The sequence below is a fragment of the Periophthalmus magnuspinnatus genome, chromosome 17 (genome assembly GCF_009829125.3).
Source record: "Periophthalmus magnuspinnatus isolate fPerMag1 chromosome 17, fPerMag1.2.pri, whole genome shotgun sequence".
Taxonomy (NCBI): Eukaryota; Metazoa; Chordata; class Actinopteri; order Gobiiformes; family Gobiidae; genus Periophthalmus; species Periophthalmus magnuspinnatus.
The window spans coordinates 24,913,559-25,187,413 of NC_047142.1; the positions used below are offsets into that span (position 1 = coordinate 24,913,559).

General features: G+C 39.4%; 23 protein-coding genes across 28 annotated transcripts; 8 read left to right on the forward strand and 15 right to left on the reverse strand.

The window, feature by feature from the left end:
- Positions 1-211: 211 nt before the first annotated feature.
- On the reverse strand, positions 212-9,947 carry LOC117385048 (SUN domain-containing ossification factor-like). Of its 2 annotated transcripts, none has more exons than XM_033982282.2 (24): positions 9,638-9,947; positions 8,483-8,600; positions 8,286-8,378; positions 7,997-8,187; positions 7,812-7,907; positions 7,607-7,742; positions 7,420-7,537; positions 7,221-7,345; positions 7,074-7,141; positions 6,886-6,993; positions 6,666-6,771; positions 6,324-6,344; positions 5,963-6,018; positions 5,474-5,556; positions 5,301-5,363; positions 5,125-5,187; positions 4,962-5,049; positions 3,670-4,863; positions 3,509-3,596; positions 2,797-2,901; positions 2,545-2,699; positions 2,239-2,327; positions 2,101-2,156; positions 212-1,881 (listed from the first exon to the last, which is right to left on the reverse strand). In XM_033982282.2, the coding sequence occupies exons 1-24, from the start codon at positions 9,700-9,702 to the stop codon at positions 1,423-1,425; spliced, it is 3,744 nt and encodes a 1,247-aa protein (XP_033838173.1). In that variant the 5' UTR covers positions 9,703-9,947; the 3' UTR covers positions 212-1,422. The 2 variants fall into 2 exon arrangements, with proteins under 2 accessions (XP_033838173.1, XP_033838174.1); XM_033982283.2 differs by having other exon boundaries at positions 7,607-7,739; positions 9,638-9,894.
- Positions 9,948-10,436: 489 nt separating this feature from the next.
- On the reverse strand, positions 10,437-26,025 carry dnm3b (dynamin 3b). Its single transcript, XM_033982960.2, has 21 exons — positions 25,746-26,025; positions 25,071-25,418; positions 23,643-23,716; positions 23,356-23,505; positions 22,853-23,056; positions 20,951-21,049; positions 20,707-20,867; positions 20,338-20,480; positions 20,092-20,227; positions 19,802-19,869; positions 19,532-19,670; positions 19,159-19,245; positions 19,001-19,071; positions 18,867-18,921; positions 17,262-17,375; positions 13,976-14,085; positions 13,688-13,802; positions 13,412-13,576; positions 13,110-13,336; positions 12,854-13,027; positions 10,437-12,626 (listed from the first exon to the last, which is right to left on the reverse strand). Exons 2-21 carry the CDS (start codon positions 25,229-25,231, stop codon positions 12,581-12,583), a joined length of 2,499 nt encoding a protein of 832 aa, XP_033838851.1. The 5' UTR covers positions 25,232-25,418; positions 25,746-26,025; the 3' UTR covers positions 10,437-12,580.
- Positions 26,026-29,868: 3,843 nt separating this feature from the next.
- LOC117384798 (myocilin-like) lies at positions 29,869-32,164 on the forward strand. The gene is made up of 3 exons (XM_055228295.1): positions 29,869-30,336; positions 30,881-30,988; positions 31,304-32,164. The coding sequence occupies exons 1-3, from the start codon at positions 29,901-29,903 to the stop codon at positions 32,107-32,109; spliced, it is 1,350 nt and encodes a 449-aa protein (XP_055084270.1). The 5' UTR covers positions 29,869-29,900; the 3' UTR covers positions 32,110-32,164.
- A 555-nt stretch (positions 32,165-32,719) lies between these two features.
- LOC117385662 (polyisoprenoid diphosphate/phosphate phosphohydrolase PLPP6-like) lies at positions 32,720-34,725 on the reverse strand. The gene is made up of 2 exons (XM_033982963.2): positions 34,293-34,725; positions 32,720-33,273 (listed from the first exon to the last, which is right to left on the reverse strand). The coding sequence occupies exons 1-2, from the start codon at positions 34,660-34,662 to the stop codon at positions 32,852-32,854; spliced, it is 792 nt and encodes a 263-aa protein (XP_033838854.1). The 5' UTR covers positions 34,663-34,725; the 3' UTR covers positions 32,720-32,851.
- A 265-nt stretch (positions 34,726-34,990) lies between these two features.
- LOC117385663 (peroxiredoxin-6-like) lies at positions 34,991-36,617 on the forward strand. Its single transcript, XM_033982965.1, has 5 exons — positions 34,991-35,116; positions 35,392-35,548; positions 35,692-35,841; positions 35,927-36,073; positions 36,241-36,617. The coding sequence occupies exons 1-5, from the start codon at positions 35,025-35,027 to the stop codon at positions 36,385-36,387; spliced, it is 693 nt and encodes a 230-aa protein (XP_033838856.1). The 5' UTR covers positions 34,991-35,024; the 3' UTR covers positions 36,388-36,617.
- Positions 36,618-38,605: 1,988 nt separating this feature from the next.
- On the reverse strand, positions 38,606-44,029 carry fggy (FGGY carbohydrate kinase domain containing). The gene is made up of 16 exons (XM_033982961.2): positions 43,981-44,029; positions 43,559-43,754; positions 42,923-43,034; positions 42,608-42,759; positions 42,277-42,365; positions 42,022-42,137; positions 41,809-41,937; positions 41,110-41,213; positions 40,924-41,031; positions 40,782-40,843; positions 40,541-40,703; positions 40,370-40,444; positions 40,165-40,285; positions 39,978-40,072; positions 39,365-39,426; positions 38,606-39,006 (listed from the first exon to the last, which is right to left on the reverse strand). The coding sequence occupies exons 2-16, from the start codon at positions 43,730-43,732 to the stop codon at positions 38,925-38,927; spliced, it is 1,644 nt and encodes a 547-aa protein (XP_033838852.1). The 5' UTR covers positions 43,733-43,754; positions 43,981-44,029; the 3' UTR covers positions 38,606-38,924.
- Positions 44,030-46,398: 2,369 nt separating this feature from the next.
- On the forward strand, positions 46,399-48,236 carry LOC117385661 (transcription factor Jun-like). The gene has a single exon (XM_033982962.2). The coding sequence runs from the start codon at positions 46,717-46,719 to the stop codon at positions 47,668-47,670; it is 954 nt and encodes a 317-aa protein (XP_033838853.1). The 5' UTR covers positions 46,399-46,716; the 3' UTR covers positions 47,671-48,236.
- A 5-nt stretch (positions 48,237-48,241) lies between these two features.
- On the reverse strand, positions 48,242-51,022 carry tada1 (transcriptional adaptor 1). The gene is made up of 8 exons (XM_033982442.2): positions 50,904-51,022; positions 50,501-50,592; positions 50,362-50,427; positions 50,158-50,249; positions 49,864-50,076; positions 49,571-49,722; positions 49,094-49,250; positions 48,242-48,985 (listed from the first exon to the last, which is right to left on the reverse strand). The coding sequence occupies exons 1-8, from the start codon at positions 50,975-50,977 to the stop codon at positions 48,833-48,835; spliced, it is 999 nt and encodes a 332-aa protein (XP_033838333.1). The 5' UTR covers positions 50,978-51,022; the 3' UTR covers positions 48,242-48,832.
- Positions 51,023-53,383: 2,361 nt separating this feature from the next.
- Positions 53,384-60,795, reverse strand: angptl1b (angiopoietin-like 1b). Of its 2 annotated transcripts, XM_055228294.1 has the most exons (6): positions 60,567-60,795; positions 59,885-60,024; positions 57,628-58,450; positions 56,514-56,707; positions 55,210-55,480; positions 53,390-54,775 (listed from the first exon to the last, which is right to left on the reverse strand). In XM_055228294.1, exons 3-6 carry the CDS (start codon positions 58,427-58,429, stop codon positions 54,588-54,590), a joined length of 1,455 nt encoding a protein of 484 aa, XP_055084269.1. In that variant the 5' UTR covers positions 58,430-58,450; positions 59,885-60,024; positions 60,567-60,795; the 3' UTR covers positions 53,390-54,587. The 2 variants fall into 2 exon arrangements, with proteins under 2 accessions (XP_033838836.1, XP_055084269.1); XM_033982945.2 differs by lacking the exon at positions 59,885-60,024 and having other exon boundaries at positions 53,384-54,775.
- A 1,421-nt stretch (positions 60,796-62,216) lies between these two features.
- On the forward strand, positions 62,217-69,098 carry LOC117384799 (protein zyg-11 homolog). Of its 2 annotated transcripts, none has more exons than XM_055228292.1 (14): positions 62,217-62,404; positions 63,185-63,350; positions 63,708-64,504; positions 64,653-64,793; positions 65,872-66,048; positions 66,230-66,294; positions 66,393-66,492; positions 66,713-66,763; positions 67,209-67,370; positions 67,450-67,497; positions 67,574-67,774; positions 67,865-67,917; positions 68,360-68,457; positions 68,614-69,098. In XM_055228292.1, the coding sequence occupies exons 1-14, from the start codon at positions 62,402-62,404 to the stop codon at positions 68,760-68,762; spliced, it is 2,211 nt and encodes a 736-aa protein (XP_055084267.1). In that variant the 5' UTR covers positions 62,217-62,401; the 3' UTR covers positions 68,763-69,098. The 2 variants fall into 2 exon arrangements, with proteins under 2 accessions (XP_055084267.1, XP_055084268.1); XM_055228293.1 differs by having other exon boundaries at positions 62,318-62,404; positions 68,391-68,457; positions 68,614-68,808.
- Positions 69,099-71,440: 2,342 nt separating this feature from the next.
- On the reverse strand, positions 71,441-78,224 carry LOC117385399 (leucine-rich repeat-containing protein 52-like). The gene is made up of 2 exons (XM_033982692.2): positions 77,221-78,224; positions 71,441-73,249 (listed from the first exon to the last, which is right to left on the reverse strand). Exons 1-2 carry the CDS (start codon positions 77,870-77,872, stop codon positions 72,933-72,935), a joined length of 969 nt encoding a protein of 322 aa, XP_033838583.1. The 5' UTR covers positions 77,873-78,224; the 3' UTR covers positions 71,441-72,932.
- Positions 78,225-80,325: 2,101 nt separating this feature from the next.
- On the forward strand, positions 80,326-82,457 carry mgst3a (microsomal glutathione S-transferase 3a). The gene is made up of 6 exons (XM_033982693.2): positions 80,326-80,415; positions 80,710-80,835; positions 80,926-80,999; positions 81,071-81,128; positions 81,399-81,471; positions 81,558-82,457. The coding sequence occupies exons 2-6, from the start codon at positions 80,719-80,721 to the stop codon at positions 81,692-81,694; spliced, it is 459 nt and encodes a 152-aa protein (XP_033838584.1). The 5' UTR covers positions 80,326-80,415; positions 80,710-80,718; the 3' UTR covers positions 81,695-82,457.
- LOC117385630 (mucin-17-like) lies at positions 82,055-85,065 on the reverse strand. Its single transcript, XM_033982928.2, has 5 exons — positions 84,941-85,065; positions 84,481-84,696; positions 83,374-83,595; positions 83,129-83,286; positions 82,055-82,966 (listed from the first exon to the last, which is right to left on the reverse strand). The coding sequence occupies exons 1-5, from the start codon at positions 85,017-85,019 to the stop codon at positions 82,922-82,924; spliced, it is 720 nt and encodes a 239-aa protein (XP_033838819.1). The 5' UTR covers positions 85,020-85,065; the 3' UTR covers positions 82,055-82,921.
- A 214-nt stretch (positions 85,066-85,279) lies between these two features.
- On the forward strand, positions 85,280-92,240 carry LOC117385245 (importin-13-like). 2 transcript variants are annotated; one of them, XM_033982517.2, is made up of 21 exons: positions 85,280-85,816; positions 86,504-86,629; positions 87,736-88,370; positions 88,636-88,776; positions 88,858-88,999; positions 89,061-89,227; positions 89,309-89,429; positions 89,536-89,683; positions 89,754-89,935; positions 90,021-90,047; positions 90,131-90,265; positions 90,339-90,482; positions 90,572-90,652; positions 90,720-90,857; positions 90,930-91,026; positions 91,106-91,158; positions 91,236-91,302; positions 91,383-91,441; positions 91,519-91,608; positions 91,793-91,974; positions 92,044-92,240. In XM_033982517.2, the coding sequence occupies exons 1-21, from the start codon at positions 85,745-85,747 to the stop codon at positions 92,141-92,143; spliced, it is 2,907 nt and encodes a 968-aa protein (XP_033838408.1). In that variant the 5' UTR covers positions 85,280-85,744; the 3' UTR covers positions 92,144-92,240. The 2 variants fall into 2 exon arrangements, with proteins under 2 accessions (XP_033838408.1, XP_055084263.1); XM_055228288.1 differs by having other exon boundaries at positions 92,104-92,240.
- fzr1b (fizzy/cell division cycle 20 related 1b) lies at positions 92,214-95,866 on the reverse strand. The gene is made up of 14 exons (XM_033982516.2): positions 95,659-95,866; positions 95,146-95,317; positions 94,837-94,938; positions 94,695-94,758; positions 94,500-94,627; positions 94,303-94,385; positions 94,044-94,227; positions 93,910-93,975; positions 93,727-93,829; positions 93,431-93,618; positions 93,125-93,358; positions 92,941-93,045; positions 92,768-92,860; positions 92,214-92,673 (listed from the first exon to the last, which is right to left on the reverse strand). The coding sequence occupies exons 2-14, from the start codon at positions 95,221-95,223 to the stop codon at positions 92,632-92,634; spliced, it is 1,470 nt and encodes a 489-aa protein (XP_033838407.1). The 5' UTR covers positions 95,224-95,317; positions 95,659-95,866; the 3' UTR covers positions 92,214-92,631.
- Positions 95,867-104,541: 8,675 nt separating this feature from the next.
- Positions 104,542-144,502, reverse strand: LOC117385830 (cAMP-specific 3',5'-cyclic phosphodiesterase 4B-like). Its single transcript, XM_033983166.2, has 17 exons — positions 144,296-144,502; positions 133,458-133,552; positions 129,902-130,152; positions 125,538-125,732; positions 125,409-125,445; positions 124,913-124,983; positions 124,404-124,453; positions 115,633-115,745; positions 110,164-110,257; positions 108,760-108,977; positions 108,573-108,671; positions 108,129-108,293; positions 107,696-107,795; positions 107,207-107,361; positions 106,997-107,119; positions 106,725-106,907; positions 104,542-106,506 (listed from the first exon to the last, which is right to left on the reverse strand). The coding sequence occupies exons 2-17, from the start codon at positions 133,497-133,499 to the stop codon at positions 106,168-106,170; spliced, it is 2,235 nt and encodes a 744-aa protein (XP_033839057.2). The 5' UTR covers positions 133,500-133,552; positions 144,296-144,502; the 3' UTR covers positions 104,542-106,167.
- Positions 144,503-145,747: 1,245 nt separating this feature from the next.
- On the reverse strand, positions 145,748-148,070 carry LOC117385647 (leptin receptor gene-related protein). Its single transcript, XM_033982948.2, has 4 exons — positions 147,930-148,070; positions 147,610-147,685; positions 147,323-147,506; positions 145,748-146,639 (listed from the first exon to the last, which is right to left on the reverse strand). Exons 1-4 carry the CDS (start codon positions 147,943-147,945, stop codon positions 146,523-146,525), a joined length of 393 nt encoding a protein of 130 aa, XP_033838839.1. The 5' UTR covers positions 147,946-148,070; the 3' UTR covers positions 145,748-146,522.
- Positions 148,071-149,038: 968 nt separating this feature from the next.
- LOC117385644 (phosphoglucomutase-1-like) lies at positions 149,039-153,042 on the reverse strand. Its single transcript, XM_033982944.2, has 11 exons — positions 152,582-153,042; positions 151,977-152,139; positions 151,564-151,710; positions 151,359-151,484; positions 150,989-151,173; positions 150,737-150,891; positions 150,513-150,628; positions 150,308-150,443; positions 150,028-150,211; positions 149,739-149,867; positions 149,039-149,254 (listed from the first exon to the last, which is right to left on the reverse strand). The coding sequence occupies exons 1-11, from the start codon at positions 152,837-152,839 to the stop codon at positions 149,165-149,167; spliced, it is 1,689 nt and encodes a 562-aa protein (XP_033838835.1). The 5' UTR covers positions 152,840-153,042; the 3' UTR covers positions 149,039-149,164.
- Positions 153,043-153,508: 466 nt separating this feature from the next.
- Positions 153,509-157,209, reverse strand: LOC117384893 (angiopoietin-related protein 3-like). The gene is made up of 7 exons (XM_033982059.2): positions 156,680-157,209; positions 155,664-155,774; positions 155,447-155,561; positions 155,263-155,376; positions 154,678-154,767; positions 154,306-154,575; positions 153,509-154,107 (listed from the first exon to the last, which is right to left on the reverse strand). The coding sequence occupies exons 1-7, from the start codon at positions 157,169-157,171 to the stop codon at positions 153,932-153,934; spliced, it is 1,368 nt and encodes a 455-aa protein (XP_033837950.1). The 5' UTR covers positions 157,172-157,209; the 3' UTR covers positions 153,509-153,931.
- Positions 157,210-160,480: 3,271 nt separating this feature from the next.
- Positions 160,481-171,262, forward strand: LOC117384892 (KN motif and ankyrin repeat domain-containing protein 4-like). Its single transcript, XM_033982058.2, has 9 exons — positions 160,481-160,762; positions 165,859-165,908; positions 166,583-167,996; positions 168,266-168,517; positions 168,658-168,742; positions 168,884-169,103; positions 169,459-169,601; positions 170,094-170,294; positions 170,895-171,262. Exons 2-9 carry the CDS (start codon positions 165,890-165,892, stop codon positions 170,985-170,987), a joined length of 2,427 nt encoding a protein of 808 aa, XP_033837949.1. The 5' UTR covers positions 160,481-160,762; positions 165,859-165,889; the 3' UTR covers positions 170,988-171,262.
- Positions 171,263-174,341: 3,079 nt separating this feature from the next.
- Positions 174,342-236,747, reverse strand: LOC117384891 (low-density lipoprotein receptor-related protein 8-like). 2 transcript variants are annotated; one of them, XM_033982057.2, is made up of 18 exons: positions 236,575-236,747; positions 235,937-236,053; positions 206,645-206,767; positions 197,637-197,765; positions 190,396-190,785; positions 188,622-188,744; positions 188,238-188,360; positions 186,434-186,553; positions 185,652-185,777; positions 182,737-182,908; positions 180,633-180,860; positions 179,954-180,072; positions 179,451-179,590; positions 177,533-177,674; positions 176,973-177,125; positions 176,465-176,749; positions 175,731-175,799; positions 174,342-175,124 (listed from the first exon to the last, which is right to left on the reverse strand). In XM_033982057.2, exons 1-18 carry the CDS (start codon positions 236,639-236,641, stop codon positions 174,802-174,804), a joined length of 2,949 nt encoding a protein of 982 aa, XP_033837948.1. In that variant the 5' UTR covers positions 236,642-236,747; the 3' UTR covers positions 174,342-174,801. The 2 variants fall into 2 exon arrangements, with proteins under 2 accessions (XP_033837948.1, XP_033837947.1); XM_033982056.2 differs by having other exon boundaries at positions 174,342-175,142.
- Positions 236,748-242,064: 5,317 nt separating this feature from the next.
- Positions 242,065-242,715, forward strand: tmem125b (transmembrane protein 125b). The gene has a single exon (XM_033981952.1). The coding sequence runs from the start codon at positions 242,065-242,067 to the stop codon at positions 242,713-242,715; it is 651 nt and encodes a 216-aa protein (XP_033837843.1).
- A 7,705-nt stretch (positions 242,716-250,420) lies between these two features.
- On the reverse strand, positions 250,421-251,634 carry LOC117385692 (protein shisa-like-2A). The gene is made up of 3 exons (XM_033983001.2): positions 251,456-251,634; positions 250,707-250,849; positions 250,421-250,596 (listed from the first exon to the last, which is right to left on the reverse strand). Exons 1-3 carry the CDS (start codon positions 251,632-251,634, stop codon positions 250,421-250,423), a joined length of 498 nt encoding a protein of 165 aa, XP_033838892.1.
- Positions 251,635-273,855: the final 22,221 nt, after the last annotated feature.

The window sequence follows — 273,855 nt, forward strand, 5'->3', positions numbered from 1 at the left end:
AAATGAGTTTCAAGTGAACTTTGTAAGATATGCATTATTTGTTATGTGTTATTTATACTGACATAAGTTTTTTATTTTGTTACCTCAGTGGTTTAACAAAAAAACAAAAAACAAAACAACAAAAAAAACCTTGAGTAAAAATTATCTTCTTTCATCTTTTTGTCGTGTTAAAATCTGGAACTTTAGTGCATGAAATCCTTTAAAAACTTGAAGGAATAATAAAATGATTTCCATACATCTTATGGGCATGAGTTTCAAAGCGCACGGCCCAACACAGCTCAGGGCTATTTTCAAAAGCATCCATTGAGTCCATGACAGCCACAGATAAAAAGTGCCTGGGAAAAGAGGATTGCAACCCTGCATTTACAGATAATCTTTGAAATGGGAAGAGCAAGGGAAACCCAGGAATACTGTTAACAAAATGAAGAACGCATCAGGCATCACGCTTATCTCAGAGTGGCCCCTGCTATCCACCAGGCCACATAAATAAAGAGGTTTAACCCAATTTTTCTCTGCTCTGACCCGTGCGTGACCACAGAGACTAAGAGGCCGTAGAAAAGTAATGGAATTAATCCAGATTTTTCCAACTTGACAAACACAGCCACATGGTTCTAGTCAAGGCTACAGGGATCCTCAGACACACTGTTTATTTAGTCTGTTGCCTTGAACACAAATGGAAGTTCCAGATTATATTCTTTGTATTATGCTTTTAAAATATACACAGAAAATATAATAGAAACAGTTTCATGGTCACTAGTGGTGCAGATTTTTGGAACAATGAAAAAGGTTTGCACAAAGGATAGGGGGAATTAGCCCTTGAGCTTATTTACTGCAATCCAATGACTCATCAACAGAAAATGATGGTGAGGGAGCTCAAAATGCATAAATCTTACTTCTATGATACACTGCCCTCTACTGGAGACAAAAAGAGACTGGCGATCATACTCTGATTGTTCAGTCATCATGACAAATGTATTTAGCCACAAAATAGATCCTTGTTTTATGGTGCTTTAACAAAGGTTATAACAGGAGAAAAGCAGTTGATAAAGTTCACTGAATATGAATAGAACAATGAAGTAGAAAAGAATAGGGAATTTATAGGTATTGCATCAACATCTATAGGTTAAAAAATAATTAAAAATCAATAAATAAATACTAGATAGTACAATAAGTTGTTTCACAAATTGTGGGAGGTCCCACAAAAAGGTATGTGAAAAAAGCATATATTGTGTACAATATTTCTATTTAATAGCACTTCCAAACAAATAGGAAGAATCTTGGAAGACATTAATGTTACAAACATGGGCATGTAACAAGAACTAATCATTAGCATTAACAGGTGAGGATTGTCCAATGTTAAAGCTTCAAGCTATTTGCCCTACCCACTATTCTACAGCTTTAGCAGTGAGTGTAAATTTTAAGTCAGACAGGTCCTGACAGGTGCACATTGAGTCCACATGAGCTCTGCTCCTGTCTGTCCATGATGTCATGGATGGTGTAAATAGGTAGAGAGTTCCTCTTGTGTCTGCTGGGGGCTTTGAGGTAGTCCACCACTCCACTGTGCGTGGGCCGCCTGCGCCTAAGGGCCCGCCGCTCGGCGCGACTTTTAGCTGGAAGTCCATCACAGATCCTGTTACAGGCCGACGTGATGCCACAGAACGAAGGGTCGTCTGAGTGAGACGAGCCTTCGGAGCTTCCCTCCGACACAGCGTCTCTAAAAGGGGGCTGGAGTATGGTCTCTGCAAGAGGGTTTGGCTCTACAAGAAGGGTCCCCCCATTACAAGTTTTATCAAGTCCTTTGATCTGGACTGGCTCAGCAGCATGGAGAGAGGGTTTTAGAGTCTCCACTTTCTCCAGGGACTTCACCTTTCTACGTCTTCTCTGAAACAACAAAGGTTTACAAAATGCCATCATAAGAGCTGCGTTTTCTATTATGTACAGACAGGCAGCATATTTGTCATTTCATCGGTGGTCTACACATACTGGTCTGTGACAATGTGAGTGCTGAATGAAGGTAGGAGTGTGCCATTTACCAGACCAACTCTTATCAAAATGACGTGAACTATTTTATAATTGTCTGAACACATTTTTGTAAAGTACCTTTTTAATGGCTGGACAAAGACTCTGTGTCTCTTCGTGTTGCAGGATTTCTGGACCTATACAGAACATCAACATTGCAGTTATACAAAGATAACTACATATATTTCATAAATGAAAGCAGTGGAGCATGGAAATTACCCATAGTGGAGGCTAACTGGAATGAGTCAGAGTGGATGAGTGGATAGGATGCGCTTCTCTTGAGTGCCGCCTCATCGCTGGAAAACTGCCTATTAAGGAAATGGTAATAGGTCAAAGAAAATATTACAGGAGGCCTGTTATAAGAGGAGACATGGTTGGGTAATTCCTTATCGGTCCATCTGTTCTTGATGAATAATTAAGCCTACAAATTGCTTTGATGAGGAAAATCCATTCATGCTCCCATAACCAATTTCTATCAAATTCTTTCAGCTTTTTGACTGCAAATACCACCACTGTAGAACCTACCGTTCTGGACAGCAGTAGGTATAGCTCTCTGAGATTGGAGGCTCTGGCTCAGAACAGGAAGTAGAGGACATTCGGCAGCGGTTGACATAAAGCAGTAGACCCAAACAGAGACACATGAACAGAGAGAGCAGAAGATAGCTCTCACGATCAGACACCTGAAAAACAGCATGAATACACAACATATGACCTGTGGAACCCAGGTGGGATATTTTATTTATTTCATTATTATTACAGTTTAACTTTTGCACTAACCTCACTTTGCAGTTGGCTGACCTGGACAGACAAATTGAGCACCAGCCGAGTCACATTTGCCAACTGGCCCTGCAGCTGCTGAATGGACTCAGTCTGACGAAGATCCTAAATATACACATGAAGAATTTAAACCCCTAAACCAGTTACAATAATTACAATGACAGTCAATAACACTATTTTATATAATAGTTTTGGGGCTCAATATTCTGTAAAGCACTTTGAATGGCTTTGTGTGCAAATTGTGTTATACAAATAAACTTGGCTTTTGACTATTTTTGTACTGTGTGAACATAAGTCATTATAGATATCAGTTACTTAAGTGTCTCATGTTATACTTTTTATTTTTACTGTTCAGAAGACATATTAGGATTATCTGGATTGCGTCAGTGGCATAGAGTGGTCTTCGATATCACTTAATCTGGTCAGTCACAATCTGTTATCGTGAAATGCCTATGAAACGCATCTGTTTAAGTGTTGGCATTGGTCAAAGGACACTAATTTAGAGTTGGGGGCATGTCTGCTCTGCCGGTCACAGATCTCCACCTCAAGAACATACCACATATTGCAAAACTAAATTAGAAACCAGGATTTAATCAAGGTTCCTCATATTACACTATATATTTCACATACTGCATAAGGATGAAAAGCCACATGATGATGGGATGGACGAGTATGAGTGGAAAATCTTGAACTGTCTGCAGCTTTGACTGACCTGTTCCTCTGCCACCCTGGAGGTATTCTGGAGCTTGATTATAGTTTTGTTAAAAGCCTTTTGCATCTCCTCCATTTGCTTTCGGTATCTATAATCACACTATAATCAGCACATATATTGCCGTTTACCACCAAGATCATTTGTATTTTTCAGTCCTTTACCTCTGACTGAGCTGCTCGAGGTAGCGTCCACTCAATGACATGTTCATCTCCAGAGCTTTTATTCGATTGTTCAGCCTCATAAACACAGACTCCTTCTGACTGGAGCCGTGCACTGGGCTGCCATTCAGCTCCGTACCATTAGGTGGCTCTGCGTAAATATCAGAGACAGACGGCGAAGCAGCAGCAGAGGGGCGAGAGATACCTGTGGCTATGTCCTCATTCAAGTCCTCCATTTTTGAATCCATGCTGAGTGCATCAGAGGGTAGGGGGTTAGGGATGGTCTCTATTTCAGGCAGTTTATTCTCATCTGGGACAACTGTTGCTTCTAGCTCTGAATGAGGGGTTTTGCCATTGATAATTTGTGCTGGATCTTTGTCCTCTTTGCTTTTAATTTCTTGAGATAAATCTAGACTTTTTTTCTCTTTTGGTAGTTTGGTAGTTGCATCATCCAATGTTGCACTGACAGTGGGTACAACATCGACAGTGCTGCTAAGGGTTCCTGTTGATTCTATTTGCTTCTCCTCAGCTGAATCTTGGTTGATTTCAGAATTTGGCAATTTGATCGGTACTTCAAAGACTAACTGTGGTGTTTCTTCAGCAGGGATTGCTATTGTTACAGAAGGCTCAATGGTGCTGCGGTGGTCCGAAGTCTGACTTGGCTCTATAGTTTGAAGTTCAAGCTGGGATACTATATTAGAAGACAGTGTGTTTTCAGTGAAGCTGGCTTTGTTCTCATGCTCAGAAACTGAATCTTCTTTGTCTGGTGTTTCCAGTGAGTCCTTCTGTGTCTGCTGCGGTTGTGGATATGAAGAAGGGGGCTGGTATATCACCCAGTTAGGTACATCAGTTTGTAATTGTTCTGCAGTTTGGCAGTTTGTGCAATTTTGGGGTATGTGCAGTAAGCATGTCTGCAGTAGGTACTCGTGTAGCGAAGCAGCGCAGGAGCAGGCAGGAGCTAGAGTCAACACAGCACATGGATCCTTTTGTTGGTCGCCAAGGTTCTCTTCAGCTACCTCCTCCTCGCCCAGGTAAATAATGGTAGAGCTGATGCTAGGCTCATCCTCATCTTTTTCTAAAGGAATGACAATTTGTTCTTCTTTAGCTGCAGATTCGTCATTGTTAGAATCCGTTACAGCTGCCTCAGGCATTTCAGTGCCTGGAGTTGCAGTTTTGGAAAAGTCTTCCAGTTCTGGCCTAGACATAGAAAATCAAACCATAAATATATTATAGGCAACATAAATAATATACATTTTCATTATTTTCATATTTCAGTATCAAAGGCAAAGACTTACTCAGGTTGGATGTTTGGTTTTGTTTCAGTAGCTGTTTCAGGTTGTAATTGTGGCTCAGTCATATTAACTTCCTGGGATGTTATGTTGCCTGTAAAACAAATTTCACAAATGTAGAACTGCTTGTTAAAATAAAAGACAACCAAACAGTGCAAAGTTGTAACACCTGGCATCTCATCGCTTCCTCCCAGAACAACAGCAATGTCTTTAACCATGTTAAAAATGGCATCTGTGGAGAAAAATATGAATGAATACTAGGAGTCTGTAATTTAAAACATTATGACCCCACAAAAATTGTATTCTATTAACACTGGGCTGATCCCATTAAATATATGTCCTTACCCTTTGCAGATCCAATTAAATTTTTGGAGTCACCTTCACCAGGTGCATAGCCAGCAGGGTAATCTGTGGAAAGCAGTGTTGCATTTTTAGAGTTCAGTAGATTTTTCAAGTCCATTTCCAAGACAGGTGTATTTGAAACAGCTGATCAGAGGCTTTTATGTTGTAAATCTTACCCAAGTCATCGTCCTGCTCCTCTGGCCTTTCTGAGGGGTCAGTGTTCTGCTCATATTCTTCCACCATGCTGGTGCCAAACACCCTGGCAACAAAAGTGCATCCATATAATTTTATTCTGGTGTCGTGTCACAGTGAACCTCAGCTCCCAAGGCTTTACATACACAGCTAGCAACATGCATTTACATGGACAGTTTCACTGACCACAATATACACACTCAAGTCTATAAAAAATGAAGCTGTATGGGCCATTGTCATATTAGAGTGGAATTTTATTCCTGCCACTGTGCACTACATTAGTGACCCAGTTAGGATTTAAATGTGGCAGACATGAAGCCACAGCTGCAAACATATATTTTATCACATGGTTCATAAATTCTGTCTGCTCAAGAGTAAATGTGTAACATTATATAATAGTCTGAATACACATGCAAAGACCATTAACACCGCACATATTTAAAATGGGAAGCCCTGTCATTAAGATCACATACCGTATGAGACTGAGAGGACAGAAATGTTCAGACCCAAAGTGAGAGATCATCTCCACCTAAAAGCAACAAAACAAATGAAAAATAAAATCTAGAGGTAACAAGGATGTATGTGGATAAAAGATTTAAGTGTTGTTGTTGTTTTTTTTTTTTGTTTGGGGTTTTTTTTTTTACCACATGTAATACATTTTAAGTATATGAAAAAAATGCATACTGGGATTATTTGACATTTTAGGATAATTATGAATTAGCTATACAATGGCTAACAGCTACCACATTATAAATATTGCTTACTATATAATAAATAACCAATCATTTCTTAATTCACACAACCAAACCTGTGTACAAGTAAAAACAGGCTAACCTTTATGTACTTGGTGAACATCTGAAGTAAGGGAAAGAAGAAAAATAGAAACAATTAAAAGGAGAGCCCACATGCATTCAAACACGACCCAAGATGTTTCTATGTTTACCTAAAACAGAAGGATGCATGAAAACATTACATGCAGAACATTCATTTCAGCTTTATAGTGTAACTACTATAACATGCAACAGCCATTCTATAATATGGGAGATGTACTAAAAGAGATGGCAAACACTAAAGTATAATACAGTTGTGCTCCTGCAAAATAGAAATAGAAATAAGACAGCAACTACAATAGATCAGAAAGTGAGGAGAGCAAACTAAATGATAATATAGATTCACCTTGACATATTTAGCATAAAGATGTTCATCCAATGGAAAACTCTGGACAGTACGTTCATCTCGAGCATGAAAAGTTCCCAGCTTCAGCCATTTGTTTGTTGGGTATCTGCAACAGAGCATTTACACACTGTAGCATTAGAACAGGTAAAATAACAGTGCACTGTTCTTCATACATATAATGTTTCAGATTGCATTGTAAGACTGCATGTGTCACACTTACCTGTCACTAATGGAGACAAGAAAGTCTTTGGGAGTAGAGGAAAAAAGCTCAAAGTTGGCAATATCCAACTGCTTCACCTGAACGGGCTCACAGAGCTCAATAACAAACCTGAGCAAACAGAACAGAACAATGATAGAAAACACCCAATACACACGCACACAAGATGATTACAATAATATATTATTTACCATATTTTATTACTACAAGGATTTAGCATGTACAAATCCATGTTCTCCTTCAGAATGGATGAAGTGCTCTGTTTAAAACAATAGTATTACTCAATACATGTTCATTGTGGGCTGTATATTTGGGGTGTATATTTCTATAACCTTTACCTTAGCCTCAGGGTTAGCACCCAATATTTTGGCCCCACACTCCACAGAAGCATAGTTGTTGAAGTTTTTTTGGGCTTTCTTTACTGGATGAGCAGCGCCATTAGTAGACGTATGTGTGGTCACAGCTGGAGAAGAAGTAACTTGTTTTGAGCACACTAAAGCAATATATTACACTGGCTACATGTAAATGTAAACTTACTTTTTTCTTTTTCAACCTCCATCACTTTTCTTTTCCACTCATCAAATGTTGGAATATCCTCTGGGTCTTTGCTGCCCACATTGGAATCCGTCTCTGCGGGACCAGATGAGCTCTGGTCCTGTGAAGATAATGGTTATAATAAAGCTGGAACATTTCGTTTTATACTCAGACAAGAATAGCTCAGTACTTGGAGCATGTGGGAGACATTGGTCTCCAGATGCTGTGTGCTGGGAGCAGCTGGGGAGCCCAGAGGAGGGTCAGGGAGGGACTTGGTGCCTGTGGTGTGAGCATTAGAGGTGTTCTCCAGGACCATCGGGGGGCTGCTACCAATCATATATTATATCAGTGTCAACATCATGTGCTGGCCCACCATAAAGGATATTTACACTGACCTGTCACCATCAAAGGGGTTGGGCTCCACCTCACAATCAGCAGCAGGGGAATCAGAATCATTTACTTCTGCTACAACAGGGGCATGGTCTGAAACACTACAAATAAATACCAGATTATAATTTATATGCTTAATAATCTATGTAAATGTTGAAGCAGATAACCAGGACCTAGTGAAATGACTTGCCTTTCTAGTATTTCCTCCTGAATGTGCAGCATAGATCCATCTTTAAACTCAGCAGCCAAACTGGAGTCTGGCTCAGAAGACGGAAGAGTGGACAGTTTGTCCAATTCGTGTGCTGAGTTTTGTTCATGCTCATCTTCTTTTGGTTCTTCTCTCCCAAACAGTTCCATGGCAGGCACCTCAGAATCCAAAATCTAGGGAACAACGCACCCAAAAACATGTGTATTTAATAGCAATTGAAGCGTAAATAAATGAAATCAAATTGTAGAGATTTACTACTCAATAATTGTACCCGTTGTTCTCTTTTGTCTTTGTGTTCATCTTTTATCTCATCCTCTTCACCTTTAGGGTGCACATTGTCTGAAAATGATTGTGCTGCTTCAAGCTAAAAAAACAACAAGTTTTATCTCAATCAGTTGTAGAAATCAGCAATAAAGTATGGCCATAATATTACACGTAGTCCTAGATGCTTTACACAGGTGTAATCACCTTTTCATTGTGAGTCATTTGGTCGCACCCTTTCTCCGAACACATGTCCTGTGTGGACTTAAGCCTTTTGGCCTCTTCCTGATGCTTTGCACTAGAAACATGGGATTCATCAAGACACCTGAAAACGGAAAGGGTCATTTTACTAAAGATTATTAGACGTTCCTACCTTTAAGATACTGTATTACCACATTTAGTAGAGAAGGGTTGTAAAAAGTTGTAAAATGATCAATCTCTGCTTTGGTTATGTAATCTGCACTTTGCCTGGGACACACTTCATGTGAATGTTCTGATTATTATTATTATTATTATTATTATTATTATTAATATTATTAATATTATCCATTTTATTTTTGACTGAATTGGAAGGTTATGGTCCCAGACCTGGTGTATGAACAGGAGGTTCCAGCTAACATCATCACAGATGCCTCAAGTTCTTTAGTTCTTTATCTACAGATAGTAAAAATGATAGTCATGAAAGGACATAATTACTGACTACCTACACATCGCTTTAACATTACATCACACCACCCCTCTCCATCTACTAAAATTTAGTTTTGTTTCGAGTCTACGGTAATCATAAGGACGGAGAGCTATCACAAAGCACCATCCTCCAGGCTTCAGTGCGAACTGTCAGTTTTACACTGAGACATGGATCAACCTTAATCCTGTCAACAGCTGACAAATCTGTGTCATGACAAGGCTGCGTACACTGACAAGGCTTCAATGTAACTGCTTAGAGAGGATTTATTCATAAAACAAAGTGGAATATTTTGTACGGCAGACTCCGCTGTTTGAAAAGAGGAACAGTGAATTATTGTAGAATAATACATGAATAAAAATGGTCATTCTCAAAATTACTAGCGCAAAAGCTTTGTCTACAAGTGATAGTCCATAGATTATAAATCTTTGTTACCGCATCAGAATAACCGAAACACCTTTAAGTACTATTTTGGTTCACTTCACTTTTTATGTTGACAGGTCAGTGCGCCAGATGCCACATCACTGCTAGCATGCTACATGCTACCACGGGGGGCAAAATCACACTTGCTATGTAAAACTGGCGCTAGAAATGAACAAATCTTAAACTCCTATATCCACATAATAAACACGATTCAGTCATGTTTAAATTATAATAGAGAAACCAGCTCAACTTACAAAAATAAAACAGCTACACATAGCCACAGAGACACAGCTCGCCATAACAGAAATGTCATCTTCATCCGTCTCCAGTCGGTGGACTCATCCTCGCTCTGTTCAGAAATAGCTTTACATCCTCAAATACAGTCTATCCTGTGAAGTTAAACGATTAAAAATGACTGGTAGAACTTGCTGAAAACTTGGCTTGTGTTTAGCTCTTCTTTGGAGATGCTCGGTTAGTGAACCTGCATGATGTCAGTGCGCATGCGCGTCACAGCGGCTCCTCCAATGCCGACGTGCCTTTGCTGTCGGGCACGTCCAAAGGCGCACACAGGTTCCTCCGAAAAAGTACTTATGTTAAATAAATTGTTGAATCGCAGTGGTTTCCCAACAACTATATGCATTGCAGTTGTTTTAGCGTTATGATTCAAAGTGTTGTGTTTTAAAACCGACTTCAGTTTAAATCTATTCATAACAAAACAGACTGAACTGAATGTTCTGTACTTTATACATATTTAAAAAAGTGCATGTCTGTGTTTCAGCCAGAAGAGGGAGCTCTTTACTCAATTTTACATAAGTGGGCACTGGGTATAAGAATAATAGCCTACATTTAGTGGTGAAACACTGGAACTTTTTGGTAAATCAAAACCCTACGAAGCACAAACTTTTTTTTCTTTTGGGGTAATCACCAGTTTCATCACATTTATAGCAAAAGAGCATCTAGAGCATGTATTTTTACTCATGAAATAAACAATCTTATCTTCCCTCTTAGCTTTAGTATGGCGTTCCCAAGACAAAAAAAACAAACAATACAAATAGTAATATACCAGGATTTTATTGAGGATCAATACAGAGACACAGAAAATAACAACCAATGCAATTCCCCCATTAAACATTATATGCTCTATATGCCATCTTAACTACAACTGAAACCACTTCACTGTTGGTTTTCAGCTGTTTTATAACATTTTTTTTTTATTCTCTGACTACATATGCTTTGGCAATACAGAATTGCTATTGATGCCCTTTAAGGCTGCCTAAATTAGACAATTTAGTGAGACATAGAACAATTAAAGCGCTAGGGTCCTTGATGAGGTCTTTATGATCCACATGTCTCTTATATCATTACCTATATACATTAGAACACAGTTGAGGCCCACATACACAATAACAGACAGACAGAGAAGCACTTGAAAACTGACAATGCTGCCTATAGCTTTAAGGCAGACACTGACTGATCCCCCTGCTTTCATTGTGATGCAAAAACAATTGATAAAGTAAAAGCCTGTTTATGGCGTGCATGGAGTCGCAAACCTGAGAAAAAGGCTTAATGGAACATTTTAATAAAACACCTCTCTCTACAAATCTTGACAGTCAGAATCTGACTCAAAGCGTAAGGTTGTTAAGGGTCACATTTTGACCAATAATACAGCACAGGTAGACACCGAGGTTTGGTTATATGTATTATTATTGATGCTGTTCCATGTACAGAATACTATAGGTGCTCCTCAGCCTTGCTATGTGTGTATGGCTGCTACTATAACACAGGAACAACTCACAAAGTCCAACATATATTTTACCTCAAGGGTTTTATGGTTCATCAATAACAGCGTTCATGAAAACGATCACAACTGAAACGCCAACAAACGTGCAGACGGACAGCACATGCACCCAGTTCTGAACACACTCACACACACACACTCATGTACACTGTAGTGGTCATAGATATAGAGCAGGAGATGCCACATTCTGACAGCCTGTGTCTATAGCGGCCATATTCAGGAAGACATCAGCACAGTAGTCTAGGGATATTGTTATCATTTATGAATTTATGGATGTAGTGGATGTAGAAATAAGACAGTTATGGCACAGGTCTAATAAAATCTGTCCAGAAAGATGAAACTGAACAAATTCCAATTATATTGAAGGTTATAGGCAACATCCCACATATAAAAATCATATCAGGTGTGAGTGGTTATTTAAAGACTGAATTGCATTGGAGTTATACCTATTATAAATTTCAAAAATAAAAGCACCTTTTTTCACTGAGAATTAACTGGGCCAAGACAGGAACATCTAGGACAAAATGGCTGGTTCATCCATAAGACTGATGCAGAGACATACATTCTCATCATTCTCTCACATTGTTTATGTCCATCAATTAACCCACACATTACACATTTCTTTGGAGAAAGCCAAACATTGGAACACATTACAGGAGCATTGAATTAATAACCTTCTAAATGGAGACTGTTTTTCAACTTATTTAGCAACTGTTGCTTTTTAATGTTACCTTCCTAATATGGCTGCCATTTGCGCATGTTCCTGTAAGACCTAACAAGGTGAATGTAGCATCCAGCTGTCTTATACCTATGGAAGTGGTCACAAACACATACTCTATATACACTCACATACTAAGATACAACCTGTGTTCCTAGGAGAACATTAAGCTGATAATTAACACTTAAGGGTGATATACAATAAATTAATACAATGCTAAATCAATTTCAGCCTATAGATAGGCCAATTCATCCCTCCCCTTTATACATACACACAAACACATACACACTCTACATACACACACTTCCATGCAATAAAAGCAGCGTATGTGCCATGCTGCATTTGGAATGAGGAGGGCAGTGCGACTGCTGAGCATATTTTCATGGAGAAGCAGCAAGTGGGGTGGAGGTGATGGTCTTGGCAAAGGGGGGCTAAAGGAGGATCCAGCAAAGCAAACCTGGACCACAGGTGAGCAACAAGCGCAACATACATATACACCACAAGACAAGTACCATACTGTACATAGATATATGGACATCGTCACCTGGCAGGAAATTGAGGGTCAGTGGGGTAAAGACTTTTAGTGTCTGCATTAAGGAAAGACACAAACAGCAGAGCCATGGCTAAGATAGAGAGGTGCAGAGAGGATGAGATAAGGGAATAGGCCACTCCTTCAGAAGTTTAAGATGGAGGAGCTTGTCTTGTTGGAGATGGAGGGGGCCGCCGGCTAGAAAAGAGAAGAAATGCATATCTAAGTGTCACAAAATTGGGATGGAAAAGAGATTCAATAAGAATTACAAGGGGGTTTTAAGTTTTTTGTGTTTTAAAGGTACAGATTTCTTCTGTTATGGTATTTTAAATTATAGGCTGAAAATATATACACATACAGCTATGTTTTGGGTTTTGAATATTGGATACTTCTCATTACTCTGTGGGACATTGTGATCTACTCACCTGGGGATGCTCGGGGGAGCCCTGTTGGGACGGCTGGGGGCCTGGGGGCTTTCAGCACTATTATTGAAAGGTCCCAGAGGTCCAGGGCGGTTTGGTGGAGGGGGAGCCCCTCGAGGAGCAGGACGCTGGCCTGAAGACATCCTTCGGGGAGCAGTGGGGCTGGGGGGAGGAGATCTGAGAAAGAATAGGACACACATTAATAAAAGATTAAATTTGTTTTGTGTTTATTATTTCTGAGCAAACAATTGTACTATACCTGCGACTGCCACCCATCCAGGAGGTGTCTACAGGTGGAGGCATAGGTGTGGTAACAGTGGTGGTGGAGATGTCACCGATAATGGCCAGAGCCTCCTTCAGAGCCTGGTGAGTCCGCAGCACCTCGTCCCTCCTCTGGGCCTGCTCCTGTGACTCATCCATGAGGGAGTTCTGATCACCAGCCGAGTACAGCTGAGCCAAAAGCTCCGCATTGATGAAGTCCTTCACCTATGGGAGCAACAGTTTAGTTTAAATAAAAAGGGTGAAATCTATGTATTGCAGAAAGTAGGTAAATGAGCTCACATTGTTGATCATGAGATGCATGATAGTCTTTGGCATCAGGTCTCGTATGCATTTATTCACAATAGCCATGTAGGAGTCCACCAGGTTACGGATGGTTTCCACTTTACGTTCCAGCTGAGGGTCCATCGAGAAGTTATCTGTGGAGCTAGTGGTCTCACTCTCAACCTGAAAAACAAAGCCAAAGGCTGATTGGGGGAGTCATTTTTGTGTCAGGTTTCTAATTGTAGGTGGACTCAATAAACAGAGAAACAACTCAATGCTAGTAAGTCTACTCACAGTGACAGTCTTTTCAGGATAGACACCTGCACGTAAAAGAGAGGACTTCCAACTGTCAACATCATCCTGAGTATCACAAGCCAGTTCCAAAGTACGATTGTCTTTATAGACATTCCTAAAAACGGTAAAAAATAATGGTATAAAATGTCTAATGTAGGGGATACTCTCACCCACTGATAATATTTAGTGTTCAGTCTATGATTCACATACAAACATGCAGACGCACAAAGCACAGTCACTTTTCATTACAATTGCTAAGGGCAAACAGATTTGGACGTCACAGCTGACCTTGACTCAGTGTTGAAGATGCAGAATATGTGCTTGCTCGACATGAAGCTCTTCTCCACATCACGGACCTTCAGGTTGTCCAGGGGCAGCATGTACTTCTTCTCTTTCTCCTGAGAACAAAAGACACATGATCATGAGAACGTATGACTCATAGAGAACAATTCAATTCTTTGGTTTTGGCATGATTTAATTTTGCATTTTTGTCATTATTATAAAGAGAAGGTGAAATAGAACTAAGAACTGAAAGGTGTCAGGGGCGAGGTGGAATGGGGGAGACAGAACTGGGGGTAGTGGTGGTGTTCGGGGGGAAGAGGGGCTGAAGTGGGAGGAGAAGAATGAGAAACAGAGAGGGCGACCACATGTGGAAGTCATTAAAGAGCGGGTCAAGACACAAGTCCTTCTTCACTGTGTTTTGCAGGAAAGTGCTGGTAGCTAACGATTTTGGAAAAGCTACAACCAGGATTGTGTGATGTAAAGAAATACTTTTTTTAGACAATTACTGATTTGTATTGAAACATGCAAGTCAAAAGACGTCTATAGGGCCAACCATTTTTGTCCTATGTCTAACCTTCATCCCTGTGTCTGTCTTTTATATCCCTCCCCCTCAATATTTTTTTAAATATTTTTTCTTTCCATTCCAGAGGGGCCCACTTCCTGCCTAATTTTTTTGAAGAAGGGAAGAGAGAGAGCGGGAGAGAGAGATTAAATGACAGCCTGGCGTTAAAACTCAACATCTGGTAGTGCTTAGTTGCACACAGAGAACCAAAGAGAGGCGGGAGAGTAGGGATGGTGGAAAAAAAACTTACAGTGGAGTGGATTTCTATAAGATTTACATAAGAACGTTAGCAAATGTTTGGGAATTTGTTAAGAGATAGACAAAGGTAAAGAGAAAAGTTCATGAAGAAGACAGGATAAGAAAGTCTACAAATCAGTCTGAGTTGCATTTCCCTAAGGGGTCACTCCATCCCATATATGGTCAGGCATGGTCCCCTCCCTCTTCCTCCCGTTCCCTCTTTTTTGTAATATCCCCTCCCTGAATGTGCAGCCCAGTCTGTCCCAGTCAGTCGTATGAGAGAATATGCCACGTCAAGGCTGGATACTTCTGATGGCCGGCGTGATCACCCGGATCGCAAGAGAGGACCACCGCTTTCCAAACTTAAACCAAAACAAACAAACAAGAGATATCGCCCCTCATCTCGCAGCGAATACGATGGTGAAAACTCAATTTGGAGGGCACTACGGTGAAGGAGATCCTGGTAAAGTGGGCACAAGGCAAGCGCGCATCTGGATTGGCAGCAGACAGAACCAGGCCTGGCTCTCAGCTCCGGCTCCGTCCACCCAGTGTTCAGACTACCTGTTCATTATCATACTGGTGTACAGTAGTCTGCACATTGGTTAGACTGGGCATGGACCCTCTTCTGTCAGTCTATCTTTAAGTGTGCCCTGTCTCTCTGCGTGTGTGTGTCTGTGTGCTATTGTCATTTCATGTCCAAATATGTGTGTGTCATTGTATTGAAACTAATATACCTTCCTTCACCTGTGCTAATTTAACATACCAGCACTGATGTCCATTTTTATATTGTGTAATCTAACACTCACTACTTCCTCCTCACCCATTACTGGAATAAACATTGACACTGATTCTCACCACTAACCATGCACTGGATAAATGGCTGTGAATACACCTAAAGACAAATGTCAGATTTTACCTAGTCTATAGTCAGATATTCAGGGAGTTATCCTGGTGCCCTGGTGAAGCTGTGGTCAAGTGGGAGGAGCCACTGTGGCTGCAAAGCATCAAGCACACACTGAACGAAGCAGGGCCAATCAATCAAGTGGAGTTTGAAAATACAGTCAGACGCCTCCAAAGAAGTATGTCAGTGGGTGGCCAAATAGATTTAATACAAAGGACAGTGGCGTATGGGAGATGGCATACAGTTGAAAAGTAGTGTGATAGTAAATTGTATTAGTAATGGCTACAAAGAAGCATAGCAGTGAAAAAATAAGCAAAGAGTAAGTAAAAATTGAAAAAAGAGATGTTTGAGTAAACACATTGACCAGGACATTCTGTAAAATGGTCGTAATATTGAATATAGTCAGTATATGCAGTTATTTGGGACAGTTGTCAGATACACAGCAGTGATCTTAATATTAAATAGAGAGGGCTCCCTTATACTAAAACACTGGACACTGATGTTTGGATTTTAAACTTGTGATTTTGCTGCCAAGAATGTGAGCAGTTCCAAACTTACTGCCAACTCCACTCAGAAAAAGAACATGCATGTGTGTGTATGTGTGTGTGTGGGGGGGGGGGGGGGGGTTGGGGTGTGTGTGTGTGTGTGTGTGCACGCTTTGCATGTGACTATAGAAAGTTCAGCTGAAATATATAATAAGCCACGGCAGTCTATAATTTGCTCCATCACCACACTTACGTATCAAATGGCAGCGTGTGGACCTAGTGCTGTGCAACCCATGTGTGCTGTCTGGGTGCTGCGGAGTGTCTATGAGGGAACATTTGGTTAAGATTGGGATAGCTCCAAAATCACAATGAAAAAACAAAGGCCTTAAACAAAGTCTTAGCTGAAAGACGAGAGAGCAGAACAAACAATCATACTGTGGTAATGATGAATGGAACTAAAAGAAACGGCACATGTGCGAAGAAGTAGCTTATTATACATGCCATTTTCAACACTATTATACCACATATACAACACATACACTACAAATGCATCGGGTATGGGCGGCAGTAGTCCAATTGGTAGAGGAGTTTCCCCTAATAACTGCAAGGCTGCCGGTTTGATTCCTTTTACCAACGCATACCATTTCCCTTGGCCACCATATACACCCACTGTTTGAATGTGTGAATGGCTACAGTTGAACCGGCCACTGAATGGCAGCCAAGTCACCAAGTGAGAAGAAAAAATGTGCTAAATTGCTGAATGTAGAGCTGCTCCATGGGTACAATTATTATTTGTTGTTATTACCTACTCTATATTCATTTGTTTGTATTATAAAGCCTTTTTCAAAAAGTTGCAGTGTGTCTGCCTATCTACACTTGCTGTGCAGAATGTCCCCCAACCTGTACAGCAGGCACAGACAGGCAGATATCAGTCTGACAATGTAAGCACCACCTGTGAAGGAGAAACTTCTGCCACCCTCAGATTTTTATTTTCTTTTGTTATTATTGTGATGTGTGTGGATTAAAATCTAAGAAATGTAATAATAAATGCATTGACATTAAATTGTTTTGAAATTTCTGGGACACTTGGGCACATATTTTCCTCACCTCATCATCTTTGAACCAGGAAAGGCTCTCTGCAGTCAGCACAAACCAGTATTCTTTGGCTCCGCCCTTCATGATGCTGATGTTGTTGATGGTCAGCCAACCTTTGCGGATAACCTAATGAATGAAGAAGATCAAAGGTTAGACAGTAGAATTATATACATTTACCCTAAATTTGTTTTACAATGATAGATATGTGAGGTTAGATGTGTTAAGTGTCTTCAGATCATCAGTGCAGTGTCAGTGTCCAATACAGCGCTAGCACAGGCCTGCAGCATTAGATTGTTAAGTGACCACTGTGTTAAGAGTGTGTTAAGAGTGTGTTAAGAGTGTGTATTAGCCATATTAATGCAACAAGCTTTTATAAACAACCCCAGTCTTAAGTCTTTGACCACCCATGACTCACAAAGAAGGTTAGCAGAAAAATGAAGGCAAGACACTACAGACAGAAAGGGCCAATATTTTAATATTTTATTATTTTTATCTGATATCTTCAGTTGGTACCTAGATTTTTCATTAATGTCAGTTAAAGCAATCAGTTATTCAAATAAGTGGGAATTGTATAAATTCTGGTCAAGTTGACACAATAAAGTTTAAGTTTGGAAACTAACAATGAGGAAAAAACAGTTTTACCCACAGTGTCCAGCCTTGATAGTCTTTAACCTTTTGGTGAGCTTTTAGACACAATATACTAAAAACCCCTTGTAGTTAAAAGGTGACGGTGGTGTTAGGAGTAAAGGGCCAGAGAATAAGCTCTTACAATCAGACCTGAAGCAGGAGGAGAGGAGGCCTGAAATAGGAAGAACCATAAGACTCCCTGTGGTGCTGATGACACAAGGCAATCAGTGCCCCTGTCAAGCACAGCCTATAGTATACAAGCCTATTAAGAGCAGGAATCCAAGATAATACCACAAAGGAACACGTAGTAGTAGATGGATAGCAGTGCAACAAAGCACCACGCAATGGGAAGAATTGTTACTACAGCCATTAATAAAATTGCAAGCCAGAACCCACAATGAGCTATACTCACCAACAGACAACCATTAGGGGGCAGTAGAGAACCTCACTAAGGAATGGGGATGAAACATGGCACCTTGATGACACAGGAGGGGTTCAAACACATTGGGAAATGTCTCAAAATACCATTGGTAATAGTGGCATGAAAGCTACAACTAAAAGAGACATTTACAAAAAGGATAAACTAAATAACTGGCAAAAAAAAAAAAAAAAAAAACATTTGCAAAAGAGATAGAACACTGACCACAGGTGCATCTCAGTATTGTATAAAGATGGAAATGTTTGGTTAAAAGAACAACAGAGACACTAAATTGATAATAAAATGGCATATACTGTAGCTGTAATACACATCAGTTCCAAAATATTGATTCCACTATTACAGAGTAATATGAATTATATGTTCTTTAAAAGTAAACTATTGAGATGTGAATGTCACAAAATGAATGAATTGTCATAAAATGAGAATAATAACAAACTAATAAATGAACAGGGATTGTTGCGAATGGGAGACTGCAGTGGTTACGCTGAGGCTCTTATGACCTTCCACTTTCTACGTTCTGTTTGTTTACATCAGAATGTGACAGGCCTCACCTGATTCCCTGCTGCACCCTGGCTCTTGTTGGTCTGACTGCTCCTCTGTTGCGCACTGTAATGTAATGACAAGCCAAACACGTTAGAGCAAAGGAACAGTTCTATTTTGATAATTTGTTGAAAGAAATCTTTACTTGGCAAATCCAATAAAGTCTTCATGATTGGTGTTGATGTACGAAAGCTGAATGTCAATCAATAGCAACACCTGTACAAAAAACAAGATGCAACAAATACATTTTCAGTCAGTAGTGACTGTAAATTTTAAATCATTTTGGAAGTACAAAAGTGGTACCTGTTCCTTAGCCCGACTCTCTCTGTCTCTGATATGGGTTGTGACGATTCTCTCAGTCTCTTCACGAAGTCTGGGGAAGCATTCCAGCTACAAACACATTAAAATGTGTCTGAGTCCTCAGGGTGACTTGCCACCCAGTGAAATGTCAAATTATGAGTTAATCGATACAGCTAATGTTTGATCTTAAACCTTATATAAAGTGCTTTAACTATCAACCTAATTAACCATAACTGCTTTGTGAAATCCAGCAGCATAGTGAGAGATAAGAAAGTAAGATGTTATAAGTAACTAAACCAAAAATTAAAAAAAAAAAAATATGTCAAACAAACAACAAACAAACAGACAGGAGACCCCCACAGCCAATAACACTGACCTTGTTGGAGCACTGGCGCACAGTGTTGATCAGCTCCTGGATCACCATGTCCACACACTTCACACAGGGCTCCTTCAGCTTTATCACCTGCTTCTTCACAATGGCTTCAAACGCCATGTCTGGGGTGAACAGTCCAGTCCTATAGACCATCAGGAAAATGAATACACATTCTTCACCCCTCCACTGACTGATAATTAACTTTTTTTGTTTGTTAATTTATGCTATCAATGCAATTTCGTTATACAATTAATAAGAATAGTTTCAACTTACCTGATGCCGTGGATGTTCTTTATGGCATAACTAATTTCACGACGCATCTCCTTCTCATCACACTCCATCTAAAGAGGAGAATGGATATAAAGATTTTTAGGATATATATATATATATATATATATATATATATATATATATATATATATATATATATATATATATATATATATATATATATATATATATATATACATACACACACACACACACCCCTACACACATATATATATATATGAACATTTCTTAATTTTTTTATTTTTTATTGTAATCTTATTTATTATAAGCACCTTGACCAGTTCAAAAGGGAAGCGCTCATGAAAGATGCGGTTGATTTTGGCACCTCCGGACAGCTCCACTGTATCCACTTGGTCACCTGAACCCTCAATCCTTTTCTCAAAGTCTACTGAGAACTGCTGCACCATCCTAAAAGCAAAAAGTATAAACTGTCACTACAAAAAATGCTGAATAATTAAAAAAAAAAATTAGAAGAGAAAACAATTGCATCGTGGGAAAATTAGGCATGGTAGACTGACTGCAACAGCTGCTTGGTTTTGCGGGATGGGTCATCGGGTCGGTATCCCCGGTATTCCTCAGCCTCTTTATCCAAAGCCAACAGCTGGGACTGGAGTTTACTGCGGAACGCTGGCAGTGTGTCCCGGATGTGATTGGTGAGTTGCTATGGAGACACACAAAAATCCAAATGAAAATCCTAAAACAACATTTTCACACCTGTTTTACTCAAAGAAAATTGAGACAAATAATAAAATAATAATAACATACTGAAAAGGTTTGGCATTTTCCGGTGTCAAATTAATATCTGGCTCTAACTGTGCAACTGGAAAAATGTGGGCCATTTCATCAATTTTGTAAAGTGCTCAATAAAAACTTAAGCTGTAAATCACCTCATTGAGAACTCTTTGCAGTCGTGGAGTACCCATTTTGTCAGCCATATGCCTATAAGCCGGGTGCGACAAGAAAAACTTCCTCTCAGCCTCCAAGGCAGCCTTGATGTCTTTTCTTCCATCTATGTCCTTTTGGCTACGATTCACTACACCAATATATCCTGCAAAAAATATGAAGGAAAAAAACCCATATATTTTTAAGAAACAAGCAGCAAAAGAAGAAATATTAATGGAGGAGACAGACCTCGCCGCAGTGGCAACAGCTTGTTCTCCAAAACATCTCGAGCATCTGTTCCTTCATCCATCAAATCCAGTTTAGTGATCACTCCAATAGTTCTAAGACCTAGAAACATCAGAAAATAAGTTAGGCATACTTTGCTTATACTTTTTTATTGATTTAGTTATTTGATTTTTATCTAATAATATGTTGGAATTAGCATTACTTGTAAATAGCTAGAACAGTGGTTCTTAACCTTGTTGGAGGTACTGAACCCCACCAGTTTCATATGCACATTCACCGAACCCTTCTTTATTGAAAAGTAAAATTTTTTTTTTTTTCAAATTCAAGACATATGTATGTTTTACTGATGCACAAAATGAACTGTGCATTAACATCACTGTGTTCAAAGAATAAAACCAGTACAATGCACAAACTCACAACAAATTACATGCATACCTTTTTACAAAGACTTGGCCTTTTTTAATACTACCACACTGAAATAATTTTAATTTTTAACCTTATGTATTCCAATAATGAACTTATTGTATTTATGCTATTTATTATTTTTAACATTCTAAGACACACCCATCACCTAATATCCATCAGGCTAGAATAATAATGAGTATTTATTGCAAATCAGTGTGACTTCTGCTGTTGCCTTTGAGAGACCAGTTCAGAAATGCATGGCTTCACCTTGGCCACTCTTAGGTCATTTTCACAGCAAAGTCTGTTCCTTTTCTTCGTTTTTATGTCGTTTTATGTTTTTATGCTGTTCGAATGGCTCATTTAAGTCGGGCGGGTACTTCAGTAGGCACATCAAAGGGTGCATTTGTCGAATTGGGACACGGCCAGCGTCTGGAGACGCTCAGTACAGTACCCTAATGTGTAACACTTGTTACTAGTTAGCAGTGAGTGGATTTGCTTGTTTAAGCTTGTACAATATAATAAACTGAGTATAAGTATAACTGAGTACATTTTCAAATTAGAAAAGGAGGCTTAAATCTACAATTCAAAGGCTTCTGGTTGTTCCTGATTTCCTGGATGTAAGTTTGAATAAATACATATATTAATGTGTTTGCCTCTCTGTGTTCCCTCTCGTCCTGTCTAATGTACCCTGTTTTGATTCTCCATCCTTTTGAGCATCATGAGCTGGGACACTTTGTCCAACCCCCACCACCCTGTCTCTCCTCTCTCTCTCATTCTGCCAATTCACCTTCCTCTGCGTCCTTCTTTTCGTCTGAAGGTTAAAGTCTCTGGATGTAAAACTCCATCTGATTCAATTGTCCTTTTTAACCTTTACGTAGCCCTCATTGAAAGATTAATTCCAACATGGCTCCCTTCACTACCAGTCACTTACAGTTTGATTTGTGTGTTTCATAGCCTCTCCTTTGGTCTTAGATTTCCCCATAGCAGCTATTAATACTCTGACACTTGATCGATCCTTGGAAGAAAATTCTGTTTCCACATTCAAAAAGGTCAGAGCACAAGGTCACTCTGTCTACATTGCACATCCATTCAAATAAGTTGTTTAATAATTGTTTTGTGAGATAAAAGTCAAACAATCACATTTTTAAAACGTGGAGGACCAACAAATCACTGTAACTACTTGTCAATCTTCATTTGGGTCATTCAATAAGCCTAAGGTTCTGAGTAAAGGAAAAGGAGGAGGGATCTGTGAGTTTATCAGCAACTCCCAGTGTGGAGAACATATGCAGAAAATAATTGCACAAGGAAAGACATTTACGCTGCATTTGGCAAGAATAGCTTTAAAACTGTTTGGATCATTTCAAATATTTTATGATCAAAATAATTTGATGATTTGGTAGTTAACCAGTATAGTCCCCAAATTAACAAGGCAAATTACTTACTACATAAAGTACTGTTACTGTAGTATAATCAAAGGAGGGTGTTTTATTTTGATCCTACCCTGTGGATCCACATCCTTCGCCAGTTTTAGGGCGTCTGAGTTGGCCAAGTCAGTGTTGGCGGGGGTCACTGCTAAAATGAGGCAGCTCTCTCTGCAGATGAACTGCATGATCATGTCCCGAATCTGCTGCTCGATGTCGGCCGGCTGGTCTCCCACTGGGACCTTAGTGATCCCCGGCAGGTCAATCAGAGTCAGGTTCAGCACTGTAAGGGGTAGAATGGGAGATCTCAGACACTGTACAAATCAACAGCCCAAGACACATTTAGATGGTAAGCAACATTCATAATGTATGCATTTGTCATTGAGATTAGACAAGTGCATTATTCCATTTCTGGCTAAATACAACCTGTACTGAAGTATTATTTCTCTATTGGCTGTGCAAATGTTTGTATCTATTAATAATTCTGGCAAATATTGTTCCCATGGATACTTGAAGTCTTAAATCAAATGAAAATGCATCAATTGATTATATTAAGTCCTAATTTAAAAATAAGAGCTGTACCATGAGGAGAGTAGACCCTTAGGTTGATGGGGATTGGAGAGATGCCTTTGTTGGCTCCTGTGACACGGTCCGTTTCAGCTTCGATTTCTTGGCGGACCTCATCAAAGTCTGTGAACTTTTTCCCTTTACAGTGAAGAAATTCTGCCCATTCTGAAAAGAGTAATATAGGGTCAGATTAGCAACACATCTAACTGTCTGTAAGAGGCAAAATCCAGTCAAAAGATAATTACAAATGGAGGATTTCAGCATGAAAATATGTGTGGGGGTGTGAATTTGGCTGCACCCACCTGCAGTCGAGCTGATAAGCTGCAGCACCAGGGGCCTACGGGTGACAATGCCAGATCCACGGGGCAAGAAGTCCCTGGGAAAAAAATGTGATTAGGCTCATATGCACAGGAAGAGACATCAATTACCAAGACTCTTTACTACTGATGTTAATTTTTGTTTAAGTAAGTTTAGCTACATAACAACAGGAATAAGAAAAACTGTGACATAATGTATTGAAGGTTTATCCTGCTTAATGTTGGTTTAGCCCTGATTTTGTTCAAATAGAGTTTTATAAAAGTAGTATTGTGATAGAATAGACCAGGTTTAGTTCATGTTGTGTTATATTTTAGTCCTGGGATTGGTTTAGTCCTGGTAAAGTCCTACACAAGTCCTGGTAAAGTCCTACACAAAATAAACCCTAGTTTAGTGGTGGCTTGCTTCTAGTCCATGTTTATTTTATTGATTTTTATTTTTTTTTGGCATTGCACTATCACATCACTACTGAAGATAAGAAGAGATCAGCCTCCAGAACCCCCAACATCAGAGGATGGGTGTAGAAAATAGACATGACCACTTGAACATTCAGCACAGTGCAAAGGCAATCCCGGACAGAAGGACCATTAGTCAGCAGGGCCAATCACAGTGACGGGCGCAACAAAACTAAATCAATGCAATCCATCTTACAGCACAGGAACACATGGGCCCTGTTTGCTTGAGGTCACTTACTACTGTAAATTTGAATAAGAATGGACCACACAACCATACTGAAATACAAAATTAAGAAATATATACAAAGATAGTGGTTACTTAAACCATCTTGTGGGCTTCTAAAAAACACATTAAAAAAAAAACTATAACAACAGATGCCTTTACAGCATGTTTAAATTAATACATAGAGTATCTACTACAATGGGTTGGCAAAGACATTAGTCTAGCTGCATTTAAAACTAAGCTGTTGATATTAGAAAGTATGTGGGGGCTGATGAATACACATCAGTAGTAAATCTGTAGCGACTAATATGGATTTAAACATATAATTTAAAAAAAATGACCTAAAGCATCTGACTTTATATATCAATAACTTTTTTCACCTGTTCAACATCAGACTAGAACTCACCAAGGGGCAAGGGCAACAGTTAAACCAAACCAAAAACTGAACTAAAACTAAACTGAAAGAGATACCAAAGAGGATGCGAACAGTGAGAGGTTATTCTGGGACTCCGTGGGCATGTATGTGAGCTGCAGGTCCTGTAAATGCAAGTGTAACCAACAAACCAGCCTCCTCCACAGACACCTGCCGTAAACATGCATGGGACCAGCACATGAGGTGTTTGTTACACCAAAGCTTGAAAGATGCTTTGAACTCTGCGCTGAGAGCTTGGCCTCATAGGCCTCTTATGTCATCGTCAAGGCGAGGGGATTATCCTATTTCTGGTGGTCATTTTTACCTGCCCACAAAGTTCTCCAACACGGAGCTTTTTCCTGCGCTCTGGCCGCCCACCACAGCGATCTGCGGCAGGTCCAGGTTGCAGGCCTGTCCGATGGCGCTGAAGGCATCCTGCAGTCTGTTGACCAGCGGGATCAGCTCCTCCATGCCACGGTTTCCCATGGTGCCTTTAGTAGCCGGACCCGGGGATCAGCGAATGGAGACACAGCAGAGACAGGGAGGAGGAGGAAGAGGTGGGGGAATAGGGGATGTGACGCTGCTATATTAGTCCAGGATACCGCGGTGCTTGTTGATGTAGTGAAGTCATCTAGCCGCGCGCTGCCCCGGGCCAAAGCGAGGCTCGGACACACTGTTGTAGCAAGAGGAAGCAGACAGGGAAGAGGTGAAGAGAGGCCGGGACATGAGAACACACAGGACACACAATTGCGCAGTTGCTAACCACCAACACCAGGCCGCCTCTCTCACACAAACACAAAACCTTGCCAATGTACTGCTAGTGTCAAGGGCATTTGATAAGGACAGCTTTACTGTCAAAGCGCCATGAATAATGATGTATATGTCAGATAATGAATGCAGGAGGATGATGCATGCACATGAAATTTCGACACAAATGTGGATGTGCTAACATTACAGAGCTGCTGGTTGCATTGCTGTGCTGTACACTGGCTTGTGTTACCTTGCCTCAGGAGATGCTTGTTGTTTGCAGTGTCCCTTCGTCCTGGTCGCTGTCCAGTGCTGAAACGACGACAGGCACCAGAGACAAGTGGCAAAGACAATCCTGCCCAGGACAAGCGCCAACAGCCCCCGATGCTAACGTTAGTTTGTTTTTGCACTGTACGGATCGCGGTCGGTTGAATATCAGTGAGCTCCTATTCGCAACACAAATTTGCGTTTGACAGATTAATCATTTTTTCTCCCTCTCTCCTCCTTTCCGCGGTGTAATTGCGAGGCTGCACCTCCTCTACGTCAGTGGACAGACAGCGGACACAGCCAATGAGAGTGACGCAGATGAGTGGCGTCAGAAAAGCGCGCGTTGTGATTGGAGGAGGAGCTCAGGTTCGGCGCAGCTCGGCCCGCCCCTGTTTACATCCGTGCCATTTCTGCCGTTTGTGAGTCATGCGGCACGACTGCGCATCGCTGCAACACAAGAGGTGGACATATTCCCCGCAGTAGCAGCCATGTACCAAACATAAATCTGTCATTTCATCAGCGCTGCGGGCACTGACAGTCCTTTGATTAGTTTACAATGAAACCAGCGGATCCCTTTGTCATTCGAGTCAGGAGGAAGCCTTAGTGTGTGGGTGGATGAGATTTTGGCACACTGGTTAATTTTGTTTGTTCGGCTGGTTTATGCTGTTGTTTAGTCCGTATAACCAATACAGTGGAAGAGGCTTAACTACTAGAGTGTTATTAAAATAAATCCAAATGAAAATCCTATTAGAACCGTGAATGTGATAGGCCTAGGAGTCTGTTTATTGTTACAACGATTAAAGAAATAGTCTCCTCCAGCCTGATGCCACCATGACAGGCAGTGTATTTATATATAAAAACATGACAGGGTCTGCTCAGTGCGCCCCCACCCGTTTGACTGACTCTTATATGAAATCGATTAAGTTTGGAGTTGGGCCTGTTCATCACGGTAAGGTGTGGTAGCATGAGAAGACGCTAGACGGCGCTGAAACTACTTCAGCTTTGCCCGAGGAGCCTTTCCATGATAATAACACAAGAATAGGCCCACATGCATTAGTGAAATGTCGATTATGTAACGTAAGTGTTTTTTAATTCTGCTGCGTATCTAGGTTTTGAGTTTGTGACCTTTTGGAAAACAGGATGTGTGTCTGTTTTTTTCAGAATGCATCAAAATGGTATCTGTTCTCTGAAATTGTTCAACAGACATAAAACCTCACAGTGGTGAGACCACAGGGACATGAACTCTGGCCCCATTAGGGTAGGAAAGCACCACCGCTTCCCGTCTTTGAAATGTGTCATACAGCTCAAGTCTTTTCATTTATGTTTTAAACACTAATCAGATGATGATGATGATAATAATAATAATAATAATAATAATAATAATAATAATAATAATAATAATAATAATAATAATAATGCATTGGCACCTTTCAAGATATCCAAAGCACTTTACAGTGTGTTATACATTCACTCACTCCACACACAGTGGTGGTAAGTTATTAATGAAGTCACCATAATAGCCAGAGCTACCCTGGGGCAGACTGATGGAACCAACCTGCCAACCTGCAGCATCAGCCCCTCTGACCATGGCCAACACTCAGTTACACACAATAGTAACACTAAGCAAGGTGGATGCAATGTCTTGGCTAAAGACCCAAGAACAGCATGCAGTAGAGCCACTGCCACACTACAATGATGGTACCTGCTCAAAAGTGTCCCATTCAAGTACTAAAGAGGAACAACCCTGTTTAGCTTCCGAGATCTGACAAGAGTGGGCATTCTCAAGATGATATGGCCAGCTATAGGCTATAGGCTCTGTAATACAATTTAATTTACAACTTTATTATTAATGTTGGCATCTATACCCAAAATTCCACATCGGTTGGCGTTACGCTGTAGTGAATGCTGTCGACCTCTTGGCCAGGTTCTCTGATGTTAATGAGTTTTCTTTGAATTGAATAAAAGGTTAAAATTATGTTTTTCTATACTATTTGCAATACAAGAAGCAAATCCAACTGTGAGCAGTTACAGTAATAAAACTGTTATCAGGCAGAGTCTGGCCCATCTCATAATTCATGTCTGTAAACAAAGCATAAGGTAAAAAGAGGAATTCAACTGTAACTGTTGAATATATACATTATCACTTAAAGTATTCCATAAACACATATTTATATAAACCAAATGTCGCCAGTGGGAAACATTTTTAAATTCCTTTGTGTTTGAATGCATACCCTCTATTCGTCTGACAACCTGTGACTACACCTTGGTGGAATGTGTTTATCCCAGAGAAGTAAGCCCTCAAATGGCAGAAAATAAAGCTACGTCAGTTTTGTGTGATCATTCATCAACAACTTATTTTAGTTTTTTTAGTCAAGACTTAGCCTACTTAATAGTGCTTTATATGCATTTCAAATTTAGAGTTTAAGATCATAAATCTGGATCCGATTTAAAATCTTAAATGTCTTAAATTTGTCCCATTTGTCCTTGATCGGTGGATATTGCAGTGCAGTATTTTGATGGATGGTATGTAGGATAAACACTTTTGCTTTTTTTTTTTGTTTCCCCTGTGTAGTGGAATTTGATGTTGAGAGAATGAGATATCACTTTGACTTCAGTAACTAGACAATGGGCTAACAAAAACTGCAAAATAGTATTTTCCAAAACAATGTATTTGTTAGCTTCGCCTAACTGCAACAAGCTTGCTCGAAGCAGCTGGAAAATGCCTTGCTAAAATAAGCTGTCAAAATTATTTCTTGTTTTGCACTGGCATCAACTTCCTCATGTGGTCTCTGCATTATGTAATATAATAATAAATATGGGAGATCAATTAAAAGTTTGGATTTTCTTACGAAATTTACAACCTATATAATGTTATAACGTATGTATGCAGTTCTCGTGAGAACTAAACCAAAACATTCACAGGGCCAAAGATTAATGCCCCTGCATGAGGCATCTGAATAGTGCTGAATCCCAACAGACTAACTTTAGTAAATAGTGAGGTGGTCTGCAGAAGAGTTCTGGTGCTCAGGGAAAAGGGAAGAGCTGAAGCTTTTAGAGGAATGATATGGCAAAAACACACCTACTGTGAAAACACAGCCAAACTCTCTACAGTTCTCAAGATCCATAAATAGGTTTGTAAACGGCTAAAACATAAGCACAGTAGATTTGAAAAAGGCTTGGTTTGACGCATTTACGTCAATACTCTCCCAGTATGTCAGTGTGGCCACACACCGCAGAGAAGGCGGCGATGCATTTGTCATTTCCTTCCTGCGTAAACACGAAATATTCTCAGGTGTATACCATGTGTAACAATCAAACAATCAAATTAAATTGTTGTATAATAATACGTTTTAATACAGTATAATACAATTTTATCAGTGACCTAAACAGTGGTACCAGGCCCACCCAATGCCTGGCATTCAGTTCAGAAACCAGCTTGATTGAATTTGTTATGTTATTTTCTGACTACGAATAGCAAAAGAAAACAGTAAAAAATATTCATATTTACATCTAAGTTAAGTAGCTTGCTTTCAAAACTGGTTTCCTTCATGATGCTAGTGGAGTCCTGTTTTGCTTCTTATTTCTTTTCCGTGTAAGACATGTGCTAGGGCAGTAATGACAGTCTATGACACTTTTCTCTCCAGACTGACGACTTGCTGCATCCCAGACATTCCAGTGCCACTGAGATGAGGGGCATAAGGTGTAGGTCTGTATTACTTCTAATGAGTTACAAACCTGTCCACATACTCCTGACTTGCACAACAGCCTGGGGCCATCCCATAAAGTGGACTACACTTAATGACATGACAGTAACTGTGAGTTAAAGGGGAAGTAAACAGCGCCACAGTTGACAGAGATATTAGGAGGCACTCTTCATCAAAACAACATACAAAAATGCACCAACTGCTGAGTGGCAGTGAAAAAGTGTCTATACTTTTACCATTTTTATACTTACAACTTACAACACAAACATGTGGATGCTTGTAACACACCACACCCCCAAGTTATTTACTCCCACCTCTCTCCTGACTCCCTCCCACCTCCAAGACACTTCACTGTATAAATATTCAAGTCCCAGGAAAGTCAGGATTCAGACCTGTTCTTCCAATCGAAGTAAAAAAGAACAGAGAAAAAGAAGAAAATGTGGGTCCAAGTGCTGTTTGTATGTGGTTGTACCTTGTTTAGCTGGAACCTGGCTGAAAACCAAGGAGCTTTCACTCAAAGGCATGATGACAAGGGGCAATGCCAGTACATCTTCACTGTGTCCAGTCCGGAGGGGTCTGGCAGCTGCCCAGGAGTTCTAATGGAGAGAGATCGGCTCCTGTCACGACTCACCCTTTTGGAAGCACTGGTTAGTAGGCTCGTGGGGGACACAAATGGTCAGTCTAATGGAGAAAGGGGTCTTCAGGAGGCCTACACCCAGGTTACAGGGGAAAGGGATCAGCTGCAACAGGACAAGGAGAGGCTCACCAAGCAGATCCAAGAGCTGCAGAGGAGACTGTCCAAGACCAGCCTGGAGGTGGAGAGTCTCAGGCTGAAGCCATGTCAGCCCCACACAGGACACAGACCAAACACTGGTATGAGCTACAACATGTTAGTGGCCAGTGTGTATCTGATGATGAGAAAAGACATTTGAGGCAGCACAAGAAAGATTGTAAACTGCATGAATTTTAACAGAAAATATATAAATATTTGACATGCACTGCAAAAAAAAAAGTTTGTTCTGTTTATCTCTTTTAGAGATAAACAGAACAAAAGTTTTTTTTTTAATATCTGAAACTATGATATTTAAATATATACAATGAAATGAAGGGAAGAAGCATGTTCCAACTGACTTTGAGATATGTTAGTATTAAACACATAGTATTTTGAAATGTATGTAATTATACCTAATTTAAATACTATTCATAAGTGCCATGCCCTAAGTAAGGTCCACTTTTCAGTAGTGCAAACATAGCTTGCTTGTTGGCTAAGTAGGTTAGGGAAGTCTCCAGGAGGTATCGGGTCAAGTTGCAGTTGACCGCTTGTTGGGTAAAGGTATAGGAATTTGTAACACCTCTTTTGCAGCTCGAGCCCATCCATGCTTGTATATGCTTTACATGGTCTGCTCTCCTTTTCAAGGTTCTGTAAATAGTGTGAGCACAAATGCATACCAGGAGATGAGGGCAGAGGTGACAGAGGTTCCTGCATCTCATCTTCTACCTGAGAGAAACCAAACATTTAATAAAGGTAAACATACAGAGCACATGATATTCAGCCACACTGTCCGGACTTTTACAGTTTTTTGTGGCTAAAAAATACTTTAGAAAACATGCATTCTTCCAGTGGACATCTCCATGGACGCAAGGAGGATATAGACTTCAAGTCATAATATGACCTGGATGGATAGTATGCACTGGAATAGGCCCATAGAAAATAGTTAAAACACATATGCAGAGGACAGCCAAAAAAATAAATAAATAAATAAAAATAGTAATGTGGTTAGCAAACTTTCAACTTAAATCTGACCTTGTGATCTTTGTCTTTTTGTTTGTTTGTCCTCAGGTTGTGGAGAGCTTGTGACTGTTGGAGAGCCCATATCCCACAAAAAGGCAGAAAGTATTACCGGAAAGTACGGTGTGTGGTTGCAGGATCCAGAACCCCAAGGCACTCTTTATTCCAACAAAACAGTGTGGCGCATCGATGCAGTGGGCAAAGACATTCGCCAACTCTTTGCATACGAAGATATGAACCAGTTCTCTCGTGGGTTCCCAATGAAGGTCCTCATGCTGCCTGAGCCTGTGGAGAGTACTGGGGCCACAGTTTACAGAGGATCACTCTACTACCAGCGTAGGCAGAGCAGAACCATCATTCGCTATGACCTGACATCAGAGAGCTTGGTGAACCAACAGGATTTGCCCAATGCCAGCTTCCATGGTCAGCACCCATACTCCTGGGGGGGGCGCACTGACATTGACCTGGCAGTGGATGAGCAGGGTCTGTGGGCGATCTACAGCACACATGAAGCAAAAGGTGCCATCATGATTTCAAAACTGGATCCAGAGAGTTTGGAGGTGAGGCAGAGCTGGGAGACAAGCATCAGGAAGAACACTGTAGCAAATGCGTTCATGATGTGTGGGCGTCTGTACACTGTGGGCAGCTACACCGCACCAAATACTACCATCAATTACATGTTCGATACAGCTACCAATGTGGGGAAGGCTATAGCTATTCCTTTCATAAACAAGTATAGGTACAACAGCATGGTAGACTACAACCATGCACTGAGGAAACTGTTTGCCTGGGACAACTTCAATATGGTGACCTATGACATCAGGCTGCTGGAGAGATCTGGCCAGACCACCAGCTAGGCGTCAGCAACACATCTTATGAACTTTAATACATAACCAAGTCTGCATGGATATTTTTGCACGTAAATAATATATATCTATATTTTTCTAAATAAAAGAATCAGGGTGGTATACAACAAACTGTATGTATGGCTCTAAGATCAAATTAGAGAACAGTTTGAATATCTTCATAATGTTCACAGTATTTTTCATATCTGTTTAAAAGTCTGTCAATAAAAACATGAAAAAAATCTGCATCCTTACATTTTAATACAGAAATACATAATTATAATACCTATACAATGAACAGAAAAAATAACATTTCACTATTGTACAATATATGTCTATTGTACATAAATGAATTATGTTCTTCAGTTAATAACACATTCAGTACTTTACTGTTAGTAAAGCACAAATAGGCAGTAAATTCTCTTTTCTGACAATGAACTCAATGATTAATACCAAGCAAACAAATACAACAGGCTTATCAATACCAGCACTCAAACTGTGGCACCTAATGCAGGCCTCTTTCTCTTTAGATGCTCTTCAAAGGTCCTTCATGTAGTTATATTCTGAGCCCTGGTCTGAAAATTAAACATGTTGATAAATGATAACTGGTTTAGTTTCTGTGTAGATGTTAGTGCAGTTGTATTTATCCATAATTATTGCCGTTGGAATTGTCATTTAAATTCATTGAGAGGGTACTACAACAAATATTTTCCAAGGTGTGAAAATCACAGTTCTTTCTCTTCTTTTAGAAAGTCTACAGAGCCCAGTCTGCTGACCACAGTTGACTGTAGGCTCTGGTGAACCTCTCCCTCACTTTGAGCAGCAGGACATCCTGCAGACAGTCCCAGGACACCCACAGCTGCTCCACCAGGCCATACTGACAGTAGCCCATGGCCAGGCCGAAGCACACATCTGTCACATAGTGTCTGGCCAGCAGCAGTCGGGACAGACTGACCAAAGAGGCCCACCCCAGGACCAGCACCCGCATCGAGTAAGTGTCAACCAGCTGGGCCATCAGGAAGCGAGCACACAGGGCGGCCCGCGTGGCGTGGCCAGATGGGAATGAATACTTCTCCACAAAAAAGGTAGACAAGATGTCCGACCGGTTTTGGGCAGGCATTCGACGTCTGACCAATCTTTTCAGAAGTCTGACCATCATCAGGTCTAGAAGCAAAGCTGCAAATAGAAATATTATATTTAATATAATTGACTGAAATTGTATTTTGCTATCTGATTCATTTATTTTTTATTTTTTAATGGGTAAGAATGGATCAACGGAGACTAAATGATATTTGAATATCTATAAACTTGATTTTTACAGACTAACATACACTGTCTGTTGTGAACAGAAATGCTGTCACAGCAGCCAATTAAATAAATATGACACAAGAGGAATAGGCTTAGACATTTTGTGATTTTTTTTATTAAAAAGTTTCTCAAGGTTTTCAGTATGAGTTATTTTTAACTTAATTATGGAAAATACATTTTGTTTTTAAATATATATATATAAAAAATACAAATACAAATATAATATTTTTTTATTTATTTTTTAAGCCATGGGAATGATTGAAAAAAGTGCTGAATGTCTCTACAATTTGGTCATGTACTCTAAATAGATAGTAGTAATACATCAGAGAGCTCAGAAAAGGTAAAAACAAAAAAAAAAAAAAAAAAAAAAAAAAAAACAAGGTAAAACGTTTAATATTTCCCCCTGACTGCCCAGACAATACTGAATACATCTGTGTTAGTTCTGACTGGTGAATGTCAATGACCAGTGATAAGCTGTGGTACGGAAAAAGCACTGTTGGCACGTGCATGTCCATCAGATCCCACAGCTGTGGCCTTACAGTGGAAAACTTTCCATGGCTGATCTTTTTTCGGTCATGGGGACACACAAACAGTGCATGAAGCTGCTGCAGACACACAGGTTTGTGATGAGCTATTTTCATAATCATTCAATGCTCTGTAAACTGACAGGCTACTTACAAAAGCAGCAAAAGACAACACTTCAGACTAATGAACCCAAATATTGTATCTAGACTAAACATACAGGCTGGCGAATGGAAAACCACTTATAAAACTGGCCTAATTATCATATATTTTTCATTACAATAAAAATATCAGCTTTTTGTAACTAGGCAAGCAGCATCCGTTCTTAATGCAAACACTCCAAAAACACTGACATAAAAGCTCACCCAGGGTCAGGTTGAGCATGATCTCCTGCTCTTCTGTGGTCTCTCCTCGGAGGAGCGTGTAAACTGCGCCGAAGAGCCACGGAGCGACGTGACCTGAGAACTCCACCAGCCGAACCAGGGGCCGTATACTCCCCCACGCAGCCTCCTCACAGGAGCACACTCCCAGGCGCTTGGACAGCCACAGGTCTATGGCCAAGAAGAAGCGCAGAGCGATAGAAACTATGGGCTGGTTGAGGCTCACAGAGAAGTCCTCAGCCTGAGCTCCAGGTGCAAAGCAGCTGGAGCTTCTGCGCCTGTTGCCCTCCGCTGATGTCCGGGCGCCGCACGACCCTCCGCGGCAACTATTCCGCCTGAACACCGAGGTGGACATTTTATGAAGTCAAGTCCTCTGACCGCTCACAGGAAAACTTTAATCCTAGTTGCCGCTGACGCAAAATCTGTAAGTTGAGCACAAAGTTTGAGCACAAAGTTGAGCGCAGACTGTCCTGGTCACGTGGCTAATCAGTCCCAAAGCATAAAAGAACAACGCGCACAACTGGAGAAGACTCCATTCCTTTAAACAACTCACATTTAATTTCTCAAAATGAAAACAATTTACGAGAATGACAAATACTTTAACTCGTCATCAAATCTGGTGCTTCCCTCAAAAGATGCTGGCGTGCGCGTTTTAGACTGACACAGAGGCGTGTTCCTGCTGTGAGTCAGTCTTGTTGGAGGCGACAGGTCTTGAAGATGCCCGGACTGCTGCTCGGAGATGAGTTTCCCGATTTTGAAGCGGAGACCACAGTTGGAAGGATAAAACTACATACATTTCTTGGGGATTCGTAAGTAATAACAATATTTTAACATATCCGTAGTTCTTTTGGGTGTATTGTTTTTGTATCCCCTTTAAAATGAATAGTATTCTAACAAGAAAGCTCTGTATAGCCTAAATAATGCCATTTAGCCTACTTAAGGGGTGGTAACAGTGTAGTCCTTGAATTTGGTGACTTTATTATTTATAAAGATAACTCATCATTTTACACCACATTGTAGGTCCCTTATTAGCTGTTCAATCAACTCGTGAGTTTATACACTTCCTCTTGTGGGGTCTCTACAGATGGGGCATCCTGTTCTCCCATCCCAGAGACTTCACCCCTGTGTGCACCACAGAGCTGGGTAGAGCTGCTAGACTCAGCAGTGAGTTCACCAAAAGGAATGTCAAAATCATCGCTCTCTCTATCGACTCTGTGGAAGACCACCACTGCTGGACCAAGGTGCAGGGGAAAACGTTACTGAAACTAAATGTGTTTGTGGTTGGCTTCTGTAGAGCAGACAGGTTATGATAAGATTCTCTGTTTGTCTGCAGTTTCAGTTTGACAGTAACTTTGAGAGGCACATTGCTGTTCTTCTGTACTAGGATATTCTGGCTTACAATTGTGAAGAGTCATCTTGCATCTCGTTGCCCTTTCCCATCATTGCGGACAGTAAACGAGATCTGGCAGTGGCTCTAGGCATGCTGGACCCAGATGAGAAAGACAAAGATGGCTTGCCACTGACTGCACGATGTGTGAGGGACTGTAAAAGAACGTGAAACATTTCCTTAATTCTTATAATGCTTGCTATAGTCATACTGCTGTTGTGAATGTTTATAGGTTTTTGTCATCAGCCCAGACAAAAAACTCAAACTGTCTATCCTCTACCCTGCTACAACTGGACGCAACTTTGATGAGATTTTGAGAGTAGTGGACTCACTGCAGCTCACAGCAAGCAGACAGGTGGCCACTCCTGCTGATTGGCAGGTATGGTCCATGTCCCCACACAAATTAAACACAAATAATTGTATGTACAAATCAAATTTGATAATATTAATGATTTGTACATTATTTTATGTTGCATTACAAGCCAAAATACAATAACTGAACTACACACCAAACTATGCCATGAACAACCCATTTTGTCTTTTCAGCCTGGAGAATGTGTGATGGTGCCACCAGCTCTAATGGAACAAGAGGCAGCCTCCATGTTTCCTGCAGGCGTGTACACTAAAAACCTGCCATCAGGAAAGAAGTACCTGCGCTACACACCCCCACCAAAATATAACACGAATCATTAACACAGACTTTAGTTCAACCTAAAATTGTACCATAGTAAATGATACAAAGTCTGTGTTGACTACTACAAATATGACAAGGGTAAAGGGAAGATAACACCAACATGTTTACTGAAGGAAATAATGTTAAGAAGATGTTAAACATTTATTCAGATTTAGATTTAAATTATACAAAGATTTCTCTTTTACCCTGATGGCAGAGTGTTTGCTTGTTATCATATGAATTTGTTTCAGTTTCCTCTATCAATGTATTTGACCAAAGTTAATTTGAGTCATTATTATGTAAAAAAAAAAAAAAAAAAAAAAAAAATTAAAAAAAAGCTTCACAAGTTCTTGTAACAACTTCCTATGTGAGATAAGGTCAGTTTTGTTGGTTTTGCAGTCAACAAACTTCCTCAGTCATGACTTTATTGAACAAAGAGAGTGCTTGCTTTAGCTACTAGTGCTAACCCCGTTCTCTTCATAATGAGGGGTCCTATTTTAGCTGACTGTTACCTCAGCTGTGGAGGATTTGGTGTCCTCCTCTTTGGGTTAAGGATATCAGCAAGGAGCATGTCGCTTTTGATCTGCAGAGCCACCTGATATGACATGCAAACAGGAAGAGAGGATCATGTACAAGACAAGATGACTCAGAATTAATGTTAGGATAAACATGTTAATAAATTATAACCCAGTCAACAGCATCCATGAAAGTGACTTTAACAATTTATTTGGAATGCATTTTTCAGAATCAGAAGACCTTTATTGCCATCGTCTGTGAACACAGTTCACATACTAGGAACTTGCTGCGGTGATAAAGCAAAATAAAAACACACTGAATAAATACAAATACAAATAAGGGCATGCACAAAGTTAAAAGATATGCTTAAAAATAAAACACAGAGGTAGAAAATATATACAACAGCAGCATCAGAAAAACAGCGCAAACATGACTTATTAAAGTGACCGGTGTTGTAAAGTGTCCAGTTTTGTGCAGATATTATAAAGTGTTCATGAGACAAATGGCAGAGGGGAAGAAACTGTTCTTATGGCGAGAGGTTCTGGTCCCAATGGACCGTAGCCTCCTGCCAGAGAGAAGTAGCTCAAATAGTCCATGTCCAGGGTGAGAAGTGTCGGCTGCTATACGGCCTGCTCGCCCCCAAGTCCTGGAGACGTACAGGTCCTGTAGAGATGGAAGGCTGCAGCCAATCACCTTCTCAGCAGAGCGCACAATGCGCTGCAGTCTCTGTCTGTCCCTGGCAGTGGCCCCAGAGAACCACATAGTGATGGAGGAGGTGAGGATGGACTCAATGATGGCCATGTAAAACTGCACCATCATCTGGACCGGCAGCTTGCCTTTCCTCAGCTGCCACAGGAAGGACATCCTGTGTTGGGCTTTCTTGATGAGGGAGCTGATGGTCAGCTCCCACTTTAGGTCCTGAGTGATGCAGGTGCGCAGGAAGAGGAAGGAGTTCACAGTGATGATGGGGGAGTCAGTCAAGGTGAGGGGAGGCAGGGGGGCTGTGACTTTCCTTAAGTCCACAATCATCTCCACTGTATACTGGGTGTTGAGCTCTAGGTTGTTGCTGCTGTACCAGGACACCAGCCGGTCCACCTCCCTCCTGTAGACCGACTCATCGCCGTCCGAGATGAGTTCGATGAGGGTGGTGTCATCCGCAAACTTGACCAGTTTGATGGAGTCCTGTGCTGATAGTCCGAGTGTTCGAGACATTCTTCCCCAGCCGCATGAGCTGCCTCCGGTCTGTTAGGAAGTCAGTGATTTTGTACCATCAGATCACAGGACTGTCTCATATTTTAAATATTTAGTAAAATGCAATGATTTTATAAATAATAATAATGGCTTACACTTGTAATGTGCTTTTTCAAAGCCTCTCAAAGCGCTACACTATAGTCATTATTCATTCATTTCCACACTTGGTGATGGTAAGCTACTACTGTAGCCACAGCTGCCCTGGGGCAGACTGACAGAAGTGAGGCTGCCAATCTGCACCATTGGCCCCTCCGACCACCACCTATCATTCGCGCACACACCACTTTCATACTAGGCAATGTGGGTGAAGTGTCTTGCCTAAGAACACAACAATAGAACTTGGTCCGAGTGGGACTCAATCCTCCGAACTTCAAGTTGGGGGATCAACACTCTAACCACTGAGCCACTGTCGACCCCAATAAAAAGTCATATGTAAATTGTATCAAATATGTTCTGCATTATTTTTTTATTGAAAATATTTGTATTTTGCAATAGTGTAACAGAAGGTTGTTTGTTTTGAGTCATTAGTAAAAAAAAAAAAAAAAAACTTTCTACGAATGAATACAGTCTGTAATATCCTTGTTGGGGTTAGTACTATGTTTTAATCTTTGTATGCATATTGTATAGATACAATCACAGTCTCACCTAATCTTCAGATTATCAAAAAATATTATTTCCCTATTCAACAGCAAAGTGGAAAAAGGAAACTAAATGCACATTGGCTTTTCAGTCATTTATGTTTCCAGTGAGTAAATTATCCATCTCCAAATTGTACGTCACATGGTCTGTGTCATCTTGGATTCATGAGAGCCTGGTACTCCCTCTGGTGGTCGAAAAGGCGCAGAAACACACTGTACTTTCTTTTATAGAAGCTGTGGTACACATAAAGGAAAAGAGAGAAGATGGTTGGGGTAGTGTAAAATGCCATGTTTAAAATATATATATATATATATATATATATATATATATATATATATATATATGTGTGTGTGTATATATATATACACACACACACAGATAACAGGGAATGTTCCGCTGAGATGAAGAATCTTTTTTACAGGGAAGTCTTGGCCCAAATAAAAATTATTTCTAAGATCACGACTCATAACTAATTTTGAAGGAAAAAGGTGTCCAATTAATTTTACCGGATTGTGAAATATTATAACATATCCATGTTATGTCAGTATTCCATGCATTACTGCAGAAAAAAGAAATTCACATATGTCTCACCTCTTTACTTCATCGTCAGGCCAAACAACACTACCCACTTTAGCCATTTTACCCATGGCCTCCTAAAAACACACAGAAAAAAACATTTCAATAAATCATGGACTACAGTCAGTTATGGACCTCTGTTGACCCAGTTATGGGACCAACAACTGCAGAAGATGCAATCTGATTGGAGGGTAAGAATAAAGCAATGCAGACCCCCTCTGCTGTCACTAGCTAAACCTCCTAAATGTACCCCGTCCAACTCCAGGATCAGACAAAACACCAGGCTGGAGAAGGTATGGCTAAAACTGGGACAGCAGGTGCAACTTAGACCAAACAATATTAACTTATATTTAGTACATCGGGATTAAAGGGGTATGCCCTGCTAAGCAACAACCATTTACACATTTATTAAATCCACATTACACTGAATATTTAGGCCTCAGTGAGTTACTACTCTATTTGTAATCGTATAATGACTTTACCAGCAGGTGGCAGTATTGAGTCAAATAATCAAATAACAGATTTAAAATGTGTGAAATATATTTTAATCAATAGTGAATCTTGTGATTTACTGAATATAATTAAAATGTTCAGAAACTCATTATTAATATGGTAAACAAGAAAGTACCTGTATTGAACTATAGTCTTGAGAAGCGCAGGCACCAAGAACTGCTGCTCCCACCAACACTGCCTCCATCTGGTCTGGCAACACCACAGGCAGTCCTGAAAATTAGTATAGATGTAAATACAAGATGACAAAAATAAATACATAATTTCATATATTGACAAAAAATTTTATTGAATTTTCTGAATACCTGTTGCATTTGCATGGACCTTAACGTAAAGTGGATTTTTACTGAGACCCCCACAAAAGAAAATTGTTTTGATGTCATGACCAGCCTCTTTCATCGCTTCAAGAATATGTAATGTACCAAGCTAAAAACAAAGAAAACAGAAAAAGATGAATGGAGAGAGCAGTCTTAACCAACTTGCATCAGGTAAAACTACTTGCAAACTTACAGCTAGAGCTTGTACAGTCGCTAGATAGAGTAATACCAGATCTTCAAGCGTTTGGGAACATGTGAGTCCAACAACCTGAGAAAGTGGACATTCATCATTTCAGCCATCTGCACTTAGGGAGTCTCCAAACATCTACTTATTAACTTAAACCAGTGTTTTTTAGAAGCTCACCATTCCCTTTAATGATGGGTCTGCCAGTGGTGACCTATTTCCATGAAAGTCAGGCCATACATGTAAAGAGGAAGTGAGCAGGTCAACTGGAGAGGTAGGGCCATTCATAGTGTTCAAAAGACTGTTTAAGTATGAGTAGACGTTCTCCCCAGTACAAGGACACCTTCCAAAAGTTAACACTATTAATAAACAAACAAGTCATTATAATTATTTCAAATTTCAATATAATCAAACAACTAACTTTTGTTTTGCCTGCTCTTGAAGCTGAGTGTAAGCAGCATGGCCCTTCACCATGTGTTCGACCTAAAGAGAAACAAAAAAGAGTGTGGACCGATATGCGAAAATACTTTGGAAATACACTTTTTTAGGTCTAGTAAAAATACCAGTCTTCCTGTTGCACTCTGGCCTCCTTCATTTAGCCAAAAACCTGGCACCATTGCAGACAAACAAGGTCCCCAAACACCAGGCACAAACAGAGGTTTATGGCTAATCTAAAATACACAAATAAATAATAAAAAATGCTGAACTGCAAGTACAATAGTAGCCCTTTGTCATGTGTGCATACTGACTGCCATGTGACAGGTTGATGTCCCACAGATCATAGCCATTCGTGAAGTGATAGGCTGGCAATCACATGGTAAGTTAAAGCCTCTGACATCTGCACCTATAACACCTAGTAAGAAAAATATTAGCAGAGATATCCTATTTTCCATTTGCAATTTTATCTGTAACCTGAAGTATAATGTCATAAAACACCCTAACCAACACTTTATTTGTGCTTTGGGCTTTTTACTCTGAAGTGGAACATCAAAGCCTACAATACTTTGAAGTTTTTCATTTACCTTCTTGTGGCTTGCAGCAGTGACAGTAACTGTTGTGCAATAGCTGTTCTTTCTTTGGTTTGGTTTTGAGATAGAGGCCTCATCTACTTATTGGTGTGAGAGGACTACATCACTTTGACATCTACAACAACTAAAAGTGCAGAGTGTTCTTCAGCCTCTGACTTATACAACAATGTGTGACCTGCAGGGGTCACTACTGAGGTCAGAGGGTAGGGTTCATATGTAGTTGAACTCTCAGAACAAAACCAGATGTCCAGGATCGAGTTACCAGGACAACCCCGGGGTGAGATAGGTAACTATCAATTATAAATTCTCATGTTTGAACAATTAAGCCATATTTACAGCACGACACACTGCTTATACAGCAGGAAATCTAATCAAATGCTTGATTGTGCTACATTGTATTTTCTATATTTGTTTCAATACCTAATCCTCCAGCATGGGCATCAATAAGAGAAGCACCAACTGCAGTTCCTGGATCCAAACCCAAATCAGCAGCAGCCTCTGCTGTCAGGCCCTGCCCTAGTGCACTGCCAGGGGGGCAGGTCACATTACCTGGGGAGAATACATCAAGATTCTATTGGAACAACAGTAAGAAATGTAAAAATATACCATTAATATCAGCAATAATAATTTCACCAATTTTAGAGTAGTTGCTTTCCAAGAGGTCACCAAGTTCAATAGTAGTCCAAAAACTATCATCCCATCCACCGGGGGGACAATATGTCCATTTACACACCAAAGTGCATAAAGACCTTTTGAAAAGAATAACCAAATTTAGAATAAAAACATACCGTAACATGAACTGTTAATAAAAATACTTCTATTTCTATAGAAGAAAAAATATTTCTATTGCATTAATATTAATCTAATGCAAAGCAATGCTGAGATTACCTAGTCAATGAGCCTGTTGCTTTCCAAGACAGGAAGTCTGGAAGGTCAAAGAAATGTGCTGCTTTGTTCCAGCAACTTTCTCTCAGATTCTGGAAACAGAGAAGTGCCAGTTACATCAAATTATAACACACATAGAGACCAGAAGCATCTAAGTATGTGTTCAACTTGCCCGCATTATTATACTGATAATAATAATTATAATCAATTATATTAATTACACACTACATTATTATACATTATTAGATTATGATCATATAGTGTATTATACACTACATGATCGAAACATTTTATAAAAACAAAACATGTAATAGTTTCTGGTGGCCTCTATCACCTCTTTGAGCCACAGGAGTTTAGGGGGCTGCATCTCTGGAGACATGACCCCTCCAACTCGACTCAGAACCTGGTGACCAGTGTTTGTAATACGAACAGCCTGTTCTGCTGCTCGGTGGTCCATCCACATTATAACATTCTTATCTCTGTCTCCTAAAGAAAACAAAACAGTGACACATGTTCTGAAAACAATATTTATTTTGTTTATTTTTTTTGTTTTAGTCAACAAAATAATTTATATATATTATTGTCCACATGTTTTTTTATAAGTTGAATAAAACACCCAAATATTTACAACAACATATTTACGACTTACCACTGTCACAGACAGAAATGGGCTGAAAACACTGGTCCAAAACCACAAGAGAGCAGGTAGCATCAAATCCTATGCCTCGTACCTGGCCCCTCTCAACACCAGTGACAACCCTCTGGGACAGAGTAAGCATTTAAAAGACCATCAAACATGTAGGTAGGTCAGAGCAATATGACAAAAATTGTCAGTTTTATAACAAGTTTTGTTTAGTATCATTAATACAGTGTTTAAGAGGTAACTAAAGCAATCTACTGTTCCTGAAAGTTCACACTTATCTGTGATTGGTTATAGTCACCTGTCACTCTCTTTTAGAACATAATGGAGGTTGACCAATAGGAGTAGTGGGTGGGGGTCTGTTTTTGACCATAGAGCTGCATTATACAGAAAAGCAGGGAATCACGATACATGGCAAGCTTATTAAAAGAGCAGATTGTCAGAGAGGTGAGATCACAATTAAATTTTTTATCATAATATCGCCCAACCCTCAATACAGGCATTTTATTTTAAACTATAATGTAGAGAATATAAATATATAAAATATATCCTCGCACAATGCCCTTGATTGTGAATCCATTGCAGTAGGTTTGTAACTCTGTCTTGTAATCCTAATGCATGTTATTATTAACTACAACTTCTGACCTGGACTACAATGCAGCATTTTTCCCAGATTTCAGAGGAGGACTGGACATAGTGGTCGGACTGAGGCTCCCAGATGCTGATGGGCTCTTCCGCTGTACTCTTGAGAAAACCCTCTCTGGTCACAAGAGCTGCCCTCACACTCGCTGTACCCACGTCCACTCCCACGTAAAACATCTCTGCTTTACGGACTATGACTCTAGAAGAAATAAAAATGAAAAACGACCAGCTCCAGTGGCCATTCAAGGTGATAGCGGAGCGAAAATCAGGGGAATATGCAGAACAGTGCTCGTATTATAGCTCAGATCCATTATAGCATCTTCGTTCAGTAAAAATTCGTTCAAAAAATCTGACCGTTACCAATTACTATAACCATTAGACTAAATCAAATGTCAAATATGTTATTAAACAGCACACTCACTTACACGGTTAATGGCAAAGATAATGGTTAAAGTTTCTGAAAAGTGTACTTTGAGCTTCAGCGACAGAGCAGATTTACGGATAGTCCGAGAGGACAAAAAGGGCAAGTCGCAAACACGTGCAGAGCAGAGCTGAACAATATACTTCCATAAAGTGAACAGACCCAGTGGAGTCGTCTTTGGGGTTTTATTTTGTTTCATTTGCTTGTTCATTTTTTATTTTATTTTTATTATACCAGATGGCGCAATATATATATTTTAAATCCAAACAATGAAATGGTGTATTGTTGTATTGTTTGTATTTTATAGTTAGTTCTTATGTATTTATAGTTCTTATAAATACCCTATACCAGGCCTATACAGTCATGGACCAATATTTTTTTTATACTTCCATGTATACAGTTCTTCTACAGTAGTTATCTTCACAGTAAAAATCTGATCCAATAACACCTAACTAAAAATTAGTTTAAAAATAATATTAATAACTACAGTTTAAGGCTATGAAAATTAAAGATGGACAAATGCTTTAATCTGTTAATCTGAGTTGATTTAACTACTCTACTACTACTCAGGTTTTTCGATGAGTGTTAAACCTGACTTAAGTCACATGTTGTGTGAGAGGATTCACAGCTGTCAGTTGGAAATAGCTGGGTGTGATCAGGGAGTTTGTATTGAAAATGATAAACAAAGATGGTGTACACTACGGAAGCATGAAAATGATAAACAAAGATGGTGTACTCTACGGAAGCATAACTTAGTAAAAGAACAGGAAGGCACAGATGGTTTTCAACAAACACTAGACACATGCAAAATCTAGGCCTACTTTACTTCACGAGCCTTTCAAACATTAGCATTATAACAATATCTTTATAATACCTATTTGTTTTATTGTTATTAAAGCAGACATCAACACCCAGGGAGTTTAGTTCCATGTGGTGCTGGTCAGTTCCTGATTAGAAAACTGTGCAGTGGAAACAGCAGGAGCAGCCCAGAGGAAACAGTGTTTGAACAGAGCTGGTCAGGAAAAGTTGACGGGAAAGCAGGAAGGGCAGTTGCAACAGAAATGCAGTAAGTGCCGTGACACAGGTGTAGACTACAGGAGGGGACTTGCTACACTATACAATACTATGAGAGAAAAATATCAAATGCAGCCTAATAGGCCTAATAACAATGATTCATATTCTGTGGAGTGAATGAATAAATGGCCAAGTACATGAAAATGCCATGTACCCATTCAAATTTCATGATTCCAATTGTGTAATGCAAAGATAGTTCTTGGGTTAACTGGTAACTTTAGCAGCTCTCCAAAAGCTGTATGAATTCTACATACTAAGCTTAATCAGTGACATTTGATTGATCCCATGTACACTTAAGACTTACACTATAAAGTAATAGTTTGTTTTATGTGATACTAACTGTGCCTCATCAAAGGCTGGTTCTGGCTATGTCGTGTATTTTGGTTTAATTTCAGACACTTGCTTTAAATGACCACTACCTTTTTTTCTTTTTTTTCTTTTTCTGAGGGTCCATTACAGTTTGTCTCCATAAGATGTTACTGCTTGTCTAAAGTATGGAATTAAACTCTTCTGGCTGACTCCATGGAGACAAGGAAGTGAAAGCAACAGGCCAAGTAACAGGCCAGATCTGTGGAAGGGCAAGTCCAAGCACAGTTTTAAGATTTTTTTATTTTAAATTTTTTTATCAAGAAAAACACCAGTAATTCAAGCAATAGATATGTTTGATGCCATATTGTGGGACATTCCAGGCAAAACAATAGCATTTACGTGGAGACAAATAGGCCTTGCACTTTAAAGGTAGACTATCAATGACACATTATGGCCGCATAATTTTCCCGAATTAGTGTAGCACAGCAGTTAGGAGGTCCTCTGAGACTGTTTACTTATTTATTGGTGGCTTGAGGAGAACGTGTTGAATAATACAATGGGGAGGCTAGACAGACAGGACAGAATCTGTACACTGTCACTTACTATCTTGACTGCTTCAGCACAATTTAAATCACTCAGGCAGAACTGAAGCTTCACTCGTACACTATTGGATGTTTGAATAAGACTATAATTGATTGGGCTATGGGGTCATCATTACAAAAATCGGATTTAGTGAGAATACATATTTGTTTATCAAAATGTATTAAACTTTGGTTAATTACGCATTTGATATACAATCAGGAGTGATTCGGGTTACGCAGAATAATTGAGCGGGTAACTAAATATTCAAAAACACTACGTAATCCCATAGTCCATTGCTCCAGCGTCTGCATTACCTAATCCCGTCGACCATCGCGGGAGGCGGGGCAAGTGCCTGTTGTCAGAGCAACCTGCATGTCATTACAGTTTCCCCGCCCATCATATCATCTTCGGCCAATCAGAAGCCTTAGAAATTACATCATTGTTATTTTCAGAGGGGCTGCAGCTTAGAGGTGGATAAAGTTCGTCTCCACGTTGGAAGTGATACTAAGTATTATCCCGGTTGAGACGTTATTTTTACTTTTCGAGAAGGAAAACAAACAAATAAGGTACGTGTCATACGTGAAAACCAAACGCAAAGGCGGAAGAACAGTGTTTTTGTATGCGACTGTGCGATTCGCGGGAGAGGAAAGTTTTCTTGGGACAGTTGTCGAAAGTGGAACTTCAAATATTCTACAACACTTTCAGCGAGGACTGTTGAGTCACGGGACATATGAAAAGGGACTTTTAAAAACAGTCTACGAAACGTAGTAAATCTATGTCCAAAAAAATGGAAACGACCTTCTATGAGGAGAACGCCTCCAGTACGCAGCGCGACGGGACAGGGGTGTTCGCATTTAACCCCAAGACTCTCAAACAGACTATGACACTGAATCTGAACGACCCGAAAAACTTCAAGCCCCAGCTGAGCTCCAAAGCTCTGGACATCCTGACGTCCCCGGACGTGGGTTTACTGAAGCTGGCCTCGCCTGAGCTCGAGAGGCTCATCATACAGTCGTGTACCGGTTTGACTACTCCCACCCCGACACAGTTCATCTGTCCCAAGAACATCACAGACGAACAGGAAGGATTTGCCGAGGGCTTCGTAAAGGCGTTAGCAGAACTCCACTACCAGCAGTTACCAGCGCCAGCCGCGCACTCTGACGCGCAACCCAGCGGCAATAACAATGTGGCATCTGGCCCTTCTGTGTCCGAAAATGGTGGAGCCCCTTTCAGCAGCACGGCACGCACGGAGCCACCAGAGTATACTAATTTAGGCGCATTTGCGGGTGGCGTGGGCTCTGTTACGTCCAATGAGAAACACTCCACATCTTATCCACTCGTCCAACCACCCCACAACCACATAGACCACCAACTAGCGGTGGCTCACCACCCACGGCTCCACGCACTCAAAGAGGAGCCTCAAACCGTCCCGGAGATGTCCGGGGACACCCCTCCTCTCTCCCCCATCGACATGGAAAGCCAAGAGCGCATCAAAGCGGAGAGGAAACGCATGAGGAACCGGGTAGCCGCGTCCAAATGCCGGAAAAGGAAACTGGAGAGGATCTCAAGACTGGAGGAGAGGGTCAAAAACCTGAAGACCCAAAATACGGAATTGGTTTCCTCTGCCAATGTTCTTAGAGATGAGCTGGCGCTACTCAAGCAGAAAGTTATGGACCACGTTAACAGTGGCTGCCAGCTTATTCTCACCCAGCAGCTCCAAGCTTACTAGAAATAAACAAGTGGCACTTGGGACCAAGCTTTGTAGACTTCACGTTTGTATATAGATCTCTTTTTGTACTCACTATCTGCCACAGACTGGCCAAGACCTCAAGACAACGTTCATGAAAAAGTAACCCCATCATGTTACAGGACAGGTGCTTTTGTCTCAAGGGTGCACTTTAGTCTCAAGGGTGCACTTTATGACACCCTTTTAGGCTACATAGAAAGACTGTCCCAGATTTTATTTGATGATGGTGATGATGATGATGGAAAAATAACGTTAACTGGACTTTACCCCGCATGATCATGCACTAAAGCTTTTATTGCTTTTCATTTTGAGCCCTGCACTGAGTGTCCCACCAGCTAACGTACATTGACAGTAACACTAACAGTAAACACATCACAGAGGATGTTAATTGGTGTAGCATTTACTGACAACTGCCTTATTTTCTTAATATTTGCATACAATTTTGTTATATGGGTGTAACTAACGTTAAACCTGAAATAACACTTTTTAACATTTCTACGTTGTATTTTTAGCACTTGTAAATTAATACAATAAATGTCTTCAACATATAGCCTGTTTTAGTCCTTATACAATTTATTTCAGTGATACTACGGAGAAGAACGTTTACAATTGGGTAAGAGGATTTTGTTTATGAAGACACAGGAGCAGACGGGACAGTGAGTCACCAGCTGACAGCATGAGCCAGCGTGCTCCTTCATTGGACAGCTGCGTGTCGGAAGTGCAACACAGCCAAATATGGTAAGAGGCTGTGACGCCGTACGGAACCAGTATCTGAACGTGTCTGAATCACCGTCTAGCTGCGAGCTTAGTGCATCATCGGTACATTTAGGTTTACAATTCAGTGTAAAAACGGGCTTGCGGCTTATTAAGTAATCTAGCTGACAAGTACAAAAAGATTTTTATTAACACTGTACAAAAAAAAAACAAAAAACCATCACACATTTGCCATTCGTCCATAAAGATGAAAAAATCTAATGACTGGGGATATTGTAAATTCCATATAAAAGCAAAATAAGTAAGTGACAAAGTTATAAATCCTGGTCCATTCATTTTTATACACAATAAGAACCATATGAAGGTTCCAATGTTTTAGGATTAATGTCATCCTCAGAGTTCCAGTTTTGCTTTGGATTTATGAAATCTATCAACCAACTAGTATACCATCCTTTGAGGAGATCCGTTGTCGATGTACATAGTCTTGTTCAAGTTCTTCGTGACTGGGGTGCCAGAGCCGTGACAAAATGCGTTCCATATTGAGAGCATACATTGTGTGAGAAGGCATCACACCATGGTTTACCTTTAAAGTAAAATGAATGTATCATCAATACTGTACATTATTCTAACTATTAATAGAGATAGAGAGTGGCAGTTTTGACCAAATTTTGACCAAGGCATAAAGACTCACCTGTAAAGCTTCTAGAAGGTCAAACATGTTGATTGGAGGTAGCGATGCAGGAAGAGTATCAGCAGAACAAGCTAACAAATGAACAGCCTGCTGCTCAGCTTCATCCGGTGACATCTGAACTGGAGGCCCAGCCGGAAGGGAGGCACTTGGAGGAGGACTAAAATTACAGATTAAAATGAAATTATTGTCAATATTTTGTGCACATATAAAATAAAAATTCTGTTGCACAGTCCTTAGTAGTATTCCTATTTCTGCTTGTATGTGATATTAGATATAACACCAATCAATAATACTAAATGCTAAAAATACAAAATATACCAAATGCTTTTAGTTCAGACCCACACATACATGCTCATACTTAAATATTTTGTTTATCAACATAGTTTTAATATTTAATTTAAAACTATGTTGATATAGTTTTAATTTTAATATATTAGTTAGTTCAATGTGTTACATACTAATATAAAAGAAGCTTACCATTCCATAACACTGTGATAAGCAGCAAGACTATTTTTCAGATATGGCTGAGGCACCACATCATTGCCAAATGCATAAGGGAAATGGCCGTCTCGTAACCGGTAAGCTTTTCTTCGGGTGATCACAGCTGTCAAGACATCTTTCAAGTGATGCTGCAATAAATTGTGGAATCAAGCAAGATATCAGTTATCAGATCAGTTCTATATTTGGTTAAAATTCAAAAGACGGTACATTGGCAATTTAACCTAAATAAAATATTAGTTAACACCTTTGCCTTTCTATTAGCTACACACCTCAACTGCATGGACCATTGTGTTCACGGCATCCTCTGTGATGTTATCCAGCCCCAGTTCAAAGGCTGTCACCATCATGCGGGCCTCCAACTGACCTCGTGTGGGAAGCAACAATGTGTGGGCGCTGAGACGCAGCTCCTCCTCCTCTCCACCTGCATCCCGTGGACTAAAGGGCTGTGCTGCACTCAGAGGGTTCTGGGGCTGGAATCGGTGCTAAAGAAACAGACAAGATTTATTAAACATTTTACACATACTGCCAGTCAAACACATTTATTATTTTAAAACAAAACTTACATCAAATTTTTGCCTTGAGGAACTTTTTTTCTTCACCTTTGGTTTTCCGGGCTTTGAAGCAGGGCCACTTGACCACTGTAACGGTACGCCCTCTAGAGGATAAAATATAAAAACAGTATAGCATGGTTGGAATTGCCGTAGCTACACTATTGCACAAGCGTTTTGAGGACATACTTTAATAATACAATATAAATATTCTGATACCTGGTGTAGAGACGATGATCTGGCAGCGGGTTAAAATGGCCAGGAGAAAATCATTGTGAAAGTGAACTAGAAATAAGAATAAAAATAGATATATGTGAAATGCACAAATTAACAATATTATAACAAAGAAATGACAAACCATTTTCTTGTGCTAGCAGACGACGTGCCTCAATGTCAAATTCTTCTTTGCTGATCTTCTGCTTGAACCACAGCTTCAAATTTGCCCAATAACTAAAAATACAAAAAAAATAGAGAAGATGCTTTGGCAGATAAGACTGTGATTCCTTTTAGTGTAATTACACCAGAGGGGGGCTTTTCTTAAGATAATAAAGCTTTATAGAAGCAAACAGTCTAAAGTCAATAAAATTACTGAACATTTTAATCGCCAAATAGTAACTTAAACAATTTACAACATTGGATGCTAGCAAGACTTGTGAGCTAACGTTAATCTTTACTTTAATGTCGAGTGTTTTTGTTTTTACAAATAAGTAACAAAATAACATGGGAACATGCTTATCTAAATGAAGCTAATTGTAACTTACTGTTTAACATTATCGCCAATGGCATCAGTAAGATTTTTCTTTGCTATTTCGAGCTCACTTGAATTAGCGGCCATTGCGTCCGTTGTCGCTTATAATGACGTCATCAATAAGCGTCTGACTTGCCCTTGCAGAAAGTTTACTTTCTTCATCGTACATTTAACAACAAACTAAATTAGAGGTTCGTTTCATTCATATACGGTACGTGTAAGTAATAATTGTAATAATACGTTTCGTCCCATCTCTTTGTGACTTTGGGCTTTGGGCCTATGCTTGACATAATGCAATAATGCAAAATGTATTTACATGACCAACAAGAAAATTGCAGTGATTATATTTCGTTATTATTTGTACGTGTTGCACTATTATTTGGAAGATTTAAACGTCGACCTTTGGAAGATTTAAAGATCTAGACCTTTTGCATTTATTTTTACATGTTCCTGATATAACCACAATGACCAGTAGATGGGAGTAGATCTTAATTTACAAAACCAAAAAGGCATTTAACTTCTGTATGTTCTGATGAGGTTATATTCTTATATTCTTTGATTAGGTTATTTCAGTTTAACGTTGGAAATAGGACAGTCACTGCCTGGTAGGCCCTATAATAACAACTTTTAGTCTAATGTGTAAACGTCCAATTAAATAAATAAATAAAATAAAATAATGCAATACAATCTTATAATCTAAGGTGTAGTGACCATCATAAAAAGAAAACTTATAAATAAAGGGAATCACGCTGTTTTAGCCTTTGAGAAATTCTAGGACATGACTGACAAGAGATTTCCTCCCCAGCTTTCCTGTGTGTTTATCTTTCCTGCTACTGGAGTATTAGCCTTGTGCCTTCATGCTCCTCTTTTTTGCCCCTTGTGGTTTTGTGGCCCTTGCTTCTTGTGAGCCGGTTTGTGTTCTGAGGCCCTCATCGTCTCACTGTTTTAACTGTGGTGTAAAAACAGTGAAGATGTCAGTCTGACAGTGCCTCTTGCTCTTTCTCCCCAGGTGGCTGTGAAGCCTTAAGCAGACCTCCATGACTAGGACCATATATCACAATAAGCTGGATTGTTTAAGCCGAGCAGGCAGCACACACACAGTTAACGCTCAAATAAACTTGAGGGTTCTCCAGTTCGGCGATTAATGCTGACTCTGCTCTACTGAGGTCGATCCATTTTTAATGTTAAAGTAAAAGACAAATAACTTTAGGACATAGGGTCAATACTTTTTTCTTTGGATGACAAATCCATCCAATACACTTCACTAGTATAAATTCAACTGTCTTTTGTTTATGTCTAGACAGTATTTTTAGCTTATCATAAATGACATGTAAAAACACCTCTTTAACAAAGTATGAACCTCTTCAAACTCTAGTGTGTACTAATAAGGACATGGGGCAGAAACCTCCCAGATCTGTCTACTACCACATGTACCATAAGAACTGTTAATAAATCAGATGAAATTTAACTGAAAGGCTGAAATGTGTGGTTGTTTACAAAGAAAACATTACACTTCCTGTCAGTTGATTAGGCACCTGACACTAACTGTGCTTTTGTTTATAAATGAGTTGGCCGCACGAACATTTTCTCTAACACTGACCTCTTTTAGTAAACACAACTGCACTGTATGGCCCCATTGGTCCAAGAATCTACCAAACCCAGTACCATTTTGGAGGAGAGCTTACAACCTCTTGGACAGTATAATGACAAGGAGAGCTTTGACGCATCGATGTTATCCAGGTGTCTTTGTGGGGGAGGACTGTGTGTGTCCACTACATAAGAACCAAGGATGCCACCTCCAACTTCACCTTAAACAGGTGCAAGGTATTTTGTGGCAGAGACTTAACTGTTCATTTACAAGGTCAAAGAGATGCAAAAAATGCAAGGGTTCCGTGTGTGCACTGAAAATAGGAGTTGTTAGTGCATCCCACATTGGCACTTTAGTAGCATGGGTACTGTAAACTGAACTGGCATTTGTATACTAACTTACTTCAAGCTTGAAATATACATCACTCCAAAATTTCAGTTTTGTCATATTCCTGTCTGAAGGCTATTTTCTTAATACAATACTAGAACTAAACAATATGTTCCATATATACACATGTGAACAGAATAAACAAAAATACAAGATAAATGACAAGATAAAAGGCTATCCAGGTTCAGAGCTATAGGGAGAGTTGAGAAAGAAATGTATGATTTTAGGAAATAATTCCATCTATTCTGTTAACACAGTCATATTATATTATCTCATACAACATATGTTTTTGTAAACTGTTAAGTTTCCTCAACCAGACATCTGCCTTATGCACCACCACAACAGAAACTATAATACTTAACGTTGAATGTTGCTGAAACTCCCTACATGAAAATTAATATATTCAATTTATATGAAGGCATTCATTGCACAAAACATGACAGGACCTGCCCCCATAGTGACCTCGACCCTCCCAATTTATAGTTCTGTAGTACAGACAAGTAGAGTGACTCATATGTTTTTAAATCTTTTATTAGTCTGACCACTTACTGCTGTTGTCATTAAAAAAACAGCACTTTGTGTTTTTAGCACTGTTGCATTTTTTAACTTTAAAAGAAATAGTTTAATAACTGGGTGTAGCAGCCACAGTGGGGAAATGAGGCCATAAGAGAATCTCTTTTCATCTAAATACACCAAACACTGTCTTATACACTGTTGTTCAAAACACCATAGCCGTTACAGTGAATAAAGAAATGGTCTCTGGGATGTGTGTGCCTACAAAGAAAGCACTAGGAGATATTTTAAAGAAAACATTTGCTTAAGGCACTTTTGCATGGAAAGAATGTAAATTTCTCTCCATCTAACACAAAGCAAGAGGGAATGTAACCTGGAAATGAAATTTGGACTAATTCCATCTCAATTCACCGACTCATGTCTATATTTTCTTTGAAATGTACTTGCAGAATGCTCCATAAACACATTTTTCTCAGCTCATAACCACTAAAAACAAATCATTTTGGCCCTTCCCACAAAGTCGCTCACTGGAAGTTGATCAACAACAAAATGAGAAAAGCATATAACAGCACTTTCCATTTGCTTTTACTTTAGCACACTTGAAGAATGATTGTCATTTATACATTTGAGGAAATTACGTCTATTCCTGCTAGGATAATTTACTGTTTGACCAGGACACCAGGTCCTTTTCTGTTATGATAAGTTAATTATACATATATATTATAGGTTCCTGTAATTTCAACATGGAAATAGGAGTAACATAGAGTACAAGGGTCATTTTAAGTGTTGGAGGGATTATAAATTGTGTCCTAGTGTTTTGCACATCAATACATTGAAAAAATATATTTTGGCAAGATCAGAGAAAAATTTAAATCTTTTTAAGCGGTTAGCAAAATGGATTTTCCATATCACCAGTACTATAGGTCAAGTAAAATGCCACATATGTTTTCCCCAGACAGTTCTCTGAGAGTGGCAGGAAGAGCTGGATTAGATTCCATGTTGCTCAAGCTTAAGAAAGTAATCAATGAAAGTCTTTCTCTCAGTAGGGTGACTTTGTAATGAGGAAAACACAGCCCAGAAATGACAGCTTACACTGATTAACTGCGAATGTTGGAGGATAAACGACACAGGTAGTTTGTAATGTCCACAAAAGTTACTGCTTTTCAAGGCTGATTGTCTCCATTGCCTTAAATCTCTGACTCTGTGTGCTCAGTCTATAGGCCGGATCATCATGCGCACTCCTTTCATAGAGTAGAAGCCTCCTCCATAATCAGCCCAGAAGATGCCATCTTGAAACTTGCTGCGGTACACTCCCCCATTGTACCACACTCCGTTCAGGTTGGTTTGTCCACACGCATTGTACCACCAGCCTCCTTTGTGGAAATGAGCGCAGTTACCTGTTATGGGGCAAAAACAGTTTTATTAGTAATAGCAAATCATATTGGTGTGCAAAGTATGCATTTCATCATTAAGCTACAAGGTTCACTACTATGGTTGTAGGAAATAGTTGTAAGTTAGTTTGGTGTACTCTAGAAAGATAGATGAGATACTGCATAAGCTCCACTGGGACATTTGGGATGATGCTATAACTATGATTTTAAATGTAGCTAATTGCAATTTAATTATTATTAGAATTATTCTCAATTTCAAGTTTATGTTTAAAAATCTTCACAAAAAAGTACAGTTACCCCAGAAATCTACATGAGTATTGTAATATTGTGCATTGCTTGAGATAACTTTTTTGTGTATTGTAAAATTTGGTAGCTTTGTTTTATCCCTACACCAGAATTGATATTGTTTTGTATGGTTTGGGTTTTTGATGCCCCCATACCTGAAAAAGCATCCTTGTCACGGTCCAGAGTAGTGAACTGTTTGGCGTTGTGACTGGTGAGGGAGTCCCCTGCATTGCCCTGGTAGGCACCCAGACGCAGCCGGTAGCCCTCACTCTCCGGCTCCAGGTGGAAGCTGTTGTACTGGGCATAAACCTTCTTCCCCATCCAGTCCTCCAGCTCCACCAGCAGCTTGTAGTCCAACTGTTTCCCCAGGAGATAGATGCCCTCCAGACCCAGCCAGTACTCCCCGTCTATGTTACCAAAGCCACTCTAAAGCACACAGATTACAAGGTAGAGTCAAATTGCAGAAAACATTGCAAGATGTTTGTTATGCGGGTTCTGTAGTTTAGAAACAAGACAGTTGTTTGGTATAATGTGGAAGAGAGTGTGGGAAATAACAGAACAATGAAAATGTTGTTGTTGATGAATTTTACCCATGATTCTGTAATTTAGACACAAAAGATGAAAGGATCCAAAATAGGATACCACTCTGCCTTTGAAATCCACAAAAACATGTCGTAGTCTTTAAACTGTAAAATAAGCACGATTCTGATGCGTGTAAACCCTTACAAACTATTGGGTTTCAGCGAATGGTGAAAAAAGATTGAGCGTCTGTGTTGAATAACCACGAGTGCTCTACAGTGTGTCTGGCCTTGTGCCTTCACAACACTTTGCATGGAGGAGAACGCTGAGGTTTTCGATTGTGGATTAACACTTTAAGCCAGAACATGATGAATGATGCAGGGTTTTAGACCTGGGCCTCCTGGTTTAGTGCTATGTGTCCCTGTGTACATGTGGTAACTTTGTGGGTGAACAAAGAAGCAAATCACTGTTGAAGCGAGCCATTTAGCTTCCAGTTACACATCTACTAGTCTGAGTGGAATCACTGAGGCTGCCAACAGTGATATTCTCAATCTGTCTAGGCACTGATGAGAGGGTCTATATGAGGCCTATAAGCACCCACCGAGCATTTAGGATGGCTGCATAGTAGTAGTGGTTTTGGAAAGAAACCCCCACAGATTGGGCTGTGGTACATTCTTTCCTACCGGTCTGTCTAAAGTTTCATAATGAGAATCTCGCACTAAAGGACCTCAGATGGATAGAACTGCTGACATAGCATTATATATAACACAAAGTAAAAACACAAGAACTCCAGCTGAGGAAATTGTCCTGAAGACCCCGATGATTACCCTGATCGGCCCCATAGTTACGTCTGGATAAATGCAATCATAGATGGAGTGAGAGACAAGAAAGACAAACAGAAGAGACAGAGCTTTAGGAGTGTGCTTCCGTCTGTCTTCACCTTATAGTTATCCCAGTTCCTGAAGAAGTTCACAGAGCCGTCTCTCCTGCTCTGGATAACAGTCCAGCCTCCATTGTCTATGCCCTGTTCACACCAGACCTGCAGCGGCCTCTCAGCCTCGTCAGGTTTGATCACATACATGCCACTGGTGCTGTGACCCGCTTCCTGAGCCTGGAGGCAGTCTCTGAAAGGACCTTAGGAGGAAAACGTGTGAGTGTGACAGGCAGCTTAGGAATAAAATAAGAAGACAGACAGTTTTTATGGGATAAACTATTAACAACCAAAACTATTATACAGCTGTAAGGCTTTTGGCTGTAGAAAATACAAAACAATAATAAAACGCCAACAGTAAAGTTAGGGAAACCAGTAAACGAGAAGGCAGACTTGCTAATAGAAAACACATTTCTTTAGGATGTAGGCCCTGGACTGCTTTACCCGCAACCAGAACCTGACAGAAGGGCAAATTAAGAATTTTCTCTCGAGGCCAACAAACCAAATTAGATGTTCTGTTAACACACTGTAAAGTGGCTGAAGTTTTGTTAAGGTAATTCCCATTACATGAGTTTTAATTACAGGCAAACATGTAGAATGTTGTTTCTAAGGGCGTCACCTGTCTAATAATGGAATAATATCTGAAGGTATATGAATGCTGAGCTAAGAGGTTGGCCTGGGGTCTGCCTCAGTCTCTCATGCAATGGAACAGTTTTGTCAGGATCCTTTTTATACAGGGCTGCACTCAAATCCCACACTTTATTATTCTTGGGCACTGGCAATCTTAATGTGTGAGGAATTTGAGTTGATGAGCGAAATAGCATTGGTAAGGTCTTTCTCAGTGCAGCTCCAAGTCCTATGCTTCAGTTGAGTCTGAGACATTACAACATTTTTATTTCCATTCTGGTTAGTGTTTCTCTTGAATAGGAAGCAGACTTCCAATTGAGTTTGGCAATCATTAACCTGTAAAATCAAAGCCATGGGTCTACCTGCTATTTGTGTCTGACTTTGTTTTCAGTTTTCCTTGGCCTAAAATGTCATGATGGCTCAGAATTTTTGTGGTGATTGGTGAAAGGGTGAATGAAATAGGATGAATGAAGGGGCTGACAGATGGGTAACTCACCCTCTGCACTGAAGTTCCTGTGTGGAGTTTCTTGTGCTTCCAGGGTACCACTGGTTGGCGAAGGCCCAGAGCGGGAGCCTCTTTCCCGGCCAAAGGCTCTGGTATTGTCCCTTTGGATTTCATTAGTAAAGCGCGGGACATTTACGGGGATGTTCTCGGGCACCACCTGCACCATTGGGGGTCCCATCAGAGGGGGCTCTTGTTTGCGACTGTAGACCTGCATACAGCGCTCTTCTAATGCTCCAATAATCACAGACTGGTTGTTGACTATTGCTGACAGTGCTGCATACTTCGCCTCCAGTTCTCTGTATCGTGAAGACAAACGTAAGGATTCTGTGGTGGCGTTTAAGATGCGTGTTTCTAACTGTGCCAGCTCTAATGAGTTGTCTCTCTTTCTGATGATTTCATGCAGTAGTTGCATATAAAGCTGGGTCACTCTAGAGTTCATGTTCCTACTCTCCTTTCTCAGAAGTTTCATCTCATTCACCAAGTTCCCGTCCACATCCACCACCAGTTTCAAAGTCTCCATCTCCCTCCGCTGCTTTGATAGAAGATCTCGCACTGCAGCCACATCCAGTCTTGTCACTCGATCTTTGTCTGTTGAATAACCACGAGCTGCACAGATTGGGCCAGTGATCTTTTGCTCAGGAACGAGGAACGTGTAGGAGCACTTTTTAGGCTCAGCCCCAGCCTCTGGAGCTCTTCGTATTCTTGTTAAAATGGGGTGTTTTGTTAGAGCTTCAGTGTTGATTGAAAAAGATAAACTCAAGCAAATTAAAATACTCCACAATCCAGTTTCCATGATGTCGTTTTATCTCCAAACCTGTAGCAAGAACATACAACATAATTTACTGCACTGAGTATCTTCTGACATGGGAAAATACTAAGATTAACATTAATAGCTGTGTTATAATGATTAGAATATTCAAATACACTGTACAGAATAACTTTGGTCACATCCTTCTCTTGCAGGGGTAGCCACAGCAAATTGTGTAATGATTTAGGTCAAATTTCTTGACACAACTCCTTAGCAATAAGAAGTCACAACACCAGAACTACTAAAAACAGAATACTATTGAAGAAGTAAAATACATTTCCTCCGTAGGGCTTCTGTCGCCTTTAGTCCTCTTGGAGCCCGACCAGTGCCACCCACTCTCTGCAGATCTGTTATCATAACTCATATTTTAAAATACCTTCTCTTTCATTATGTATCAGGTGTCTGGGTGTGTTTAAGCGCTGGAATCTGGTTTGCATTTTTTTTCAGTTAAGTTGCTAGTTTGTGAATTCAACACTTTTTACCACTTTTATATTTATATTTAGACTGTGTGGCACATATCAATACCATAAAATTATTAAGTTTGACTCAATATTTCATGATGTGTTATGATAAATGGAAATGAATACATGTTAGACTGTTATGATTGGGGCTCTTTGACGTGTTGTTTCTGCATGACTGGTAACAATTGGGACAGAAGTGGGAGGAGGAGCACTTATGAGTAATGGTTTCTGAAGTCCATTTTGGGGAGGAAAACATTTGTTTTGAATATATTGGTTTTGACAGTGGGGTAGAGCAGGATTTGGTGACGTTTAGAAATCCACACTTACACAAAGATCCCTGCCTCTATATTCAATAACCAATATTTTCTTTCAATGCAGAGTTTGGGGGGAGCCAGTTTTGGAGAATTGAGGTTTTCATGCTCAATCAAGCCTGAAGAAATTTGAGTGGAAGTGGCCAAGAACATTAAATAAGCGTAGATTTCTCACAAGCCCAGAATATGGCCCACTTTGTGTCCTCACTCAACGCAGGATTTAAAACAGATGCCAAAAATAGAGAATTAAATAGATCCAGAAACAGACAACAGGGCTTTTCAATCATGTATGTGGCCTACTTGAGTTTTGCTGAAGAATACTGACCACAATAAGTGGTGTAGATCCAAACGCATTACCTCAGCTCTGGCACTCCAGGGCTCTTTTGTTAATGTCAAAGTTTAAATAACATGGCTGTGTACAAATAACTTATTGACAGAAAAGACATCCTGGGCCAGTATGAATGTTAATAAGTGCATTGTTGCATGGTTATAATGTTGAAATACACTACTAAATCTGCTCATAAAAAGGATCACAATTATGAGAAACACTAAAGCTGCAGTTTGTTTTGCCTCAAAGGATAGAATAAAATGTGCCTTAAAAGAAAATGTGTCAGAAGCACCTTGGCACTGTCACTGAGATGTTACGAGCCAAAAAACATATTTCCAACCTTTTGTTAATCCTAGGGCAACCCCCGTTAATAACTTGGACTCAGCAATTGGCCCGTCTGCATGTCTCCAAGTCTACAGTCTCCATGTCCACAGCCCTGCCGGTGTTTACATAGTGGCTGTCTGTTTGTCCCAGTTCGGCCTGTGAATCCCATTTATCCCAGTTATTACAACCAGCTCTCTGTCTATTACTCACATCCTGCTGGTCTTCATCAACTCAGCAGCAGCAGCCGTTTTGTTGACCTATTATGAGTATTTTGTTTCACGCTAGGACAAAGCCAGAGCAGAACCAGGTCTGAACAACACACTTCACCAATACTTAAATGCAACTTACAAACTATTTTCGATACAGAACTGAAGGCTCACTACACCATATGAATAAAACTTAAGACAAAATGCAATATGGTAATACTGTACATGCACTGGACATGTGATACACAATTAACTAAAGCTTGTGTGATAATTATAGTTTTTATATTGTTTTTAGTAGTATGAATAAATTTATATTTAACTTAAGTTAGTTTTATTGGTTCAATGTGCAATCTTTATAACATAACGTAATTCTGATTTATGCAGATTCCCTCTCTCCATGTGTCCAGGCTTGGGACAAGTAAAAAGACACTTGTGAATCCTTCCAATCACATTTCAAAACTGTCCTTTTAGATCTATTGTAGCTTTTCATACCTTGTTTGGTGACCACCTCTGGAAAGTCCAACGGGAGTCTCTTGTTGACTTTAATGGTTTTTTCTGTAGAAGCTAAATCTCTCCATTCTCCTCACTCTCCTCTCAGGCATCAGAATCATGGGAAAAGAAGGCCTGCCCTGCATACAGTCGTGCTACCAGCATATACTGTACGCGCGAGGGAACAGCAGAGGTTGGTCCAGAGAGAGGGAGGCTGGTGAGGTTGTGTGTTTTTGAGGAGAGGGAGACTTGGTGCTGCCCTCCCTCTTTCTCTGGTGTCATCTGGACTTTAGCAATGAAACTACTCCTTGAAGGTGCACTATGCAACTTCTAAGGTGAAGGGTCCTCTACCTGCTTATCTCATCTGATCTGTTGCTGCTTTGCCTGGAATGTTCCACAGTATCACTGTAAACTCATCTTTCTCCATAGAGAAAGCAGGTAATCCCCACCAGACAAATGTACAGGTCAGATCTGTGGAGAGATAACTCCATTCACAGTAAAAATGCATGTTTCTCAGAGTATTTTTGAGCAATAAATACACATATGATTGGAGAATTCAAAATAGACTATTAAATGTGATATTACAGAGCATCCCAGGCAAAGCAAGGTACATAGTGCACCTTTAAAATAATATAGTAATAATTTACTTTTAAAGCTTACTCAGAACAATTAGCCTCATCTGACTACAAATCAAGTAAAATTAAAAATCCTATTAGATTTGTTAAGTTCTTATATGAACAAATTTAGTCTTATAGTTTGAGAAAGTCTCATTTTACTCTATAAAAGTAATCAGCCTCTTTCTCTTTTAGATTATGGCAATCTGTGGGCCTCCATAGCAGCTGTGTTTATTTAGTTTTGAGAACAAAGTGGAGAGGATTTAGCAGACAAAAAGGATTGCCCTGAGCTCAATGTTTGGGCGTACAACGGAAACAGGGGCTCTTAAACATGTGGAGTCTCTGTTAGAAGAAACATGCTCTTCATGTTCAGCTGAAACAAACTGCAGGACTCCCATAATGGGACAGACAAAACAACATTAATAATAATTTGTAACATTTGGTTTTAGTTATTTGTTGCAATTGTTAGTTTTGTTGTTGTGGCTGTTTAGGGTAGTCACATTTTATTATTTCATATCATATTCTTAGCTACTTACTGTTTGTTTACATTTCTGTAGGCTAAAGGTTGGAGGCAGTATTTATAGGACTGTAAAGTTCATCATCAGGATCCAGAACTGTTGATGTTTTTCTCCTCACAAACTTATTTGGCCTTTGTCAGTCCTCTCTCCGTGAGCTCCCCCCTGTGGTGAAAACACATCATTGCACTTGATCGTTGCACGTGTTTACTACTGACATGTCTTTGCTAATTAATGAGGTAGGGTCAAAAATGTTCTTTTTTAAATGGTTTTGTTTATATAAATGAATGAATAAATGCATTTTAAGTACCTTAGTAAAAGTGGATATTTTAAATTAAATGTTGGAGGTCTTGTTATAGCTATAAAATGATCCCCAAAATTAACAGGGGCATTTGTTTTTATGCAGGAAAATTTTAACAAGTCTTACAAACATTTTCTTTTATGTTGTTATGACGCCTTGGGGCTTTGTAACCAATCAGAAGACATGGTACTTTTACTGATGACGCGCAGTTGGCTGTGACTCCAGTGAGGACATAACAAACATGAGAGTATAGGCGTCTAACCAAACAGTAAACATCTTTGCCCTGATAATTATATACCAGCATTACTAGATTTCAACAGTTGCTATGCGTTATATTTAAGTTCTCTTCTGAATATTTAAGCCACTTGTCAAGACCTCTTCTCTGCAGTGGACTGTTCACTTGTCAGCATGGTGAGTTTGGTGTGACGCGCTGTCCTTTTGACAAACTGTGACAGTGACCAACTGCACTAACGCGGTGCCACTGACAATAGACTCATCTATAGGTGTCTTGTATCTACTCTGTCCTATGGTGAGCTGTCGGATTATGTGGTTAAACCCGCTTTATCTCCGCGCACAGGCTCAACTGTTACGGATAAAATTAGACTTTTAGCGTTAGGGCTCTTGTATCAGTGTTGATCTGGCCCAGGGACAAACGTCAGCCATGGATGTAAGTGCTTTATAGATGTCTTTGATACTGCAAAACAACTCCGACATTGATAGTCTATAAATAAGCCATCACTTATTTTTCTTTAAACTTTGATACATTGAATAATAAAGGTAAACTCTGTAACTTCTCTGGTGTGGAGTCGGCCTCCTGCTTGTCTCCATGGAGAGCTATTGTTTTGAGCCTTTCAAAGTATTGTATTAAAGATGCACTGTGTAGCTTTTCAGGTAGAGGGTCTGCCAGCTGCTTGATGCCATGGAGATGTTATCCTAGAATGTTCCACAGTATTTACATTTGCCTGCCTTGTATGTATTAAATTACATTTGAATATAAGCCTATTGCTATTTTTCCCCTATGGAAATTTATAAGGTTAATGCTATACTGTGTAGCATTCCGGGAAACTGAATAAAATCACCATGGAGACAGGCAGGTGGCGAGCTCTCTATTGTACCTCTAAAAGTGCACATTTAACATTTGTGAGCAATTAACAGTTTATAGGTCTGATTTATGATTCTTGTTGTTTTCAGGACACTGAGGGGCCCCAGTCTCTGTGTGAGATGTGTCTGACTCAGGTCTGCCTCCTTCTGGACGTGCTGTGCACCAGGCGCCCTGATCACACGCTCTGTCTCAGCACAGGCACGGTCTTCCCACAAGAGATGGCCGATCAGCTTCTGTATTTGATGAGTAAAAAAGGTGAGACTCCAACTGTTGCTTTAACTGTAAAATATTGAAATTTCAAATACAGCCAAGTTTTTTTCCCTCATGGTTTTTCTTTCTGTTGTCAGCTTAGTCTTTACATTTACATATTGATTTGATAAAAAATATTACCAATGCAGGTATTTGGTCTCACTACTTGTACAAGATATTGTTCTCGATTAGAATATGGGTAAAATTTGGCCCAGTCCAATAATTTTAACAAAAATGGATGTAAAGGGAACTGACTCCAAATTACTTCATGTTATCAAGGGTTTTTTGAGGTAGACATTTCTCGTTTGTGTATACAACTGGCTTGAGTGATGCTATTTTTCCATTGGATATTTTTTTCTCCAGGTATACTTGATGACTCAACACTTGGGATTTTCCGAGACTGTAAACAGTTCCGCCTTCGCCGAGCCATCATCCGCTCCTGCAAAGTGTCTGCTGAAGCTTTCCGCCTGGCCCTCTGCCCCCACAGACTCCAAGAATTGGATGCATCTTGGGTCACCGGAGGCCTCACTGGGGCTGATATCGTGTCTGGCTTGGCTTCTAACCCAGAGTGTAGAACAAGCCTGCAGAGGTTGTCCCTGAATGGACTGTGTTTGGATTGGAGTACTTTAAAGGAGGGTGAGGGAGGGGGTGTAGGGTTCAGCTCCCTGCGGGGTCTAAGGACACTTTGCCTTGCCAATACAGACCTAGATGATGAAGTTCTTGAAGATATATGCACTCTACCTCATCTTGAAGTGCTAGATATCTCCTGTTGTGCCGTCTCCACGCTCACTCCCCTGCTTCAGTGCAAAAACACACTCAAATCTTTGATAGCACATCGGCTCAGGCAGCTTGATATGTCACCCTCTAGACTGCTCTCTGTCCTCACCCAGCTTCACAGTGTAAGACATCTGGACTTTTCGGATGACCATTTAAGTGAGGACAGTGATGGCAGCAATGCAGATGAGACTGTACGCCAACTTCTGGAGGGCAGTCCCCAGGTGCTCCCATCCCTGGTGTCTCTAGACGTGTCCGGTCGAAGGAGAATCACCGAAACAGCAGTGAGGGCGTTCATAGAAGCCAGGAGTGGAGTGGTTTTCTTGGGGCTGATAGCGACTGGCGTTAGTTCCTGTGATGCCCTGGAGAAATGCAAAAATCTAAAGGTCAGAGTTTTAACCTGCTTGTGAGTTACTGATGAGAGGTAGCCTTCATATGTTTTTCATTTGTCGTAGACTGGAGGGTATATTGTGTATTCCCATATGCACTTTGCATTTCCCTGTCTGGCATTAATGTTATGCTGCGTGCTTTTAGGTAACTGGAGAAGCTAATGAGAGCCAGGTGTGTGAGGCTTTGAGAAGGTACAGAGACAGAGAGTGTTTCATTCGAGAGGCCCTTGTCCATCTTTACAATCTCACCACAGACAACGACAAACCACGGCCTGATATGCTCAAGGTAACATTCCCACAATGCATTTGTTGTTATAACTATATTTTTATAAAACCAAATGTTATTTTCAACTCAAAATAATTGTAGTTCTTTGGCTGTGTTATAAATCAAGACTATTGTAAAACTGATCATTAAAGGTCAAAATGTGTTCTATTAGTTAGACTTTTGTTCAGTAGTGATACTTGCTCAAATGAGTGTCTTGGATCAATACTAGTTTCAGTATCAATTAGGGTAATGATTTTTGACAACCCTGGATGCAGACAGCACAATTATATATCAAGTTTTCAAATAAATGCATTGATAGTATCACAAAATAATGCTGGTAAAAATGCATACTCAAAAGCCTGGATAAGTGAAGCATATCCAGTTCTTAACACATGTAGCACTTAGAAAACAGAAAGAGAGGTTGAGTTCATTATATACAACATATGTATGGCTGTATGTTGGTTTTAGAATAGTATTTGAACAATCTAAATAAGTAATCATTGGTTTTATATAGCACTTTTCAAGATACCCAAAGCGCTACAGTCCCTTATTCATTTACTCCACACTTGGTGGTGGTAAGCTACTATTGTAGACACAGTTGCCTGGTGGCAGACTGACAGAAGTGAAGCTGCCAATCTGCACAAGTGTTTTGTCTAGGACACAACAACAGTTTTTGCCACTGGCGCCCCACTGTGGCACCTGATTTTCCAAGCGGCCTCCCATCCAAGTACTAACAAGGCCCAGCTGTGATTCTAAGATTTGACAAGATCATTCTTTGACAAGCCAGTATGTGACCCTGGTAAAATCTATTCATATATTTAATCAATTTATCTATGTACATTGATTCTGTATTTTCAGTATTTCCACCAACCTGCTTAGGGACAGGTGTAAATTAGGATTCATGCTATAACCTGGCACCAGCATCTCTATTAATAACTTTTGTTTTGGTTAATGTATTGTTGTGCACTGCTCCCATACAAATAAAAGCATAATATACCAAGAACACACTCTGATCACAACATATCATTCTACCAATACAGTGGATCAGTGTACCTGCTTTTAACTACCGGTACATTTCCTGTTTGTCGATGTTGTGAAGCTGGTGTTAAGTGGGATGCAGAGCCACCCCTCGTCCCTCCAGGTTCAGCTGGTGGCCACAGCCTGTGTGTTTAACCTGACCACTCAGAACCTGTGTGAGGCCATGCCTGTCCCCCTGCTCTCCTCCACTGTCACCCAGCTGCTATTGGCCATGGAGATGTTCCCCAGACATACACAAGTAAGACAGTATTTTCACTGTTTAAATATCCTATAGGTCCAACTGAAACTTATTTATGCAACTTAACTGTGTGTGAAGCAGCTGTTGAAATCATTAGTTTACTTTAGCATTTTACTTGTTCCATCTCTGTAGTGTCTGCACATCCACCAATCCACCACCATGATAAACAGTGTCTTTCCAGGTCCAAATGAACTGTCTTTTGGCTCTGTGCAGTGACTACATGCTTCAGGACGTACCATTTGACAAGTGAGTTCACAATGTTTTCATTGTTATGTTCTAATACAATAATGCAATTTACATATTACATTATTGTATTAGAACATAACAATGGTTTGATGGTTTAGGTATTTTGCTGCCACGTTGGTGATTAACTGGCTGAGCAGCCATGAGGATCCTACTCTTCAGAGAATGGCTGTAGCTGTTATCTCCGTCCTCATAGCAAAGGTACATTGTGTACTTACTGTACATTATTACAGCGTAGTAAGACTGTGTGTAGCACCTGTTACTGTCGCCGGATTTATTTCATAATATGTTATCTTATATGTGTTGGGTCTAATGTAACAGTAGGGACCGTTTGTTTTTCAAATTAGCAATGCCTGCTCTGTAATAATCAACATTATTTGACCTCTCTAAATCCTGATGTCTGTATTTGTTTTGTTCACAGCTGTCCCCAGAAGAGACTGCACAGCTCAGCAAGGACGTCTCTATAATGAAGGTACAATTAGACTTATGGGGTATTGGTTTCAGACCCATGAAATGTCCCCAGCTTAACAGCTGATATGCATGAGTGTATTTTGGGGCCTCTCAGTATGCCTTCTTCACCTGCTATATTTCCATTACCACACTAGTGGTACCACACTAGGGCGCTGTGAATCTTTGGGGTATAAGTGATACAGTATACACCAAATGTTTTTAGTTACAAATTTTTACTGTCAAATAATCCAAAAGTGTAGTTAGTAGTTTCTGAACATTACATTTTAATGTGCCAAAAGCAAATTATTTCATTTTCCAGCTATTTGGAGCCAAAAAGTTTTATAAATAAATCATAATAATAAATAAGTTTTCTTACATGTTACGTACCCTCTCTTGAATCAGGCCTATGTATTCATTATATTTCAGGCTTTTTACTTCACTTATCTATTGTATTTATTCTATTATAGCAGCTGCTGGCTATTGTCCAGCAGAAAGCCATGGTCGGGGTTGTGGACTCTACTTTGAAATTTGCTTTGAGCGCTCTGTGGAATCTGACCGATGAGATGCCCACCGCGGCCCGCAACTTCATAGAATGTCAGGGTCTGGAGCTGTACGAGGAGGTTTTGGAGGTACTGTACTATGTATACTTAATAGTACTTTATAGTATTAAGAGTCATTTTATATTTACACACTTGTCTCCTCTTATAGTCCTATTGCACCGAACCATCTGTTCAGCAGAAAGTTCTTGGCCTTTTGGTAAATTTAACATGTTTTTTGCTGTATTCATTGTGGCTTGTTTTCTTGTATAACTCCATTATATCTTTGTGTATAGAATAATTTGGCTGAGTTAGAGGAGATGCAGTCTGATCTTATGGATGAGGAACTTCTGGAGCATGTCCTCAGTCTCTTGCAGGACGCCCAGTTGGAGGTTGAGGTGCGATACTTTGCTGGTGGGATTTTGGCTCATCTTGCTTCCAGACCAAAAGTCTGGACTTTGGATGAAGACCTCCGCACCACTGTACTTGCCCAACTGGTGCGTTTAAAGACCATCTGAAACCTAAAACACAAGGTTGTTTTATAGATAGTCGAGTCATCTTTTATAAACTGTCTTTGTATGTTTCAGCATTCTTCCATAATGACCTGGTCTCACCTGGAGAGAGAGATGGTCTCCTATCGGTTAGAAGATTTTTTTTTTACTTTATAAAATTAGTGGAGAAGTGTATAAAGAGGACTCCATTTATTTAAAAGAGAAAGAAATGTGTCTATAAACAACATTTAGTGGCACAGTATTGGGTATTTACAGGAGGTTCTAAACAGGTTTTAGATGACTTAGCTATTGTTGCACTGTAATTTGCACATTCTGTGGTACATAAATGTGTCAAGAGACCGTAGTGAATTACTGCTGGATTGAATGGCTGTTTCTGTTTATATTTATGCAATTAACTGGTTATTTTTCATGAATACTTAGAGGTGGGCAATATATTGATAATATACTGAACATTGAGGTTTTTCAATAAAAATTGATTCAATATTGATTCATTTTCGTATCAGCAGACTTCTAAAGCTTAAATATATGTTCATATGAGTATTATATCTGTATCTCGACCTGTGTTTTCAGGTCATTCCAACCCTTTTGCCCTCTGCTTCAGACCGGCCAGCCTCCAGGAGTGCAGCTGTGGGCAGTCTGGGCCATACATCTGGTCTGCAGTCAAAACAGTAAGACACAAACACAAGTGAGACATTTAAAAGGGACCTTTCTATTTTATTCAAGCAAAGACTGTAATTCGGGAAATTAGTTAGTTTATGTTGATTACGGTATTCATTTATATTAGTATTTCTCTGTCTCATGTTCACTACTTTGTCTGTTGTCAGCCCCACATTACTGCAGTATGTTGGAGGAGGAAGGTGGGACAGAACTTCTCAAAGCTTTGGCTGCTCATTCAGACACCCACCATGATGTTAAAGGACTGTCAGAGAAGATCATGTCTATGGTAGAGCGACATCAAACTCAAAACTCCTGATAAATATAAGAGAAACATTATGTGTAAGGGTCACTGTAAACTTACAAGATTATGAAGAAATATTTTTAAAATTGGTCTGATGGTGTGAACTCACTACAGCATTGGTCACTAGAGGGTGCTATATCCAAAGGAATAATTATGCTGTTTTTATTTTTGAAAATCGTTTACTTATTACTTATTATGACTGGATTGGAACTAAACATACTGCTGTACTTTTCCTTATCTTATTTTTTTCTACTGATGTCCTTCCCCATACATGAAATAGTAACATAACAGCTTCATAACAAAGCTGCTTTTAGGCATCTAAGTTGTTTTTAATAAATACCTTTAAAAACGTATAAACAGGGTGTGGTCCTTTTAATAAAATGTCTTTTAAATCCTCTAGGTTAGTCATTTTGTCCCCAGCCCCCAGGAGTGCTATGAAAACTGATACTGGGTCAGCATTTAACTTCAACCTTTAAATGGTAAAACTCACTGAACACCATGTTGAGGTCAGAGGTCAAGTAAAATGTTTTTACGGTTAGCATTAGTATATTACTTTACATATGGCTTTTGTATGTTTACACGGAAAACGGTGCGTGTCAGGCAGTAAGTTGGATGTTAAAGCCAAAGGGTAATTGGGTAGTGTGGCTACATTAATTAGATCTTAGGTTTCTTGCCCTACCACAAAAAGCTCATCAATATTGGAGTGACACATGACCTACTGATGAACAAAGCTACAAGACATACAAGGAAAGACACTGTAGGAAAGAATTGAAAGTGCATAGAGATGACTTTGGATACAGTAAAATAGGACCTCAGTCTAAAAATAAGATTAAACAAGACAGATAAAGGTAGCTGAAGATAGACAGACCATAAGACATTTAAAGCCTTTCTTGCTTTATGATGATGGCACAAAAATACACTGTAGACCAATTTGCAGTGCATCTGTCTCAGCTGGAAATGTCATTGTGAGCTTTTGAGTTGGAGCTTAGTCTGAGTAAGCAAGGCGTTATCTCTCCCATGCAGCAGCTCTTTTGGCTTAACACAAGCGCAAACCACCACTGTAACATACTATATACCTCACAACTTAGCCTATATGATAATGTACAAGAGAAGGGCAAAGTTCACACCCAAGTGCTGGTAGCCCAACGGTGAGCTCATGTTGAGTAAGAAAAGTAATTGTGTTTGGAAAAGAAGTTTTAACTTACTGATTTATTTGTGCACAATAATTTAAGTGTGGTTTTAATGTGGTTAACTGTAAACCAGATAATAGTGACAATGACCAGAATGCACATGGGATAATTATTGTATATACAGTACTGTACATATTTAAATCGTTTTGAGTGGTTTTAAAAATTAATATCTGTGTATTGTCTCCAGTGTTGGACTTCTCACTAGTGGTTTTGGGTTTCTTTTCTAGTTCAAAAATGGACTTAGGGCATGCCAAAATGATATTACTGTCCCTAAAGACACACTAGACACAGTGTGCCACAGCACACTGGTTGGAAGTTAATGGAATAATTAGTGACTAATTATTTTGTGATTACATTGTTTTGTGTTTTAATGTTACTGGAGTTGCTGTACAAGATTGTCTTTGTGCCAAATATATAATTCATGATATTGATATCTCATTTGTCTTGAAAACAAATATAGTACTTGTGGGAATCATGTGGATGAAAACAGGAGAAAACTATTTGGCATTTCACTTTTTCCTCATATGACTAGTTCTTTCTCTCTTTAGCTACCCACATTTAATCTATTTAGACATGAAGTATCTTCTGCTAAAAGGCCTGATATAAAGTCCACATCCACACTGTTTTAACCTTAATGCTAATGAGATTGTAGTAACCTTTGAAAACCCAGAGTCACGAGACAATGGGAAAGTAAATTTGATGAGTCGGAAAAGGTTCAGCTGCAAGACAAAGCCACGTGAACACTACTCCAGGCAGGACAGTGACGTGTTAAAGGACAAGCCCTCTCCTCTCGCATGACCTTATACCATGGGCACAGCATAGGCCTCAGAGCACAGCTGTGAACAGAATAGCAGCGGGCCTCCTCCTTTTTCCACTTTTCCACAGGGCTGAACAGAGACAGTCACTGTCAGGTAGATAGGGGGTGTTAAACGTGTGTGAATGAAACAAAACACAACTGCAGGTATGTTTGTGAAACAACATTATAACATTACAATTTGATGATTATTCACAGTTTTTGACACCATCATCAAAGACGCTTCATATTCTTTCATTCCCATCATCGATACATTGCTTTACCTCAAGTATGTAACCAGCTAACACCCTCCCTCTGAATGATAAATTAAGTTATTGTTTACTTCTAAGTTTACTTGGGTTGGGGTTTTTTTCCTACAACATATCATCTCCATCTCCAGTCATACTATGCGTGCATACTAATTTTTCCAATCGTGGACAAATTTGATTAATTAAAAGATTAAAAGACTTTTGAGACCCTCAGATTATTAATTTATGATAATGAAACAAGAGCCATAGCTTGTTTATTAAAGATGCACTATGTACCTTTATGGTGGAAGGTCTAACATCTGCTTGTCTCCATGGAGATGTATGCATCTTAAAGTATGGTAACTAACTGAAATTGTGCTGTCATAAAAGTAATATTTTTGTTGAAGATTTCTAGAAATTCTTGTCACACATGATCCAATAGTTAACTGTGTTCTTATCTCTGGTGTGCTTTGCCCCGGGACTTTCTCCACATTGTATCGTGTATAAGTGGATGTGTCAGACGGCCATTACGCTCAGTTAGAGTTGCTCTTACTTGATGTCACTTCTCTAGTCAGTCAGTGGACATTTACAGTGCAGTAGTTGCCTTCTGGTCAGCGAGACTACACAGTGTTACAAAAGCATGACTCAAAAGACCCAGACGATAAACAAGGCTGCCAGCGCCACAAAGCACAGTACATTTGTCTTCACTGATGTGCCAGCTCACATCAAGAGCCCACTGAAGTCACATCCTGTTTATTAAGCTTAGTAATAAAAGAAAGAAAACATGATTCATTCCTGTGTTTGAATAATAGATTACCCTGTATCTGCAGTATGAATAACATCACATTTCCATATACCAAATAATAATAATAATAAACTGTTTAGTCAATACTGGCTAATGTTGCTCATTGAACAGCTATCATTTTTGTGAGTCACTTTGCTGTGTTGAACAAGGCCAACCAGTTAGATCCTATTTCCAGGCTGCTCTCTCACCCTTGCCTTTGGCATTACATGGCCTTATCAGTTTGCTCTGCAGATTCTACAGTGTGGTTCAGACGTCCCTATGCAAAGTGCAGTGTGTGCAAGAAGAAATGTCCCACCTCACGTCATGTTCAGATGTAATGACAAAAGGAACAGGCAGATACAGGAGAAATGTGGAATGAAGGGCATCATTACTTGGATACATAGCAGAGCTTAGTGTTGTGACCACATTTGTCTGTTATACAAAAAAGATGCTACACAAGCAGTGCTTGTGTCTTCCTGATTGTTGCCAAATTAAGACTGTGTCAAATGCTAAAAGAGAACATAACATGCTATACAATAAAGAAAAAATTATTTTAATGTACTACATTTGGGCTGGAAAAGGGGTAATGGTCACAGAATTGGATTTGTAGCCCTCATGTTTTATATACACACATATTAAGGCTTTTGGTGCATCAGTCCATGCAGAAAACTGAGGAGACTGGACCAATTACAGATACAAGGACAATAGCACAAATTGCCATAACATTCTGATGTGTAAACACCTTACAACATAGTCTACATAAATCAGGGCTGAACTTACAGTACAAAACAACACCAGGACACATTTATACAAGCTCAAACACAACTTCATTCACATCTCCATTGCATTATACTTTTGTAATCATGTTTTACGTGTCAACATATTTCATCATATAATTATCATAGAGTTTTTTAAGTGCCAAGTGCCATGATGAGAGGCTTATCTAAAATGCAGAATATAAAGACAACATATTAGGATATTGTCTTAAATAACATGAGGTCTCTTTTTGAACCATGCATCCTAATTTAAACAATGCCAAAGTGTTTAAGATGATGGACCACCATAACAGTACCTTACTCTCAGAGTTTCATCATGTTTGATCTATCGTACACTCTCTTCTTCCCACTTCAGAGGCACTGTGTTTTGTTTGAGGAGCTGAGGTCTGTCCCATCACACTGTGTGTGTACTGTTTAGATTACCATTGTCCTGGTCACTCCTGCTCCCAGTCTCCAACATCTCCCCCTCTTCGTCTGGGTCCACCTGCTGGTCCTTCTTCTTGATGTAGCGCTCATACAACACCATGATGACCCCCATAACCCAGGCCGACACAGTGCCAGCCGCAAAGATGGCAAAACCAATAAGAACGAAGAAGAGGTAGTCCCAAGAGCCCAGAGTCTGGTGACACAGCGCGCGCAACTCTATGCCCACCTCACCCAGACGGCTGCCCTGGAGGTCTGCAGGTGAGCCGCACACCGTCTGACCCTCATCTGTCACAAACAAAACAGTCAGAAAACAGTCCGTCAACATTCCTCCTCAGTAAACATGCATAAACCAGACCCTGCTCTCTCACACTGGGAGCTCCACTGCGGGGCTAATGTTAATGACATCGTGTTGATGTCATGTTAATGATTCACAAACTGCTGATAACCTGCACAAACCAGCATCAACAAATCCTTTGATGTTACTTATCAGAGCGCCCTTAGCATTAGAAATATTATGGCATTAAACGCTGCTGAATTATTCATGCATTCGGTACATATCAATGTGGAGAGCTATAAAACATGCATGAGAGCATGCTCCTGTAGGTATTCAGGACCTCATACAAAATCCCAAAATGTTAGAAATTGCAGCTAGATTCATATCCATATTTTCTGTGCTTAGTAGCAGCATTAACACTGGGTGAATTATTAGCCTTCTCTTCTCACCACAAGATTAAATAGTGATGTGGTTCATTGTGTCAGCCTCAAACTGGAGATGATAAGGTCCTGAATCACTAAGCAAACATGTCACAAAATTCTCCAGGAAAGATTGCAGCTACAACTTAAAAAAAAAAAAAAAAACTTAAGTAAATAGATTACTCTATCAATCAGTAAGAATCCATCATTATGCAAGTAGCAAATTAAAAGTATCACAAAAAACTAACTAAACCTTTTTTCTATGAGTAGACAGAGGATGATGCTGCATCTCCATCGGGCCATTTATAATTGGTGCGTAATTTTCTAAGATTCTGTGCTGCAGGGAAGTCCCATGGGGACACGTCAAAGGTTCAAGATTCTTTATTTGTCATTCCAAAATGCGAGAAAAACACATGAAAGAACAAAATTTGTTTCACAAGGTCCAGAGCTTAAACATTAGGATCAATGGGGGCTTGAGAAGCCGCTGCACCACTGTATTCAGCCATTTGTAATTAAAGACTACAAATAATTTGATTTAACACTGAACAGGTCCAAAATAAACACATTTTGTGCATAGTTTGCAATGGCGCATTATATAAAATGGTGTGTAAAGATAGACTAAATAATTGATTAAGGGCTACGTTAAAGAGAAGTGTTCATTTCCCCTCAAACATTAGCTAAAAATACTTTTTTTTCAGGAAAGTTAATACCTGCTTCACACAATGATAAATATAAGTATGGTTAAAATGTTACATAATGTTTATTTTTGCACAGTTATCTTGTTTTGCTCCCACTGAGAGAGAAAACCAAGGCAGCTGGAGAACAGAGGGACGGTTTTCTGCGCTCAGCTGTGGTCCTCAGAGGACTGCTCTGTGCACCACACTCACAAATACAGTGTCTGTGAGGACAGTGGGCCAGTTTCACCTCAAATCCTGAGCTCCACATTGTATCAAAAAGCTTGTTATTAGTACATCATAAATAGTATTAAATGCATTGTGGCCTCTTTGTTCTTATATTGCCTATAGTTACATACAATATTCTCTATCCATCAGCTTTGTTTCCTCTTTTCTAACTTCTCATTATGACCCTTTCCATTTATCCGGGCTCTGGACCAACACAAATTGTCCTTAAACCTGTGGCTGGATTGGTAATCCATAAGATAAAACATTTCTAACGTCTCTTGGTTCTATTTGTCTCCTTTCCCAGAGTGTAAAATTACATAAGAGGTATGTCCCTGTCAAATTTGCATCATTGGTCACGGACACCCCACTCTTCCTTGTTGGTCTCAGCTTGTGTGCACGTTCCTGACAGCTATAGAGGAAAGCCCTTCTGGCTTAAAGCACCCCCACCCCCTTATAGAGCCTGGCATCAAAGCAAAGGGCTTTCCTCTCTGCTCTCCCTATCCAGCGTGCTCTATTTCAGGACTCACTCCTTATATAACAGCTGGGGGAGTGCTAATCTAACCAGGAAGACAAGATGAACGAGAATCTGTTGGTTCCTCTCCTTTCCTAAAGCTCTGTCCCTCTCTGCTCCCCTGCTCTGTCTCACTCACTACTGAGGCGTCTCCTAAACTGAGGAGACAGGCCAGCCAGCATCAGGTGAGACTCAGGATGAGAAATAACACAAAGTAAAGCCCAAAACACTGACTAATGCACAGTGTTCTGCTTTTTTACATCCTCATAAAAATCTAAAAGTCTAAGTATGTGTCAGTGGATTTGCATGTTTTGGCACAAATACACTTTACAATTTCTTCTGCAACTCTTCAACCATTGTCTGCATCTTTATACTTTGCTCTGGTGGAAGCAAAAATATTGGCTAAAATATTAATATATTCATATGTTACAAACTTATCATACACAGTTGCTAGTGTGATTAGCAGTACTTCCAGAAAGAACAAATAGATTTACAGACAAATGCATGTGTGTATGTGAGGATCAATGTTTTTCTTTGCAGGATAGTGCCTTGTGCCTTGTCAAGCTGCATCCTTTGACATTCTATGCACATTTTTTCTTTATTTGATCCTTAACAAATTAAGTGTGAAAGAGGCATTGCTCCTTACGACGCCTGACAAAGGGAACAAGCCAGGGAGAAATAGGCCATCCCTTGTAGGATGTGTTTTCAACTGAGCCAGAGCTCATAGGGATTTGTGCTGAGTGTATTGTAGGTGCAGGCTGGGGATGCCTTCTGAGCACTTGCACTTATTATATTCATGGTGTCAGAATCATGACTGGCCTCTTGCTCACTAACACAAACTATAAATAGTCCATGGCCTTTGCATAGTGACAACCATACACCAAAGCGAAGATAAAAAGAGGGAAATTTTGCAGAAAATCAAACACATGCATCACGTTGACAATTACCAAACAACAGGGGAATCGATATTAAATGCTGCAGCACTGATCATTTGTCAAAAAGCAGTCGATATTTTCTTAGTTATTATTTTAAAGTATTGGTTGTCAAAAATGAAATAACATCCAAGTAGAACTAATATCTTTTATGTTCTTTTTGTGCATGGGCTTGGTCTTGTTCATCAATTCTGAAGCTGTGGGTTGGGTATAGCATCTCCTGGTGCACAAAAGTCTGTTTTCAGGTTTATTCATTCCTGTTTTAGTCTTGCTTGGTTGCACATTTAATTAGCAGTGTAGCACTGCTTATGCTTGGCATATAAGTCCTTGATTAGTCCTAGTTCTGTTCAGTTAGTGGTAGTGCTGATTAAGACTTAGCCCCTGGTTTATAACTTAGAACTATAGAGCGGCAACTATAAGAGACTATCATTTCTAAATGGCACTAGTGGATGGGCTTGTATACCTTTGCTTCCACCTGACCTGAGCATCGCCTTTAGTTACACTCCTGGTTTCCCTGTTACACTCACACAGCCCTCGTCTCTTGGCTGTTATTTGTGTTACAACTGTCACCTGTGCCTTGGCCCAATGAAAGCTGAGAGGGGCCATAAAGACTCAACCCTGGACTGGAAACATTCAATACTGTAGTTAGAGCTATGTTTAGATGCGTTTGGACACACATGCTCTAGGCATGATGCAGAATATTGTTATTTGGAGTGTGAAGTGTGTTCAGGTGCACATTTTAAATGTGAGCTTCTGTTATGCTCAAAGACAAATAAATCTGGGCTGTCAGATATTGATTATAAGTGTAGCAATGTGCCACTGGAATTTTCATTTCACTTTTGTCTTGCCTCATTTACAGTGCATTAACTGAGATTGGGTTAGTTCAATTATTTTATTTTAGCATTCTGAAATATCATCTCATTTTGAGTTTATGTTCAAGACACTGATGAACGTTTAACTTAAAGTTAACATCTTTTAACTAAATAATTTATTAGTCCTATATTACAGTAATTTGCTGCTACAGCATCACTTTGAGTTTGTCCACTTATGAGCTCATATGACCTCAGAGGTCATATGAGCAGGATGGGGCCTAATCGAGAATTTTCCCTGATTTATCTCCCAGAATGATTGGAATTGTGGCCTGTCATCGTTTTAAACATTTGTTATTAGATCATGCAGCACTCGGATTTTTGTTATCATAAAGTGAAGAGACAAAACCTTGAAATTTGAAGCCTTCCAGGTGGACCCACAGACACAGGTCTTCATTGTCACAGTCGCAGCTCCAGGGATTCCCGCTGAGGTCCACGGAGCGGAGAGCTGGCAGCGCGATCAGCGACGTGATGTTGAGGGTTGTCAAGTTGTTGCGGCTCACGTCCAACACTTGAAGAGCCGCGTTTTCTGCAAAAGCGTCTGGATGAATGTGCGAGAGCCCCGGGTTGTCTGTCATCCTCAGCATGACCATACTGGCCAGGGGTCCAAACGTCCTATCTTCTATGCGAGTCAGTGTGTTAAAGGATAGGTCAAGATAGGCCAGTTTGCGTAAATTCCCAAACGTGGACTCGGATATCTCTGTGAGGGAGTTGTTGCTGCAGTCCAGATACACCAGGTCCGAGAGGTAGTTTAGTGCGAGCGGAGGCAGCTCTACTATTCTGTTGTTGGAGATGATGAGCTGTCGCGTGGCCAGGGGCAAATTTACAGGGAACGTGGTCAGGTGTTGCCCGGCGCATTGTACCACCAGTTGGTCATCACACACGCAACGGTCCGGACAGCCCGTGGACAATACTGGGGACGTGGTCACTCCCGCGAGGAGGACCAGAAACAGGACTATGAGCCGCAAGCGGTGCGCGCTTGGCTCCGGGGCAAGACGCATGACACGGCAGAGGGCTTCATCCACCCCGTTTGGAGAGAGACAGACCCGTTCACATTCTTCATTGATACATCCTGCGCAGATTGTTTGTTTCAGAAATGGTTTCCTTAGAGGTCAAATGCGAAGTCAGTGCCAGCCTCCCGCGCCTAATGTCACTCCATGCTTGTCCTCATTCCAGTGCGCTTCTTGAACTTGACAACAGTCTGAAAACCTTCTTCGGATGACATTGATTTATCGGGTTTCCTCTATTTGATCTCAGCTCTATTCAGGATTTATACACCACTTGTCTTCTGTTTGCACCACGAGCCGCTTCAGTTGCTCCACTACATGTTTCATGCTCTCGCTCTCTGAAACTGAATCCAAAGGAGGGGGGCGCACTGAGCCGCGCGGCGGATGACAGTGGGGGTGTAGAGGAGTAGTATCATACTTTGAAGTGAGAAGATACTCAGGAGGCAAACTAAACAAGAACAAATGTATAACTGGGAGGGATTACGCTGCATCCCTAATTAACAACTTTTAACTGGATCAGGAAAAGAAACCGCAGCACTGACTGTCATTCTAACCATTCTTCAGTGCAAATTCCCATCCCAGTAAATGACAAAGTAATACATTTTAGATGGCATCTTTTAGATGCATCTGCAAAGTGGTAAATGTTTAACCATTTCATAATAGCGCCATCTAGTGTTGATATCAAATTAATATCTTCAAAATGATTGCTCTATTATCTAACCTGGCTGAAAGACAAAGCAAAATACGTCTTAACTGAGGATCTAGCTACAGTCCATATTTTTCTTCTTTTGGCCTGACACATAAGAAGCCCCAGCTGCGTGCACAGAAAAGCACCTGATACCTCTGCACCATGTTAATGTGCTCATTACATCACATGGCCTTTGTGACTGTTTAGTGAGCGGATCCCACACACGGCAAACTATCCATGCATACTATATGGACAGCAAACTCTATATGCACACCCAATACCTAGCAGAAGCCATGCATGGAGAAGGGACGGGCGGCCTCCAAAACACATGTAGCCTGGTCTATTCTTGGATGAGTAGGAGCTGAGCTGAAGTGCTGAATCAGACATGGACATGGTGAACATCCCTCTATGTTCACCATGTCCAAATGACTGTAGAGTGACCACACTCACTCTATAGTCATTTCACTTAATAAATGAACTTATGTTTTCGGTGGAATAAAATCCACGTCAAAGCGCTACACTGTAGTGGTTATTTATTCACACCACACTCAGTGGTGGTAAGCTGCTACTGTACTACTACTATATAGTGTACTACTATAGTATTGTACTGATACTACAAGCTGCCCTAGGCAGACTGCTGGATGAAAGGCTTCTCCAACCACCTGCAATCACGCACACACCACGTTAGGCATGCGGGTGTCTTGCGACAGAACTTGGTCCGAGCGGGAATCGATCCTTCGACCTTCGGGTTGGGGGAAGCTCTAAACACTGAGCCAGGATGACATCTAGTGGCCAAACGCTGCACTAGGCAAAATAAATAATGTGGAGAGCACAGAATTTATTATTATTATTATTATTATTATTATTATTATTATTATTATTATTATTATTATTATTATTATTATTATTATTATTATTATTATTATGTATTAACATTTCGGTCTATTTCATTTTCATTCAGTGTTCAGTCTTATGTATCTGATTGTACTTTTTGACCGTTGGTTTGGGGGGTTGATTCACTCCACAGTCTCTTATTCAAACAAACGTGTCTAGGTGTGTCTTCAGGCGCTGCAACCAATGGAAACATGTTGATCTACTGTTCCCAATGAATAGAAACCTTTAACCTCATTACCTGCCATACAGAAGGGCGTGCATTTTAGGTTTAGAATATTTTGCTGAGTAATAGGTAGAAACAGGTCTTGTGCACTTTTTTTTATGACGGTTATTTGTAATTATTTATGTTTTGATTTGTTGTATTGTGATTTTAATGACTTTCTTATTCTATAAAGCATTTTGACTCGCCTTATGCACTAATTGTGTTAGACAAATAAACTTGCCTTGCCTTTCACTAAGGAACCTATTAAGTGAAAAATTAACCATGAGTTCAAGACTTAACTCAGGGTTATTCTCCCCTAAGACTCAGAATTTTCTGTTTCACGAAGTTGGTTTGGAGTAGAGTTGAGTAATGCAGGAACAGTAAATCCTGAATTTTGCAGAGGACACAAGATTTTACCAAAGGATCCCAGAAAAGAGCAACAATAAAAAAGATTCTTGCAAAATTTCAATTGAATTGCTTATATCATGAACTTTGGTCATGGTTTTGTCTATCAACAGAATTATTAAGCCCGGAAGCAAATAGCACTTAGCATTTATAAACTGATACTTAGATAAGGAAACAATACATCATTAGGTGAGTCTTTGAATCTAAAGTGAAGGATTTGTCACAAATTACACACTGGCCACGCCCACCAAAAAGCAGGAAGTGATAAACTTTACCACAGTCTCCTTGTTCGCTGCAGAGGCTAGTGTTTGACTGCTCCCATTTTTCTCCCATAAAGCACAAACCAAGGTAAGTGGTAATGTTCCGCAGTACAGCCGCAGTGTATATATATTTAATATGGATTGTGTTTTTGGCCTTTTGCGTGTGGCGGCTGCGTCCTTTGACCTTTTTGCCTTCCCTGCGCCTTGATCATTTGTGCTTCTAGTGACATGGTGCTACATTTCCAAAGTAACACTTGTCTTCCATTTTAAATTGTTGCAACCAATAAAATATTGTAGATAAAATGTAGGCCTACTGCTTACAAAAATGCATGTTGAGTGTTATTGTTTGTTTTCATCCTTTGAACAATCCTTTCATCATCAGGTCTCCAAGATGGTAGTCCTGTCCAAAGAGTATGGCTTTGTGGTGTTAACTGGAGTGGCCAGTATGGTCATGTTGGGACACCTGACTAAAAATGTGGTCCAAGCTCGCAAGAAGTACAATGTGCCAGTAAGATGTGGAAAAAAATGCTATATCAAACTGTTTTATGCTTGCTACTACTTGTGCAACATTGATTAATGTGCATGTTTATCTCCCCAGTACCCCAATATGTACAGTGATGATTCAGAAAATGGCAACAAATTTAATTGTATCCAGCGTGCTCACCAAAACACGTGGGTACATCTTGCTACTAAAATTATTGCCAATTTTTAACTATGTAACAAACCTGTTTTGTCACCTCTAGTCTGGAAATGTACCCCACTTTTCTTTTCTGCTTGGCTGTTGGAGGTTTGCATTGCCCTGTAAGTTTAAATATGTCCCAATTATTTTCTTGTCATGGTTATGATTCCACCCACTAGAATTGCATACAGTTCACTTCAAAACTGTTCTTGCTGAAAAGGTTGAAACATTTATTTCAGATTACAGGTGGTACAAATTATACACTGTGTCTAACAACATTAATCACATTATACAAGAAAGTTCAGCTGGGGACTGTTTAAAGACATCAGTTTTGTGTCTGGTATTCTGTCCATTTCTAGAATAATAATAATAATATACTGTTTGATTTGTAGCGTCTGACCAGTGGACTTGGTGTTGTGTGGATAATTGGGAGAGAGGTTTATGCACATGGTTACTCTTCTGGAGGTATGTTGATGATACTTTGTTATATATTAAAATCCTTAATTGTGAGAGAATTTATTTTAATTCATTTTTTATTTTTATTTTTTCAGATCCTTCCAAAAGAATGAGAGGATTCTTTGGTAACATTGCCTTATTCGGAATGATGCTGACCACTGTCAACTTTGGGCGCCACCTACTGGGCTGGACAGGCCCAAGAATTGGACCATTCCGTAAGGACTGTCACTGAAGAGGTTTACGCCTTACCACTACGATTGGACCCAAAAGCACTTAATATAATCATGTATGTTAACATTTGACTTGGCACTTCAATTCACTGCTCTTGTATAACATTTTATATTTCCATAAAAGTGTCACTTATTATACCTTTTTTTTTTGACACATTTGTTTTGTTTTTTATCCATGGAGAAGGGGTGTGGGACAGTATTAAGAACAGACAAATTGCAAGTAGGGTGTGGCTTCAAGCTGTAATTAACCCTTCATGGATCGACAGATGAATCACATCAAATTCATAAAATTCTCTGGAAATGTTTAAGAATTTAAAACTGATCAGATCATTTTTGAGATTCAAAACAGTAACACTTGCAAATTCTTTTAACATAATTTTATTATCAAAAAAGCCTGTCACTTTAAATCACAAATATATTTGCTTTATATCACACTTAACCTACATCACATTTAAGGCAATACTATAACCCATAAGGCAACACTGGGTAAATAATAAAACCAAAGATTCTGCTCAAAGCTTCTGGTTAGAGCCATTCAGGAAACAATCTATTAGACAACTCAAAGCTCATTACTGACAAAATAACATAACCCTTATGAACACCTATTACAAATATTATATTTGTTGAAAAAACAGGACAATATTCCAGTAGTACTTTATCAACAGATCAGCCTATAAATATGTAATTTATTGAGGAAACTACCCTTGTTTGTCAGGTTATAAATTCACTTTTGATACTGATATTAAAGACTGCAGAACGACCGGGCTCATTTGTTGTTTCTTTTACGTTTGGGGGTTGGACTGTGTTTTCAAATAGAAACTGAGTACGTTAGAACTTTAATCCACATATTTCTTTCAGCTGCTTCTTCACTGTCAAAAGGTTTTGGACACATACTTTATACATTTACCTTGAGCCCTCTTATGTCCACTAGAGGGCACTATGGTCACTTCTGCCACTTTAAAGTGCTGTGCATATGTAATAACGCCAGTCTGGATAAGTCAAACTTTCCTGACTGACCATCTCTGAGTTTAAAAGGGAATGTCAAATGTAAAAAAAATGGTAATGCCAGAACTTATTTAAGTAATTTCAACAGTAAAGCAGCTACACATGACTAATGTTTTATGGCATCACTCTCACAGTGGATGTGCATGCAGCATAAACACATCCACACTTAAACTATATTTTCATTTTCATCCCCTAGAAGGTAATTACAAGAGGCATCAATAGGTTCAATAGGTGTATCTTGAAAGAGGTGTGTCTTCCATCAAATCATCCTGCAAACAATGTCAAACACATCCAGAAGGTTTAGCATTCAGCACTGGCTCTAAAAGATAACAAATACATTTTTAATTTAATGTGTCAACTTTGTCTGTTTAACATTAACAGTTGTCAGGGATAATAATGCCTAATTTATAAAAGCAGTTTTTTTCTCTTACCATTGGTAGATCCTGGAGCCGGTGAAACTCTGGGTTGTTGTTTTGGTGCCTAAACTTGAGAAAAAGAACCACAAAGATGACTGCCGTGGTGACGATAAACATCGACAGAAGGCCAGCGAGCAGGGGGTCCAGGGAGCTGTGGCCACTCCCCTTAAAATCTGCAACAATCACATTTCACAAGCACCAATTTCAATATAAACAATGACAACTGTCAATAAAAACTGTCTCTGTTAATCAATTTTCACCTTCACCGCCAACATTGAGCTGCGAGGGTGTCTCCTGGTGAGTTGGCCCTGTGATGCTCTGGGACCCTCCTGTAGTTGTTGGGTCAGAGGCTGTGATGGAGGACAGGACAGAGGGGGTACTCCCCACAGAGGTGCTGGCAGACAGAGATGAAAAGGTGTGTCCGGAACTTCGAGTGGTCGATGATCCCAGTGGAGTTTGTGTGTCCACGGGGCTCTCTGAAGCTGAACAAAGCACAGAGGTAAGACAGTGCAATGCTATTTCAATTTAAAAAACGTTGGGTGAGTGCATTTGACTCTTAGCTAGCAGGTCAGGTAATCTGAGGTCATTGAAGCAAATTAACCAAAAAAAATATTTGCCCCTAGTATATACCGTGAAGTGCCTGATTTGTTGTAGTTGTTGTGCACAATTTACATATGATCTGTGGCTTGATCAATTAAATAGATGCATTTAAAGGTATAGTATGTAACATTCTGGAGGCAGCATGTCACCTGCATGAATCAGTTGAAACAGAAACCATTCTTCGGAATATTCTTCATGGAGAAAGATGAGCTTTATGCCATACTGTGGAAGATTATAGCCAAAAGAGCAACATTTCCATGGAAACAAGCAGGCAGATGCCCTCCTCCAGGCCAAATAGGAGTCATGTTTGTGGAGATGCAAGTTTTTCAGTGCAATAAACACAAACAAAAAACACGCTTTTACTTTAGTCTATTTTTTGCTAAGCTGTGGCTTTAACTACAGACATGTGACAACGGGATACTGTTGTTAGACGAAACATGCTGACTGAATTCATGTGCTGGTCACCTCTGTAAAACAAAATGGTCACAGCTCTTTAATGTTACAGTTTTGTTGTGTGTTCTATTGTGAATTGTTTGTAAAATCATGAACTGAAATTTATGAATGAGAATAATAATTTTGCAGTGGCTTAAGTAAATTTACCATCAAAGTGCATTCAGCAAAGGGCTTTGTTAAAAAAAAGTAGCAACAGATTTCACCATTCACATTCACACTCATCTTCTAAAAAATAATTTAAGTAGAGACATGGTATTTTCAACTGCATTCAGAATATTGAAGGAAACCAAGTAATTTCTTGCTATGCTGATTACCTGTGGATGAAGTAACTGCACCTGCCTGAGTAATAGATACAGGTGTCATGGCTGTGTCAGTAGTAGACTCCTCTGTGAAGCTAAAGGCTGTGACTTCAGCTGTAGTCTCTGTGCTGTCAGTGACACTCTGGATCGTTTGTCCACCATCCCTCCCCAAGTCCTTTAAGTCCAGAGGTGCAGTTGTTGAAGTGATGATTGGAGCCACACTTGTCTCGACTGTGGAGAGCGCATATTGTCATACAGGGCCTAGGAGAAGTCATATCACACCATATTTCTGCACAAATGTTCAGTCAATATGGCATCGCAATTCTGAAACTGTGTGATTTTTTTGATTTTTTTTATTCTTTTTTTTTTTTATTTACGTCAAGTCAGTTGCAATCCAGACCAAAGTCATAACTGTTAAACTAAGCGCAATGCCAGCTCTGTCCACATAAAACGAAGTGTTCGAGCCGCCACTTACCCTGTATCTGCGACGCACTGGTGAGGACCACCGCCACCAGGTACAACCAAGCCGAACCTAATCCCAGCACCACTTTCATCTCATTGGCAGCCTCTTTCTTCCATGCGATATCTGCAGATCCTCCTCTATCTAACGGCCAGAGCTCTGGCCCTTTTCTCTCTGATGTAGTTTCCGTTACGTGATTTCACGGGGCACATCATCACGGCTAAAAATATCCAGAGGGAGTCGGGCAGAAGAGGACCAGGGGAGGGGCAGCGTTGCATGCCTTGCGGCACAGATGGGGGTACAGCATGTGCCGTTTTTGCTCGAAATCTCACCATTGGGGACTTAACAGCTTCAACCGCTGCATTTTTTCTGTTTTGGGCTTGTCAGTTTTCTGTCAGATGCATTAATTTGTGCAAGCTGTTGCTCCCGCCCTTGTGAAGACCTTAAACCAATCAAAGGCCAGTGCGTCAAAACGCAGTAAGCTGCGTCAAGAGCGCCTGTTCTGGATTGGGTCAACAAAGCATAAAAGTTGGTTTTCTTTGTTTACTGTTTTCTTTGTCATTTATGCTGAATTTCAAATGGGAGGCAAACTCGTAAATATTTTTGTTGGAAACGTGAGAGCTTCTCTGTGATCAGCCAGTGGTCACGCCTCAGCGCACTTGTGCTCAGTGTGAACAGCTGACCCGCTTCGTCCTTGTCACTTCTTTAGCACCCCTGACCGGGACAGTTGACTTTGATTGTTTCTACTGCTGTGTCTTTAATTGCCAAGCCTGTCCAAGAGGAACTGAACAGATACACAGGATATTTGCAGTTTTACACATGGCGGAGCCCCCAGCCAATCCAGGGGACAGTCCGGCGAACCTTGACTGGACAGTGGACAATGTGGAGTCGGTAAGTCACTCTCTAACATTCACTCAAAGGCACAGTATGCCACTCAAGTTGACATGCAGTTTAGTCTACTTTAACTTAAGGGAACAGAGTAAGAGTTCTACTTTTGACACAAGTCGTTTCTTATGACACAATTTAAAGAGGTTTAAAAAGGCTTGGCATGTATTGGTTGTAGTAGTAAATACACTACAACATACTACAGGCTATGTAATAATTTAATTTATGTAACTTCACACTGTTTATACATCACAATAAGACAACTGAACATCCACAGCATAGCAGACAGACATAGAAACCCACTGCGGCTCAAAGATTTGTGGAAGTATGGCAAGATTTCTGAACCTTTTGTAACATGATGCCAGCTATAAGCATATGCTCTGCTAATAATAGGCTAACTATCATTTTGCACTTTGGATTTGTTCCTATGAAAACAGTCTCTTTTTAATTAATTGCATAAAAATTGTGAATGAATAGAGATTAGTCTTATGTTATTTGTCAATAAACCAGAAAAACAGCACCTCTATTGTAGTCTTAGTGAGTGGTTTAGTGGCAAAGACATTTTTTGTCAAAAGTGTTGTTTATCATTTTTACTCTGTGTATTAGAAATATTGTGTTATTTACATATAAGTACATTATATTGAATAAATCCCCAGTTTTTCCCATGTATTCCCCTTCTTTCATCCTTCTTAGGCGCTTTACCAGCTCTACTTTGATCCAGACATGGAGCACAAAAGTATGGCTCAAAAGTGGTTGACTCAGGCTCAGGCCTCTGCACAGGCATGGCACTTCTGCTGGGCCCTGCTGGCTCCCAACAAGGTATTTGGATGCTACTGTGTGTTACCTTTGATATGGGATGGTCTCATCGGGAGTTACTATTAAACACTACAGTAAATTTGAGTACATTTACTGCAAAACCAAAAGTCTCATCTGTATTTAGCTGTTAGTGAGTTCATAATCCCAGATTTTTTTTCTTTTTGATTACTGGTCAAATGTCTAAAAATGTCTAAAATACAGAAATACAAAATATACAATTGAAACCAGAAGTTTACATATACTATATAAAAAGACATGTGCATTTTTTTCTGACATGAAATCAGACTAAACTTTTCCTGTTTTAGGTCAATTAGGATTATGACATTATTTCTTTTTGCTAAATGCCAGAATAATGAGAAGATTTTTTAAAGACTATTTTTCATTACATTCTTCAAAGTTAGAAGTTTACAAACATTTCATTAGTATTCGGTACTATTGCCTTTAAACTTGGCTCAAATGCTTTGGATACTCTTCCACAAACGTCTCACAACAGTTGGCAGGAATTTTGGCCCATTCCTCCTGACAGAACTGGTGCCCATACATTTTCAATAGGATTGAGATCAGGGCTTTGTGATGGCCACTCCAAAACATTGACTTTGTTATCCTTAAGCCACTTTGTAACCACTTTGGCAGTATTATTCAGGTCATTGATCATTTGGAAGACCCACATGTGCCCAAGCTATGACTTCCTGGCTGATGTCTTGAGAGGTTCCTTCAGTATTTCCACATAATGTTCTTTCCTCATGATGCCATCTACTTTGTGTAGTGCACCAGTCCCTCCTGCAGCAAAACAACTCCACAACATGATGCTGCCACCCCTGTATTTCACAGTTGAGATGGTGTTCTCAGGCTCGCAGGCTTCCTTATTTTTCCTGCAAACATGACGATGCTCATAATGGCCAAATGGTTCAATTTTACTTTCAGCAGACTACAGGACATGTCTCCAAAAATAAAGAAAAAACATATGTGTCTTTTTATGTCTTATTTATAGTGTATGTAAACTTCTTGTTTCAACTATGTCATTACATTTAAATAGTAATAATGTATCTAAATGGTTCATAAAAAATTGAATAAAATAAAGTCTACAGTTGTTTATGTTTTCTCTTCAGATTCCAGAGGTCCAGTTTTTTGGTGCCAGTACTCTCCACACTAAGATTTCCCATCACTGGGGTGACCTCCCCTCTGAGCAGCATGAGAGCCTCCAGACCCAGCTCATGTCCCATATCCTGCACTTCACCTCTGGTCCTAAAATGGTCCTGACAAGACTTTGCGTAGCTCTAGCATCTTTAGCTCTCAATTTGATCCCTCATTCTTGGGCTCAACCAGTGGCGGACCTGGTGAGGGCATTCGAACCTCAGAAACAGGACTGTAAAAGTGGTTCAGAAATGAGCCCTGATCCCCAAGCACACTGCCTGGCTTTGTTGGAGATCTTTACGGTTCTTCCAGAGGAGTTCCAGAGCAGCAGGCTGACTCAGGCTCGCCGTGCCCAGCTGAGGGAGGCCCTCATTGGGGAGTGGTCAGGCATTTGTCCCATGTTGAGGCAGTTGCTCCAGAGCCAGGACTCCTCCAACCAGGTGAAGGAGAAGGTGCTGCGTTGTCTGTCCAGCTGGGTGGGTCTGGATGTGCCTCTAGGAGAGAGTCATGAGTTGGTCCAAGACTGTTTTGGGGCACTGTCAAATCCAGAAATTTTTGACACAGCTGTGGAGACCATTGTAACTGCCATCTCCCAACCAGACTGCCAAAGGTAAGTATTTGATGTAGGGACATCTCTGTCATTTTTTAAACTAATAGTAACATTGCTCTCATTAGAGTTGCTTATAGTAACGTTACTCTCAGCACCATTAGTCTCTCTGAACTCCAAATAAACCACATCAATATTAATTCACATGTTGCTAATAGAGAGTTGGGTTTAATAGCTCTATCCACAAATCTTGAAAAATAAAGTTGTTCAACCACTACTATGCTGCTGTGTACACTGTATGAAATCAAATATGAACTTTATTGTGCAGATATACGGAAGCTCTTTTGAAGTTGCTGCCCCTGGTGCTGGGGCTTCACGAGCAGCTGAAGAAGGCTGCTCAGGACGGAGACATGGAGATCTCACATGGGATCTGCCGCATCGCTGTGGCCATGGGGGAGACGCACTCCAGGTACAAAGGCACACTCATGCTTTATGGTTCTTTTATGGGTTATTATATGTATCTAGACTCACATTATTGTGTATATGAAAGGGTCTTGTTGGAACAGGTGGACCGTTGGCAAGAATACCTCTCCTTAGTGAACATGATCCTGTTTTGTACTGGGATGCCCGGACACTACCCCGTTAGTGAAACCACCAGCTCCCTCACTCTCACCTTCTGGTACACCCTTCAGGTAGGATTTTGGATCTCATATAAAATATAACATTTTTGTGATTGTTATTTGTTGTGTTTAGGATGACATTTTGTCATTTGATGAGGGCAAGCAGACTGCATATCTTCAGGTGTATCGACCAGTTTACTTTCAGCTTGTGGATGTGCTGCTGCACAAGTCTCATTATCCACCTCAAGAGGAGTATGACTCCTGGGCGTCTGACGACAAAGAGCAATTTAGGATTTACAGGTCAGACATTTTCATGAGGTAGACTCTTTCTTCAATTATGTGTATATACAAAGTTACAAAATGCAAACTTGAACATTTCAGGGTGGACATCTCTGACACCCTGATGTATGTGTATGAAATGTTGGGTGCTGAACTACTCAGTAACCTCTATGACAGACTTGGGGCACAATTGGTGGATCCCCAGCAATCTGCTGAATGGCAGGTACCTGCAGGACATCACTATATGTTGTCACTTGTAATGATATAATCAGTTGTGTTTTGTATCTACATTCTCCCAACATGATCTCTCTACAAAACTCGCTCTTCAGGAGACTGAGGCGTTGTTGTTTGGCTTCCAGGCTATTGCTGAGACAATTGATGTAAATTATTCTGATGTTATTCCTGGTTTAATTGGTTTAATTCCCAGAATAAACATTAGTAATGTGATGCTAGCTGACACCGTTATGTACACAATAGGTAAGTGTCCTTGGTATGTCTTTAGTTTGAGTGTTCCATGAAAAATGTAAAACTTCTGTTTTCTGTCCAGGATCTTTAGCTGAATGGCTGGCAGACCACCCTGTGATGTTGAGTGGGGTATTACCCATGGTGCTTCAGGGCTTGGTGAAGCCTGAGCTGAGTGTGTCCAGTGTGTCTACTCTGAAGAGGATCTGTAGAGAGTGCAGACAGGACCTGTCCCCCTATGCCCAGGACATCCTGACTGTGTCCCAGGTATGTGACTTTGATCATTCACTCGGTATACATGTTCATACATGTTCAGTACATGGTGTTGTGACATGTGCACACTTTGTTTTAGGATGTGCTGATGAAGGATATCCATAAGGTGAGTAGACAGCACTGGCACAGATTTATTCCACTTACATGTATAAACTTTTATTTGGTTTTGTATTGTGTGATTGTGTTCAGAGCAGCCAGTGCATGTGGCTGATGCAGGCTCTGGGTTTCCTCCTGTCTGGACTGCCTGTAGAGGAGATCTTGGGCTACCTGAGTTCACTCATCACTCCACACATCCAGCAGCTGAGCACACTGGCACAGCAGGAGGTAGACCAACACTGCTGAGGCTTTATGTAGATACAACATATTCACTGCATTATGTTCTATTGTCTTTTTTTAGCCTAATACTAAAATTAAAGAACCCATCACGCACATATTGGGACTGCTTGCCAATCTCTTCACCACTCTGGATGTTAATCAACAACATGAAGCTTTGGAAGGGTTTGCCAGTGCTGAAATATCTTTGCAGACAACACAACACCCAGTGAGTTTATTCTTTACACATAAATTACTCAATAATCTACAAATAGCTTTAAATGGTTTGCCCAGTATTACATCTTATGCTTTATGTAGGTTGTAGTTGTGCTGCAGCAAGTGTTTGAACTGATCCAGACTATCTTGAGCAAGTGGTTGGATGACTCAGATATTGTGGAGGTGGGTTCTTCGGTGCCTGTGTTGTTGAGTGGGGGTGCATGTATGACTGGTCCGGTCTCCTTTCTAGGCTGTGTGTGGGGTTTTTGATAAGACAGTGCGGACCCTCCTACATGATTTTGGACCAATGGTTGCTCAGTTGAGTGAAATGCTGGGGCAGATCTACAGCGCCTACCCACAACCCTCTGCTCTAGAGCTAGCTCGTCAGGTACACCTCCACAGATCAAATCCTTGTGTTCTATTTGTGTTTACTAATAACTATTTTTATATTATATTTTAGATGGTACATATATTTGCTGGAGAGGAGAATTACATTTCAGACATAAAGTACCTAGTTCAAGTTTTATCGTCAGCAACACTTGTATTGTTTCGAAAAGGTAAAGGCACAAAAAAGTAAACTAAAGTAATAAGTATACATTTGTGTTAACATGACTTTTTTTTCTCTCTCTCTCTCAGGACTAAGAGATCACCCGGATATTGCAGAATCCTTTATGTACCTACATGCACAAGTTGGTTTGACACATGTCAAGTTTTGCAAACATATCTAAATATAATCTAATCATTCATTAAACATTTAAACCAATAGATACTTAAAAGGAAACCAGAGTTGTATCTTTCTGAACAAATGGACTTAAAAGCTCTGTTTTATTGTGGTAAATGTCGTTATAACTTATCTTTAATATGGTATTGTAATATTTTATTCAATATGTGATCTCTACTGCATCCTTTTCAGGCATTATGTCACTTAAGTTTCCAGAAACTCCTACTGTTAAAGCTGCAAGCCAATTCTTTGTGAGTGATTGACAAGCATTTTAAATTGTGTTGTGACACATCATGTTTGATCAAATTGTCTTTGCTCTCTTTGGCAGACTGAACTGTTGAATCACTATAAGGACATGCCACAGCTTCATGAGGTGTTGGAAACAGATGGAAAGATTTTAACAGAGACAATACTGGAGGTATTTTGTTCATTAAATATAATTCTCTTTAAATTAACAATGGACATTCTTGCTCTATGGGCAATGGTATGATATCCTTAAGTGTGCAGTGATGTATTTGTACATTTATCAGGGAACCAGTAGAAAGAGTGTGCTGACCTAAAACTAAAATTATTTAAGGTCAGGTGAAATCTTTGTGTTGCAGAGTGTAGGTGGAGGAGCCCCTCGCAGCCTAAGTGATTATTTTGCTGAGGTCTTGCACAGTCTAAACAGACACTGTCCGGCCCTGCTGTCCCAGTGGCTCACAGACACACTGCAGGTGCCTGGGTTTCCCTCTGCTCATGTCTCCACAGAGCAGAAACATACTTTCACACAGCAGCTTTTAAGGTAACAGTGATAAAGATGATGAATACATTATATATACATTTTATAATTTTAAATACTGGTGTTTTTTAGGGAGCAAAATAACAAGCGCCATGTTAAAGAGATTGTAAAGGAGTTCTCTCTTCTCTGTAGAGGTTTGCAGGGCTCTGGACACTCAGACACTCAGTTTTAAACCAAGAAACCAACATAAACGTGTGTGCTGTTCATTTAAGTGGCATTTTAAAAGACACAAGTAAAAAAGATGTTTGCAGCTGCCATGGCAACTGTCATTGTTGAGATATTTATTATTTGTCCTGGTTGTATTATGCTGTAGATCATTTTCATTTTATCAAAATATTTTAATACATATAATCAAGTTTTGCTACTTGACCATAATGCAATTTCTCTTGAATGTAACATTTAAAATTTTGGACTCTATAGCTTGCATCTGTGGTACATATATTTATCATAAAACATTTATATTAGGCCACTTCCACAGCTGAGAAGTCTTTACTTTCTTGTCTCGTTGACAATGAGTGTTGCAGATTCTGGTGGCGATTGCAACTGCATTGTTACTAACAAAGTGGTTTAAAAGTGTCATTACAGTGGCCAGTGCAGTAGTGATAGACGATCGCTTGTAGCTCTTAAAACTCCTCCCACTTACTGAAGGCCAACCAACTCCTACCGGATCCTTGTGAAGAGGTTCAACACTGATTTTGATTCCTGAAAACATAAAAATATGTAAATATATGTCTAAAATAAGTTTTTTTTTTTTTTTTTAAATGACCTTTAGCATGACCTTTTTGTTATTCAGTACCTTTGTGCATCTTGTTTTATTAAAAACATTCCAGAAACGAAGTGTCTCATCCCCAGCACCCGTAACAATGGCTTCACCATCAGGAGATACAGCCTGCAATACAGAAAAAAAAATATGGGTGAAAAAGGGGTAATCCCAAAAGAACAAAAATATAAATAATACGTATTTCTTACTAAATAAAGCACTCTGTAAGAGTGGCCAGTTAACTTAGCCACTTGTGTTAGCGATGGATATTTCCACACCAGAATTTGATTCTGGGAGTAGCCATGAGTGCTCACCTGTCATAAATACAAAGATGAAATATATTTAAAAACGTAAATGTCAGGTATTCTGACTTGAGTGAGGGAGAAGGCTCACCAGTTCATTGGCGTGTTTGGACCAGGCCAGATTGCACACCTGTGAGCCTGTGTCTGTGCTCTGAAGGGCCTGTCCCGTCAGAGTGTTCCAGAAGCGCAGGCAGCGGTCAGCCGTCCCGCCCCCTGAGGCCAGGAGCCCATGCTGGTGAGGAGACCAGGCGATGGCCTTCACTGCCGCCAGGTGGTCACTATACTGCTGCACAGGCAGAAGACTGGAGCTGTTCCAAACCAGCAGCTAAGGAGAGAGAGGAGGATGCAGACCCTAGTGGATAATCTCTGCCATTAAATTATAGACATGCACATTTACCTTGTTGTCATTGCCCCCGGATGCCAGGTGCTGATGATCAGGAGACCATTTGAGACCGCACACCTCTTGTCTGTGTCCCTGAAGCCTTTTCTCTGTAGAGGCTGAGGGGGGCGTCCGCACGTCCCGCTGCAGGATTACTCTGTCACGACTTCCAGAGGAGAGCTGCTCTCCATTCCACGCAAGGGCGCCTTGGAACATACAAAAACAATGCTTTGAAATAAGGGCTTTAAATGAGTTACTTGATGATTTCTTTTCTTAAATCATCACTGATGATAAATAAGTATGTCTGTACCCACCTACACGTGCTGAGTGCCCCTCTAAACTTGTGAGCTTCCTGCCTCCAGCTGCATCCCAGATCTGCACATATCCTTTGTGTGTTCCAACTGCAACTAGGCTTCCCTGATTGATATTTTGATGATTGACTTTTAATACATTACAATGAGTATTGCTACTTTATCAAAAAAGAGGCAGAATCTCACCCTTTCATTCCAGCAGACTGACGTAACAGAATCCCCATCCACTGAAAGGTCACATAGCCGTGTCACCTGAACCGAGAAAATTTAGTTTTAGCCTTAAGACAAGGCGACAAAGTGGTTTTATTTTATTCACTGACCTGACTGGTGCAGGCACTCCACAGGTATACACAGGCCCCCAGTCCCACACTGAGCAGGTTCCCTGCAGACCAGTCCACCAAGTTGAGGTAAAAGTCATCCTGCAGCTCTGGAGCATCCAGCACTTTAAAAGGGATTTTGGAGATTTTACGAGCTGGTTTTCGAGGAGAGCGGAGTAGCTTGTGACTATGGAAACAAACATCCTTTTAAAATTGAATTTCATGATATAGTCATATTTAAAATTAACTTTGAGAAACTTACCTCTTATTACTAAGTGGAGAAAGGGAGTATGGTGAGACTTCATTATCACAATTAAAAGGCACTCTCTTTGTATGAACAGTGTACTGCAAAAACAAAGTCAATTCATGACTGTATAAATGTTTCATTGATAAAATTCCCAATCTATGAAGAAGTGTAATCTATAGTGTAAATACATGTAATTACACACATTTCATTACCTTAAAAAGACTATGAGAGTCTTGAAAAAGCACAGGGTGGTGCCTATCGTCTGTGTGAGGGTCCGGCACGGTTTCTATTCCTGCTCCAAGTAACTCATTCCTTAAGAGGGCTGCATAGGCCACTGCATCTAGAGAGTTAAAATTACGATAAAAATGTTTGCTTTGTTAACAAGGCAGTATAAGAGGAGGTCTCACCTTTACTTGAGTCTGAACTTGCATCCTTCGCTTTATGGTTCTGACTGGGAGAGCGACAATTCTCCTAAAATGTAATAACATTTAGAAGTTAGTTGATTACTTGATTTACATTCTATATTATTTGAATGTGATATTATCTTACATTTGCATAATGAAAGTTTATGCTCCAGTTGCTTCCAGCTCGTGTGGGAATGAAGCGATCCCCAGACTTAACACTGACAGGACTACAGGTCGCACTTACACACTGTAAGGAAAAAGACTTGACTAGTGTTTGACTGAGCCTAACACTCTATCCAGTGAACTGCCTGGGATGAATTTAAAAGAGCTTAGCCTACTATGTTGTGGTACTTCATTTGTTTAAAGATCTGAATTCAGCATTAAATTGCTTATGCATGTCTAAGCAAGTGTAACCAGTGTACAGTATCTCCCTTAAATGTGCAGTGTTCCTCACCTTGGTCAGGCGGGCCTCTTTGGGGATGTTCTGGTGGTTTATCTGCCGGAGCAGGCGCCTCTCGTACTCTTGGTCCATTTTCACGGTGCAGGTTAGCACCAAGGCCACGGTGCCCTCCTCTACTCACACCTCCACTCCCCCCGCTGAGGAAACCCGCTCGGGATTCCCATGGCTTATGAGAAAACAGTTCAACACTGACTGTCAGAGACTAAGGAGTAGCATCCTTCGCTTCATAATTACGAATATCAAACATTCATTACACAATTATAACGATCCCAACTGCCCCATTAGTCTGCCATAGTCTGCGCACAACAGGATAATGATGCACAATCAAACAGGACTCACACATCTGTCCTCACATATTTATAATGAAAAGACCTGTTTTAATCGTTGTGAAATGTATTCACGCTGCACCGTTGTCATGGCATCATCCTTGCGCATACAACAACCATAAACCAACATGAGCCGACCCCCAGATAAAGAGGAGTTTTACCAAACAAAGAGGTGCTGTACCTAACGGCGCGACGTCTCCAGTCCGCACTTAAAGGCTCTTCTTCTGTCGGGAACATAAGAGCCGCGGCGGAGGGACCTGTTCAGGGCAAAGGGACTGAGGTTGACACGGCTCTGGTGTTGTTTATGTTCGTGACAAAGATGGCGCCTGGATCAGCTGCATGATCAGCTGGAGCACAAATGACTTCTGCTGTTTGACAGACCCAACAGCGACACCCAGAGGCAGCTATGATGAACTGCACTGTGGTGTGTGGCGTCTATTCCACTTTTGGCCTCGAGGGGTCACTGTGGGATTTCATTTTATTATGATTTGCCTTGTCTTAAAGGTGCACTATGTAACTTTTCTGGTGGGAGTCCTGGCCTACCAGCTGCTTAGAGATGTTACTGTTTCACCTGAAATGTTGCACAGTACGGATTCCTTCATTATTATTGTTTAGGCTAAAGTCTCTCTCTTTATTGGATTCTGTGTCTATTAAGTCTATAAATAACATATAAATTTGAAGCTCGATTAACTTTTTCATAATGGATACGCCAATTGACACTCGGACCTTTAGGTGACATAGCAGCTTAGATGAGCTGATGGCTGGATACTAAAAACTTCAGGCTATTTCCTTATAAATCCAACATTATGATGTAGGCACAGCTGATATGCTAAATAGACATGTTCTACTTGGTTTCTTAAAAACTCAATTACACTGTAGGCTACTGTTGACATTCACCTGCCTCCCGTCTGCTTGTAAAGACAGATCAAATGGAAAAGTAGCCTACCAGTTTTTGCCAGCAGGCCTAACAAAGGCACCAGCTAATGAGCGTGACTTCTGCCAAGCTGAAAGTTCACACCACTACTGCACTTGTAGACTTTATTGTTGAGAGCAGCTGCAATAGAGTGGAATTTTTAGGGTGAAAAACACGTTTGGTGCCACAGTGGCGCTCTTACTGCACATCAGTCGAATAACACTATTTTTTTTTTGGTAAAATACCGTCCATGGAGTTGTTACTTTCCCTGGAATTTTTCAGTGTTAGACCAGCAGGTGGCGCCACCAGGTCAAGTTACAGGTCAGAGGCCTCATTTATAAAGGATTGCATAGAAATTTTCCTAAACGAGTGTGTACTTCTATGGTCACGAGAGGCGTTGGATCACAGCCATAGACTTGTAACGTTTGATTTATTTGACTTATATTATTTTATGTATTGACATTAATTTTGGTCATTAGTATCTTGTATATTACTTTCTACTTATCTTAATATGATTTATTGTATTATGTTCGGGTACATTACATTTACGTTTCTGCATAATAATATTGGTTCCTATTGTTGTTGCGGTACAGCGCATTTGGTGAGCGCACCCATAAACAGTGTGAACGCGCACAGGGCGCGCACGGGTTCAGTTACTGAATAAAAGACGAGCTGGAACTGTCCTGATGTGTTGGTCTGTTTAAGCAAGGAAGAAAGCAGGAAAATACATCATATTCTGTAACCCGCCATACCCACAGCCTCAGAGACTGGTGAGAACAGTACATCTGCGTTACAGACTGTATGTAATATTTTTGAGAATAATAAGTGAACTAAACAGCCGTGTTTTAGCCATATGCTTAAGTGCGCAAAACTGAATGTCATTTTATATGATGTAGCCTATTTCCTGATGATTTCCTGACCAAACATTTCCTCAAACTCTTCTCTTCTGCTCCTCTCCTCGTCTTTTCACCGCGTCTCCAGACTGTGCAGAGAGCGCACGCCAGGGTCATAGTTGACGCAGAGATAAACAAAGTGCTGCGCTTATAAATCCCGCGTCTGGTGCAGAGGGCCCCTACGTAACGCACAGTGCGTAAACAAGCTTTATAAATGAGGCCCCAGATCTGTGCAGTGTCCACCTGAGCTGTAACAGTGCGTTTTTTAAATGAAATGAATGCTAGATTAAATAGACTGATCAGTTTAATGCCATACCATGGAACATTCTAGGCAAAGCAGCTCATGTCTCATGTGCAACGTAGGTGCCAGACCCCCGGCCAGAAAAGTTACATAGTGCACTTGTAACGTATATTGAACTTCAACAAGCCAACTTTAAACCTTTAAATCGTATTGTTATTTAGTTAATCCTATGCACTGACACAGTACAGACACAATAAGTAAGACTTTACTTATAGAGCACCTTTCACAGATAAAAATCACAAAGTGCTTTAATACAATGTGGACAATATGGACTATATATATATATATATATATATATATATATATATATATATATATATATATATATATATATATATATATATATATATATATATACATACATACACACACACACCCCCCCACACACACACACATACATACATACATACATATACATATACATACATATGAGTGTTTAGATCTCAAGAGTCAATGGAGTCTGCCATACAAAAGGCCAGGGGCAGGGCTTTCCATAATTTGGGGGCCACAGTCTGAAAGGACAGGTCCATCAAGAGGCCCTACCCTGAGCACTGCGGCCTGAGGTGTAGAGGCAGGGTAGGACAGGCCATCTGGAGCACCGGGAGTTTTCCAGGTGGCCTGAGGCACTTTTTAGGCTGGTCACTGTCAGACCTGTGCACAACACCATGTCAGCCCAGGGCAAAGCCGACAGGGCGAGGCTGGAGCAGGAGTGCCAGCTCATGTCCCCAGCGGCAATGTGTTCAAAGCTGCTGAGCCTGTTCATGGAAATCACGCTGAACTCAAAACATTTTACTTTCTTCAGTCTTCACACCAATTTTGTTTTTTTTTTTTTTTACAATAGACCACATATTTGCATTGTTAAGGTTATTTCTGCAGAGAAGCAACATTTTTATCTTTAAAAATGGCATAAAAGATGAGTTAGTTTATGAGTAGTTTATATATACAGTCTATGATTTAGACATCCTGCATTTATACAGAGGGACCTGTTCATAATTAAAAGCCAACAACATTTAATTGCAAATAACAACACTGGCTTATTAAAAATAGCCAAAAGCATTAGGGTCTGTGTAACAAATAAAAACAGGCCAGCAATAACACCACGAGAATTATTAAGATAATCTAAAAATCTGTTTTCAAATTTCCCCCAGTTACATGCAAATCACATCACACAAAATATCAAATTAGTAAGCTTAGCCTAATGATAATAACACCATTATTTTAAAATCACTAGGGAATTTAATAGGAAGCCAATGCAGTGAAGATAAAATTGGTGTGATGTGTCTCAAATACAAAGCACTCAAAAAGTACAAAATAATTAAAAGCTTTTAATACGACAGGACAGATAAAGTTAAAATCGTGCACACACACATTTTTAAGATGTGTCCTCTAGAAAATTTTTTTTTTTTTTTCTCTTGCACTTTTGTATTTTTTCTACTGTGTAGGTGTTGTTGTGAGCTGCAGTATTTACACTAATGTGAACATGAAGTATAGATCATTTAAATGTGTTGTTAAGTAAACTCAGCTCAGCCTACATGTTCCATCATGCACCAGGTGACTGTGCCCACTTTGAACATGTGACCTACACCACTGACTTTAAATGCACTGTTACAGTTTGCCCTGATGAAGGCCGAAGGGCCGAAAGACGTTGGTATGAGTTTAACTTTATCTGCTATGTATTAATAAAGGCTTTTAATTATTTTGTACTTTCTGAGTGGCTCAGTTTTTTCCACTTTGTATTTGAGACTGGTCCCTATACTGAAGAGCACCAAAAGGACAATTTTGCACAATCTCTACACTTCCAAGTAGCGTAATGTGTGTGCGCCTGTTGGAACCTTGCAGCCACGTTTTGTACAAGTTACAGCCGCTTAAGAGTGGATCTGTTAAAAAAAAGTAAAAAGAGAATAACAGAAATCTAAACAAGATGAATTTCTGTTTTGCCATCACTAAGTTGCAAAAAGTTTTCAGCAAGCCAATTTTTGATACATAGAAGCACTGCAAAAGGGTTTTTAGCCTGTCTAACTTTGTTTCTTTAAAAGAACAGTACAATTGTGTGTCATCAGTGTACAGATGATACGATACATGCTTGAAAGTTTACAATCAGAAAAATGTACATCAAAAAAAGAATTGGCCCCAGAATTAATTAAACCTTGCGGAACACCTCAGGACAAGGGTCACACTTCACGCATGATATAATTAATAGAAACAGAAAAGGATCCATCACTCAAATAAGATGAAAACCAATCATAGACTGTCCCACAGATTGCAAAGTGTTTGTGCAAATGATGTAAAACGTATTGTGGTCAAAAGCTGATGTGAGGTCTAGCAAAACCGACACTGTATAATGACCAGATTCTACCCTCATCAGAGTATCTTTAGAAACCTTCAGGGGTGCCATTTCAGTGAAATGCTTATTGCGGAAACCAGACTGGAATTTACAAAATAAGTTATTTCCATGTCACCACCTTTTCCATGATTATTGATAAGAGACCATTTTGATTTTGGCCTATAGTTTTGGGCTCAGACTGATCAAAGTCAGGTTTCTTTAAAATAGGACTAAGCACTGCTTGTTTGAAGGAACTTGGAACTGAGCCTGTTTCAAGATCAAGTTTATGACATGTAGGCTAAAAGATTGAATGCCTTTATAAACAGTGGCACCACATCTAGAGCTCATGAAGATGGGTTTATTCTCTTCAGTTAGGCCTACATAGAGTAACTAACAAAAAATTGGAACTCAGTCAAAACAGGCTTTCTAATCTGTGTGCTCCATCATTTCTTCACAGGGAAACATGAGGCCAAGCCCATGTTTCAGATGAATCATGCAGTCTGCAAGTATCAGGCTGGAGCTCTGATTACTCTCTTCTTATCACGTCCACAAGGGCACAGAGGAAGTTCGGTTGATTACTTTGAAACTTGTGATACTGTAAACTGGCAAGATTTACTGTAATAGGTTATTTATTTACTTAAAACTGACTGATTTGCACATAAAACATGCAGATTACATTTTTATTTGTCTGTGTTGTTAAACATAGACATTACAGGAATGGACCACATCAAGGAAGAAATATTTTTCCGTTTGCAACTGGGTCAATGTAGGGTCAAACTAAAATGCCTAAAATGTAGTGTTTGCACCTACCATTAATAATATCATTATGTTTTCAGTGCTATGTTATTATAGCGGAAACATAATGGTTAGACTTTTTTCACAGGGTTGTTCCCTTTATTCCAGGGCACCCAGTCACTCTTGACACAGAGAGTCTCCCCTATCAGCCTTATCTTGTGTCAATGGGGACAGTATTGATCTGAACTCATTCACGACTAGAGCACGTGCAATCAACCTGACTTCACCCAGCAGGACTGGGCTGCAGCAAGGCCAAATAAAATGTTTGTCTAATATCACCTCACAAGGCAAAGATGTTTATTTCCTGTATTCAGTATTTTGAATAAATTATAAAAGACCACTGTATCAAATTACCTTAGTTCCTGACTTCCCACATTTTGTTATATGTGTATGTAACATGGAGACACAGTAATTGTCCACATATGTGTCATAGTACATAGACTACCCTATATAAATCTATATTATCGACTGTGTATAAAAAAGAGCCCAGTAAAGCAGTAGCGTTTATGTTGTGGTCCTCCCACAGGGATGTACCCTTCTATCCACCGCACATCAGGCACAGTGCATGCAGGGTAAATAACCCTAAGGAGCCCATACAAATGCCAGCCTGGTGCAGTGTCCTTAAAACAACCTGATTAATCTGGTTTGACACAAACAAATGCTTTAACAAACACACTTGGGACTTGGATTTTAGTAAAACATTTTTTGAAGTCACAATTCATTAAAGTTTATATTTATTTCTGTATTTATTTAATAATTTATTATTTGGACAGTGAACAAGTAAATTATTTTCAATATGTTAATTGAAATGTTACATGTAAAATATATTTTTAATGTTGTAGCCTGTAAATCAGTTCACATCATAAAAAGTATATAAATTATAACCATGACCCCAATTCTTTGATACATGTCTTGTTCTTGGCAATATTCACATGTGTTATTTTCTGTGAGGGATATAAAATTTGACGTTATTTCCTTCTAGAGGCAGGAAGCAAGTGACTCCATTTTATCTTTTTGAATAATTTTTTGGAAAAGAGCACAACACTTTCATTCTCTTCTTAGCCATCTGTCTCTGCCACTCACAACTGATCTTTGCCATGTCAAGAACACATTTAAATAAGCCTAGAATGGATCATTTCAGCCTGAAAGTGATTAGTCTTGTGTTATTATCAACCAAGCTACCAACAAACAGCAGCAGTAACAGTCTCTCAGGAAAAGTGTGTTTTTTTTATGAAGGGAATATTTGGAAAGTGCTGGTTTGTTTTGGTGGAAGTGGTTCTCTTCCTGTCCGCTTTGGCTCTTCACCCCGGGCCCACTCTGAGTGAGCCTGCTGAGGCTGGGGCTTAACATGAACTGAGGCTAGTCTTATTCAGAAATGTCTTGCCAATTATGTTATAACATTTGGTGCATATTGTGAAATAAAATATGCACATCTAACTTGAAACTATAAAGTTGTGTTTTAAATCTCGATGGCAACAGATTTAATTATTCATCATTCTGAAACCCACGGATAATGTAGGGTAATAAGTCAAGATTAGTATGATTATTATGAAGCATCCATTTCAACTGGTCAAAATGTCTGAGACAGAATGAACAAAATGGCCAAATGAAAACACAGCATTTGGGCATTGCCTAATGATGGTTTTCACCTTCTAAACAGTGATGATATCATTCTCCCATATGGAGGCCAGAGCCAAATTTCTCTATTGGTTACATTGTATTTTCAGAAGAAATATATAAAAGTTAAATTTACAAATGTTGAATCAGGTCATTTTTATTAGTGTATTAAAAAAAGAAAAACTGAAAAATCTGCATTTTTACAGTATTCATTTTTACTGCCCCCATCTGTATTGAATATAATTGTCCTTGATTGTTGTGATGTGCACCCAGTAATAGTGTAAAGTCTTACTGGGACATTGGAATAGCTAAATAAGCAGGCATCGGGCTATAGTGCTGACATTGGACTGTAGGAGTTTTATTATTAAGTTTAAAAGACAAAGCAAGTTTATTTGTATAGCCCAATTCGTACACAAAGTAATTCAAAGTGCTTTACAGAATAAGAAAGATAAATAATCATCATAAAATTAACACTGAAAGAGAAAAGTGCAGAATAAAAACCTTTCAGTCATATGCAGCTAAACAGAACTCTTTTGAGCCTGGATTTAAACATTGTCAAAGTAGAGGCCTGTCTCACATCTTCAGGAAGATTGTTCCAGGTTTTACCTGCACAAAACCTCATGTTTAGTCCTGACTCTGGGCAGGAGTCCGGTCCCTGAAGTCCTCACGACATACGTGCGATATGGTTCATATGGCGCTAGCATGTCAGAGATGTACTTTGGTGCTAGGCCATGAAGAGACTTGTACACAAGCAGAGCTGCTTTAAAGTCTATTCTCTGAGCCACAGGAAGCCAGTGCAGAGACCTGAGCACAGGACTTATGTGCTCATACTTCCTGGTTCTAGTCAGGACCTGAGCAGCAGTGTTCTGGATGTACTGCAGCTGCTCATTTGGAGAGGCCAGTGAGCAGGCCGTTACAGTCTAATCTACTGGAGACAAATGCATGGATAAGTCTCTCTAAGTCTGGTTTTGACAGTATGCCTTTGATTTTTGCAATGTTTTTTAGGTTGTACAAAGCTGCAAATGTTATTGATTTGATGCTGTTAAAGTTCAAGTCTGAGTCCATTTTAGAGAGAGAGACTGACAGAGAGAGAGACATCACTGCAGATCTGCACCTCTATGGAACTTCTAGGTGTCGATGTTTACCCGACTCTGCCAAACCCTTATGAGGCAAATGGCTCATGTTGCTTTTCTTTCTACAAAATGCTTGTGGTTGTTGTTATGACAAGTGACGGGGAATGCAGAGTGATATATCTACCAATTTTGGCAACTTGGGAATGAGGGACAAAACATCTGCATCAGAATTTCAAATGGGAGCACCAAGCAAACATCTATTATCAATCAGTGTTAGAGAAGCCTCAAGATTTTAATAGGATCCAGTTGTTATTCATGGGTTTCAGCTTCTTGTTACAGGCACCATTTTGAGGACTTTTTAGCATTCAAAAGATATAATATTTAGTTTTAAATTGTAAACACAACAGTCCTAATTTTTTTATAATTCTGTAAACCCATGGATAGATTTGAATGGGTCTTGGCCGACAGTGTAGCAGTGTTTACTCTGTTTTACTGTTATCACACAAATGGGTGAGAAAATCTTTTAGGTGTGGTAGCTCATTTGTTAATAATGCCTAATGTGAGTAAATTAAAACTATGGGGCAGCAGATACTTTTCATTTTGTGAGTTCTTTCATTTCGCTGTCAAAACAGTGTACATGTGGGACGAGAGTCTGATAAAATCTTTTTGGAAGAATATGTGTTTTGAGCTATTATCAGGATCAATGTGCTCAGAATCATGGGAGAGAGCCCTGCACAAAGCACTCTCCAGATTTCCCGTACATTGTAGCCTGATTTTAAGGAATCCTTGTAAGTGCAATTATTGTATGAATTGTCATGCCTAATTTCTCTGGTACATTTCTGATAATCTGCATATTCAACAGTGGAATACAAAGTACAACTAAGTTAGGTTAGATTTTATGATATTGCATAGAACAGACTAGCATTACACAGTATGTATATGTAATTTCATTGTAGGTCAAGCTTCCTCTAAACACATTTATATAAAAAAATAAAAATCTTTGGGCTACTTAACATGTTTCTACTGTGGTAGACTAGATCTACTAGATCCACCACTGCTGTTGGATAATGCCACCAGGATAATGCAAGTAATAAAATAGATGCCCATTTTGAGGCTATAGGTTAAATGACACATTCAAATAACAAATATCTGTAGTACATGCCAATTTTAATAAACTAATTACAAAACATCTGAACAAAACATACACAGATTACAGAAATAATAAGGAAACACTGAAAAAAAACATTTGAAACAATGTCAACATTTCAGTGAATATTCTTGGCTGCACAATGACCTGTCACTGTACACCTTCATTTAAAGTAAAGAATAAAAAAGGTAGACTCTGTGCCACAATCAGGTGTGGAAAATGAACTGTACAAAATGAGGCCTACATCAAACACATTGGACACTGAGCATGATGTTATGGTCTTACAAAGGCTTAACATACAAAGGCCAGTTTAGTCTGTGATGGTGTAGTGCATACTAATATAAATAGCAAATATCCAGTAAATATTAATTATTATCAATATTATAGAAGGTAATAAATACACTTTACAAATAGCTGGGTGCAACAGGATTGTGCAACATTGTGACCACATTCACACACACACACACACACACACACACACACGCAGGAGACACGTCAAGTTTAGACATGACAAAAAACTCCCTCAATCACTCGTATCACGGTACCTTTAAGGTAGAGTCAGACAGATCTGCAACCAGCTGCATGACTGTCCACTTATTCAAAGTGCTGCAATAAAAACTACATGGTAAAATTACTACAATTATTACATATAAAACGAACAGTTGTCTTTAACATGTGCGCGCGCAGTCTACAGTCACTCAGAGTTCAAAATGACTAATGGTGTAAAGCGCCATTCATGAAAAAGGAATGCTTTAAAATCTATAACCACAACAGGTGTGTGCACTAATAAGGGGAAATTACAAGGTAGGAACACATTTTCCGTAATAGGAAAGGCTCAGTATTAAACAAGGTCATTAGTTTGCCTGCACTCAAAACTCAGGCTACAGTTTGGTCAAAGGGTTCACACATTTCAGTTTTAAGGAAGAACTGAACTCTAAAATACTTCATGTAAAATTCTTTGGATATTTCTTTTGATGAATATTATTAATTTCTTACACAAACAAAACAGTTTTAGTTTGGTAACTGGACACTTTATCGCACATCTTGCAGCAATGTTATTTTGATCCAAAAGTGCAAAACTCTGTTTTGTAAGAACAAGCGCTTACTATTGCTGAAAATTGGGGAAGACTGTGAGGTGACAATGTCCTCTTGGTAGAAAAAGTTGCACATTTTACAGCTACATGAAATGTTGAATAAATTATGAAAAAGGCACACAACTTTGTAGACAAAAACTACTGGGCTTACAAAGAACTGTTCGACCAGTTGTTTGGCTTCGACAAGGAAAATCCCTTCCCAGAACAATATTCAAAACAAAGGTAAAAATGTCCTGAAGTGCAAGTTTCAAACCGTCCCATTTCATGTATTACATTTATATTGTCCTCTTGACTGTGAGTAACCGGCTCTGCCTCTGCACTCAGCAGCAGTCCCTCATTCAAAGAACAGAGGACACACTCATCGAGCCCCCCTCTATGCAGCTCAAAACAAACTGCTGAGGGGCTTCCTACCCTCACTCGCAGGGGCCCGCATACAGTCAGCCCCTCTTTGCCAGGCAGCTTCAAAGAGCCACATTGCAGGATTTCTCCACTGCAATAAAATGAGCAAAACCTTCTTCAATCAAAAGTGTTTGGCTATGTTTCAGCATCTCGACTTTCATCACACGGTTGATCTGGCAGACCATCAACATCTGCATGCACAGTTCCACTCTCCCTCTGTCCAGTTTGTCCACTTTGGTCCATTACTGTTAACTCAAATTTGAATTTATTGGGCATGGGCGGCTCCTCAAGCTCTCCCTGTGAGCTTCCTTCTCCATCGCCGGTGTAAAATGGCGGGGAGGGGCTTTGGGGAATCATGCTCTGGTACCAGTTTCGGTTGTCCTCCAAAGTGTCCAGTATGTCCTGGGCGTCTGGGTGGACCAAGTCTGCCCACGTCTCCCAAAGCGGATGGACAATGTAATCGATGAAGCCCACCTGGAAAAACAAGATTTTTCAGTGGAAATAAAAACATAGATCTCAAGAGTAGAGCATGAATGTGTTTTTATTATGTTGTACTATGACTACTTAAAAACAAGGTGAATGATTACAAATTAGTTATATGAAACCAAATCTGATCTACAAATCTCATTATATCCTTTCAACTTTTCCTTCCATAGTCCACTGTCTGTCTTCAAGTTATCAGTGTTATATACCTGTGTTCTCTCCACAGAGGCGGTATGCTTGTCACACATGGGGCTGATCTCCATACCCCTTTCCCTCTCTCTGTCCCCCTGATGGAAGAACTCATCCATAATCCTGTCTGTCCATTGTCTGTAAAGATCCAGAGGTTTGGTGGGGTTGCTGAGGTCCGCGCAGTGAACCATATTACGTAAAACCTGAAAAAACATTATATTATTTAGAATGTATCTCTCTAGAAAACATTTTTCTCACTGCAATTTGTCATAATAGAGGTTCTGTTATTTACCTGCATTCTGTCTGTGTAGTTATCCAGCATCAAAACCCCAGAGCTCGTCACCTTCTTAGTTTCGACCATAGTTTTGAGATCAGCCAGCAGACTCATGTGTTTCGACATGTCAGTTGCCAGTACCTAGAAGGCATAAAATTATAGAATGAGATCACGCGTAAAAGGAGAATTGAACTGGAAACCCATAAAAATACATGCATAGTCACTCACCATGTCTATGACCATCCTCCTCAGTGTCTGTCTCTGCTTCTTTGTGAGGTTTTGGAAGATGTCGCAGTTGTCCTCCTGCAGCAGCTTGAAGCCCACAGCCAGGTGGTGGTTTTCCAACACTGACTCATCGTTGTACATCAGAGCCAGCTCCGAGTCTGCGGGGGAGGGGTAGAAGACATTTATTAAATATTTAGTCATGGCAGATTTATTTTGAATATGCTTTGGAGGGTTTAAAGGTACACTATGTAATGTTTTTGATTGATGGATATGTTATTGATTTCCCTGGAATGTTCCACAGTCATGTTACAGGTCAGATCTGTGCAGAGATGATTGTATCAAGGTATTTTTGTGGCAACAGTAATATCTGTAATTGATTAGATGCAAGATAGATACACAAGTTTAAAGTCATTCTGTGGAAAATTCCAGGCAAAGCAATAATAATCATGGAGAAAATGATATTAAATAAAAGAAATAAAAGAAAAAGCCTACTTGTGTTGATGAGAAACTGGTTGGACACACCAGGATGATCCACATCGTGAATAGCTGCGGCAAAAATGGCTGCCAAGATTTCTAGATCCGTGAATACCGCCTGAATATAAAGAAAATAAAAGATTGTTATAACTAGCTATACAAACTTACCATATAAGGTAATGTAGTGGAGTAGGGTTGGTAGCCTTTCCCTTTTGTATGTGTCATCCATTGTTAACATCTACTATTCAAATTCAACTGATGACGGCAGCATCAATTATCTCCCGTAAACAAAATAGGTTACCGTAATGGTGCAGCCACGAAACCACAAAGTATTATATTATGCAATTTTACCGTCTGTTAACATCCTTGGACTTATAGTACTTGTTCAGTAATTACAAAGAGCCTATTACAAAGAGAAATTAGAGTAATTTAGTGTGTATTGGGCACTTACGTCAAGAGCAGGGGTGGATAGGAGTGTGTGTGTGGACTGGGCGACATCAGCGGCATGCAGGCTGTTGTGGTAGGCTACGTCTGAGTGATAGTGGCTCTCCAGGGTCAGCATGAATGTCAGAAAGGTGTCTGTTGGAATCTTGAATGTTCGCATCAAGTCTCGCTCCTGCACACGACACAACATGAGTTTAAAAAGAAGAATAAGGCAAGAAAGACAGATTTGCCACTTAAACATATGTGTGGTACTACAGTGCACATGGTCTGTATTCATTCTGCATATGCACTCTACTTCATTGTTATTGCCACTTTGCCACCCTTAATGCAATGAAATAAATATTTTGTAGCTTAATCTTTAAACTTTCAACTTAAAATCAAAATAGTCAATATTTTTTTTCTTATATAGAGCATGTTAAATGTCATGTTGCAAAAATGCTTTGAGACTAACCTGGAAAATGGTGTACATGATGCACGTCAGCGGCCTGTTGTGGGAATGCTCTGCCACCTTGAAGATGTTGAGACCCCATTTATTAATGTCTTCCAGATCCTGCAACCCAACGAAAAACAGGCCTCCGTAAGATGCACTTCTTCACATTCACAAGTGTGGAGTGCTTTAGGGGCAGTTTAATGCATACCTTTGACAAGAGCTCTTCCTGGTCTGTCTTCACCCCAAAGCGATGTACTGTGCTCCCAGAAATATTTGGCAAATGGCTGAGTTTTCGAACCCCGCTGATCTGATTCATCATCCCACTCTGCTGCTGTGGCTGCTGCTGGTGGTGATGGCCGCCTTGGCGTCTTTTCCTGTCCCTTGACTTGGGGACCGGACAGGGAAGCTCCAAATCTATCTTCTTGTCTGAATGAAATAAATAAAAATATGCAAAAAATTTAGTGAGATAAAAAAGCAAATGGCTTAATGACACTGTGGAAACATGCTGACGGTCACTGCGGCAAGTAAACAACATTAACACAGTGAGATGACTGACCTCTCGCACTTATGTGTGAACACACTCAAAATACTGGCACTTGTTTTTTTAAGAATTAGCAGGGCAGAAGTTTTGACACAATCCATTAACAATTGTTTGAAAACAAAAGCTTAGTAAAAATGTCATATTGTGCATTTAATGTGTTTGGTTGTGTGGTTACAACCAGTGTGGCTTTCAAGGAACTGTAGCCACAACAATACGCAGAAGAGTGGAAAGTTGGTTTTGCTGAATTGTTTAGAGAAGGCACTTTGGATGTGGGTTTGTGTGGAGCATGTGATTCTGTTTTTTGGCTGGCTCTGACTCCCTCACATGGGGTATGCAGATGACATTGAGCATATGGGCATATGCTTGATTAGAAAGGGCTCTGTGTCACTCATAAGAGGAAACCAAAATATCCATACAAAATGTTCCTTTTATATGCAACATTTTGAGGACTTTATCCCATTCAAAAGACATAATATTTTGTTTTAAATTGTTAATGGCTATGGCATCAAAACTATTTTTCATAATTTGAAAATCCACACAGAGCAGATGCAACCTGAATAAAGCCAAATAATTCTAGTCCTGGTGACAGGTGTGGGGTGCATCACTGTCAAGAAACAGATGGTAAAATTTGCATATTTGTTTACAAGCAAGATTTTAAATTTTCTCCCTTGAGATCTGGCATCAAAACATCACTTAATTTAATTTTTGTTTGGGATAAAAGTTGGTAAATGAAATAAAACAAAAGAAAAGCAAAAAATAATCATTGCTTTGTGCTATATTCTGCCTAAATAATACAGACGGCATTCTTCCTCAAAAACACACTGGCCCTAATTTTTCCAGAGAAAAGACTTCCCCAGTCGAGGCCCCTCCCACCTCAGCCCCTGCAGTCTGCACATGGGGATACTCCATCTCTGTTATAGACCTGATTATCCTGGTTCAAGAGCAGCCTCCCACAGCTGTCTGTCATATGTATGGATAACCTCACTAAACTTTGCTGTGTGCTGACATGTGCAATGAGTCTGTTTACACAGAGGAGGCTACAGTGTATTTTGAGATTGGGGTTAAACTTACCTAAAAAGGTATTGGAGATATACTCTGACACTTGGTTGCCAGATCGGCTCATCTCGGACAGGTGGCTTAGCTCTCGGTTCAGCATCCTCTTGAACTAAGATCAAACACAAAAAACATGGCAACATTTACAAAACGTATTATGAATTAATATTAGCAATTAATTTTACAAGGAATCTTGTGCATAATGGTGTTTTTTCTGGTTTATGTGACATAAACAGATAAACCAACAACATACTGGTATCCCAAACAACCCACAGAATGATATCATGAGCCAAACAGGGAACATGTCAGTCTTGCAACCAGCCAAAATCTAACAATAAACAGACTTCACATGGACACACCTTGATGTATCCCCAGGACACAGAGAACAGGTAGTTGGCTTCAGGCATGATGCTGAGCTGTCTTGGCCCCTGGTGCTCTCTAGCAGAAGCCCTGTATGCTCCTCTCTGAGAGAATCTCCAAGGCACAGCTCAGCCCTGCAGTCCAACCAGTGTTCAATGCAGACCTATGTCCCCGAAAAACAAATGCGCCTCCTCATTGCAAAGCTGCTGTCCTCCAGGACTGATGGAATCCCCTGTGATGCAATGTCCTTAATGCTTTTCTGTCCTGTCACGGTCTCCAAATCTCTATGTCCATTATATTCTGCTTCCCATTCTGCATTCCGTCACTTCCAGAGGGGAAATCCAGCCGTCCGGACTCCAGACTGGTAATGGCTGAGACAGAGGCAGAGAAGGATGGGAGGAAGGAGGAGGGGGCGCTGTGCAGTCCCCTGTGGCAGACAGCCCTCCCTCTCTCTCTGTGAGCACTGAACCATGTACAAGAAGACTGCTGCAGAAATCAGGAATCCTCAACACCAGCTTCAAATAGTCTTCATTTTGAGCTGATATTTTATGGGCAGTCAAATGATTCTACCTATCTCATCTGTACTGTTCATTAATGCAGATCACTGTGCAGTTTACCATATTTTTGAGACAAGACCAAATAAAACAAATGTGCCCTGCACATATGTAGCTATCCAATCAAAAGCACACCCACTGTCAATTCTGTGTATGTTCATTTTATACCCTACTGTGAGACAAACAAGCATTGTATGGAAATGCAGACTGCCAGCGACCCACCAATAGCAGAACACCCTGAACGCCATGGCAACAGCATCACGTGGGCCCCCTCTGTATTTCTCACGGTGATTCCCACTTTAAACACGCACCTCATCACACACTGACTCAGGCATGAGCAACCACAGGAGATACACTGGACTAAGCCCATTTATGAAAACAACACAGTTAATCCACAAAAGCAGACAAGAACTGGAATCCCTTTTGGTCAAATAGCAAGGTTTATGTTTCATCCCTTTCTGCCCAGACTCAACTGTCTAATAACTCTTAACAGACTGCTATGATCTACTTAATGGTGAAACTTGAACGAAGCATTCAAAGAGTTGGCGCGGGCCAGAGGTAGTCCATAAAATTCAAAGAGTTCTAGTGAGGACAAATGCTGGGCGCAGATGAGACAGCGCCGGTCTATTCACACAAATGGTAATTGATTCTTTAAAGCAGCGCAGCAGCGGGGCCCATGTACCTACAGGAAGTGTCTGTCCCCAGAGTCAAAGTGAGCAACCCAAAGGACATTTCCCAACATATGGTGCAACGCATGCATCCTTAAGTATGACTTCACCCCAGGACAAGACGTGCTTTGAGTAACCTTCACAACTGTACAGGTCAAAATGCATTGCACTGTTGCCAAATTTGAATATTAAAAACTCTCCGTATGAATATCTTTGTAAAGGCACATGTAAATCATTCAAAATAAGCTATCATCACAGCTTAAACTAAGACCAAACGTGAGCAACAATAATAAAACTAGAAAAAACTTTAGAGTAGCTATAAAAGTTAACATAAACCATGTATTCTATAGGTTTAAGTCATTCTCCAGGTCTGGATACAACTGTATATAAAACCTCATAATTGCACTCACCTTTTTCCAACATGTAAGTATGACAAAGTTTTCCTTCTCCTTTTCAGAGCGACATAGTCCCATTGTAACTTAAGAGCAGTTGAATGCACCAAAAAAGAAACCCAGAAAACCTCCAAAAAGAATAAAGTGGCTGAGATGGTTTCCTCTTAGTATTTTGCTCTGATGTGGCGTCTGGCAGGAAATATATCACGATAAAACTGACTGCTAGGACTGGCCTACACAGACTAACAAGAAACCTAGAGGCTCCTCCTCCTCTCACAGGCCCCTACTTGCACCACCTACTTCCTTTTTACTTTTTCCTCATAATAGCTGAGGTCATTTACTGGTAGGCACAGCTTCAGTCAGGCCTCAGGCACTAGTCACATATTTGTGATCGTCATTTGAAAAGTCCCACAATCCTGTCTGGCAGGGGAAGTTTCAAATGACATGTGTCTTTCTTTTTATGTCAGCCATTAGCTCACTTCACACAGGTAACTTTGATTTGTCAATTACTGATTTAACCATGCACCTGTGACGTCTTCATTATTCAGTTTGAATTTTCTGATGAATTTTATTTCTCAATAGGGTTTATGTGTAATATTTTCAGATAAAATGATTTCCTCTTTAATTTTATTTTAGCTATTTAATCTAGATTTATATGTCTACGTTTAGTTGGATTAAACGCATTCATTAAATTTGAAAAAGTAAAAGTTGCAATATTTGATTGCTTATATAGACAAGTTTATGTTTAATATGTATCATTTCAAGGTAACATTACTCCTGAGTATTTTTTTAGAGACAGTCCAAAGTATCGCCACATTTCACATTTTAGTGCATCAGCTATCGGTCTCAAAACTCTAGTAGAGGCCGATATTTAGTTTGGGTCAACCAGCTCTCTAAAGTTATGCATGAAGTCGTATATGAACATTTTAGTACAAAGAGATAACCGCACAAAATGTGGCAACAGAGCTCTCAAATGTAGTTTGTTGTAAAACAGGGTCATGGATGAGTTTGGAAGACATTTACATTTAATATTTTGGGGAAATTATCAAAATGGACCCTACAAATCACCCCAAAATATCAGCAGATCTGATTGGCCATCGGTTGCCTTGGATCGGTATCGGCCACGAGAAAAAAAAAGAATCCAATTTTTTTTACACATCTATCCATCTCTCTCAGTTCGGATTGCACTTGCTTTGTAACAAAAGCATTAAATGAGGAAATGCTGTCCCTGTTCTAATATATTTGTTATGTCAACATACTTTGAGTCTTTCCTGGACTTTCAGACTTTTGCAACCTTAGAAACATTTCCTAGAAGCCACTGAAAAGGGACAAGGTGCAAAGAATGTTACATTTACCTCTAGCCTTACTTTTAATTCAAACATCACCACACTATAATTTCATATCCATGGCTTATTCAACAGTTCAGACCCACCACTCCATCTGCTACAATAATTTTGTCATATTATTTTCTCCCCTCTCTGAAGACGGCGGTGCTTCAAAGTCGGACTGACCACACGTGCGTTAAAGTTTCCTACTCGCCCGCTCTCGGCCAGGGGCTCGCTCGCACGCTAACCCACAAAGAGCTAAACTGCGCTAACTGGATTCAGATGGCCGTGTTTGTGCAAGGCCGTCACCAGGGTAAAGGGTGGAAGTGCGGCAGGGTAATCATAGTGCAGAGCAGGGGAGCAGCGCATATACAGCTCGGGTCAGAGCAGACAGGGAGGCAGGAGCAGAGTGTGTGGTCCCACTGGGCCTGAGGCACACCTGCGCCCTTGGGTAGAGGGAAGAGGACGTAACCAGGGTTTCGTAAAAGGTTTTGGTTACAACATTTGTGGTTTGGACAGAACATGTAGTTTGAGTTGAATGTCATATGATAAAGCTCATAATGCAATTTCAAAGTTTTTGAAAGACGCAATAAAAGTATTATTTAAATGCTGAACAATAGGGATATATAAAATGATAAAATGTAATAAATATATAATTAAACAAATTTTAGATGGTGATTCTAATAATTTTAAAATGTTAAAGTTTTGGTTACTTTTATTTTCCTTGTTCAAAGTCACTTTTTTCAACAACAAGACATAAATTATACTGCTGAATAATACTCCCCAGGGTCATAGTAACTGGGATATATTTGAACAATGAGCTGTGTCTGTATAACTAGCAGCTCAGGGCCTTGCTCATTGTCTTACTGGTCCCTGTGACGCTGATATCAGTCTGACTCTGTAAAATCTGACTCTGTTAAGTCTAAGTCTGTTTGTCTAGTCAAGCTGTACAGATCCTATTGTGGTCCTATTGTAGTCCTCTGACGGGGCACCGGGGCCACAGGAAGTAAAGCTGCAGGAAACGTGTGTCATGGTCACAGTCTGCCTCTGCTGATCCACTGTGGACAATAACCACGGAAACGGATACCACCTCCCTGCTGTTTACAATGCCATGCTGCCAAACTGTCGCCTGAATGAACAGTATCCCAAAAGTGCATAATAATAATAATAATAATAATAAGCAACTCATAAAATGTGTCTAATGTTAGAAGTTATGCTTTTAACCTGAGTGCAAAATGGGATATTACATAAATACTTTCATTTCTTAGTTAAACCTTAGGTGTATTTGAGTGTGCTTCTATTACATGAACAGTTCTATGGAAATGATACAGATCTAGAGGAAGTCAAAAGGCTATATCAAATGAGCCCGTGTGTAAACAAAAACCCTACCACAGAAAGGCTATTACTTTGCAAGTGCGTCAGTGTGGCAAAAGGCAATTTACATTTTGCATACACTATGAAGAGAGACAGCCACAGGGCAACAAAGACCAACTGTGGAGTCGTGAATCAGCGATTTCAGCCCTCATGTTATCATGGCAGAGCATATTACAGGGCTATACATGTTGTTTTCTCCTAACAAACAAAAATTAAGTTGAAGACAATAAAAGTTGAGACACCCATTCATCAACTCAGTGGTCTGTGATCTCAGTGTTGGTTACACTTTGTTCTTGGGAGGTCTTGTGGCAATCGTTATGTCAGTGATGAAACAGCAGGCACTGACAAAGGACTTTTGAAATTGAAAAGATAAAATTGAATTAAAACTACTGTACTTCATAACCTTAACATCAACATGTTTCTGAATGAGGCCCTGGTCCTATCAAGGCAAAGATAAATTGCTTAGGCATAACATCAAAATGCTCTAATGCTTTTTAATTAATGCTCTAAATGAATTTAAAAAAACATAACAAAACAACAACAACACAAAATATACTAAACGCAATCATTTGTTCTTAGACTGAATAATGGTAGCATTTGATTTAAATGCCAAAATAATACAGATTAGACATATTTATGGTTCTACATTGGTTTGGTTCTGTTCTAGTCCTTGTTTAGTTCTGGTCTGGACCAGGTTTAGTTTAAGGTTTAGCCCGGTTTACTCCTAAATGAATTGTTAAAACAGTTTTCAGGATTCACACCTGCACATATGACTACACAGCAAATACAGTATATTATAATGGCTTTGTCTTACCTTGTTTGAGGCCATATCGCTGACAGATCTGTATGTCTGAATAGTCTCCAGCTGGTCCAGACACCAGTCCAGTTCCTCCATGGTTTCCATTGCCAACTTCTGGTAGGACTCATCTGCCAAAACACACACGGACATGTACTCAGGTCCAAAAGGGTCCATACCTGCGCTCAGACCCCCGGACAACATGCATGTAGCAGCCAGTGTCCCGGGAAAACTTAGAGGTACAGTGGACGGGTGAGTGTGACATCCGGAAGACACAAAGGCAGAAGGATTGAGAATACAGTCCCTTCATGCAATCACCCTCCACTAAAATTGGGGAAGTCGCAGCAGTAGTCCCAGACAGGCTAGAGTTAATGTTTGCACACTCCCACTTAGAGGTCTGTTTCACTGGACCCCTTCGTTAGCCTCTGGTCCATGTGTGTGCTGCAAACCCCCTCCCTCTCGGCACATTCCCTCCACCCAGTTACAGCCGCTAAACATTTGCCCTCAAAGATCTCTGTGGTGAATATGTGACGTCCAAAACAGCGGACTGCTGCCTTCTGCTGTTACTGTGTCAGACCAACCCCCTCCAGGCTCCAACAAGTGCACAGAATCACTATGGCAGTTTAAAAGCACACATTCATCCAGATGTTACTCAAAAATATAGCATAGAACATACAGTTACTTCAAAATCATTTTTGCACAAATTGCAGTAGGCATTGTTATTGCAAAGTTAAAAAACTGTGTTCAATTACTACAACAACTACGAATACTGCTACAAAAGATTTAAAATGCTGTGGTTCACTGCAAGCATGGTTCTGTTAAAAAAACTACTCTCACAATCCACAAGCACATTTCTTGAAGTAAACCTTCATTTCCTCTCTCAAAATTAGGCTCAAGTATTGAATGTTTTTGAAAACATTTCACTATATTGTCTTGTATTTTGTTCATAAAAATTAAGTTTTAAACATTGCCAATAGAGATTAGATATTTTTTTTAACATATACTTTTCATTAAGTTTTTTTTTTTTTTTAATCTAAAAAGGAGTTTGAGCTGTTTCCAAATGATCAGGCTTAGCTTTTTTTTTTTTATTATTATTATTATTATTATTATTATTATTATTATTATTATTATTATTATTATTATTATTATTATTATTATTATATATCAAACTCCATATTTTGTTTACACAGGCTGCACAAGAGGCAAACTTTGACTTAGGTTGAATTGGGAAAGGCCAGAGCAGGCTAGTACTGTGTGCCAAAGAAACTAACATACTTCCTCTTTGGCTCAAACCTCATTCAAAACACGGAGCGGAGTTTTATTACAGGTGGAGTGACTGTGGAGTTCTACTGTAACTATCATGGCATCCATTTACACCGTCACTACAGCAATGACTCACATGTTGCAACGTTTAAAATGAAATGCCGCAAATTGAAAAAACAAATTAAAAGGAAAACTAATATAGGGGGGAATTTGGCCCAGGGGAGGCTGATGCTGTGTCTATGTGGATCACCCCACCTTCCTTTATCTATGGAAAACCCTGATCTCTCCCTCATACTGTTTCACACATGGAAGACATTTAGCCCATATGCTTAGCACAACAGAGGAGCCAGCGTGCTGTTGCCCAATTTACGTCAATATAGTGGATCAAAGTACTTCAAAGGAAAGAGTTGGCGTACAGACTCTGTTGTACAAAGAAGTTTCTCTTTAAGGAAACTAGTGAAGCTTAAATGTATTGAAAATGTTGCGTTGTAATGGGTGACTGTGGATCCTGACCTCTTCAAATAAAATAAGTAATAAAAATAAAAGTATTTAGTCATAAGACTTAGACTCTGTTCAGTTTGGAGTGATTTAATCTAGCCCTTTTCACAGTTATTCCATAACATAAATGCCAGGATTTATACATTGAATTACATGTTTAATAATCCCACAACCGTACTGAACTATTGCTGATAATTAATTATTATTAATGTTAATTGAAAAGGGTAAAATAAATGAAGGGTCAACTTAAGACATGTGCATTAATTTGTCAACTAGACAAGGACAAAGTCTGGAGTTGCCAAAAAAGTATTATGTGTCTCTATGATCTGGCCATGTACAAGCTCAACTGGAGTTTACACCAGTTACACCAATACCAACTATGCATGCAGAATATTACAGGGTGTTAGCATGAAAAAGTCACTCCCTACACTCCACCTATCCCATGTTTATTATCCTAATAAAATAATAAGCAATAAAAAAAAAAAAACATTGGTTGAATAAGAAGACATGAGCTGATGATCAACAGAGGCTCCACTGCCCTGTTGCACATCGTCAATAACTTCCATATAGTTTATACAGTATAGTTTGCAACATGAGCCTTGTTTTCCTTGCATCCACAATTACTGGTGACTGGCTTCCAAAACCAAATCCTGACAGTCTCTATATAATCAATGACTTGATGTATTTACAAATTGTTGAAAGAGAGCATATAGTACACCTCAGGGCAGTGCACTTGGACACGTGACATTCAGACATTGCCAAGTACATAGGACCACATCCTGCTTCTTTGGTTCAGTTTGAGGCATTTTCAAAAGGGAAGTAGGGAACATTAGAGCCTGTTTGGACATGGCAGCTGACTCAAATGCCCAGTCCAGAACTTGATGAAAAGACATGGAGAATTAGACCATGGCACATACTTTTCCTTGGACCAAGAAATCTTTGCCAAAGCAATTTCAAGAAGGAAAAATGTTGAAACAACAGCCATTCCTTGTGTGACTCATAATACTTGTCTGATAAAGTTATGCACTTTCAGATTAGCACTGTACGAAGGGATCACTAACTTGTTAATTTGGGGCTTTTCCATTTGCTGCCGTCATAAGAAATTACCTGCCGCCGAGGACACAATGATTTTTATTCTAAACTAAAGCAACCCCTTGCAACGTTTACTCTCTAGGGTCCTTTTTTTTTTTTAAAAGACCACAAGTGCATTAAATACTTTTGACACTTACTGTAAAGATTATCCCTGCCCTTCTTATTGCATATCTGTTATTTTAGTTTTTTCTTCTAAATGTAATGATTTGATATTCAACTTTTACATTTCGTGAAAGCAACCTTTTCAATAGTAACACCAACATATCCTCCTCTTCTACCATAAAGTAACCCTCTTATATTTTTCTTAATTCTCAAAAATGTATGTTGTTATGTTATTACTTCTGACTGTTAAGCCTTTCATATGTGATGCCCATGACATAAGCCACACCAGAACTGGGACTAGGGCAGACTGTTAACTAGTGACACATTACACATATAATTACAATAAGTTGCCCAAGTCAAAGATGGCATGACGCACGTTCTAGTCCACAAGTTTCTTCCAGACAGAAAGCGATGTACTTTTCCAGTCTGTTTTCTCAATACAAGGCTATTTTTTCTACTGTGCTTAATGCTTTGACCATATGCAGGCGGTGGGACAGGACAACAGGGCTCAGTGTGTGCAGACTCTCCTCTCCCCTATAGGCCCACAGACGCGCCTCTGTGAGAACCATCCGCAGCAGTAACGTCCCGCGCCGCGCTCAAACATGCACCCCCCTGCACCCCTCCGCACACCTCCTCCCCCCACGGCCCGGGACACCTTCCGCTCACACCCGCTGCACACTGCCCCTCTCTGTGCTCCTCTGCACTGCCTGTCCAGAGCGTCTGCAGCCCTGGACTGTCTCATCTGGGATACCACTCACTGGAAGATCAGAATCTAAAGCAGTCAATTTACTCTTATTGCTGTAGGAAAGCTGGATTGTACATTTTAAAAGACTGAATTGTATTAGGAAAAATACAATAAGCACAATTTATCCTTTTTATAGTTCTTGTTTCTGAAAATCTTGAACCTGTCTTGCTTTATAATATTATTTGACATCTTAATGCTTTACATACATATTGCAATATCATATTTACAGTTTTATGCAGTTATGATGTGGTTACAAACATTTTTATCACAGCACTTTAATAAACACTTGATTGATTGACATGAGTAACTTGTCATAACAAAAGTTGATCAAAAGCCATGAGCAATCATTGCCATCATCAGAAGTTAAAGTAAACAGCTGCAGTGCACATACACACATTCCTGTAGTGAACCTGACCATGCACATATTTACACGTACACACACACACGCAGGCACGCACACACACAGTATGATAAAGTTTAATTTGACACCGGGGCTGACAGAAATGGCAACGACTGAATCACCTTTTTCTCGCTGCCTTTGTGCGTCAATCTGCTAACGTTTTACTCAAGAAAAACCTTTGTCATAGTTTTGTTAAACAGTTCAAGTCAAGGCAAGCTGCCCTAAGCAGGAATTTCATTTTTCTACAGAATATTAAAACATTATATTGTTTTGGGGGACATTTACACAGAATTAAGCCTGAAGACACTTTTCTTTTGTAATTTAAGCAATCAAATTCCCATCTCATTGTGATACTGTACTTTCCCACTGTAACAACTAACACTACAACTGACTTCTGATTTCTGCTCAGTCACTTGTCCCTTCTGATTCTCATCAGAAATAAACTGATCCAGACTAATTTACCAGATTAGATGCAGTGCTCTAAAGACTACTTGTTTCAGTGGATTCTATTAAATTGTGAGAGATTTTGCTTACAACAAATATTCAATTAAACAGTTTAATTAAGTAATCCTGTGAGTATCTGCTGACAGATTTACAGCACCACTCTAGCCCTTTGTCTCCCCTAACAAAGAACCCACACTGATTTTTCCCTCCTTGAGTTTACAAGCAGGCCTAATCTGCTCTCATCTACAGTGAGCCTGCACAGATGCAGCTCCACGTAAACACACACCCAGCAGGGCCAGTCTGACAGCTCCACACACAAAGCTCCATGGAGCACTCTTGGCACGGAGCGGCTCCAGGGCTGGGCGGCTGTGAGCTTTATGACTCTGCTGACGTCAATGACATAATTCAAATAGTTAACCATGCTGCATGCTTCCAGCTCTCGGATCCATGCTGCTGGAGGAAGTCTGGAAAACCTGACATGGACTCGTGCTGGAAGCAACGTGCAGTGAATTAAGTCAATGAGAACAGTTTAAAGGGGATGTGAGGATGTTAACTCTCAGTTCATCAAGATTTTTGTTCTTAGTAATAATGTAACGTTAAAGACTATACTGTATAATTAGACATAGACATTATGCTTTATGTTTATGCCTGACTAAATGCTATATTCATAAAAAGTAAGAAAAGTTTAAAAAAGGCAAATTGTTGCAAAAAAAAAAAAAAACTTTTATAGAACGTTATAATAGAATCCGGTATTGCTTATAATAATTTCTCATCAATCTGATACAAGAAGCATTCCACCAGACTTCCTCAAACTGCAGCAGATCAGTTCTGCTCAGATGTGTCAGTCATCTCTGTTTCAGCTTATTTACAATAAGAGACAAAAGATGAATGAGTAATGCTCATTGTACAGGGGCCCCACACCCTTCTCTCTACGCACAAAGTCACATGGACCTGAACAATGTGGAGGTTTCACTGCAGCTGCGTACTGTTTACCATCATATGAGTAAAAGGATTAATGAGTAAACGACTAATTATACCTTTACTTCATTTCCTTGTTTGCACTGCCAAAGAAGAATACTTTCACAAAAAAAAAAGAAGCTTGTGTTTGTACTGAGTGTTAATAGGTGTCTGCTGGGAAGTTAGAGCAGTCAGTAGATATAAGGAACGTATTTAATTAATTAATACATTTTAACATTATGAATGCAGCTTGAATTGTAACAATGGGTATATTGTTTATAACAAAAATACAGTGAAAGCAGTGCATTCACACTTCATCATTTTAAGGTCCTGAACCTGATATTTTCCTGTATTTGAGCAAAATTTGGCTTGTCTCAGTACAAATATATTGTCTAAGCGGCATTTATCTTTTCTGATAGTCAGGAAGTGCACTTGCATGCTAGTCACAGCAACTTCACCTCTGATCTCTGACACTTGTGAAAAGCACTTACAAACTTATCTCGGTGAACAATTTAGGATGCTTGGAATGCATAAGGTAAGTGAGGAATAACTTTGGACCACTGTAAACCATTTAAAATGAGCTAGCTCTGTTATTCACGTTTTAAATTAGTCATATTTCTTCCTCCGCAGTCTGAACTCTGCTCCAAATCACATGCTTTTACTGCCACCAGATCTGATAGACCTCTGGACTAAAATGATCCAAGCATATCACTGACATATACAAATGAATGAATTAAATGAATCACTTAAAATGTGATTAATTGCACTTCTTCCACTTACACTAATACTGCTGCAGGCACACTCTGGCATATTTTTGATTAAATGCTATAGAATAATCTGAATAATGCCATTGGGATTACCCAAAAAGATGTCAGGTTATTCTTGCAGTAAACATAGGATGCTTAAAGTAGTTCCATATTATTGATATAATTGAACTAAATTTTAGTTGGTGTGATGCATAATTTTCACACTCTGTTCGACGTCTAAAGCCAGTTCAGTGCAAACATTGACTCCTTCTGACACAAATGTAAGATTTCTCAGCCTTGATGTGCTCACATCCCTTACCACTCCTAACCTTGAGGGCCAAGTTTCTGTAACATACTCAAATCTAGCAGATTATTCACAAGTCCTTGATGCTTACAGACGTCATAACCTGGCAGAGACTGTTTATCAAACGTGATAGAGAAATAACAGCATAATCTGAAGGAGTTCGAGAAGAGGGAGTCCTTTGTTAAGACCTTGTTGATATGGCTACTATGATTTGTAAAGCTTGTTAAGTGCAAACTCACATGAGGAAACTACAATCCCCTCACGTTACTACAGCCAGATCTGCAACAGCAAAAACAAGCCACAGTGACGCAGTTTGGGCTGAGCTGATTTGAAAGATAACCTCTTTTCAGTTTCTGCCGGACTTGAGTTTTCCTGGTCACGTTTTCTGCTTCTGTTTACTCATTTGACTCTGGCCCTTTGCTTTATTTTGCATCTGGGGAAAAAACAGTGGTGAAAATTTTAATGCTTTTTATGTCGTTTGTAAACAAAACTTTCCAAAAAAAAAAAGTAGAAATACTTGCTACTACTATTAGTAATTATATGTCTACTGTTTAAACTTGCATGTAAGTAAATTGTAAAAAAAATGTTGATATTTTTAACATTTTGCTAGGCTCAAAAAGATAATTATTGTGTATTTCTGTATTGAAGTCATTTCCTTCATAAAATCTAAGACAGAAAACAGGAAAAATCTGTTCTCCTTTCCAGTACCACTGGTGAGGAAGCTGTAGTCCTGCTAAACAATCATCTTGACACACCGGCAGGAGTCTGGGACTGTATGTTCTACACACTCACAAAAGTTGAGGACCTTGAATTAAAATGTCTGCTGCATATTTTTACATTTTACACATTTAATCGCGTTGTTTAAGCAGACTATCTCCCTCATGCGTCACAATGAAGGCCAGCGGGAGAGCTAGGAGTTTGTGATTACTTGAGAAAGGTCAAGGTTTGTGAGAAGAGGGAAAGAGGACGCACAATACGAGCCTGCCGCTTGTCTTGTATTTTTTCCTGCCGTTGGATGAGTCTAACACTCCATCTGTGCTGATAGGAAGTGTGTTCAAGCCACTCTGACGTCAATCCAGGACTGAGGAACCAGAGCATCAGGAACCAATCATACACTGCCTCCAACTACTGCTCATCTTTTGCATTTGCACGATATCTGACACTGGATAACTTTAACTCAATTTAAGTTTGTCCACCATCCAAATAACTCATTTAGACTATGCAAGACACACTGCAGAATCATTATGTCAATAAAAGGGCAACAAATTATATTTTTCATAAAAAAGACCAAATAAACATAAGCAAAATATAAGCATCATATTATGTTTAATTTACAAATCATACAAGCAAAGTAAACATTTGAGGTTTGCCAGTTGTTTTATAAACAACCCGCAAGGGGATGAATTTGAAACCCATCACTGTTTCTCTATGAAAAAGTGAGTTGGCCATCACTGTGTGTTAGAAGAGAACAGCACTGTTTGAAAACTTCAAAACGACTTCAAAACCTGCCAGAATACCTCACGTGCATGTTAATCATTGATACCGGAACATTTAATTCCAGATCACATGATTATATAAGTCTAAAGACTAGCCGCAGAAGAACTGAGACGGGAAAGAGGCTTTTAGCTATTTTGCTTCACAAAAATGAAAAACACTCCAAGGAAAAGCAAAACTGGATACGTTGGTGACACAGTCGCAATCTAATAATCTGATAACAAACTTTTATATACACACCTGCACCTGTTTTTAATGTTTGTTTTAATATTAATGCATGTGGACTGGTTTCTTTTTCTGTCTGTATTGTATTTTAAACAGGGCACCCATGAAAAAGAGAGCCCCAGTGCTCTCAATGGGTTCCCCTGTACAAATAAAGATATATAAATAGATAAATAAAACTACTATGACCACGGCTACATGCCAAAATCAATACCTACTTACTTTTAAAATGTGATCCAACCGTCTCATGACAGTAATCTAACCACATTCAATTAATGGAACCAAATGATCAAAAACAATCAGGTTAATTAGTTCCCGCTCCTAGAACACTGTATGCTACAGGTGCATTTTTGTGGGTAGTGAAAGAATGAGAGCACAGAATTTTGCCACTATCCTGACCCAGATATCAGATTTTCCAGTCTTTCATTTATATAAAAAAAAAAAAAAAGAAAAGAAATAAGCACACTGATAAAATACATTCATTTATAAGGATTGCCAAGAAAACATTTTTACATTACTTACCTGACAGACACACTTTGGTGACAGGCGGGTGACTGGCAGCAGGAGACCTCCTGAGAAAACAGAGAATTATTGTTACATATTTATATAGCATTTCTATTCAAGCACATATGCTTAAGAACAACACATTCTTCTAGCATAGGTTTTCTGTATTATTTTTTGTTTATTTTATTTTCTAAACGCTTTTTAACTTACTGTTCTTTTTGAAGTGAAATACTTGCAAGCCAGTTTTGACCACACTCTGTTCACTCTGACATAGATAAGCAAGGCATTTTAAACTGATTAGAGAGAGTCTTTTTTTTATTCCACATGCTTAACTTTAATCTCATGAACAAGCACAAAGTTAACTCCTGATAACCTAAAAATCTTAAAGGTAAAATCAAGTTCTAATCACGAATAAACTCAGTGTGGCACAAAATTGGCATAAATTCTTTGGTGCCCCCATGTGGTCAGTGTTGTCAGACGGCCTGTAAATGGTAAGTATTATGATAAAAATGTAACTAACTACTCACTTGCTGGAGACACACTGCACATTAGTCAGAGTGGTGAAGTTGTTTCTGACCGTTCTGAGGCTTGCTAATACCTGCAAAGCAACAAAGTAAGGATTTAATTAAAAACATATAATGGAAGATGTTGTTATTGTGGTTCGTTTTAATAGGCATAATATGTCCAACAATAGATTGTAACTTAACAACTTTTACTTAGTTTTAAGACTGTATTTTATTTAACTCTTATTTTACCAGGAAGTCCCTTGCAATACAATCAAACAGGTAGACAAGATAAAACTGGTTCATTAAGACTTAAAATAATAACATTTATGAGAAAGAAAAAAAACATTTAGTCAATTCAGCCAGAGACAAATCAAAAGATGCCTGTGCTATTGGGGTTAAAATAATATTGTAACATCTTAGTTCAGCCACTTGATGGTGCTGCTCTGTTTTAAGCAAACCTTGTGTGCCTAAACAAAAATTATTTAACTTTTCTCACAATTAATTAAAGTACTCTTACCTGAGCAAAGGGAGTTACAATCAAGTCTTCAGTGTGCCTAACATATATGATAATAATTAGTTTAGTTAATTTTTAAAATGATTGCAATAACCATATCAAATACTGAAATAAATACAGCATATAACTCACAGATCTCCCACAATAGAGGAGTTTCTGGACAAGGATTTTGGCGAGAGCTCATAGTCGCTGTCAGAGCGGTACAAGAAGGACTCTCTCCGCTGGCTGTGGCAAGCTGAGTTTGGGTGCAAAACCAGACTAGATCCTGGAGAGGCCTGTGGATCTGAGGGACTGCAGCACAACGAAGGGCCATTCTCACCATCAAAACTGCAAGAAACAAAAGATTTCAAGCTTTAAATCATTCATTCATTACAGTGAGTGGTTTTTACATCATGCTCATAAATCCTCTCTCTAGAAAATGATTATTCAGCCCCCATGCGTCACAGCTCCAAAAACCTATCGAGGGCTTCACAAATAAGTGAGGAGTGCAGGTCAGAATGGGGAGGGGCTGTTTTCTGTCAGCTGCTGCTCTGTTTGTGTGTAGCACAAGGATTAGCACCAGGCCCGCTCCAGGAGTAGTCTATTCGGCCCGCATGCATGAGACAGAAGAGACTATATTTAAAGATATGACATACAGTAATTTGAGCTGACGCAATTATCAAATTGCAAAGGTTTCAATTATTTGGATATAATCATCTGCAAAGAAGAAAATACTGTCTATTTTATATTTTAAAACTCTACAATCATGTTCTGAAATGAATGGGATAGTTGTTAGTTTATCAGTTATGCTCCTGGATGTGTTTATAATGTGCACCCGAAATAAAATCCTAATTTTTAAACATCGTGCAGACCCAAGGACAAATACTGTACTACTGACTACTGTAAATAAGGAATTCTAATTGGTCTCCCTAAAAAAATAAAGGGAACTTCTCAAGGGGCATTTCACTAATAACTAATAAAACTAAAACTAAAATAATTACAAGATACATAAAAAATAAGTAAAAGAAGCTTCTGATAAATCTCTTTGAAGACTTCTGACTTCAGCTGTTTTACAGAGAACACAGCAGGTGATCAGCCTCATACATGTTTTTATTTGCTTGTGCAATATTATACCATATCTGTTGTTAACATATTGTAATAGTCTGCACCAAGCAATTACATTTTCCTGTAACAAACGTGATGGGAATTAAATGTTTAATGTGATGACGTTATTAAAAATGATAAAATATATTAAACAAAATGTATTCCCAAGTGTCAAATAACACAGTTTTCTACGACAGAGCAATGCAAATGACTGTAGTGTGGGTTAATCAGGGAGACCAAGACGTGTAAAGGTAAAGTAAACATAGTGAATAATTCTGGAGGCTAAAGAGGCTGTAATCTGTCATATACTAGCGGCAGTGCGAGGAACAGATGATGAGGTCAGATAGATTGGGAGAGGTGAAAGGTCAAAATGTGAATGCCGCAGCTACAACAGATGCTCTAAGCCACCAAAACACTCAGCACTCTCTGAATCGCTAAACTGTAAAACATTCATTCATATATGGCATATATGTATTAAAATGTAAGTTCTATATTTTATGATAAATACTTCTGACTACTGCCTCAAACAATACTGAGCACCAATCCAACCACAGACAGTCTCTGGGTCCAACACAGCCCGTATTGCACAGATTATCTATAATTACATATATAATCATAAAAATCAAACATGCTCTTTTTTACCTCACTGAAAATACAACTTCAGAAAAAAGCTTTAAAATCACAACATAATCACTTAATCTGAAACAGCAGACAGTCGTTCTGTGACGCACAATTTGAATAGTTTTAGAAAGAATGTGGGGAATGTGAGCACATTGATAATAGTGTTTTGATACCACCCAATTCACATACACATGCCAGATACTTAATCACTGAAAAAAAACAAAAAAACACACACCCATTTTAATTATCATACGATGTATTGATGTACATTTTATACAGTGAAAGTACAGTCTATTTTACCATTACAACATTATAATCACAACTGTATACAATATAATGTATTTAAACACACATTTTATTTTAAAATGCAGTTCATGCCACTTAATACCCATAAACATTTTCAATACTACGAGTTCAAACGCTGATATCAACAACTTACAGTAAAGTTTATTGAAAGTGATATTATTTTAAAGGTGCACTATATAACTGCTGGAGGGTCACAGTATGACATTAAACATTTCCATCTTCATGAAGACAGATGACACTACTAGACCAAGTTACATGTCAGATCTGTGGAGTGGTGAGCACCCATTATGAACAGTTAATAAGTAGCCCCCACTACAAAAGTTACTTAGTGCACCTTTAAGAAAATATGGAAAAAATGAAATGAAAGTAGTCACCTGGGAGCTGAGATGAGGACACTAGTCACCACGTCTTCACTGAAGTCAAAATGTTCCACCCTGCATTTAGTAGACCTGCGCATCATCTAATATAGTTCACAATCAAATATAAAATCTAAGACTGCTCTTTATGCAGAAAATACAAAAAATGTATCCAGTGAGAAACCATGTGTGGGAATATTTGTTCCTCTTGGCAGATGACACGAGCTGGCTCTGGTCAGGATCCACATGGACTGGACTGTTTATCTGACCGTCCCCCACTGCTCTGTATTAAACCACTGCTACAGATTAGAGACTTTATCTTCCCCCTCCCACCCCCCTCTTCTCTATGATGTCAGATACACACTGTCAAATTTAGACAGTCAAATGTAAATATTTTCTATGAGTCAGTAAAGTTCAGAATGAAAGAATGGAAAAATGGTACTACAGATGTTTGTATTTGTTTTGATAGCTGTAATATACAGAGCCTTATATTTTAATGGTCATTGGCAGAAGAATGAACCAAGGTCACACATACTTTGGTTTTTGGACTCCACTAAATCAGAAACCTTTTATTGCTGGTTTAGTGAAGTTGGATTCTGTAACTTTACCTAGGGCTGTGTAATTGACCAATGTTTACTCCAGATCAAGATTATGCCATTGATGGAGTGTTCATAGCTAATCCTTTGTCTGTAAATGCAGAGTTCAGTCTTTGAAGGAAGAAATTTGACATTCTGTGTGTCAACCACCTCTTACATCTACAGACTAGACAGCATGGATGGTACTGACAGTGTATGAATAGTACCTTTGTCTAATCATCTGTGTCTGTATGATCTCTCAGTTGTCCAGTTATGATCCATAGTAAAAGAAACATTTTATTCTGTCAGCTGGACAAAAGTTTTTTAGAGAGGACATTTCGCTGCTCATCCAAGCCGCTTCTTCAGTTCTGGTCAGATTGCTGGAGGACACTGCCTTCTATCCATATCTACACTGGCACTAACACACTTGTTGTTTACAGTTTCTGTTTGTAGGCTTGGTTTATTGAGCTACACTAAGTGTGAACTGTGCCTGAGTCATATTTTATTTAATTTTTTTGCATAATCGTGCTCTCACACTTATTAGCATACTGGCTAGCACTATTGTTTTCCTTGTTTAGATTTAGGTCTGAAGATGGAGTTATAAATGGGAGATAAATAATGTCAAAAGCCTCCATTCCTGTTCAAAAATTACCAAATAGGGGCCTGAATGACTCAGGCACAGTTCACACTTAGTGTAGCTTAATAGACCAAGCCAACAAACAGAAACTGTAAACAACAAGTGTGTTAGTTTCAGTGTAGTTAGCTCCTCCCTTCAGACAGATATAAGTCCTTATGTCTGACCAGAAATGAAGAATTCACTTGGATAAGCTGTGAAACATCTTCACTTAAATGCATTTTGTCAAGCTGACAGAGTTGAATTTTTATTTTACTACATTCATAGACTATATTTCTGTGATTCCCAAGTTGGGTTTTAGTTTACAAAAAGATAAAAATGAAAGTGATGAATGCTTTTAAACTTACAAACAGCAGACATACTGGATTGGAAGCTATTTCAGGCAACAACAAGAAGTGTGTCTGTATAGAAAATATAGAGCGCAAAGTCAAACTCGGTGGCCTCACATAGCCTCTTCACTTTATGATGCCCTGCCCGGCCAAATCTATAACTCGTCCTGAAGCAGAGACGTGTTTGGCTGCTTAAAAAGAAAATGTGTTTTTGCAAAGAAATAAGAAAAACTAATTGGATTCAGCATGTAAACATGGATATTTTTTTTTTACAAATGCATATTCTAGGTCTGGGTAAAATGCTATATTTATTCAAGACTGATTTACTTTAAGTAAAGAATTGCCCAGTAATGGTGTAGTTTAAAGCTCTCCTTCCAATCATCACTTTTTTGAGCTACAGCATCTTTCAAGCACAGACCAAAGGATTGCCCTTAGTGGCATTGTAAACAGTAGACAAAGACTATACTTTTAAAACATATATTTTACAAACACAAATTACACTTAATAAAAACTATGTGTGAATAGTAAGAACCACATTGCAGAAGTGGAAAATGCTTGTTTTGAGTGACATTGCTGTGTACACTGCTGTTACCTGTCCGGGTCTGCCTGTGTGATGTCAATTCGGGGCAGTGAGGCGATGGGCAGGCTGGTCGGTCTGCTCCGGGTCACTGGGTCCTCGTCAGGGGTCAGAGGCCGCGCACGGTCCCGCTCCTTCTCTGCCTGTCGCCATGACAACGGAGGCAGCTGCAAGTTCCCAGAGAAGCGCCTGTGGACTTTGCACAACAGGTCTGCACCGAGGGAGCTGCCGCTGGGGACTGGCCCTGGAGACGGCTCCTTACTCTCCTGTCAGCATGGAAGATAAATATATGCGCATAATTTACAGTCTGACATGGAGCTCAGTCTATGGTGTTTTGTTTTAAAAAAATTACAAAATAACTGTGGACAAAGCAACCTGGCATGACATGAATTTCCCAAACACATAGTAAGAAGAATGGACAATTTTCTTAGGTTTGTCATTTAAAATATCGTTAGATTTTTTTCAAGGTTTTTGGGGACAATACAAAAAGAAATTGCCAATGTCAAAAATATGACTTTTTTGGCTGTAAAAATCTTTCTGATTGGCTGGGTTATACTTGAAACATTTTTTTTTACTTTTCATAGTTTTATTGAATCAATGTAACATACAAGTTTAACTATATGAAATCTCAGCACATCAGAACAAAAGCATAAAACATATTGCTTTCACTGTTTTAATCCACTGCCTAAGACAAACAAGAATTAATAGTTTGATCAGAGTGCTCTAGCGCCCAAGCCACCAATTGACATTTTATGAAGCCAGTGTGAATATAAATTGTCTGCTTAAGTTGTCTGTTTGAGTGTGAAGGTTCTCGTAAAAGCGGCGCCGAGTGCAGGGCTCCAATGACTGGCTGTAAACAAGCCAGAGCTCATTGTGCATACATCACCGGCCACTTTATGTTCGGAGCATGCAAGAGTAAATGAAACAAGCCTACATCCCAATTCAATAAAGCCCCAGCTCAGAGGCAGCAGGAGGGATGAGTGGAGGGGGGTCGAGGGATTCCTGGAATACCACTTCAACGAAACAAGAAGTTATTTGTTTGTTACTCAGAGTTTGTGTTTGACTGCAGCGAGACACTGGAGAGAAAGTGCAAAGTGTTGGCAAGACTGAAGTCATCGGCAGACACGGCTCACAGTGCCCAGAGCGGCCAGAGGATGAAAGATTTGGCTCGACACCATAAGTTCAATCCAATCTGATGATGCAGTATTTATGTATTAAATAAATGACGTCATATTGTAGTGGAGGTGGTCAAGAATGCTGTATTAATGCATATTCTGCTTTCAGTGTCCAACAAAGTAACTAATTATGTCATATGTATTGACTTCAGTATTTTCCCAGTAACCCAATAAACCATTAATATTGACAGAATTTGACTGTCTTTATTAACAGCTTGTATTGCATTCAAAATAATAACTATATCTGTATCCATCTATCTCTACTTTTAAATGCTGTGCATAATTGCTTGAGAACTGTGGGTAGAAAGCGTTGTATATTGTATTGCTAAATATTTATCAGGTTTATTGGCGACAAACCAAACAAACCAAACATGCATAATACTGATGCTTTATATCTGACAGGCATGTTATCTAAAATAATCATAGACAATGTAAAATAAAGCAAGTCTGGGAAACATAAAAAGACAAATGAGGACAGTATATGGGAGTTTATCAGAATGACAGGAGCAGGAGATGGTTATAGACCAGGACTGGGACAGACAGGAGACTGTTGTCTGTAAACAGAGATTTGCTGACTCCTCTCCTCCTTCTTGGAAATGTAATTTGTCTGATTTATTGAGTCTGTCTTTAAGACACATTCTCTGTCAAAAGAAGAGGGTGAGAATCTGGCCTAACACAATTCGCAGTGATTCCTGAATAAAGAGTACAGCAGAAGTACCCTGTCAGAGGCGCGTGTGAAAGCAGGTGGATTTATTGATACCATCTTATCAAACATTTATTTGTCAATCCTGCATCGAATGAACCTCTCACATCCGGACATGTAATCCTAGAGGCTCATTGATTCATCGAGCTTGTTCCAAACAACACACTGCATTTAGGGCCTATGTGTTTCCATTTAAGTTCTACAAGAGCTACACAAAAACTCAAGTACATTTGAAAACAGTGCTCTGATTTCAAAGGCTGGTTTGTAATGAGAACAGTGTTCTTAGTGATGTATGGCTGAGGTCACAGAGGGACAGGAGATGAACGTTAATAAACCAGTGTCACAGACTGACAGAACATGAAAGAGCACCTCAACCCAAAAGTGGGATTCATGAAAAACTCACCAAATTATATTCTGAAGCTCAAGGAAATCTAAGACTAACCTGAATTATTAAACTGCACCATGAATGACAGAAACAGGATGTTCTTCAATTATTTAGGTGTAGAATTTAAATCTGTAATTACAAGTTGTAGACGTTCACTACTGGAGCAATAATAGGTCAAACCTGGAAGTCAAATGTTACATTACATTAAGAAAAATATTCAGACATCTGTAAGCAAAGAACGATCATAGCACATTTAAAACAAACAGTCACACGTTTGGCAAATACTAGTCCTTGGTGCCCTTCTGTTATCAGTGTTTGAAAAAGTCATACCAAACGAAATGCATCAATGCTGATACTGGTATCAGACACTCGGCCCTACCCAGAAATTGTTTTTGGATCAGATTTGTGTATTGGTTCAGGATATTGGTTTGGGGTTAGGTCAAGCAATGAAGGTAATAAAAAAGTAATAAAAGAGTCGTGTGGTTTCCACTTATGTCTAAACTTTTGTTTTGGGGTAAACGGATACTATACTACAATATCTATGAAATACAAAACCTGTAGCTAGACATTAGGTGTAGGGCTAATGAGGCACACCAAGGACAGGAAGATGCATGTTGGCATTTGTGCCTTTAGTGGATTTGAGTAAATCCTCTGGTTTTCTATATTAATACACTTACTCCAAACACATGAAACAGATGGAGCTCTCAGTCAGATCTCATTATTTTTAGATTATTTCATTCACTGTGAATGTGCCACCCTCTAACTCAAAACCTCCCTATTGACAAACACAGGAGAAACTGACCAGCTTTCTCAGCTTTGAAGCTATAGAATCACACATGTCCTCTGCTCTGCGGACCATCGGATGGCTCTCTGCATGTGCACTGTACAATCATCTGTTTATGAGTCAGTCACAAGTACACAGACACACGGCCGGCTTTTCCCAAAAGATCAATCTGCTCCTATTTTTACAACTGGCAGAAAAGAACAATGACAGCACAGAGGAGGTAAGGTGGGCTAAGTGCTGAGGGACAAAACAACACAATGTGCTGGTGGAGCGAGGATTCAGTTGACCTTTGAATGCTCTGCCAACTAAGCCACTACTGCTACACATGTCCTTTATGGGTGAACATGCAATGTACTGCCGCACTGTCAAACACTGCCATTCATAATTTATTTCCAATGTTTCAAGTTTCTTCTGGAAGTTTCTCCTCTATCGTTCTTACCATGTAGGTTTTTACAGTCACGCACAGTCATGTATGTACTGATAAATGCATGGATGAAGCGGTTGATGTGTAAATTGATGCGTACCTCTCCTGGTGTGACGGCGTGTGCACTCCTGCTTTTCCTCATCCTGAGACACAGTCAATATCCTCTTGTGTGGAGCTCAGTGAGCTGTTCTCTGCCTGCACAGACCAACAAACGACATGAGGTGAAGTAGGACAAAACTAGGCTCATTACGATAACAAATTTTGAAGTGTCATACATTGCTGAAGTAAATATAGATGATAAACGATTATATTGCAACAAATGTATGCACACACACAAAAACCCTAAAGCAGGATTATCCCTCCCAAAGTCTTCTAAATGTATAATATGGTTAAAAATATGAACTACTATAAATACATTACAGAATGCAACACGTAAATAATTAGTTTGTATCTATAATGAGTCATAGAAGTTTATTTTATTTTATCTTATTTATTTTAATTTATCAGGAAGTCCAACTGAAATTATATATCATTTACAAGGGAGACCTGAGTACACAGTTAAAACATACAACATTTACAATAATAAATCAGATAGTAAGATGTACATTAAAATACTGAACCTGTGGTGCACAGACTTCAATTAAAACAATTACAAAGGTCTAAAAAGATGACAGATATAGTGTGTTTAAATTCACTTAAGGGAATTACACCGTTTAGTTCGAGTTGGTTTATGAGAGTGTTCCATAAATGTGGGGCATAGAATGTAAAACCAGTTTTCCCCTGCTCTGTGTAGATTTGTGGTACTGCTAACATCAGTCTCCCCTGAGACGTGGTATGGTCATGATGAAAATTGAACTGAATCAGGGGGTGAGATACTGTGGACGTTTTGCCAGTATAGCTTTGCAAATGAAGATGTGGATGTGTATTAGTGTGCGGGTCTGCAGTGAGGTCCAGCCAACCCTGCTGTACACAGTGTATCACAGTGGTGAGGGTAGTAACTGTCAAAAGTAATAAAACAAAGTGAGCTGTGGTAAATAGTATCAAGATTTTTTAAGATACCGTTTGCTGCGTGTCCATAAATAATGTCACCATAATCCACTGAAGAAAGGACTGTAGACTGAATCAATGTTTTCCTCTTTTATTTGAAAAACAGGCCTTAGTCTTGTAAAATTCAACCTGATACAGCTCAAATCTCATCATAGTACAAAAAAATAACCAAACTTATCAAAGAAAACTAGTTCAAAGAAAAAGCACCACCATAAATATTGACTGAATGACTGTCCTATCTGTCATGTATTTAAGTCAATATAATATTTATCATGACAAGCCTAGACAGAAGTTAGTGTAAACAACACTGTCCTGAAAGACTCTGATAATAGTTTCAATCCGCTCAGATCAAGATTCATATTATGGGGCTTGCTCAATAGGGTCCAATGGTGGTACCAACAACGATTTCAACCACACTTTCCCTTTGACATTTTATGTAAAAATGTTTTATAGTGTATGTCTCTGGATGGTGAGAAAGGCAAAATGTAATCATACTGAGAGGAAAAGCAAAATCATCAAGCAGCAACCACTAAGACAGCATGCAACTCTATACATAGTTATTAATAACTAATACTGCTAAGAGCAACAGAAATAAAATACTCAGTGGACATGTTACTGTTGGATGGCAATAATTTAGTAGTGGTATTTGTATGGTTTATTGTTACTAAGTAGTACTGTTATGATACATTTCAAACTCAATTTAATACTAAAGAAAAGGCTTACGTCATATCGATTTCAATACAACAATGACTTTTTAAAAACAAAATAATGGTTGTATCGCTCATATAACCAACATAGTTCTGATGTAGATGAAGACCTTTAGAAAACTTGGAAATGTCCAACTTTGCCCTGTTTATAGAAACTGCTTTTACTTAGATTTTTTTCAGTGTCTATACTGTATGCTGAAGTATCCACCTCAGACATGTTTTGTGTTTATTTGAACATAGAAAATAAGGATGCTAGCTGGATTTCACCAACCATCTATTTGACATGAAGAGTTGAACACCGACTGTACTTCAGACAACAGTGTTACACATTTTTGACAAATATAAAAACTTAAACTATAAACCTCCCACAAAGTGCAAAGTCTATGGCTAAGGAAACTTGTTATTTTCTGTTATGTCTGATTTTGACCACATCCCTTTTTACCCCCACAAAACTTTTTAAAGATAAAAGAATAAAATTTCACTTAGATAATATTTAGCTTTATAAACATCAACTGTGCAGTTTGAAACAAATCCATCAAGGTTAATTTGAATTTTTCTCCAAAAATTTGTAACTTTCCCATGGAATGACTCGATATGCATTATATGGCCAAATGACTGAGAACTCGGATTGGGGGTCTAGGACATTATTTCTGTTACAGCAGATGATCCGTTTGAGATACAGAGCTCATATTGGGCTTGATTTGTAGCTAATAAATTGGGGAAGTTACATATGAAACAGTAATGCCATACCATGGTGTCACAATGCACCAGTAACTGTTTGTGAAAACGATTTATCCTTGAGAATTCAATTTTTTTATATATTTTTTCAATAAATGGTCTAAAAATTGGAAACAACAATACACAAACCCCTTTAAGGTTATACTGTTGTATTCCTCATCATGTCAGTTCTTTAATCCAATTTTCATTACTGTGTCACACTGAATGTGGCTAAAGTAATAGTTTTTAAAATTCCCTTTGAGGCTTGGTCCAGAAAAGGGGTTGGGGGATGAAACAGTTACGAACTGAAACAAAAGACTCCAAACTCGTAATGGCCTGAGGTATACACTAATGAAAAATAAAAGTAAGAAAAAGGTAGCAAAATAATTGCAGTGGAGGATTCCGCCTCTCAGACTACATGCAAATATTTAATTTGTATTTTTCATTTGGACACAGGTGTAACGTTATGCTCTTATTGCTCATGTTTAATGTGGTCTGGATAGGTCAGTCTGTCTTGTCCATCTGGGCTGAGTGTGGCTCGTCAATTATACATGCAACGCGCTCTTCTGCCAGAAAACAGGCCGACGTGTGATAGTCAATATTTTCCGCGTCATTCCTTATTGATTTCTCCACTATCCGCTCACATTAAGCTTTTATTTAAGTGCCGCAATGTTCCATCCCAAATCTGTTTCAGTGCTGTGCCAAAGAGAGCTGCCATTGGGGCTTTCCATCTGTCACATGGGACAAAGCAAACATTTGTGTGAAAACCCAAATGAGGTACAAACACCTTTAGCCTTTTCTGCCTGTTCATCTCCACTGGAGGTGAAGGTTGTAATAACTACATGCCAAAATGTCACATAAGCTGTAGGTCATATCCCAGCATGACTTGTACACGATTTCAATAATGCATCAGTCATAAGGCACTTTCATAAAGACACAGTATACTACAACAAACCCATTTATCCATACTCTATAACAGGCATTCTATAAAAGTCATTAAGCTGGTGGAGGTTTTGCCTAAATGTTCCACAATAAGGCATTAAACTTATTTATCTAGCACTTATCCAATTAAAGACCATTAAATTGCAAACATATTCACTGAAATGTGTGCATCCTTTCTTACATTGAGGTGAGTCACTGCTCCACATCTGACCTGTAACTTGGTCTGATGGAGTGACCCGTTTGTTTCACTTTAATGCCATACTGTGTAACACTCCAGAAAAGCAATAACATCTCCATGGAGACAACAGGTGGGACACCCTCCACCATAGTACACATTTAAAATTCATTACCAGCAGTCTATTTAAGTGATTCTTTGTGTAAGATCACATAAAATGTTATGATGCTTTATGCCTGTTTTGCTGATGATAACAAATACAGCACCACATGTATGGCCATTTTAGATCTTGTTGAGAAAATTAATGCTTTTGAAAGAGGAGAGTACGGTATCGGAGTGTTTCTAGATGTTTTAAAGGCATTTGATACCATCAATCATGAAACTCTTCTTGGTAAATTAATGCACTATGGTGTCAGGGGAATAGCACTCCAGTGGTTCAGAAGTTATATCTGTGGAAGAGAGCAATATTTGTCTGTTGAGGAACAAAATTCAGACACAAAAATCATTGAGACAGGAGTCCCACAATGACCCATTATGGGGCCACTTTTTTATGTATATAAATGACATTGTTTTTGTTCCAATGACATTCACAAAGTACCGTTTGCTGATGACACAAATCTTCATATCACATAAAAACCTGGACCAGTTAGGGACATTTCTGAATGAACATTTGGTAAAGGTAAATACTTGGTTCAAATGCAACAAACTGTCCCTAAATATTAGCAAAACGTTTTTTATTGTTTTCTTGCCAAACACATATAAATTCAATGATGAAAATATAACGACAGCCAGGCTATCCACTGCAAAACTTCAGGTATTACAAAATAAAGCCATAAGGGCGATCACCTGGTCCTTGCCAAACTTTCCAACAAATCCACTCTTCCACAGATATGGTCATTTAAAGCTTCCCAAAAGTAATATATATCACAATGCTTGTATAGTGTGGTCCACAAACCAAACTGTCAATTGTGTGACCTTATCCCACTCCATTCATCCTCTCATTAGCACAATACAAGGAAAAAGTGCCTATTAAAAGTGCCTATTTAGGAAATTAAAATGCACCAGCTTTAGTGTTTGTTATAGAGGTGCACAAATATGAAATGAATTCAACAATGATATTAAACAGTCTGCCTCATGACCGTATTTAAAAGAAATTGAAAATGTAAATTACTGGAAAATTATAGTGCCTGACTGACTTAGTGAAGCTCAAGTTCTCCTATGTTGCATTGGATTTTCTCTTTGCTCATAAATAGGTATGCAGCGCTGCATCTTGATTCTCTGTAAGCATAAAATCGATAGTACAGTATAGCATATATATATAGTGACCAAACACACACAAAGAACCCTGTATTTAATTTTTAATCTTATTTCATTATAGTACTATTCTATTATTATTATCATTATTTTCTCTCTTTTATTTAATTTTATTTGTATATATACTTTTTTTGTCTGTTTTTACTTTTTTCTCTCTCTCTTGCAACTTCTCTTCTTTCATAAAACAACATGTCAAACTCAAATGGCAAAAGAAAGAAAGGAGATAAAGTAAAACATAACTACCTGTCAAGGCATCAAATAGTTTGTCTTGCAGTGATGAACCTCATTCCATAAACTTACACAACTTCTTAGGGTGTCCATATTTTTCACGATGTCATTTATATACTGCCATACATATGTAAACAGAAATGTATGTGGACAATATACACTTATGTATGTAGTATGGAAAAACTTGACTGTGTAAATGTGCCTGTGTATACACTACATGTGGGTGTATGTATGTGCCTTATATAACATTGACCATTGTGAAAAATAAATTGAACTGAATTGATTACTTTTGCAGCTACTTTGGTCGCCAAGTGCACACAGCAGCTGTTCTTCCTCCCTGAAGGCTACTTAAAGTGTGCTGTTTGTCACATACAGACGGAGGACCCTCTCCGAGACCACTTACTGGAAAATGACTTGGTGCTTCTTCATTTTTTTGGGGGGGTTATTTTTCAAACTTTTCAAGGTTTCCCAACAGCACAGTTTTATTGCACATTCAAAAACAGCAACAATTTAGGTAGAAGAGAAAGGCAAGAATAAGGCTTTAGTATGCTGCTGTCTTCTGTATACTACCAAGACATGAACTTTTAATCACTAATCCCAAATGCTGTTTGCATTTTTTAGGTATTTGGCCCATCATTCAATCTTACCACAAAATAAAAAATCAGTACTTATGACAAAAACGAAAGAAAAAATATTATATTTACTATGAAAAATGGTCCCCTGTTAGAGATCACTTTGGCTGTATTTGGGAGGGCATTAGATGCAAAACGAATGCCAAATTATTATGCAAATCACTGCCCCTATAAAACATAAAAGTTGATATTCATTTACTATTGTCAAAGCAACTGCGTCATATTTGAATATAGGCAAAACATGCACAGCAAGATAATATTCTATTCACATGAATTCTGTCTGGAAGGATGCAAATAACTGTCACTCACGACATCAACAATCTGATGAACACCCACAGCTATTGTGCCTTTCAACAATAGAGTCTGAGTCAATTTGAAGAAGTGGAACAATAAATACAATGTTTTTAAAATACTGAAGCAGTGTTGGGAATAATGCCATTTAACTATAACAGCTTTAATAACGACGTTATTTTTGCCAGTAACAATGGAGTCCAATGTAACGGGGCTCATTATGTTACTGTGTGTCCCAACAGGGATCAGAGCAGATTCCCTCTCGTCTCATTCAGAGGAACTGCAAAGTCTTTCCTTTGCTTTGGGAAGTAAACAAGTCCGGGATGAGGAATTAAAGACCATGGTTGGTTAAAAAAGGAGTTTGACTGTAAAAGTGACCAATAAAAAGCAGCGCTAGGCTGCCATAAAGACCTTCCTGACATTTCATTGGTTTAGTTCTGAGAAACAGGCGTATGCTCGCTGTTTTCAGCACATGAGGAAATATTAGAGATGCACCAATCAGTTCCAATACAGATTCTGACACTATAGCTTTAAGTATCTGCCAATACTCAATATTAACCGATTCCAGTGCAGCAGCATTTTACTTAAATTAATACAAATTTAATAAGACAGAACTGATCGAAATATGTTTTGTAGGTGCTATTCAGCTACTGAGCAACTGCTGAACAACTTTACATAAATAAACATTCAAACATTATCAGACTTTCTGGGCCAACTACAATCAATAAACAGTTTTATTACATTAATCTATATGTCCAACTAGGATATCAGCTGAACTAATATTTGGAAACCCGAACCAGCAAATTTTACAGTGTCAATGCCAATATCCAAAACCAGTATTGTATCAGTGCATCCCTAGGAAATATGCAGATTCTTTTGGATTTTATGAATATACACATTGTTATTTGGTGACTCCTTTGTGACTGGAGTACAAACAGATGACTACAGCGGGAGTGACACGTGTGTTTGGAGTTTACAGATTGCTAAAAAGACGTCAGCGATGCGAAAGTGGTGTTTTGCTCACACTGCTGTAGTGCAGTTAATGTAAAACCAGAGGTGAACCGCTAAACAGATATTACAAGTGTATAAGCACGGTCATGTGGCGAGCACATGTTTCTAATGTTCTGACTACATTTGGTAAATGCGCTGTTTGGCCACAAAGGGACAGTTGTTGCAGCTGTTGCGTTTTTGTGACTGTACAGTTGTGAGTCCATATTGGTGATTCTGAGCTCTGTTGAGGACAATAGCTTATAACGCTGGAGTGCATTTGGTGATTTAACAAATAAGGCTGAATATAGCTAAAAAAGAGCTGGGGTGTATTTTTGAGGATTTTTTTTGCTGATAATTTAATAGTTACGTTATCTGGTAATTAGTTACTTTCATCACATAGTAAAGCAGGTACTAACACAACTCTGGGGGAAAAGTAGGAGGGAATTATAACCAATTACTTTTTTGAAGGATCTTGCCCAACACAGCAGGAAATCATAGAACACTAAACAGATAAATTAATGACAAGAATCTATCAAGGTTGTGGTTACAGTAAGCTCCTCAGGGCACAAACACTTAAACCTTGAATCTTTTAGTTTCAAGTTACAATCACAGAGGAAATGCATTGGTCATTATGGAGCCATTGGACCATGGCTCTATAATGCTGGAGTGCGTCGGTGTTTAGAATGTCTATAAGTATGTTTGGGCTGGGAGGAACGGGTAGAGAAATAAGCATGGTTTCAAAACTGCAAAATTGTATGGTGTCTGTGGTTTGGTGTACAACAGAGTGGATTTCTGTGAATTTACGTGTAGAAAAATCTGTTGAATTACTTCATTAGCAAACATCAGATGAAGCCACTGCTCTGCAGGGCTTTATCCTTATAATATAACTGCATTCCTGAAGTACAAGCTTAAGAGTACTGTTTCTTCTTATCTTATCACTGCGTCCTACACTGTGTTCGTACGGTGTGTAGGCAGAAAAGAGTTGTTCCACATCAGGCAGGTGACTCAAGGTTACGTTATAACCATTAAATTAATGAGTGTGTTTTTGTTTATTAGCAAAAGCAATCAGAGATAATTAGCAGATGTTACATTTTTAAGAGAAAATGGGCAAGTTTCTAACTGAGCATCGACTTGAATGAAAATCAAATTGTTGCCAGATAATTCAACATGACCTGATGTGGACAGACAACACAATGGCACATTGACAAGAGTAAAGGAGAATAAATAAATTGAATGTGAATAGAGTCACTGTTGATTGAATTTCTTTAATATAAAAGAAACAACAAATGAGAAGGTAATCGAGCTGTCAAATAAAAACACCCACTGCCACTAAAAGTAATTATCACTGTGTATCATGAAACATCACTAAGAGCCCAATCTGATATTGTCACAAAAGAGGCTTCACTTTTTCACATCCATCTGCTAAATAAACCATTCAGCTTAAAGGTCCAAAATAGCTCAAAGGAACACCAACAAGGAACTATAGCAGTGTCAGAGCTACAGCCAAAATAATTCTATCTCTAGCTGAAAACGGAGACAGAAATGAATCTGTGCTTGAGGCCATGGGCTATAGTCCTTGGATCTGCTCTTGAAGACGACCAGGACAAATCAATATGATCCACCTCCACCTTTAAACAACAGTTCTGTACACTGCGAGAGGAAAGTGTAATGGATTTCAATCAAAATAAGACAGCAGACAGAACATTCAAAATGCATGTTCTCTGTATGCATTATTCTACATACAAGAGAACATGTTAACAGAGAAAATGTTGTGAACTCTTACTAGATTCTGCTAGATCAGTCTTTCGCTTATTTTGGAATGCAAGAAAAGTAACACAGTTTTAGATTTTCATGTTCTAAAACAAGGAAAATAAGTGTATTTTTTATCTGTCGAAAATACAAGCACCACAATATTTGATCTTGAAAACTGCCAAGGGCCCAATTTTTTATGTAACAAACCGACAGGTTAAGTCTTTAATTCTCATCTTATAGCTGATTTTGACTTCAGATATAACTTATCAGAACTTATTGTCACCAATATTTTTATTCAATAAAAAACTATTATTATGAATGTATGTTACAAACATACAAACAGTGTTAGGGAGGAGCACATCGTGACTCCTCAGAACCAACAGCCTCAAATACATTACTTTGTAGAGGATTCAGATTACAGGTAAAAACACTTAAAATTGAGATTGTAAGACAATCGTGTGTGAGAGGGCAAAGGCACTTGTCTGGGATTGTGTGAAAGATAGCAGGAGTATGATGGGATGCTCTGACTCCTCAAAGCTGCGATACAATTACTCTTTTCACGTCAGGGAACTTGGCTCTCAATGTGTGACCACTATCACAATCCAAGCCCAGTACTGTGCAGCCCACTCACACCACTGCTCACTTGGGATTTGGTGCATGCTTAACTTGTACAATCAGCTACGGTGGCATTTTTATCCTGAAAACCATCACAAAAGCCATTCAGCAGTAACAACACTGTCCAGCAAATGAGTCATTATTCTGGCAACAAAAATACTGACGGGTATGGTCCATTCTGTTGGCATTCACTGAGAATAAAACTATAGAGGCCAATATGCTTTTCAAATGCACAATAGGATCACAGTGCTACTGAGGGCAACTAAAGTGGAATATTACAGTACATTAGTTAGAGTATGATAGAGATGGAATTTAGAAAGATGACAGGGAGTCAATAAACAAGTATAATACAGACTAGGATTGCCACAAAACAACACTCACAAGCTAATTGATACTAAAACTTGAATAAAACTTAAGACCAAGTATCAATACTAAAAATATAAATAGCTAATATATAAGACAACATTTGACCAGTCCAGAATTCAGAGGGGTCATCTTGATCAATGTCAGTATCAAGTATAAGGCCACATATGTCAGAAAATACTCTTGTTTTGCTATGTCTTCTATTGGCTAAAATGTTTTAATTGTTATTATGGTATTGAAATTGATACTGGTACCTTTCAAATATTGAGTATTTTCCTTATATTATCAAAGGTTGTTCAGTTTAGACATTTTATTAGACTATTGTGCAAAGTAACACCCATACAAACATAGTAAACGGTATCAAAACTCTTATTATCATCTCCCTTCAGGGATTGCTATAGCAAACCATCTGTCTCTAAGTTTTTCACATGACCCCATCCCCTCATCCTTATTGGTCCTTCTGGTTTCATGTTTGGCATCTCTAGCCTCAGCACCCCCTCTCTTCACCTTTCCAAATGATCTAATCTCAGAGCAACACCCTTGGACTTTATGCTGATGTAAAATAAATCTGTCTTCATCCTATTGTTGTAACCCAATACAAAAACAACTCTCTAAAAAATAAGGTCACCTGATCAAAAAACATGTGACTGAGCCAAACTGGAAAAGGAAGCTATAACAAAGCCCACGCGTATTGCTTATTATGATTTTCACCAGCCCCAGCCACGTTTTCTTACGTTTAATTGCGCTCATTAATCCTGCCTGTTGTGGTTGACCCCATTTGACTCGGACTTGTAAATAGAAATCACACTCTCTACATCTGAGAGCGAGATTTTGTTGTGGTCTGCGTAAAACGTGGCGGTGGATAATTGCGCGTGATCACAGTCAAAAGAATTTCAATGAGTTGCAGATAATCCATTGTTTTAAAGCAAAGCAAAAACAAAACAAACAAAAAAAAAATCTGTGGATGCTTGTCACGTTTGTAACAGCACTGTAGCGTGGTGTTTAACAGAAAAGCCACTTGCGATGAACAAAGTCTATTTTCAGCGAGGAACCAAGGACAACTTCACGCAGCCCGTCAAAACTACAAAAGGTTAGACACAATGCTGCCACCACAAGATGCAAATATGCTGTTAATGAATAAATGCCAGTAGTAACACTTCCTTACCAGTTATATGTCTCCACAAAGCCCGCGGCGCTACGCTGTGATTGTGTGATCCAGTGTGTTGTTTCTCCTGCCGGAGACGCACGGACTGGGCACGCTGTTTCCCTCCTTTATATTACGTCCCATTTGTGTCGTTCGCGCTTGGTCCATTTTCAGACCCCGACAGCGAATCGATTTGCATTGCACAGCCGTACCTCGCCAATGGCAGTCACCGCACACGCCCTGCTCTGCCCCCACCCTCCCCCCGACAGTTCAAAGCTCCCACGAGCTACAGTAACTACGGGTGGAGGTGCACATTGTCCTTGTGCTATTTTTGTGAGTTTATCTTTGAAATATAGGAAGCCTAATGTAACATATTGCATTGAGTACAACACAATTATCGTGCACAATAATTGTGTTCCTGCTTTTGGTCAATAAAACTTGTAGGCTATTACACATTTAACCCTGATGAAGTACTGGTCTCAATATGATAGTGTGTCATGTAAACTAAAGTAGGCAATCTCGGATAAATAAGTCTTTGTGAATTCAAGGCCAAACTCCAGTCTGAATAATTTTGATGTCTTTGTTGCCAGGCAACAGCAGCTGTCCTGGAAAAAGATGGAAGAGTCCCACAGTTCATTCGTTGCCTCCAACTCCATAGTGTGTTTTTGAATATTGTAAATCATGCTTTCATAGTCAGAGGTTTGGTTCATAAAACAGTAACACACAATACAAATGCTCGTATAAGCATCCATCTCCTGATTAAAAAAGGCTAACTGATGGAAGGGATTTGAATGTCAGAAGAAGCAATTGACTTTGTGTAGAAAAAAAAAGAAAAAGTGTCTAGTCCTTCCCTTTGCATTTTTCCAGAACAGATGCCACATGAATTTAGATTATACATCTGCATTTGTCAAGGGCTTGTTTACAAAGACCAAATCCATTTTCATAACCTAAATGACAAACCAGTATCTAGGCTATCTGTTCAAACACTCACAAAATGAACCCCTTTAGCAATTTGCAGCTTGTTAAGGCTTTCATCTGAATGGATGATGTGGGCTTTTACCAGTGTATAAAGGAACAACATCAGTGAGACACAACAGGAAAAACCTACCCTTCTTTCACATGCTCCATGACTCATTCTCAAAGACTGCTTTACTCTATTGCACCATGCTACATTTCAATTTATTTTGTTCAAGTTAAAAATGAACAACATAAATACATCTAATAACCAAAAGAATCTGTCCAAAAGGGGATACAATTTTACACAGTTAAAACACTTTAGGGATACAAATGTCTATTGGGCATATTTGTATATCAAAAATACACCGAACAACAAGCACACACTGGAATTGTTAAATGGCCTAAATAATTGCTGTAATACAGTAAGGCAGTATTGCTAAAGTACTAACAAACTTGTATGAGTATTTTAATTGCCGGTTCTGCAGAATAAGAATGAACCTAATAACTTGTATTAAAAATACATTTTCTAATGACATTCAAAAAATAAATGTTTTGAAAGTCCTGGAAGTTATACAGGATCACAGTGCAATGTAGCACATAACCTACACTTCAGTGGATCAGTCATCTTTGGTGAAAATGTAAACATTGCACCAGCGGTGGAAAGTATGTACAGATAAATAAAGAGTTTATAATTGTCTGTGTATTGTATAGCATCGATAAATATGTGGTATCTTGCCTCATCCAAAAACAAGAAAACTGCAGAAGAGACATCTCAGTCTAAACATTGAGTGCTCATAGAATGTGGCTGCATCAAAATGATATTCAGTGAGTATCCCTTTCCTGACAAAGATTTAGAATAATGGAAAGTCTGTAAAGGCACTGTGTGTACTAGCACATCTATTGGGACAATTTCAAGCTGGAAAAAACTACTTAACAGAATGTTCATCTTAAATATATAATCCTCCGACAATAAAGATAAAAAAGCCCATATTTTACGTTTGTAGGCATACAACTGCCTTTCAGGGCCATTTGGAGTTACAGTATTAGACTAAAGCGAGACAGATCTGTTTACCAACATGTGCCTGGAAATGCTGCATATATGTATAAAATAAAGCAGCGTATTTACAATAGAAAAGTATACAATTTAGTGTTTGTATATGCTTTCAGACATAAGGCACTTGAGCAAACCCATGCACAGTGCAGAACACAGTAGCCTGTTATTCTGCACTCTGTCCATTCAACCATCCACCTACACATACTTTTTTTTTTATTGTTGTGTGTTTACTGGTCTCTACCACTGCTCCCAGCTAAAATCATCGCCACCTCCAAACACAATGAAAAATCCAAGAATGGTGAGGAAAATTACGGCGTTTCCAGTCATCACCAGTCCGCAAGCACCCCATTGAATCTGCAAGAGCAAAAAGTTTGTAATTTAAAACACACACTTAACACAGAGCCACAGCAATATTGCCAAAAATATATCATGTAGATTCTCAAACCTATGCTCCAAGTACCATCTAAAAATATTTAACCTTCCAAGTAACACAAGATCTAAACCAGTTCTATAACTGGTCAAAACTGGGTGTAAACTAGGTTTAAAATAGGACTAAATTATTGCTACAGTCATTCGAAACAAGGACCAACTCAAAGGAGGATAAAAATAAGGATAAAATTGACTTCAAATTATGCAAACACAAGAACTGTAGTGGAACCTGCATAGCACCTACATACCACAGTTTGAGAACCACTGATTTGGATAAAACAAACACATATTTTTTATTTGTGTCTGAAATATTTTTTATTGTCCATGTAAAGCAAAATCTGCTTGGGGAAAGCTGGCTGCATGGGTGTGAGTTAATTATTTTAATTGTCTGTGTATAGCACTTTGGGCTAAATGCTACGTATAAAAGAGCACTGTATAAATAAATTTTGATTTTGAAATTCGTATTTGTCATAAAGACAAACAAAACAAAACAAAAAACATTTTTGCAGAAAATGTCAATACTGTGTAATAACCTTTTTGATTTTGTCATAATATTTAGTAAGTTAATAATTAATTATAAATGTAAATAATGAGAACCCAGGACTCACAGTGCTGGTGCGGGCAAGTATAATAGGAAGCCCAAAAGCTGATACAACAATGCCAGTGGTTATGAAATAAGCCAGCTCTCTGCAGGCATTACTAGAGGAGTCATCATCACTGACACGTCTTGCGATGAAGGTCGGGATGGGGCTCAGGACATAGAAAATCAGAACAAAAAGAGGCCAGTACACCCTGTGCAGAAATAGTAAAGTTATTTGGTGTTACAAAGTATTTCAAGAAATTCTTATTCTCACTCAAAATATTGCTCAATGTCATATCACCAATTAAATTTTACCCGTATTGCTCCAGTCCACATCCCAACAGAAGAAATGTCAATCCTATAGCACCACTGAAGGACAATCCAACAAGTGCTGCAAAGATATTAAAAATATACGACCTAATCAATGTAATTCATTATTTCATATGGCCTACAGCTAAAACGAAACAAAAAGCAGTCATCTCTAAACTCGATGACTGAGTAGAGACAGGGACAAACACAATATGGAAATGGAAACTATGGATTAACAAAGTTTCCTTAAAAAGAAAGTAGCCCAAATGAATCATGTCATCCTCAGTAAATAATTCTTTGATACATAATGTGTCGATAAAACGTACCTTTTATACCAGCCATTGCGTTTTTCCTGAAGAGTTTAGCTCCTTTGTGTATTGTTTATTAGCACAGCTCTTTCTTCGTAGACGAACTTCCTGCTTCCGACTGTTTCCTTGTTTGATGTCACGTGACTTTCTTAAAGACACAGTGCGCTAATTGACGAATAAAAAAAAACTTGCTCAAAAAGTTATTCATCGAGTTTCCCAAAGGTTTTCTGAAGAGGAGGGTGCGAAGAGTAATTGTGATGTTGTGGTTAAAATAAAGGCAGGTTAAACCGTCTCATTTTGGAAGAACATGTGACTTGATGGCTATTAAGTACTTAGCACGGGATTTTTTGTCATGGGGGTTTTGTAGCTAAGAAATTTAAGAAACTACTAAGTTTAAATAATTATTTGTTTTTTATGTAATACTTATCCTAACTATTAAAATTATAACTAGATTTTAGAAGTAGATTTTGACTACCAGGCCTTCTAAAACCTCCTAGGATAAGGCTATATTACTAGGCCTATTGTTTATAACATGGCTTATTGAACCTAATGCATTGCTGTCTGTTTTTTGCAGCATTATTTGCAGCTGAAACCAGGACAGTGTGGCAGAACATCAAAGGGCATCACTGATCACAGAGATGGAGATGTTACTGGATCCTGATTAGACTGGCGAGTACTGGCTGCATGGACATAAGGTATTTTTGTTTCAGAGTAGCAGACTATTCCCAGCAAGTAGGTCTAAACAAAATTTTTAGGCTACCTCTCACTTTCAAATGTGAATATTTCACATTGTGCATCATTTATTCCCCAACATGCCTCCATAAGTTCAATTTCAGGACATTAGTGACTGTGAAATTTTAATCCAAATGAGTGAGACTGGATGATTCACATATTATTAAAAGGCGCGAAGGATGAAAATTCCCAATTCTTTCATAAAAAAAAAAATGTCTGTGATGAGAATTTGATTAAAAAGAAATTCCTAGCATGAATCGGCTTATAGAGTAACAGCAATTTCCCCTAGCTAAAAGTCAGATTTTTAACCACATGCTTGCTGATGTACGACTGATATGATTTTCACAAATCACAAGTGCTAAAAAAACAAACGTAAAAAGTTTATTGTTGTACAATCACTATAATACATTTTTGCCCAAGCAGTAAGTAGTACTCATAATATATATAGTATGGAAGTGCCGCTCAGTTTGTGCAAAAGTTAAAAGTTCATTGACGTTAAGTAATACAAAATCTGTCCAGTTTCATGTGATGACTGAAGGGCCCGTTCGTCTTGTTCTGTGATGCAGCTGAGAAATCTTTACTGCGATGGTTGCAAGGGGCGACAGCATCACCTGTTCAAAGACGTTATGGTTATTGTGAAACACCTGGCTTCCAGATGCTCTTGAATATTCAGCTGTGAATAAATACCTTATACATTATAATTTCAGGGTACAGTATGATGTGCATATTAATATTTAGATATGATTTTACCATTAGTTTTAAGATTACAAATTTATACTGCTAATAACAATAGTAAAATCGTTGGAATTTAAAGAATTCATCATAATTCATGTGACATCACAAAATTCTAAACTGACAAACTAGAGGGCAGGTCATAACAAAAACAGAAACAAAAATGTTCGTATGTCTTAAGGTAGGTTTGGACAATATTTTCAGTGTGAATACTTAAAAAACAGTGATTCACTCAGAATTATATAGCCCCCTCTCTATCATGACAATCCAAAATGTCCTGAACAAGGCCCAACTTTACATTTGTCAGTATAATATCAGACAATGCACTGTGCAGACTAATTCACTGATTGCAGTACACAGTACCTGAGTATCTTGAAAAACATTGTGTTGTTCATAGCTGTCAATGTATATCCTGACTGTGGCCCCCTCACTGCTCGTTCCACTGAGTCTGTAGATGATTCGAGAGCCATCAGAGAAGATTATCCTCAACCCCTGATGAGAAAATAGATGTCTTTTCAGAACATAGTGCCATGACACAGAATGCTAACAGAATAATGCTTTAAAGTGTGCAATTTCCCGTAGCCTCTGAATACACCAAAATCGTCCTAACAGGAATAGCATATCATCATAAAAATGAGCCACTAGCATGTACCTGGTTCCTGGAGATGGTGCTGTCGACAGGGTCTGTGTACTCAAAGTTGTCAGCTTTTTCTACTTGAAAGATTTTATCCTCCACAGCAAATCTCTGTCTCACAAACGACTTGTCTGTGATCAATATTTCCAAGTCTTCCATCATTTCACAGGCTGTGTCTATATCTACATTCTCATAGTCATATCTGAAGTCAAAACAGTCAAATATTACTGTATGTATGTGGCCTATGATTAGGCTGCAACTAACAATTTTATAGAAGTGTAAACTAACAATAACAAACCTTGTGTAGTAGTTTCTTCCATATTTTAACCAGTGATCTTTAAGAATGTCTTCTACACTTTGTCTTCTTGCAGCGAGAATGGACAGCCAAGCCAGCACAGCCCAAAGCCCATCTTTTTCACGAACGTGGTCACTTCCTGATGTACAAACTTCATTAAGTAATTTCTCTTAACATACAGAGATTTTACTTTCGTCTTTATTTGTACCTGTGCCAAAGCTTTCCTCTCCACACAAAGACAGACAACCTGCATCCATCAAATTTCCAAAAAATTTCCAGCCAGTGGGAGTCTCATATAACTGTATTTTTGTCGCCTTAGCGACTCTGCAAACAACAAAACTTATTTATAGGCCTACCACAATACAATATAATCTTAACTAACATAAACGTAACAATGGGTATTAGAATTATGGACCAGCCTTTTGGGATTACCTGTCTAAAGCAGCACTTGTTGGCATACTGCGGGCAAAGCCTCTGACCCCTGTTTGCTGAAAGTACGGGATGCAAAAGATGTTGTCCGCGATTACAGCCACGGAGTCGGATGGTGACACAAAAATGCCATTCCTACCCAGGATCATGTTACGATCCTAAACAGCCACAGTGAAAAAACACAGCTCATAAAATAAGCTATTGGCATTGTACAAGGTCTTAAAATCAAAACTATAGTTTTTTTTGTTAACAAACCCCATCACCATCAAAGGCTGCACCAAAATCCCACAGTCCACTCCTCATGTCCTCCACCAGGTCTGCAGCGTATGTGGGATTAGGAGGCTGCCCCCCAAAGTCCTCCAAAGGGGTACAGTTAATGACTGAGGTGGCAGGGCAGCCCAGCTCCTCACACAATATCCTCTTCACGTATGGACCAGCAACTGTCAAACGGTGACGAGTATTAATGCTTTGTTTTGGTTCTTTGGATTACTTGAGGATAAGTTTCAGTGTTTTGGGAGACTAAAAATAGCCATTCTAATTCACCACTGGTTGTAACTAGTGGTAGACCTTAAAACTTCTTCTAAAATTGTCTTGAAGATTAACATAGTGATAGTAGCAGTGTTACCTCCATGCATAGCGTCCACCCTGATTTTGATCTGATTTTCTTTGAACAAAAGTTCCTTTAATGTGGCAAAGTCAAAAATGTTCCTCAGAAGATTGGCATATGACTCCACAGAGTCCACAATTTCCACTAAAACAGACATAGGGAAAGATTGAAACAGATAACAAAAACTTAATGGCAGATTGATGATACTTTTACTACAGTTCACCTTTGAAGGGTTTGAACTTATTCTCCAGGTCAAATGACTGTTTGCCAACGGTGGTCAGATCCACCCTGAGTCCAGGGCAGATGGCAAACTCCTCAATGGCTCTGCTAATCTGAAAGATCTTGTTGGTAATAGCCTCTTTAGCTGGCCCTGAATATAAACAAGTGTCAATATTTGAATCGTGCAGTGGAAATGGAATGTTATTATGCATTGACTGTTTATGACACAAATGCGCATCAACATTCAGAGAGTGTCCTGCTAAGCTAGAGCATTATCATGCACTGCCCGTCCAGACAAAGTCTTTATCCAAGCACGGTACACTTGAGCCTTGTTAAATGTCTCTCTGACTTCTCTCCTCACACTATTTTTCACTTGGCCTGTGCCACTGCGTGCTCTGGCCTCTCCAGTTACCCTACCTCCGTTTGCCACGTTGAACTTAATGCCAAAGTATCCCTCTGGTCCCCCGGGGTTATGGCTGGCGGTGAGAATGATGCCGCCAATAGCTTTGTATTTCCTGATCACACAGGAGAGGGCGGGTGTGGACAGTATCCCATGGTGACCTATAATGACACGCCCCACCTGTACAAATGCCACAGATGTGAAAGCAGCTCATGTGCACATCCTAATTTATCCCTGTGAGGGAAAGGCATCATTAAATATTAGGTAAGTGTTTCATATCACTTCAAAAAACTAACACTGTATTCAGTTTCAGTACACAAGCGACAGTCCCAGCCAGTCACATGACAGTCAATCATTAGAGTAACATGATGTGTCTCCTTCTCAGATATTGGTATTTAATTGTATATTGTTTATTTGTGCAATCACTTCATTCAGTCCCATAGCAACAAAAAGATTTTTAAATAGTAGTCAGCTTGATTAGGTAAGGTCAGTTGTCTTCATGAACATAATAAAAGAGAAAGAAAGAGAAAGAAACAAAAGAAAAATGTTGTAATTATTTCTTTCTAACCATGAGTCATGCTTTTCACACAAACAAACCCACAGCAGAACACAAAGCACTGACCCCATTGGCTGCTGCCATTTGCACAGTGACCTCAATGGCAGTTCTGTTGAAAAATCGCCCATCTCCTCCAAGCACCACGGTGGATCCCTGGCGGTCGCGCAGGTCGATGGAGGAGAAGATACTCTGGATGAAGTTGTGCAGATAGTATGGTCTGGCCTGAAACAAAGAGACCCTTTTCCTGAGACCACTGGTGCCTGGTCTCTGGTCCGGATAAGGAGCTGTGGCCACTGTGAGCACCTGCAGAGGGCCAGTATCCATCTTTTATGGAAACTTCAGTCTAATTCTGCAGTTTGGAGAGCTATTGTTGAGAGGAATTCCCCAGCCTATCGACATGGGGGCATTACATAGGCTTAGAATGGGAGGGTGAAGGTTTAGCCCCTCCTATAATGCGATGCAGCCAGGAAGCACATGGGGACTTCTGAATCCCAAAATAACATTTGAGTTCAGACCAGTGTGTGGCAAAGTGAAGACGCTGCCCCACACATGTGCAGGGATATCACTGTCAAGGCTCTGGGCCCAGTCACAAAGAAGGGGGTGTGGCTTAGGTATTATGGGAGAAACTTATGTGGGTGTGAGTGCTGCAGCAGTGTACAGTAAATGATGTGTAAAGGGAAGTGTGACTATGAAGCAGCATTTTTTCAGGAGCACAATGTCCAAAAGGGAGAGCAGAAAATGTTAACTATGATCGCAGGGTGCTTTAAAACATACTGAAAATGACATAATAATTTGTAATAGCATGTTTAGTAGCAGTTCAATTACATTCAAAGTCTATCAGCTTTAGTAGTGAATCTTTGCTGGACAACAGTGCCCCCTATAGTGAAGTGTTGTTTTAAAAACAATAAACAGAAAAACAGTATACAGATCAAGTAGATTGACAAGTAATAATAACTTAAAAGTTAAAGATGTATATTGTTTTTGAATATATTTGCGTGCATATTCAGATTTATTTGTATAAGTTGTTTATTTACTTTATTAAATAATACAAGCATAAAACTCTAAATGTTTAGTTGATACTGACAATATCTAGTTTCCAGAACATATAACAATAAAAAGTCCTGGGTCAATATGACCCAAAGTGGTTTTCACATGATATCATAACTTTTTATGGATCTGTATAGTTTAATTAATATCGGTTTATATTGTTATACTGTTTTTTATAAACAAAATTAAGACATTCCTATAAAATTCATACAACGCTAAAGGCTCCTGTCCCCATCCGGGGGTATGGCACAACAGTTCACTGAGAACATCTTATTTTTCATGTGTTTTTTTATATCCTATGTAGTCCACTAGAGGTCGCTGCACATTGCAAATCTTTTCCATCCCTCTCCACCCAGGAGGCCTCGAGGATCAGAGATGAGGGGAGAGCTGAAGACGCCCCACAGACATTTGGGTGAACTTTAAAGAGGATGAGCCCCTTCGCCCTGCTCTCCACTGGATCCCCCTCTTTTGCCCTGGACGCCTCCTTGACTTAAAGTATTTCCCGTTTAGGTTAGTGCCTCCACATGGATGAAACCACCATCCACCTATAAGAAGAATTCATATCACACAAGTTACAAATAAATTTGATACACCTTTTACATGTCAAATTTTGAATTAGTTCACACTGTAAAATACATGATGCTGTCAAGATTTGAATCTCATCTTATACTGGTTTTATGTGCTTTTTACATCTACAATAGACTACTGATTAATTATTATATATTTTGTATACTGAGTTCTACCTGTGTCTTGGATGCAGTTGTGATGATGCTGTTTGCCATTGTCCCTGTCCTTTGTGGAAAACGTTGTATTTGTCTGGTTACCCATGACATCGGGCAGGTCGTGAGACAGTGGTGAAAGATGAATGGTATAGTTGCTCTGTGGGCCTTCAAGAGCAAATCTATATTCAAAAACTCGCCGGAGCTGTTTGCACTCCTCCAGATGGATGTGGAGGACGGAGTTTCCCTGGACAGAGAGGGAGTGGATACGACTGAGGCCCAGCCAAAACTCCCCTGTGAGAAAGATAAAACAATCAATGCAGTTCAACAAGACGTCTCTGAGTCAAAGTGCAGGTAGAAATACTGCAAATGTGATTTATATTTCCTCCTACCCACCTTGTAAATCTCCAAATCCACTTTCATACTTTTCCCAGTTTTGATCAAAATTTATCGAGCCATCTGTTCGTCTCTGGATCACAGTTTCCCCTTTTCAGAAATAAATATTTATAGACCTGGATTTTAAACATATTACACTATTTTCTGATCTATGTTATATTGTTGTTTCCTCATCAAAAACACACCTGGAGTTGGGTTTTGTTTCATTCACACATGTTTAACAAACAAATCCTGCTTATTCAGGGTGAGTCAGGGTCTCAAACAGAAAACACAGTGTTCCACCTTCTGAATCATAGAATCATTTGAATAAATTCATCCCTGGAATTGTTGATCTCTACTAAACAAAAGGTTACTGTAGCTGTTACCTACCACTACATGACATCATAAGGTGGAACAGAACATATTGAGCTTTTGAGACTAATGATCAAGGGTTATGCAAACATGTGTAAATGAAACAAAACACAACTCCTGGCATGTTTTTGATGAGGTAACAGCATTCTAACATGGCTTAAAGCTCACAGGAGTCAATTTTGTGTAATATTTGTTAGTTAATTCTGAGTAAAGGTTGAAACATGAGTTGAATACCTGTGGTCATGTCACAAAAAGCCATAAAAGGCTCAGACGTGCCTGGATTTATAACGTACACCCCAGACACTCGCTCTCCCTGGTTAAATAGTTCACTGCAGTCTGCTGGCAAACCTATAATGATGATGTTATACTGTATTAGAAAACACTTAAAATGTGGACAGTTATATATTGTATGTCTTACTCATTAACTTGGATCCAGTCTTCTCAGAAAATCGATAAGGAGGAAGTGACAGTACCTCACTGTTGGACATGCTAAAGTTTTTTTCAGTGGTTGCTTGATGCACGTTGGCTGCAACCTGTCAAAAAGTAGCAGACTTAACCTCTTTTGGGGAATACCTGATTATCTGTCATTATCTGACAAATGAAATCTTTAATCTTGAAGGCTTTCTTTCACCAACTTTGTCCTCGAGAATCTTTATCTTGGACCTTTGTTGATTCAGCTGGTGACTTTGTTCCTTCACAGCCTTCAGTAGCTCTGCAATGCTCTGCTCCTGGCTGTAGATAGTCTTCTGCAAAAAGAAAAAAAAACAAAACACTAATACAAATAATAAATGCAGAATATTTCACTTTTTCATTGCTGTCTAATACTGAGTTTTACATATGCCTGGACGATATAAAAAGTTAATTGCATTAATGGAGTTAATATGATTGACTGAGATTCAGGAGTAGGACCACGCCTCAGCCTCCTCCTGCTTCTCTCCAGCGAATCACAGCCCACCTCATCCACACCTATAATTACCCAGAAACCCTATTTATACAAGCCCTTCCCTCCTACCCCATGACTCTTGTTCATCTTTCATTCGTTCTTTGCTGAATTTTCTGGGCTAACAACCTGAGACATAGCCCCCATCTACCCAGCATTCACATCTCTTCATATCATCAACAAATATCTTCATTGTTTACCATTGTGGTCCTTGCTAGTAAATTATATTCTGATTTGGGGCTTTCTGTCTTATGCAGTTCTACCCTCATCCTGCTAAAGGTGCTTTATGTAACCTTCTAGTTATAGGACCACAACCAGCTTGTTTCCATGGTGACAGTTATTGCTCTGCCTGGAATAATCCACAGTATAGAATTTAAGTTATTTGTCATGCATTTATTCAATTACAAGTGTCTTACCTTGAAAAACATGCTTTCTTACTATATGCGGGCTCGCCCCACCACAGATCTGACCTTTAACTTTGCCCGGTGGTGTTATCTGCTAGACTACATGCCATAGATTGACAAGATTAGTGCCTTAATCTTGAAAGTAATAAGGCAAAGCAATAACATCTCCATGGAAACAAGCAGGCGAGAGACCCTGTAGCTCAACCTAAGGCACCTTTACAATCGTGATCTATATGCTCTAAGAAAATTATTATTATGATTATGATTATGATCCTATTTTTATGTGCACAGGTCTATTATTACTCACCCTGAGAGCAGTAATCTCTTCCACTTGTTCGCTTGTGACCAGCCCCTGGGACATGCTGCTCAGCCTCTCCTCCAAACCCTCCACTTTATGTTGCAGACGGCTCTTCTCCTGCAGGATCGTGTCCACTTTGGAGTAAATCTGAACGGACAAATCCTTTATCTCCTCATTGCTGGCCTTCAGCACCACTGTAGTTTTCTTCAGCTCCTCTTCCTCCTCTTTAATCTCACTAGCCAACGCTGAGAGCTGATAGAACGAGCGGTCAAAGATGTTCAGCTTGTTTACAATGTCATTTATCTGTCCCTTTGTTTTTTGCACAAATTCCCTCAGACTCTGGCCCAGCTGGAGAAGACCTGTGGCCAGCAGTCGGACCTCATCCAACAAAGCGAAATGGGAGCGAACTTCAACTGTAGGTGAAATTGTATGTTCATCACAGAAGATATGGTTCTGGACGACCAACAAAAACAGTAAGCCTAATGTAATATCTCTCCTCATGTTGATAGTCAGTCATGTAATCCTCATTGACTTTACTCACCTTCCTCCAAAACCTCACTATTTAAACTATGAGTAGAGTCAAATCAATTATTAACTTACCCAGATCAATTCCTTTAAGTAGTTTGTATATAATGATATAATTGTTTCTTCTGAACATATGCAAACATTAAAAATACAGCTACAAAAAGCATATATACTATATATTAATAGTTAGTTAGGATTTTGCCCTTACTTAAAATAAGTAGTGCTAAGGTCATGGTCTGTGGTGTAGTTGTATCCGATTTTCAAACAGAAAAGTGGCCTAGTTTTGTATTAGGGCTAAGTTCAGTTCAGTCCAATCAGACATGATCCTCCATCCCAACCTCTCGTAACAACTAGGGTCTAGGTTTGAGTATTTCACATCTTTCTTTCATAATTAGTGTCAACCTTCTTTTAGTAACTTGTCTGATGGATTTTAACATGAAGGACTATGTTTTTTTGTTTTTTTAATATACAGTAATTACAAAAAATATATATATATATTAGAACAAAACAAAAACATACGAGCACACACAGACATTTAAAATGTTCTACACACATAACATCCACATTCACCCTCTCCAATATTCTCTCATATGCAGCATTGTCCATCGATCTCTCTGCCCTTATTTTCAATGTAGTGAGTCTCTGCTTCCTTCCACATGTCCAAAATCAGCCTGGCACAAGTCATCAGTGCAGTACTTATCACTCTGGACACTTGAAATACCCTGAGCCATAAAGGCCAATCTGATCTCAGTTCTAGTCTCACTTGTTGCTGGTTGATCCGTGTTCCTTCTTTGAATAACTTTTGATGATGCCAATCACAAGAGCACTGCTCTGATTAGTAATTACTTAGACACAGAAGCTCAAAAAATACAATATGAAAACAGAATTGAAATTAAATTGATCAAAATAAGAATAAAGAATAATATTTGTAGAAAAAAAAGTTAAGTTAATGTCAAATTGGTATAGCCTATAAAGAACCACCTTGAAGTCTAATTACTTTTGGCCAGATAATCATTACACAATCTTACTCAAAAAGATGAGACCTCTAGTATTTGTATTCTCTTCATTCCTTTCTAATGGAAGCCAGAGAGACTGTCCAAACAAGGTCAAGAGCCTGGATTCTCTCTGTTAAATGTTAACTCCACAAATGAGAGTTTTCTGTTTGATCAACAAATAGAGTCCACCAGCCAGTCTATATCGAGGCATGGACAATATCTACATGCATAATCAGTTTTCACTGCAGAAAGGGCAAAGGGGAAACTAAGGGCAAAGAGAGTCCAGTCGGAGATTCTGTGATGAAAAGAGGTACTAAAATAGAACATAATGAGGTTTTAATGTGCTTGGATGTTGTCAGACTAGTGCTAATCCTAATATTAGGCCTGGGATACTGCTGATGCCACTTTTGGCCTTTCAACTCATTAAGCAACAACTCAAACTCAATACATATCATGTATTTTTTTTAATCAACAAAACATTCTGTAGTCAACATGTTTTGACATAGTTTTGTTTTCAGGCTTTTTAAAGAATTGAACAATTTACTTGACAGAGGATGCAGAGAAAAAGAGTGAAAGAGGGTGAAGAACAACATGGACCAAACTGACCCAAGCAGGACTCAGGCCTCTCTGGTACATGCACAAAGCTCCAGAAAGTCTGTCTTTCTGTTTAGTTAATACATTTATATGTTTTGACATGTACAGTGCCTCAAAAGATTAATAGTAATAATAGGGCACCGAAGGCATTGAAGGTTTATAGCTTGTTCATTCACTCCAAACCTGCTTCTTCTGTAGCCACAGCCTCCCTGGGGTGGACTGAACAAAGTTAGGCGGCTAATCTGCGCTATCAGCCCCTCTAACCACCACCAATCGCTCTTACCATCGATACCAGGAAAGGTTTCCTAAGGACATAAAGAAGGGACACATTGGTCCAAGTAGGAATCAATTCTCCAACTTTTGAATTGATGGAAGAAATGTTCTAACCACTGATCCACTGCTGCCCCATTTGTTGGCAAATCACTGATAATTAAGGACATGCAGACAGCACAAAACAGCTTTTCCGGTTTGATGTAATTCTTTAAGAATTCACCAAACCGTATTAGCCAAAACAAAAGCAATCTAATTATTCAGTGGCAGATTAAACAGTTGTATGGACATAAATATGCAAAACCTAAAAAAAATAAATATAGCTCTCTTTTCCAGTAGTGACTAAAGTGAAAGGAAAATGACCCCTGCAATTTACTTCATGGTCCCAAAATGGTCTATCAAAGTTAATAATTAATAAGTCAATTTTCAGTTCTTATTTTAGGTTAATTACAAACTAGATATATAGTCTGGACTGCTCATTTCTAAATCCCCTCTTTGAGTAGACCACTGTATGTTTCCTTCTGGCCAAGTTTTTGCTTATGTGGTCAGTCTGTCAGCAGCCGTTTGGCCCTATGAAGTGTTTTTTTTTTACTCTTCTCTCCAAGTCCGACCACAATCCCGCTCGGAGTCAGTTGTCTGCCTGTGTAATGGAAAAGAAGAATATCACAGCAGTTTGAGCTTATTTCTTTTCCATCCTTTGGAGGACAAAGCAGCGATGGGAGCTCTTACTTTTGCTCTCTTTCTGGGAAGTGTATCAAAGTGATTAATTTTTGTTTTGAATATTTCTCGGATGACTATAAAGTAGAAAATATATTAGCACAGACCAAAGTTGACATGTTGTGGTATTAAGGACCTATAATATTTCAATGTAAAGAGCAAGAAAATAGAAATTACACCAAAAAGAGGAGCATGTTTTTGGCAGCTACAGTAATAACTTACAAACTATGAGGCATGACATTTGTTATATTGACGCCATTCTGTGCTGGAAAAAAGGTAAATAAGTGAAAAAAATAATCTTACTGTCTCAAAATGCTTTCAATATTAAAACATTTATTGTTTGTTTTAGTAGTAGTTTAGAAAGTAAACACTGTTGTTTGTCTTTTATGATTGGCATATTACATCATGTGCATCATGGTGGTTAGGTGACAGAAGAAGATGTTGGTGACATGTTAAAAGGGATCTGCAAAGTATGATGACCACTCAGTGAGAGAATTAACCCCAAAGGATGGCACAAAGCCCTGTGCTTTGCCCCCTCATTGCCTCATTATATGGGCCACACCGCACATAACATGAGATAGGATTACACATTCTGAACATGGGCGGTCTGAGCCATATGAAACGGTAAATTCACTCCACACACTGTTAACTCTTGCCCCATACCACGATATTTTGACATGTTGTCACTGTGTTCCATAGGAGCTCCTTCTTTCTCGTCCTCCACCTCTGACTTCCCATTGGTCGATATGCAGGGGGAGTGGGCGGGGCTGACCACAACATCTAACCTCCTCCCTGTCAGTCTTGTTGGACAGACGGCGTGTTCCCAAGCCCCTCCCAAGTCTGGACTCCCCTTCACACACATGAGCTTCTGTTATGGCAAGGCAACACTCTGGCATTTACCATAGGACTACAGGAGGCAAGAAGACAAGCTCAACTGGACCGAAAAAACAGCAAATCTAATAGGAAAAAACTGCACATACTATGCCCCAAGGTAAGCTACGTGTGCGTGTAGTCATCTTCTCCCACATATGAATTCTTAATCAAGGCAGTGATGCTCTAAATGGTAACCTTGAGTGTGTTCGATCCAGGGCTAAACTCAGGGTCAGACTCTTAACTTATTTAATGAAACATGGGGCAAGTCACTTAACCTGGGCTGAATACTAATCTAGACGATAGTTTTTATCGATTAAATGTTAACCCATATCTTTATTATAATACTTCACAAAGTAACGGTGCTCTTTCTATTTTAACCTTGCTGTGTTAACATACCATGCCTCATTGTATCAAGTCCCTGGCAGCTGTTTAATACACATGCCGTACAATGAAGCTCATATGGCACAATCAAAAGTCTGACCTGCGTTAGTTTTGGATGTGGCAATTCTCCAGAAAGACTCAATATAAATACACAGAAGTCTACAGACAAGTTTAAGGAAAGAATGATGAAAATGGCTTAAGACGCTCATCAGACGAAAGTAAAGTTTTAAGTTCAAAGAGTTTCAGTGGAAAAAAAACACAGTCTCTGCAGCCAGGAGGAGAGGAATGATTTTTATTTTCCAGGAATCGCTTTTTTTTTATTTTTTTTTTATTTGCAACAAGGTTCTGAGGTACTCTATACAACACTCACTAGAGCTGTACAAATATATTCCAAACATTCATCACTGTCTATTTTAGAATAACCATGGAATTTCCATTTTATTGTGTCCATAAACAGTTTTTTGTGGAATACAAAACAGAAAGAACGGGGTGTTGCCCGCCTGAGACTGTGTGGGCACAATATAATGCAATGTGTCCAGACTGGCAGCTGGCAAAGTATTTTCTCCTCCTGTGAACTTTGTGGATAAAAACAGTTCAGAATCCTATTGTACCCGCACAATGTAAAAAGATGACCACAAGTTACAGAATGAGGTCGCAATGTGCAGTACTTGAAAAATAGTTAAAGTCTTGCAGTTGTAAAGTAGTGCATAATAAAAAAATAGTGGTGGTAGTTGTGGTAAGTCATAGAAAGCAGCATCTAGAGTTTTTTTTGTAGTTTTTGTGAACTATGACACACTTGTACTGCTAATTATGAAGCATTTATCTATGTACAGACTGTGAATACAAGCTCCTCTGCTGTATTAAAGCCATAGCTATCATTTTAAACAACTCATTTGATCTGAGGTTAGAGTATATTTCCTTCATAAGCATTCTGTGTAGTCTGTGTTGTCTTGAGCTTACATTACATTTGTGACTTGGGAGAAGAATGTGGAGAGAGATGTTGTGATTATGTGTTTATGCTGATGTAGAGAAAGGGTTCTGAGAGAGGAGTTGTATTTGCGCAAAGTTTTTGAACAGCTGCCGTGTGAGAACGAAGTCTATATAATTCTACAATGAAATGAGTTGAGTTTGACACATGCCTCATATGGTTTGAGAAGAAAGTCTGACAGAGCTGAGTTCTTCAGTTGGGGCCTGGTTTGGGGCAGCGGAAATATTTTACGTTTCATTTCTTTGGATTTCCTGCGAGGAGAGTGTGCTGACTACTAAATGTGGATGATTTGAACCTGTGCTATAAAAATATGTGTGTTATGCAGTGGTTGTTTTTTGTTTTTATCTTGATCCTCCTTTGGCTTTTGTTTTCAGGACTTTCAACGTTACAAGTAGACTGTCCCTAAAAGTAGGCTGTGAGAATTTGTATTTACACTGTACATGGTTTATATACATGTTTTATTTCAGATACTTCCTGTACTGATGCAAAACCATCTGTCCATTGAGCCAGAGTTGGACCTGGCCTAAAGATGACCTTGTCAGCATTTTCATGTGTTTAATGCCATATGCCCTGGCTTGTGAAGGACACGCTATGAATGGGTTGATTTTATAAATTGTGTCAGAAGTGAATATTTGACCACTAATAATGTAGTCCATAAAGTGAAAATAATCTCATAGCATGTTTTTATTTTCATTTACCCAATTAAGACAGATGTCCTTCCTGGCACCACACCTATAATTTACTGTATCCTAAGTCTTTTTTCATTCATGTCTGAAATGAGGATGCTATTTTGGTTTTGGACATAAAGAACTGTCTTTACTATATTTATGTGCAGAAAAATATTGATGGGCTTTCATTGTGCATGCTAGACCTGCAATCTTCCTGTTTGTTTCTCAGCAGGTAATAATTACATTAAGTCTGTGTTCCCATGTGGTTTGTGTTGTTGTAATTTAATTTGGAGGTACAGAACAGACACAGTCATCAATCATAGTCATCTATGTTTTCATCTAAGTTTTGTGCAGCCTTATATGACAACAGTTTTTGCAGAGGCTTGATGATTGGCCGGTCACAGTGATATTTATTGAGATGCAGTAACAGGTGTGCTGCTTACAATGCAATTCCTCTCTGATGAAATGTGTACCAGGTTTATACAGTTAGTTAGTTTTTTTTTCTCAAGTAAACTAAAATATATCAATCAAACAAGCTATTTGAATGGTTATAATACTGTGCTTTAGAGACTGTACAAACATGTTCAGAAATGCATGACAATATCACATATTTTGAGCTCCCACATTTCAATAAATCATCACAGTTTTGACTTTGACTTTTGAGTTTTGACACACAGGTTCAAGTCTTGAATGTGCATGTGTCTGTCAACTTATTGTTGACTTCTGATATCAAACACAGTCCTCCTGTGAAACTCCAATGGAAAAGAGCATGCACAAAATACAGTATCGGGTTCTATGTATGACACATACATTGGATTTCAGTGAGGGCGACAGCAAGAGTGTAGAGTTCATGGCTCTCATATAGAACATCTTATGTTGTAACATAGTATGCTGGTGGTTATAGGCTATAGGAGCTAATGTTTTCTTTGGATAATGTATATGTAGTTATATTGGTGGGTGGAGTTAACCTAAGTAAATATTGATTATGTAACTACCCCTGATCCATAAGGTGATTTCTTTCTACAAAATAATTTATCTGCAGTATATTTTCACAGTGACCTGACATTTTAAGATGTTTTGATGCTATCCAGTTTTGAATAATCTCACTTTAAACATGTTAATGATTATGTGAATATAATTGGCCGTACATTTATAGGTCAGTGGATTTTCCGAGAGTTGTTGTCGGGGTTAAAAAAACACATTTCATTGCTCTGTGGCCTGGAGGTCACACTAGCCCATTCAGTAAATTCTGTGAGAACATCAGGGTGTTTATCTGTAATTTTCAAAATGGCTACAGTTTAGTGCTCCCTATCAGAATAAGTGTGTGTGAATGGTGGAGGCCAGAATTCCCAGCAGAGGTTTTGGTGGTGCGCGCCTGTTTACTGCATAGCTCACATTGTTTGGGGCTGTGGCTGGGCTCCCCACAGGACAGGGAGCTGCCACAGAGGCTGGTGGTGGTCAGGGCAGGGGGAGCACTGGAGGTGAGGGGCAGAGGGAAAGTGCATGTACATGAGCGCATTGAAAAGTGATTTATGAGGGTGTCACTGAAGCACAGCCTGGGGGGTGCTGGGGAGAGACAAAAGCGTCTCAAAGTTTTGGTTTTGCCAAGAGGAGATTGTACCAGAAATATGTTTTCCAAAATGCCTAGCATAGCTGAAGGCTATTTAAAGGAGCACTATGTAACATTTCAAGTGGGGGGGTCCACCATCTGTTTGCCTGAAGTGCTTCACAATATGATATATCTACTTGGAGGCAAGCAGGCGATGCTACTAGACCAACTCATATGTCTGATCTGTAGAGTAAGTGTGTGCCTTTTCAATGAATTTTTAACAATTAAAATACCCGTAAATGAATAAATGCATAAATTAAATGCGATACTGTGAAACATTCCAGGCAAGGCACGCCAATGAGTGAAGCTTACCCTCTGCTAAAACCATTAGGCCGTGCTATTTTAATATTTGTAACAACTTTCTTAGGATTAGGATGTAAAATCTCACTTTTTCCTTTTTTGTTTGCCGGTTAGTTGGATAGCAACACTCTATACAGTATTTGTAATATAATCTATTGTCTATTGTTTCTTAGGAGCTTTTGGTTTAAGCTCTGTATATGAGTAACGTACAATAATTTGATTGCTCACATAGACATAAAACGATCCACAAAGAGGCAGACAAATGAGTGCAATTAAACTAACCAAAATATTGCGGCCAAAACGCAGAGAGGAGGAAGGTAGTGAGTCAGAACAATGGTCAGGCTGTATTTATGTCTGTAGGAGTGTGTTTTCCTCCGCTGGCCAAAACTGCAGAGGAAAAAGTCCAGAGTTATTTTCAACTCTCATCCTCCTCTCTCAGGGCTGTAATCAAGAGAACATCAGCTGAACCACTGGTGAATAATGAGCACCCAATGCATGGAAGAAGTGAAGGAGCCAAAGTGTGAGAAAAACAGACAAGTTTGTGGGAAAGGTAGACTGCGCAAAGAGAGGAAAGTGAGACTCGGGGAAGAAGGGAGTAAGAGGGAGATGCAAGAGTGAGATCTGAGTGGAATGTAAAAATGTCATAAAGATGTTCCATGTGGTTATAAAAATAAAAGGAACCCCATAAAACACACTACAGCTCAAGCTCAGGTCACGGAGCAACAACGAATACATGGAAACAAAACCACAGAAATTTTTGTTGTTGTTGTTTGTTTGTTTGTTTCTTTAGCGCTTTTTGCTGATAAAAATCACAAATTGTCATTTACTTGATGTACCTGCTCTGTGTGAAGCACTAAGTAAAATGGGGTCATAGGACTCAGTCAACCAAAAGCTTTTCTAAACTGGAGTGTCTTCAACTGTTTTTTAAAAGAATCCACAGTCACCACATGGAGAAAAAGGTGTTAGAGATTCCATATTCATGAGGCCAGAGGCTGAAAAGACAGGTCCCCCCAAGTTCTACCACCACCAGGGTCTGAATGGTGGACCGGAGGATGCATCCAGAGGAGTAAGGGATTAAAAGGTCCAGGATGTACTGAGGGGCCTATCTGTGGAGAGCTCTAAAAGTAACAACTAAAATTTTAAAATCAACCCTGATCCTGTTAAAAGCCTGGCAGCAGAGCTTTGCACAGTTTGGAGTCTGTTTAGAGAAGTTTATTAATTCATGAGTTGAGTTTTTTGTGTTGACTTGAGATTTTTTGTGTTGACAGATTCTAGACGATATTTGGCAACGCTGACACAATGATGGAAGGGCAAAACGGTATGTCAAATGAATCTTAACAGGACATGAATAGTGATGCATGTGGACTGATAAAGCATAACATTATGACCACAGAAAAAAGTGGGGTGAGGCAAGGTGAAGTGTGTCCTTATTGTGGCAACTGTTGGTGGGATATTGTGTTTCTGTCAGTCAAGACAAAATCTTAATAATAATAATAATATGTTTCATTTATATAACGCTTTTATACACACTCAAAGACACAGCACATATGGTAAAATAATAAAAACAGCAGCAGTACATGGGCCATGCTGTACTACCACTATTATTGATTTTTGATTTTTCTATTTTATTTACTTTTATGTTTTGTATGTATTTGTTTGTTTTGTTTTTGTTTTATGCTGTCTTTTTTAGGTTTAGTCTTTTGTCTGTTTGAGGAAAAATGGTTGGTTAAGGGGTGGGACCTTTGTCGTTTTATGTTTTAGGTATTTGTCTCTTTTTTCATGCTTATTATTATTATTGTATTATTTGTATTTATTTTATTTTATTGTCCTTAATAAAATAAATAAAATAAAGCATACCATTTTGAGCAAGTTATATAAGTTTCAAATTGAAGTAGATCATAAGGAATATATCTCCAAAGTGGAACTATGAACATTGATATCTTGTCTGCAAAAGTGTAAATCTGTCTAAATCTTTCATTTGAATTATTTCAGGACATGTTTTCACTCATAAAACCAATGGATTCAAAGGGAAGCCCCCGTACTCAGTGGAAACTCCATATGGCTTCCAGCTGGATTTAGACTTCCTCAAATATGTGGATGACATCGAGAAAGGCAACACAATCAAACGTGTTCCCATCCAGCGCAGGAGTAAGGTTCCCCGAGCCAGCACTCTCCCCCGTCACCTCCACCTCTCCTCTTCTGGCTCCCGCCCAAGCCCCTGGGGGTCCACTGGGGCACTGGGGCCAAGGTCACAACGCCTGTCAGGTACTCACCATGGTTACTCCTCCTGGTCACATGACACCAAGGCGCCCCTTTCATTGGCCGGTTTCAAATCTCAGGCTGAAATGGAAGCTAGGATAAAGGAGTTTGACGAGCAGCCATTAGGTGAACATATTAGGCCACATCTTCTCAGAGCTTCCAGTCTACCCTTGACTGTTTTATTAAGGCAAACTTCTGAATCTACAGAGGATGCAAGCAGCCTAAGGAGTTCTAGGGATTGTCTTGGAGCGAAAAATACCTCTTGTGAAGACTTATTTGACTCTCATCCCAACTCTGGACTGATAAAACGTCTTTCTGAGGCATTAGAACGTGTTGCAGAGCTTGAGATGGAAGTGAGGGTTATCCCAGAGTTGCGGGCTCAAATCAGTAGACTCCAAGATGAGCGTGAAAGATTACGCCTGGCTCTTAGTTCAAACATCCAACCACAGTCTTTAAATGGATGTTACTCTTCATGCCACTATAATACTATTGATGTCAAAAGGCCCAGACATGATAGCCACATTAGTGACAGTCTCAACAACTTGGACTCAAATCTCTCGCACGAGTGGAGAAGTAGCACAGATCTGGATGAGCTACTAACAGTGACGTCGCTCCAGGCTAAAGTAGCAGCGCTAGAGCAGAAGCTTCACGAGAGTGGACTTGAGTTGAAAAAAATGACAGGGATGCTTAATGAACAGCAAAATGAAAGTAGGAGGAAAGACGACAAGATTGATGAGCTCATTTGTAATCCTGGAGTGTGGGTGAAAGCGGAGAGAGTGATGGTGGAGCAGGATGGAGAGGAGACCACAGTGAAGAGTCTGCAACCAGGGAAGCCAAATTTTGAGTTAGCTAAAGAAGAGCTGAAGGGGGCAGCAGAGGGTCAGGGGGGCACAGCAGAAGTGGTCCATCACATAAAGCAGATCAGACTTCTCCTGGATCAGCAGTGGGACTGTCTGTGCTCAGAACAAGGAGCACAACACATAGACCCCAAAGTCAGGTTTCTGCAACAGGAGATAGTTGGCCTGGTGGATCTACTTTCATCCTCCTATGACCAACAGAAAAACACACAGGAGCAGCATGGGGTTTCAGATGTCTCTCAGTGTGTTACAAAGAAAAACAGATGTGGACAGAAAGGTCTGGATGAAAGGTGAGCAGAACTTTCTAAATTGTGCCTGTTTGTTTTCACATATCTACTGCTGTTTTTCAAGTACTAAAAATCCTAAAAATAAAAAAAAAGGCTCAAATTTGAAGGCTTATTGAAAATTAAATTCTAAGCCATTTGCATCTGTTAATGTGCAATGGATAGAGTGATTCAGAATGTTAATGCATTGTGGCAGTAAAGGTTAAGTGCTGAACTAACTTTCTCCCTTTATTTATTTTTTAATAAGTCTAAGTGTATTACATTTCTTTCAAAAGGCACCACTCCACCACAAGTGTAAACCAGAACAACATGGAGCCGAGTAAATGTCGCAGAGAAAAGATGGCGGCCACCCAGGTGCATGATGGTCCAGCAGAGAGGGGCACAAGTCCAAACACACACATGGGATCTGGAGGGACAGATGGAAACACAGTGTCTGTAGAGGCTCCGGGGAAATCAGTGAAGATGAGAGCGCCCCCTGGAGAGCAGATGGAGAGGGACCCTGGCTCTGACACGAGTGCTGCAGGCAGGTGAGACCGAGCCAGCCAATCAGAGCCTGTGAGGGAACAGAAACAGGACTCACGAGTATAGTTGCTTTGAATCTGTGTTATATATACTTGTGATAATAGCATGTATTTTCTTAGTTAAGATTCTGTCCTCTTCCCTACAGTGAGGTGGTTAAAGCTGAATTTATTGCAGCTTGCCAGTTTCTCAAAGATCATATGAAGAATATGGATAATCCCAACGATGATATGGTACAAGTTTATATATTTATAAATGAATATATATCTGAATAAAGAAATATTGTAATTACATTCATTATAGGATTTACTTATTTATTACAGTGTTATATTTTTCTCAGCACTGAGCATGTGTCTTTGCCCTCTTGTTTGTAGAGGAAAGCCTTGGTGGTCCTGTTCCAGAGTTGGTTTGGTGTAGCAGCAGAGGAGGCGTCCAAAGCCAGCTCAGTGGCCGCTCATGTGAGAGAAGTGAAGAAAAACGCCCTGTCACTAATGGCCTTCCTCATCAACTTGGCAGACGACAATGGAAACACTGTGTTACATTACAGTGTCTCCCATTGTAACTACAGCATCGTCAGCGTGCTACTAGACACTGGTAAGTTTACGCTGTAAGGGGCAGCTCGATGATGGAAAAAATCATAATCACAATTATTTGACTTATAACTAAAATCACAATTATTTTCAGTCAGACCTAATTTATTTTATTAGTACTGTTTTGGGACACTTTTGTTATCAAAGCCACTATAGTTTCGACAGGGTGATTTTGCTCCAGAATGTGCATAGATGTATGACCAGAAGTTAATTCAATGTAAATTACATTTTAATTAAACAATAGAGCAATAATTGAAATCACGATTTTAAATATGATCAATTGCACACATCTATAGTAGAGTATGTTTTTATGACTGTATAGAAAAAGGTGTTTTACAACACTGTATTATTTATCACAGGCGTGGCTGATGTGAACCTCCAGAACAATGCTGGATACACATCTATGATGCTCGCCTCTCTCACAGCCCCCGATGGCCCCAGTGGCATGGAGGTGGTCCGGAGATTAATGGAACTGGGCAATGCCAACATTAAGTCCAACCAGGTAACAACCAGTGAATTAACCTTCTCATTAAATGCTGGGAAGATATATGATACAGTGTGTATATATGTTATACTGCTGTCAAGTATAAAGAAATACTGTAAGTCTCTTTGGTCTGTCAGAATAACACCTTTTGAAGTGCGTCATGTTGCTCTGGAAAATATGACCATAAACAATAATTCTGAAATACTTTATGCCACTGACACAATAACCCTTAAACTGGATCATACCAGTAAACCCTTTTCTAAATGAACTAAGCTGTGATGAATGCATATTCCACTGAGACTCTTTGGTTGTCATTTGGTATACTCAGGTTAATTACTCAATCCTTAACAAAAATATAACATTGACTTCAGAGTTATTGGCACACGCAATAAATATTCAGCCCAAAACATTCCGTTCCGTCTTTCATTTGCTGAATGATGAGTTGAAATAATAATCATCGAGACAGGCCTAGTAAACCCTAACATCTCTCTTGATATTCCCCCGCTGCAGACGGGCCAGACAGCTCTGCACTTGGCGGTGAGACATGGGCGAGTGGTGATGGTGCGCCTGCTGCTGAGCTGTGGGGCTGACGCAAACATCCAGGACAAAGAGGGGACCACAGCGCTGATGTTTGCCTCTGAGAGGGGTCACACACACATCGCCAGGCTGCTGCTAGAGCGGAGCCAGTGTGATCTCAGCCTGGCAGACAAGGTGACACTGTGGGAGGGAGAAGACAGCCGCACAAACACACAATTCTATTACTAATCTGGAAAGGAATAGCAATGTTCACAAAAATTATACAGACAGCTCTACTTATTAGATTAAGCCAATGTGACAAACCTAGTTATATTTGTCCTATTAAATCCTGTTAGTGTCAGTTATACACAAAAAAATATTTACTTTTCTGAATGCAAAAGCTGCTTAACCCACAATGTTTAGACTTGTACTGTGTGAGTGTGGGTGGACTGTCATATTGGTTTTGAAGAATAAGGCCTTTCAAATAAATGATGGTGAGATTAGATGAGCTAATCCTCCATCAGTAAGAGATCTGCCAGGCCAGGATGCATATAGATCTCCTACTTAAGTGAGAGAGTTGGGAACCATGTCTAACCTTGGCACTAACTTAGGTTAATGACACCAATTAAAATCAAATTAAATCCATTCACAAAACATTCATCTCAGTTTAGAAATCGCTCTGTATGCAGGAAAGTAGTTCGTCCCTGTGCATAGCATTATTTAGATATAGCAGTTACTTTGATTAGGATTTACTGTGCCTTGCATAAGCTTACAGGTCTCTTTTGTCTTCTACAGCATGGTCGCACTGCTCTGTCCATCGCCACACAGGGGTCGCACACTGATACAGCCACTCTGCTGAAAGCACACGCTAAAGCCAGAGCGCTATAAATGTGCACAAACATGGAGTGTGTTGTTCTTGTTGTACATACAACCACTGACCTTGAAATGTCAGTGTGGAAACTATAAGCTGTACTGTTCCCTCATTGTTCTGATATGTCCTTATTCTGTCAGCATAATGTTCACTGTATACACCTGTATATAATTGCCCACTTAAGTACTTCTATTTGTATATGAGAATTATTTGTATATCCCTTATGGGATAAATAAAGTTATGTAATGGTTTTATTGGTGTGTTAAACAATAAAAAATGTCTATATTGCACACTGCAGTTCTGCACATTTACAAATGTGTGTTTATATAAGAAAATAAAGCGGACTGTAATCTATTTTTTGCATGCCAAGTAAACTGAATAAAGACTTGTGGCTTGTCATTTTTTTGTCTAATCTACTGAAATGTGTACAACTAACCACTAGATGGTGCTGGTTGCCCTTTTCCAATAGACTGCATATAAATCCACCCTTTTACCAATCAAGACCCTGACCCTGTTACTGACAAATATAAAAATAGGACCTTGTGAACAGTTCTACAGTATGGCGTGAGATTTACCTGTCCCTGAATGTACGGTGCCTGCAAAAGCCCAGTCAAGCGGAAGAGGAGATGTGGCAAACGTGTCCGAGTGGCCTTTGTTCTTCATGCCTCCTGGGACACTGACAGTACAGCTTCAGCTTTCTAAGAGGTCCAGTCAGATCATGTTGTAGAGATAAGATACAGAGGACTGAGAGGAGATGGGAGCAGGCAGGATTTCTTTCAGACAGAGCAAAGCCACCAGGGCACCGTTTACTCAGGGCCCAGTGCCTTGAGGGGCCCCTCACAACGTGTTTTATATGTATTTTTCATTTTTCCCCTCTTCCCCTCTTCCAAGATGATTTTTACTTAGGGTTCACACCCAGGAAGGCCACCTTCAGCTTTATGAACTCAGCTGTCTCCAGGGCAGTTATAATACAAGAGTTTACCTGTGCTGCAGCTCAGGAGCCCACTGAATGAGAGGGAGTCTATCACTAAGCAACTGAGCATCTCTCCAGACTCTTTTTAGTTACTTTTAGCCCTTTTTCCACCGCTATGAACTATTTACACTTTCGCAAATGACAAATATCTCAGGTCATTACTAGTTAAGTTGTTTCATTATTATTATTATTATTTTAACTCTATAGAACATATTTGACGAGGGACTCCAGAATCTCTTAGTCCTGGGACTTACTGATACTTTAAGGGCAGTCCTAGCTGGCTGTCACACTGTCTATGATTTAATGATCCACAAATGCATAAGCTATTTGATGAATTTACACTTTGTGCCAGTGTTGAAACATCCTCCCTTTAACTTTGCACGTGGCCATTTTGTCATGTTTTAAAAATTAATTAAACTAAAAGAGGACACGGGATATATATTAAAATAGCAAGTATTTACAAGAATAGGAATAAGAAATCCTGCTTTATTTCAGAGCAGCTTTCAACGTGCACTAAAACATGTGGTAGCATGTTTGTTTCTACATTTGCATTCATTAAACATAAAATCATAAATGGAAGAAAATTTGGTGTGACCTTAAATGGCAATATCATTAAGAAATTAATATTGCAAAGAGAATGCTCGGCTGGCTATTTATTATTTTATTATAGTTTTGCCTGGAATGTTCTACAGAATGGCATTATGTTTATTTATTCAGCCTTTTTCTTATAATCGCTTAAAAATCCCTTGTAAAACATGCATTCTCACTGTGAGTGGGGTCTTCTCTGCACAGATCTGTCCTGTAGTCAGAACAGTAAGAGCACCTATAAATCTATTTAAAATGAATAATGGTGAAAAAATCATCACACGGACAGATTTTTGTCACATTTTATATATCAATATATAGAGTTATCCAAAGTAATAATTACAGAAAAATAAGAAAATGGAACCAGTTTGGTCTTTATGTAGTTTACAGCGGTCTCTGTCTCTTTCACTGTGAACAAAATAAACAAAAATCAAAACCAAAGGCACAAAATAACAAACATTAATGTATTAACACTGAAGATTTTGGTCAGAAATACACAGTTTCAAATGGGCCAACATTATAAAAAATTACTCACAGCAAGAACCAACACAAAACCACTTTCAAAAAATCCAGCATAATTTTACAGTGTCCTTTATACAAATAAATTAATAATCAGTCGAGACTTTATCTAAAATCTTATGTACAACTTCTTATACATAACTGTATAATACATTATCAAAAATTGGATTTACAAATCAATGAGTCTAAAATTATCCTCCAAGCTTTCACCAGTCACACTCTCACTCATTTGTTCATTCACTCGTTCATACAGCGTCTCATGCAACTCCACAGTACAGAAGGCATTCTCAGAGGGTTGTGCAACACAGAGCATACGACACAGTTCAGATATGGCTGTGGGATGGATAATAGCACTCACATGCAGAATCACAACAAACGCTCATTTAGAGGTGAAATTAAACAATCCATATTCTGCTCAAAATGATATAAACAAATGCAAATACACACGGGGTATTCTTTTTGTTTGAATACATGTAATTATAAGGTTCTTTCTTGACTTGTTATTCGATACTGAGGCTGAATCATGAATACACATATAAACCACAACCAAACCAGGTCTAAATAACATCAAGACGAGGTCCAAACTCACTGCATTAGGATTGAATTTGATAATAATCATTATTGGTCATTAATAAAAGTCCTAGGCTCTCAGTGCCTATCTTTAGTTTTTCCTGAACATTTTCTTTCCAACAAATAAAGCTTAAATGTATTGATAAACCATAGAACCAATCCTAAATTTTGAACAGGTAATCACATGGATAGGTGAAGACCACACTTTTTTGTTGCACACTAATTAATCGAATAATTTTGTAATATTTCCTTAATATTAACATTGTAATCAACACATTTGTCATACTCATTGCTTTTAGAAACTTAAATTTGATTCAAATGAAAACCCAGTGTAGAGAGAGAAGCAGGTCACAGCCACCCCGTTATGAAGTACAGGACAATGAATGCTGTGCTGTCAGTGGTGAGCTATTATGCATGCTGTGAGTGTTTTCAGAGGCCAAGCGCACACTGTCTCTGTCCTCTGAAGAGACTGCTCCTGACACCTCCGCTCCCAGCTGTAGTTTGTCACAGTGAAAGACAGGTGATCAAAAAATAATGTAAGAAAATAACACGCAGGTATTGCTTATCCCAAAGCACTCATTTTCTAAATACTTAAGAATGTTCATTCAAAAGAACATATCCACTTTCCAAGCACCACTTATTCATTTGTTTAAGTTTTGTCCTTAGTCTTCTGTTAAATAAACAAGATGTAATTCTACTCTGAAGTGAACAGAGCACTACCCAGTTGATGGTTATGGTTCAAACAGATTGTCCTATAAATGCAAACATGGCCTCCTGAAGAGTGTAAATAGCTCAGGGCCCCACCAGGTTTAAAACTGACCCACACAAACAACAATGAACTGTCACATACATACACATATAGCATACACTTTACATCACCACACAGCTGAGTTTTAGCTCAGAGCAATGTAAGCAAAATCTTTAAATGGTTTTCAAATAAATAAAAATTGATAATGCCAAACCTCCCCTCTGGCGTGAGTGGCTAAAATTATAATATCAAGAGGTGAACAAGTCATCTTTATCACAGAAAGCAATTCAGAAATTGCACTGTTGTTTATGTGGAAATTTGCATCTGGCATGGCTCTAATGGCTGCATGTGTTGTACCCTTGGCGTTCTTCGAGTCACTGCTGCGTCCAGCATGTGCGTGTGCCTGAGTGGCCATCTTCCTTTGGGTGGCCCATGTTCACTTAGCGGTGGTTAGCATAGGCTGCTCCGTGTACCAGTGAGTTCCAGGGTCAGGCATACTGCCCCCTAAGGGCAGTGCAATGAACTGAGGGCAGGTGCCCCCTCCTGCTCCCACCACCCCCATGCTGACACCCTGGGGGTAAGGGTGGTGGTGTGTGTGGTGTGCCATGGCGTCAGTCCGGCCGATGTGGATCTCGTCCTCCTCCCCCTCTCCTGTGGTCTTACGATACACGGGATTGTCGAAGTTCATGCTCTTGGTGGAGTTGCGGCGGTAGTTCCTCCAGACCATGTAGACTCCAGCGCAGACCAGCCCAAACACCACTGTGGCAACGATAGGAACTGCATGTGTTTAGCACACAGCGGCAGGGACATGAAGGGCAGCGTTAACAAGGCAAAGAGTCCATGAGATGACACACGGTGAGAAGCACAGTCATGCAGCGGGGGGGAGGCGGGGCTATAATCAGGGGTGGGAATCATGGGACAGAGGAACAGGGCACTGCACATGTGTGGGTCCCGGATGTGTTCAGTCAAAATAGATTTTTTTGGATGCATAACAAAAAAAATACATGTTAAAATGGCTAAAGTCTGAGTTTACTAGATTTGAGCAGAAATGTCTAAATGGAGGTCAGTGATTGATATCGTGTATAACATGACATTTATGTTTCATGTAGAGAATAAATATATCTACTGATCAGGCAGCCCTAAGGTGCCAGCAGAACCCAGCACAGCAGCAGGAGCAGTAGCACAGTGTGGGTGAATAATGCAGTGATGTCACACAGAGAAGAGCTGGGGGCCAGGCTTCTCTCATGAGCTGCACAGGGTCAGAGGGACACAAACACTGGGGCCTTGGGCAGAGGCAGATTGCAGCTTAACTCAGTGCTACAGGCCTTTACTGCAGTCACCCACATTCACACAGAGCACACTCACCAATGGGGATGACCACTCCCAGGACCGCTACTGTCAAGTTCTCTCCCAGGAGGAAATGCTCACCTCCCGCTGTAAAAAGACAGACTTAGCATTAGCATAAGGTACCAGTGACGCTAACACAACTGACAGTGTGTATGAAGCATAACTGAAGATAAGAAAAGTCTCGTATAAAGCGTGGCATTTCATGAAAGATAGAATGAATAAACGGCAGGCACTGATAATGCATCCGTGTCTGAAAGGAGTGTTTGAACAGAACTGGTGGAATCGGATCCCTCTGATGAGCCGTTGGTATTTGGTGCATTACCGCGGGCTGTGACCTTGGCAGAGGCATGATGTTCTCCACCTCTTTCATATGCCTCATTAGACTCCAGTGTCACCCACAGCCCATGTTTTAAAAGCATGTGTTCCTTTATGTCTACAATTTATTAATCCTAAAATGACAGTTTACTGGGACAGCTGAATGAACATTACAGAAGTACTAAAAAGAGGCACCTGCCTGGCTGCTTAGTGGAAATACACTTTTCTTGTTCTTTTTATCTCATTATCAACAGCAAAGAAAGTTCTGGGGTAAGTAAAATAACTACTTTTATTGGCAACAAAAGGTCTCTCCATTTCACACAGATTCAAGGTCACTTATCAAATGAAGCTGATAAAATAGAAATTAAGTGAGTAGTTTTATTCTTGTTTTATTCCGTAAGTTTAAAATGGCAGTTTGTTATTGTATTTGAACTTACAATGCTGAGACACACTGCTGTCTCCTGCTGATGTGGTGGGCATGACCATGGCTGTGGCTGTGGAGTGTGAGCCGAGTGCCTTAGACTCCTCTGACGGGACAGGCTTTAGCGATGGGAGCGGCGTGAGGGGCTCCAGAGACGTAGGGGGCGCCGTGGTGAGGTGTGAGGCAGTGTCAGCCTGAGAGTATCCACCAGAAGGAGTGGTCAAATCTTCCCCTGCTGCAGTGGTTGTGCCTGGAGTTACTTCGACAGAGGGTGTTGGGGTGACCACCTTTCTGGGTACTCCTGATCAGACAAAAAAATGCTCTGTATTGAAAGATCGTTTGAAATACTTTAAGAAACAATAATAATAATTTAAGATTTTGGAAGCAAAAAAACAATTAAGTGGTTCATGATTCAAGCTGTAATTTGTGAGTTTTCATCCTTGTAACATGACCATATACTATGTGCTCATTATGTGTTCATGCTTGATTTAAACAACTTTCAGTAAATAGCAGGAAGTTCTCACCTGGCACACAGCCCCTCATGTCCGGGCCTAGGTCCTGTCCATCAGGGCAAGCGCAGGTGTATTTGGGGGAGTGCTCTGTAATCTGAGGAGCCTTCAAACACAGGTACTCACAGCCGCCGTTTGCCACACTGCCAAGATTACAGCTGTCTGGACCTGTAACAAATCACATATGGACAGAAAACAAAACCAGGATTTAAAGAATTGCAAAGAGGTTCCATTACTTATTTAAATTTATACATTTGAACAATATAGATCTCAGCTTGGACTGTCTTTACAACAGTGCCTTGTCATGTTACATTTAAAGAATAGTGATGACATACATTGAAAGATATTACACTTTAAAATAACTGGTAGTGACATAAAAGTAAAGGGATGAAAAAGAAACATCTTCATGTTCTGATCAAGCTTTGATGCTTTAACCACATTCGCCGGCCTTGTCATTATTCATTCATAGTGCCAGTCCCACATGTATCCGCAGAGGAAATTTGTTCATAGGGATGTGACTTGAAAGTATTCAGTGACAAGTCTTTGATAAAATGACAATAAAAAAAAAAGCAAACCTGGAGGCTGTCGGAGCTGGTGGAAGACTACAATGTCGTGAGGGTCGTTGAGGTTTTCGGCCAGTGTGTGGATGTCCTGCCCCGTGAGCCTGTTGGCCATAAAGACTGCTGCTCTGTCTCGGTCAGTCCAGTATATTCGATCCTGAGAGGGGAAAAAGGAGGAAAAAGTTACTTAAACGTATCTAATGTAAAGCTATAACAGAGTAAAGTATGTCAGTATGTATATAAGTATTTATGGAACCATGTCATCAGCCGTTACATTAGGTTAATATCCTTTCTATTTGAGATTTTGATTGTGAGTCATGGTCTAATATGCAGACTAGTATCAATCTTGACTGCACGGAGACAAACATTTGTTTATTTTTTTCTGATGTCTTGAGCTGTCAGGTTTTGAATAAGTGATTATTTTAACCAGCTGAAAAATAAGCGGACTTTCTTTTCACACTTTAGCACTAAGCTGTGATGGACTTTGTAGCACAGTGAATTATTATTCACTCATACATTTATTCATGAAAACAATAGCATTTGGAAGCTGACATTTTTTGCTGCATCTTTCAAAAACAACAGAGAAATTGTGACTAAGTGGTGAGACAACAGACCTCAAAACATTGTTTATTTGTGTCAAGTCTACAGAGTACAACACCACTGCCTGTCAAAATACACCAATATGAGCTCAATAAGATAATCCTGGTGCATGTAGAGCAGGGAGCCTAACATGCTCAACAGGAAGGTCACCTTGTACTATATGTAGTCACAGTGAGCCAGCAAACACAGATCGATGCCTCTATGCATTATGGAGGAGGAGGATCTATCTGATTTCAAGCAGAGTAAAGTAAGAAAACATGGAAGATTTATGTGAACACATCATTCAAAAAACAGACAAGACATTCAGGTAAACATCTTCCATAAAGAGTTCACAGAACATTGGTCAGACTTTGTTGTGCTGAAGTATTCAAAGGGTCACAGCAAAAGCATCTCAAAGAACAACACAGGTGACTTCTCTCTAAAAAGAATAGAGAGTATAGTTTGGTGTTTCCTCCTGAGAGTAATGCCTCCATGTGCAGTCGCACTGCACTGTAAGTAATGAAGGTCGAGTCAACAAATATTTAAGCCCAACATCAAACACAGAAATCTGTAAAGAAAATGTATATAATATATATATAATACATTAATAATACATACGTTTGACAAATACAAAATATTTTATTTTATTATACAAATAAACTTTTTTAAATGGACGTCTTTCTTTATTGGCTATCGCCCCTTTATATGTTATATTTAAGGATTTGAGAATTTGCATTTATGTGCTGTATCGAGTGCACTCACTGCCAGCTCAATCCTTGTTATCTTGGCTCATCAGAGGTATAATACTCCCTAAAGCAGAAAGTATAGGTAGAGTGGACCAGAGATGACTGGAATAGACTGCAATGGACAACACTATCACAATAGCTTGAGGGTTCATGTCTCTGAGTACTGGGTCCTGTGCTGGTGGTACTTATAAACTTCTTCTGAGCTAGAACTCCAGCGTCATGCCACTTCTGCCAACTCTCAGGCTACTTCAGTTTATTCTAAAAATCTAAAAACAAATAGCCAATTTCTGTCATCAAACTGCAGGCATTACAATACCCCACAATCATAGAAGAAAACAGAAGTACAGAATGAACTAGGAATGGAACGACACACAGTTCTCACGTGATGAGACACGAGATCAGGTCCACAAGAACAAGACAATATTTTGGCAATTTTTGCTCCATAATTTTTTATGTATCTTATTTTATAGTTTTGCTGTTATTGTAATACAACTTCTCAATGCAACACGGCAGCATTAACCCTTTGAAAGAAATTCTCACAAGATAATTTTCCTCATGTTCCCATCCCTAATTAAGATGAATCAAAACATTTTTCAACACAAACCAACCTCAAAAACAGCCAGGGCGTAGGGGTGTCCCAGCCTCTCCGCAGATGACAGATGGGTCCTGCGGTGCGCCCCGTTCAGATCCACACTGGAGATGTGGTGCAGCTTGGAGTCTACCCAGTACAAGCGTCTGTTGGCCACATCTGAGAAAAATACACACACACACACACGCATAACCAGTGCACTCACAGGACGTCCCTAAGCCCAGCAGAAATTGATTGTCTTTGCGGTAAGCACTGCTGCACTCTGACCAACAAATCCCTTTAGGTAATATTGATCGCCTTTTAAAATGTCAGTTTCTCGCTATTAAATCCACCTCAGCTCCCAACTGTGTCCACCTATGAGCTTTCAAACTGTTCAAAAATTAATCACCAAAAAGTGTGATCAATGAAAAAAATCTATGTCTACTTTAATAAACTTCTATAATTAAATCATTTATTTTCATTTTCCAATTTACAGGCGATTGTAGATAATTCTGTAGCAGTGTCCTGAGTCCACCTTCTTACCTAATGTGATTCCATTGGGCCATTCAATGTTATCAGCCACCAGCACCTGACGATCCACTCCATTCATACCGGCTTTCTCAATCTTCGCTCGAGTGCCCCAGTCAGACCAGTACATAAAGCTACAACAGAAAGTTTAAAGAATGTAATTTTTACTGTATTTAGATGTTTTCTGTCTAAATTACACGTGAAAATTAACGTAACACATAACAACCAAAGAATACAATGCAATTGTTAATCAGGAGCTGTGGATTCAGCACCATCTGCTTCCAATCCTGTTTAAGCCTCATTCATTCACTCACATTGGATGTGTTTCACAAAAAGTATATATATAAAAACAATGAGAAATCTGTATGCTACATTTGACTCATTTTTTTTTAATAACTGTTCCCTTTGCTTGTTGGTATTAAGAAATGTTTTCATATTGCATTTTTTTTTATCTACAGTGTCCAAATATTTTCCCTTATGGATCAGTACGTTTGACATAGTCTGTTTTGTTTTGACAACAGGAAGATCTGATAGCATGTTGCTCACTAACCAGAGTGGTTTTACACCCCTTTATGTCCACACTGTTGTGTGTCCTTAGGTAAGAGAACTCACTTACATTGCTCAGAGCTTACATGTCACAACCAGCCTAATATTGATTTATCTATAATTCTATAAGGAAGGTATCAGTTTGTACCCGTGGTGAGGGTCTAAGGCGATAGCTCGCGGCTCGCTCAGGTCGGTGTTGATCAGGACTCGTGTCTTGGTTCCGTCCACGGAAGCCACAGAGATGGACTTGTCCCCAGAATCTGTCCAGTACAGATTGTGTTGGAGCCAATCCAGAGCCAGGCCCACAGGCATCTGCAGCAGAGAGTCCACCAGGGGGACCTGCTGGGACGGGTCACTGGCCTCATGGATGAAAGCACTGCAAGAAGAAAAGATGGAGGTATGATCAGAAGGACAGTGGGGGATAGGTCACTGTGTACTTTACAGATGACAGATATTATACAAACAGGGAAGCATATTATAAGTAAAGTGATAATAATTTGAAAAAGCTTATCTAAGGCAATAATACTAAAACATTTTGAATAGAGTTTAATTTTGATACCAAAAGGACTAAGGAAAGCTTGGGTTCAATCTAGATTCAATAAAATGAATAAAGTTTGAATGGTAGAGAATAAAGTTTGAATGGTATGCCCATAAGATAATATAGTGCAAAGAAAATGACTCAGATATCACAGCCAAATCTCTTTTCCAATCAGTTATACTGTATATTGAGTAAAAACACATTTAACAGTCTCTTACAGTCTGGTAACTTCAGTGTATACTCAGTGGCGCCTCAGCTTGCTTTTCCTTATTATTTGCTAATAACAGTACTTACAAAAGAACCATGGTATATATAGTGACAGTTACTGACTGCAAATTATTCTATTAAAAGCTCTGGGGAACAGTTCAGTAAGCACATAAATAACAACCAAGTAAACAAAATGAAGACTTATATTCTCAGTGTGAATTTATCAAAATTGTCAGGGGTGTAGAAGGAAAATAAAACACCAGGTAACAGTCGAATAGCATTTTCAAGTGTCTGAACACGTAGTTTAAAATCACAAAGCAGCACCGTAGTGTATGTGCTGAGAGTATCAATTCATCATGGCCCCTGTGCGATTAAGAGGGGAGGCAGTGGGGAGTGGACTGCTGTCTTCAGGCCAGACATTGACCAGGGGTTGTGCGGAGGTCGTAGTGCGTCACAGGTAGAACACTTATCAGAGTAGACAAGGCCCCCGTCAGCGCTGCCCCAGACTGCTAATGACTTGGCCCCTGCTATAGGTGTGAGGTGGTGCAAGTGAGGGGCCAAGCAGAGGTGCAACTTTAACAGAAATTACAATTTTGAGTTTCCCCAGAGAACATTTTCCTTAATATCCACTTTGTAAAGAGAACATGGTGCTCCAATTAGAGGGCACGTGGGGAAAGGACACATTTGAGATAACAATGGGATGAGTGTGTTCACTACGTCAAGTGCATGAGAATAACTGTACTCCACCAGTCGTAATGTGAAGCCAGATTATAGCTATTTGAAAAAAGATATTAAAGATTGGTAATTAAAAATATTGCACAGGAGGAGAAATACAATACAAGACTGAACAGTTATTAAACATGTCTTTGTAATTAATGTTGTCAATATGAACATTTTATGAATCCCATAAAAATCAAGCCCGTTTTTCAGTAATTCTAAGCATACAAATCTCAGCTAGTGAGCAGATGATTTGCTCTGGCGACTCTGCACAGGGAAAATGAAATAGTAATTTACTGATTATGGATTTGTTGTTAGGATGACAACAAACAATTATTGCAGTTGACTAATCAGCAATTATATTTTCGATCAGTCTAATAGTCAAATTATTATTTCTATTGAACTTTGAACATTTTTCAAAACATAATTTACCCCATTTAAGCAAAAACGCTTTTTATTAATACAAAAATATCTAGTCACATTTTGATGTGTGCTGTTTTTTGTGTCTTTTAATGTTGAATTAGTCATTTAGTTATTTCTGAATTTGAATAGTAACAAGTATTTCACTTAGTGGCTGCCACCAAAATCATTACAAATAGGTACTGAATTAAAGCTTCACCTATGTCATACACTCTTAATATTTAATTAACCAATTCATATAATTATCTCAATTTTTCAGTCTTCACATTTACTATTGACAAGATTTAATTTGAAGAGTCAGTGCAGTTTTGTGTCAACTGTAATATCAAAATAAAGAACAAATTCTCAAACACGTCTGGCAGGGATTTACCTGTAGATCTTCCTGTGAAAGCGGTCACACCAAAACACCCTGTTATTGGCCACATCCAGGTCTAGAGCCACGACGTTCTTCTGTGTCGACGCCACTTGACTGTACTCGCGCTTCCCCAGGTCCAACCTCCTGATTTCATGACGATTGGTAAACAACAAGTACGGGCTTTTACCTGGAAACACACAAGATCAGTTTATAATCACAGATAATTTGGCTATTACTGGTAATTATTATGATAGGGCTTAATAAGATGTGACAGCCCCTTCAGTGCGTAATAGCAACTGGAAGAAAAGTTACATTCTACATTATTTGGAGGGCGGTAATCAAGCCAAATCCGTGATGCAATGTTAACAGAGGAGTTCAATAGAGTCCTTTGCCAACAAGAGCTGGAAGACAATATTCTGTGATTAAAAAGTGCTGAGTATCACTGTGGTATTGATTGTGTCCTCATGCATTATTAAGTCTACACGTCTTGCTAGTTCCAACAAATATAGTTCAGTGGAACCTTTGTATTCATATGAGCAGCTTTTTCTACAAGCTGCCAGTACACACATAACATACACATAAGACACTGGGCCAATAAGAAAACAAGCAAAGAATACCTGCAAGTTTCACTCTGTAAAGACTTGTAATCTGATTTGAATTCGTGACCAGATTAAAAAACAGATCGACCAATTAAACGCCATTTAAAGATAATTGTCATTTGCTGATTAAGGGAGCAGACGGTGATTACGTCTCAAGGCAGATAAACAAATAGAATCAATGCAGATACATGAGCTGTGCAGGGAGAATGTGGCAGGAAGACCACAGTTTTACCAATGAGATTCTTTCTATACACTGTATTTCACCTAGATAGCCACACTTTGATATATGTTTTCTCTAACACAACTCTAATTTTAACAATAGTGTGTTAGGGTGCAATCTATTGTACTAACTATTAACTTCGGTCAGTTGTTTTAGGTTGTTATTTTCTGATTTTAATGATATTGGTGTTCAAAATCCTCCAAAATGTTCTAAAGGGTTTAAGAATTACTACAAACAATTATTCAAAGACTATTCAATTCGACAACCATTTCTAGTCCCCCCTTTATAAGAGCTCGCATACCCCCAGGGGTCCATGTATCCCTGGTTGGGAAACACTGAGTTAAGCCCTAGACATACAAAGACAACAAATTACTCTGACTGCTACTCTTTTTGGGATTAAATTGAGTCATCAAAGGGCCCATATTACGCTATTTTCTGATCTATGTTATAATGTTGTTTTCTCATCAACAACATACCTGGAGTTAAGTTTTGTTTCATTCCCATATGTTTAACACACAAACCCTTCATATTTAGGTTGAGTGATGTCATGTGGTAGTACAGGAAGTGAGCCACCGTGTTTTAAAACTGCATACATCTTCACTAGAATCATTTGGGTACTATCAGCACTGGAAATGCCAATCTCTGCTTAACTAAAGGTAAAGGACTTGCTTACTTGAAAACTACCGCTTCATGACATCACAAGGTAGAACAGAGCATTTTGAGCTTTGGAGATGTAGAGAGACTAATAATAAAGGATGACTCAACTCCATGTATGTTTTTGACAAGGTAACAGCTTTAAAACATGGCTTAAAGCTCACAAGAGTCCATTTTGCATAATATAGGACCTTTAATTCACCAAACGCAAGTACGTCATTGACCGTGTGAAGAAGATAAACAATGGTAACACAGTGAGAGCACACAAATTCCACTTTTGAAGAAACAATCTGATGTTCCTCCTTGCCTCCATGTGATCCGTATAGATGGTCACCTTTGTCTGGTAACATCTATATTAAGCTTCTTTGCTCCTGACACTGCTCTGTAATGGGACCCCAGCGGGAGCCAGTTATCTCCAGAGGGTGATATGGAATTCTCTCATTAAAAGGCAGCTACCTCCAATGACAGTCCGTCCCAAAACCTTCCTAACCCACTATGATACACCAAACATGACTGCGCTGCCATGGACTTCCTCTGTCTCTTTCACTTTCATTTGAAAAAGTGTCCATTAAACTGACAATACTTTCAACCCCCTTTAAGAGAAAATTGCTCCCCTGCTGTTTACAGACTGTGAAGGCTACAGTTGCTTTGATCCAGCAAAAGCCAAACGCTGTTACTGTTGTATTCAGTGATTTTTAGACACTTTTTCCCGGGCCACAAAAAACTGCGAGCCAACTCTGAAATAAAACTGGCACAGCGGGTTGATCAACATACAAGCGGCCAAGGAACTCTCAAATGTAAACTTAGCTTCCATGTTGTAGAGCATTGGAAATTTTATCAGCTCATTTTAATTGAGGCGAATGAAATCAACATTTGACATCTATGGGGAGTAGCAAATTTGGCTCGCCTCTTTCTACTTAATAATTAATTAGGCTGTCTGAGCAAAATGGAGTGTAAACATGTGAAGTGACCCCTAAAATCCTCTAGACGAAAGCTGCTGGACACAGTTTTGGGTCAAAGAAAATTAATTGGCCTCTTAGCAGTTCACTTGTTCAGAGTTATTTTCAGCTGTTGTCAACAACCCAAAAGCAAAAGCAAATTAAATGTAGTGTAATTAGCCCCCATTGGGACAAAGCTAGGTGCCTCTAAAGAAAAACCCTGGCTCATTATAAGTGTTCGACACAGCTCAGCACTCCAGTTTGTCACACCTCAATGTGTCTAATAGGATGCGACAGGTGCGAGGAACAGGCAAACTTTGTATTTATCCTGGGGATGCCATTTTGGAAGCGTTTAGCAAATAAGTGTGAATAAAAGCACCTGAACAACTGATGGTTATGGTAGAAAAAGAGCATGAGGTTACATTATTATTGAAAACAAGATAATAACAAAAAATGTATCCAAACTCTAAACTGCTTTTGTAATGAGTTGTAAAACTTTGAATTTGTGTTGGTGCTCACCTTCAGCTTTACAGGTCTTTGTGACAGGATCCATCTCATATCCTTCATAACATTCACACTTAAAATCGCCCTTGTAGTTTATGCAGATCTGGCTGCAAGCATTTGGATTCTCACACTCGTCAATATCTGCAAAACAGAAGAACAGTTCAGTCCTAATAAATATTTTAGTTAAATCTACAAAATATCAAATGAGAAAATGTAAAATGCCACTGCGACCTTGAGTTGGCTTAAGGTGTTTTAGCTACAGAAGGTGTGAAGGATATTCAATGTGTGATGGTGTGAAAAGCTTTTTTTTCCTGTGAGACTGACATTTTGGACACGTTTGGTCAGCCAGCCCACCGACTGTATCTGTGTCCATCAGTATCTAAGTATGGTGTGCTCTGCAGGTGCCTTCCTCTGCAGCTGAGATGGGCATATATATTCTACCCTAACATGATATTCAAAATAAAGAACAATTAAATATGGTCCATACGATGAAAACATAGACCCACACAATACAATTTCAAACGCAGATCTAAAATTATATTACAGTCTGCTTTTCTTGTAAAGGGTAGTGCCATCTGCTTGTTTGATGCACATGTAATTGAATATATGTTAGACAGAACTGTTAAATGACATACTGAACATGCCAGGCAAAGCAACAGCATCTCCATAGAGACGAGCAAGTGTCTGACCACTCACTATGAAAAATACTTCTTAGTGCACCTTTAATTTTAGTGTTTATTCACATTTCTATAATGTGGTCAGCCAGTAGAATCACTGGTGGATATTTCTTCACTTACCTCCACAGGTCTTTTTGTCCAGCAGCTGATAACCTGCAGGGCACTGGCACTCATAGCCGATTGGTCGATCCATGCACACATGAGAGCAGCCGCCATTGTTGATCATGCACTCGTTTAACCCTAGAAAAAAAACAAAACAAAAAACAAAACAAAAAACAATTGAATGAGGATTTTATATAATGATGTACTCCAATTCTTATCTCACATTACACAAAACATGTTGTCGAGGAACAGTAAAAAAATTAATGCTGTAATCTGTAACTATGAATTTTTAAGAGACACACCATCTTAGTGCAGAGCGAAAGAGTCAATGAATCAGACTTTAAGGCAATTTTTAATGTGTGAATTAAAGAAATTCTGTGACTAGGCAGCAAAAGTACAACAAAACATCATTTCACTGACTTAACACTGGAGTTTGGGCTCTAAGAGAAGGTTTTGTGTGAATCGAGAGAATGAAGCTGTATTATAAATCTAAGTGAGAAAAATGTTTATCAGGAAATAACATATTGATTCCTTTGACCGTTGCTGAGGTGATGAGATGCAAATTGATCAGGTATGCTACTTAATGACGGAAAAATCTCCCATTTGTTTACTCTACCAGAAGAGTCAAGATGTTCTTGATGTAACATTTTAAATAATACTTTCAGATTGGATGCTAGGATGAAAAAAAACTAAAAGGTGGCCATACTCAAAGCACATTTCAACCACACTTTCAAAGTAGATGCTGAGTGCAGCAAATGCCAACTTTAAAATCCCTTTTCCAATTCAGCTGGAAAGCCTCGAGTCAACTCACTCTCATTGCTCCAATTTTCTTGGTTTTCCTTCCACAGTTAGGAGCAGAATATATGCAGAATGTATAGGGTTTTTAAGACAAGGCTTACAGCTAAGAAACACTTCACTATAGAAAAATATACATGGTACTGTGTTTTCATGGACACTCATGTACAGGTAGACAGTATGTCCTCTGAGGAGATAAACATGATGTCTGAGAGCTCTCCACCTCCGTCTTCACCATGGCAACCCTTATACTTGCAATACTTCCTGTTTGTTTCTGAGAGGTGCAGAGGTAAATGAATGATCGAGAAGGCCATTATCACTAATAAGACAGCACACAAAACAAGATTTTCCAATAACAATTAACATTTCATTATTTCACCTCAGAATTGCTTCTTTAAGTGTTTATTTTTTTCCAGTTGGGGAACATCTTGCAAGTGAACAATTGAGTGAGCTGAGCGATGAGCAAGGTGTGTGTGGACATGGTTTTAATGAGCTGTGAACAGGACCTGAGCTGTGGTAAAGAGGAATCAGAGACAGGGAGGATGGATGGACAGAGGGCAGACCACATGGGAGGGAAGTAGCAGATTTGCAGATTTCTGAAATAGCAATTTTGGTCATGCTATCTCCTCTCTCCTGCTTGAGGTCGGTACACTCAGCCAGCTGTCACTTTGCCTTCAAAAACGTAAGTTTCTAGTTAATATGACGTGACCAAGCTCATTCTCCCATGTTACATGTTTAGCTATGAGTTACAGAACTGGCACACACCCACTTTGGATTTTATAAGGGCTTCTTATATGATCTTAGTTGCATTCATTTTCCTTGTTTTTGTTCCCTCAGTCAAAAGCCATTATGTAAGTGTATGAAGGGGCTATGTCTGAAAAATGAACATCCTCAGTGGAGGCAAATATGAGAGCTGCTTAAAACATGTTCTGATTCCTTTTATATATGATGGATCAGAATGTGGGCATAGCTCATTCAAAAGCTATTGTGCTGCTATATTTTAAATACAAAAGCTCTGATGCCTTACCACATTCTTTCTTGGGCTCATCCGATCGGTCCTTGCAGTCCTTGTGTGAGTCACACACCTTGGAGCTGTCAATACACTCTCCATTCTTACAAAGAAACTTCACGGGGCCCTCACATTTTGTAGCTGAAAAATAGAAATGCAAATTAGCCTGTGTGTATGGATATATTTCCTAAGCCACAAAAACATTCAGTAACCAAAAATGTAATATGATTTTGAGGCATGTCATTTTCACAGTAGAAAGGTTTAATTTCCTGCAGAAAATGATTCATTGAAGACAGAGGAAGCCAGTCAAAAAAAGAACAAAATACTATGATCCAAAACAAACCACATGTTTCATAATTTCAGATGCAGACACTGTAGCGCACCACTGGTAAAGAGCCTCACCGTTGACACATCCGGACTCATCGCTGTGGTCCAGACAGTCGTGGACTTTGTTGCACTGTTTGGTGCCGTGGATACAGGAGCCGTCACCGCACTGGAACTCATCGGGACGACAGGTTAGCAGGGCTGTGGAGACGCAAAGTGGTTAGGATGAAAATCTCTCTAAAGCGAAACAATTGTTCTGCTACTGCTTGGTGTGTGCAATACAACACCACAAATGGAAGATGCCAGACGTTTACAAAGCGCAAATGAACAGTTTTCTGGATTGCCACTGCCTTTAACTTCAACCATGACCTAACTTCTTGGTGTTGTTAAATTATTCACAATTTCATTTTTATTTATTTTTTTTTGTACAGGTTCAATCCTTTTAAAATGTGAAATGCTACATACACAGTTAACCTGCTCCTACTGTATCTGACAAATGTTTCTCCATATTACAAAGACTGGAGTGGCAGGTGGACGCCATAGAAAATAACATTACCAACACAAGCTCTGAGAAGCTTTTCATCAACATAGGTCCTGCGCCCATATAACTCCCCTCTAAACCGCACTAAAAGGCAATATACATGGCTGAGGGCTGTGTGATTTAGTGTTATCACTGGGCAACCAGGACAGAGGGGGCGTAATAGGATAGAGCTTGCACCAGTTCATTGAAATGGCCAAACCACAGACACGTACTATATACGCATTCGAAAACTCATTTTCTTCTCCTACAATCTAAAAGATTGATCTGGAGATTTGCAAATAAGTCAATGTTTCATGCTCTGGTTATTTCACACATGGGAAAATAAAATGGCTGCTTTATAGCAACCACGGACCCACACGAAGCTAACAATGTCTGCACCCCTCTGTAACCTAACAAGACAGATATTCCTCGTAGAAGCAGCGTTAATGACACTTGTGGGTGTTAGATGTGGGCGTCTTGATAACGAATGGTACAACTATCACAGATTCACAGACAGCAGAGTGAGGAAAGAGACTCCTTCAGCCATGACCATTTAATAAGCAAAACCTGTTTCATCACAAGGCCACATCTTTAATAGGCCTTTGTCAACAAAAACTCATTTAAACACCGCAGTCAATTGATAACAAAGCAAGAGGGAATGATGTTCTTGTTCAAATAAAAATGCCTACTGGTCACAGTTAACATTTTTATGTATTTACAATTTATTCTGAAACTATCATGTGTTCAATCTGAGTGAACTGAACTTAAGCATGTGTTACAATTCAGATGATCCAGTGGTACAATGCATCTCTCCTGAATGGTGTACATGAAATAATCCCATTTTATTAAACAAGGGATAAACAAGGATGAGGATGACTAAGGTGTCAATTATAGTAATTCATAAATACATAGTTGTATATTGAAATCAGTATACAGTATATTCAGTATACAATATGTGGATTTGCCTAATATAGAGTTCACAGTATCCACTTTTTGTCCTAATTTGGATAATAAAGTACAGCGGAAATGATGAACTCCCCTTTTAGACCTGGAATAATCCTGTTATATACTTGATCTAGATCTGTTGGTACTCTAAACGCCAAAGAGTTTCTTTGGTTATACTTTGCGTGAAAAGCTTAAGAGCTACTGGTCTAGGCATATTTTGAGGCTGGTGCCCTGCCAGGGACTGTTTATGTTTTTGGCATAGTAAATTGTCCCATTTGTGAGTCATTCTAGTTGCAGTTAGTCTTCATAAATCTATTTCCCATTGATCTGGCTTTGGCTTAGAACCTCTGACGTACAGCAAGAAATAAATAGAAAATGTCTACTTACGACAGTCTATCTCGTCTGACTTGTCCTTACAATCTGGGTCTCCATCACACTTCCAGCTCAGCCTCACACACTCCCCGTTGGCACATCTGAACTCCCCCTCGGTGCAGTTGGCTCTTCGGTTGTTGATATATGGGACCCCCTCTCCCCCGCACCTCTCCGGCCCTTCGTCTGAACTGTCTGAGCAGTCGGGGTCTCCATCACAACTCCACATCAGGGGCACGCACTCAGAGCTGTTGCACCGGAGCTGGTTGGGTCCGCAGGTTTTGGGAGAGGTGCATTTGAGCTCATCACTGCCATCCCCACAGTCATCGTCACCATCGCACACATAAACGGCAGCCAAGCACTTTCGATTGGCACACATGAATTCACCATCTGGACAGGCTTTGGCATCTGGAGAAGCAGAAAAAACAAGATGAATTGATATGTGTTACTATTATCAAACAAATAAATACCCAGATACAAATCAACACTAAAACTGGTTTCAAAACTTGTATAAGCAAGCATCAATACTGAGATAAATTGCATAAATAAGGCAGAATTTGACTTTTCCATAGAGGTTTTAGAATTATCTTGATCTAAGTCAGAACTGGTATAGGGGGACGTGGTAAGAAACTACAATTATTTTGAGTTGAATTACCTTTTCTAATATCATTGCGGTATTAAAATGGGTAAAATTGGAGTGTTAAACATTTGCCTGAATATCAAAATCAAGTTTGAAAAGTGATGACACTAAAACACTGATTTTTTGTCACTTTATTGTAATTTTTGTACCTTCAAGTAGATATTTGTATATAGTAAAGAGAAAAAAATTGAAAATCTACTTACAATTGGAATAGGAATTATTTGTCTAATTATGGCAACACACTGCTCATACCACATATATATCTTACCACAAACAACAACTAAAAAGAACTCCTTGAAATGTCAAACACTTAAAACCAACACTTCACAAGTCCATTAAAGTAAAATTTGGCATTGCTTTCTTGTGAGAAATACACAGCACAACTTGATGGAAAAAGAAATAAGACAAAAACGAGACATTTGGGGCTTCATTTAATCTTAACAAGACCAACACTGTGCAAAAAAGTTTTTCAGGCAAATTTGTTACTTCTATATTGGCAGAGTGGGAGAGGAATAGAAGCTATCAGAAGAACATGAGGGAAAATGATCAAACTCCAACTTCTGTGATAGCATCTCTCAGCAAGACACCACTCCTGCTACACTGCCATTACAGTTACTTTTTCGTGTGTGGCTAACAAGAAAACATCTCCTATCTGATCCAGTTTTGCACACCTAAAAACCACATATAGGTCAGGACATGTTGGTTGAATAAAAATGACCTTGTTAATTCTTCTTCCTGTATAAAGTACACAAGTTTATGCCACAGTATATTCTCAGTGCTTCTCTCAGCCATTTCAATTGTCTCGCGTCTTAACTTTATCTGGATAAAACCACTCTGGCTCAGCTTTCCCACTGTGAGCCGACAGAGCGAAGACACCAGTGCAGGGACTAGCACAAATTCAACAACATCTATTGAGTCCAAGAGGGAATAACACCGAGTGCTTTCAAAGAGACTGTTTCACATTCTATACATGGATAGGTACTGTAATATAATGTTGGTTATATCTTGTTACTACTTTCTCTATGAAAATGTATCTTAACATGTCCTGAAACATTGGCAAACTTTGAATATACAAATAAAAAATGTGTGCAAGCAGTTGTCATAGAAGAGCAATTATTAAGTATACTTATAGACCGAGGAGTTGAACCTCAGACAAGACAGAATTTCAAAATGAAAACTGAACAGTGACTCAAACATTGCGGAAGACTTTGCTTAAGAAAATCCATGTAATGAATGATGCAACAGTTTAAATAAGTAATGCAAAAATAAAGTGGAAATACACAAAATGTACTGGTATGGTGTATATTTCTGCATATGCCTCCAAACTCTCAATATATATGTACCGTCATTCTACAAATATTATATCAAAACATCCACAACCTTAAGACGGTCTGAAGATGTGTCCTACTTACACCATGTAACAGGAACAGCTGTGATTTGATATGTCACACATGTGCACACCACAAAGGCAGAGTAAGCAAATCAAAAATATAACATGTGTCTCAGATATAGGTGAGCATGAGGCATTTAACTCATCGATATTATAGTAAACCAGCTACATGAGATTGGGATGTGCTTCATAACTACCTCCGGTTATGATCCATCTTTTCTCACACTAATCTATCAATGAATAATTAAAGAGGTGCAATAGACTTCTGTACTTTACACAAGGGATGAGCATTAGTGATGTGCTGCAGTGGCCTGGATACACTGGAGACGTGGCTTTGTACTGGGGCCAGGCTGACACTACAGCAGTTTGAATACTCTCTCATTGTGGATATATATCCTCTGCATTCATTCATATTTAATGTCGGAGTTAATGTATGTATTGTATTTGCAACTATAGTATTAAGACAGAAATGAAATTAAGGTTAAACACTGAAGAATGTTGCAACAGAAAAGTAAAAACATGTCCGATGTAGTGGGTTCATCCGCTGACAGAGCCTTTGCCTCATTTAGAAGAAAAGCATTACTTTGACTAGCACAGTGGAGAGCAAAGGCTTCTAGTCTCGCGTAACCCACTTTAGTGTTTTTTTCTGGCAGCAATGATGATGGAAGATTGTTGCCAGCGGCAACCAGTGCTGAGGCAAGAGTTGACTGGTCGCTCCCTTCATATTAGGGCTGATGAGTGTGTGGCGTGTGAGTCAGGAGCAGGGATGAGCGTGTGAAAAAGGACCAGTGCTAGCTCTGGATGCATCTGAAGCTACGGGCAGATGGTGAATAGTACATCTGATATGTTTATTTCCTCTGTGGAGAGAAAAATACTACTTTGTTATTTAAGAACTTATTTATTAGTGGAATGTCAGGGGAAGTTTGTGTAAATCTGTTTTTGACAGTTTTGACTCTAGCCATAAAGGTTTACCCAAAATTAATCCAAAAATAGAAGCTTCAGCCTGTCAATGTTAATGGGCAGTAATAAATAGAAACGTATCATTAAGTCATTAAGTTCAGAACGTATCATTTAACAGACTAAACAAGTAATATGGAATTGCTCCCTACCTGTAATAAAGCTAATTGAAAAGGCATACAAAGTACTCCACAGGGAATAAAAAGACTAAGGAACTGAAGTCCTGCACAGTGGCACAGTGTGTATGTGGAGTCTGCTGTTCATTTTAGTACAGCTATGAAGAGAGCAGGTATAGACAGTTCAACTTGTACTAACCAAATTGTCTGAAAAATGAACAAGGAAAAAAGCCCAAACACAACCACAAACTGTCCTGGGGTAGACCTGCTCCTATTTGTTGTCAGTGTGTCCGATCGGAGCAGACAGCAGTGAACAGGAGAGATGCCCCACCACTAACTCCACATTAAACTCCCCCTGAGTGCAGACTGAGGACACAGCTCTCACCAGCACCGTTCCTTCCACTGTGACTGAGAGTACTGCTGATCAGAGAGCATTTCCTTTACTGAGAACCTCTTTCTACCTAATGCATTATTCACTGTGTGGATGACTCAATTAAAGAAAAGCCTTGGAAGGGCTTTACCAGGCCGTGAGGAACTTTTAACAGAAAGCAAAACTGTGTTAAACTGATTCTATGTGTATGTATGAGTATGTGCATAACTTTTTCAGTCTTTAAAGGTGCAATATGTAACTTATATAATATGTAACTAAATGATAGCGTGGACCTGCTTGTGAGGGTTCTGCTTTCTGTGGAATGTTCATGTTCTGGCATTAAACTTATATATTCTATTAAATTGTTAATACTAAAAATGTTAAAATTGTCAAATCCGTGTCAGTGGAGTTGACTCTGCACAGATCTGACCAGTAACTAGACCTAATGGTGTTGCCGGCTAATTCTAATGCCAAATTGTGGGACGTTTCACAGATGGAGAGGCTAAAAAGTAGTAGTAGTAGTAAAAGTAGTAGTTTTTATTTTTTATTTTTTTAGAGAAGACATTTCACTGCTCATCCAAGCCAAGGCTAAAGTTTGTTTCAGTGTAGTTAGCCTCACCCTTCAGGTCTGACCACTACTGAAGAAGAGGTTTGGATGAGCAGCCAAACGTCTAAAAAATAAATATCTGCTGTACTGGTATTTTGGACGAATCATTTCTGTTAAGTTTCTTTTAAAACTTCCTCTTCTGTAGCTCACATTATATCAGTTTTCTTTTATTGTAAAATAAAATTTAAGTTTAAAGGCTTTCCATATCTCACTGACCCTATAGGGGACAGCACACAGGACTCAGCCTCTGGAGCCACTGCTGCACCCTTTATCGTTGCTTTTCCCTTTCCCTCTCCTTTTACCCAAACATACAGCTGTGTTATCCGCTGCTTTGAAGTGCGCTCCCCTGCCCCGGTGCCAGCAGCGAGCCCGCAACTAACGCACCAAGTCTCATTCAAACCAACTGGTAATTTCCTGCGCTCCTCCCTCACTCCACGCGCCCTGACTGCCAATGTGAGTGATCTGAAAGCTCCAGTCTGCAGCACTTTGAGACACATCCACTTTAAGTGTTTTCCAGCAGACACTAATTACTCTATCATTGTTTTGCAGTCACCATTGTTCTTCAGGCACTTTTTCAAACCAGCATTTCAGTTCATTCTTGTGAAAGTTGGACTAAAAGTGAAAATGAGTCCTGTTTTGAAATGGTATGTTTATGTTCTGTGTTACTAGCCGTAATATGGGAGGACTTCCTCAAATCTTAAAGTAGCTCTAGCAAATTTAGTTTTTCCCTAGTGCAGATACACTTTCAAAGCAAGTCCTAGGGGCAAATTGAAACTGCTGTGTCGTTTAATTATAGAAGTGTTTTATCATCTTAGAACCAGGAAGTCTGCTGTTAGCATGCTAGTTTGCATGTGCTTGACAGGTTGTACACATAACTCATCACAGTGAATAATTATGATGCTTGGATTACATTAGGAAAGTGAGGAATAACTTTGGACAGCTGAAAACTGTTTAAAAGTAGCTCTGTTTTTAAAGGACGGTAAAATAGGTACAGCCCCTTTAATTAGCCGTAACCACATGACGACAGGTGAATGGATTGTGGTGGCACATACAGGCAGTTACGCAAAATTAGTTTGTGTATTTTGTCCATTTGCACTAGGGATGGGCAACATGGGAAAAAAATATATCATTTTCTCTTATTAATTAATCTTGATTTTTTACCAAAAAAAATTAAAAAAATATATATATATAATGTATATATATATAATGTATATATATATGTATATATATATATAATGTATATATGTATGTATGTATGTATATATATGTATGTGTGTATATATATATATATATATATATATATATATATATATATATATATATATATATATATATATATATATATATATATAGCTGTGCATATAAACAAGATGCCAAAGGGTTTATGAGAGCGAGGCACGAGTTATGTAGATTGAAATACCTCAGTGAAGACAATGGAGGTTCTGATATGCAGGTGTCAAGAATACACTGAAATGTTGTTTAAATAAAAGTAATAAAAGTCACATTTTGAGCCACCTGTTTAGCATTAGCAGTGATATCTTGAGAAACATGGAGCTTGTCCCTGACATAAGCTTTGTTATCCATCCTAGGTTTAGATAAAGCACTCTGAGTGGCACTTAAATAAACTACTGATGCAATCTTTCTCTCCTCTGTTCGGCCTAACTACATAATGCCTCCTGATACATTTGAGAGAGTTACCCTGAGGATGGTTCTGACGTGTGGGTGAGTGTGTGTGTGTGTGTGTGTGTGGGGTGGGTCTACCTCATGCCCGCCCCCTGTCATCACTAGAGAGGCTTACAGCTGCTGCATCAATACGGACATTAGAATGAAGAAAAGGATTAGCACAGGCTAGACTGCGTCTCAACGGCCCGGGCAGTAAAAAGCCATCTAAGCCAAGAAGGCATTAGATCTAAAGTCGATGAATCACTAGCGCTTGTATGGCATGTGTGTGGGGCCACTTTGAGAAAGGCAGGCACTGACGGGCCACTTTGCAGCCTCTAAAGATCTTATAGTAGAAGAAATAAAGCGTGAAAAGGGTAATGTACATTTTGAACTGTACATGATTTTTCAGATTGCTTTGGCTAAACGGGGAATTTTTAAAAAGGCGATGAATAACTGAAACGCCAGACTTTATTTCCTCCTACACATATGCAAACAACTGCGGGGGAGCAAACAAGGGGAAAACGACACAATTTAAAATCATAGTAAGTGAATATCTTTTCTCTGGTGCATTTTCTACCACATGTTGCTGTTTTTGGCACATTACTCAAACACAAATACCACACCCTTCTTTAAGCCTCAATCAGTTCTCCTTGACACGAGGAGGCGAGGGAGCCATGGAGAAGGAGAAGCCAATTCTTCACGGCACCTCAGAAGTAGGCCAAGGATAGTCCCTTCAGGCTGTGGGGGTGGGGGAGCCATCACAAACGCGTCTGATTGGTTAAGTGGGAGGTGATGTCATTTTTTGAGAGTTGTGAGGACTCAAATCAGAACTGAAATGACAGATCAAATATCACACAGCTCCGGGTGTCATTCCATGAGATTCAATTGAATTCACTTCAAACTACTACTTGTTACAGTGAATCTTTATGGTTATAAAAATGATTGAGTATTTAGGCTCACCCAATTTGCTTGCTTTGTTTGTTTTTTTTATTTACATGACTGGTAATTTTGTGAATGGCCAGTAATAAGATTAAGAAATAGTGTAGTCTGATATCAATACCACAATTATAATATTTGTGTAATGGTAGTTTTAATATTACTTTGTGGTTTTCTGATATAGATTAAGACCATACAAAACTATTAAAGACTAGTCCTGTCACTAATAGAAATCATCAGGTTCAGCGTTTATGAATATACCTCTTATGAAAATACCGTGCAATCAATCCACAGGGCTTCAGAGTGATGAAAAATTACACCGTTGCCATAGCAAGTAACCATTTAAAAGAAAATACTACATCGTTTGAATGTTCAACTCAAAATGTAAACCTATAAACAGGATTCTGAAACGCACGAATAGGGAAAACTGACTCTTGTCCCCATCTGGGAGTAGGCGATCATCACATTCTACAATCTGAAAAGCATCAATATTATTTGCCAGTTGGCCTTGACATCCCTGTTGGATTCCCGCCTGATTAGCAGTACTCCGTTGTAAGCACTTTGCACTTATAAAAGCTCACCAGCTGCACAGTCCTCCTCATCAGCTCCGTTCTCGCAATCCTTCTCTCCGTCACATCTCCAGGACAGGGACACGCACTTGTTGGTGGCGCCCCCGCAGTCGAACTTCTCTGGGGGGCACGTCTGTTTGCCTGTCAGAAAAAAATCATAGGGAGAGTGAGATTACAGTGGAGGTCTATGGCCCAACGTAACAAAAACAAAGGTGGCATCGCTAGACATCCAATTGCACCCAGGACGCGGTTAAAACTCACCCAGAGCTGCACAACTCCTGCCCCATTGATTTTACTGTCTGGGCTGCAGATGTAGAAAGATTGTGAAATATAACAAATACTCACCTCCCCCCCTCACTCCATGTCACGCCAATCTGCTCGAGTTGGCACAATGTGGGTTTGATCCAGATTATATTTATTATGAGGCATGTGGTTAATTATACATCTCAGCCTCCAGCACAGCCCAGAGCGGCCAAGAAGAAAAGCACAGCCAATAAAATATCATTTACAAACATTGTTGACATGCGATGTTCAAAGAAATCCCATTGCTGCATTAACATAAGTGCTTTATTCGATTTTCAAATGGTTTATATACAGGAACTACAGAAAGACAGGCGATGTGTGGGTTATTGTTACCAAAATTGATGACATGTTTTATTACAAGTGTTATTTTTATTACTTCAACTAAAACTCAGTCAGTTATATCAGCGTAAACACAGCAGTACCAGTAGAACTTTAATATTGTAATAAGCATCTGAACCATGTTTTTTACGAGGTTACATGCTTTTAAATCGTAAGGTAATTCTTGTTTAAATTAAATTATACATCTAATGCTAAGATAAGGAACCTCATTTGTTTCACACCAATCAGACCTGCTGCACTTATTGCTTTATCACTATAATTAATTATTGGACGAAGGCGTGAAGCGGCTCTGTGAATTCTCTTAATGTGTTAAACCAGGGAATTGAACAGAATATCTAAAGCGTAACAGTAAGAGTTATGACAGATAATTCAGTGTTGTATTCATAAAATTAATTCATCATTCTACCATTTTAATTCATTTGTTTGTTGAACTGCTGTGCTAAAGTAGTGCACTGGATTAACTGTGCTTAACATGTGCAGCACCGGAGTATTTTGAATCATTGCGCCCTAGTTCTTTTGTGACAAACCTGCCGTGTGTGTAGTCTGGTAATATACCGCAGAAAACAATTAGTGATCGCTGTCACTTATTTTAGTAATTGTTTAGTCACGTTTAATTTAACCTAATGGAAGATTCAAAACAATCAGATACTAGAATACACACTCAGACTCCATAATTGAGCTATCATTTGTGCTTTTACTTCCTGGTTCTCAAGCTATATCAGCTATAGATCTTCACTTGTAACAGGTGCAATAATGAAATATAATAATAATATAATCCCAGTCAATTCACCACACTATTAAGCCAGAATACTATAAACCTAGACATAAGCGCTTATTACTAGATAAAGATATGCCATTAAAGTACTGAAGCTATCCAAGTGTTTCACAGTGATGAAAAGTTAAGACCGTTGCCATAGTAATTAGCTATTCCAAACACAATACACTTACAAATAGGAAGCAGAAGCCCATGAATTACCAAGTGATCTCCTCTGCATGACAATTTGATGAGGAAAGTATGGTTGTCAAAAGTATCAAAAATCAAATACTAATCAATAAAACTAGCATCGAAACTAGATACTCATTTGAGCAAGTATCGATACTAAAAAAAGTCACATTCACAGGGCAGAAATGAAGCTTTCCTGAATGATCTTTAGCTGTATCACAAGTGTAAAACCATGTAGACTAGTATAAACCCATGCACCACTATGGGACCTACCTGTACGACTGAGGGATTACACAGATATAAGGTCACATGGTAAACTAAAAGACAGTACTACGATTTAATGTTGAAAATGACATGTTATTGTGTAAATACAGAATGTTTTTAATTATCATCACGATATTGGAAATGGTATTGCGTATCGAGTCTATTCCTTGCTGTCAAAATCGAGTTTTAAATGTTAGTATTGTGACAACACTAGAGGAAAGTGACAATTTGGTGACGTAAAACAAGATGCCCAGCTCTAGTCTGTCTAGTGTACGTGTGCCTGCTCGTGTAGCTGGACGAGGTCAGAGTGCGAGGGTGGACCAGGTCAGAGAACACTCGAAGAGGGAGCGGAGAGAGCGACAAAATGGCTGATGCCGCATAAAACAAATAGAAAGCTAAACTAGACCCAGAAAAGGCCAACGACAATGCAGCAACAGTGTTAAATGAACAACCAAAAGCGAAATGATGTGGTTTTCCGCTCCACATTGTTATTTCAGAGTAGGTATAATTTGTCTTTGATTTTTGTCTTGTCAAAGCAAAACCCACACAATAAACACAACTGAACAGACGGCAACTTGTGAAGAACAAAGGAAGAGTTTTAATTACTGTTTTGTTAATGGGGAACACAACTAAGCATTATATGAGTGGAAACAAGGAACCGGTGACTTTGTGTCCTTGATCAAGAGTCACACTACACTGCTGGACTAAATCAGTGTTCACTTTATTCAAGCGTCATAAAACAAATTAGATATTTTTTTCAAACATTGTCTTTTTAGTCGTACAAAAGTTTTAAAAGTTTTAAACACGTTGCATAGTCGTACAGATGGCTGAAATTTGCAAAATGAAAGAAAAGTACAATACAGCCCCTTTGGGTAAGGCACAGGAGAAATCTGCTGAAGGACAGTGAAAGAATTCTCCTGAAGAAATATCAAAGCCATCCAAAGTGAGTGAAAAGATGGCAGATGACAGCAGAGGAGGAACCGGCTCCAAATGTAAATTGACTGAGGAAATCATAGGCCCATCTTCCTTTGAACGGAACTCCAAACCTGAGCGTGCAGTGCAGAGACCATAGGCGGATATTGACTATTTAAGTAGTGATTTTATAAAGACACAGGTGATGGGTTTGTGCTTGAGGAGGAGACCACACAATAAAAGCCAATTACTCACAGATAAACTGCTGTCGAGGATGGCGGTTGTTTACAGTCAGAGTGAAAAATGGGAATTCATCTCCGCTGTGGCGTTTTGGCAGGAGATCCGCTTTCAATTCATAACCTTTTACAAGACCTGTGCAGCCCTGGGTCCAACATAGTCAGAGAGTAATGATTTACTTTTATATGAGTGGCAGTGTTTGACCTTGTTACTGCTGTCAGACTCTATTTTAAACACGCTGCCTTTAAAGAAAATCAGAAATTCATTGTTCAGTGTCTAGACCAAGGCCTGGCAACGGAGGGGTAAACAGAGCTGATTTTCTTTACTTCAACGAGTAACATAGATGAAAATCTTTGGACTGATTCTACAGATTTCGTGCATTTATGGGTAATAAGCTCTTGAGCTCTCTAAGTCTTGAGTATAAACTTTATTGATGTCGGAAAATGCCTCAGTATTTAATCCTTCCCATTGGGTGACTACAGTGCACTAAAGACATTTAGGATTTAAGGGAGTGTCACAACACATTTTAGTCCTTAAATTACTGACATTTTACAATTAAACAGCATGGGCAATCATGACCATAACAGATTAACATTCTTCAAGTATGTGATCAGCTTTATTCAATATAACTTTCTTCATTATAAAATGTTGCTTCTAACACTCTCACAATAATCATTTAGTAGTTTATACAATCATATTGGGTCCTCACAAATTTATCAAATAACCAAATTATCTTGACCTGAAGGCCTAATGCAGATTTGAATCTTTTGTCCTTTTTAATCATGTAAACTAACCTAGCGGTTCTGATACAACTTAAAATGTCTATAAGATTTAGATATATGTTAGATAGATTCGGCAATGCTTAGTTTAGTTACAGATGGTACTTGAAAACTTCTTCTGCACATCCCTCCAACAGCCATATTCTTGATTAATTGTCTAATAACTTGTAGTTAAAATTTCATTAAGGTTTTAAAATTTTAGTGTTCATTCTAAACCAGCTGGTGAGCACTCTACTCTACATTCGCATCAGTATTACACAAAGTGTAACCCAAGCCTTGGCCAGTGGCAAAAAAGTGAGTGCGTGAAAATATAAAAAGTTACACCTATTAACATCAGTGCTGTCCTTTTCTGAGTGGAAGAAAGTACAAAGAGTGTGGTGAGTCACCGCGTCATTAGACTGGCTCAGTGCTGCTGTGTCCAGTACTGTAAATGATAGATCGTCTACAGCGACACACATGCTGCTTGTCAACGCAATGATAGAAACTTGTTCTCTTACCTGAGATATACAAAAAGTGGATTTCATGGTTTCTGAAAACTAAACATGAGAAAAAGATAATGGTTTAGAGGAAATAGAATCTAAAATTAAATCTATACAAAATCTGTCTTTTTGAAGTTGAGAACTGTTCAGAATGTGTAGCACTCATCACCTCATTAAAAAGTCAATATAGATGGAGCCCTGTATGATTGAATAATTACAAAACTCTCAGTGGACTTGGAAGCTCACTATCGCAAAGTTGTTTTAGAAGAACATTATTAGAAGACTCTTCAAGGAAATATCTATAATTTTATAAATATAACCTTTCCTTTTGGGGAAAATGTGCACGATCAATTCAAATGTCAATCAATTCAAATATTTTACAGCTGTAATAAAAGCTGTTGGCAATTTATAAAACAATTAAAAAATCATTTGTGCCTGACACCATCTAAAAGAAGTCAAAAAGTCAGTTATCTCACTTACCCTGGCACTGATCCAAACTGTGAAATGTAAAATTGGCAAATGTAATCTGACATATGTTTTGCTCCTTTCCAGGGATGTTACATTTAATGATGTGCCTCCTGCTGCTGTGTGGCTCTATACTCTAATCAAACCTATGTTTTACATTAGGTTTGGCAATATGTTGATATTCAAATTTTGATACTTTATTTGGTGATTTTATTGATATCACAAACAGGGTTGTTTTCATCATTACCCAGTTTTTAATTGATACCAAAACTAGTGTAGAAAGTAGATATCACATATCAATTTACAACCCTAAGAACCATTAAAAAAAATCCTGAATAGTTTTATAAGGAGCTACTATTATTTTGGGGTGTACATTTGATTATAGTGTCTAAAAAATAAAGTATTTTTAAACATCATCATTGTGGTATGAAAATTAGTACTGTATAGAACACTACATATAACAGACTGCAAAATGAATAGCTTGTCTAAATTTTTTAAACTTTTTGGCTGCACTGTCATTTTTGTGTTTTTTTGTTTGTTTTGTTTCTTATTTTGTCATACTATAGACATATTCACAATTAAAAGAACTGTGCCTCAGGAAAATGTAAAAAATTTAATTGGAACAACACTATAGTTTGTGACTTGTGGTTGGATTTCTGTGCTGTATCAAAAGACACTTTTGTCACTCACTGTTTGCATTCATCTTGTCAGTTTTTTATTGTTGGTCCCTGCCACCCACTCTGTCTCAGTGGATTATAGCCTGCATTATACTGAGACATTACAAAGCAAAGAGGGAGCGGACAAACACGCTGGCTGTGCCCAAACCAGCAGATGTTGTCAGAAAGTAGCTGACATTTCCTTTCTTTTGATTCTTAGGTGACAGAGTGGTTCCTCCACAGAGATGCTGACGGCACAGCTGGCTGCAGTGCCCCACTTCTTCAGATCTGATACAAGAACTCTGCATCTCACATGTTTCTCTAAAGTCATTTATTTTTCAGCTCTCGCAAGTAACTTAGTGTGGCCTACATCTAAATTCTTAATGTGACAGTGTAACGCTACTCCAGCGTATAATTGGGAATCAGTGTACTGAGCCAGAAAATATTGTGGCTTAGATGTCTACAGAAGTCAGTCCAGGAGCTACATCTAAATGTGGCTCCATGTTTGTGCTAAAGAGCAACTTAAAAATGAGTGTAAAGTACAAAAGAATTACAGACCCGATTCACTTGAAGGCAACATGTGTGAGACTGTGCATCTAGGTTAACAGGCTTAAGTGGAGCGTGATGCATTAAGGTGCACACGGCCTGGATGTAATTAGCACGTGTTAAACAGCGGTGCGTGTGGTACTCACCAGTCTCACAAGTTTTGTCTCATTTATGTCCATGAAGCTCCTTTTTTTGTGAGAGGGCCAATTATAAATACAAGTCTACTTGACTCATCGCTCAAAGCTCAAGTTTCTATTTTGCCATAAAAAATATTTTGAAATGGGAAAAGTAGTGAATAATGAGAATATTCAGCACATTTGTTTAACCAAGACGTCAGATTATTAAGAACTTATTAAAAATATGCTCAAGATATAGCCTTGATCTGTTGTTTGTCTAACTTTATTTACAAGAGTACAACAGTTTTAGCAGCTTGTAATACTTAAAACTGAGTAAAAGATTCTTGTTTGCAAAATTGCCTAAAACATTTTCTGAGCTGGTGTTGAAAAGCATATGTGAATTTCCATATAAATAGCTTCAACTCCTCTGATCTAAATCTCTCTGTCTAATCTGCATCCAAGAGATGAATCCTTCCTTCATTTATCTTTAATTGGATTCTGAATATCTGTGTGTGATTCTGTAGAGGCTCCACTTTCTCTAGGTCACATTAAAGGCTTAGTCACGTTCTGCATGATAATTCATAAAACTGACCCACACAACCGTGACTAGCAGCCACGCAAAGTAAGTGCCTGTGTTTGTATTACAAACCATGTCACATGTCTCACCACTACAGCAAAACGATCATCAAAGTTCTCTCAGTTTAAGCTTCTTAATGCTATTGATACGAATCTTTTCATTCACTTAACGCAGGCTTGGGACTGAGGCTGATTTGTAGTAAAGTGTATAGTTTATTTACAGTTTTTTTCATAAGCAATAATGGATGATGACTTTTATAAGTAAACTATAACCTATTAGCACCTTTCAATTTGTTATTATTCAATTACAGGTGTTTTCATTGCCTTCAAGAACATGTTTTCTTTTTTTTTTTTTTTTTACATAAAGCATGGTTGTCTCTCTCCAGGGATCTGACCAGGCTGTAACTTTTTAATTTTCATTGAGATAAGAAGGTGCTGGGCCTTCCATCATACAAGTGACATGGTCAACCTTTAAAGAAAGTTGCAATTACATTTCAAAAGTAATAATGTACCTGTATTGTAATTAATTAATCATATTGTGAATTGTGATTTATTTCCAAAGCCATGTAGATGTCCAGACATTTTAAATAATTCAAATAAAATGGGTCATTAGGTCATTAAAACTAGATAAAGGTATGTTGTTTGTCTTATCTATTTATCTGCAGTGAGTTTACCTGCGTCAACTCTCCACGAGGAAGTGTGTGGGCGAGCGAGACACAAGCTAACAGTAAAACAGTCACAAATCCAGGGCACTAACGGCTCGCCAGAGAGGTAATGGAGGCCTCTCTGGCTCTCAGCATCAGACAGCATCAGACGGCATCCAGCGCAGCGTGTGTGGGTGGACACAGCCTGCTCTCTCCAGCACTGCCAGAGCACTGATAAGGAGCGCATTAGCATACTGCTCTGCCACAGGACCGGGAAGGAGGTAAATGAAGGCGTTACAGTGTACCCAGGTGTGATGGGCAAATGGCCAGTACTTTTAATCAGGCGCAAAACAACCAGGCTCTCTACAGCAGCCATGTTGGAAGCAAGTTACAAATAGTGTATTTTTGATTATACCTCAGATTCTTATGAACAGACCTCTATTTGTTTCATAACCTGACAGCTTTGGTTGCACTCTGCCATCTCAGAAGTGTCACATGATGTTGCTGTGACATGTCTGATCAGCTGATTTAAACTGATTTTGGAGCCGTCTTCTTACTTTGAGCAGTAGGACGACAGCGCCATCTGTAGTCTAACTTCTTCAGAACTGTCTCCCAGGTGTGAGGAAGTTGGTATTCCCTCCCATCCTGAGCCAACGATTGTTACTTGTTGCTCTCTTTTCCCTCTTGCAGTGTCTGATATTGCAGACTTCTGTTGTTCTTGTCATTTAATGGCTTGGATGCACATTGAACCAGCCAAAACATGCACCGAGCCACTAAACGGCAAGCCCACCAAGATCAACTTAAGTCTGCAATATCAGACACTGCAAGAAGGAAAAGCATCTCATGGATTGTGACAACGCTAAGATCATAGACACAGAGAGCAACAGGTACCATCATTGGATCAGGAAGGCCATTGAGAACCAGAGACGCGTCATCCAGACTGTAAATCGAGATGAGGAGGCATACTAACTTTCTCACACCTGGGATACACTTCTGATTGCAGATGGCGCTTTTGTCCTACTGCTCCAAGTAAGAAGACAGTGCCAAAATCTCTTTAAATTAGCTCACCAGACATGTCACAGCAACATCATGTGACACTTCTGAGGAAGATGGCAGAGTGCAGCCGAAACTGTCAAGGTATGAAACAAATACAGGTCCGTACATTAGAATCTAAAACATTATCAACATGGAAGGCTTAATGAACCTCAGACTCGTGTATTTTTGAGGTTAAGGTTTGGCATAAGTTATTTAATTACTTTTATGCAAACTCAAAAGAAAATTATCAAAACTTAACTCTTTTAGATATGAAAGCCCATATGAAAGTTCACAAGACGCCGTGGCAAAAACATCCGTTACCTAAACTTCACTCTGAATGATACACGGATATTTGAGAGGAGATGAATAAAAAATAAAAGGCCAGAAATTGGATTGCCATGAAATATGACAGAGAAATGAGCAGAGTCCCAAATGCAGAGTGTTTTGCCTGCTATGCTAGTGATAAGATGTATTTATTTTATCCTGTAGTGATTTACTACAAGGTTTCCTCCAAATGATATCCAGTTAAATTAAAATAAGACATTAAATTTGGAATATCACCAACCAATTGTGGCTCCAAATAAAAAGGACCGTGTTAAGCACTTGAGGCAAAATAACACTTGGTTCTTCCACAACACTGCTGCACATGTCATTTCTACGTTGTGACGAAACCCAAGTTCATATAAGGAGTCTGTAAAAGCATCTGGCGTAAAAGGTGACACTTACTGCATGTCTCCTCAGCCTCGTCAGAGCCGTCTGGGCACTCCACTTCTCCATCACACCTCCAGCGTCCCGGGACACATTGACCATTGAAGCAGGCGAACTCCGCTGGGGCACACGTCTTCCTGGCTGTTAGGAGAAAGAGGTAACATGAGGAGTGGAAGTTTAAGGCACAGAAAGAGACAGGGTCACTATACGTAGGGACTGAATTAGATGAAGCGAAACTGGCTCCATTATCTGAATCTGAGCCATTGTCCCCGTAATCGCTTGAGATAAAACTCCTCATCTCGGGCTCTTCAGAGTGATCTCCTTTGATATGGCTCACTAATTACCTCCACTTCAGCTATTTCCACCAATCCCTTAGAAGCCAAACGTTCTGTTCCACAATCTCTCTGCTCTAGTTTTCCATCAAAAAACAAAGACACTGATACTGAGATCTGGGGTTCAAACATTCTACAAGACACGGATGGTACTCCTCCTAAAGGCACTTTACCTCATTTGAGACGATGGTCCAAAGTTATTCCTCACTTTCATAGCAGCCAAATTATTCACTGCAATTACTTTAAAGGGCCCATGTTACACTATTTTCTGATCTATGTTATAATGTTGTTTCTTCATCACAAACATACCTGCAGTTGTGCTTTGTTTTCTTCACACATTTTTAACACACACACCCTACATATTTAGGCTGAGTTTTTCTCTGAAACAGAAAATAACTTTGTTCCACCTTGTGATGTCATGTGGTAATACAGGAAGTGCTCCACTGTGTTTTTAAGCTCCATACACCTTAACAAGAATCATGTGGATGATTTTAGCCCTAGAATTTCCAGTCTCTATGAAACAAAAGGTAAAAATTAGCTGTTGAATACAGCTCTGTGACATCACAAGGTGGAACAGAGCAATTTGAGCTTTGGAGATGTAGATAGACTAATAATGCAGGGTTACATACATTACCAAGTATGTTAAGGGCATTTCATAACTCAGAGGGCGGAGTGGAGTGCTTCCTGGTCAACCTTCTTGTAAAAGCCAAAACTTAGCAGGTCTGGGCCTTGGAATGGAGGCTGCTGGGAATACCATGTATGACAGTGTGACGCAAGTGGCAAACCCTGCAGTTGTGTCCTCAGGCAAGGCACTTTGAACATTTTACGATCAAAATAACAAGCCTGACAGCAGCAATTGCAGAGAGAAAGTGAATTAGAGCCAATAGAGTCGATGGTGCCGGATAGCACTTCCTGTTTGGAACACGGCGGCTAGTGGGTTAGCTATCTCCATTTATATATACAGTCAAACTGGCAGCCTCGCATCCATCAGTCTGTCCCAGGGCAGCTGTGGCTATAGCTGTGGTATGGCTAAAGTGTCTATGTTTGTAAAAGTGCTATATAAGACCAATGCTTTATTATTAAGAGCTGTTTTACAATAGATCTGTATTTTATCTTATTACATGAAAAAATACAATATAGCCCGTTTAAAATCATCAACAGCCATCAAAGTAAAAAAATAAATAAAAATAAAAAAGAAATGGTTTGAACAAAGTGAAACCATTTTGGACATTTTTCAGAATCTATAAAAAATATTTACCGGGTATTGTCAACACACACTTGCAGTATTTTAAACCACAGGCACAGAGAGAGAGGTCAGAGCCATTCAATTTCGTCAGTGCTGTGATCGTGGAGGAGCTGCAGTACAGGCTGATAAATCACTGCTAACGGCCGCTGGTCCTCCTGCTGCTGTTGTCACACATCACTGTTTAAGCGGGTTACATGTCCACACTGAGGCCTGGGCGTTTAGCTTCTGTGTCAGGCAGGAAGCAAGTACATCTACAGCTCTGGGATTAGAAAGGACTCTCCGCTGTATGTATTAACACAATATCAGCCAATTTCAATAGTAATTCATCCAGTGTAATTTCAGTTATTACACATATCAATGTTACACTTTTAAACAATCTAACTAAATATTATTTGACAATTCATATATTTTATAAACAGTTTAATAATTCTTAAAGCTTTGCATTATAAATAGCAAAGGGTAGCAAATTGAATTAATTTATCCATATATTCAGCATGTTCTTATTTCATTGCCCTTAACAGTGAAAGTGAATTCTGCCATTGAAGCCACAATCACCTTTGACATTATTATATAGTGTTATACGGCAGTCCAGCAAAGGGGGCGCAGGACAATTTGCCAAAAAGCTACCCCTGTGATAAAAAGGGCATGTCTCTACTTTTAAATCTTCTTTGAATCCTCCATTTGCAATTACCTCTCGTGTCAAAGCACCAAAGTCAAAGCAATAACATTATCCCAGTTCGCTGATATGATCATAGTTCCTATAATGTGTTAAAGAATAAATGGCTGCCCTTGTCCCAATAACAAATATATACTAAAGTCCCTCCAATGTATTGCAGACCAAGTACCACCTCAAGAAATATTTAAAGGTGATGGTGTCATACTAAACATATAGTGCATATCAGACATTAGCATAATCAAACTAGCCCTAAACAGTCCAAACCAGGACGAAAATGTAACCGCAAACCAAAATGAGACACAATTTATAAGTTAAAAGGTGCACTATAACTTTTCAGGTGGGGTCCACAGCCATTGACATGTTATTTTGTTGCCTGAAATGACCCGTGACATAGCTGTAAAGTTTTCCTATTGCACCTTTACATTTTTGTACATTTTTGTCTCATCTGCGAGTGGGACCTGGTGGCGGCCCCTGCTTGATTTCTTGCAAATTTCCAGAGCAATACAATCTCCATGGGGATAAGCAGATGGCAGCTCTCTCACCCAGAAAAGTTATACAGTACACCTTTAAATGAGACCAAATGAGAGATGCAACATAATAAAAAAAAAAAAAAACACTCCTTATTTTTAAAGATATTGATGTATTTTCAACACATCAACTGCTTAAATTTCCTTTCCAAAGCCCAGTTTTTCTAATAAGCATGTAGGTGTTTATCAAAGACCACAGAAAGATGCTTGAGCACCACTTAAGTGCCATTTGCGTCTCCGTCAGGGGCAGAACGTGCCTTAGTACGGGGTGCAGACAGATGATTATGGGTCAGTGCCGATTGTAACATCCTTTTAACCACCACTCCCTCCAGTGTAGAAAGTCATTAGTGAAGCATTCAAAGACTCAAACACATTTCTCCCAGTTTCCTTGAAGTGTGCACAGACAGATGTATTTTCAGTGGCATTTATCACAGATGTAGGTGGTGCAGCAGACAACCCAAGGCTAAAGAGTTTCAAAGGCACATGTTGGCAGCACTATGATTAGTTTGTCACAAATTGGGAAAGGGAAATACAAACTTTTAGTTTCTTTTCAAACCTAACTTTCTATATGATTCTGTATAATTATGTGTTCAGTGAAAAAACAACAAAAATGCAGCATAGTTCATTGGATGCAGTGTGCAAGAAATCAGTCGTTTGAGGACCCAAAAGAAAGCTTCATTTAAAGATTGTGATTATTATTATTCTTAAGAAAACTGCGGTGTCCAATGGGAGCAGACACCCGCGTAAACGTCATTACATCAAAGAGCCATGAAGTCGTTGGCACCTCTGAGGGAGAGCTGCACATCACATGAATGAGCAGCAAGTTCTGTTTTTTCATTTGTACCAAAATGATTACGTGATGCTGCTGAATTAGAGAGCGAAGTACGTACAGAGCAGTGGGCGTATGCTGGTTGAGGTGAAAATGTGGATTGATGGCAAAGCAGCGTCTTGAAAATAAAGATTTAAAGATTGCCCAAACATGCACAAATCACTCCAAATACAACTTTGAGAGGGTGAATGAGAAAGGGAAACGACTATAACATGGTGAAAAAAGTCAATTTTACATAATAGGCCTGCTTTAATTGTTTTTGCAGCCTTAAAATCACTGCTTGATTCAATTGAAATCTGATTTTGCATCATATAACACTATAACACTAAAATGTATGTTTCTTACCTATTATTAAAATGAATCTATTTATTGGTACTGCAATAAATGAACTGTATATATGAAATAAATGTGCCATGTTAAATTTAGAATACAAACTTGAGTGCAGCTGCTCGTCACAGTCCTTGCGTGGGAAAGAGATGCCGACACTGTAGTGGTATCTCCTCACCAACATCACTGCGCACATTTTATTGAAGGTCTACAAGGGCCATGGTTCGTTTGGCAATAATTACTCCGGCCAGAGCATGCCATCTGCCAAGAATGACTTTCAGTTTTAATTAGGAGAGCTTTTAAAACGGTGCGCTCATGGGGGTGAAGAGTGAGGGGGGGGCGGCTGGAGGGAAGTGACAGAGGAATGTGGAGCTGTTAGAAGCAGCAGTAAAAGCTACAGGGGCCGTGAATGATACAGTAATAATAATACTTTGCTGAAATGGAAGACAGTAAGAACAGGTAGCCTTATGGAAGATGTCAAATATGGAATTACAAACATAAAACATATAATCATGGTACATTTCAATTCATATGAAATAACAGATTTTTGCGATTTTGTCTAGCTGTTGATTAAATAGACTCAATTAATAATCTCCTTTATACACAGACTGAGACCTGCTTTGTGCTTTGAAATTGTAATGTAATAATATTTATACGTTCTCTACCATTAGGCATTATCTGGTTAGGAGTGTATTTAGATTCAATTTGCATTGATCTTTATAGCACAATAAAATGAATTGTCTGACACTGTAGTCATAATTCATTCACTCTGAACCGCAAGGCAATCTGTACTATTGGTTCGTCTACTCACTAATCACTATGGGACACACCACATGCATTATAGGCAGCGTGAGTGAAGTGTCTTTTCCAACCACACAATGGGATGCACCAGTTTGAGCAGTGTTCAAACCTAGTTGTGCTTTTTAGCACTGACACCTGAAATAGGATGACAGAAGCAGATTGCTGGGGACTCACTCAGCCATGTCACTGCTCAGGGGAAGGAGGAGCAGAGAAGAGGCTGCTCACAACCACAACACCTGTACCCATGCATCATACACCCCTGTACTCCTCCATGCACCCCTCCATGCCTTCTGCTGTGGGCCCGTCCCGCCAACAGTTCACCCTGCATAATGCTTTGATGCCAGCTGTGTGGGAGTGGATAACAGATCTGTACAGCCCGTGTCTCCAATGGCACTATTAAGGAGCGAGCTGTGAGTCAGATTCAGAAGGATGGAGAAAGACTAAACCCCAAATCACTGACATCTGATTTACGCCGCAGCTTCAGGTCGAAATGTGCAGTGGAAGTATCTGGCCTTTTCTTGTATTACGACACACTTGAGTAACTTTTATCTCACGTCTGACCTGCGCTTAAACTGGAGGGCTTCTAAAGCACAGAAACAAGTGAACAAAAAGAAGCAGGACCGGCCGAGACGATAAGGCTATGAACAAACGTGATTTTTAATTTAATCTTTAAAGAGCATTAAAAGGTTAAGCATGTGGTTTATTCAGCCATCTCAGATTCCAGCAGATTTTCATGATATAAACAAAACAGTGTTTTTACCTTCATCAAATCACCATCATCACCAACTTTCGATTAAGTATGAGTAACAAATGCTTTCTGCAAGAAGAAATTTGATTTTTTTTCTGCCCTTCTATTTAATCAGAAATGTGGCCGCTGTGCCGTGTCCTCTAAAAATACCCGCAACCTGATCCACAACAGAAGCATTCATTAGTTTCTCACACTAACCTCTCCACAGTGGCCACCTGCTGTAAAGTAACAACAACCCAGCTATGGTCAGAAATAATTGTTTCCACTGGCAACGAAATACCTTCTTTCACAAGTTCATTGTCAACATTTTTCACGTGATGATTGAACTTTATATTATACTCTTCCATCCATTGATTCCATGTAAACTGAGTCAAAGTTTAGATAAAGCTTTAGCCAAAATTTAACACTTAATAACAGAACGTACAATGATATATTTCAAAACTCCTTCAAGCCAAACTGAAAAAGTAAATGAGTATCGGAGTACATTTTGTTCATTGTAAATTAAAACTGCTTGGTCACAGAAATGGTACTTTCTGTTAAAAATACTTCTTCACAGCTGCAATTCTCTATGGCAAGTAGTGGATTTTCACTTACATGTTTGTATTGTGAATAAATGGCTACACAACATTTTTAACCTTATGTGTATAACCCAGAGTTATTTTTGATTAACCATAAGTTACTGGGTGAAAACAAACATTTTCTGAGCACTGAAGCCCCAGCTGCAGGCAATATAGGATTATTCAAACATTATGCAAAATCAACATTTAGGATATAATGTATAATGGTGTTATAATGGTGTTGTCTTATTATTATGCATGCATATGTCCCCTTTAATGTGAGTCTGAACCCAACCAGTGACTGTGCAGACAGCCTTCAGTCATTTGACACACTCTCTAACCCTTAAAGAACTTTTTCCCACTATGAGGAATATTGATGTCAGCTCTCTTCATTCGGGGACCACGCTAAGCTTTAGAGGTAATGCGATGATAAGCACGTTCTCCCGGGCGTCACAAGACAAATGGCCTCATTAGCAGGCTCTGAACTATGGGAGTGTTGTCGGGGCAGGAAACATAATGTATCCTGTTGAAATCCACTACCATGCAAATGACCGAGCCTTCACAAACTAATGGGATGTATTACAGTAGCATACAAAACACAGACTTGGGACGAGCTGTTCCTGAAATCGGTCTGCAAATGATTATTGGGTCTAATTAAGCTAATTTGGGCACTGATGTGACACTGTCTATTTTGGCAAAGTTAATTTGTTTTAACCGTTCTCTATTATGTTGCAGAAGATCTGATTCATGCAGCGTCTGTCGATAAATACATCGCTCTGTCACTGTGAGTCTGATGTGTGTAATGAAATAAACAAGTCTGTAACCATCTCAGTCTAAATGCCACATACCAATGCACTTCAGTGGAACAGCGTGATGAGTATTGATCGCAAATCTCAGATAGCCATCGCAAAACGTCTCTATTAAAAATTAAGTGGCCCTACTGGACCAAGCCGTATGTTTTTTCCCTTTCCCAAATTACCATATGGATTTCAGCTAAGGCTGCAGAATGGCAGCGTCACCACCACAGCAAATAGATTGTGGGTTCAATTACCCAATCTGTAATATAACATAATGTCTCTAACTATTCACACCCATTCATCTGGTCGCTAATGTCATGACTTCATTGACTGTGAGAGTGAAGGCTGAAATTAGTGCAATTCAAACCTATAATGTTTATAATGTAGCAGTGGTGGAATGTGACAAGGTAAAGGTAGTAAAGTACTGTACTTAAGTACCAATTTTTATGTATTTGTGCTTTACTTAAATACATTTTAAAGTGGATACTTATGACTTTTACTTCACTACATTTGACCGTATCTGTACTACTCTACTACATTTTTTAACATGACTGAAGAGTAAAAGTATTTTTTATAATGGCTGGAAAGCCTAAGGGGTTTATTTTTATCTATTTCATAGTTTAAGTAAACAAAAATATACAAGTAAATCAATTCAATTGTTTCTGTTGAACAAAATTCAGCACAAATCTCTATTAAAATAACACATTTGATCCTTTAAGACCTTGAAATTTGTGCACAATACTTTTACTCTTTACTCTAGGGTACTTTAATACTTTTACTTACTTTGATTTTTAGATAAGATTTTTTTGTTGGGTATTTTTTGCTCTGGTATCTGTACTTTTACTTAACAAAATTGAGTAGTACTTCTTCCACCACAGCAATGTCCAGCCAACCAAGCCCTTTCTATTAGGTTCATGGTATATTAAAGATGCACAAACTTCTCTGGGATGTCTGCCACCTGCTTGGCACAAGGACAAGGTTATTGATTTGCTACAAATTCTTCACAGTATTGCTTAACTTTGCATTTATTCAATTACATTTGTTTTACTGCTCATAAACACCTTCAAAAACACGCATTCTTACTGTAAGTGAGCTTGTTTCTTTACAGAGCTGACTTATAACTTGGCCTAGTGAAGTGCCCTGCTCGTCTCCATGGAGATATAAATTAAAGAAAGCAGGTGGCAAACACTATGAAATTACATATACCGTTAAATGAAAACCTGACAGTATTGCTCATGACATTGCACACTGATTAAAGACACATTGTGCTAATTAAAACTCCCAAGCTGCTAAAAGACAGTCTCCTCTGCTGCTGTGAGGTCACATTGGTGCAGACACTGTGCTGCTGCAGAGAGTGGGCAGCTTCTGCTAAAAACATCCTCTGTTTCCAAGGACACCTCACCGAGAACCATCTTGAACTCATACTTAGACATCCAGGTGACATACACAGGTGGATTCAGCTCAGCCACAGCTCAATCATCAGACCAGGAATGTTAGAATGTGACTGGAGAAGTTTTGTATACAGGAAAACATCAAGAACACAAACTCCACAGAGAAATTTAGCAGTGATCAAAAGGCATTCATGACTTCCGTCTTTCTGCTTATATATACCATTTTGAGCATTTTTACCGTTCAAAAGATTAAATATTCTGGTTTGAATTGTTAATTGCCATAGCAACAGTGCTCTGAATCTCTATGGGTAGTGACCACCCCCCAAAAAAAAAAAACATGTTCCTTCACCGAACCATGCTAGCCTCTATGACAACAGTGCAAAAATACAATAACGCAAACCACTGGATAATCCCTTCCTTTGCCCTTTGACCTTTTTAAGCCAAACCATGACTTGAAAATGTAACATGAAGCACTAAAGCTCTTTCAACTCTCTTTCAAAACGTCTGCTCTGATCATTTGCTTCACTCTTTCTTTTTAGATCTGGTTTACTGCCATATGCCTTTTACTCTATTTCTTCTAAATCCTGGCATCTCATTATGGCAAATAGCAAGAAAACAGGTCCAAGGTATGATGCAATTTTCATAACCAAAGACAATGCCAAAAATATAGGACAACGAGAGAAGCAGATGAAATATGAGAGGATTACACAAATGCAGCAGTCTGACTGTTGCAGATTGCAGACGGAATTATATAAAAACGTTAAAATGTAAACAAAACCAAAAAGAAAGCAAAAATAAATGGTGTTTTTGATGCTCATTTTCAGCTGTCATGATGTCCCATTAAGTGGAGCAGTGGAACAATGAGCTGACCTACATTTACTAACAATGCATGCAGCAGGTTGAGGCAAAAACAAGTCGCAAAACAGCAGAATGGCTCATTATTGTTATTTAGGCCACACAGTACAGTCAGTACATTTGCATACATCATATAAAAGACCATTTAGTTGAACAATACAAAACAACTATGGCAAAATTACAAGAAATAACCATTACAGTTTATAGTTTTGTTCAGGATAAAGGCAGGAAGAGAAGGATTGTGGGATTTGTAGTGAGATATCAGAGTTACAGCCATTCGTAGTGATGTAGTGTGCTATGGGGTGTGTGTATCTACTGCTGGAGCACTGATCAGTGATGCAACTTGTCGTAATGCCTCTTGGATGTACTGTACTCCGCTGGAAAGTGGTACAATGGTCTACACTTCTTTACTGTAGCTTGGCCCTTGGGGAAAATTTTCACTGTTTCAAATGCTTTATTATTATGTTTTTACTTGGATGAACAGCATTTTATGGTATAAATCACTTTAAAGTAAATAAAGACAAAAAAGATTGCTTTAGAAAAATCTACGTTGTCATTATGTTGTTTTTTCATGTTTTAGATATAGACCCTACAGTGTCTATGGCTTCACAGTATGAACAGACATTTTTACAATATTGGGAATGTTAGTGACATCATTACTCACACTGCACTGTACTGTACTGTGTATGTGACAGGCCGGTGTACGCAGTAGTGATCCTGGCATTACATTCCTGCACATTTCTAATGATGCACCTGGAGCACAGGGACCCCACTCCCCTCACTCACACAGTGAGGACATAATGCTCTGCAACACACACAGAACCAAGTGACGGAAGCCCACAAGGGACAAAGTGTGCAGGGAAGAGACGACAAACCATTATTACAACTACAGGCTTGTGAGCTGATAATATTGTTTCTTATTATGTTTGCCAGGTACAAGCCTTTTCAAATCAGTGATGTTTATGATTCTCTGAGGTAAAGTAGCATGTCTTTGATTTGTGTGAAAGCAGCTGTAGAAAGCTAAGGCAATTACAAGGTGTTTCATAGAGGAACTAGTGCTTGGAGCCAAATCAGGCATTTTGGCAGAAGAATCTCATTACAAATCCTGATGGTGCAGGAAGGAGAGGTATAACAGCAGGAGTTTGAAGCGTCCCGCCACTTCTGCTGCTACTGAATCCAGTGATAGGGTCACATTCACAGACCCGTCCACAGGAGGAGGTGTTGAATCTGCCCCTAAATTACCCTGCAGCTACCCAAGAAAGACCAGACAATTCATCAAAATGAAAAAGTCATCCGGCTGGACAGGTGGTAACTATGCAAGACTTTTTTTCAAAAAGAAAGATAAAAAGATCATATGGTTAATTATAGGGAGGACATACCAAAACCTAGAAGAATACTGGAGGATCATCTATGCCTTAGGACCCTATAAAGAAATGCATACAGAAAATATTCAAACCTTGATCCTAAAGTTTGCTGAGAAGAAAGTTGTAGAATAAATAAATAAAAACAACTGGAATGTGGATCTGTGACTGTCAACACCGAGGAACGTCACATTCTACCAGGTCTGCTTTTTAAAAAATCACTATCATGTTTTATTTTATCTTCATATCTCCCTTCACTCGAGTTTACCCCACTTATTCGCACTTTCTCTCCCTTCAACTTCAACATGCGTTAGCTACACACTGACACACACACACACACACCCCCACACACACAAACACAAACTTGTCAACAACCTGTCCCGTTATGTCTTCTCTCTTATTTGAATCAGTATGTCTTGTTATTAATGTCTTGGACCTACAGTCTTGTATGTAAAAATGCTTAACTTGTATGTCTGTCGGGCTTTAAATAAATAAATAAAATTTAAAAGTTTGTTAAACCCTCTCCTTCCTTAACAATGTCTTCCTCATAGTGGGGGTGAACAATATTATTTATTTTGTCTTATTATAAACAAATTAAAATGAACTTGAATATGCCATTTAACATTAAAAAATCATCTCTTAATTCTTTTAATCTGATCCAAACCTCATCCTTTTACTGACAGAGGATTGGCAGTAGATCTCTCGATTAGAAAGACCCAAGCTGATCATTTAATCTCAATTAATATTCGATTAACTGCACAGTCCTACCTCACAGCTAAAGACCCACAATTATGCTGTATACAAAACAAGTTAAGGCGTTAATGAAGCCATATCGGCCGAGAATGATTCTATGAAGACGACATCAATACCTGCAGAGCGCTGTGAATGTAACAGGTCGGTGCAGTGAGGCAGCGAAGAGACAATTATTGGTAAAACAGTGTGGGTGTCAATGGGGCCTACAGCAGACAGAGGAGGAGTCGCTCAGCCAAAACCACACATCCGCTCTGCTCCAAAACACTCAGAGACTAAAGTAACACGGGCTTTTCCTTAAAAATACAAACATATATATACAGTTATAAGTTTTGGTTTATGATATTGTGTTAAAACAGAAACAATTACAGCTAATAAGAGAAATAAGTCAGCATTTTTCTCTAATAAGACTGAAAGTTGAATTATTACACAATCACAATCTGAATGGCCAAGAGCTGAAACAATTATTGAACCAATTACTGTTTTAAACTAACTGTCCCTCTCCATATGGTCGTATTATGTGAATAAAACCTGCTCATCTCCGTAATACAGACCTTTAAAATGTCTGAGTTGCACGGTAAAAGTAAAATGTGCACTGTGAACTAAATCTTTATTTCATTCTAAAATGTAAAATGTACTTTTTCAGCAATTGTTCAGCCCTTTTCCAGTGATGCAGTGCCAAGATCAGAACCAGGATGTGCCAGTTCTGTAGTCATGGGGTGAAGTCTCTACTGTCCTTTACGCAACCTACAAAGCTGTAATGCAACTCAATATTTAACAACTTAGCATTATTCATTTTCTCCTAGTTGGTAATATTTCACAAGCACAGAAGAGTTATATAAATTGTAAACACTTTCATCCATCTTTGAGCCAGGGGTGGGCGAGTGCTGCTTGGCTTTGGCGTATTAATATTCTGATCTGAAAGCACATGCACTTCTGAGCGTCGTCTTTCAGAAATGCTGAGAGCAATGTTGCTTTTGTTTTGGAGCACTGAGGAGTTTGTGTTCCTATTATAGCTCCGTCAGTCTACAGAGACCTCCTCTACAATGTATCGATCACAGCCCTGCTTTAACCTTTAATGACTCAGACGGAGCTCGATGGAGACGGAGAACGCTCTTTTTCACACAATCAGACAAACTTTGACAATTCAACCCACAAGGACAAATCACAGAGCACAGTGAACTATAATAAATGATTAGAAAAGTGGGAGATGTATGGAAATGGATCATTATTGCTTTGGAGATATGAAAAATCCCAGAATATCGAGCATATTGTCTAAAATAAAAATATGTATTAATAAACGATGGAAATATAAGAAATGCTTTACTGTAATTTTTCAAACAAGGGGTGAATTAATTAATGTTTCTGCACTTTTGAGGTTTATTTTGCAGTCCATTCACATCTACAATACTTCATAATATCGTATAATAATACCTGAATCTTTTCATCAGGATAATCCAAAAATATTCTACATTTTTTTTGCAATTTTTTTTTATTTATTTATCTATATTTATACAGGGAGAGTCAAGTAAGACCACCCAAACTCTCCTTTTCATGTGCACCCTGTTCAAATACAGAAAAATACAAACAAAACAACAAATAAGTACATAGGTCCATTTAAAGATTAAAAACAGGTGCAGGTGGGATTATAAATGTTTGTTACCAGATTATTACTGCAATTGTGGCGCCAAAGTATCCAGTTTTGCTTGTCCCTGAAACATTTTCCATTTTTGTGAAGCAAAACAGCCAAAATCTTTTTTTCCGTTTTTGTTCTGATGCGGCCAGTTTAGACTTTTACAATCATGTGATCTTGGATTAAATATTCCCATATCAATGATTAACAAGTGAGTGAGCAGTCTATGCAGTAGTCCCTTATAAATACATTTTATACAGTGTTGTTCTCTTCTTAACAATGGCCAACCTACTTTTACATAGTGCACAGTGATAGGTTTTAAATTTATGTAATTATGTATTTATTTATTTAGTTATGAAACGAAGGGCTGAGCGAAAGTGCGGAGTCTGCTTGTATATTATATCTCCATAATTCAGTACAGAAAGAAACATGAACTTTTCTGCAGTTTAGTGGGATACAATATTTGTTTGTGTAATAAAATGATAATATCGAGTTTAAACTGTTACACAAGTCTGAGATCACTGACCCCTAATTCACAATCATTTGTTGGCACATAACTGAATTCTGAGACGTAGCCAAACCAGGCCCGCTTACTCTATTCCTACATTTAATTTAGCAGTTTTTCTTGAAAAATAATATCTTGCACTGCTGAACCTTCAAATGAGCTGAAATTAATAGGCAGAATCCCAAAGCAATTTCTCTTGGACGTTGGCTCTGGCTCTGTAGGCGCGCACAAAGATATTTTCTTAAGAATCATTAGGCACATGTCAAAAGTAATTATGGCTGTAAGACCAGTAACATCAGTCATTATTAGGAAATGAGACGACGCAGAAAACATGACGAATGAATGGTGTTTAATGGACAGAGCCATGATAGCCACGGTGTTTCAGAGCGATAAAAGAACATAAACTGAGTAAATATAATGATGGATTTAAGAGCATGTATTTGTCAGAGAAATGTAAGGACTATATTAAAAACTACTTGTCCATAAGATGCATTATCGCTCTACCATCAACAACCATCTACCATCTTGTCTCCAAGATCACAACCATCCATCAACACCTGATAAGTGGAGCTGCAGTTTCTGGAGTGGACACCTTCTCTCCTCGCTTTTCTACAACATTTTCAGGCTTTTCTCTTCCCTCTGTTCTAGCTGTCTCTGAGTACATTCTTAACTCCAAACCCTCTGCTTCCCAACTTGACCCTATTCCTACAGCTCTTGTTAAATCCTGTCTCTCTTCTCTTGCCCCCCTTCATTACTAACATCATTCACTCCTCCCTGATTACTGGTTCGGTTCCTTCATCTCTCAAAACTGCTTCTGTTACCCCTATTCTGAAAAAACCTGGTCTAGATCCTAATAATTTCAATAACGTTCGTCCTATTTCCAACCTGCCCTTTATCTCCAAAATTCTTGAAAAAACTGTCGCTTCTCAACTCCACACCCATCTTGCCACTAACAGCATCTATGAACAGTTTCAATCCGGTTTCCGCCCACTCCATAGCACAGAAACAGCACTTCTTAGAATCACCAATGACCTCCTTCTAGCCTCTGACTCCGGTTTACTCTCTATTCTCATCCTCCTTGATTTAACAGCTGCCTTTGACGCCATCTCCCACAACATTCTCATTCACAGACTTCAATCCATTGGTATTTCCCACACTCCCCTCTCCTGGTTCACCTCATATCTCTCTGATCGTAGTCAATTCATTCATCTAAAATCCTACAAATCCAACACTCTCCCTGTCTCTGCTGGTGTTCCCCAAGGCTCTGTCCTAGGTCCCCTTCTCTTCATCATCTATATTCTCCCCCTTGGTCTTCTGTTCCATAAACACAATATTCACTTTCACTGTTACGCGGATGACACCCAGCTCTACATCTCCACCAAACCTTCCTCATCTCTCCCTCCAACCTCTCTTACCCTCTGTTTACAGGAAATTCATTCCTGGTTCTCCTCCAACTTCCTCCAACTTAACAGTTCTAAAACCGAAGTCCTTCTAGTAGGCACCCCCTCTACTATCTCCAAATCCAACAGCTTCTCCATCTCCATCCATGATTCCACTGTCCTTCCTTCCCCTCAGGTCAAGAGTCTGGGTGTCATCCTCGACAGCACACTTTCTTTCCACTCCCACATCAATAACATCACCCGCTCTGCCTACTTTCACCTCCGCAATATCTCTCATCTCCGTCCCTCTCTCACTCCTCACACCTCTGCCATACTTGTTCACAGTCTTGTCACCTCCCGGATTGACTACTGTAACTCCCTCCTCTATGGTCTCCCCAACAAATCCCTCCAGAACCTGCAGCTTCTCCAAAACTCCGCAGCCCGCATCATCACCAAGACCCCATCTTCCCACCACATCACCCCCATCCTCCAAGAACTACACTTGCTTCCCATAAAACAGAGAATCCACTTCAAAATCTTCCTCACCACCTTCAAAGCTATCCATAACCTAGCCCCACCTTACATCTCTGACCTCCTTCACATCTCCATTCCCTCTCGCTCCCTCCGCTCCTCTTCCTTTCTCCAGCTTTCTGTCCCCTCTGCCCGTCTTATCACCATGGGGGGCAGAACCTTCAGCTGCTCTGCTCCCCAGCTCTGGAACTCTCTCCCTCCTGACCTCCACAACATTGACTCTCTTCCACTTTTCAAATCCAGACTCAAAACCCACTTGTTCACACAATCCTACACCACATAATCAGTCACTCCCACCATCATCCAGGTTTGTATCTGTGTTTTATCTGTAAATATGTGTTTTTAACTTTGTCTTGTACAGCGTCCTTGAGTGTCCTGAAAGGCACTTTCAAATAAAATGTATTATTATTATTATTATTAACAGTCAGATCTTTTTCACAGGGAATGTAAAATGCTCGATTATTCCAGTTGCAGAGGTAAGAAACAGGCTAAGTACAGCTAATATTGCCATAACAAAAGGTTTCACAGACATCGTGCAAGTCTAATACTGACATTTTGGTTGGTATTTGGCACCAATATTTTAACTTGTCTTCATTGAATCAGAAGTGTCTTTAACAGAATACTGAGTTCAATTGGAAATAAACAAGCAATTCGCAATAAATATGTCTCTATTTTCACACATTCATCCAATAAATGTGTACATTTGTAGACCAGATAAATTAAGAAGTGAAAACTGTATTTATGAAATGTACGAAACTGCTGCAGCACAGATATTAGACGTCAGAATCAACTGAAGATAGGCCTGTCATTGTAACACATTTTGAAGTATGATATATTGGTGAAAATACAGACGATAAACGATAATACTGAATGCCACTATGCCACTGACGATTAACGGCGATTAAAGCAGGATTTCCCCCCAGAAATATTCTATATGTACAGTGTTATTAATGAACATGAGCTGCAATAAATAAAACACTTAATGAGTCAGAGAAAGAGCTCAAATCTCATCATAGCACAGAAAAAGGACAAAAATTTCCTCACTGTGTCTATGATGGCCTATCACGATATATCATTTATCGTGATAGGCCTAACTGAAGACAATCTATATCAGATCATCCTTCGCTAAAAGTGCTTTCTGCCAATCCAAGACTGAGTTGAGCTGAGTTAACCCGTGGATTGAAACAAAGTCAAAGTCAGTCTCCTCTACTCACTGTGTGTTTAAAGCCTGAACTGAACGATCAGCTCTTTTCTCCTCCAGATTGGACCATTTTAACACAAAACACAAAAGCCCTACAAAGTTTCACTGAGAACCCGGACTGGCCTGAAGAGATTTATTACCGAGACAGGGCATTGAGAGCAGGATTTTACATTTCCCATTGCAGACCAAATTAGCATAACTGTAATACACCCAGAGGTCAAAATCGTGTTCTATAAAATCTGCCCAAGTTAATTACGAGGCTCTTCCGCTTTCTTCCATATGGTGCATGCTTTTGAAAACATCATGATCTCACAACCTACTTTTGGTCGGAGACGAGGAGCAGTTCTAGCTGAGTGGTAGTGGACATAATGTGTGTGAGGTTTGGTGCACGGGGCCAAGCCAAGAGTAACACAGTGGAAGGATCACTTGGAGCATGACTAAAGTCTTCACCACCACCAGAGCTGATCTAATGCTCCCAGTACTACAACAGGACAATAGTGCAGCGGGCGTGGGTGGGCAGAGGACATTTACTGTGTAATAGAAATCATTTGTATATTTATTATTGCATATATGTTATTGTAAAAGTTGTAAAAATGTATAGGATGTCAATATCAAATACTATTCTTTAAATGAATGGCACGTGATACTCGATTTGTACAAGGAGTTTGTTGATAAAGTGAACTGCTTTGAAAAGAATACTGGCATCTATCTTGCAGTGGTTAATTAAAACAAAAGCAAATGTTGTATTTAAAATCGGTCCGCTGTTAACGACTTTTTATTTTTCAAAATAACAGGTAAAACAGGGCACAATTAGCAAGTCAAAACACACAGATGGCAAGGATGACAATGCAACACCGCTGCAGAGCTTCCTTCACCCAAACATCTAGTCTGTCAATAGTTTGTCCCTGGCTAGATAAAGGTAAAATAAATAATGTGCACTAATGATTGGGCCTGTCGCAATAACCAATTTTGATGCAAGATATATTGATGAAAAAAATGATAACATATCCTCCACAGCTCAAAATCTAGTCAGAGAACAAGAAAAATAACAAAAGGTTCTGGACTAGTACAAAGAAAATGCACTCATGATAAATACTGACCCCTGAAATGATTGTTCCAACTAACATATATTGAACCATGATGATAAAATAAAGGTTACCAATTAATACTATCTGGCTCTTCTGGAAAAGCGTAAAAATGTACTGAACTTCACTACTTCACTTCAAACACGATGCTGCAAAGTTTTGTTGTAAAAGTGCTGAAGGTGACTTGGGTGCTGCCGCTCCTCTCATGCATACGCGCCTCAGATGTTTCCATTAAAACACGCTACATTTGGTTCAGAGATGTAAAGCTGCACTTGGTTTCACCTGACTTAATAAGATATAAGTGAATCATTTGCTTTTCTTCTGACCTGTGAGAAACTGACTCACATTTTGCCTTTTTGAATCCACAATATCACACAACAGTGATTTCATGTTATTATTCAAATATGCTGAAATGATCAAGCATTTAGTCATGTGCAGTTGCCCAAGAAGAATATGCGTTTAAGACAATATCTAAGTCTGAGCTGGAGTCATATTCATATTTTTATTATATGCACCATTTCTGCAGTTTTACAAGCCCTGGGCAGAGAACAAACGCAAGCTTGCACTACAAAGTCTAGATCTTATTGCCTTCATTTGAGCACAGAAGCTATAGTCAGCAGGAGCATGAGGCAGTTTGGTATTGAGAGATTTTCTTGAGCAAAATAAAATATGATACAAATTCACAGTAGTAAAAGTTAACATGGATATGAAGAAGTAACACAGGAGTTTAGGATTTGAATTTCACTTCAAACTGTATAGTAATTAGTCCATGAGCACTGCACATCCTCCAGGTGTTCTGTGAAGACTGACAAAAGCTGACAGATGTTACATATCCACTCAGTGGCTCCAAAAATATGTTCACCTTGTCACAATTTACACAGTTTTATGTTCTCTATTTTGCCACAGCTCCTGCCTAGTCAAAGTGTGGGCTGCAAAATAATTCAATTATAGACCAGGGCTCCACTAATGATTTGATTTGTGTGCACCGATGCGCCAAAGATTTTCATTTGGGTGCACCAGAACATGATTTGGGTTCACCAAACCCGTTGCTTATTTTTTTAAATTAATTAATGAATTATTTTTTTCCCCAATAATGACTAGTTTTATCTACTGAAAGTTGTTTATTTGATCAAATAACAGTGATCAAATGATCAAACTGAATAATTGATCAAATAACAGTGAACTATGAGGTCCTTTGCTGTCTAGTTTTCAGCTTCATTTAAGTAACCAAACACAGTGTGGAGGATGTGCAGCTTTGATGCTCCTCTTTAAAGGTAAACACTGTATTTGATGAAAAAAGACAAACTCATGAGCTCTGCAGTGCATTTAGCGCTGTGCACCAGAGCGTGACCTGAGCACATCGGTCTCAGCTCCGACAGGCTTTAGCAGTCTGGTCAGAGGAAAGAGCAAGTGAATTAACGCTTTTTGTTTTGTTGTCAGTTAAAACAATTTAATTTAAATGTGTTCAATACCATTTAATCTATGTTTATAATGATGAAAGAAGACACAGGAAAAGAGATGTGACATTTTTTTGTTTTTTTGTTTTAAAATTTAGGTGCTTGTGCACCCAACTTGGCTATGCTCGGAGCCCTGTAGATTCAAATACATAGCTTACTTACATTTGATTTAGTCCAAAATTCAGCTGTATTTCTACTATTGCTTACCTGGATACTATCAGGCACTACAAGTCCAATAAGTCACATGCTCAACCTCTATTGCTTAGGCTTACCATAACTTATAATTAAGATACTTGTGTTGGTAATAGAACTACTTCAGTCAGCAATACTGCTACTACTATTGCTACTACTCCTACTACTGCTACTACTGCTACTGCTACTACTACTACTACTAATGCTCTGGTCTGATCCATTTCTCAAATATTGCAAGTCAATATTGTAAGTCTGTCTGTGCGTGTTACATGATCTAATCTGCATCTCAACAATAAAACACCAAAAACAAAGCCTCAAAATCAATGCCACTGCAGCACTCTTCATCTTCTTCATCCTGTTCACCACTGCCCACATTCACCTGCCCCTCCATCCCCGACTACACCCCCCAGACCCTCATCTCCCCATGGGACTTTGTCTGCTGATCTGTGTCACAAGTCATTACATCACCGCTCCCGTAACCCAATAAAACAAGAGAGCTTCATTGGTAGTGCATGCAACGCTCTGTTCTGCCTGTGTGTGTAGTAGAGATTTACAGTAGTGTGCATGTGTGGGTCCTATAGTGATGCTTTAACACTGAATTCGTATCTCCAGGCAAAGCTTACCCACCATAGCTTTGATCATAATTTGCCTGCCCAAAGCACAAGAGGTCAGGAATCCATCTGCCAGCTCACAGCTCATCCCACTTGATTTTCCGCCGGCGTTATTCTCACTCTACTTCTAAGAAACTTCTATTACTTAATCTTAACAACACAGAGAGTTGAACAAGTTTTTGAACTACCAGCAAATCTATTGTTTGCTCTCTATCTTCCTCCTCACTCACACCAACTTTATGGCTCTTTTTCCTGCAATTCTTACAACCTGACAACTCAAAGCTCAGCATTTTTCTGCTGCACTACTGCAGACAATGCATTCACTGTCACTTCTGTATATATAAGCAAACTAACTCAATGCAATAGAAGGTCCAGACAGTGTTTCTACTTACAATAGGTCACGTACTGAATATTGAAGTGTATCGTTTCACATCGCCACAATCTGCCCTGATTATAAGAGTCATATGTGATTCATATGATTATACTAAATAGTAAAGTTTTGCCATATAAAGGGGATAACAAACAGACTGTCAAAAATGAATACGCTTACCAAATTTTGTGGTAAAAAATATTCAAGTAACATTTATCAAGATTATCTAATATGTCTAGTAGAACATTGTATTCTTGAAAACACCTAACCCTAACCCTTCTTGTAATTAAGTTAATGATGAGATAATGTAACTTTATGGATCAGGTGCACATGATTCAGTTCAGTATGTGGGACAGCGTGTATGCACAGTAACGGAGTTGTCTGATTTATAGCACTTTTACTAACTCACTGGATTTAAAGCACAGGGAAATAAAGGCTATTCTTCAAGAGGATGGCAATAACATGAAGTTGTCAACTCTGTGAAGACACGTTAGGGCCCGATCGAACCCAAGTACAGTACATCCAAGTTCATGTACATGCACACGCATGGCTCTACTGTACCAGCCCTGTCAGATGTACTGATGTTACTCATAAGTGGAAAACGGTGAATACATTCAACTCCAAAAGACACGGTGGCTCTGCGCTTGCCTTGAATAAGGACTGTGGACAGGGACAGTCTTTGGCAGCCTTTCATTTCCTGTTGCTCTTGTCACTCCACTCTACTGTTTAATCCAACAGTTTCACGTTTTATCGTCAACATATTCATTTCACAGTTCAGTTCTGAACTGAAGAAGTTGCTTGGATGTGTGGCGAAACGTCTTCACTCTACAAGTTTTTTCACTCTTTTTAATGCAATTGTATTATCAAATGTAAAATGCATTCTGTTTATTAAAATATATTCCACATTATACATGTTTCCCTGTTTGGCCTTGGATTTTCTTGGCCTGATGGATGGGCCTAGCACAGGCAGTTTTTTATTATACAGTCTTTGGGGCTACTTTGTTTGAGTCTATATGATGATAAATGAGTTGACTTTCTTGTTAGAGTTGCCGGCAGGTGGGCTCACTTCACAATAGATCACATGGCACTTCCCACACAAAATGGCTGCTGTGATATAAGCAATTGTCTAGGCTTGAGTGACTTGAGATGACACTCATAAAAAAGACACGCATTTGGCTTGATCATCTATAAAACACAACAGAGCCTGAGCCAAACATATTTTTATTATTTTATTTTCAGCGGAGAGCGTATTCGACTGGTCTGGCATCATGCCCTATGTGTAGACTACAAACACAAATCTCCAGCAGACAGGTCCAGATCAGCCGATAGCAGTTTAGAGCGTAAGAGTTGAGTCAGAAATGCAACATGTGTCTGCTTTCTTCCTCGTGGGTCTCTGTCAAAGTGATGTGCAAAGAAAGTCACAGCTAGGACACCCTAATGGTGCCCTGAAGACAAAGTTCACTACAAGGAAGAAATCTGTGGATTTGTTGATGTATAAATCCAGATGAATCAGCATAAGGGGATGAATTTACTTATATGCAGTATATAGAATTAAAGCAGTAGTACTTGTGCTATGTCTACAACAGGTGAAACTAAAGCATATACTAAAGCAAAGGTAAAAATAGGGTGCACTATTAGACTTGAAACCTGGACTAGCTAAGGTGTAAATGTCATAAGATGATCACATAAGAATACTATTGTTCAGTTCACTCACTCTTTGTGGATAATATACTTTGACTGATTTAACTGATACAATATATTCTCTCCTAGTACCTGAAACACTGTGATGTAATTTAGGTTAGAGAGGTAGAATTAGTTACATTTGTAGTAATAAAAATACTGCCTGATCATTAGAGCCAATTTAGCAGGAGGCCTGGGGGGGCAGCAAAAATTAATCTGGAGGCCGCATTTGGCTCTTGTGCCATAGTTTGGATACCCCTGATGTACTGTATGCGCGAGTTTAGACAGCACAATGAAATGCCTGCTTTTAAGTGGGTTTACGTGAAATGAGCAAGCATGCCACTAATCCTGCTCCCCCCCTCCCCCTGATCTGTTTCTGGCTCCTCTTAGCATCTTCACTAAACGCACTCACTAATCTGCCATTATAGCTCAATACAAGCTGTAGACTTCCTAATAATGACATTGGGTAAACTGATTTTGATAGGAACAAACACAGGCCAGTAGGCAATAAGATAAATATGACACATAATAATGAGGCAAGCATGTTTCAACTTTCCAAAAACACTCAAGACATACCTAGAAATTGAAATGGTTGATCCAAAATTTGCTTTACTCTGGCTATTGATATGAATTTGTCACACTATCACAGCAATGTAGGAACATAAATTGACTACAGACCCAAAAGGAGACATGCCTCATTGCGTGAAGAGATAAAGGCATAATCTTCTCTCTATGTCTGTGTGCCGCATCAACAAGCGTGCAGATTACCAGAGAATTTGATAGCAACATAAACAACCTCCCAGTCTCCCCCTTCAGGTCAAAATGATTTATTCCCCCCATGATTTATTTCTATCACTTCAACTTCACTCATTCAACTTCTTGTTGGGCCAGATTATCTAAAAACCCCAGTTTTTGTGTTGAAGTGTGTCGCCTTCTCCATGTCCACCACAAGAGTGCAGTCCATAAGCTGAGGACCCTCTGTTCTCTCCCCTGGTTCGTTTTATGATGGATGCATAAAACAAGCTTTTAAATCAAATTCAATTTCATCTAAACACATTTTTCACAATAAATTTGAATGTGTTGTGTGAAAGCATATGGTCTGCTGTGAAAGACAGATCTAAAGCTTGTGTCTGTGTGAGTCTCGTAGTGTCGCTCCAGAGGATGTAAAGGCTTTGTGCATTGGCAGGGCTCTACTGTAATGTGAAAGAACATCTGTGTCTTGAATGAAAAGTTTCAGAGTGAGCGGATAAACAACAGCAGGAGTGGAGCCAGTGTCACAAACGTAAAGGCGTTTAGACTCAGGGGGGCAGGAGCACTGTGCTGCTGACTCTGAGCTTTACAGGGCAGGTACATGCAACATTCATGACGAACAGATGAAACAGATCTTTATCAGTGGTGAAGATGAAAAGAGGAAAAGAGGAGCGCGAGCCGAGCCATGCGGTGCCACCACTCAAATCTGTGCCTCTGCTCTGACACAAAGACAAAATCCTGTGTATTTGTGAACAACGTGGACTGGGGGGTATGGTGCTCTTACTGTGAAGGAAGAAACATTCAGGAAAACTAAAGTTAATCAGAAATGTATGAAAACTTTACATGAAAGGTACAGAGCTAATTGTTGGATTGTAATCAACACAGAATCTGTTGCTATTAGTTACCAGCACCGATCCAATTACAAACCTGGAGATGTGACATCTGTATAATCACAATCCTGGAGGGCCCAGTGTCAAGTACCACCACAGCTGTGTCTAAGCTATAGAGTGCGATCCTGAATATGGGCAGAAATGTCATAAATGATCACTCACACAGAACCAACGGGCACCAGCAACCAGGGAGAAGCTGTGAGCCATAAAAACAAAGCTGCAGTACTACGAGGAAGTGCTCCAGCTCACCCAAACCTGAGCAACTCTACAGTTACAATGTCTAGCCTTTATTTTCTGAAAGGAGGACATTATACTGAATGTAATGATGAGACTTATTCTGGCAGTGTATATGTTACAGTATTTTTTATTTCTATTGGTCACTTGATTGTAGATTGTATCTCAGTTTTCGCAGTTTTAGCTTCTGATTGGTCACCTTTAATGTCAAACTTTTTTTCCCAAAACAAAGAAAAAACTTTGTAGCTCCTCTGAATGAGACGAGAGAGGGAGTCTGATCTGTCACCTGCTGAGACTGAGATAACAAGCCCTGTTACAGTGACAGTAACTACAACGGCGTTACAGCAGAGGAAAGAGTGTTTAGTTAAATTACTCTTTACTGGTAAAAAATAACGCCGTTATTAACACTGTTATCCTTAAATGGCGTCATTCCCAACACTGGTCGTTTACTCATTTTATTTGGGGTTTTCAGTTACATCTTACTGTTTTTACTTCTAAACTTTAATTTACAATAACTTTTTCACTTAAACTCAAGTTCTAAAAAATGGCTTTTTAAATACTGGTTGCTCAGTCAATATTGTGGTCTGGACTGTGAAATCTATGAACCATCCAATTAAATGAAGCAAGGTTCTTGCTCATTTACATAAACTTAAGGCTGATATGGTGTTTCCTCAGGAAACGCGCATCTCTGATCACTCTAGAATTAAAATTAGATGGGTAGGGCAAATATTAAACTCCAAATTTAACTCATGCAAATATAATAAATAAATCTTCACCATTAGTTGATGCAAACCCAGGTGGATGTTTTGTTTTTGGAGAATTATATGGGTTCCCTCTAGTTCTGGCAAATGTTAACACCCCTAACTGGGATGATGCAATTTTTTTTGTAATGTTTTTTTCATGACTTCCAAACATGGGGCTCCCATAGCCCACTTCATGAAAATAATCTTTTTTTTCTAATATTCATAAGATTTTCTCAACTCAATTACATTTGTTTAGATGTAGAGATTGAATGAGGAATTTACAAATTTTATACAAAAACTGTAACTTTTTGTCAATATCAATCAAACCCCAGATGTTCAACTGTCTGGGAGTCACTCAAAGCATATTTGAAGGGTCAAATAATTTTATTCTGTGCAAAACAGAGGTGAGCTTTAACCATAATGTATGATGTGATACCCCACATTATAGAAAAATACATTACAACTGCAATCTGAATACAATCTTCTATCCACAAAATAAGCAGAATTTTCCTCTATAAATCACAAGGCCGTTCATATGATCACGGAGAGAAAACAAGCAGGCTTTTAGTTCAACTATTAACGTTATACAGTTGCCTCACAACAATTCAGACTTGGACTCCTTCTTCAATAGAATTAATGTTCCTCAAATGAAAGTAGACACTGCAAACAGTTTAGAGGAGTCATCCTCCTGTGCTGAAATTGAAAAGGCCCTGAAGAGTATGCAGTCAGGCAAGTCCCCAGGTCCCGACGGATTCTCATCAGAGTTTTATAAGAATGCGCCTCAAATTGTCTCATTACTGAAATCTACATTTGATAAATCTTCTCAAACATACTCGTTGCCACCAACTGCCAGCTCTCTGGTACTTAAAAAAGACCATGATCATTTAGATTGCAGTTCATACCGTCCAATTTCATTATTAAATGCTGATATTAAATTCTTGCAAAAATTTCATTTAGAAAAAAATCTGTCGTCCATCATCTCACCCGACCAAAGTATTCATTAAGAATAGACTCTCTTTATTTAATATAGAGGATATTATAAAGTGAACTTTGAAAAAAGTTAAGTGATGTCTGTTGGCAGAAAACCAGGGGGCACATCAGCAATTTTAGCCCCTTCAAATATGATTCAAATACCTAGGAATATGGATCCTGCAAGATCATAAGGATCTATATAAATCAAACTATCAGGTTTTGCTCGCTTTTGAGAGATGGGAGATGCTGCCTCTCTCACGCTGTGGTAGAATAAATACCAGTAAAATTACCTTAATTTTTGCATTTGTCCCAATGTCTTCCAGTTGTTTTTTTACAAAATCCTTTTTTACCAATCTGAACAGCTAAATATTCTCTTCCATTTGGAATAATAAAAAAACACCAAGACTAAAACAAAGGGAGGCTTTGCACTCCTAAACTTTTTGTTTTAGTATTTGGCATCCAATGTCAGAGCAATGTAAGCACATTGAGAGTGTGGCATGGCCTCCATAGCAGACATCAACAATACGGACAACAGCGGTTGATGCAGTTTGCTCAGTGGCCAGTAGAGTGTACTAAAGGAGACCGTGACTTCAAACATGCTTTAAACAAGCACAAGTGAAATAGCATTATTTGGATATATTTCACAACTATTCAAAATACTTTTGATACATCACGAGTTTAGATTTTATTGGACAAGCACTGCTTGTGCAGGCTACTGGTGGATAGACCCTATAATACATATATGGCATTTACAGGCACAGGCAGTTTTAGCATATTCAAGTAGATATGGATCTAATGGATATTAATATCATTTTAATATTAAAAAAAGAACACACTTATTTGTCAATATGGACCACCTCTGTAGCCTTGTGTCAAGTATTGGCTTTATCTCCCCTGTATATCAGGATCAATCTACATTATTATCTAAATATTATGATTTATGTTTGAAATCATGTGAGAGCTGTGAAGAGGTGATAATAAACATGATATAACAGGAAAACATCTGGTATTCATCTGATGATTGTCATTATATGGTGACGGTGCATGTGCAGTTATGTGAATATGTGGAAGCAGTGAGGAGACCAACGGTCAGTGGGGAGCCCAGTGTGATGGTGGGGGAGGGGGTGCAGTCTGGAGGAGAGCTGGGGGAGGGGACTTCACAGTGATGGAGAGATCATACAGCATACATTGTATTAGATTTTGATAGGAACTAACCAACTCTTCTCCCTGGCATTTAATACTAGCTAGACAGGATGTCTCAGCGTTTTATCCTTTCCATATGTATCATGTGATCTGTATATTTGTTTTTTGTTGACTTTTATGTGAAGCACATTGGTTGTTTTGAATGTGTTATAAATGAACTTGAATTTGATTTAATTTAAAATAGCGGCCAGGAAACAGTGGACTTACACTGTCTTGTGGCATGGCCGCGGTCTACTTTTAGGGACCTGTGGATGGAGGGAAGTCATAGAGGGTCATCCTGGTAGAGGTCTGCGGGTTGGGTCCTCTGGGTGGAGGTCTGTGTGTTCTGGGTCAACTACATCCTCAGTTTAGACACAAGGTGAGAGTGCTGCCATGAATACAAGGCTGCAGAAAATGTTTATTCCTGTCAGCATATTTCATAAGAATGCTCTGTTGCACAGTCACTGCAGTTGGTGGCTTATACTATAGTGCAAGACAGTAAAGATAAAATGGTTAGCATTTCTACCCTCAAGCAAGCAAAAACACAATAATGGCTCGTCTTCCACCAGAGCAACATCCTCTGCTCCTGACAGGCTGTTCAACTGTGATGGGTCAAATGTCCTGGACATATTTAAAGTGGACATAACCATAATAAAACAATGAGTTGTGGTGATAAAACTGAGCCCATACAAATTCAGAACAAAACTGATATCATTTAATTTGTATTTTTCGCTCCTCATTGCTTGAATTGTGAAGAGATTTTCATTGTGTCATGGAATTGTTTTCTCAAACAGTCTGAAAACCTCTCAAATCAAACAAGGTAAAAGCAACACCAAGAAAAGTGAATGGTAGAATAATCAGTCATTACCTGCCCACACACAGGAGGAACAGAAAAAGACTGAAAGCCTTTTTCTACTATAATGGCGTATTCACACCGAACTGTCACTAGTGAGTGGCAGCAGCACTTTATGAGCTTTTGGAGATGAGTACCTGACAGGGCAGCACAATAAACTAATTTGACCTGTTTTTATTTTCTCATGTAGATAATATTTTGATATTATGTTATAAAAAATGTTGAAACCTGTCTGTTGCAGGAACATGGATGGATGATTTATGGTTTATTTATCCAACCACATCACAAACTCTCCATAACCATAATTTAGCTGGCCCCCACCTCAGTGAAACTCTACATGTGTCAAAATGGATATTGGGAGTCTGTTTTGTTATCTCAATATTCTTGGTTACATCATTTTACTCTCCCATTCCATGGGAATGGCTATGTCCTATGTAATTTTATTCAATGGCAGCTGAATATATCCAGCCAAATAATAATTGTGTTGTGCCTATAGAATTATATGACACATCAATTATTGAAAATGACAATACTCCAAATGACCTGCTTTTCTTGGCCATGCCTGAGGGAACATCCTGGTTAGTGCAACAACTGAAACAGTACAAAGATATTCACACTGGGACATTTATAACTATATACAGAATATATAGTATATAAGACACTCACACTGGCACATTTATCAGTATGTACAGTATATATAGTATATACAGGGGGCAGCAGGAGGCTGAGACAAACAAGGAGTATGTTTTTAACAGTGCAGTGTATACACAGTGTATTTACACATCGAGAATGTCTGTGTGAGGGAGGTGCAGTGATTTCTCTTGAGCCACAATTAAAGCAGACACAAAAGAATCTGCCAGGCTATGCACACGCACAGTTTTGGAACAACTTCACTGAATTCAGCATCTCCAAATATATATAGGCCACTGGCTCACAGTCAAAAAGGGGAAGAAGATTCTATAATTTACACACAAAACACAAATTCAGAACCTGACAAAGACTTGAACATAATCAGAGCAAGAAAGTTTTCAACTAACAATGCAAAAAATGCTAAATTTAGTAGTCACAAGCCATTGCAAGAAACTGGGCACTAAAACAGATGTTCTACTTGAAGTTTGCCAACAGTAAATCACATATAAACTCTTGTCCTAGACAAGTTGAAGGTTGTTGTGAGGGCTGAAACAACTCATCAAATTAATCACAACTTATCAATTCTTGAAATACCCCTCAACTCATTTTCTAATTAAATGATTACAAAAACAGACTCTAGAGGTTTTAGGACTTAACCTTAATCTGGATCAAATTTAGTAAAACATTCATACACCTCATTGAGTAATAAAAACATAATAACAGTCGGGTTATTTGAGTAGAAAAATTATTATTAACTGCAGCCCCAGCTCTAGCACAACCGACAAGCAACTGATCTTCAGCTTTCAAACTGAAAATATGTACAGCATTATTATTAGCCAACTTTGCGACTACCAAAACAATTTCTCCTGCTCACAAGTACAAGCACCAAACACTAAAGCTTTTAACACATGTGCATTGCCTGTTGGTCCCTTAATTATAAATGATGAGGAGCCATGCCTCATTAGGGCTTTTTCATGTCTGCCTTTATTCTGTATTCAGGAGTCTATGTAGGCATTCAGTCTATGCTCCATTGGCTTTAATAGAAAGATTTTTCCAAATGAGCTGACAATAAATTCAAGAAATAGAAAAAAAAACACTTTAATTATAGTTTTAAGCCAATTGATGAATTATTAATGTCAGCACAAGTGTTGTTTGCCTTATCTGGAATGGCATTATTAGCAAAATTACGCCAATACGTAGGTAATTGACACTTACGGCAGTTTTCTTCATCACTGTTATCTGAGCAGTCGTCATCATCGTCACACCTCCAGAGGGTCGGGATACACCTTTGGTTACTGCATTGAAACTGTCCATCTTCACACTGATCGGTTGCTATAAAAGAATAGAAAGAATAGAATTATGATATTGTAGTGGTCTAAGAGTCATTTGCAATTGAATGCCTAATTGATATTCAACATTCATTCAGGTAAATTGGATTTGGAGCAGAGAGCGTCAGGGCAGGGTTTCTGGCACTTATTATCTTTTCACAAGCTATTATTAAACTAACTGAAAGAGACACAATGCCCAAAGAGTCCAGGGCATGCTACTAGCTCTGATGCGGCAGGCTAAGGATGCTCACTACCACAAAACACTGAACACGCCAATGGTTTCCTCTCCTAAAACAACCACGTGATATTACGCGTGTCTGCTCGGTAAAATATACATTACGCATTGGAATTAGTTATGATAAATACAAGGAAGTGTGTTTTGTTTGTTGGATGGGAGAAACACGAGGGCTGAGTAACAGAAGAGCTTCCAATTGCACGGCTCATTAACAACCTGGACGAACATTTTCCCGTTTGATTCACGCAGCAAATGAAAAAAAATCAATTTACGCATTTTTACGCACTAACCTCCAGTGAAGTAAAGCCGCAGAAATAGCGAGTGCAAAAGTAACAGTGTCCGTATATCCGTCCACATCTCTGGAGCAGGTGATGGAGCTCATTCACATCCACTAAACAAAGCCCGACAGCAGAGGTTTTCTTGTTGTAGCGCTGCGACGCCAGGGTCCGCGCCGCTCCACACTGCGCCTCCGCCTCCGTCCTGACGCGCGCCTCCTGATTGGCTGAACCGCGCGTGACGAACACAAGTGGGCGGGATGAAGAATAAATCAGTGTTGTTGTATTTTTTTGTTTTGTTTTTTTGTTTTTTTTGTTTTGTGGACGCTTTCCCAATGTTCAGAGGAAAGTGATGAATGATTTAATGTTTAGGTTTCTGACGTTTTTAAATGGCTATAGTTGTTGTACTAAACTGTATCGATTTGGCTTTTTCATATTTGATGCATTCCGCTTTTTACATTTAATATGTCATGTTGAAGATAGTGAGGTTCAGAGAAAAAAATGTTTTGAGAGGGGAGTTAAAGAAGCTGATTTTGTTAGGAAGGACAATCCTTCAATTCCACAGATCCTTCACAGATCTATGATTCCATCCTCAGACCCAAAGCAAACAAAAAGAACAATAGGACGGCCATTAACTGAATAGAGTCGTTAAGGCTGAAACTGACAATGGCTGTTTACAGTTTCAGCGTATTCCAATAGATATAAGGCAGTGTCCACCAGTAATCTGACCAGAGCTGAACAAGCAGATTGGATGAGCAGCGAAATGTCTTCACTCCTACAACGATTCGTCCAGTTGACAGATTTGAACTTCATCTTTTGCTGTAATGTCATGTTGGTTAAACCTTAATACTAATCATCAGATACAGAATCTTTAAAAGAAACCTGTGGATATGACATAGCCTACAGCACGATCAAAAGTGAAGCATAGAAAATTCTGGGGGTTAATATTAAACGTCTGAACTCCATCCAAGTGAGCAAAGCAAATACAGCCATTTTAATTGTTTTAACATTACAACAAGAATTAGCGTGTCATTGAGAGTTGACTAAATGTGACCTAATGTCTAGTTTCCACCTGTTCCACCTTTGCGGGTCGCTTCTTCCTGATCTTGATCTTGTTAAACAGCTTCTTTTTAATACCGCCCTCAGCAATAGCCTAACAATACACTGTAACTCATCTATATGCAAATTAAGGTAAAGTTACTCAGCTTCTCAGTGGAAGGAGCAATAGAAGGAGACATCTCAAAACATCTTAAACCTGTAAAACCTGTAACATTATTGTTTTGTCACAACATAAATGCTGCTGTATATGACTGATCAAAGAGCATCATTATGATATTATTCACAGGACCAGTGGCTTAGGCTGAACAAAGGCTGATGTTCAAATATAGGCCATGACCAGCGCTGATGCCATAATCACAGTCATTTTAATGGAGATAAGTTAATCCTTGATCTTATCCACTCCATGCCCGTCAGTGCCGCATTTTAAAGGACAACTACATTCATGACCAAGATGCAACGTAGGCCAGTTGTCTTGGTTGCGCAGCAGCAAGGACACATAACAATAGAACAGAAATGTATTTGTCTGTTTTTAAAAATTGAAAATTAAACATTACGAGTCAAAGGTTTGGACACAATATCTTTTTCAATGTATTTTTTTCTTTAAAAGTCCTATATTACAAAAATTGGATTCTTGTGTGCTTTAAGCCGTGTTATAATGCAGTTTGACTAATTCTTTGTTACTAGTCTGTCTAAATCTCTAAAGCTCAAAACACTCTGTTCCACCTTGTGATGTTATTAAGGGGTAGTTTGCAAGTTAACAGCCGCTTTTTACCTTTTGTTCAGTAGAGTTTGAAAATTCCAGGGCTGAAATTATCCAAATGATTCTAGTGAAGGTATATGGAGTTTAAAAACACAGTGGAGCACTTCCTGTATTACCACATGACATCACAAGGTGGAACAGTGTATTTTCTGTTTGGGAGAAGAAGTCAAACTAAATATGCAGGGTTTGTGTGTTAAAAATGTGTGGATGACACAAAGCACAACTCCAGGTTTGTTTGTGATGAGGAAACAACATTATAACATAGATTAGAAAACAGCATAATATGGGCACTTTATGTTTACCACTGTCTACATTATTAAATTAAAATGATTAAATTAAATTTAAATGACTCAAGTAAATCTTTTTTATATTTTTTAATTCAAATCTTCAAAGTAGCCACCCTTGCCTGGTCCACAGGGCTGCAAACCTTCTCTCAATGTGCTTCTCAATGAATTGTCCTGAATGGTTTCCACAGGTGTAACATGTCTGAGTAAAAGAATGCCAAAAGTCCAAATCAGGGTTCAAAGCAAAAGGTGGCTGTTTTTAATTATTTTATACTGAAACATGTGTTGAGTTATTTTGAGTTTGTTTTTTGTTTGCTACATTCCACATGTGTCTTTCATAGTTTTGATGCTTTCAGTGAGAATAATGCAAATGATCATGGAACTAAAGAAGAACCAGAAAAGAAAAAGTGAGTAAATTTTTAAGAGGTTTTTCAATATATTAGATCACTGTGTTTGAGCTGGACCAAAGCCCAGATGAATGACTGCCTAAGGACATCTGGCATAAAACATATCACACATTTAAATGAATATCATGGATTATGATTTGTAAATGCAAAGCAACAACATCAGCCATTTATATATTTAATGTGGTTCATGTTTGCATTCAGAGTTACATCTATCCCAGCTTGTGTCTGTGTAAGAAGAGCTCTGGACTAAACCTAAAATGTCCAACAGGCTGAGGTCAGGTTATTGAAACAGCAGTAAATCAAACACCATGCTTTCTGAGCATTCCCTAAAAACAAATGTTCAAATAATTTTACATTATCCACATTAATTTGTCACTTGTAGACCCACATTGGTTAGCATCACTAAACCTTTTACTTTAAGAGATTCACAGGAAAATGTATGACACAAAACTACTCAAGTACAAGCACAATTAAATCAAAAGCTCTACAAGGTAAAAGTGAATGTGCTCCCACAGTGCCACAGTAGGCCTACATTATTCTGCAAATCTTAAAAACGAGGCAGAATGAGGCTACTCCATAGGCTACTTGATTAGTTGATACAGTATCGATATCAACATGCGCTGTAATGTAGTGTAATGTGATGTACACTATTTACAGTTTTGGTTATTACATTAAGTGTGGGCCTACAAACTGTGCATGTAGGCCGACTGGTTTAACAGAGATATTGTAAATATTTGTATATATTTGCTCCTTTTAAATATCACTATATTTATGATCACATGTATGGTAATATTATCGTGGTGGCCTTTTGTTTATTGCATCCAGGGGCCGCGTGATTTGCACACTTCACGCGCACGTTTACTGCAGGAGACCGTGGCTAGTATCACAGTTCTAGTATCACGGTTTTAGTATCACATTCTAATATCACGATTCTAGCATCACAGTTCTAGCATCACGGTTTTAGTATCACGTACTAGTATCACGATTCTAGCATCACAGTTCTAGTATCACAATTCTAGCATCACAGTTCTAGTATCACGGTTTTAGTATCACGGTTCTAGTATCACGATTCTAGCATCACGGTTCTAGTATCACGGTTTTAGCGTCACGGTTTTAGTATCACGGTTCTAGTATCACGGTTCTGGTGTCACTGTTCATTAACTCTAGTGCTGACTTTGCTTTTTTAATTTTAAAACCCTTGGATTGACTCTTGTGGCATGGATCATCCCACTGCACGGTGCATTTACAGGAAAGCTATCTACGTGACGAGCTCCGTGGTGCATTCAAGTAATTAGCGTTAAGTACAGCGCTCAAGAAGGCTCCAGCCACGGACATGTTTGTGGAGACGAGGTCAGTGAAATGTGGTGAAATCACAGGCGTTGATCGTGTTTGTCAGTTGTGGCTTTAATGTTTTTTTCTTCTCCAACAGACAAAAGTAAAAATAATGTACAGTCTTAATCAGTCAATTGAACATTGTAGGTTATAGTGGCGCTTGGTCTAAAACGTGGAACACTGAGTAATATCGCCACCACGTGGTTGAAGAAGGTCATTACATTTATGTTAAAGGCAAAAGACAAAATGAAACAACTATAGTTCAAAAAACAGTTTTCAACAACAGTTACATGTTCCCCAGAATTTAGTAAAATAAAATAAAATCTAAGCATTTAAAGTAGTAACATTGCATTATTACATTTATGTAGTAATACTATTTATTGTAATTCTTACTTTTTATTTATTAATTAAATTTATTTATTTGACTTTTATTTATTAGTCTTACTGTTAAGAAAAGTGTGTGAGGACAGCCCCTTACGCTCCCCTTGTATAAGTTATAGGACTGCCCCCTTAAAAGTAAACAACCAATCACAGTAAACAAACATACATTTACAATTAGACCCCAATGTACCCGCAAAACTGTGCATAATTCACTTTACATCAGTCTTTTGTGAGTTAGTCTTACTGAGCTCATATCGGTGTATTAAAATGATGCAGTTACGATGTAGCCTCTAGAGGGCGATCGCACACCATTTACTGTGAGAATATTTATAAGGAATGGCCTGGAATGAAAATATTTCCCAGAAGAAGTGCAAAAGTAATTCACTCAGAACTGTCAATAAGAAATAAAAATAATTTCAGGTCCAAAAGATAACACATAAAGTGTGTTTGGCTTTGTAAACAGTCTTGTATTCCTTGAGTGAGGTGTCATTATAAAGACAAACATAGGCCTACATCATGAGTGTAGTGTCATGGCCTTGTGGAGACCCAGTGTGCCTAATCTGAACACTAGTACAGCCTTGTGAATGACGCGATCTCCAGGATCACAGAACCACCATTATCCCCTTACACTGACATCACTCTGGCCTTCACTGCAGCAAGTACATCTCAGCCTGGGACCGCCTTCTCCCCTACCACAATATCTATTGTCTGTCCTGGGGCAAGGCTATCAAAGGACAATTACTTCCATGGTCCAAAGCTACTATTGTGGTCTGTCATTATCCTGACATGTGGATTTTCCAGATCTGCAGTCACAAGCATGATGAGCAATAAAAGGTGAAGGCTGTGTTGGTCTGCCCATCACAAGTCATCAGAGTTTGAGAAGTTACTGAAGTGAGAAGAAGATCATTACAGGAACTTAAAGTGGCTGAAGGACAGAAGAAGAAAATACATTTTTTCTCTTTTTCTGCTCGAGCTTTCCACCTTTGAATGTCACCCTTTCATCCCTGAATAACATGAATCAAGGACACAGGGTGAGAATTGTTGAAGTGCTTCAGCTGAAGTGGCTTGGTGGGATGTACATTGGAGAAAAATATTATTTGCCACCCACCTAATGTAAGTATTGACTAGTACATTATGGATCTGTATCCTAGCCATACTTTGTCAGTATGTTTGTGCAGTATATTTGCATTGATGTTTGATAAGTTTATTAGTCTACAGTTACAGGATTTTTTTTTAGTTTTGCTCTTTGTGTGACTTTGTAGTTTGGGCAGGTTTGGAGAACATGGCACATCTCCAGATTTATCATCAGCACCCCCTGCAGTTGGAGCCGGCTCTATTCCAGCGGCGTGTCCTGGAGGAGCAGGTGGAGCTGTGGTGGTTTAGACAGCCCTGGCAGTCCCTGCTCTGTTACTGTGCCTCAGTGGCTTTGATCCTGGGGCTGGGCTTTGGAGGAGTAGGGCTTTTGTCCACCACCTCTGGCCTATCGGGGGAGTGGCGCCTGGCTGTGGGCACTGCGCTGTGCCTCCTGTCCCTGGTGGTCCTGCTTAAGCAGCTGCTCAGCTCTGCCATTCAGGACATGAACTGTGTGCGCAGCCGGCGGCGTATCGACCAGCTGAGGAGTGGGGGCCGGGCAGACCCTGCTCTGTTCCTGGTTGTGGGCAGCACAGTGTGTGTGTGTGGGACGGTGCTGCTCTGTGTGGGCTCAATGCATGGAGAGAGGGCCAGGAGAGACATGCTGTTGTGTGGAGCGGGGATGTTGTCTGCCGGAGCCGCCCTCACTCTGGCTGTGGGACTCTACTGTATACTTGGGCTGTTTAAGAGGCCTCAGACGACTCACAGGGCCCACAGAGTCCAGAGGCTGAGCGGACAAACTGTTCAAGTGTTCAGTGTTTCTGGCCGGGACGTGTCCTCCAGCAGGACCAGCCTCATCTAAGACACATCTACAGAAATAGAAAGAAGTCTTCACCTCCTTTCCTTAGTTTTAAAATACATCAATAACTGTAAAAGTAATGATCAAATGCATGGAACAATATTTTTACTATGTAGATAAGGTGCATTTATACAATATAAAATCAAAGAAACATTGTAAAAGATTTTCTTTCATTCTGTGATAAAAACACAATTTATGCTAATGAGTATGTGGATCTATTATTGTCATACATTGATACCAGAATTGTTTTACTTCTTTATGTGACACATGCTTCAGTTTGAAGAAGTAACTATACACACTAATACACAGCAGTCTTAACAGTGCAGTTGACTTGTGTCAGCCAATGGTGAACTGTATGTCCAGGTCATCATCACTGTCCTCCTCTTCCTCTTGTGCCTCCCTCTCTGCCCTCTGCCTCTCACTCGTTTGGATGTAGTTGTCTTCAATAAAACCATCATCATCATCAAGCTCTGTCTGTGTCTCAAAACCCATTCCAACTCGGGATGATATGCTGTTGGGGAAGGCCACTTCATCTTGTCCGTACTGGCTAATCCCATCACTCTCTTGCAGTAGTGAGTGTCTATAGCTGGCCAGGAAGCGATGAAAGACACGGAACTTGACAGCCATGACTATAATGATTGAGAGGGAGAGGAGTGTGGCCAGCCCTGCTGCCAAGTACGACCATGGCAGAGGTTTCACGCTCCCTTCTGGAGCAACAGCCCCTGGAAGAAAACAAAAAGACTCTGATTCCTACACACTGTAAGGATGACCACCTGTTCCTTTTGTTTGATTGTTCTCACTATAATTTAGGCTCCTGTCCTCAACCCAGTAATTTAGAGAACATATTTTGGGTGGAGGTGTAATATGTTCACACCTATGCAATTCTAATCTCTTTCTGTGTATTACGACTAATACAAATCACATGCTGTTATTGAAGTTATTAACTATGATCTTAAATTTGCAGAGTCTGTCCTTCCATGTCCCACTACCCAACAGCAAAGGGATGACAGAGGTGCCAAAGTTCACACTCACACACGCTTGGTTGTAAATAGCTACAGGACTGTAAAACATGATGCAGGTATTTGTGCTACTTACTGGCAAGGGAGGTGTTTTTAGTTGGACTTGGAAGTTCTATATCTTCTTCCACCAGAAGATGCCTTTGTGGACCTCCATAGAGAGAAATTGAAGTGCAAGTCACGTCTCGCTCAAAAACATCAAAAATGAACAAAAGTAGCACTGTGAGGTAGCAGCTCCCCTGACTCATCTTTGTTCTTCCTGAAAAAGCAAATTAAAGTGTCATCAGGCATTTTGATCCGTCATACATATTCATTAAACATTAAGCCAGATCACCTTTCTCCATACAAATTCACATTAACTGCAAAGAACCAAAACACTCTTAACTCATACAACAAGAAAAGATTCAATACTGTCAATTAAATGTGATGATTTTGTTAAAGCTTACAATTAAAAAAAGATATTTAGATCATTAACATAAACTCTAAAAACATTTACACTCGTTCTAGCTTATCTCACTTTTAGAGATTCAAATTAACATTTATTCTTTAATTACTATTCTATTTACATCATAATATCATAATCTACCTGTTCTAAAGGCTGACATAGTGTAGCAGGCTTTAATATGTTCCCCAGACAATTGTTCAAGTCCCTCTAATTCACATTACATTATATTTTATTTTTATCTTTATTCATACACGAGAACCCATTGAGAGCACTTGGGCTCTCTGTTTCATGGGCGCTCTGTTTAAAATACAATACAAGCAGAAAAAACAAACAAGTCCATAGAGAACATTAAAAACAGGTGCAGGTGTGTGTATAAAAGTTTGTTATCAGATTATTAAATTATGACTGTCACCAGTGCATCTAGTTTTGCTTTTCCTTGGAGTGTTTTCTATTTTTGTGAAGCAAAACAGCTAAAAGCCTCTTTCCCGTCCCAGTTCTGGTGCAGCTAGTCCTTCAGTCATGTGATCTGGTGTTAAATGTTCCAGTATCAGTGATTAACATGCATGTAGGTATTCTGGCAGAGTTTGAAGTCGTCCCGATACATTTCATACAGTGCTGTTCTCTTCTAACACACAGGGATGGCCAACCCACTTTTTCATAAAGAAAGTGATGGGTTTCAAATCCATCGCCTGTAATAAAACGAAGAGCAGAGTGAAAGAGTGGATCCAGTGGTTTCAAAACAGAGCACTTGCATAGAAAACAACATCATCTGCATATAAATGTATGTGGCTTTCTTTTAAATTGTAACCAATAGAATTAATAAAAATAGTAAAAAGTAGGGGGCCCAAAATTGAGCCTTGGGGCACTCCTTTACTTAAGTTAAATCTGATTTAAAACCATCGGCTACTACTGCCTGTGTTCTGTTTAAAAGATAATTTTTTCGTGAAAAAATGCCCTATCCAGATCTGACCTACCGGTAGTTGTGTGAGCAGTTTTTCTGGCAGCATTTCTTTCTTAATTAAACTTGTAATTTCTGAGTTGAACCAAGGATTGTTACAGTTTTTCATTTAAATTTTTCTTTTAGGCGCATGTCGGTCTACAATTTCATTAAATATATGAATAAAAAGGTTTAAGGTCAGGGTTGGGGAATGCTGACGCCCGGTATCACTGTAATACGGGTCACAGATGAAGGTCTGCTCGCTGAAATGTTTACGATCTTCTAACCTTTACTCATGGATGCGTTTTTTTCACTTTTGTCTTTCAAATACATCCAATTGGACAATGGTCCACAGAAATCAAGTGGAAAAACACCATTTGACTTATAATTATGGGGTGTGTTTGTTGAGATTACATCAATGATCGTGAAATTATTTAAATTTGTAAGGTCAGGTCTATAACCTATGAGAATGACATTTGTTCAGATCTTGGGTCACAAATGTGATAAAAAATTGTAAGCCCTACCTGTCAGACGGCTTCACACAAATATCTTCTTTATGTCCGAGTGGTGAATGTGCGAGGCTTCTTTCTCTGTTTTAAGTTCCTTCTGAAATCATTGTGTGCAAAGGTTGCATTGCTTAGTTATAGAGAATAACTTCCTGCTCAGGGCAGGTAAGACACAGATGTTAATTAATAACTTGAGTAAGAAAATGAGTTGTAGATCATGTGAAAAACAGGTTTCGTCTGTGTACTCACACCAATCTGGGCTAATGTTAGGACCAGTGGCCACTATAGAGAACACAGGTTCTCTCATGACAGTAGCAGTCCTATATACAACTTGGTTTGAAGAAGAATATATATTATGCTTTTTTCTGATATGAAAGGGTAAATGGAACCACTCACCCATTCACACAAACATTCATACACCAGTGTATGCAGACAGTGGGGACGAGGTGGGTTAAGTGTCTTGCCCAAGGACACAAAAACAACAACAACAACAACAACAACAACAATAACATTCATCTGTGGGAGCAAGAATCAAAATGCCAACGTTCGGATCAGTGGACTCTTACAACTGAGTTACTGTCGCTCGTACTAGTGTTAGTATTAAAATATAATATGTGTAAGTTCTTATTTTATATTTTGTTTATAGTAGACAGCAATTTTAATTTTAAATAAACGGCTTAATAATGGGACAAAATGACTTCCTGTTTAAAGCTGCAGGCCTTTTAGAATGCCACAATAACAAGCAGGTGATTTTTAGTTATGTGGTTTGATGTTTGAGACATTTGTGTATGACTCTTCAGATAATTGCAATTAAGTGCAGGGAAGTGGCTGTGGTTAGGGGATAAGTGAAAACAGATTTTTCACTGAGCACTCGAGCCTCAAATGCACAACACAGGATTTACTCAAACATGCATGAATCACTCAAAATATAACTTTGAGTAAACTAATGATGAAGGACTTGGAAGAACAAAAACATTATTATAACATGGTTCAAATATGTCAGTTTTTTTTCAATTGCAGACATAGAAAAAATACATATGCGACTCTTGATTGGTGTAATTCGCTCACTCACTCATGATGCTTATTTTGAAATATACTCCTTAGCCTTTTTCCTAATTATCAGTGAACAATGGGTGGTTTCTTAAGAGTTCACACTTAGAGCATTGAAGTGGAACATGTAAGAGGCTATTACAAGTCCAGCAAGACCAAAGAAGTCTCATTTTAAATTCATAAACGGTGCAGCCTCAAGACAATTCCTCTTCTTTCCTTCTTTCTTACTGATTTAACATCCTCAATTAAAAAAAAAAAAAAAAAGAAACACACAGAAAATAATCTTTCTGACCCTTACACACGCACAAATTTCAAGTAATTGTTATACTGTCAAACAACAAAAAGAGGAGAACAAGCTGAAAGGCATTTAGTCTCCTCAAATGGCACTTTTTCCCCTTTTCCTCAACACTCCTTTGAAGTTATATATAGATTAAATTACTGCTCCGTGCCTCACATACTGTCACTCGACCATCCCCGTTGTATGCTGTGTGATAAGTTCATAAGGTCCATTTCTACATAAAGCCTATGAAATGTGCCCATGCATTGAGTCAGTGTCCAGTAGTGTTGTTTATTTGAGCATTACAGGCACGTCCGTCTGGTTTTGACAGAATAGGGAAGAGGATCATGTCAAACAACGAGCAGCGTGCCTGAAATAGAAGAAAGGCAACAGTTGCATCCATGTTGGCTCATGTCTCTATTTTTTTTTTTTTATATTGTTTGTTCTGGTACATCATGCATACAATCTAGCTTTCCAAGACCAGTTTTGTTTATTTTATTTCCTGGATGGACATGCTGCCTAAGTGAGAGGCATAATTCCATACCTAGCAACTGTAAAAAAGATCCACTTGACTGATGCAAAAATGTTTAAAGCAATGCTTGTTTAAAAAGTTTAAAGTAAGCTTGTTTAAAGTAATACCGTATACATAGACATTTAGAACAATATGAACACTGCACTTTCACATTCACAATATAATATACACAATATAAATGTCTTTATTGTAAATGAAACACCCAAGGAATTTACAACTCAAGTGGAGTATTCAGTAAATAATGTTAATGATTAAAATACAGGAAAAAATACTGCCTTAGAACGGTAGAATTGGATGTTTGTAGCACTAGCGTTGGAAAACTTTAGTTGTTAACTCGATTAATTTATTTAGATTATAAGGATTTATAAGGGACAACAGTAGAAAGGAGAAGTTAGTGAGTTGAAGATGGCATTTCTTTGGTATTTACATATTAGGTGTATGGTAAATTCATTGTTTCCTAATTTTTAGTAGTTGTTTTTACATTAATTCCTGTGTAGTTTTAGTCTTAATCCAGTTTCGGTCACAGATGTGGTCAGATCATAGATACATAAAAGTTTTGAGAGCTTTTACCATGACACCTTTGTAGTTGACTAATCAATGAGCAGTCAAGAAAAAAAGGTTGTACTGTGAAATATTATGTACTATGTGGTGTTATAAAATATTGTTGCAGGTTGTCCTCACATCACTGCATTTTTATTTATTTACAGAAGATGGTGAAGTTACCTTTTCTTCATGGATGTATAAAATGAAGCTCACATCATTTTGCACTCCATTATAAAAGTATGTCCAGAGATGGGGATAATGGCACTGAGGAGTAATGAGAGGAGGCAGTGGAGAGAAAATGCTTTTATTTGAAATTCTCAGAAAGTTGCATGAGTAAATCTTTTTAGAACATTCACAGAATGTAACTGGAGAAAACATCACAGAACCAAAAGGACATCACTGACCCTCCTTTACTTGTGACATTCAGAGGTGTGCATATGGCTCAGATTATGTCGTCTGCACAAGTCACCTAAAACACATTTGAAAACACAGACATTTATTTATATATATATATATATATATATATATATATATATATATATATATATATATATATATATATATATATATATATATATATATATATATAAAAGCCAATTTCAACTGCTAATTGCAGTATTAGGAACAGCAAAGATACTGTGCAGAACCCTGATGAGGAACCCAGCTTGGAGAAAGATGATATGATACCACTAATTATATATATATATATATATATATATATATATATATATATATATATATATATATATATATATATATATATATATATATATATATACATACATACATACATACATATACATATGGTGGTTATCTTATCTTAGTTTTAGTCAACAGTTAACATACGATTCTTTTACCCGCAGTGTGTCTTGCCTAAAACAGCTTAGCTCCATTTTTTTCAGTGTGTGACAGAACAGCATTGACATAGCACAGACAAAGAGTTGTAGAAAGAGGGCACTTTGAAGAAAGTTGTACAGGACAAAGAACAAACAGTTTTGCTGTGAGTAAAAACCACTGATTCTAGGCAAGGGCACTTGGTCACTGCAGCTTACTTTTAGCATAGTGTGTCAGCAGACTTCTTGAAACCACTCACTTTTCCTGAAAAGCTGTAGTTATCTCCACAGTACTCATTGAAGTCTAATCCTCAAGCGACCACGCGCAAGTTTGTGCTCCTTTGTGCTGCTGGCATCCTTTGGTTTTCTTTTTATAAACAAAAAAAATACATGAAATAACAAAAAGGTAAATTAACCTACATCTTATCCTTGTGTAAAGACCAAGAGGGTCATGCCAATAATCAATGATAATGTACAATATATAGTAAATAAAATTTGTATAGTCTTAAGGCTGATGTATGCACAACAAGAACAAAAACTCATTCATTTTCTGCTTGTTCCCCTGAAGATCTGTGGGTGCTGGAGCTTATTCCAGAATAGCAATCGCTCTCTGTCTCTTTTATTCATTACCTGTCAACAATATGGAGTCGCCCATTCACCAAACAACCTATTGTTCAGAGCACCCACACTTCTCTTCACTCACTTTTACTTCTTCTTTACCTGTAACTGTTTAAATGCACCTTTATCTGTAAAACTCTACATGCCTTAGTAAAACAGGCATCTGTGTGTCCCTCATTTACCCCATACAGAGGCACAGGAAAATGAACAGCTATTTGCACTGGATATAATTACAGGTGTTTTATTTCCTTGAAAAACATGCATTCTGTGTCTGACCAATCACTTTGTCCAGTGGAGTCACCTGCTTGTCTCCAGGGAGATAGATAAGCTCAATACCATACTGTGGAACATTCCAGGCAAAGCAATAACATCCCTATAGAAACAAGCAGTTGACAGACACTCCAACAGAAGTTAAAGTGCATCTTAAGATCACCTGTAACGTAAAATGTTTCATTGTCAACCTTGGTTGTTTAGTGCTTGAAGTTCTATAATAGAAATGGTCTGATGAGACAGACTGTGGGTGGAGAAGCACTGCTAAAGGATCGCACATGCCAAGCAGCACAAATCATACAGTCTTTCATTGGTTGATAATCCATAAACAAGAGCACACTGAAAAGATGCATCTTGTGGGTAAACTCTTCTTCCTTTGTGTTGTGCTTTTGAAAAAAAAAGTCAACTTGATACATATCTTTAAAATATGCCACTACATTTTTCCCAGAGCAATTACCTAGAGATAGACCTGACAAGGATAAGAAATGTCTTTTATGTAAAACTGTAGTAAAAACTGACAGATCCAAGAAATATCCCATTTTAAATGCAGTTCGGTGATAAAAGAAAGATTGATTGCATTGAAAAAGGCATAGAGTGTGAATCCTCACAGATCCCAGTGTTGTTTTTCTTGGATTGATCAAGTCAAGCACCACTTGGTCTTGCTGCGTCTTCTGTTTAGTTCTAACAAGAGGGACTTTCCACTTTGACCGCGGTCAGATTTGCTGGGAAACACCTCTGAAAAAAGGGATCTGGATTGGGTTGATTGTCACATCCCAATTTCCTGGTCACGAAAAACTTCCGGATCCCGTGTGGAGCAGAGACTCTGTCATGGCTTGGCCCTTCTTCCAAATCCTCTGCTAAAAAGACCAGCAAACAATCAATCTGGAACCTAAAGATATACTTGTCATGATCTAGTTTAAATTTGAAGGTGTTACAGTAGAATTAAAGACTAAAAAGCTAACTCTACCTGCTGATCTGGGTCTCAAAGCCAGTCCGTTGTCACGGCGACTAGGTTTTGTTGCAATAAAGAGGTAGCAGAGGACGCAAACAATGATAAGAAACGCCAAAAGGACCACAGCAGCAATGGATAGACCAACCAACGCACCAAAGCTGACATAAGAGGGGTTGTGAGGGACAGAAGGAAACCGTGAAGAAAAAGTTATAAAGAAGTTAAGTTTGACAAAAATGTGATACTTAGATACTGAACATTAAAATTAGTATTGAAATGCTTACTGCAAAATCACTTAGGACAAAACTTGACCTTTCCTGGATAGTTTTACAATGAACTAGACCATAACTAACCATAATATTAAAGATACAACTGTCGGACAATTATTTAGGGTTGAAAGTTTTTTCTATTTTTTAAGCACCTGTTGCAGTTACATCTGTTGTCAAACATTGTGTATTTTTAACTATCAAACTCCTGTTGAGCCTTTTCCTTACTATCAAAATCTAGCTTCAATTTCTTGACATTTGGTATTGGTAACACTAACATTGAATATTATTTTTAAACAGTATAGGACCTATTTTAGCTATAACTCAAAATCCACAAGCAAGCATATGTGTTAAGAATTCTACTGAAGATTTTTAGGGGAAGTAGTGAAAAAAAAAAACTACAGTAGCCAAAACAACAGCTACAATTAGCGATTAATTGTTAAAAATAGACACTGGCCAATATCCAGAGAGTTTGTTGGCAAAGAATGTGCGTAATTTTACCTCAGCCACCACATGTATCCATACTCGTACGGGAAAAAACTGTGAGGATCATCGCAGCAGTACTTCATATCGTTAAATCCACAACAATAAAGAGCCAAAGGATTTCCTGGTTTTGGGCACGAGAACGCACCCACGAGCGCACCGTCCACGTTGATGTAACTGCTGCATTCCGCCTCCATGGTGTGGCACGAGGAGAGTACAACCAGAGGGGAAAAAAAACGTTATTTAGATGCACAATTCAAAATGTGGGTACCAGACGCCTCCGTCGTTAGTTGTCCGCGTGGTGCAGCTTTACGCATCGCTACTTCTCATTGAACCGAACGGCTGCGCAATGACACAGACAGAATAAACTTCAGACTTAAAGTCCTCTCTCTCTCTTTCTCTGTCTCTCTTCTTCTGTCTCTCTTTCTCTCTCTTCTGCCTTATGGCACATGGCACTTGAGCAGATACTATCCACGTTTTCCCAGTAGCCCAAGTCTCCAAATCGCACTCCCTAAAGATTAATTCATGCAGCGACTCCTTGCAGCCATTAGATATCTGTATTTTATAATATATCATGCATGTCCTTAGCCTTTTCATGAGCTGGCTTGGTTGCAACAGTTATGGACTTGTCTATACACACCTTTGAGCTATAGTGTTGTAGAGTAAGCAACATCTCCAGTTTCTATAAATGACATATTTTGCAATTTCTTACTGCAGTGTTGTTTAAATTTATGCTGTGTTCGCTTCCATAGTTGCTCTCCCGCCCTGTCATCCTCCTGCATGTAAATCCAAATTGAAATATGTGCTTTTCCTTAACAAACATATAAAATAAGAAATAAAAAATGTGTAGAATGGCATTTTTAGACTAATTTCATTCGTGTAATTGTCCTAACTGTGTTCTTTTGTTCTGTAATGTTGGCATGTGTAACCGGTTCATATATATGTATAATTAATGTATAATTACACAAAATGCTGCTTTTGTTTGTCACAGTTTTGTCCATACCTGGTGTTTTGATTTTATGTGCAGCCTTGGTCCTCCAGCCGCTTCTTTCTTCTTCGTGTGTCCCTCGCCTTGCTCCTGGTATAAATTCGGGGTTTGACTCCCGCCTCTTCCCTTTGCAAACCCGTATTGGGAAGAGGTCAGTCATTCATTGTAATCCCAAGTGTCCTCTTTTAATTGTCTTTATCTTTGTATACATCTGTGGTAATATTTTATTTGTATTTAAGTTAATATTGATCTCCTGTGTCGTTTCGTTGTTTTTTGTTTGTTCATGTGAGCAAGTGCGGGAAGATGTCGATTTTCTCTATTGTCTTTTGTTGTATAGTGTGGGCTGGACCGATGTGTAGCGGCACGTGTTCATAAAGTTTTATGCTTTTTATTGAACAGGTATGTTGTTGTTAGCCCTTTGCAAACCCGTATTGGGAAGAGTGTGGGCTGGACCGATGTGTAGCGGCACGTGTTCATAAAGTTTTATGCTTTTTATTGAACAGATTAAAGGCGATTCAAAAGTTCCCGCGGTGTCTTGTGGTTCCATAGCACCCTTACAACACAACGCAGAAGTCCACCGGTCACACTTGGTGCCGTTCGACCCGTGACATCGCCATTCAGCGGTCTCCTGGCCTCCGTGCCGCTGTCGGTGTCCCTTGGCTCCTCTGCTCTGCTGCCGCTCCCTCCCCGCAGCTTTGGCGCGCTGCGTGCTGGACCCTGTGACGTCACCTTGCCGCCAAGTGCTTCCCTGAGCGCTGTCTGCCAGGTTTTGGAGTGTATTGACTGTTTCATTCGGGCATAACGCTGTTAAACGTGACTTTGCTTTTGTTTTGAGAACAAAAAAAAAAGGGGGGTTCTTGTTTGTGTTTTGACCAACATGTTTAACTCGAATCCGCCTTGTATTGGGAGGGGCATGGCTTTAAATGCTGATAGTAATACCATGAACTCTGTCATTAATAAGACTATGTTAAGCCCACCCGTTGCCACTTCTACTCCTCTTGCTAATGTACACTCAGACCCCACTCGTGTTGTGACACATGATGCACTTAGTTGTATAATAACTGATCTGGCAAAACAAATAGGGGATAGTATTGCTAACAATCTGAACACCATGCACCAGTATCAGCCCTACCAGACCCAGCTGCCTGCTGTCGGTGTGCCCCCCTCTCACCTGGACCCTTCCCAGCTGAAAGTTGTGGTGCAGTCTGAAGCCAAAGCCCCACCGTTCTTCAGAGGTGACCGGAGTGCCACATTTTCCGTGCAGGAATGGGAGGGGATAATGAAGTGCTACCTGTCTAGGGCTAACCGTGAAACGCCTGAAGAAAAATATGAACTGATAATGTCTAGACTGGCAGGAAAAGCTCGTGATGTAGTGAAGGTGTCACTCCGCTGTCGCCCTGACCTGGGTGGGAGCGATTTGATTTCTGCTGTTTTTGACATTCTAAAACGCCACTTTAGTGAACTCACATGCTCCAACATGCCAATGAGAGACTTTTACAGTACTATGCCAAGGCCAGGTGAGGATGCGATGTACTATTGGATTCGTCTGAATAAATCTATTGATGCTGTGGATGAGTGCCTCAGGAGGCGTGGTAAATCCGTGGAGGACCCCAGCTCTGAGGTTGTGATGATGTTCATAAGTCACTGTCCTGACCCTGCTCTTTCTCTGTCCTTTCAAATGAAGGCCCCTGAGGAGTGGACAGCTGTTGAGGTCCAGCGCCGCTTGGACAGTCGTGTGAGACGAGTGGGGGGAGTTGTATCTGCTAATACCCACATAATGGCTGGTGCTTTACCTGAACCATCTGTCGCACCAGACTCTGCAGAGCAAGCACCTTCTTGTCTAGGCGCCCTGTCACCCAATACTGCCTATGGGTCCCAACAGCCACTGTTTGGAGCTGTAACCCAGCCTCAGCCTTTGACTATTTCCACGCCTCTGCCTACTGTGTCTGCAGCCTCCAGTGTCGCCACATCTGAACCTGTCGCCCAGCAAATGGTGGCCATGTTTGACAAGGTGCTTTCTCTGTGCACTGCCTCTGTGGCGAACAACCAGAAGTGGGCAGGTCACAATCGAGCCCCCCAGCGTCCGCAGCGACGGGCTTGTCAAGTTTGTGGTTCCTGTGAGCACACAACACATTCACATTGTAGATTGTACCGGCTGTGTCTGAACTGTTTTGGACCTGGACATATGAAGAATGAATGTACACAAAAGGCCAGGCCTCTGCCCACCACTCCTCCCCCTAATGTTGATTTAAACTAGTCAGCCCGTGCGATGAGAGGGGCAACACGGGCGATGTCACTAATACCCTCACCGATCTGCCTGATGCTCACTCGGTGTATGTCAACTGTTGTAAAAGCTACCCTGAAGACAAGACCATAATTCTGGTTGGGTCTCAAAAGATTGAAGGAGCCAGTGAGCTGTTTTATACTCCTGTGTCTGTCAGCGATAAGATGTCTTTGAGAGGGATGCTGGACTCTGGCAGTATGTCATGTACACTCAGTGAATTGGCAGAGGCCAAGTTGAGAGATGCCGGTCTGGTCTTAAATCCGCATCCTGTCCCTGAGCGGGTGGTTTTCATCGGTTGTGGTGGTCTCGTTACTCAGCCTCAATGTACCTATGAGTTGGACATTGAGATCTATGACTTCAAGTTTAGAGTGCCAACATTTCTGGTTCCTGGGCAGAAGGATGAGTTTATTATTGGCACAAATGTGATCCGTCCCATTGTCCAGAAGATGAAATCCGACGAGAAATATTGGGAAATGATATCCTCTCGTACCTTTGATTCTGACTGTGAGCAGTTCCTCCAGTTGTTGTGTTGCACCTCCCGGTGGTTGGGCTCAGAAATTCCGGACAAGGTTGGTACACTGAGATTACAACAGGCTGTTACGTTGCTGCCGCAGATGGAATACATTGTCTGGGGCAGGTTGCCGCCCTCTGCTCCTGTGTCACCTGGCAGCACTGTCATTGTAGAGCCCACATCTGCACGTTCCACGCCCAAGAACATCATGGTTGGCCGAGTCGTTACACCAATGTGGGGAGATCGCTGGGTCCCCATGAAGGTCCTCAATCCCACACAGACTGCTGTCACCCTGCGACGAAATGCCAAGCTGGCTGATGTGTTCCCCTGTATGGCCTTAGAAGACTTTCCTGTCACCCAGGGTCTCTGCAAAGTTGAGGAGGGTCTGTTCACAGCTTCATCTGTCCTTCGAGGTACCCCTCCTGACCCTGTGCAGTTGTTGAAAGACTGTGGCCTCGGTGACATTGACATAGAGGGCTGTCAAGTGTCTGGTGAGTGGAAGAACAAGCTGGCTGACCTGCTGTTGAGCTTCCAGGACGTGTTCTCCAGGGATGGGCTGGATTGTGGAGAAGCGAAGGAATTTGTCCATCGGATTCATCTTACTGATGACCGTCCCTTCAGGCTCCCTTTCCGAAGAGTGCCACCTGCTCACTATCAGAAATTGAGAGAAGTTCTGTCAGAGATGGAGATGAGAGGCATAATCAATAAGTCCATCAGCGAATATGCCTCTCCTCTGGTGTTGGTGTGGAAGAAGTCTGGAGACCTGCGGATATGTACGGACTTTCGCTGGCTTAATGCTAGGACTGTTAAGGACGCCCACCCACTGCCCCACCAGTCGGACTGCCTTGCTGCCCTTGGAGGGAATGCCTTATTCAGCACTATGGATCTGACCTCAGGGTTTTACAACATCCCTCTCCATGTATCTGACAGACGTTACACAGCCTTTACTACACCCCTTAGCCTGTATGAGTACAACCGCTTGCCCCAAGGCCTCTGCAACAGTCCTGCCTCCTTTATGCGAATGATGCTGAGCATATTTGGTGACCTGAACTTCTCCAGTCTCCTATGCTACTTGGATGATTTGTTGGTGTTTGCTCCTTCTGAGGAGGAGTCTTTGAGTCGCCTCAGTGTTGTCTTCTCCCGGTTGAGGTCTAGTAACTTGAAGCTCTCACAGAAAAAGTGTCATTTCCTCCGGAGATCAGTGAAATTCCTTGGACATGTTGTAAGCTCCAGCGGTGTTTCTGTAGACCAGGAGAAGGTGTGCGCCATCTCTAGGTTTAAAAAGGAAGACCTGATGGAACCTGATAGCTGCACTCCGTCCCAGCAAAAAGTCAGATCTTTCCTTGGAATGGTTTTGTTTTATCAACACTTCATCCCAGCATGCTCCCGTATTGCCAAGCCACTGTATGCTTTAACTGCAGGGCAGAAGCGGAGATTTAAGGCCAACCAAGGTAGAGGAAGACCTGGAACGTACAGGCAGTTGACTCCACAGGATTGGACCCCTGAGTGTGAGACAGCCTTTGAACAACTGAAAACAGCGCTTCTGGACTGTGTGGTTTTGGCCCACCCAGATTTTGAGAAACCTTTTATTCTCTCCACTGACGCCTCCACCGATGGTCTTGGAGCCGTCCTTTCTCAGGTACCTGCGGGTGAGAAGAGGGCGAGACCAGTTGCTTTCGCCAGTAAGTCCCTGAGCCGCAGCCAGGCTAAATACCCTGCTCACAGACTTGAGTTTCTGGCCCTTAAGTGGGCAGTTTGTGATAAGTTCAGTCATTGGCTCAAAGGTCATCAATTTACAGTCTGGACAGATAATAATCCACTCACGTACATCTTGACCAAGCCGAAGCTGGATGCCTGTGAACAACGCTGGGTCTCCAAACTGGCTCCGTATAACTTTGACATCAAATATGTTCCTGGCAGGTTGAATGTTATAGCGGATGCCCTGAGCAGAAAACCTTTTGTCAGACCTTTGGCTGAGCGCCTCCTTTCTGAGCCTTATGTTGATCTGTTGAAGCAGGCCTGTGAAGTAAAGGAAGAGTCTGTGCAGGGTGCTTTCCATCTGACCTGTCAGCCCCAGTCATTGAACCGCCCACTCTCCACTGCAGTCGAGGTCTCTATGTCAGAGGATGAGGTCTCTGCTGTTTTATCAGCATCTGATGATTGGGAGATTGGATCCAGACACCGTGTCACTTCTCTGGCTGGCCATCTTAATGCAGTTGTTGGTCCGGAACCTAGTCTGTTTTCCGCATTGTCCAAACCTGAGCTCCAGTCTCACCAAGAAAATGATGCTATGGTGTCCAGAGTGGCCTTCTATGTGAGAAGGAAACAAAGGCCTTCTAGGCGTGAGCGTGCCCATGAAAGTCAGCAGACCCTGAGGATTTTGAAGCAGTGGGATAGGCTGACAGTCCTGGATGGGATTCTGTACCGCGTCACTAAAGATCCTCTGACCAAGCACAAACGCATCCAGTTTGTTGTCCCAGAGTCCCTCAAGTCATCTGTGCTCTCTGGCATCCATGACAATGCTGGTCACCAAGGGCAGCCACGCACTCTATCACTGGCTCGTCAGCGTTTCTTTTGGTATGACATGGAAAAGGATGTACGCAACTATGTAAAACAGTGCCCACGATGTGTCCTCAGTAAGACCCCTGAACCATCTGCTAGAGCTCCACTCGAGAACATAAAGACCAGCTTACCAATGGAACTGGTGTGCATTGACTTCTGGTCTGCCGAGGACAGTAACAACAAGTCAGTGGATGTCCTTGTGGTCACGGACCATTTTACTAAGTTGGCCCATGCTTTTCCTTGCCGTGATCAGTCCGCAAAGAGTGTGGCTAAGAAGCTTTGGGAGGGGTTCTTTTGTATCTATGGCTTTCCCCAGCGCATCCACTCTGACCAAGGTCCGAGCTTCGAGAGTGAATTGGTGGCAGAGTTGCTGGAAATGGGTGGCGTCATCAAGTCTCATACCACACCATACCACCCTATGGGCAATGGAGTCACAGAGAGGTTCAACAGGACATTGGGGAGTATGTTAAGATCTTTACCCCCACGGGCTAAGCAGAAGTGGCCACAGATGATTCAGGCTTTGACATTTGCATATAATTGCACAGCTCATGAAACGACAGGATTTGCGCCCTTCTACCTGATGTTCGGGAGAATTCCCCGGTTACCTGTTGATCTCCTCTTCAAGAATGTTCTTCATGGGGACTTCCGGGCGGGTTACAGACATGGCGGCAGGCTAGGGAGAGTGCTCCCCGACTAAAGTTTTAAAAAACCCCTCGAGGACCGTTTTTTCTGATTTTACTAAACCAAATGTTGAATAGCACCAAAGGGGACATTACTATGACAAGAGGGAGATCAAAGAGGACTGAACATAACACAGGAGAAGACGTCGAAGAAGTTGCGAAGCCAGATAAGCTAGCAGCTGCAACGCTAACAGCGGAAACCACGTTAGCGGCCAAGGGACACATACCTGATAATATGTCAGATCTACAAACCATACTCCGTGAAATAAAAGATTTTCGGCGTGAACACGCAGAAACATTCAAGGAGCTGAAAGATGACATCAAAAAGACAAACACTCGCATCGCAGAAGCAGAGGAACGCATAATGGAGTCGGAGGAGCGTATTCAAAATATAGAGGACGCAACTCAGGAGCTGTTTAAAATACAGAAGCAGTTCATGGACAGGCTGACAGACCAAGAGGGACGCTCCAGAAGGGATAATATCAGAATTCACGGTGTGAAGGAAGGGTCAGAAGAAGGAGCCCAGTCAATGATTTCCTTTATTGAGTCCCTCCTAAAAGAGAACCTGGGCTTTGAGCCATTACGTGAACTCAACATCGAAAGAGCCCACCGCGCGGGGGTCGCGAGACCACCTGAAGACGCCCCACCAAGATCGATAGTGGTAAAGCTGTTAAGTTACAGAAGCAAAGAAGCGATCATTACGGCAGCGTGGCAGAAACGGGGCTTCATGTATGAGGGGAGGAGAGTAATCATTGATCATGATTATGCACCGGAGATTTTGAGGCAGCGGAAAGAATATACGGAGGCAAAGAAAGTGCTCAAAGAAAGGAAAATACGATTCCAAACGCCATTTCCAGCAAGGCTCCGGGTGTTCTATGATGAGGGGACACAGACGTACGGCACAGCGGCGGAGGCGACCAAGGATATGGCAGCGAGGGGCTACCAGGTGACTGTGGTGACACCGGTGGAGGACGTGTTTGAGAGGATGAAGCGTTTAACGTGGCGCGCGAGCGGAGCAGCGAGTGGAGGACAACAGGTGGATGCGAGACAGAGGTTTAAACAAAAACTGGACGCTTTTAGGAGATCACCAACGACCCTGGTAGAGTGAATGTTCTTATTGGCTCAAAACAAAGTGAATCAAGGTGAGATGTAAAATACATACATTGTTTTATTCATTATAAATCTCCATTGGTAAGATATAGTCGGGAGTTATTTTCTCTGACCTGTAAATAAATGTAAGTGGAATTTTATTTTTTTTACATCATGGGGGCCCTCTGGTGGTTTAGATCCAGAGGCTATTCCCCCGAGCCTTTGAAGGGCTCCTTTAGGGTCAAGGAAAAGACCTCATGGATGGAAGTTACTTTATTTTTGATTTATGCTTCAAAGCAAAGTTATGTTGAAGTTGATTTGGTTATGTTCTTTGTTCAGTGTTGTGGTTGTAGCATGGGGAATAACTGCAAATACACACATTTAAAATATGGCTTTACAGAAAAACCTGGTTAAAATCTCTTCATACAATGTGAATGGAATCCTCAACCCAATTAAAAGAAGTAAAATTCTAAACAAGATGAAAAAGGAGGGGGTGGGAGTAGCTTTTCTACAGGAAACCCACTTGACAGAAAAAGAGCATGACAAATTAAAGAGAAGTGGATACTCTCAGGTATATGCTGCATCGTATAAATCAGGCCACAGGAGGGGGGTTGCGATCCTGATATCTGGTAAGATCCCATTTAAAAAAATATCAGTGATAAGTGATAAAGAGGGACGATATGTAATGGTTAAAGGGAGATTAGAGGGGATATCAATTTGTTTTTTGAATATATATGCACCTCCGGGGTCAGAATGGACATTCTACAGACAGCTGTTTGATTTGATGACATCTGAGGGGGAGGATATATTGATTGTGGGAGGAGACCTAAACCAGAGGTTTGACCCACAACTAGATACGTCAACAGGAGGTCCACCAAAAAATGGAATAGCGAAGAAAATGAAGGACATGATGGAGGAAATGGGTATCATGGATGTTTGGAGAGAGTTACATCCTATGACTCGGGACTTTACATTTTACTCCTCTCGGCACAATACTTACTCAAGAATTGATTACCTCCTGATGTACAGCAAAGATAGATACAGAGTGGCGTGTTGTGAGATTGGGGTGATGGATCTGTCCGATCATTGTCCTGTATATATGAATCTGACTCTGTCACCTGAGAGAAAGAAGACACTCTGGAGGCTTAACCCCAATGTATTGAGGGGAGTACTAAAAGAGGAAATAAAAATTGACATTCAAAGATATTTGGACGAAAATGACTGCTATGGGATGCGTGCAAGGCAGTGTTAAGAGGGAAAATAATTGCCAAATCGGCTTACTTGAAAAAACAAAGGCAAAAAAAACTCGAAGTATTGCAGTCAGAATTTAAAAAAATAGAAAAAGAACACAAACAAAATCTTACTGATGATCTGTACCAAGAATTACGGAAGAAGAAAGCGGAGATAAATGAGATTCTTTCTGAAGAAATACAGAAAAAAATGATGTTTACGAAACAAAGATATTATGAAATTGGAGGGAAATCAACAAAGTTACTAGCTTACAAGTTAAAAAAAGAAGAGGCAAAAAAAAGTATTTATGGGATGAGAGACCCGCAGACTAAAGAAGTAAAGTATAAAACTGAGGACATCCTAAGGTGTTTTGAATTATATTATACACATTTATATGCAAAATCAACAGTCGATAATATAATTGAAATTGACACATTCTTAGACAAATTGAGGTTACCAAAAGTGACCGATGAACAGAATCGATGTCTAGTCTCTGAGATTACGGAGAGAGAGATTGATTCTGCAATTTCAAAACTAAAGACGAACAAGTCCCCCGGTGCAGATGGGTATACCTCAGAGTGGTACAAAACCTTCAAAGAGCTATTAATTCCAATTCTACAAAAAACTTTTAACTGGGTACTACAGAAAGGAGAGATACCATATTCATGGCGAGAAGCAATAATATCAGTGATCCCAAAGGAAGGCAAGGATGAATTGGAGTGTTCCAACTATAGACCCATTAGTGTTCTCAATCAGGACTACAGATTATTTACTGCGATTTTGGCTAGGCGTTTGGAAAAGATTTTGCCTGGGATTATCCAGTTAGATCAGACAGGTTTTATAAAAGAAAGACAGACCCAAGATAATATCAGACGGACGTTACACATAATGCAGCATATAACGGAAAGACAAACGGAAGCAGTTATTATGGGGATGGACGCCGAGAAGGCATTTGATTCAGTCAGTTGGGACTTTTTGTATCGGGTGTTGCAGAGGTTCAACTTCCATGAAACAATAATTAAGACAATACAAGCGTTGTATGTTGCTCCAACTGCCAGAATTAGAGTTAATGGAGGCCTATCAGATAATATTGTACTAAAAAGAGGATGCAGACAGGGGTGCTCAGTAAGCCCACTTCTGTTTGCATTGTTTCTTGAACCCCTTAGTCTATCAATAAAAGAAAATAAGAATATTCAGGGTATAGCTATGAAGGGTGGGATGCAAAACATTGCACTATTCGCAGATGATGTTTTGATATATGTGTCGAACCCCGATACTTCTTTACCAGCACTCATGTCAGAATTTAAAGTTTTTGAACAACTATCTGGCTACAAAATAAACGTACAAAAAAGTCCTTACTTTTAACTACAACCCAGCGGACAATATTAAAAATTTATATGAAATTGATTGGGATCGGAAAGCAATAAAATATCTGGGTGTAAATTTGACACAAGATTTGACTCAATTAAAAACGGCAAATTATGACCCATTGATATCCAAAATAAAGGAAGATATAGAGAGGTGGAACTTAATTCCATATATGACGATTGCATCGAGGGTGGAAGTAATCAAAATTAATATTCTCCCTCGTCTATTGTACTTGTTCCAGAATCTACCAGTGGAAATCCTGAATAGGGAATTCATAGAATGGGACAAATTTATTTCAAGATATATCTGGCAGGGGTGCAGGCCAAGAATCAAATATAGAACACTACAGCTGCTTAAAGGCAAGGGTGGGTTAGCTTTACCATGTTTAAGGAGTTATTATCAAGCAGCACAATTAAAAGTTTTGTTGAATTTATGTAACCCCTCATATTCTGCTAAGTGGAAGGAAATAGAAAACAGTAGAGTGCGAGGGATCCCAATCCAGGCATTAATTGGGGATGATACATTGTATAAACAATTAAGTGGGGAATTAAATCCATGGCTTAAAATCTCTCTGAAGGTATGGTTTGAAATTGTTGCAAAGAATAACCTGAAAATGTCATGTAAGCTGCTAAGATGGGTTGGATACGACAGAGTTTATTCCCAATAGAAGTGACGGGCACTTTAAAATCTGGGAAGGTCCACGCATGTGGTGGGAAGTTTTGGAAAATAAAAAATGCAAAAGCTTTCAAATGATCAAAGAACAATTTGGTTTGGCAAACCAAGATTTCTATAGATTCTTACAGTTAAGACACTATTTAGAACATGACATTAAAAATAAAAACTATGTAGTTGATGTAGAAGTGACTAACTTGTTTATGCTTGCATACATGTCCAAATTAAATAAAAAACAGATTGCAAAGATATATATAGGGTTAGAAAGCTTAAAAAATGAAGACACACAATATATAAAAAGGAAATGGGAAGTTGAAGCACATATACATATGACAGAGGAGGAATGGAATGAGATTAATCAACATATATGGAAAACAACATCATCTTTGATGTGGAGAGAGCATGCCTGGAAAAATATAGTAGATTTTTTAGAGCTCCGGCTCAGATAAAGTATAGAGAGACAAGCTGTTGGAGAAAGTGCGGTGAAGAGGTGGCAAATCATGTACATATTTTTTGGGCATGTCCTTCGTTAAAGAATTACTGGTCAGATTTAAAGAAATGTAGGTAACACTTTAAAATACGGTCCGGGACTTACCAGTACTTACGGTGGTAGTTAGTAGATACTTGACTGGTAGTTACGGTGGTACTTACAGTGGTAGTTTGTGGTACTTACAGTGGTACCTATAGTGGTACTTACAGTGGTACTTACAGTGGTACTTACAGTGGTACTTACAGTGGTACTTACAGTGGTACTTATAGTGGTACCAGAAGTGATACTTAGACTAATAACTACTGGTACTAGTACTGGTACTTACTGCAAAATCATATGAAGTGAATGGTATTAAAGAATATGGTGTTATTAGGCATATGAATCATTGATTTCATTATACGTTCATAGAAAATACACAAGACAAAACACTGTGAAAACACAAACACTTTATTATGACAAATTTCACATTAATACGACAATCAGATTTAAAAGAAATTTCCAATAATGACAATAACAAATAAATGACACGTTTTAAATGAACATGACAGTGATACATACTGTAAAATATCAATACTTTAACTGCTATTTTAAAGCGAGACATTATGGTACTTGCACTATTAATTACTGGTACTTACTGTAGTTTATACTGGTAATTACTAGTACTTTCCGTGGTACTTACTGCTGTATGTACTGGTAATTACCATAGTAACTATTATGGTAATTACCAGTACATACAGCAGTAAGTACCACGGAAAGTACTAGTAATTACCAGTATAAACTACAGTAAGTACCAGTAATTAATAGTGCCAGTACCATAATGTCTCGCTTTAAAATAGCAGTTAAAGTATTGATATTTTACAGTATGTATCACTGTCATGTTCATTTAAAACGTGTCATTTATTTGTTATTGTCATTATTGGAAATTTCTTTTAAATCTGATTGTCGTATTAATGTGAAATTTGTCATAATAAAGTGTTTGTGTTTTCACAGTGTTTTGTCTTGTGTATTTTCTATGAACGTATAATGAAATCAAAGATTCATATGCCTAATAACACCATATTCTTTAATACCATTCACTTCATATGATTTTGCAGTAAGTACCAGTACTAGTACCAGTAGTTATTAGTCTAAGTATCACTTCTGGTACCACTATAAGTACCACTGTAAGTACCACTGTAAGTACCACTGTAAGTACCACTATAAGTACCGCTGTAAGTACCACAAACTACCACTGTAAGTACCACTATAAGTACCACTGTAAGTACCACTATAAGTACCACTGTAAGTACCACTATAAGTACCACTGTAAGTACCACAAACTACCACTGTAAGTACCACCGTAACTACCAGTCAAGTATCTACTAACTACCACCGTAAGTCCCGGACCGTATTTTAAAGTGTTACCGAAATGTATAGATAAAATACTCAATACTGATCTTCCTTACACTTTTGAAGTGTTCTATTTGGGAAAACTTGAGGCGAATTTGAAAAATAATTTAAATATTAAATTGTTTAGGATCTTGTTGGTCGCGGGGAAAAAAGGTATTACAAGGAAATGGTTAAGGGCAGAGGTACCAAAAATGGAAGACTGGGTTGATGTGATGCATGATGTTTATGTCTTGGAGAAATTGACGTATACTTTAAGATTAGAAACAGAGACATTTGAAAATGAGTGGAAAGACTGGTTGGATTTTGTAAAACCACTAAGATCGGACTTTATTTAAAAAAAAAAAAAAAAAAAAAGCCGTTGTTCCCTGTTGTTCTGGTTCTGCTACTCAAATGTGTTATTTTTAATATTATTGTTATTTTTCACTTCATTTTATTTTATGTTTTCTAATTATGGAAAAAAAATAGATGTATGTCAGTTGTACATTACGATTACATTCTGTACTATAAAACTAATAAAAATAAAATAAAAAAAAAAAAGAATGTTCTTCATGATGACTCTGTTGGCGACTACACTGCCTATGTCAAGTCACTCATGGATGATCTTCATTCTGCCATGATCCTAGCCCATGGAAACAGCATTGTTGAGCAGAAACACCAATCAGAACAGTACAATAAGCGTGTCAAGGGCTTACCTCTGTCAGTTGGGGACCGGGTGCTGTTGGCAAATAAGGGTGTCAAAGGAAAGAGGAAGCTGTCGGACAAGTGGGAGGCGGTAGTCTATGATGTTGTCGCTGCTAAGCCAGACCTTCACATCTACAAGATCAGAGATCAAGCGGGTAATGAAAAGACTGTGCACCGCAACTTGCTCCTTCAGGTCAATTTCCTTCCACTGGATGTTTCACTGGATGTAACAGAGGCTGCTGGTGTCGCTTTTCCCCTAGAGGAGCATGAGGCATCCATGGTAAATGGAGAAGCCGAATCCTACCCTCCCAGTGCCCCTCTGAGTCTGTGTGAGTCCAGTTTTGACCGCACCACATCCTGGGTCCAGCATCAGTCGCCCAATGAAAGACCGGAAACTGATGTGATGTCTTATAGTTCCTCTCCCGCAGTTGCTGGTGTTGCTTGTGATGTGTCTGACAATCCTCCTGATGAATCTCAAGTCACTAATTTGGGTAACAACCTTACTACACGATTTGGTAGGATTGTGAAGCCAGTGTGTAGATTGATTGAATCTATGACTCAGATAGAATCGCTGTTTGGCCCAGAGAAAGTTCCTTCTCCTGTTATATCTATTTGACTTATGGGGTTCCGTTTCCTATTAACTGTTACCTGGGGCGAATTGTGATTATTGGGTCACTTACTACCCTATGTCTATGTTCCTCCTATTTTATGCACATTGTGAATGGTTGTTTCTATGTGGTGTAAAGGGCACCACTTTTTGTCTCTTGACCTTTGGATAGATGGTTTTCTTGCCTACTGGGCCTATGATTTCTGTGACTGGTCGTCTTTTTTTTTGGCAACCCGTGTTATGTGCTGTTAGTATTTTGTGTAATTCTAGGGGGGTGAATGTAACCGGTTCATATATATGTATAATTAATGTATAATTACACAAAATGCTGCTTTTGTTTGTCACAGTTTTGTCCATACCTGGTGTTTTGATTTTATGTGCAGCCTTGGTCCTCCAGCCGCTTCTTTCTTCTTCGTGTGTCCCTCGCCTTGCTCCTGGTATAAATTCGGGGTTTGACTCCCGCCTCTTCCCTTTGCAAACCCGTATTGGGAAGAGGTCAGTCATTCATTGTAATCCCAAGTGTCCTCTTTTAATTGTCTTTATCTTTGTATACATCTGTGGTTATATTTTATTTGTATTTAAGTTAATATTGATCTCCTGTGTCGTTTCGTTGTTTTTGTTTGTTCATGTGAGCAAGTGCGGGAAGATGTCGATTTTCTCTATTGTCTTTTGTTGTATAGTGTGGGCTGGACCGATGTGTAGTGGCACGTGTTCATAAAGTTTTATGCTTTTTATTGAACAGATTAAAGGCGATTCAAAAGTTCCCGCGGTGTCTTGTGGTTCCATAGCACCCTTACAACACAACGCAGAAGTCCACCGGTCACACATGGTTTTAGATTTTGAATGTTTTTTTAAGCTGTACTTGACTCCTGTAATCTGTGAAGCACTTTGGAACAATACTCAGAAAATTTCTCTTAATAAAATTACATCTATTCGTAAATCGTCCAAATCTCAGTGAAGGAAAAAAGCATGAGATTTAAGACACAACTGCTTTATTTATTAGATACAAACTACTCTGTCTTTGTAACTGAGGGGCAAATGCAAAAGATGACACTCCCTTGACACTGAAAATACACCGACATCTCTGGAATCTAACTTTCGGTTTACAGAAATAGGAAAGACATCAGAATTTCAGTGGGCGGCATCTGACTACAACATTCTGAACAATGGAAATGTCAAGGAAACATGACTTTCAAAGAACATTTCTAGCAAGTATTAGCAATGAGCGTGCCTTTAGTGCACTATATGATGGTATATACTCTGAATTAAATTACCTGTGGGATGCAATTATTGGGAAGATGGACACTGAATGATAGAACATATGAAGCTTGAGAGGGTTTTAATGAGGCCAACCATTTGAGGAATTTGTTATCAAAGCAACGAGGCAACTAGGAAAATGTATGACTGCAGGATGTGTTTAATATTGGAACAGTCATTGGTGGTTTTATGTAAGGCAGTGGTTAATAAATATTTCATACCAAATAGCACCTAAGATAGGTTCATATTTGACTCCACAAGTACCTCATTAGATTGCCGAGGGTCCAGAATACACACTCCGTCAATACTTCAAAGTCTGATCATCGGTGAATCTCCCCGTTTTCAAATGAGCGTGATTGACAGGTGGTTTAGCCAATCAGGGACATGCATGGTCTGCCATATTGAAAAAAATAAAGGAAAAAAATGTCACGCATTAAACACTGTGTGATCTGAGGTGATGTAAATAAGATTTTATTTGTAAATCATAGATGACCAATGAGCTCCTTCCTTTCACATGTGTCACTGAAAAAAAAAAAAAAAAACAGATCTGACTGCACAATCATGTTTGACCGGGCTTGAGACGCAACGAAGGACATGTGGACCAGACTGAGATCAATCTGCATAAAAAAAATACAGAGATGTTTATTTATTCATTTATTTATTTGCTGGGTCACAAAAGGGCCAAATAAATATTGATCAACTCAAAAAAACTAATAAAAGAAATAGTACTAGTTTCACAGATAAACACTGATGTTCTAACACATACAACGCTGGCAATATACTGTTAAAACCAGACGTTTGCATAAACTATACAAAAGGACACATACAATTTTTTTTTTTCACATGGTCGGACCTGAAATCAGACATTTTTCCTGTTTTAGATCAATTAGGATTACCAAAATTATTTCTGTTTGCTAAATGCCAGAATAAGACAATTTTTCATTACTTTCTTAACAGTCAGAAATTTACATACATTTCATTAGTGTTTGATATCATTGCCTTTAAAGTATATGACTTGGGTCAAATGTTTTGAATATCCTTCCAGGAATTTTGGCCCCTTCCTCCTGACAGAACTGGTGTAACTGAGCCAAGTTTGTAGGCCGCCTTGCTAGCAAATGTCTTGTCAGGTCTGCCCATACATTTTCCATAGGACTAAGATCAGGGCTTTGTGATGGCCACTCCAAAACATTGACTTTGATCACAAACTGGCTTAAGGATAACAGTTTGTCAGTATGATTTGGGTCACTGTGCATTCGGAAACTGCAATTTGGCTTTTTTATGTTTCTTTTGGGGTAATGACTTCTTCCTGACAGAGTGGAGTTTCAGCCCATGCTGGTACAGTACTAGTTTCACTCTGGATAATGACACTTTTACCAGCGTCAGCCAGGATCTTCACAAGGTCTTTTGCTCAGAAGACATCACATCATCATCTAGGTTTTCACAAATAATTTAAAGGCATAATAATCTTAGTGCATGTAAATTTCTGATTTAGAAAAAAAACTAATGAAAAATCCTTCTCTCATTATTCTTGTAATCCTAATTGATCTAAAACAGGAAATGTTTAGTCTGATTTCATGTCAAACAGTGAGGGGAAAAAAAGCTTGTTTCTTTTTAAATAATGTATGTAAATTTCTGTTTTCAACTGTGTATAATATTTTTGCAAAATAAAACAAGTAGTTTATGTCTCGATGTAGAGAGATAAAGTGGAAAACTAAAATGATTGAAGTATGGATTTTTTAACTTGGGTCAAAATATTTAAATATTATTGATTTGTCTGCATTGTTTTCCTCATGCAGACAAAGAGTTGTCTCCTGAGGTTTTGAGCGTGTTGATCTTAATATAGATAAGAATTCAGTTGTCATGTTGTTTTGCCTGTTTTCCCAGCGCTGCTGGGTATTAAACTACACATTTGTTTGTTAGAGATCCTCCTCTTGGTGCTGGTGCCCTCTCATGCCATTACACCGCTGAAATATCCCTACTATAGCTGCACATGCACGCAGCCAGGGTATGACCAGTGTTTGTTCAAATGAGGAAAACCGGTCCTAACAGCACACTCTAATCCCAGATTATCTCTGACAGTCCAATCCAGAAACAGGGGGGGAAATTGGCAAAAGAAAAGGGATTATTTGAGGGCAGTGGGTGGAGTGTTTTGCGATGTGTGTCGCTGCAAAAAAGGACACCGAGTTGTGGGCAAACCTCAGCAGTGCACAATGTGAAAAATGATCCAGGCAGCTTGTCCCCAGACGACCAGTCACTCTGCTCCATGAATGGGTCAATGGTGGAAGCTCAGGATCAGGGCAGAAGCATGACCTTTGACACAGACACCCTGCCCCCACCATACCTCTGCCTCTCTTTCTCCCGCTCTCTCTCTCTCTCCCGCTCTGTCAATCTCTCTTCCATCTCTTTTGCTCTCTCCCCTCTTTTTCACTGCCTCCTTTCTCAGCCTCCCTTTCCCCTTCTCTCCATTCCACTCCATCAAGCTCTCTCACTTTCTCTACCTCTTTGTCTCCATTTCCCCTTCTCTCTCCTTTTTTCCCCTCTTTCTTTCTCTCTCTCTCTCTCTCTCTCTCTCCCCCCCTCTCCTTCACTGCCCCACTTTTTCCCTCTCTCCAGCATTCTCTTTCTCTCTCCGACCCTCCGGTCTCTCTTCCCATTTTTCTCCCTTCCTCTCTATTTAGCTCTCTCCTTTTTTCACTGTCCCCTCTCTTTCTTCCTCTCCCCTCTTTCACTCTTAGCCCCCCTTTCTCCCTCTCTCTCCATCTCACTCTGTCAAGCTCTTACCTTCTCTACCCCTCTTTCTCTGTCCCCCCTTTTTCCCTTTCACAGCCCCCTTTCTCTCTCTGACCCCCCGCTGTCTCCTTCCCCATTTTTCTCCCTTCCACTCTTTTGCGCTCTCCCCCTTCTTTCACTGCCCTTGCTTTCTCCCTCTCTTTCTCAGCCCCCATTTCTCCCTCTCTATCAAGCTCTTTTGCTTTCTCTACCCATCTTTCTGTCTTTGTCTCCATTTCTCTCTCTCTTTCCCCCCCCTCTCTTTCTCTCCCCCTTTCTCCCCCTCTTCATTCCACTCTGTCAAGCTCTCTCTCGCATTCTTTCTCTCTCCGACCCTCCGCTCTCTCTCCCACTGTTTTTCTCCCTTTTGCTCTCTCCCCCATCGCTCTCCCTCTTTCTCTGCCCCCGTTTCTTCCTCTCTCCATCCCACTCTAATCAAGCTCTATCTCACTTTCTCCACCTCTTTCTGTCTCTCCCCTCTTTTTCTCCCTCTCTGCCCCCCCCTCTCTTTCTCTGAAGCACCCTCGTTCCATTACAGTCCAATGACAGACAGTACTGCACATCACTTTCCCTCCATTGATGGGCAGCTGGTTTTCTGCAAACGTCTTGCAGCGAGTGAATTGGCAGACAAACATGACTGTAAATTTATTCATATATTCAAAAATATATATGGTGCTACCAACTCAAGGTTAGCTTTTCTTGTCTCTTCAACACAAAATGGCCAAATAAATGACTGAGGTATCCTGCAGAATCCATATGTAACAGGTATATGGGGGTAAAGACCCGAGTAATAGTGCCAATACCTTGGGCTAGGATCAGAAGACAAGGAATTCGGCTCAGGGAGAGTGACAGAGACAGAGACAGTATGCTGCAGTTGGTACCATGTATTTAAAAACATGTAACACAGTAGACAAACAATGGCCATACACACATAAATTAATCAGTGAAATCCAATGATAAAGTTCATCCAGTAATAGTTAAAATGCCCAAAACCCCCCTCAGTCTATATGCTGCAAGCAGAAGTTCAAACAGTCAGTTTATAAAATGTTGGAGGTAGATTGTGGCCGGGTGAATTTGACCAGACGATGAGAGGTAGAGTAGGGGCGGAGTGGAGGTAGAGTAGGGGTAAAGTAGAGTTGCGAGGCATAGAGCTATAAGCCTCCTACCGGCCCACCAGAGCAGGTGCAGTTCACTTGTTGCACAAGTCTCCCGATCTAGGTTCGTGGGTTAGTCTGTAGCTCGCCATTTGGGAATGAGAACCTGGCTTGTGTAAACATAGGACCATGGCCTCAGTCAATACAGTTCAATTAAATGTGTACACAATCATATGAATTTCAGTGAAAATAAGTAGCAATTGCTAAAGTCTCAATCTGTCACAATACTTAACTATATCAGTCAATAATCCTAATACATACAATGTACAATATGAGGCAACATTAATCATGTGCATAAAAAGTGCGCATGCGAGTATTCGGACAATTAGTGTTAATTTATGCAAATCAAAAACATGATATTCATAACAACTGTGACTATGACATGATGTAAACTGGCAAAAGATGTGATGCAAGTTTAATAATATTTGCTTAAAACCATCGGAGTAAACAGGGGTTAAATCCCAATGCTAACCGCTCATTAGAATTGAATGGAGCGTGTTACCGCTAGCAAACAAATGGACTCACCAATTCCCCTTTATATTATGAAATCGAATCTCATCCCTGACGTGGCATTTCCTCGATGGTCGGTACCTATGGTTGAAGAGTAAGTTTGACGAAGTTGGAGAGTTGTTATGACAAAATGAACGTAAATGGCAACTTTAAACCTACCGGCGTCGCATGCTCCACGCGCTAGCCTCGCACCTGCCGGGTGTGTGGAGTTGCCGGCTAATATGGGCGCTGATTGGCCACAACGAGTCACGTGAGCGGGCATGTGAAATTTGCGCAGCGGAGGGGAATGAGAGAGGGAGAGAGGGAACTGATATACCAGGAAATCAGCAATTTTCACTCGGGTTACACATATCTAGCTATCTGTATTTTCAAAAGCAAACACTGACCTGGCATTTCCTCAGTCAGGACTATGACAACATCGAGTATGTGCCTAGAGGGCACACATCACATATTACCTTTACTCATATATTTAATGAAGGATATGTACATTTTGAGCTCACACTTACTACTTACAAGGCGAGATCTTCATTTTTTGAGGTTAGGTGGAGAAATATGTAAGAATTGTTACATATTTACATTGGTTAACATTGCTAATATGGTCATTTGTCTTTCCAAGCAAATGATAAGTAAGGAGAACACAGTATTCATAAATATGTTCCCTGTATATCCCTGGAATAAGCGCTCCATTCATTCAGACAAGAAAAACTGAAATTGCTGTATGCACACGTGTACATTCAAAATATGCAATCAAGGACTCTCTATTATATGCAATTTTGAAAGGTCACATGTTTCACCAATAAGAACGACAAAATAAACTGTTCAACTAAAATCATTGGTGTTTTTCAGAGCTGCCCAAACTTTTTCACCAAGACCAACATATTGAAACTTGAAAGGGCAGACAGGCCACAGATACGGGTCAGTGAAGTAATTCAAATGCTTGTCCGAGCCACCACAGCTTTATTAAGTCTGGGAACATTTATGCCAAGTCTGTATCACATCAAAACTTTTTTCAAGTTTTAATAGCCGACATTTTCTGCTTTTGGTCATTTGGAGCAATTCAGCAGAATGCCTGAGGGACAACAAAACAACAAAAATTTGTCCCCTAAGCCATAGTTTTAGTGTGTCTGTTTAGTGAAATAGTATTCCTTTTAAATGTACAACTGTATAAAAGTACTGCAGAAATAACAGCCATCATCAAATACTGCAACACTGTGATAATTATATTTTGGCTAAAGAAAAGTGCAGATATTTCTAGTACGCTCGCTGAACCCAGACAGGACATGGGGGTTTGCTTTAAGATCATTTTGGACTAATCATATTACTGTACTTCTCTACAGGTTAAACTTTGTAGATTATAGAAATGTGGCCAGTAAGCATGTAAAAAGCAGAGCAAGGTATATTCATGTGAACACACGGACGATCTGGCGCCGAGTGTTGGGTCCTGACTCCTCTTATCCACCGCAGGTGCAGCTGATGATGATTGCTTCCAGGTGTGCAAGGGAGGAGCCAAGATCTCCGTCCAGCTCCAGACTCAGACACGTGAGGGAGAGGGAAAGGACAACAAGCGAGGCAGGACAGACCGGGATCATGACAGTTTTTAATGATTTTAAAATGATTCTTATAGGTATGCACAAGGGCTGTAGTCAGTTAAAGAACGAAAGCATATCCTGCTGATCGATAAGTAAAACAGGGCTGTGGCCAAAACTGACCAAACTATTAAATATATTTGAATGTATCTCACCCAAACTGCACAAAAGACTACACCTGCACAGGAGTTCATGCAAAAACAACAATTTTACATAAAAGCACTAGAAAATTGTGCAATTATATGTAAAAAAAAACAAAAAACAGATTGAACATAGGATTCACTCCCAAATCTTTAGCTAACTCACACTATACCTTCTCCTTTCTGCTGTTGTCCCACATAAATCCTTATTATCTAGACAAGATAATTAGTCAGTTAATTCAAACTCTGGTCAAGACACCATCACATTAACTAAACAACTACCCTAGTATGCTTTTTATTGCACAGAATGGGTGACGGATATCATTCTGGTTGACTAAAATAAACGTTCTGTACTTTATATGATGGCTGCACACGTAGAGGAACATGGTGCATTAATGTGAGCAGGAGAGCAGTGTCTAAGAAATGAAAGGATTTTGAAAGGAATTATACA

What these genes read in the sequence shown, in the direction of transcription:
- LOC117385048 (XM_033982282.2), bottom strand. Translation starts at nt 9,702, where the DNA reads ATGAAGATGACATTTCTGTTATGGCGAGCTGTGTCTCTGTGGCTATGT. An exon ending in TGTGTAGCTGTTTTATTTTT is followed by an intron (nt 8,601 to 9,637) that starts GTAAGTTGAGCT and finishes TTCCGTTTTCAG; the next exon opens with GTGTCTTGATGAATCCCATG. An exon ending in TTTATGCTAAATATGTCAAG is followed by an intron (nt 6,345 to 6,665) that starts GTGAATCTATAT and finishes CCCTTACTTCAG; the next exon opens with ATGTTCACCAAGTACATAAA.
- dnm3b (XM_033982960.2), bottom strand. Translation starts at nt 25,231, where the DNA reads ATGGGAAACCGTGGCATGGAGGAGCTGATCCCGCTGGTCAACAGACTG. An exon ending in GCTGTTGCCACTGCGGCGAG is followed by an intron (nt 20,868 to 20,950) that starts GTCTGTCTCCTC and finishes TATTTTTTGCAG; the next exon opens with GATATATTGGTGTAGTGAAT. An exon ending in TCCCTTTTGAACTGGTCAAG is followed by an intron (nt 19,870 to 20,091) that starts GTGCTTATAATA and finishes TCTCCTCTTTAG; the next exon opens with ATGGAGTGTGATGAGAAGGA.
- LOC117384798 (XM_055228295.1), top strand. Translation starts at nt 29,901, where the DNA reads ATGTGGGTCCAAGTGCTGTTTGTATGTGGTTGTACCTTGTTTAGCTGG. An exon ending in AGGACACAGACCAAACACTG is followed by an intron (nt 30,337 to 30,880) that starts GTATGAGCTACA and finishes CTCCTTTTCAAG; the next exon opens with GTTCTGTAAATAGTGTGAGC. An exon ending in AAACCAAACATTTAATAAAG is followed by an intron (nt 30,989 to 31,303) that starts GTAAACATACAG and finishes GTTTGTCCTCAG; the next exon opens with GTTGTGGAGAGCTTGTGACT.
- LOC117385662 (XM_033982963.2), bottom strand. Translation starts at nt 34,662, where the DNA reads ATGTCCACCTCGGTGTTCAGGCGGAATAGTTGCCGCGGAGGGTCGTGC. An exon ending in CATGCTCAACCTGACCCTGG is followed by an intron (nt 33,274 to 34,292) that starts GTGAGCTTTTAT and finishes TTCTATTTGCAG; the next exon opens with CTTTGCTTCTAGACCTGATG.
- LOC117385663 (XM_033982965.1), top strand. Translation starts at nt 35,025, where the DNA reads ATGCCCGGACTGCTGCTCGGAGATGAGTTTCCCGATTTTGAAGCGGAG. An exon ending in ACCACCACTGCTGGACCAAG is followed by an intron (nt 35,549 to 35,691) that starts GTGCAGGGGAAA and finishes CTTCTGTACTAG; the next exon opens with GATATTCTGGCTTACAATTG. An exon ending in CCACTCCTGCTGATTGGCAG is followed by an intron (nt 36,074 to 36,240) that starts GTATGGTCCATG and finishes TTGTCTTTTCAG; the next exon opens with CCTGGAGAATGTGTGATGGT.
- fggy (XM_033982961.2), bottom strand. Translation starts at nt 43,732, where the DNA reads ATGTTTTACGTGGGAGTGGACGTGGGTACAGCGAGTGTGAGGGCAGCT. An exon ending in ACCCATCATTAAAGGGAATG is followed by an intron (nt 40,445 to 40,540) that starts GTGAGCTTCTAA and finishes CCACTTTCTCAG; the next exon opens with GTTGTTGGACTCACATGTTC. An exon ending in CCTGACGATGAAGTAAAGAG is followed by an intron (nt 39,007 to 39,364) that starts GTGAGACATATG and finishes TGTGTACCACAG; the next exon opens with CTTCTATAAAAGAAAGTACA.
- LOC117385661 (XM_033982962.2), top strand. Translation starts at nt 46,717, where the DNA reads ATGTCCAAAAAAATGGAAACGACCTTCTATGAGGAGAACGCCTCCAGT.
- tada1 (XM_033982442.2), bottom strand. Translation starts at nt 50,977, where the DNA reads ATGGCCGCTAATTCAAGTGAGCTCGAAATAGCAAAGAAAAATCTTACT. An exon ending in ATTGGCGATAATGTTAAACA is followed by an intron (nt 50,593 to 50,903) that starts GTAAGTTACAAT and finishes TTGTATTTTTAG; the next exon opens with TTATTGGGCAAATTTGAAGC. An exon ending in TATCACAGTGTTATGGAATG is followed by an intron (nt 49,251 to 49,570) that starts GTAAGCTTCTTT and finishes CTGTAATTTTAG; the next exon opens with TCCTCCTCCAAGTGCCTCCC.
- angptl1b (XM_033982945.2), bottom strand. Translation starts at nt 58,429, where the DNA reads ATGGAAACTGGATTGTGGAGTATTTTAATTTGCTTGAGTTTATCTTTT. An exon ending in CAGGAACTTCAGTGCAGAGG is followed by an intron (nt 56,708 to 57,627) that starts GTGAGTTACCCA and finishes TTTCCTCCTAAG; the next exon opens with GTCCTTTCAGAGACTGCCTC. An exon ending in TGACAAGGATGCTTTTTCAG is followed by an intron (nt 54,776 to 55,209) that starts GTATGGGGGCAT and finishes GCCCCATAACAG; the next exon opens with GTAACTGCGCTCATTTCCAC.
- LOC117384799 (XM_055228292.1), top strand. An exon ending in AGGACGTCTCTATAATGAAG is followed by an intron (nt 66,764 to 67,208) that starts GTACAATTAGAC and finishes ATTCTATTATAG; the next exon opens with CAGCTGCTGGCTATTGTCCA. An exon ending in AGAAAGTTCTTGGCCTTTTG is followed by an intron (nt 67,498 to 67,573) that starts GTAAATTTAACA and finishes CTTTGTGTATAG; the next exon opens with AATAATTTGGCTGAGTTAGA.
- LOC117385399 (XM_033982692.2), bottom strand. Translation starts at nt 77,872, where the DNA reads ATGCGTCTTGCCCCGGAGCCAAGCGCGCACCGCTTGCGGCTCATAGTC. An exon ending in GGAAGGCTTCAAATTTCAAG is followed by an intron (nt 73,250 to 77,220) that starts GTTTTGTCTCTT and finishes TGTTTGTGACAG; the next exon opens with ATGAGGGTCAGACGGTGTGC.
- mgst3a (XM_033982693.2), top strand. Translation starts at nt 80,719, where the DNA reads ATGGTAGTCCTGTCCAAAGAGTATGGCTTTGTGGTGTTAACTGGAGTG. An exon ending in GCAAGAAGTACAATGTGCCA is followed by an intron (nt 80,836 to 80,925) that starts GTAAGATGTGGA and finishes TTATCTCCCCAG; the next exon opens with TACCCCAATATGTACAGTGA. An exon ending in TTGGAGGTTTGCATTGCCCT is followed by an intron (nt 81,129 to 81,398) that starts GTAAGTTTAAAT and finishes TTTGATTTGTAG; the next exon opens with CGTCTGACCAGTGGACTTGG.
- LOC117385630 (XM_033982928.2), bottom strand. Translation starts at nt 85,019, where the DNA reads ATGAAAGTGGTGCTGGGATTAGGTTCGGCTTGGTTGTACCTGGTGGCG. An exon ending in CAGTGCGTCGCAGATACAGG is followed by an intron (nt 84,697 to 84,940) that starts GTAAGTGGCGGC and finishes CGCTCTCCACAG; the next exon opens with TCGAGACAAGTGTGGCTCCA. An exon ending in GGCTCCAGGATCTACCAATG is followed by an intron (nt 82,967 to 83,128) that starts GTAAGAGAAAAA and finishes CATTGTTTGCAG; the next exon opens with GATGATTTGATGGAAGACAC.
- LOC117385245 (XM_033982517.2), top strand. Translation starts at nt 85,745, where the DNA reads ATGGCGGAGCCCCCAGCCAATCCAGGGGACAGTCCGGCGAACCTTGAC. An exon ending in TCCCAACCAGACTGCCAAAG is followed by an intron (nt 88,371 to 88,635) that starts GTAAGTATTTGA and finishes TTTATTGTGCAG; the next exon opens with ATATACGGAAGCTCTTTTGA. An exon ending in ACTTGTATTGTTTCGAAAAG is followed by an intron (nt 91,027 to 91,105) that starts GTAAAGGCACAA and finishes TCTCTCTCTCAG; the next exon opens with GACTAAGAGATCACCCGGAT.
- fzr1b (XM_033982516.2), bottom strand. Translation starts at nt 95,223, where the DNA reads ATGGACCAAGAGTACGAGAGGCGCCTGCTCCGGCAGATAAACCACCAG. An exon ending in TCTCCACTTAGTAATAAGAG is followed by an intron (nt 94,228 to 94,302) that starts GTAAGTTTCTCA and finishes TTGTTTCCATAG; the next exon opens with TCACAAGCTACTCCGCTCTC. An exon ending in CCAAACACGCCAATGAACTG is followed by an intron (nt 93,046 to 93,124) that starts GTGAGCCTTCTC and finishes TATTTATGACAG; the next exon opens with GTGAGCACTCATGGCTACTC.
- LOC117385830 (XM_033983166.2), bottom strand. Translation starts at nt 133,499, where the DNA reads ATGAGGAAAAGCAGGAGTGCACACGCCGTCACACCAGGAGAG. An exon ending in GCGATATGGCCTCAAACAAG is followed by an intron (nt 110,258 to 115,632) that starts GTAAGACAAAGC and finishes GTTTGATCTTAG; the next exon opens with TTCAAGAGGATGCTGAACCG. An exon ending in CCAGTTTCTCATCAACACAA is followed by an intron (nt 107,362 to 107,695) that starts GTAGGCTTTTTC and finishes CCTCCCCCGCAG; the next exon opens with ACTCGGAGCTGGCTCTGATG.
- LOC117385647 (XM_033982948.2), bottom strand. An exon ending in TGTGGACTGGAGCAATACGG is followed by an intron (nt 147,507 to 147,609) that starts GTAAAATTTAAT and finishes ATTTCTGCACAG; the next exon opens with GGTGTACTGGCCTCTTTTTG. An exon ending in TACTTGCCCGCACCAGCACT is followed by an intron (nt 146,640 to 147,322) that starts GTGAGTCCTGGG and finishes TTGCTCTTGCAG; the next exon opens with ATTCAATGGGGTGCTTGCGG.
- LOC117385644 (XM_033982944.2), bottom strand. Translation starts at nt 152,839, where the DNA reads ATGGATACTGGCCCTCTGCAGGTGCTCACAGTGGCCACAGCTCCTTAT. An exon ending in GTTCAACGTGGCAAACGGAG is followed by an intron (nt 151,711 to 151,976) that starts GTAGGGTAACTG and finishes GTTTATATTCAG; the next exon opens with GGCCAGCTAAAGAGGCTATT. An exon ending in ACAAGTGCTGCTTTAGACAG is followed by an intron (nt 150,629 to 150,736) that starts GTAATCCCAAAA and finishes TGTTGTTTGCAG; the next exon opens with AGTCGCTAAGGCGACAAAAA.
- LOC117384893 (XM_033982059.2), bottom strand. Translation starts at nt 157,171, where the DNA reads ATGAGGAGAGATATTACATTAGGCTTACTGTTTTTGTTGGTCGTCCAG. An exon ending in TTTTTGTGACATGACCACAG is followed by an intron (nt 154,768 to 155,262) that starts GTATTCAACTCA and finishes ATTTCTGAAAAG; the next exon opens with GGGAAACTGTGATCCAGAGA. An exon ending in TGGATTTGGAGATTTACAAG is followed by an intron (nt 154,576 to 154,677) that starts GTGGGTAGGAGG and finishes TCTTTCTCACAG; the next exon opens with GGGAGTTTTGGCTGGGCCTC.
- LOC117384892 (XM_033982058.2), top strand. An exon ending in GACACGAGTGCTGCAGGCAG is followed by an intron (nt 168,518 to 168,657) that starts GTGAGACCGAGC and finishes TCTTCCCTACAG; the next exon opens with TGAGGTGGTTAAAGCTGAAT. An exon ending in ATAATCCCAACGATGATATG is followed by an intron (nt 168,743 to 168,883) that starts GTACAAGTTTAT and finishes TCTTGTTTGTAG; the next exon opens with AGGAAAGCCTTGGTGGTCCT.
- LOC117384891 (XM_033982056.2), bottom strand. Translation starts at nt 236,641, where the DNA reads ATGTGGACGGATATACGGACACTGTTACTTTTGCACTCGCTATTTCTG. An exon ending in TGAGGAGGACTGTGCAGCTG is followed by an intron (nt 190,786 to 197,636) that starts GTGAGCTTTTAT and finishes CTGCTTCTCCAG; the next exon opens with ATGCCAAAGCCTGTCCAGAT. An exon ending in ACGCCCTGGCTGTTTTTGAG is followed by an intron (nt 177,675 to 179,450) that starts GTTGGTTTGTGT and finishes TTCCCCTCTCAG; the next exon opens with GATCGAATATACTGGACTGA.
- tmem125b (XM_033981952.1), top strand. Translation starts at nt 242,065, where the DNA reads ATGGCACATCTCCAGATTTATCATCAGCACCCCCTGCAGTTGGAGCCG.
- LOC117385692 (XM_033983001.2), bottom strand. Translation starts at nt 251,634, where the DNA reads ATGGAGGCGGAATGCAGCAGTTACATCAACGTGGACGGTGCGCTCGTG. An exon ending in GGATACATGTGGTGGCTGAG is followed by an intron (nt 250,850 to 251,455) that starts GTAAAATTACGC and finishes CTCTTATGTCAG; the next exon opens with CTTTGGTGCGTTGGTTGGTC. An exon ending in TTTGAGACCCAGATCAGCAG is followed by an intron (nt 250,597 to 250,706) that starts GTAGAGTTAGCT and finishes TGGTCTTTTTAG; the next exon opens with CAGAGGATTTGGAAGAAGGG.